General features: G+C 40.0%; 11 protein-coding genes across 29 annotated transcripts; 6 read left to right on the plus strand and 5 right to left on the minus strand.

Annotated features, from left to right (window-relative positions):
* The first annotated feature begins 7,350 nt into the window (after positions 1-7,350).
* ece1 (endothelin converting enzyme 1) lies at positions 7,351-43,319 on the plus strand. The gene is made up of 18 exons (XM_074678630.1): positions 7,351-8,011; positions 12,452-12,590; positions 17,590-17,802; positions 20,246-20,370; positions 20,483-20,629; positions 22,458-22,523; positions 22,714-22,902; positions 25,544-25,686; positions 25,887-26,001; positions 33,164-33,274; positions 33,360-33,458; positions 33,588-33,665; positions 33,755-33,858; positions 36,370-36,480; positions 36,794-36,861; positions 38,751-38,941; positions 39,468-39,563; positions 42,411-43,319. Exons 1-18 carry the CDS (start codon positions 7,883-7,885, stop codon positions 42,585-42,587), a joined length of 2,301 nt encoding a protein of 766 aa, XP_074534731.1. The 5' UTR covers positions 7,351-7,882; the 3' UTR covers positions 42,588-43,319.
* A 646-nt stretch (positions 43,320-43,965) lies between these two features.
* eif4g3a (eukaryotic translation initiation factor 4 gamma, 3a) lies at positions 43,966-139,045 on the plus strand. 15 transcript variants are annotated; one of them, XM_074665516.1, is made up of 35 exons: positions 43,966-44,546; positions 65,207-65,279; positions 73,709-73,876; positions 78,051-78,143; positions 81,287-81,319; positions 87,647-87,667; positions 91,117-91,296; positions 93,448-93,559; positions 93,683-93,843; positions 95,922-96,056; positions 98,686-98,992; positions 99,648-100,427; positions 102,619-102,707; positions 106,384-106,675; positions 106,844-106,968; positions 110,549-110,668; positions 111,036-111,191; positions 114,083-114,280; positions 115,210-115,356; positions 115,510-115,746; positions 121,362-121,466; positions 124,801-124,939; positions 125,246-125,367; positions 127,848-127,938; positions 128,977-129,115; positions 129,209-129,435; positions 129,601-129,713; positions 129,813-129,985; positions 131,225-131,350; positions 131,527-131,608; positions 133,139-133,237; positions 133,341-133,487; positions 134,834-134,915; positions 135,046-135,192; positions 138,007-139,045. In XM_074665516.1, exons 1-35 carry the CDS (start codon positions 44,383-44,385, stop codon positions 138,186-138,188), a joined length of 5,565 nt encoding a protein of 1,854 aa, XP_074521617.1. In that variant the 5' UTR covers positions 43,966-44,382; the 3' UTR covers positions 138,189-139,045. The 15 variants fall into 15 exon arrangements, with proteins under 15 accessions (XP_074521617.1, XP_074521635.1, XP_074521652.1 ...); XM_074665534.1 differs by having other exon boundaries at positions 128,977-129,094; XM_074665551.1 differs by having other exon boundaries at positions 128,977-129,094; positions 129,212-129,435.
* A 1,211-nt stretch (positions 139,046-140,256) lies between these two features.
* hp1bp3 (heterochromatin protein 1, binding protein 3) lies at positions 140,257-149,917 on the plus strand. Of its 2 annotated transcripts, XM_074678691.1 has the most exons (13): positions 140,257-140,388; positions 140,852-140,932; positions 141,839-142,025; positions 142,566-142,628; positions 142,734-142,890; positions 142,985-143,128; positions 145,394-145,453; positions 145,610-145,752; positions 145,907-145,997; positions 146,419-146,578; positions 147,853-147,964; positions 148,076-148,231; positions 148,515-149,917. In XM_074678691.1, exons 2-13 carry the CDS (start codon positions 140,866-140,868, stop codon positions 149,020-149,022), a joined length of 1,848 nt encoding a protein of 615 aa, XP_074534792.1. In that variant the 5' UTR covers positions 140,257-140,388; positions 140,852-140,865; the 3' UTR covers positions 149,023-149,917. The 2 variants fall into 2 exon arrangements, with proteins under 2 accessions (XP_074534792.1, XP_074534800.1); XM_074678699.1 differs by lacking the exon at positions 142,566-142,628.
* A 1,695-nt stretch (positions 149,918-151,612) lies between these two features.
* Positions 151,613-157,162, plus strand: sh2d5 (SH2 domain containing 5). 2 transcript variants are annotated; one of them, XM_074673986.1, is made up of 10 exons: positions 151,613-151,934; positions 152,290-152,358; positions 152,436-152,516; positions 152,596-152,670; positions 152,753-152,899; positions 155,164-155,364; positions 155,447-155,630; positions 155,898-156,003; positions 156,090-156,249; positions 156,350-157,162. In XM_074673986.1, the coding sequence occupies exons 2-10, from the start codon at positions 152,305-152,307 to the stop codon at positions 156,554-156,556; spliced, it is 1,215 nt and encodes a 404-aa protein (XP_074530087.1). In that variant the 5' UTR covers positions 151,613-151,934; positions 152,290-152,304; the 3' UTR covers positions 156,557-157,162. The 2 variants fall into 2 exon arrangements, with proteins under 2 accessions (XP_074530087.1, XP_074530096.1); XM_074673995.1 differs by lacking the exon at positions 156,350-157,162 and having other exon boundaries at positions 155,447-155,679; positions 156,090-156,223.
* A 1,609-nt stretch (positions 157,163-158,771) lies between these two features.
* Positions 158,772-168,726, plus strand: kif17 (kinesin family member 17). Its single transcript, XM_074671441.1, has 15 exons — positions 158,772-158,951; positions 159,037-159,307; positions 159,517-159,663; positions 159,873-159,974; positions 161,502-161,691; positions 163,127-163,579; positions 163,677-163,771; positions 163,872-164,067; positions 164,212-164,267; positions 164,371-164,486; positions 165,946-166,174; positions 166,257-166,515; positions 166,592-166,653; positions 166,737-166,857; positions 168,208-168,726. The coding sequence occupies exons 2-15, from the start codon at positions 159,077-159,079 to the stop codon at positions 168,387-168,389; spliced, it is 2,439 nt and encodes an 812-aa protein (XP_074527542.1). The 5' UTR covers positions 158,772-158,951; positions 159,037-159,076; the 3' UTR covers positions 168,390-168,726.
* Positions 168,727-171,924: 3,198 nt separating this feature from the next.
* LOC141795927 (specifically androgen-regulated gene protein) lies at positions 171,925-177,712 on the minus strand. The gene is made up of 4 exons (XM_074676709.1): positions 177,662-177,712; positions 173,829-173,984; positions 173,547-173,742; positions 171,925-173,465 (listed from the first exon to the last, which is right to left on the minus strand). The coding sequence occupies exons 2-4, from the start codon at positions 173,931-173,933 to the stop codon at positions 172,333-172,335; spliced, it is 1,434 nt and encodes a 477-aa protein (XP_074532810.1). The 5' UTR covers positions 173,934-173,984; positions 177,662-177,712; the 3' UTR covers positions 171,925-172,332.
* A 1,909-nt stretch (positions 177,713-179,621) lies between these two features.
* Positions 179,622-186,941, minus strand: yod1 (YOD1 deubiquitinase). Its single transcript, XM_074679472.1, has 3 exons — positions 186,853-186,941; positions 183,040-183,252; positions 179,622-182,903 (listed from the first exon to the last, which is right to left on the minus strand). Exons 2-3 carry the CDS (start codon positions 183,245-183,247, stop codon positions 182,206-182,208), a joined length of 906 nt encoding a protein of 301 aa, XP_074535573.1. The 5' UTR covers positions 183,248-183,252; positions 186,853-186,941; the 3' UTR covers positions 179,622-182,205.
* Positions 186,942-187,944: 1,003 nt separating this feature from the next.
* Positions 187,945-208,781, minus strand: pfkfb2b (6-phosphofructo-2-kinase/fructose-2,6-biphosphatase 2b). 3 transcript variants are annotated; one of them, XM_074670562.1, is made up of 17 exons: positions 208,648-208,781; positions 208,197-208,290; positions 207,459-207,584; positions 205,176-205,272; positions 202,053-202,119; positions 201,791-201,865; positions 201,624-201,680; positions 201,362-201,486; positions 198,405-198,612; positions 198,086-198,232; positions 196,149-196,253; positions 195,892-196,021; positions 195,732-195,794; positions 195,589-195,653; positions 192,975-193,142; positions 192,288-192,310; positions 187,945-189,116 (listed from the first exon to the last, which is right to left on the minus strand). In XM_074670562.1, exons 2-17 carry the CDS (start codon positions 208,279-208,281, stop codon positions 189,047-189,049), a joined length of 1,611 nt encoding a protein of 536 aa, XP_074526663.1. In that variant the 5' UTR covers positions 208,282-208,290; positions 208,648-208,781; the 3' UTR covers positions 187,945-189,046. The 3 variants fall into 3 exon arrangements, with proteins under 3 accessions (XP_074526663.1, XP_074526681.1, XP_074526672.1); XM_074670580.1 differs by lacking the exon at positions 192,975-193,142; XM_074670571.1 differs by lacking the exon at positions 192,288-192,310.
* Positions 208,782-210,018: 1,237 nt separating this feature from the next.
* phtf1 (putative homeodomain transcription factor 1) lies at positions 210,019-225,213 on the minus strand. Its single transcript, XM_074680490.1, has 17 exons — positions 224,868-225,213; positions 224,549-224,642; positions 223,902-223,958; positions 223,731-223,800; positions 223,407-223,565; positions 220,868-221,048; positions 220,582-220,702; positions 220,259-220,450; positions 219,922-220,164; positions 216,351-216,479; positions 215,965-216,234; positions 215,747-215,878; positions 215,571-215,657; positions 213,611-213,766; positions 213,367-213,462; positions 213,133-213,258; positions 210,019-210,748 (listed from the first exon to the last, which is right to left on the minus strand). Exons 2-17 carry the CDS (start codon positions 224,576-224,578, stop codon positions 210,728-210,730), a joined length of 2,070 nt encoding a protein of 689 aa, XP_074536591.1. The 5' UTR covers positions 224,579-224,642; positions 224,868-225,213; the 3' UTR covers positions 210,019-210,727.
* An 898-nt stretch (positions 225,214-226,111) lies between these two features.
* Positions 226,112-227,310, minus strand: ora1 (olfactory receptor class A related 1). The gene has a single exon (XM_074677549.1). It carries the CDS (start codon positions 227,287-227,289, stop codon positions 226,348-226,350), a length of 942 nt encoding a protein of 313 aa, XP_074533650.1. The 5' UTR covers positions 227,290-227,310; the 3' UTR covers positions 226,112-226,347.
* Positions 227,311-237,497: 10,187 nt separating this feature from the next.
* On the plus strand, positions 237,498-240,520 carry ora2 (olfactory receptor class A related 2). The gene is made up of 2 exons (XM_074668967.1): positions 237,498-237,532; positions 239,544-240,520. Exon 2 carries the CDS (start codon positions 239,546-239,548, stop codon positions 240,518-240,520), a length of 975 nt encoding a protein of 324 aa, XP_074525068.1. The 5' UTR covers positions 237,498-237,532; positions 239,544-239,545.
* The last annotated feature ends 47,838 nt before the right edge of the window (positions 240,521-288,358 follow it).

Raw genomic sequence — 288,358 nt, forward strand, 5'->3', positions numbered from 1 at the left:
TTAGCTATATGTTCTTACAGTTTCATGTTCCCACAGCTTTATGCTCCCATAGCTCTATGATCCCTCAGCCCTATGGTCTAACTATGGTGTAACAGCTCTATGTTCCCACAGCTCTATGTTCCCGCAGCTCCATGATCCAATTGCTCTATGTTCCCACATCTCCATGGTCTAACAGCTCTATATTCTCACAGCTCTATGTTCCCTTAAATGTATTTTCCCACAGCTCTATGTTCCCACAACTTTATGTTCCAACAGCTACATGTTCCCACAGCTCTATGGTTCCACAGTTTTATGTTACCACAGCTCCATAATCTTATAGCTCTATGTTCCCACAGCTCTATGTTCCCAGAGCCCCATGTTCCCACAGCTCCATGTTCCCACAGTATATGTTCCCACAGCTCTATGGTCCCACAGTTTTATGTTCCCACAGCTCTGTTTCCAAAGTTGTTTCTCAGTTTTTTAGACTATAAACTTTTTTGTTTTGCTGTTGTGACTAAATTTATTTTCAGAGTTCAATAAAGTACTTTTTTTCTATCCTCACACATTTTTTTTTTAGATTTTTCTTTTCTAAAATCTAGTGTTGTTGGTCTGACTCTGACTCTTAAATCTGAAAACTCTGCTTCAGCTGAAACCCTTTTTAATCAGCCAGTTTTATTTTTTTCTTGTAAGGATTGTGATGGTGAAGATTTCTGCTGCTGATGATAATAAGATCAAAATTAGTGATTCATTCATTTACTATACAGTGCTTCTAAAAAGTTGTGGGATAATTTGGGATTAAATTGACGGGAAATGTAGGAACACAAGACCTGATTTTGAAAAAGTCCTTGAAATGTGGGAACATAAGGCTGACTCCTCATATACAGCACACCCTGCTTGATTTTATTATGGCTAAGAGTTATTTAAACATCTGCATGATAAGCGTCACAGAGGTCTGTTTGTATTTCAGAAATATTTGCTGCCTTAGTCTCTTTAAAGTTAAATCATCCAGACAAGAGATAGTGACTCACAGAAATCTGTTGACTGTAAATCTTTCAGATCATGAGTTAGAGTCTTAACAGGTAGAGATGATCATGAGTAACAGTACACAGCTGCTTGTGTCACTGCAGTTTAAAAACAAACTCAGCATTCATGTGTGAAATCTTCAGGTGAGGTAATGATCGCTCAGGAGAAACAGTTTGTACCCGTTTAATCTTGTTGTGAGTATAAGCATGGCCATGTTTGATTTTGTCCCTTTGGCATTTCAGGAATGTTTTCCCAGCCTCAGCTTTCCCGATTGTGATTCACAAGAATGAATCGCTGGAAAGAGGAAGTTGTGTTTTATTGCGGTAACTGTTTGTGGGTTATCTGGATGTGACAGAAAAGTTAAGAGCCCGCTGACGGTGGAAAAGGAGAAGTAGAAGTGAGAATTCAACAGGAACATGATGAGGATGTTGAGCAGTTGTTTCTCTTCACACAGGAATTGAGGCTTTGATTGTCACTTGGATTGCTTTTGCAGTGTAGTCTTTAATTAGTGTCCCTTCTGTGGTCTGAAACCACATCAAGACATTGGAGCTCACTGGCTTCACATGGCGGTTTACAGAGCCGCCTTCCCTCAAATGCAAAATGTGTTTACTGCCAGCCAACGTCAAACAGGCCTGTAAATCACCTGCAACCTCCTTCCTTCCATTCAGGCCCGTCAGCTTCACTCTGTAACACAATTCCTCTTCTGTTACCCACTCCGTTCTCATTATCTCCTCCGAAATAAACTGTCAGACACCGCTCGACGTAGAACCAACGCAGCACCCAATCCCAAACACAAACACGCTCCGGTTATTCTTGGAGGAATGCCCCCCGCGCTACAAATAATCGTCTGGTTTGCAGGATCAGTGACGAATTACTGACGCATGTTTGTGGTTTTACAGCCTCACTCAAGGGCCGTGGCCTGGCGTCGGTTTCCAGGAACCGTGAGATTCTGACCCCTCACGCTGTCAGCTCTGCATTGGAAAGACATCTTCATACGCTCGGGGACACAATGGGAAATTTGCTGCAAAGTGTCCAGAGCTGACCTTGACCACAGACTATTATTATGCATCACTTTGTGTTTTTAAATGGCTCCCAATGGCCACGTATAGCGTGACTCTTTGAGCTTTGGCGCATCAACAGGAACTCCTCTGTAGGTTACACGTTTTACAGATGTTATCCAACAGATTTAAATCTGCACAATACTAGCGTGCTAGTGTTTACATGTGCTTTTTGTCGTGTGGAAAAGGAAACAGAACGGATGATGTTAGTCACCAAATATCAGTAACAGGAACAGGAAAGCAGGGCTGTGTCACCGAGCATAGATGAGGATTGGTTGAATCTGTGCGGCATTAAACGCTCGAGTACATCTGGAGACACCTCGGTGCCAGGAAAATGTTCGAGAACAGTGAATCTGTGCTGAGGAATTTCTGTGTGTGACAACAGCACAGCATGTGGCAGTGAAAACACAATCTGTTGCACCATACTTGGATCCAAAATAGACCACACGCCTCAATCAGAAAGGTTTTTGGTTGATTTATGGTCATTTTGTGTAAATAACTCCAGGTTTGGAAAAAGTTTGGGAGTTTGTGGTTGTTATTTTGTCACAAGTAGAATTAAATTTCCCCACTTGGTTTGACGCTTTATGGTTAAATCTCTTAATCATGTGTCCAACAGTTCAGAGTGTTTATTGGTCATTAATTGGGTAAATTAAATTCCCAAGTGCTATGTCTCTGTATCCACTACAGGGTCAGTTTTTCCCAAGAGAATGCAAATCCACTTAAGCCCTACTTCCTCCAAGCGGTTCAGTTTGGTTCGTCTTAGCAGAGCATGCATTTCGCAGCGTTTCCACTGACTAATCCCCAAATAACAGAGACAAGCCATCCCACTTTTTGGGACCCTGCCAGACTAAACTGATCCGATCCCTTATCACAAAGAAGACAACTTGCTGGATGTCTTCCATTGTTGCTCTTTGTTTACTTTGTCACGTTTTTCTTCTTCGCTGGATTTATTAGCAGGGTACACTTTGTCCTGCTGGCATCACGCTATTTTTTAACTGATGCAGCTATCAGCATCCAGCTTACCTTCTGTTGCTGGGTTAGCATGTCTAGCTCGTCCATCTTATTGGAGATAGATCTTACGTTCCCAATAATGATGGATGGAAGGACAGGTCCATGTCACCATTTCTTAGCTCACACCTGGAACCAGCACATCGTCCACACCTCCTTCTCCTCACCTTGTTAGGAAACATCAGGCCTTGCACCAGTTAGCATTGACATGCTAAAGGCATATGTAGGATCTCCAGACAAACACAGGAGCAAGAGTAGTAAAAATAGCACTAAAGACACAAAAAGTTTGGTGTCCATGGCCAACATTTGAGCCATACAAAGAAATTACCCACTCCAAATACAAAAATGAAGAAAAAGAGACAAAAAAATAAGAAACAGACAAAGAAGTCAGAGCTGCTGCAACAGGCAGCCATAACCAACAGGGTGACTCCACCAGTCAGAAATGCTAAAATTAACTGAATTTAACAGGAGCTTAAGTACTGTTTACACCTGGGGCAGCCATCTTTGATTGTAAACTTGGGGTGGCGTGAATCCCCCGACTTCCCAGTAGGAAGTTCCGACTTTAGGGGGTGTTTCGGTTAAAAGTTCCCCCTCAGAACTTCAAAATTTGGACTTCTGAGTACAAATGGAATGCTCTAAGAGTCACATCCTCATGACAGTGGGTGACGGTGCTCATGGGAGATGGAGTCTTTCTCCCAGAAAAACACCACAGATTCCCATGGTGTCATATCCAGATGTTTTTCGCTTTGAAAACTCTTTTTGGTCAGATTTATTTCATGAAATAGAAAAATACATTTAGTTATGCTTTTTAACAACATTTCAAAATGAAGTTGATCAGCTGAAATACCAGCCCAAAAGTTCAGTGGGTCTTTCCCTGGTTTCTTCCATTTTGTCTGTGCTCAGATAAACATTATACAAGGCCTCTGTGAGTCAAACTCAGCCAGACTAAAACATAAAGTTTCATTGTTTGGTTAAATGGAGCAGCTGTAGTCTATCGACTGAGCACAGCGTGTGGAGTAGAAAGTCACTCATCAATATCCCTGCTGGGCCATTTTGCCTTGAGCCATGGGTCAACCAGAGCCATTTGTGTAATTGAAAGTGCCCTAAAAACAATTTGTGTCCTCTTACTCACCCCCCTTCCTCCCCGCCTGTGCATCTATCTTAATCTCCTCTCACTTTTGCCCTCAGCCGTTGGTCCAAACAGCACTTTTATAAGCCATAATAGTTGTCCTCTGTCCCTGGATGCTGAGCTGAACAGAGCTTAAATCACAGCAGAACAGAAAGGTCACCGGTCGGGTCTCATTTGTTGTTTTTGCAGCAGGTTCCCTCTGCTTCTGGTGTCGCTGGCGCTGATTCACGGCATCTTGCCTCACAGAAAACAAGATTTAACAGGAATCTGTGCTCTTGGTTTGTTTGGAATCCCCTGGAATGCTCGCGGTGGGAATATGTTTTTGCTCCTCAGTGGCATGTTTATGCGAAACAAGTGGAAATTAAAATAAAACAAGGATCTGCGACTGGACTGCTTCCCGGTTAGGTTTATAATAAAACCTAATCTGTCTTTGTCAGGTAAACATTTATGTTCAGTCTCGGGTTTGTCTTGTGCGCAGTGGATGTTTACATGAAGAGATGCAAGCCAGAGCATGAAGAGGAGGGACTGAAAGCGGTCTGACACAACAACAGAGGCATTATTTGGCTGCTTGGACTGATATTTCTGCTGGCAGAAACACTGTGAGGATTCTTTCTTTTCACAGATACACTCACAGTGAGATGTGTTGAGAAACAAGTCTGGATTAGCTGCTTCTAATCAGCGTGACACACGGCTGAGTTATTCATTGTTTTAAATCATCGCTGCTGGAGTGTTAAAAATTACTCGTTTGGATGCCTCTGGAGTGCCTCCTGTCGCAGCTTCAAAACATTTTTTAAAATGGTTTTTTAACTAACTTTCATTTGTTTTAACCAAATTCACAAGTTCACCGTCTGACTTTGGTTTAACTCTAAATCTAAGTCCAGTCCTGGCCCATTACCTGCACCAGAAAACACTGACGAATAAATTCAGTTGCTGTCTAACAGTGGCTGTAGTGAAATATCTTTCAAGTATTTTGCGTGATAACTTCAAAACTTAGTAAATATCTGCTTTAGTTCCACGTCAGCAACTACCTCCTTGAGTCCTGTAGTTTCTTTTCGAAGTCTCTCAAAACTTTGGGTAATATTTGTTCAGCGCAACTAGGACAGAATAGGAACTTTTTTTGTCGCTTTATTGCATTTCATTAGTTTTTCTTGAAAACCAAAGGTTGGTGCGCGCTAGTTCGTAGCCATACAGCAAACCAATTTAGCTGTGTTAAATTAAGTTGTCATGATTGATTGATTACTGTTAGGGATGAGTACCAAACTAGGTACTTTTGTAGGTACTAACCAAAGTTTGTCAGAGGTACCGAGACCGATTTAAGTGAAATCCTTGTGAGGGAATGGGATGTAAACGCAGCATTGCAAGTTTATTTATTGAGAAATAAATATGTTAAATTTAAAAACTTTGGCAATTTATTATCAAAAAAGTTGATATTTATTACCACATAAACACAAAAGTACTGAAAACTGGTACCGCTGGGTATCAGTACCTTAGCGCTTCAAATGTGAAAAGCACCAATCCCTATCTAATGTATGAGTTTACATTTTAGCTTTTTAGACTGGCCTGCTTGTCAAAGTATATATTTCTGTTTAAACAAATTATGTTTATTATAACCTGATGGATTATACAAATCAGACGAAAAGAGAAAAAATAAAAGTAATTGCATTTTGCCACCAGACTGGTAGAGGGCAGTAAGTCAAAGACGACGGTCATTCAGCAAAAGTGAAACTGTAGTAGGAGACAGTTGAGGCTGCATCTTTATGTGTAGCACATAGACTGTATATAGAGTGGACAGCGTGGCTCCGTCATTTACCATTGTACAGTTTTGAAGCCAGAATTTGCTGTCACAGGAAGCAGTTGTCCAGCCAGAGTCTGTGCAGTAGAGACTGTGAGGGATTCTGGGAAAATCTGAGTGTCTTATTACTTCTTGGCTCTACCTCCCGACATATTTTACAGTCCCTGAAAAAAAATATACGAGAACAGCAGCTGTCAATCATCGTTAAACGTAAGGTAAAACCTCTAATAACTAATGAAAATGAAATTTAAAGGTGACGAGAGCTGGCGGCAAAGCTGTCGCCGGTCAAAGCTATTTCAAAAAGTCCTGTTGATGACTGTTCAAAGCTATTTAAGTTATTAGTAACAGTTATCAGCCCTGGTAATTTTCAGCCAGATCATTCAGCTCAGACATTTTGAAGCTTGTGATAAACAGACTGAAGAAAAACAAGAAGCTATAAAGTCAACAGAGCTTAAAATGATCACTGAGCAGCCAGTTCTTAACAGGAAGTAGCAAAACAACCAAATTCAAATATTTAGTGATTTATCTCATTTTGTATCAGCTCACTGCCTTGAAAATTCCCAGACCTACAACCTGTTGTTGTATGCCTGTGCATATGTTGTAAACACAGAGAAACAAAGAGCTGAGATGAATAGATCTGCACCATGCATCTGCCTTTTTCCAGTATTGGATGTAGCTTTTTGGGATCAGAATGTAACATTTACTCCAGAATAATGGTTTTATCTAAGCTTATTATAAGAAAATGGCTCAAAGTCAAGGTGTAAAGCATGTGGCTGTAACTCAAAGAACAAAAAGATGACAATCTATGGAGATACAGGAGGTTAACCTGAATTTTCTGCGTTAAATTAAATATTTTAATTATTAACACAAGTTCAGATTGGACTGTAACTCTTGTTGGGATTCATATTATTGGTTATTTGAGATATTCATGTGCAGGCTTTATGGACTGTTGAACAAAAAAATAAATGTGTGCGCGGTCATCCTTACATAACTTTTGGAATTGTCCTTTAACTCTTTTACTGCACGTTATTTTCGTAGAGTGCTGAAGACACACGTGTGTTTACTTTCTTTCTCTTTGTTTACATTTTTAATGTTTGCTCCACTCGTACAGCGTTTAAATGCAGCGTGTTTCTGTCTGTGTCCGTGCTCCTGTGGGTGAGGGGTTAAAGGGAGACACTTTGACTATCATGTAACGGTTTCCCAGGGCAGCAACTACAAACATTCAGTGAGAAGAGGAGGAGGAAGAGGAGGAGGAGGGTACGCTGTCCAGGCCCCTCCCCCGTTTAGCTCATGTCCTATTAGAAAAGACACTGGGTGTGAACTACAACTGTGAGGTTCCCACCCTGAGTCTAAGTGAAACCACATTGGTGAATGCCCTCACACACACACACACAAGCACTTCCACACACCCAACTATAGTCAAATCAGTTCTTCTTCCTGTTTTTCACTAGTTCCGTCGTCTTCTCTCGTGCCGTGTTTGGATAGCCGGGCTGAGGAGGAAGTCCTGGAAAAAGTTTGCCCAGGAAGAGCCACAAAAACTGTAGGAGAGGAGGAACCACAGGGAGATCTTACAGAGACTTTACGGGACAAGGGTTTTTCTGGTGTTGAGGCATTTGCCCTGTGGGTTATCAGGCAGACACCATGGGGGCTGTGAGTGGTGTCGTTTGGGTTGAGAGGAGCAGAAAGGTGACTCAGAAAGAGGAGGACTGACTGACACACTTTCTGAGTGTCAGCTCGGTACACTGAACCAGACAAACCAGATCCCTGCTGATGGATTTAAGAGGGAAACCCTACCCTGAAGCTGCTCAGACTGCTGACGAATAGACGTCACACACACTCACAGACAAACACCTCTCGCACACATGAGCTGGAGCTGGAGAGGAGCAGGGGAACATGGAAGCACTGAGAGAGTCTTTTCTGCATTTAACTTTTCAGATGTCAACGTATAAGAGAGCCACGCTGGACGAGGAAGACCTGGTGGACTCCGCCGGGGATGACATCTACCCATCTTCACCTATGCAGGTAAACATGCTGAGCTTTAACCTTTCAGTCTGCTTCTGATTTAAAGATCTCTCAGGGTTTCACGCCTCATAGAAATCAGAAGTTGTGTAACGTCAAAAAGCAGAATTAGGATTCAGCAGCAGCAGTTTAAATGAGTGTTATTAGCAGTGTTAGCTAATGCTAAATATGATCTGTTGTGAAACTTTTGTTTGTCAGCCTCAGTCTGAGGTGTGTGTTTGGTTTATGCAAAGGAGAATGTGTTCTGTTGACGAATGTTTTTGATATAATGTCAAGTCCTGTTCTTGTTAAAACACAGACCCATTAATTTAAGACAGAGCAGCCTGCTGAGCAGATGCTCCACTTCTGCAAGACTTCATTTAATTTACTAACAACAAAGTTTGTACACAGATTAGAGGAGGCTAAAAAGAAAAAGTCCCATCCAGAGACATTTCTTCTCCAGTCTGGTGATAAAAACTTGGATTTTTTGAGTTAAAAATGAGAAAAAATACCCAATAAATAGTTCTTATATTGCTTTCTGTGTCATCACACGGCAAAAATGAAATCTTATCAAGTGTTTTTGTCTTGTTTTAAGTCAAAATTGTCTCATTATACTCAATATAAGCCACATTTACCTCATCAGTCCAGAAAAAAATGTCCTTTTTCATGGTATTTCAAAACAAAAAGGAGGTCTGAATTGCTTGTAACAAGTAAATAAAATCTGCCAATGAAACAAGAAAAAATTGCTAGAAAATTTTCTTGACACTAGAATAATGTCTTAATCTTTTTTCTTGGCTTGTATTAAGTCTAAAAAGACATTTTCTACTGAAAATAAGACAAAAACACTTGATAAGATTTATTTTTTGGGGCTGACAGTGCCCACAACCTCAATTTCAAAGCACACTTGTACCAAAATAGTATTTTGAACGAAGAAAGGTTGTTTTAGACTCAAATTTGTTGAGATTGAGATTGTTGAGAGAATGTGTTGGAAAATAGTTGTTTATGAAAAAAGCTCCATCAAGCAAACAGCCATGTTTTAGTCTTTTCGATGAAGTTGTGTGTGACACGTAAAATACAAAGGCAGTGAGTCTCGAGATGCAACAATTTCTAATCTCCTGTATGAACTCAAAATTCTTCCATAAACTTCAGGATATGACCAAAAAACTGAAATCTTCTCAAGTGTTTTTGCCTTATTTTACGTAAAAATTGTCAAATCATACTCAATATGAGCAACACTGAACTTATCAGTCCAGAAAAATGTCTTATTTCAAGTTATTTAAAAACAAAAATTAGGTCTGAATTGCTTGTAACAAGTAAAAAAATCTGCCAATGGGGCAAGTAAAATTTGCAAGAAGATTTGCTTAAAACAAGAATAACCTCTTAATACAAGAAACTTTTCTCATGCTCTATTGGCAGATTTATTTTACGTGTTCCAAGCAATTCAGACCTCATTTTTGTCTTTAAATAACCTAAATAACAGAAAAACAGACAAAATCACTAGATTAAATTTCATTTTTTTGTAGTGCAGAAAGTAAGGACCTGTGTTTTTTGACATTGTTTTTGTAAAGACAAAATTTCAGAGCACACTTGTTATAAAATTATATTTGAAGACAGAAATGTTAGCTGGACTCAAGTGAACAAAGATTGTCTGGAGAATGAGTTGAAAAATTACCGTTTATGAAGAAGCTTTATCAAACGAACAGCCATTTTTTAGTCTTTTCGATGAAGTTATGTGTGATACATCAAAACACAAAGGCAGTGAGCCCAAACGTCTAATTAATCTCTAATCTCTTATATCTACAAAAAATTCTTCCATAAATTTTATGATCCAGCAAAAAAACTTAAATCATATCAAGTGTTTTTGTGTAATGTTAGGTAAAAATTAGTCTTATTAGACTCATCATGAGCCACATTCACCTGACCAGTCCAGAAAAATGTCTTGTTTCAAGTTATTTAAAGACAAAAATGAGATTTGAATTGCTTGTAACGATAAAAAAAAAAATGAAGAAATTTTTCTTAAAACTAGAATAATGTCTTGATACAAGTTACTTTTCTCTTGTTCCATTGGCAGATTTTTTAAACTTGTTACAAGTAATTCAGACCTTATTTTGTCTTTAAATAACTTGAAATAAGACATTTTTCTGGACAGTTCAGGCTAATGTGGCTCATATAAAGACAATAAAGTCATTTTCTACTGAATATAAGACTAAATCACTTGATAAGATTTCAGTTCTTTTGCAGTGTGTTACCAAGTTTTATAACAGTTTGACTATCAATGCAGTCAGAGTACAGAGTTGTTGTTACTGACATCATGTTAAAGGGTTTTTGGGGCCTCTCTGAGGTGGGACTGCTCTTGTGATGCCCCAGGGTAACGACAGACATAAAACAATAGTAAACAAACAAAAAAGAATTCCTGGCTCCCGGGCTAACAGTTGTCTCATGACAATTCAGCTTCCTTTAGATGAGACTGTTCTGAATCTCGCCGTATGCTTTGAGGACAGTAGAAAGAAAGTTTAACAGTTTTTAGCAGCAGCTCCAGACTTAGAGGAGAAAAGTCTCAGAAAAACAAGTCAAGTTACTTTTTCCTTTGCCATTGTTGTTGAGAAAGTTGATACCCCAAACCCCGCCTCCTCTTGATTTCAGTTAGTCTGTTGTGGAGATTTAACATTAAGGCCTCAGGTGGTTTTGAAGTTCTGAAAAGTAGAAATGTTGAACACAGAAACAGCTGAGGTGGTTTTGAATGCTGAAGAGGCTGAGAAATGATGAACAAGATAGATTTTGTGCATAAAAAAAGGCACAAGCAGCTCGTATAAAACTCTAACGACATGGACTTTTATCTCTCAAGAAAATAAAAGCTTTAGAATTTTAGGATGACAAGAAAAACAAGTTGAAGTGTCAAGAAAAGAACTGAGGAAACTGATGGCATCAATGCACATCTGCTCAAGACTTTTGAATATCATCAAACCACACTGAGCCATGCTACTTTATACTTTAGTGTGTACAACTCACATGGATTATGCTTTTTATATCCATCCAATAAACCATTTTATTGATCAATAACATTACAGAATAGTTACATAACAGCCAAATAAAAACAAACCCTACCTGTGCAGTGATCCAGGTGACAGATCACAAACATTAAGAGCTGCAGTATGATCCAGATTAGCCAGGAAGCAGAAATAACTTCAGGGAGAAAGTCTCTCAGCGCAGAGTGGTTGTTGTAAAGTTAATGTGCCCTGAAATTACCCTTTGGCAGAACCAGAGCAACTCTTACTTCAGCTAATCTCTGTGTTGTTTGGTTTTCAGTGATGCACAATTCCCTATTTAAACACCTCAAACAAAACAAAAGCTGGGTCCGACTTGTGTTTCTGTTGAGTCAAGTTTTTTCCCTGTGAGACCCTAAAAATCAGAGATGATTGACCTTCATTGATGATAAAATCACACTCAGGTCAAGATAGAAAATGGGACCTGAGTTGGTGCATGTTTGCATCACAAATTTTCGCTCAGTATTTGATTTGTAATTATACATAATGAAGATGCTTTAACCTCATCCTGCATTTATTGTTTCATTTAATGGTTTTTAGAGTATTTAAAGAGATTTTACCAGAGTAGCTTTATAAAAAACGATGGAAAGTGGATTTTAACTACTCAGGTCTGGCCTCAGAAAAACAGAGTCCAGGTCCAAACCACCCCGCACGCCTGATCTCCTGGGATTACGCAGCCACTGTGGCTTTGGCATTAGATTTGATCACATTAACTCTGACTGTTAAACTCTCGTTGGAGCTAATGGCTGTTAATCTGATCTTTATTCATACACTTCAGAGGTAATTGACTCCCACAGGATGTGAAGAGGTCTAAAGAGCCGGCATTCATCCACAGCGGGGCGTTTCTTAGGAGACTGACCAGAGTGTTAAATGTGGCCCCTGAGGGATTTGTGAGTGGCCTTTTGGACTCAGTCCTGGAGGAAATAAACTCCCCTGGCCGCCTTAAGAAACACTGTAATAATAATTTATTTTAGGAAACGTTTCATCACTGATGATGAAGTCAGGGCTGTTTCTAGCTCCTAAACCAGTTTTACAGCGTTTAAGGAGCTCTCTGTGTTTATTTCTGGACCTCCTGTTCCTCGTCATGTTCAGAAATGGTTCAACAGGATTTTTTTTTATCTTTCTTCCATCTCTGAGCCAAAAAGAAAAGTCCTTTATGAGAGCATGTTGAACGAGAAGCGAGGGAACAATGGAAGAATGCGTAACCTTTTCAGCCTGAGAGGTTTGAAGGCGCCGTCAACGAGAGGCCATTGTGCTTTGAAACTGAACCTGTCATCAAATATCTGAGGGGCTGTTCGACAACACACGACATTTTCCATGCTGTAATACTTCAGTTAGGTCACATTATGAAGACCTGACTGTTGAAATCACAACAAACTTTCTCCAGATGCTAAATGAATCTGTTATCCTGTGTTTTCAGGTGACGCTTCTGCAGAGCCGCGGCGCCACATGTTGGCCCGATCAGACGCAGAGAGAACGAAAGCTGCTGTTTCTGCTGTGTGTGGTGTCCGCCGGCTTGTTTGTGTCGCTCATCACAACCGGGATCTTCTACCAGCAGAGTGAGTCCTGTTTAAAGTTGTTTTTAAACTTGATGCTTTGTTGAGTCGCTGACAAGAAACACCTGCAAACACCCATGCAAAAATCAGCACAAACCCCCAACCAGACAAACCAGATAACCTGAAAAGCTCAGTAAAATCAAAACAAAGCAGCCTTTTCAATAAGAATAATTGTAAACAAAACAAAAGAAGAGAAGCTTGACGGATAGTTAGAAAAAAGTCTGGTATCACTCCTGTGTTTGTACAGTAAATATCAACGCCTGTTTGGATAGTTTCAGGATGGGAAGGAAACAAAATGGAGGTAACAGAATCCTCCTATCAGCTCCTCAGAGGCGCACAGATTAGACCGAAATGTCATGTGTTAAAAAAAACAACAGAAGGGAACTTTTCTTGTCCAAACAATGGTCTGAGGAGGTGTTTTTCTTTCCTTTGGACACAACCAGGCCACTCTTTTCCCTCTGTGTTCAGCCTCAGTGATGAGCCAAGCTAGGCTTGTTTTTTTGTTTTTTGTATCTATTTATGGTAAGTGGACTATGCGAGCAGTGGCATATGAGTTAGCTATCTTATCTTATCCAGTGCAGCCTCAGATCTTCAACTTTTCAACTTTTCTGACTTGCGGCGTCTCGCTATGTCTCTGTCATCTCACATCTTCTCCTCATATCTATGCTGATTCCATCCAAAGAGCACACCGCTCTCACCCACAGCAGTTTACGAGCATGATTTTAGCTGCGTTTCCACCAAGCAGTTCGGGTCGGTTCAGTACGGTTTGGGACGGTTTGGTACAGTTGAGCCTGATCCCGTTTGCGTTTCCACAGCAAACTGTGCCCTCTCATGGTAGGCGGCGTGTAAGCCGGATGCCGGAAGCCGCAGCTGTTAAACAATAGCGCGGTGCCGTAGCAGCTTGCTAAAACCCTACTAATAAATCCACTAAAGAAGAAAAACGTGACACAGTAAACAAAGAGCATAGATGGAAGACATGCAGCATTTCATCCTCTCTGTGATTGTCATGTAGCTCTTTGATACAAAGAACAATCAAGCTTTGTTTCAGAGAAGTCTGTGTGTCGTCTGGAGAAATACAGCCGCTGTCGGGGTAACTGACGATTCGTCCGAAGAATCAACGGTCTGCAGTGTTGTAACTCCACCTTCTGAGAGCGGATCGGTTCAGTTTAGCACCCATATGGAAGGGTCCCAAAAAAGTGGGACGGCTCGTCTCAGTTTTTAGGGATCCGTCCTGGGATGAGTCAGTGGAAACGCCGCAAAAAGTGCGCCGTACCAAGATGAAATGAATCGGTCTGCTTGGTGAAAACGCGGCTTTTGATTGGCAAGCTGTTTAAATGACAACAGTTTTTAGGGTGAAATACAAAAGTTTTGTTGCCTTTTAGGCTAGCGTTTACACAGAAATGGCATTTTAGCCAACCTAAAACGCAAACGTTTTCAGTGGAAACGACGTCACGCTCCACTCCGTGCGAGCACATACAACAGCACAACAGTACCATTGTTACGATCGTCGCAGACTACCATGTTGTGTTTGTGCTGCTCAATCTGCTGAATCTGGTGACTGTCTTTCAACAAAATGTGCATCTGTTGCTCCACTTCTGCTCTTAGCATTCACCAATACACCAGATGACCAGCTCAACTCTACTTTGGTGGAGATCGTCCAAAAGCTGCTTCTTGACAAGACAGTTACAGCACCACCCACAGGCCTGGCATGCTTACTACAGCGTTTTCAGTCCCTTACTGTTTCCGTATAAACTGCGTTTTAGCGTTTTTAGATGAAATGTTGTCATGTAAACAGGGCCTTTAGCCTCTTTGCTAACAGCTACTGGATTCCCGCCTGTCAGTTCAGTCAGTCATGCCCTCATATGGAAAAAACGTGTAAGTTAAATAACTATGAAAACAACAAGAAACAAAAAAAATATACCCACTGGAGTCAAGCTAATTTCCAGTGCTTCTGCATCCCGTCTCAATGGACTGCACTTTCTCACACTTCCACATTGGCTCCATACTAAAGACCGGAGGTTGGCAGTTGATTCGGAGGCACAAAGTTGAACACACAGCGGGAGCTCATCACACACACTTGGACATGCACGTACGCACAGCCTGCCTGCTTCACACAACGCGTACAGTGATACCATCTCACCTCTGTAACGTATCTGTTATCTGACTCTGGGACAACCTTACAAAGAGATAAATATAAAACTTTTGACTGACAGTATGAAGAGGGCTCAGTAACCCGTGTACAGAGAAGAAATGAAGTGTCCAGATGACAAAAAGACCCATGCACACCCACCGGCTGTTACCTCTGAATAAGCACGTATGTCTTAATTTATCATTCTAAAAAAAAACTGCAGGGCTGTGCTGTTTAATTCAGCGCATGTGGTTTATTTTCTTTTCAAACAAAAGCCCCACCTTCAGCCAAGCCGCCTAAAAACAACTTTCAATCTCTCCCCTGAGCTTCTTCATTATGGAAAGAGGCTTTATGGAATTAGCATCACATCCAGGCGGTGTCTCCTCCGTGCCGGCTTCCTCAAATCTACCCTGGGAAACTTAATGCCACTTCCTGCCATTCAGAGCCGCATGTCAGATCACACTTTGAAATAATAAAAGGAACAAGGATGAATTCTCAGAGGGCTACTAACCGCATCGCTGTTTGTGACTTCTGCTCTGTGTGTGTGTGTGTGTGTTCCTCCTAAGGGCGGATGGAGAAAGTCTTTACAGTAAGTCCAGGTTTAGAGGTGAGCCATCCCTGGAACTTTCCTCTGTTTCCTTACAGTAACTTCCACTTAAACACTTTCTTTGCTTTTCAGCAGCGCTTCCTGTTTTACAGCTTTTGTGTCTGGACTTTGTGAAGCAGCAGCCAACTTCTCCTAGCTGCCCGTCTGACAGCTTCCACTTACAGTGGGAAAAATAAGTCTTGAACACGTCAACTTTTTTCTCATCACATTTATTTACAAAGATGCAATTCAAACTAAATTTCTACCAAACATTAGTATTAACTCAAACAATCCACACCTGAAAAGAAATCACAACGTTCAGGTCCATAGATAATGATTATGTGGAATTAAGAGCGATAGCACAGGAAAAAAGTATTGAACACGCTAACTGAGACTCATCTAATACTTAGTGGAGAAGCCTTTGTTTGCAATGACAGCTTCCAGACGCTTTTTGTATGTTTGAACTAATGGCCCACACTGCTCAGGTGTGATTTTGGCCCATTCCTCTGCACAGATTGTCTTTAAATCTGGAATATTCTTTGGTGCCCTCTGGTGAACCCTTTTCTTTAGTTCTTTCCACAAATGTTCAGTTGGATTTAAGTCAGGTGATTGACTAGGCCATTCTAACAGATTGATTTTCTGTTTTTGAAACCATTTGAGAGTCAACTTTACCGTGTGCTTTGGATGGTTGTCCTGCTGGAAGGTCCAGCCACGTCTCATCTTCATCATCCTGGTGGATGGCAGCAGATTCATATCAAGGATTTCCCCATACATGGCTCCATTCATTACTCCGTCAATTATATGAAGTTTGCCAACACCATGAGATGAGAAACAACCCCATGCCATGATGCTTCCACCTCCAAACTTCACTGTTGGTGTAGTGTTTTTTGGGTGATGTGCAGAGCCATTTCTCCTCCAAACATGGTGTGTAGTATGACAGCCCAAAAGTTCAGTTTTGGTCTCATCTGACCAGACAACATTCTCCCAGTATTCTACAGGCTTGCCAAGATGCTATTCAGCAAACTTTAAACCAGCTTCAACATGCCTTTTCTTGAGGAATGGAGTCTTGTGGGCTGAGCATCCATAGAGGCCATGGCGGTGGAGTGCATTGCCTGTTGTTTTCTCTGTAACAATTGTACCTGCTGCCTCCAAGTCTCTCTGGAGCACTTTCAGGGTGGTCCTTGGCTCGTTGAGTACTCTTCTGACTATCTTTCTGACTCCCTGGTCAGACATCTTCAAGGAGCTTCTGTGCGTGGCCTGTTGATGGTAAGGTGGTGCTTCTTCCACTTGTGAATAATGGCTCCAACGGTGCTGACTGGAATATTCAGGTGCTTTGATATAAGTCTGTAACCAGTTCCATTCTGATGCTGAGCAACAATCAGGTTGTGAATGTCTTCAGAGAGCTCTTTGCCTTTACCCATCATGAGGTGTGTCGTATTTAACTGCTTGGTGAAAAAACGACCTCTTTTATAGGACCATCAATTTGCTCTAGCTCAGCTGATGTTGGTTTGCACTAATTGGAAGTTCAAATTATAATTACTGAGAGATTTCAGGTGGTATGGTGCATTTCCTTGCCAAAGTATACAGCCTTTCCATGGTGTGTTCAATACTTTTTTCTTGTGTTTTCGTATTTAATTCCACATAATCATTATTTATGGACCTGAACGTTGTGATTTCTTTTCATGTGCGGATTATTTGAGTTAATACCAATGTCTGGTAGAAATTTAGTTTGATTTGCAGCTTTGGAAATAAATGTAATGAGAAAAAGTTGACGCATTCAATACTTATTTCTCCACCGTGTACAGAAAATACTCCTCAGGCAGAAAGAGTCACATTTAGGTTGAGAAGTTATGCTGTTTTTCTGCCTGCTGGTCGGCTCTTCAAAACAGAACACAATGTCCAAATGAAACTAATGAATTCCTCCTGGTTACGCAGTCCTCATGTGTCTTTTTTCTACAATTAATCATCAAGTTATACAAGCAGACTTCCAAAGTTAAAGCCTCCAAAAAACATTTTCGACCTTCAATCTTCAGGTAATTATTTAAAAAGGATTTTTAAGAGGAGAAATATGCCCCTCAGCTTGTATATCTTGGCGGTCGCCCCATGTGAAATAACATTTTCCAGATGCTCTGAAGACTCATATGCACAGTTTGATGCCATGAAATAGTTTCAGATTATCCTCAGAAATCTTTTGTAGCAAGAGGTTCCCACATCAGAAACTTTTCAGAGCTGAGGGGTAAGAGTGAACTATCTGTGACTCTTTAAACCTCTGCTTCTCTCCTTCACAGCTCACCCCGGCCTGTGCCTCACCGAGCCGTGCATCACTGTGGCCAGCGTGGTGATGGGAGCTCTGGACCGCTCCGTGGACCCCTGCCATGACTTCTACAACTTTGCTTGCGGAGGCTGGATAAAGAAGAACCCCCTCCCTGAGGGCAAGTCTCGCTGGGGACCTTTCGGGGACCTCTGGGAGCACAACATGCAAGTGATGAAGCATTTACTAGGTGAGGGGCTAGATCCAGGGAAGCTGAGTGTTTTCAGCTTCTCTACTCGGTTAATCCACTATTATCCCAATTCCAACTCCGTTCATGCTGCAAATTTTTGTCTTATTTTTAAACAAGGAACTGAATTGAAAATGCACAGATAACAGATGAATAATTAAGGGTTATTGTTTTTAAAACAGTGGAATTCAAAACACACATCAGCTAGAATGGGAAACGTTTGGTGGAAAAAAAAATCACATTTTCTTAAAAAAGGAGAGAATAAAAAGCTTGAATTTCTTGCCAGCAAAATAAATCATTTTAATACTGGGATGTTAAAGAGACTGTGAGGACTTTCTATGCCTGATTGTAATCCACACTTTGAATGAGATTATTAGCGCTGATATAGGTTATTTCGAAATGCTTTCTCATCAGGTCAAGCAGGACCAGATTGATGTCAAAGTCTCTGACAACACCTGACCGGCTGACAAAGTTTAGTACTGCGGAAAGAGATCTGTTTTTTTCTCTGCTGAAAACGATTTCTGTGATTAATTTTGTACTGATGGTGGACACTGGAGCCTAACTGTCAGACAGAAAAAGGACAGAAGAGCAGAAAAAAGCTAAACAGGAGAGTGATAGAGCACAAGCTAAAGGCTAAAACACAAGCTAAAGGCTTAGCTGTTTATGCTAATGTTCATTCCAGCCAACATATCAAGTGTTTTTGTCTTATTTTCTGTAGAAAATGTCTGTTTAGACTTAATATGAGCTAAATTCACCTGACAAGTCCAGAAAAATGTCTTATTTGAATTATTATTATTTCTAGACAAAAATGAGGCTTGAATTGCTTGTAAAAAAAATCTACCAATCAAACAAGAAAAAAGTTACTTGTATCAAGACATTTTTCTAGTTTCAAGCAAATTTTCTAGCTAATTTCTTTTTGGTTCCATTGGTAGTTTTTATGTCACTTGTTACTCGCAATTCAGACCCTCATTTTTGTCTTAAATAACTCAAAACAAGACATATTTCTGGACTGACCAGGTGAATTTGGCTCGTATCAATTCTAAAAAGGCAATTTTTACTGAAAATAAGACAAAAGCACTTGATAAAATTCCAGTTTTTTGCAGTGTGCAGCAGTTATTCTGCAGTGGTCTGTTCAAACTTGAGAGTCTATCAATAAAATGAAGAATGAGGTTACATCAGCTCTGCTCGGTAGATGACTGGCAGGACATAACCAGGATTCACTGATGTAACACATTACAGACGTGTTTTAGAGCACAGGGCTGCCAGTCGCGCTAGCTGGCTACCGAGCTACCATATAAACTAGTTTTCCATTTTCAAACACCAGTGCTACTGTAACTGTTGATAAATACCTCATTTTACCCCATACCTTACAACTTTCGTGTTGTATCTGGTAAAAAGTTGTCTTGATCAAAGAAAAGTAAAGTTGGAGCCAAGTAGAAACCTCGGGTCTAAAATATGAGACAATGCTGAAGTGCTAAATTCTGCTCACTTGAGTGTCTGCTTAAGGGTGGCTCCAGAAGTACTGGAAGTCACAATCACATCAAGCTAAAAAAAAGATATTTTCACAGCAGAAATTAACGTATTTACAGCTTGGTTCAAAAAAACGTCTCGTCTGAATTGCTAATGGCACAATCAGCACCCTCCGCACGGCGGTTGAATTTTTTCTAACTTGGCAGTTTATAGCTGTACTCGAAGCCTCTGTAACTTCCAGTATGGCTGCGATAGCCAATCTGCTTCAAAAAACGGACGGGTGACGTCAGGGATACTACGTCCATTAATTATACTGTCTGAGGTAAGAGCATTGATAGCCTGGATGTTTAATGAGGTTAAACAATCCCCCAAAAACAACTTATTAAAAAAACAAAAGAAAGAAAAGTAGAATTTAAAAGATCCCCATTCATTTCCAAAAGAAACACGACTCTTGTTAAGAGTGACATCTTCACGACAGTATGCATGCAACTTCAGGCCAAAAGGTGATGCTGCTGTCCCATTAAAATGAAACCTCCTCACAGCCTGATGAGTCTTGTGTATTAGTCGTTTATGATTATTTCTCAGTTAATCGCCCAGCTCTAAAATCCATTTATCATTAAACAATTAAACATCAAGCTCCAACATTCTGACCCCAGTTTAAATCTGGTAAAAGTCTGACCTTATGTCTAACCTTACATGCATGTTTCTGTTTTCACCCGCCCTGCTGATTGTCTCATTGTTAAGATGACCCCGACTGTCCTTAGTGTCTGTGGAGCTCATTATGTTCACAGTGTGCTGTCTGGGTCACAGGCCATGCTGTCAAATCCTCGGGAATTTCAATCTGCAAGAAGTGTTTCATGGTCTGTTCTGTCTCAAAGTGAGACACATGCTCTGAAAGTTTTATGGATGATTTTATTGTTGACAGTTTCCCTCACACTAAAAGTCGTAACCTTTTATTGTTTTCTTCATTGGGCAGAAAACACAACGATGAAAGGTCTGAGTCAGGCCGAGGAAAAGGCCCAGCGATATTATCAGGCCTGCATGAATGAAGCCAAGATCGAGGAATTAGGAGCAAAGCCACTACAGGAGCTAATCAGCCAGGTATTTCCTAAAGCCATCAGACATCAAACACATCCATCACTCCAAGCCTGTTTGATTCCCATCCAAAGAAATGAAAACGATTTTATCAGAAAGTGTTTTTGTTGACCTTTAGTTAGGAGGCTGGGCTCTAACCGGCGCCTGGGACAAGGATAACTTCCAGGATGTGCTGCGTGCAGTATCGGCCAACTTTCGCACATCGCCTTTCTTCACCGTGTTCGTCAGCACTGATAGCAAAAACTCAAGCAGTAACATCATCCAGGTGAGAAGACTGCTGTTTGAGATGATTCACGTCTCATCCTTCCTGATAAAAACAACTGGATCTTTATTTTTCAAAAGGTGCTGTTTGCTTTTCAGTGGAAGTTCCCATAAGAACCATATACAACACATGAAATCCACATAAAAACACAATTTAATACTTGTAGTGAAGAACATAAGAGTGTGAACACACAGACAGTCTTACTGACTGAACTTTTGCCAAGCTTTATTTGTAGATCTCAGTCTACCTGGCTGTGATTGCAGAGTGGTGTGGATTTTGTAAAAGCAATGTTCCACTGATGACTTATTGATTGATTAGGAAAAGCCAAACCTATAAATATCTTTCTAAGTCTTCCAAATTTCTTGAAAAACTAATACTTGAGTATAGCCTCACAAGATGCTTCACAGTCATCATAATTGTACAGGCAGCTGCTGCTCTCCTGAAAGTCTAGCTAAAGGCTGAAAGAATGACTTATTGTTTTTCTCTCAAACTTATGACTTTGTTCTTGTAAATGTGTGCTTTTTATTCTCTGAAAGTTATGACTTTATTCTCATACATTTATGTTTTTTTTTTCTCTAAAATTTACAGTTTTATTCTCATTGATTTATGTTTTTTTTTCTGAAATTTATGACTATATTCTTAGAAATTTATTTGTTTTTCTCTAAAATGTATGGCTTTATTCTCATAAATTTATGTTTTTTTTCTGTGAAATTTATTAATTTCTTCTCATTAATTTATGTTTTTTTTTCTCTGAAATTTATAACTTTATGCTCATAATTTTTTGATTTTTGTTTCTCTGAAATTTAGGGCTTATTTTAAAATTTAAGTTTAATTTTCTGTGAAATTGATGACTTTATTGTCATAAATTTATGTTTTTTTTCTCTGAAATTATTGACTTTATTCTTCTAAATTCCTTTTTTTGTTTTCATAAATTTAAAACGTTTTTCTCTAATATATGTTTTTTTTCTTTTAAATTAATGATTTAATTCTCACAGATTTGCATATAAAATATGACTTTTTTCTTTTAAATTTAATACTTTATTTTCAAAAGTAAATTACTTTTACTCTCTTAAATTAATGACTGAATTCTTATAGATTTTTTTTACTTTATTCTTGAATTTATGACTATTCTCATACATTTATGATTTTTTCTCTTAAATTCATGACTTTTTCGTAAATTTTTACGTTTTTTTTTGTTTTAAATTTATGACTATCCTTATAGATTTTATCATCTTAAATGTATGCTTTCTTTCTTAAGTTTATGATTTTATTCTCTTAAATTTATGATTATCTTTGTCTTAGATTTATGACTTTGTTCTTGTAGATTAAGGCTTTTTTTAATACTCTTTTTTTTCGCTTGACGTTATGTTTTCTGTCACTTCATGTGCATTTTATAAGTTGAATGACTCATAGAGTCGACATGAAGGCACATACTGTTATCATAGTGTCTTAATGACTTTGTGACCTATCCTGGAGAATCTCCCTCTGTGAGGACTGAGTTTGAACAGCCGACTCTGGAAAACAGGACAGAGACAGGCTCTTCTGTTTTTTTCTTTGATTTATTTCCTGACATCTCATCCTTTCAACACAAGCAGCGCTCCCAGACTCACCCAGGGACTCAGATTTGTATCTCTTGGATAAAAAAGCTCCTCTTGTTTCACACTCATGCTTCAGCAGCTCCTTTTTCATACCGTCATGGGACTAACAAATCACACAGATAAGATCTTCAGCTATGACTTCAGCTCTTTGCCTGCGCGCTGTGGACACAGGACTGAAAACAGAAGCTTGTTTGAGCGTGGAAGTCATGGGATATGTCTTCTCTTAACTTTAGGTGGATCAGTGCAGTTTGGGACTTCCTTCACGGGATTACTACCTCAACAAAACAGCCAATGAAAAGGTAATATATGACATTGAACTGGTCTGAACATGAGTGGAAAGGGTCTGGAAATTATTTATTTGATTAAAAATGAAAAAACATTATTAATTATTTATGTTGAAGAGAAATATTTCAGCTCCTGGGCTAAAGCTCTGTATTCATCATCTTGGATGACTCCTCACACACACATCTCACCCCCTCCTCTCTGCAGTATCTGACGGCATACCTCGACTTCCTGACGGAGTTAGGGGTCCTTCTGGGGGGCTCCAAGGAGACATCTCGGAAGCTGATGGAGGAGATCCTGGACTTTGAGACCGTCCTTGCCAACATCACTGTCCCCCTGGAGGAGAGGAGAGACGAGGAGCTCATCTACAACAAGATGGAGGCCAAAGATCTGAAAGTAGGAGTCGAAGAACGGTTTCTTTTACCATGATTCACTTCTGTACACAGTCAGTGTTTGTAGACAGAATCAGTCAGCAGATACGATCAGGAGTTTGTTGTCAGGTTGAGAACACTCAGCTGTGTCTTAGCCAGTAATTACAGTATGCTTGGAAACCGTCTGTGTAGAGAGCAAGGGGCAGGTTGCATAATGTAGTCCTGTAACCCATCTGCAGGTCATATGACGACATACTGTAAACTATGACAACACACCTAAGAGTAAGGCTTAACTTGATGTCCTCGTTTGCCAACAGCTGAAAGTGGGTCAACTCTCCCAGAAGCTATTTCCCCTTCACATGATAACTGATGAAGTAACCTTACAGTCTTGAAAAAGTCTCACTTTAGATGTGGAAAATCTCAACCAGTTTGGGTGTTGGTTAGAGCTGATTTTGGAAAATAATGTGACTGCAATTTTTTGGGACCAGTTATTACGATTAAGCTTGAGATTTTTGGGGGGACATTTCTCTTCTGCATTTTTCGCTAAACAGAAGCACCAAGTCATCCATAGTTTGACCAACACGACAAAGGATACTGTCAACCTATGAAAATTTTTTCCTGCACTTTTTAATTGAAGAGAAAAAGGAACATTCCAAAATTTTACTGACCTTTAGCTGTCAGTTAAAGTCTTGGCACACCGAGTCTGTTTTTATTGGATGTGTTAGTCTTCATTCATCATCTAAACCTGGCCCAGAATATGTGGAGAAAATATGTCAGAAAATATGAGAATGTTATTTTGCAAGTAGCCTTCAGCGTCTCTAAATAGTCGAACTACCCAGGAAACAAACTGGATGGATGTGAATAAACGCAAAAAATTTAACCGGAAAAAAAAAATGACTAAGCGTGCAAAGACCTTAAAAGTAACAAACCATAGAGAATAAAGTGAACAAGGGGTATGGCTCTGCATCGACTTTTGCTAGTTTTGAGGAAGAACAAGTTTAAGTTACCATATGCCCCCCGTTTACTTGCAGCTTAAAATATTCTGCTCCTTTTCTGCAGTTTAATATGGATCATTGATGTCTTCATGAAATGGTAGTAACATGTTTTGGTCCAAAAAGCCAATAAATCAAGCACAGCAGCATTGCCTCCAGGCTCTCATAGCCCCTCTGTTCAGAACGCTCTGATTTAGTGGGCGTGGCCTTCATATGTAAATGAGCCACCGCTGATACTGCCCCACTCTTCCACGTCACTGAGAGCGGCTCCACGAGCTCCGAGTGCACAATGTTTAGAAAACAGCGAAGCTTGTTTACCGTAACACTACAGGCTAAAACAACAGGCTAACCGCAGCTAAAGTTAGCATCCTGAAGCTAACACAGAGACTGGGGGGACACTGAGGAAAAGCTCTTACATCTGCTCCACAGCACACAGCATTTAAAGTACTCACATTTCCAGGGTCTGGATTCAGGACCAGTCTATTCGCTAGCCCTCTGTTGGACTGTCCAAAGTTGGAAAAGCAGTCGGCCTTGAAGTGACTAGCACATACATGCACAGTTTTACTGAGTGTAGCTGGCACATTTCCTTGATAAACGAACTCTAGCCACTTTATCTTGTCTTCTTCCAAGATGGGAAGCTTTGCATGGAACCATGTGGCTGTTTACAGCCAAAAACAGAGCAGTGATGGCTCTTCAACTTTGGCATTCTCCTCCCCGCTGCTGGAGATATTTCTCTCTGGCAGCGGGGAGGAGGTTTGGAGATATCTGCTCTGGTGGACCAATCAGGTCAGACTTGCTCCTGATTGGTCAAAAAAAGGCAAATCCCCAAAATCCAAACAGTTCGTTTTAGATCAGGGTTTAAATTTACAAGCACTACTAAGTACAGGTTTTGTCTTTAAATATCACATTTTGTGAGCTGGGAGGAAAGCCAAAGACCCACAAATTTCACTAAAAGACTTAAAGTGATTTTTGTATAATATGGGACCTTTAAGAAATCGGACTATGCCTTCAGTCAGCACAAGATCCGGCTATTAAAATGCATGTAAACAGCTTAGTCAGACCTAGAATGGACTGATTGTAGCTCGATTGACACACCTAGGTCGTGCGACTGCTATCACACTTGGTAGGTCTCTGTACACCTGGGCATTCAGCCAGAAGAGTAAGTAAATTACCATGATAAATAAGGTTGTGCTCATAAAGTCTGTGGCTCCAACACAACAAACACCATGGCACATCCATCTCAGCCATAGTCGTTAAAATGTTGCTTCTTCTTTTAGTGAATTGACACTAGATTGATTCGCTTACAGCTACACTTATCTAACAAGACACAGCACTTCCTACTGAAGAGAAGTGTCCGCTTGTTTACGCAGACAAGACTAGACCCCCCTTCATGATTTATGGCTTTTTAATTGAGCTATGACTTTAGTTAGACTGTTTTGTGCAGTAAATATACTGACTAATTTGACCCCTGGCCCCCCTTTGCTGCACGTCTTCACCACTCTCTACTCCCACACATTTCCTGTCTCTCTTCAGCGTCCTGTCAATGAAGACAAAATGCCAAAAAACACAACGTTGACACGACAAATGTCAAAAAGCACAGTTCTGAAGGCACTTTGAATGAATTTATAGATGTTTTTATTTTGTACCATGAGTGTTGTCTCTGTGTGTTTGCAGACTCTGGTTCCTGCAGTGGACTGGATGCCGTACCTCACAGAAGTGTTTGCGCCTGTGCAACTCAACGAGTCAGAGCCTGTGGTTGTTTACGCCAAAGAATACCTCCAGAAAGTTTCAGACCTCATAAACAAAACCAATAAAAGGTCAGACACTCATCGTCAGATACAAGTTGTTTGATGCTGTCTTTATAAACCATGATTTATACACTGGAGTGAAGTAAAAGTACTTAGGATGAGGAAGGAAGCTATTAAGTGCTTAGACTGTTTAGATTATTTATACATCCATGAATCCTCCGGCTGTTTAAAAGGGAAACAAAACAATGAATGTAATATTTCCTTTGCAGCCTCCTCAACAACTACATGATAATGAAGGTGGTGAGAAAGATGGCTTCCATTTTGGACCAAAGGTTCCAGGATGTTGAGCAGCGCTTCCTGGAGGTCATGTCAGGAACAAAGAAGGTGAGGGATGGAGTTCAGATCTGTTACTCCCACTGTAGCGTGACTCCGATTGATTTAAGCACAGCTGGCAGCAGGATTAAACAGATAAAAATAAAACAAAACCGCATCGTGTAATTCCTACCTGTGGGCAGATTTCCAGTCAGATAATGTTTTCTGCATGTTTGACATGTGATTACAGTATTCAGAGTTCATGAGGCACAGAGGAACTTGTGTAATCTGGCAGATTACCACTTTTAGTGCCGGTAAATTTTAGTTACCCAGGAGGCTGTACTTCCCGGAAAAGAAAATGTCACAAATCCAAACAGCAGGGTTTGCAGAGCTTATCAGAAGACCTCGTGTTGGTCTGGGACAGTAAACAGAGGATTGCTTTTTCAAGAGATATAAAAAAATATAAACTGGGACCATGAGATGATCAGAAACTTTCTCTTAATTCAAAAAAGAGTGGAAGACAACTTTGTCTCTCAAGAAATAAAAGCTGTTTTGTTTTAGCCAACTACAGATGTAATACTAAACCTCCTGACTTTTTTTCATGGTAACAGGTTTTTTGTCCCCCAATCCTATTTTTTCAAATTATGTTTTGCCGATAACAATCTAATACCGATACCTTTCTTTGATAAGTCCCGTACTCTGTTGGGTGATTCTGTTGTAAATGATGAATCATATTTGTTGTATTAAAGTGAGCCCTGGTGGTACCTCTTTGAGGACCACTCACTCTACAAATGTTGCAACACACTGTTTTACAATCATTGCTTTCCAAAGAGAAGTAGTCCCATATAACGGACATGTTTGCAATGGAGTTAAATTTACAGCAGCTGTAAATCGTGACGATGCTGAAAACATGTGAAATCTGGATTGGTCCCTTTCACATAACGAAATCCGATACTACCCAATCCTCCAAAAATAGTCATATGGGGTGCTGATGCTAATCAGTGTATTGGCTCGGGATGTCCCAAATGGTAACTATGGTAACCACTTTACGCATGGGGTGTATGCCCAGCCATGCTCATGTTGGAAGAATATAGTTTCCTTCAAAAGAAAGCATTCATTGTGTGTTTAAACAGGACATTGCAACCCAATATGAAGAAAAGTTATCAACATAAACAACTAATCAGGTCTGATGCTGTGTATAATACAGTAAATTAGGGGTGTACCGATCACAATTTTCTTGCCAATCACCAATCATCAACCTTAAAAAAGCCTGACCTGCCGATACTGATTTTTATTTTTCATAACTGACAGCACATACCTTCAATGTTCCAATCTTATTTTATTGAAAATCTTTGAACAATACCTGTGAAAGAATAAAATCTTTATGTTTTAACTTCAACAACCAATAAAGTGTCCTGAGTTTTAGGTCTCAATAGGTCTCAGACTTTCCTGGAGATATATAAGATCAGTTTCATATGTAAGGATGGGCCGATCACTGATTCCCTAAAATGAAGGAAATCGGCACCGATCGATCAGTCCATGTCTACAGTAAATGCTTTGAATGCTTTACATAGATACAGCTGTGCAGTATTCTTAGTAGACCGTAAAGCAGCAGATGACAAAAGCTCATAACACTTATATTTTAGTGACTCGAGACTTGACTTAGACTCGTGACCTAAGACTTGCGACTTGAATTAAGCCCTGTTTTGGTACCCTTCTGTAGGGTACTAAACCGATCCGACCCTAGAAGGTGGAGCTACAACACTGCAGTCTGTTGATTGGCTGAAAGAATCGTCACTTATTGTGTGACAGCAGCTGTATTTCTCCTGGTGGCACACAACTTTCTCTGAAAGAAAGCTTGGTTGCACTTTGTATCAAAGAGCTACATGGAAATCACAAGAAAACAAATTGCTGGATGTCTCCCATCAGTGCTCTTTGTTTATTATGTCGCCTTTTTCTTCTTCATTGGATTTATTACTGGGGCACACAGTGTTGCACTGCTGTGGCGTCACGCTATTATGTAACGATGCGGCTATCTGCGTCCAGCTTATTTGCCGCCTACCACAAGGGGGCATAGTTGGCTGTGGAAATGCAAACAGGACCAAATTAAGCGTAGCGTTAGTTCAGGCAGGTCACGACGTCAAGCTCTAACAACATAGCTGTCATCATCGGTGCAGATCAGCTGATGGCTCAGCTGACTCCCGTGTCCACCTCCTATTGGAAAACCGCTGTTAGAGTGGGCTTTTTAAGCTGCTCCTGTCAAACCTACTTCCTGCTTCCTCTGCTGGCACTTCACAACCCACCTCCACCCCAGCTCCTCCTGTTATTTTATTCATGTTTTGCTCTGCTCTGTCTGGGTTATTATTCTGCTGCTGCGCCCCCTGTTTATGCCGTTCATGATGGCTCATGATGGGCAGGAAGGCGTGCTCTTCCTGCCTCAGGCTTTCCATGCAAGCGCGTGGAAGAGCAGGGAGTCCCAGAACAGAACCATACTGCCAAATGAAAATTGTGCAAGTTAATAAAGTTTATTTTTGACAAAGTGGTCCTGACTGAAACAGTACAGATCTAAACCAGACTGCTTAGTGGAAGCGGGGCTTTAGACTCGTGACCTAAAACTCAAGACTTGACCAAGTCTTCCCCCATCAAGACTTGAGACTTAACCACGACTTGCAAAAAAAGACTTGTAAACATCTCATCTAAGTAGGTCGCAGAAATTGTAAAGGAAAAAAATCCTGTGCTCTGATTTTGAAGGAGACTTCTTATGCAGCAGTGTGCTGTTTGTTCACACTCAATAGTGTTTTGTGCAGAGAAGTGTTTGCACATGATACCATGAAGCTGTTAAACTGGTTTACTGTGATATTGTGTGACCATCTCAGATTTCCATGAAACAAATTTGAGAAGTTCCTGAAGACAAACCAGTTGAGAACAACCTGTTTTAAATAACGAGGGCAGAAGATTTATTTCCAGCCAAGTAACCAGATCGGCCAAGAGTCATCCCATGAGGACTTTTCACTTTGCGCAGCTCTGCTTGACAGCCTGTCCTAAGTGATGCAACAAAAGCCGAGTGATTTAATGTTTCCTTTCCTTCAGGGGGTCGACTGTGCAAACAAACGACAGGATGAGAAGCAGCAGAACACGACTTGACCCCTATTTCTTTTCTCAGTCCTGTCTCTTTCATAGACATTAACAAGGATGTGGTTGATTAATGAAGATCACATGACTGATAGTTGTACGAAACTGCCTCGTTTTGCTACAGAAAGCCAAATAAAGCTGGCTGGAGTGAGATCACATTCATAATTGAAGGATTGTGACAAGGAGGGGCTGTCCGGTTTTTCTGTTAAAACTGCAAATGTAGGAAGTTATCAAGAGAAATACTCACCTTTCCCAGATGCTACAGTCATACTGTGAAATGGTTAAAGACACTAAACCTGATACGTATCCTCTGAAAGTGTCCAGACTGCACTTTACACTTCCTCCTCAGTGAGTGTGTGTGTGACTGTGGAGGCTCCGTGTCATCAGCTCTTATCTGACAGAGATCCTGTTCCCTCAGCCCCGTTTCCAGCCGAGGTCAAGCTGCAATAACAAACCCCAAACTTTCTGCGTGTTCCTCTTTCTGCATCTGTTTAAATTAAGGGTGCAGCTGTGCCTCTTTTTCCATCTGTAACTGTGTGTGAAGGGTTTTACAGCTTGACTGACAACGCTCCTCATTTCCTCACACGGACCTTGTTTCCTCTTTATCTCTGCAGACACGGTGCTCTGTTTGGCCTTGTCCTTTCCCTCACCTAACAGTAAATTTGCCACTCAAGGACTGTTTGTGTTCACCCAGTGTATCAGACTGTTCATAGGATGTTAATGACTAATATTGTGGTCATAAATGTAAGAATTGTATGACACAAACTCATTTTTAATCGCAAGAAACCCATGATGCGTTCAAAACCTTTTGTCTGTGTAAGATACTTTTTTGGAGACTGAGAAAAACGTAAAATACAAAACCACAAGTAACAAACAAAAAACATTTCAGTGATAATGTCAAAGAATTAAGAATTGCTCAGTAGGTAATGACTCTGTTTTGTTAACACAGTAAAAATTAACAACTCATATCCCCTCTGGATGCAAACCTCTTATAATCACCTTTTGATTTTTTTTTTGATCGTCACTGTTCTGCTGAATGTGGCCGTAAAAAGGCAGCAAATTCTGACATGTGGTTTAAAAAACCCTGTCCTTAAGGAAGAACACTGTGTCTCACAGCCTGCAGAGATATAACCGCTCAAATTTCCTTTAAAAACACTGAACTCAGAGGTCGCAACAAGATCAGCCAATTTCTCTTATTTTCTCTTGAAGCAGGCTTTTTTCTCGACTCACTGGAAGCTTGTTTTCACTGCTTTTAATCTCTAGCTTCCTATAGAGTTCAAGTACATGTTTAAGATTCTTAACTTGTATTTTGATTGTTCAGTCTATGTTTTCTGCATTATAAGATTTGTCCCTCCTTCTTTTATTTTTCTGTTATTTAACTTTTATTTTACCAGGTTGGCCCCATTGAGATTAAATTTATTTTCATAGGAGACCAGGCCAAGACAGGCAGCAGCAAAAACACAAAGTTACAGACAGGAAGCTCAAAAAGAGACAAAGCACAGTCAATAAAACACAAGATAACGGATTAAAATCACGTTCTAGGAAACAACTGTTTAAACAGCTGAGCTAAAACACTGACATCTTTTAAAACCTGCCTCCATGTCTTTCATTTTAGATTTAAAAACAGTGATGACACCAGCTCCCTGAGCCTTAAGTCATTCTGCAGTTGGTTCCTTTTACCAATTTTTGTCGTAGCGTTTGGAACAGAGAGCGTAATGAGGTCCTGAGAACGCAGGGAGTACTGCCCGGTACTTTTCTGCATGATAAAAACATGCAGGGGGCTGTTTACACGATAGCGGTTTTAGGGGGAAACGCAAAAGTTTTGTTGCATTTCAGTCTCGCATTTACACAGAAACGGCGTTTCAGCCGTCCTAAAACGCAAACTTTTGTAAACGGCCTCCAGAGTGGGATTTTTCTGAAACGTTCCCGACACTGTTGCCGTGCAAACTGTAAGCTGGCGTTTTCAGTGGAAACACTGACGTCACACTCCGCCTCGCGCGGGCACATATAAAAGGACAACAGTACCGTTGTTACAATCTTCCCAAACTACCGTGTTGTGCTTGTGCTGCTCAATCTGCTGTATCTGCTGACTGTCTTTCAACAAAATGTGCATCTGTTGCTCCACTTTTTAACTTGGTATTCCCCAATACACTAGATGACACCAGATTCAACTCTGCTTTGGTGGAGATCTCCCTAAAGCTGCTTCTGGACAAGACCGTTATAGCACCACCTACAGGCCTGGCATGCTTACAACAGCGTTTTCAGTCCATCAATGTTTCTGTGCGTTTTAGCATTTTCAGATGAAACGTTGTGTAAACGGGGCCTTAAATAGTGGGGAAGCATGCCAAGAATTGCCTTATAAATTAAAGTGCGAGCTTCTTCTAAAGCACGCTATCCGACCCCAACTGACAATGGTGGGTCAGAGGTTTACAGTTCGTTGTCTTGAATCACAAAGTCTACGAGCTAACTTGCAGTTAGTTGTCTTCCCTGTGTAGTTTGTGAATGTCTTGGAAGTCAGCCCAGTTTACTGTTGCGCAGCTGCACACCACCAGCCAAGGCTTCAGCCCTGTTTTAAGACTACTATCATACTGCCATAAAGCTCTACTACCTGTATGTAAACCAGCACAGATGTCAGATTGCATCTTGAAGTTTGTCAGTGTTTTGATCTGGAAGCAGAGATAAAGTTGTAAGTAAGTTGTGTTTTGTCAAACTGGTTCAAAATCACTCAACCAAAGCAGGATGTAATTAGTGAAAGCATGTGGATGTTAACCTGCAAGGAGAGGCAAAGGCTGGTGGTGCTAGCTCTGCTAATGTTAGCCATACACAAACCAATTTGGCATTGTGTACAATCAGACTTCTTGTTTAGCTATGTTAAATAGGTAGCGCTCATTTGTACTGTTTTTTTTTTTATTTTACGTTTTTTATGCTTTAATTGGATTGAAGTAGGGGGCGACATGTGGAACACAGACCACAGGATGCACCTGAAACCTGGGTGCACCAGGGTGAACGTCATGGAGCGCCACCTAAACCGCTAGTCTATCTGTGCTCTATTTCGACTGTTTTTACGAGTGTTTTTCTTACGTTTCTCAGGATTTAAATTTCAGTTTAGACAAACAGGAAATTAGTTTCTTCAGAAGGTGCCTGTTTTTCCGGTAACTACATATCCCCCTGGCACCTTATTTTAAAAAAAGAAATATAAATTTTAGGGGTTGGAGAAAAAATTGGTTCACATAAGTATCCAGATTTTTTTTTAAACTATATAAAAATCTGAATTCGTTTTAAATTCTTAATTTCAGTCTTTGTTTATAAGCTGGACTGGAAAAAAGTTACCACTTTTCTCCAGCAGAGGGCGAAAGGTTTCACCTTGACTCAGGTGATGTGCATTTTTGGGGGAAAATATGGCTCTTGATGTAGTCTGTAGATGTTATCATCATAATTCAACTTTTTCACATGGTTAGGTTTTTTAAAAAAGCAAACTTAAAATCACAAGAATCGGAAGTGTCAAGTAATCAAATCGCCATTTGTTACTGTTGCTACAAGCAGCTTTTAGGGAGTTTTAGTTAAAGTTTTACTATCCATGGACTCTGCTTTCTTCTAAATGTCCACCTTATTACTCACTGTGTGACTTAAACAGGAGGAAATGTAAACAGAAACTTCCTGAATGTGCTGTGTGCAATGCTTTATGGGAAGCTAACCCGACCTCTGAGGTGACTGCCGTTTACAAAAACCATAACAAAGATGACAATCTGTTTAACTTTGTCACAAAGAGGCATCATAAATAACGTCAGTCTGTTTCATAACCAAACAACTCTACTCGTGGGATTTTTCATTTCTTCATGTCCCTGTTTTCACCTTCACTACACTTATCCACCTGCACGTGTAGCTGTGTGGTACATGTTCACCCACGTCCTGTTGTTAGAGTCATGTTCATTCTAGGAAGTGAAGTGACTAATGGAGGCAGAAACAAAGCGGGAAAAACTCCACAATTTCCACACAGGCATTTTTCCTTTACTGTAACGCACACCCTGTGTCCATTGCATTATGTCAAATAGGAAGCATTTTCTGTGTGTTTTTATTTATATTTTCATATTTGTTCTTGCAGAGCTGCACTCCACGCTGGAAGGTGTGCGTCAGCGACACCGACAGCGCGCTGGGCTTCTCTCTTGGAGCCATGTTTGTCAAAGACACCTTTGCAGAGGACAGCAAATCCATTGTGAGTTATTTTTCCATAATGACAGCTCTTCCTGCTGTGTGTTATGATGGAGTTAAGTCTGAATTTACTCTGTGTCTTGACTCAGGCTGAAGACATGGTTGGAGACATCAAACGAGCCTTTGAGGACGGCATACAGTACGTGTCCTGGATGGACGCTGAGACGAAGAAGGCAGCCAAAGAAAAGGTAGAGAAGGATGTGTTTCTCTTAGATTAATATCTGACAGGTTTTGTTTTGAGTGCTGAAGAAATGCAGCGCTGCCACCTGGTGAGAAAAGGTGTCTTTCACAGTTTCTGTTTCATCTCTTGGTTACAGGCAGATGCTCTGTACAACATGGTGGGGTACCCAGAGTTCATCATGAACGCAACAAAGCTGGACAAAGTGTACAATGATGTAGGTAAATGTGGAGCTGTGTTATGACTGTTTATTTTTCCTGAGCACATTTTCTTTGATATAACACTCTTTCGTCTCCTTTTTTTCAGTTTGAAGTGGTGTCAGAACATTACTTTCAAAATGTCATGCAGTACTACAACTTCTCAGGCAGAGTGACCGCGGATCAGCTGAGGAAAGTTCCCAACAGAAACCAGTAAGTTTTTCTCCCTCTCCTACTCCTCTCAGCCTGCTCCGGCAGAGAGGAGGTCAAACACTGTGACACCGACACATTTCCCACTTGCTGACTTAGCAGAATCCTGCTCCAGCTCCTGGTCTCTCATTATTTAACAAGACAAAAAGGGGGAAAGTGAGAGTTCCCATCACCTTTTGTATATCCCAGTGGCAGAGAAGGTAAAAATACCCAGATTCCTTACTTGAATAGAAGTAAAATGTTTGTCTATCTATCTATCTATCTATCTATCTATCTATCTATCTATCTATCTATCTATCTATCTATCTATCTATCTATCTATCTATCCATCTATCCATCTATCCATCTATCCATCCATCCATCCATCCATCCATCCATCCATCCATCCATCCATCCATCCATCTATCCATCCATCCATCCATCCATCCATCCATCCATCCATCCATCCATCCATCCATCCATCCATCCATCCATCTATCTATACTCAAAAGTACTTTTAAAAGTAAAAAGTATTTCTAATGCACAATTCACTAATTTATATGGAATATACTGCATCAATGTTATTGTTTGAACAAACACTATTTACCTAGTATCCTAATGTGCATCCGTATATAGTTCTTTAGGAAGAATTAGTTCTTTAAATCGTTCAGATTAGAATATAAAAGTCAGTTTTTATTGCTGTTACTAAATTATCCTTACAAATTTTCACATGCTTTTTACAAAAATGTGATTTGCACAATAACTGTAGCTGTCAGATAAATAAGGTAGGTAAAAAAGCTGAATCTATCCTCCTTGAACGTCGTATTTAGCTAAAGCCTCTTAGAAAATAAGAAGGTATTGAACATGAAATGTGATAGCTTCAGTCTGGACTTTAAATAATTAGTTATACTTGAGTAATCAATGTGGAACTGTTTTGGGGCTCTTGCTAAAAGCTTGAAATATAGTTAGCCTGTATAGCTCTTTTCATTCAAGGCTTTTTCCTGTTCTTTCAATTTTCAGACTACTTTTTTGTCAAATTACGGTATTTAGCAAACATTTTTTAAACTTTTATTCTCTTTTTACTGAGAGAAACTTAATATTCTTTCTTCACCCTGGGCTAGTAATGCTAATCAAATCAGTGTATTAGCATTAATTGGAAGTTCTCATAAAGTGTGTTTAGCTTTATTTGGCTTAATTGTCCACTTAGTGCTGCTGCTTGAACGTTAGTGGTGTAACAGGTGTGCGTGGAGTGGCAGACCTGCTGTAACACACACACCACACTCGCCAGTACGCATGCAAACACACAGACAGCCATGTCTTCTCCTGCATCTTTCAAAGCCAAGTTGGCGCACAATGGTACCAAAAAATAAAAAAATAAATAGGCTTAGTCTTCATGTATAAAGTAACAAGCCATTTTGGGAAATGTAAAACAGTGCAAGGGGGAACATCCAGTTAAGACAAATGGACCTAGTGTGGAAGTGCTAAAAGTTGGTGTTCATCCAGAATCTGCTTGAGACTGGCCTCAGAAAGACCTTAATTCAAAAAAAAAAAAAAAAAAAATTTACAGCATTAAAAAGTATATTTACAGCCTGGTTAAAAAATCAGCTTGAGTCTGAAACCCTTATTTCACTATCGGCACACACTGTACGGGGAGTGAGTTTTTTCTAACTCAGTAGTTAGAAGATAATAAGATCACAAGTTCATCCAATCAGAGGCACAGCTCAGGTCACCAGACTGACGGGCGTCCAAAAAGCTGTTAGTTAGGAAGCTCAAAGTCTGTGTCATATCCAACATGGCCCCCGCCAGTAATCAGTTTCATTACCGTGCATAAGGAACAGACAGGTGACAAAGCGGAGACTAAGTCCACATTTCATACAGTCTATGAATGGTTGGTCCAGGTTCAAATCCAGCCTATGACCTGTTTCCCCCATATCTCATCTCTTTTCTTATCTTCCTGTCTTATATCCACTGTCCTCCTTTATGTCATCAAAGGCATACAAAGCCCAAAATAAGTCCAAAAAAAAGAAATACACAAAAAGAAAAAAAGGGAAAAACGTTCAATACAAAATTTAATGAAATGGACATAGCCTCAGATATTTCAGCCATCTCCTAAAATAAGCAAGATTAAATTCCAGTTGCTTTCTGTCATTTGTTTCCAAGTCTTTATAAACCTTAAAGCTGGAGGCAGCCCATTTTTTAAGATTTGGAGTTCACGCTTGGTGCATGAGTTAGATCATTTCAAACACTGAACACATTGTGTCATTATCACACCCATTTACTGGCACCACCATTTATATATGTAGCTATTGCTGCCATAAAGAAATGGAGGCACATAAAGAGTCTCCTTTAACTTGCAAACAACACACCTCATGGTAAAAATGTATTCAGACAATATGTAAAAACCCTGGTCAAACTTTTGAAACCAAGCGGTAAAAAGAGCTTGAAGGTGAGATTTAATGGATAGTTAGCTAGCGTACACTGCCCTGACCTTGAAGTCAGTCTGAAGACCCTCTATGTTTCTTATGTTTTCTGCAGGTGGAGCATGACCCCTCCAACCGTGAACGCATATTACAACCCGACCAAGAACGAGATGGTTCTGCCAGCAGGGATCCTTCAGGCTCCATTTTACAGCCGCTCCTGGCCAAAGTAGGTTTCCTCTGGTGCTCTAAAACCATGTCACGCAGAACAGTTGAATATTGCTTTTGGAGAATGTTTAAAGGAGCACAGAATAAACTCAATACCAAAATCTGATCTATTCTTCTTAATCAGCTTTAATCAGCTAGTTTTTTTTCCCAGAAAGGTTTAAAATGTGAATAAGCTGCCTGGAAGTCTCTTTGGAGCTGTGTCTCTGATTACTTAGGAAGAGTGCTGTTGAGTGTAGAGTGCTGGAAGCTGAGGAAATGTTGCTTTCCTGGCAGACATGTGCTGCATTAATACTTTTCTTATTTTCATTTCCCAGAGCTCTAAACTTCGGGGGCATTGGCGTCGTCATGGGACATGAACTGACTCATGCTTTTGATGATCAAGGTTAGTTATAAAGCAGACATTGCACAGAGGGTTAAGGAGGTTTGGGAGAATTATCAGTAACTACTGATGATGAGATGTGGGAAAGTATTTGGAAATATGCTGAAAAAGATTTCAATACGCTCACAGACAAAATCAACCCGATTCAGATTTATACATTTAACTCATAAATCTCTGTTGCAGGAATTTCTTTAATCCGTCACGTTCTCCTCTGTGTATTGTATGTAAAACAGAAACTGGCACCCAAACCCACTGTTTATGTTCATGTTGCATTGTTCAGAAGTATTGATCAGAAATTCTTTTTGCACTGGAAAAAAATGAAATCTTATCAAGTGTTTTTGTCTTGTTTTAAGTAGAAAATGTCTTACTAGACTTAATATGAGCCACATTCACCTGACCAGTCCAGAAAAATGTAATTCAAGTTATTTAAAGCAAATATGAGGTCTGTATTGCATTATATAGCATTTGTATAGCATTTTTTTCTTTTTTGCTTGTTACAAGCAATTCAGACTTTTTTTTAGTCTTTAAATAACTTGAAACGAGACATTTTTCTGGACTGACCAGTTGTATGTGGCTCATATCAAGCATAACAAGACATATTTTACTTAAAAGAAGATAAAAAACATTTGATAAGATTTCAGTAAAGTATTTCATTAACATTTTGAGTTGGATGCCATGTCTCTGATATTGGGCCTCCCAAGTCAGATGTTAGTGACTGAAGCGAATGATAGATCATACAGCATTCTTACTTCTGCTGCAAGGAGAAATAAATTGTTACAATGGATTACAGATAAGAGCCCTTCTATTAAAGGATGAAGTAGACTCGTGTTTGAACTTTCTCCCCTGGAATATCTTACAATCGTATAACATGCAAAGAATATCAGGTTTACAAAGTTTGGCAGCATAATTTGGACTATATTAGACCTGATCTCTCTGCTATTGTTGTAAAAGGATTTTTTTGAGTCTGGATTGTGACCTGCTGTCCCATATCTTGTCTTAAGACATAAGTAGTGTCTTCAAATTTTAGTCTTAGGATGTCTTGATGTACAAAATTGCCTCGAGACGTCTTAATTTTGGTTACTAAGGCGTCTTAAGAAGTCTTGAGACACTTTGATGGCTGGGTATGTAGCCTGTTTCTTTGTGTATAACCAGACCCATCTGAGCTGTTTACTCGCACTGGAAAAAAAAACCCTGAAATCTCATCAAGTGTTATTGTCTTGTTTTCAGTACAAAATGTCTTTTCAGACTTAATATGAGACATTTTGACCTGAGCAGTCCAGAAAAGTGTCTTGTTTCATGTTACTTGAAGACAGTAAATGAGGTCTGAATTGCTTGTAACAAGTAAAAAAAATCTGCCAATGGAAATAGAGAAAAGTTACTTGTATGAAGCAAATGAGCAAATTTCTCTTGTTCCGTTTGCAGATTTTTTTTTGATGTGTTACAAGCAATTCAGACCTCATTTTTGTCTTTAAATAACTAGAAAAAAAGAAATTCTTCTGGACTGCTCAGGTGAATGTGGCTCATATTAAGCCTAAAAATACATTTTATACTGAAAAAAAGACAACACATAACACAACAGTACAACAACAACACAACAATTACACTTGATAAGATTTAAGTGTTTTTGCAGTGCGGTTTTGTTCAGTTTTGTTTTGAATTGTTGGTTATGTGCATACGTATTGGCTATTAGGTTATTTCTGATGTATGCTAAATTATATTTACTGTGTAAATTATGAAAATCAGTGAACATAATGGAAAAAAACAGACATTGCTACAGCAGGCAGTAGTTATTTGTTATCGTCTTTATAAGCTTTGATAGGTATTGTACATTTATAGACACTTTTCTGTAGATGTCTGTTTTAAAAGTTTGAATGTGTCTTTGCCGATTAAAGGAAGAGAATATGACAAAGACGGAAACCTGCGTCCATGGTGGAAGAACTCTTCTGTGGAGGCATTCAAGAAGCAGACACAGTGCATGGTGGAGCAGTACGGAAACTACAGCATCAACCAGGAGCCTCTGAACGGACGCCAAACCCTGGGTGAAAACATCGCTGACAACGGAGGACTCAAGGCCGCCTACAAGGTCTGAAGCCTGAGTACTATTCAGCGCTTTCTTTACGTGAAGGAAACTGGCTTTCCGCTGATGTAGACCATCAAATGTGTTTGGATGATCATGGAAAGTTCACACCACACTGCTATGTTTCCTACGAGGATATTATCAGATTAAATGTTTACAAGGTCAGAAAACTATCGCACAGATCTCACATTAATCCCTGCATTAGTTTATTTGTTGAGACCCTGCTGCGGGTCACATCCATTAATCTGTATTGGAAAAAGCAGAGTTGTTTGGTTTACAGTGAAGCCTGGAAATGCAACAGGTGGCTACGAGCGGCCTTGTCAGCCTCTGGTTACTTCTTCACACACACACATTCTTTCCATGTAATGAAAGGTCAGGAGCTGAGAGGCAGATGAGCAAATCATGTGGAAGTAAAGCAGCGTGCTTCACCTTTTACTACGTCCACCTTCTTCTGTTTACCTCAGCTTTCACAGTAGGTTTCAACCTAAGTGTAAAATGCATGCATGTAACGTGATCGTTTGTTGCTTTATAGGCTTATGTGGACTGGATCAAAAGGAACGGAGAAGAGGCCACACTGCCTGCGCTGGGAATGACAAACCATCAGCTGTTTTTTGTGGGATTTGCACAGGTTTGTGTTAAGTTTTCCGTACTTTTCATGCTTTTTTACAAGATGATACTATCACTAGCCCAGAAATCCCTCTGTAGTTTTTTTAAGACATCCACCTTCTAATTAATATCATCTTGAAAACAATCACCAAAACTTCTGATGGGAGATACAGCGGTCAACTTTTTGGGCCTGCTGGAGTAGCAAGTAGTTAGCAGCAAAGGACTTTTTGGCTACAAAAACCGCCTTTCCACCAAGCAGACCAGTTCAGTTTGTCACGGTACAGCGCGCATTCTGTGGCGTTTCCACTGACTTATCCTGGGACAGATCCCCAAATAACCGAGACGAGCCGTCCCAGCTACAACACTGCAGACCGTTGATTGGTCAAAAGAATCGTCACTTACCCCGGCTTACACGCCGCCTACCATGAGAGGGCACAGTTTTGCTGTGGAAACACAAACGAGATCAGGCTTAACTGTACCAAACCGTGCCAAACTGTACTGAACTGAACTGGAATGCTTGGTGGAAACATGGCAATACTCACCCAAAGGTTGACATTATTTTCATTCAGATTTGCTACATGTGATAGAAAAATGATGTTGGTGCCAGAACGTGACATCTTAAAGTGCTTACTAAGCTGTGCTTTACTTCATATATCTCTTTCAAGACATAAACTAAAGCTTAATGAGCATCACATGAACACAGGAGGCTCTTAGGATCGCATTCCCTCACTTAGCACAATCTCTACAACTCTTGGCTCTGCAAAGCTAAAACTAAAAACTATCTAAACAAAAGTTGATTAGTACAGACATGGGATGAAAAATCCTATCAGGTTGAGATTTTGAATAGACAAAGGGTCTATGTATGATTAATGAGAATTAAGTTATGTTTATCTTATTGTTCTATTTAAAAAAGTATAGATGAAGCTGAGAAAAATATGAGTTTGAAACAGGGTAGGTGAAATAAGCAAAGGCTTCAGTCTGCACCTTTTTGGCCCTCTTATACATTTTGTTTTGTTGATTTCCTTTTTTTGTAGCAGACTGTTTGGTGTAAATGCAGAAATAGCATTGGCTCAACATTTGTTCATTTTCACTTTATTGTGAAAATGGGTTTTAATGTTAAAGTGACAAAAATAAACTTAACTAAACAATGAAATTCCTCTGAAACATGATTGAATGATGGTACACAAACCAAAAACTTAAACCAGAGCACTTTCAAACCAAAGGTGCCTACACCAGATTCCTAATTTTTTCATTTATTTTTTATGCTTTTATAGATTTTAATCGGAGAAGATAGGACAGCAAATAGAGAAGAAAAACAGGGTGACAGTGGGGAGTGACATGTAGGACAGGTGCCACAGGCCAGGCCGTCCACTCGAGGGCTTTCCTCAGCCTAGACCATGAGGCTCTGCCTGTGTCCTCTGGTTTGTAAACAGAGATTAATCAGACTCTGATTTGCCTGAAACTAGTTGTATTTGTGATGCAAATCTCAAGTTCAAGACAAACACTGTAAAAGTGAACCACTTTCAAAGAGAAGGCTTTAAAAAAACATGCCTTCATTGTCTTACTTTCAGTAGAAAATGTCTTTATGGACTTAATATGAGCCACGTTCACCTGACCAGTCCTGGAAAATGTCTTGTTTTAAGTTATTTAAAGACAAAAATGAGGTCTGAATTGTTGTAACTAGTTAAAAAAATCTGCCAATAAAACAAGAAAAAGGGCACTTGCAGTAAGACATTATTCTAGTTTGAAGCAAACTTTCGATCAAATTTTTTTAAGTCCATCGACAGATTTTTTTTTCACTTGTTACAAGCAATTCATACCTCATTTTTGTCTTTAAATAACTTGAAACAAGACATTTTCCTGAACTGTTAAGGTGAATGTGGCTCATGTCGAGTATAATAAGATATTTTTACTTAGAATAAGACAAAAACACTTGATAAGATTTCAGATTTTTGCAGTGTTTTTAGTCAACAGCTAGCCAGTTTTGGACGCCATTTCAAGTTATCTGATTTGATCTGTACTGATAAAATATTTCATGACTCAGAGCTAGTGGCACAAGACAATTAACTACAGAATTGTGCTATGTGATATGAAACAATTGAACTAATTGTTATATACATTATTATTTGACATGGTGTATTATGACCAGATATAGTAGGATATGATACAATAAAACACTATGTGATGCAAAATAATAGGATACAATAGGGTGCAATGTAATCCAGTGTGATAGGAATAGATACTTTATACAGTAATTTGAAATGGTACAATATACACAATATGATTTGTATGGATACAAAATTTATGATGCAGTCTCATTCATTATCTTCACATTAACAAATTAGTGTTTATTGGTTGCCTTATTATTAGATTTTGAAATGTTTGAAATCAAAAACAAATGAAAACAAACAGAACTCATAAATCCAAACATAAAAAAGCACAAACCAGTGACACCCACAGATACCATGTATTGCACAAACACTCTCATATCAGCTTGAATTTTCAAAAGTCCAGCTGCAAACCACACAATCGTTCAGCGTGGTGCTTTATTCCAGACAGGGTCAACTGCCAGTTTGGTTAACAGCTACTTGCGAAGGCCAGCTGCAAAATTCACTGTTTTTAGAGAAGTTTATTTTCTGAGTTTATCCCCAATAAAACAAAATCCTCAACAGGGATTGTTAAAATAATTACCACAAAAACAGCGGAAAAGAGCTGTTATGGCCTCCTAGTGGGGGTTGACTTTTACATCATCCTGCCATTTCTTTCATTTTTAACTTTCCTCCCATTCATTCACCTCAGGGATTTTAAAATTCCCTGCAGAGAAATTCACCCTCATTTTGTGTCTCTTTGTCCTTCGTTGTCCCTGCAGGTTTGGTGTTCTGTCAGGACACCAGAAAGCTCACACGAAGGCGTAATGACAGATCCTCACAGTCCATCAAGATTCAGAGTCATCGGCACGATTTCCAACTCACGTGAATTCTCAAAGCACTTTGGCTGCAGCGCAGATGCTCTAATGAACCCCAAACATAAGTGTGATCTTTGGTGAGGTCTCATGTCTCAGTGATGTTCCTCGGCGAGCAGTGAGACGGACTTTTGAGGACAACAGCCTGGAGATGCTGGCACGGTCTCTACAAATGAGGAACACAAGAACCACTGAATCTCCTGCTGCTTTGCCACTTTAAGCTTAACAAGCTCCTCTCTACCAGGATGAAACGATCCTGTTCTGTGCAGAGGATCGCAATCTTCAGGGCTTTTCTACACAGACTGTTGGTTCTGCTGCTTTCACCAAATTCTGAACTATATTGTAGATACACTGAACACTGGAAACCCAACAAATCACAAAAATGTGGACAATTCTTTTAGTGTGTACCACCTATTTATCACATAAAATGGTGAAAAGGAAAAGTTGTTTAAACCCTTACCCTGTCTTTCGTATGCCCCCATTTCACTTCAATTGTATTTTTATTTATGGTTACATTTTTTAATAACAGCATAATGGGGGCCTAAAAGACTTTTTAACCTGAAAGAAGATTGCAAATCTGATTTATTATGACCATTTTTAAAGCATTAAATACTCCACTGGTATGAACATTTGTTTATAAAAACTTTTGTTTATATTTTAAAACCGTTTTCTGTACAATCAAATCAGATTGATAATGACAGATGTTGATTTAGATTTGTGTAAATTTTCCACCTTCGCTTTCATTCAGAACTCAGTCTTAGAGGCAAAGCTATGTTGTGCCATACTTGTTTTTATGATTAAGAGTTTGTCACAAATTATTTTGTATAGTAAAACCAATCTTAAAAATGTTTGTGTGCTGTCCAAAATGTTTTTCTCACACACATCCTTGTTGCTGAAGTAACCTTACAAAACCAGCGGAGTGCCAAGTCTCATGGCAAATCGTCTGGCTCACTTGTAGGTGTGTAACAACCAAATGCACGGTAGGTGGCGCTGGTACCTCAAAAGAAAAACATGCTGTGGTCTGTGCTGGTGCAGAGGCCAGGCGATGAACTTTGTGTAATATCTTGGTATAGATGTAAAGGAGGGTTTAAGCCAGTTATACATACCAATCGCTGAAAGCAGTGTAACTTGATTAACTCAAAAACATTGATTGAAATGATCCACCCGTTTTGATAAATCCATACCTTTTATTGTTGTTTTGAAACAAACTCATTTGGTTCAAACTGAAGCTACAGAAAAAAAATAAAATAAATAAATTTTTAAAAAAAATAATATATATATATATATATATATATATATATATATATATATATATATATATATATATATATATATATATATATATATATATATATAGACCTAAAATAAAGGAAACTAGTTTGCTGCTTTGTACATGTGTCTGTGATAATAGGTTAGTATATTAGCCGAGCGTTTCCGTAACTGCGCGAGAATTGCCGAATCATCTGTCCTGCCCGGACTGCTGGAAGCGGCCGCAACGCCATGTTGGCGAAGTCTCTCATCTCTGTGAGAAAAAAATGATAGAAAACACACTTGTCGACGAGAAAAGGTAGATCGCCGAGGGAGGTTGAAGATCTTGGCGATTATTTATTTTGAAAGAAACGAACCGAGCCGGATCCGCGGAGGTTCCGGACGGGCGAGGGAGGCTAAACCTCCCACCGTCCCCATGAATAGCACCGCTGATCCGAACAGCGACTTTCCATGAAAAAAAGACGTTTGTGTTTCTATTCGAGCTTCAGTTCGTTAAAGGGATTTGGGGCCTGCTTCAAGAATCTGCTAGGCTTGCTCCATGTATGCAAGCTAGGCGCTGTTTGTATCAGTATTTATAGAGGTATTGTTTTTATTTGTTGATTTTTTTGCGATGAGTTTGCCACCGAAAGTGGTTCCCAAACCCGCCGCTGTCGCAGTTAGCGGACCTGGAAGTGGCCCCTCTCCGTCGAGCCAACTGCGGGCTACCCTGACCTCCGTGTCTCTGCCGCCGGGAGCCCCAACAGCTCCTCAGCCCGGCGCTGTACCGCCACCTCAGTATCCTTTGACTTGGGTAACATAGACATGGCATGTGATATTGTGAATTTCATCCTCACTCCTGACACTAACACTCAACTCTTGTTTAATTAGTGATAATGTTGGTTGGATGCGGGGATGATGGTTTCGTTTGGAGGGAGCTGGGAGGGGAGGGGACAATTAGCTAGCTAAGTATGCTAACATTAGCGTATCAAGCCGGTGTTCTGCCAAGTTGTGCTGCTATGTCAAGCAATGCTACCGTAGCGCGAATCGATAGCAGGGGCTATCAATTCACCCCATATTTCGACGTTGATTACAGACAGGGGTAAGTAGTCTGTGCGAATAAGGTGAGCTTTGTTTTTGTTTCTGTATAACACAGCTTTGATTTAAGATCATAGTAAAAGCGTACCTCAGTATTAATATCCCCGTCACAAAATTCTCGGTTGTAAGAGTCGCAAATTAATTGAACGATTTGCATTGTCAGATTATCAGGAGTATGTTATGGTGATGTATTTAACCATCTCTACGATCAGGGCGATGTGTTTTTCTATTTTGAATATCGTCTATCCAAAAAAATGCTCCCAGTGGTGCCAAGAGCAAGGGATTGCTCAACGCATGCGCATATTTGTGAAGTAGCACATCTTGATAGGAAGCACCATTTTATGGAACACCGGTTGTCAAAGCTAACGGAAATGTCAGTTGGTTTTCCAAACGTTCGCGCTTTACCACTCATTTCAGCCATAGTTCCGGTGAAACAAAGCTGACATTTGAATATATTTGCGTTTTATGCTTATGACAAAAGAGGTGATATGCAGTTGTGAGGGGAAAATAATCACCGGGCTTCCCATACCGGTTACCGGCTTTGTTCAGTCACCGTGTTAGCTAGCCAGGTGCATTAGCCTGGTTAGTGTGCCAGCCGGCTAAAGCACAGATAGCATCGGTGGCTAACAAGTCAGTGAATGCTGCGTCGCAGGGCAGTAAAGCTTCATCCGTGACTTGTGACTTTTTCTGCATTCATGAAGTGCTAAAATAAGAGGAGGAATATTAGTTATTGACTGGAAAAGTTAACTTAAAGGCTCCCTTTAATGAAGTGTAAAAATTTGAATTAAATGACATTAAAATTATGCAGAAACATGACAGACTGCACTTCTGCCAGCTGCATGGTTACAAAGTTTTAAATTGATTGTGCACTGCATATTAACGTTTTGTAAAGCTTATATTGCGGGTTGCTCTCCACAAACGCTTAATATTTACACCTAAATAATGGGTGTAAAGTTTGTGGCATACAACATCTGGGATATTTAAGATAGCTGGAGTCAGGATACTAACAGTGTTATGTTTGGTTGTTTGTCTTGCAGAACAGAAAGAGAGGTTTGCTAGGTTTTTTTTTTCCACACACGTTTGTGCAAAAAGGGAACATGTTCTTTATGTCAATCATTTTTTGTTTTTGTGACAAGAAGTATGTAAAGAGGCATGTGCAAAGGATATTTGCATGCAGTCAGTTTGACCTAGTGTTTTGCTTGCCAAGCAATTGCTACTGTACAAATTTGGTGTGTACTTATTTGTGGTAACAGGGTAGGGCAAATCTTTCAAAAACAATTAGTTAATTGGTGATCATCATACACATGTAATTCTTGTGTAAAAACTGGTACTCTCAGCAGGAAACTGTTTTTATTGAGGTCCCTGTTGCATGATTTGAAGGAAGTCAGATCACAATGAAAACATTATTGTTGCTTGATTAAGAACCATTACAGTTGTTACTGTATTTTATATTGCTTTGTGTCAATCACTGTTAATGAATACAAGCTCTTGAAAAGACACTGTAGTCAAATGATCAACTGTCAAGCTTTTGGTTTCCCATTATCTAGACAAGACATGATTGCAGCATTATAAAGAGGCAGCTGTTAGCCTGCTACAAGGCCTGGTTGGTGGGAAACCACCTCCTGACCTACTTCACATGACGTGTGCTAGATTTTGAAGTGTGCTAGTGTAACTGTGCACCTTTACATGTCTGTCGATACCTGTGTTGGCAAGCTATCAAGAGACCATCATGCAGAAATCTGTATCAAGAAACCACAGTGCTACTTCATAACAGGTTATCAGCTAATAAAGATGTTGATAGTACTACTGGTTTTACTTTACATTGCCGTGCATAATACCAGCACAATTGTCTTGTTTTTGCACTGTCATTACCCTGGAGACACACATACCTTTGAGTTTGCAGAAAGATAGACCTGCATTCCTCTACCCTACTTTTCAGGGGTGAAGTCACTGTGGTTATGTCACCTCCTGTTTTATTTACAGCATGGTGGCAGTAGTGTGTGTGTGTGTATGTGTGTGTATGGGGTGATTAGTCTGACTTCTCCTGGCTGCCACTGGCACAGAGAGACTTGTGTTTTCTGATCTGACAGCTTCTCTCGTGGCTTAGCTTTAAGGTGTGATGTCTCAACCTGATTTCCTGCCACCCACGGCCTTGGCTGCCCTGTGACTCTGACATCTGTAAGGGGTAGTAACCAGCTTTGGATGGCGGCTGGTTGGCAGCATGTGTTGTAATGTTTTGAGTCGCCTGTGATAAGATGAGTAAAACGAACACACTACAGATGATAATGGGCTCTTTATCTCTTGTACCATGTCCTCTGTTGACTCCCAAGGCCTTTGAAATGAGTGGTGAATTTACTTAACCTACTTTCAGCTGTGAGATCTTATGTGCCCGCTAACTGAGTGCAGAACTGCACCCTCTCCTTTCACTCAATGGGTTTGCATATGGGACCTTTTGATAATAATACATATATGTCGTCTTTAGAGAGACTCTGCACTTTTTTTGTCTTGAATGCTTGAGGTTTGGTCTTGGTTTATTGATCTCCTGATGTTGGCGTACCGATATCCTTTCGAAATGTTTTGCCACCAATCTGTGGCAGACAGACATTTAGTGCTGTTGCTGGCAATCAATTTGTCTACATTCTCTGTTCTTGAAGGTTTTGATTATAAGGGATGCACAGTATTGGATTATTTTCATTTAGACTCCTGATACCAATATTTTGTCTGCGCACATAATTGCAGAGATCATCAACTCTCTTCTGTATTGGAAGTTGCATATTGTATTATGGCGCATACTCTTATCCCATTTGTTAAGTAATATTCATTTCTTGTGCAAAATCAGAAAACTATATACTTGAAACTGTATATTTATGTATGGCGATTGCTTGCAACAACAAAAAAATCCAAAAGAGAAATCCTACTTGAAAGCTGGATGGTGCTCTTCCTGAGAAAATCATGACATTACCCACAACCTAGGAAAATTTCAGGAAACGTAACCTCTGTTTACAGGGAACATATGAGAAGTGCAACTGTACAGCAAATAAACCCAAATTGAATGTAATGGTTTACTTTGATAAATGAGCCTAAATGAGTCAGCTTCACGTACCTTACAGACTGCTGCTTAAATTCAAGTTTAACTTAAAACAGTTGCGAAATGTGGGACTGCTCTTATTTGAACTGTGTAAAAAACAATCACAGAAAGTGCAAAAAAACATCTGCAGCTTCAGCTCATTATTTTATCAGTTCATTATAACCTGGGAATTTAGTGTGTTGGTTGATATCTGATATTTTGTTTCTAAGCCAATTTCAGCTGATTCTAATAATGTGCTGATAATATCATGCGTCCCTATTGACACAGCCATGACTATGGCTGAAAAGTGTACTGTGTCACCAGATCTTGATACACACCTCAAAATTGCAGTCACATGAGGGTTTTAAAGTGATACTCCAGGATGGAACAAGTTGGGTCCTATCACAAGGTTTAGGGCAGAAATTTCCCCTACAGCAGTGTTTTTGTGCAGCAGAAGCCCAGGGCGCACGCACCAAACACCCCCTCCCTGCTCGTCTGCCGGTTTCCTCTGCACTCAGACGGGGCCATTTTTTACTTGACCAAAAACACAAATAATGTCTCTTCGTCCTGGCAGACTACCTGCGTTTGTTTATATCTGGCACGCCGCGCGCGGACTGATACACTAAGCGGCGAGCGCCTCGTAGCCAGCTGTGGCTAGCTAGGTAGCGCCGTTTTACGCCAAGATGAGAACTAGAGCCTTATTTAGCTGTGTTTTTGTGTGAAAGTAACGCGCTTAAAATTCTCTAAATAAAGCGTGAATGCAGACAGATATCAGATTTTTTCGGTGGGAGTCCGTTTATTTGTGTTTTTGGTCAATTAAAATATGGCCCCGTCTGAGTGCAGAGGAAACCGGCAGAGGAGCAGGGAGGGGGTGTTTGGTGCGAGCGCTCTGGGCTTCTGCTGCACAAAATCACTGCTGTAGGGGTAATTTCTGCCCTAAACCTTGTGATAGGACCCAACTTGTTCCATCCCAGAGTATCACTTTAAATCCTGCTTTATAAAGTTTATCATATCACCATATTGACCCTAATACAAGACAGAGTTTCTATTTCCCAGAAATATAACTGTAAAAAATGGTATCATTGTCTTATATTCAGGTTCTTGTAATGAAATGTCAATACTCATTACAACAGTCCACTTAGCCGTTAACTAAGCTAGGCTACACTCATGACTGAGTCACTCACCCCTCTGGTGCCAGGGGGATGGAAGATATAGACATAGCTAACAAGGTTATATAAAAGTAGGACAAGTTAAACAACAACTGAGCAGAGCTCTGAGTCTTATAAGATAACGTTTATCAGTGCAGAAAAGAAATTAAATGACTGTCAAACAGCAAATGTAAATGGTGTCAGATCAAAGTTATGGCTGTTAATAGAGCTGTCATCCATCCAGCAGACCGCAGGTTATCTTGATTTATATTAGAATGAATATTCTAATGAATATTTTTAAAATTTCTCCATTGGAAATAAATGCTATCACTTTCATGATTTTGTTTCAATAAAAAAAAGATTTGGTCTGTTTACAAGAATTAATCGTGACGAAGAGAAAGGGGGATGTCGTATAGTCACGGTTGTCTCATATCTCATATTCGTGACAGTACGGTAGTTTTGTTGCAAAGTTAAGAATTGAATTTCCCTTCCAAAAATCAAAAACGTTAAGTGTTTTTGTTCCTGCATTGCATAACCATCTGTGCAGTAGGTGGGAGTTAACACAGAGGATAAAAATGTTCTGACAAAGAGTGAGTGAATTTGCCGGAAAGCGACACTAGTCTGATTTGTCCTGGGACCTGGAGTATAATTTCCAGCGTCTCTCTTGTTGACTGGACTCTTGTTTTAGACAGCGCTGCACTAGACTGCACTGCATCTGATCTTCATGTCTATATGAAACGGACCCTCTTGAGTGTCGCCTCCTGTCTGACCTCTTGCTCCCTGTGGACCTCGGAGGTCAGGAGTGTGGGAGCGTGTTACGCTCTGTCTGGCCTGTGCTTCAGCTGCATGGGAATTCTCGCATGGAGGATGTTGGTGTGTGTTTTGTGCGGTCTTTAGATGTACAGGCGCGCTTAGAAGCAGGGTGATGGGGTGCGTGTGTGCAAGCCTGGGAGGAAGATGATGAAAGAAGGAGGGGGGGTAGTTTGTTTCTGTTCCTGGTTGCCAGAGAAACACCCAGCGCATGCGTCTGCTGCTGCTGCACTTGCCAGACAATGGCAGCGCTGCTTAGCATTCAGAGCGAGAGGCCAAGGTGGTGCTTCCCACCATCTGCCAACAAAGGCCCAGGTCACCCAGCCTGCCTTAGCCCTCCCTCATTTCCTTCCATCCCCCCACAGCCTCACCTCACCCCTCTGCTGCTGGCCCAGCTGAGAAAACTGAGGGCTTCTCCCCCATTCTCGCCTCCCTCAGCGTCCCCCTCCTGGACCCTCAGCTTTCATGCTGCACTACTCTCTCTTTGAAGAACCTCACCTCTTTTTTTCTCTGGCTCACAACAACTTTGCAAGCTTTTTCCACACTTTTTTGTCCTCTTGTTTGTGTTTGAACAAAAGGATAACACCATTTCAGCATAAAAGCAGGGAAACCTCGCCATAACCTGCGAGCCAGACGAGCCGCCACCTCCAGTTTGATTCATGACAGGCAGAACTGGGTAATGCAAACATGCTTCCAGCTGGTCGATTAAACTCTGCACAGCAGTCCTGTGTTTCAGGACAGGTGTGTGAAGCCTGCATGAGAAGATATTCTCCTGAGCATACTCAGTGTGGGATGTTATAAATAAACTGCTGAGTTGTTATGAGCCAGCATGCAGGACTGTTCTTTCCAGGGAGGGAGTGGTCTGTTGAAGAAGACATTTCTGCACCCTGTCAGCGCAGACTGACGCGCACTTGGGATGCTTTCTTTTCTTAGTCTTGAATGAATCCAGATACAGTACATTCTCCCTCCAGATACACCCAGATTTTTTTTAGAGGAAAGCATTTTGTGATTTTTTTTTTTGCCTTAGCTATTCTCCCTCATACAGTGAACTCTGGATTGAGATGTATCCCACCCACACAGGATCCTATGAGGTTGAGAATATTCATCTTATGCACAAGTACTGTTCAACTTTTGCTGTTGGAATGTAAATGTTGGTGTCAAACGGCAATGTTGCACGTAGTATCGAGGGATCATCAGTCTACGTCAGCATAAAGATGCGCACACATCTCGACTGCAGAAACCGCGTTTAGCTCCATTCATTCAGACGAATTAGCGTTTTTTAAACACTAAAATCAACCTGTTATCAGCAGAAAAACATACGTTTTTTCTGTGGTTCGTTTTAAGAAACGATACTATACAACAGAGGCAACGTCTATCAAGTTTTTACCATCACAGAGCAACCAGTGTTTTGGAGTAAATAGCGACCATGCTAACTGGTGACTCTCAACCAACAGTATAAGTGATTAACACCTGAGAGTCACCAGTTAACAGGGTCACACTTTACACTAGAACACCAGCAACATCTGTGGGTAAATTATTAACTCTGGACGTAGTTTTCTGTTTTTTTCATTATGAACCGCGTCTCAGACTCAGCAGTCTGTGTACTCTTTTTGATTTGGGAGGGTTTCTGATTTATTGACACATGTTTACGTCCTGGTCTGTCACAGTCTGGTAACAGGGTTCCCACAGATCCTTGAAAAGTCTTAAAAGGCATTGAATTCATAATTCTAAAAATAAGGCCTCAATTGGCATTTAAAAGTCTTAAATCCAAATTTCAAAAGTCTTAAAAATTTGAACACAGTGGTAAGATTTATGTTAGTTTGAAGTAAAAAAAAAAATTAAGTAACATTTATCTATTTTTCTAAATAATTTCCTGATTTTCTCTCGTGGCAACATCGCATAATCACAATAGCGGAACTAACAAAATGGTGATGTGGTTGCACCAGGAACTTTTAAAGCAGACGCATGTCTTGGTTCTACCTAGGGTGCCTGGAGAGAGAAAAAAATGAGGAAAAATTGGCAAACAAAAAAATCCAAAAGTGGCTTAGGAAAATTGACTATGGTAGCAAAATTGAGAATTAAATTTGAGATTAAATTTCAAAAACCATGTAAATATTCCAAAAATGGTTTTGACAGTGGCCCAAAAAGATGAATGGGGGCAAAATAGGCATAAAGTTGTAACAATGGGGTTAAAAAAAGGCAAAAAGTGATGTTTTATGTAAAATAAACATTGGGTTAAAATTGCCTCTAACCCAGGTAGTTCATGTGGTGTTTTTGTTTGTTGGTTTTGTTTGTGTCAATTGTGGTTTGTTGTCGACTTGTTTTTAAATTTGATTTCCAACGTCATTAAAAAAAAATCTTAAAAAGTCTTAAATTTAACTTGCCTTGAGCTGTAGGAACCCTGTGGTAAGTGTCCACGGATAATGCAGTCATGAGCATTGAGTGACAGTTGTGTGTTTAAATTGCTCTCTGGGTACATGCTGGATTTCTCCACCTGATATCTGTCCACTTGCTGATCTCTTCTGTCCACTTACTGCTATTTCACAAACGTGGGAGCCTTTTGCCATCCGTCAAAGTGATGTTATTTAGTTTAAAATGTGTTTTTTTGGTGGTTAACTCTTCCACTTCAGTTGACAAACCATTATACTCCGCAGTGCTCACGCACATCCGGCGTTGTTGATAAACAAATAATCCCTCTATTGGCAAGCAGCAAAGCAGCTCTAGTCAAGTTGAGCAATACTTCTTCATTTTGGTCATTTATTTCAGTCCTTGCTTTGTGCTAAACAGGATCCGTCAAATAAACATTTCATACTGATGATTTTTTTGGTTGAAGCACTTTTGAATATTCTGGACCTGGGTTCATTGTCCAGGCTTGTGGCACTGCTGCTGGCTAGTCTCAGTACTGCTCCTGTGTTCAGCATGAACCACTAACCTGGTGGTGATGTGTTCCTGGCAGCTGTTCCTGACTGCTGGCCCAAGCTCCCACTCCCTCTGTAAGGTCCCACGGGCAAATTCTTCAATTCTTGGTCGGCGTAATTTGGCTCATGTAATTTATCATCTGCGTCTGACTCACACAGTTCAACCGCACAAGTCATCATGCATTTCAGTCAAACTAATGAATATTTTCTCTGGTAGGTGTTGCTTAAGTTTAAAGGAGAAAGCTGCTGATGCAGAAATAGGAGGCAAGCTTCTTCCAATGTGGTTTGTGACTCAATAACAGGAAGTGTTTTCTCATAATTTAACACAGCTTGGAAGCGTTTAAGGGATACACAACAGCACACACAGTGCAGGGCTAGAGCTGCTCATTTGCCCTCTAACAAGAGCACATGTAGAAATTCTGCTGAAATGTATCGTGAAGTAGGCCAAAGATGAATCTTTGGATCATTAGTGTGAGGAGTGACAACAGTAAACTCAGCCTGAGCAGCTTTTTAACAAACATGAGCGCTTACTGGAAAGGCCGTGCGTAGTTTTATCGTGTTTCTAAGTATTTGCTTTCTCTGTCCAAACCAAAAAAACAAGCATGTTGCAATTGTTTTGGCAGTCGTGGAATGATTTGGATCAGAGCTTATGCTCATTTCTGGGTCACGATTTAAAGGTGCAGTATGATTAGCAGCATTTAGCAGAACAGGCTTGGTAGAAATTGAATCAGTGTGTTTGAGTGAGTGTTTTATCACCTGATTGTAAAAACTTATGTTGTGTTTGTGAACTTTGAATGTGCCTTTTTTTTGTCTAAATGATGAGCAGTTCCCCCTCCACAGAAAGAAAACTGTAAATGATAAAAATGAGGAGAGCATCAGACAGTTTGTGATTGTTGTCTTTTTTGATGGTGAAAACTTGAAAAACAGAGGATGGTACTTGTCCTGCAGTGTAGGAGCTTCTTGTCCTTGAAGGCTTCCGTCAGCTTCCTGATGGAAGGTGTGAATTAGAGTGAAACGGTGGTGGATTTTCACTCCTGTCCCATCCCACACCCACTCCCATTTTTTCACCCCTTCTTTTAATTTTTGGGCAAAACATTGAATCTGATTTGATTTTCTCCCCATTCTTTCTAAATTTACCGTTGGCTTCTAGGAAGTTTAGTTCTTTTTACTTGCGTTAGAGTGTAGGCTTATTGAAAATAAACTACAAAATGTCGGCGCATGTCACATATTATATTTTATTCCCCTGATTGGGTGGCTCCTTCTCGTTTCATTTAAGACCCATTAATAACCCAACACTGTATCTGCTTTTTTATGAAATGAAAGAATCGGGTGAATCCAAGCAGCAACCTCTGGTTTAAGAATATGAGACAATGCTGAAGTGCTAAAATCTGCTCTTTCTCGAGTGTTCGCTTGAGGCTGGCTCCGGAAGTACCAGAAGTCACATACACACCAAGCCAAAAAAAGCTGTTTTCAAAGCAGAAATTAACCTATTTACAGCCTGGTTCAAAAAAACATCTCCTATCTGAGTCGCTAATTTTACTACCGGCTCCCACTGTAAAGGAGATGATTTTTTGATTTTTTTTTTCAAACTCGGATGTTAAGAGGACATTAAGATCGTGAGCTCCCCCAATAAGAGGCACAGCTGAGGGTCATGTGACCGACAGGCGCCCAATAGCTGTAGGAGAAGCCCTTGCCACTACCAATATGGCCGCTATAGCCGATGTGCTTCATTTTCCGTTTCAGAAACAGACGGGTGAAGTCGGCGAGACTACATCCATGTTTTATACAGTCTATGGAAGAATCTTTTTTTTTTCCTCTGCAGTACTCCAGTACTTTATTAAAACATGTTTTTTAAAGACTTTTTAGTTGCACAGCTTTTAAAACCTCTGATGCCTCAAGGGTCGATTCCTGATGATTGACTACTTAAAAAATCTTTTGATAATGAAAAAATTGAACCATTGTGACCATTAATTCATTGAAAAAAAATATATAAATAAAGTGTTTTACCAGCCCCTGGTTGTAATTTGATATAGCTGCCGATGGTGGTTGTAGGGGCATCTGAAAGCTGCTTCCTTTTTGTTGTTAGTTAAAAAAAACTTCCAAATTGACATTAAAACATTCAAGTAACATGAGAAAGTGTGACTGGAGAAAAACACAGAGACTTCTGTGAAAAACTTTTACATAAATGTGAATAAAAAATGAGGTTAACTTTGCTTTGGAAAACTAGAATGCATATAGGTCATATCCACAACTAACTAGTCTACAACAACTGTGTGAATAGTTAGCGATGACCATCAAATAACATTTTTGCTTGAAATGCTGTCCCTAGTTCTCAAGCCCTTACCGTCTCTTCTATCTAAATCATAATCACAGAGATTTTTGTATTTTGGATCTGAAATCATCTTCATTTCTGAATGTGAAGTGAAAAAAACATGAAAAGGATCCATATTTTAAAATCTACACGGTGTGCTGTAGAAATGAAGGAATGAAAATCTGCCAGGTTTGTCTTGTTAGAGTGGAACGTGCCACCAATCGTTCATACTGTTGTGAAAAAGCAGTCTCAGCAGCAGGCAGTGAGAGCTTTGTGCTCTGCTCCTATCCAACAGCGCAAGTGTGTGTGTGTGTGTGTATACGTGCGTTTGTGTGTGTAAGAGTGGCCAGTGGGCCAGCAGGAGAAGGAGGGTTTGTGTCTGCACCATCTGGGCTATGTCTCCACTCACTTCCTGCGCCTCCACTCCGAACACTCTGCACTGAGATTTCCAGGTAGCCTGTGGTGTCATTCAAGGAGACATGGCATTTCAGATGTGTTCAGCGTTTGTGTGTCACAGGAGTTTGGGGTGTGGTCATTAGTGACTTTATTGCAGTGCAGACATACAAATGAGGTGTCATTAGTCTGCAGAGAAACTCAGTCAGCTAAAAAAAGCCTCTCTGACCCTTCCTGCCTCTTTTTCTTGGATATTTCTCATGATTCATCCAGGGGTGAGGCCAACCACGCAGCTGTGATTCATTTATTTAATCAGTAATAGAACAGATAACAGTTTATTGAGCTGCTTTGTCCCAGTGATCACAGCCCCGCTATCACTAAGTCTGCGTTTCCTGCTGCCTTTCTCTCCCTCTCACCCACTCAGCACATTAGTGGCTTTACTGTAAGCTAATGATGAAGCAGGAGCCGCAGCAGCTTTTCCCTCCTAATTAAGGCTTACAGGTCGCTACAGGGTCAAGGGTCAAGGAGGAGTGTTTGAAGCTACTTTATGATCTCCTCAGAGGATAACAGTTAACATGGAGTGTTTTCAGCCCGTGGCAGCACATTGATTTAGAACTTGATTTCAGATGGTCAGTAATAAACTCTGTGGCCTTGTTTCAGGAGAATGACCCTGTGTGAAATGCGAGTGGTTCTTTTTTTATGTGCTCAGTGTCATAAGAGAACTATAGCTTCTGTTATCAAATGTCTGCTGAGGTTGAGTAACTGACATCCTTGAGGTGTAGTCCTTTCAGGATCACGTAGCCTCAGTCCTCCATCGTCTGGGCTGATAAGTGAACAGCGTCTCAGTTTCAGGAGTGAAACTAATACCGGGCATTTCTGCTCACAGCCAGCAGGTTGGTGATTTTATCAGAGGGTTGCATAAAAAAGTGCTTTTGTATGGAAAGTGATCTCTATCAATAGATTCTGTTAATGATTGTAGAGTCTCTGTTGGAAAAGGGTTTGTTGTGTCTGGTTTTTGAGCCACAAGAATTTTCAATTATAAAAGGGTAAATAAAAATGTATACAATGGGCTTTAGCACTATCAAAAATCTTCTCCCAAAGGTTTTCTCTTTTTGTTAGCTAATTGTTTTTAGAATAACTGCTGTGAAACAACCAGAAAATAACTTTTTATTTGTCTATTTTTGCTGGAGCGACAGAGAGGGGGCAGAGGTGGTCTCCGTCTCTTTTGGTTACCCCTCCCTTTCCTGCAACAGCTGCAGCTCGAGGTTGGAAATCCCATGGTGGATTTGTTTTTGCTTGCAAGCTTTGGTGCTTTCAAAACTATCAAATATACAAATAATGGAGAGTTTATCATCTGATATTGATAGGTACCAAAGAATCTGAAGGTTTCACAACCAAGAAAGCATTTTTAAAATTCACTGTTAACATATGTCTTCATTTATTTTAGACACCCATGTTTGAGTAAGTGTAGCTTATAATAATTTCTGCTTCCAGATGCTGTGTCAGACAACTTGTCAAGCAGAAAGCTTACCTAGGGTTCCTCATCCAGGTCTACACTCCTTCTCGCCCACTACGCTCTGCTTGTGAAAGACGCCTGGTGCTCCCAGTCCAGCGTGGCTCCAAATCACTAGCCAGACTCTCCTCCTCTGTTTTGTCCAAATGATGGAATGAATTACCTAACTCTATACAATCCACAGAGTCCCTTTCTACTTTAAGAGATGTCTGAAGACTCATCTGTTCAGGGAACACTTGAGCACTTAAATCTGACCCTTCCTCTCTTTGTCCTCAGGGGTAGAATGAGTCAGAAGGTCTCAGACTCAGCTCTTAGAGTATTTTCAGCCCTAATTACCGAATGTTGTTGAAAGTTGAAATATATTGTTGCAGCAATTGTGGTTAGTTGGCTAGATTATTATACACTATTTAAAAAAAATCTTGCACTTAATGGCAGCACCTGCAGCCAAATAACTTGTAGCACTTTGTCCCCCTAACTAGGTTTTTCTTTCTGTCTAAATTCTTGCTTGGGTTGTACATTGCTTTGGACAAAAGCATCTGCTAAATAAAACTGTAGTGCAGTTTATAGTGCACTATACAGTGAATATGCCATTCTGTAGTAGTACTGTTGTTGGTTTTAACAGAAGAAATAGCTGATAACATGATTACAGGTCACTAATAACATAAATCAACATCACATACTGTCAAAGAATAACACTTAGCTCTCTGTTAAACTTTTGGACAACCAAAGAAGCACACAACACAGACGTTAGCCGCTGAACCATCAACGCAAGTGATGCAGTCACTGGACCTTGTACTTCTCAAACACAGCATAAATTGTGGCACGAATACACAGGACTTTTTAATTTATTTACCAAAAAACATGAACGGAATGAATGTGGTTACTATATTTGGCGGTTAATGTGGTAAAATGTGCTAGGTATTATGTGAGTTATCTCTGAAATCCATGCTGTTTTGCAGTGTTTGTGAAAAACTAACTGTAAAGCTGTCAGTGAGCAATGCCAGAGTTATCACGCTGCTGTCAGCAGATGGCGAGTGAGTAAGTAGTGTTCGAAATGTTGTTTTAATTTTGCTGATATAGTGGGCTGTATAGTCCACTACATCTAATTCACAACATATAGTAAGTAGGGAGGAGGGAATAAGTAAATTATTTCGGACACAACCTTTGTCACCCATCACCACAATGTTATTCATACTTGGCCCCAAAAATCCAGTCACTTAACCAATGCGAACATATTTCACCTACAGTATGTTGTCAGGTTAGAGCAGGACAAAGTTGTTTACAGCTTGGGAGACTCAAGGAAAATGACTTCATTTGTTCCCAGCAAAGTTCATTGGAAAGTAGGAAGTTTACCTCAAATTTGGAGCAACATCAGGTTTTTTTCTTTCCAGGCCCTGTGTGTATGTACAGAACAGGATCAGAAGGCCAACATGCCGCCTTGCGCTTGGATTGAGCTGCTTGAATTATTGGCAACCTTAAGTTGTTTGGCCTATTTTGAAGTTAATTCATGGTCATTTTCCTATCCAGCCACCTGAGAAAAGACTAAAAATCTGGGAAGTAGAGAAGTAGAAAGTGAGGGATGATGTGCATGAAATGGTCATGACTGAAAGTCAACTAGTCTCAGTTACAACTTGGACTATAACCTCAGTGCATAAGGATACTCACTGAAACTACAAGTCAAACTTGTGCGCCAAGTTGTCCAGTCTTAAAACCGAGAAACAGTTTAGCTGTAATCTCCAAAGCCATGGGAAACATCCTCACACTGCAAAAAAATGAGATCTTATTAAGTGTTTTTGTGGTATTTTAAGTAAAAATTGTCTTGTTAGACTTGAACAGGTCAGTCCAAGTTATTTAAAGGCAAAAATGAGGTCTGAATTGCTTGTAATCGAACAAAAAAAAAATTGCCTCAAACTAGAATAATGTCTTAATATAAGTAACTTTTCTCTTCTTTCATTGGCAGATTTTTTTAACTTGTTACAAGCAATTCAGACCTCATTTTTGTCTTTAACCTATATGAAATAAGACATTTTTTTCCGAACTGCTCAGCTCAATGTGGCTCATTAAGTCTTAAAAGGCATTTTCTACTGAAAATAAGACAAAAAAAAGTTGTTAAGATTTCAGTTTTTTGCAGTGCAGATATTTTGTTCTGACTGAAAACAACAATATTTTCTCAGTGTCATATGTCAGTAAATAAGTACAATATCTTATCAATGGATTTTGACCCTCCAATGGTTTACTTTATGTTTTATGACTGGCAGTTTATTAAAAAAGCTAATAACAAGAAACTGATAACCTGTGTCTCAAATCTCTATAGAGTCACATGAGAAGCTCTTCCTCTGTGTAATGTCGTGCAGGTGGATGTTACAGCAGGTAATTCTTCAGCCACACACTGACTCTGTTATTCCCCGGAGTTATATCCCCCCCTGTAAGTCTTTAAGTTGACATTGTGCTCGGCCTCTCTGCTCAAGCAGAAAATTAATAGAACTCTAATGAATAATGTCTAATTAGTGCAGGCAGCCACTTTCATGCTGCAGCCCTGATACTCGCAGTCGAGCTGAGCTGAGAGGTGACTGCTCCCAGATGGTAACCTGGCTAACCTCATGGAGAGGTTTGACATCAGTGTCTGTAACCTCGAGAGGAAGTTTATCCTCTGAGTGTTTTCACCTGGACATGAGTGTGTGTGAGTGTTCGAGCTTGTATCAGAGTTTTGGAGCATTTTTAAAACCTTCCGGTGACCTTGAGGTGGAAAATAGAAAAGAAAGTCGACCAAATCTCTCAAGTATTTCAACCAGACAGAGGAAATAGCTGAAAAAAATGTCAGTGAATTTCTACTGCACTTTGCTAGAAACAAAATCTTTTTTTATGAACTTTAAAGGATGTAACAATACCCTTAAGTCTTATGATAACCTCTTTTTTCCTGTTTCCTTGTGTTAATAATCCAGTTTGTGGTCAAGCTTTAGAGAAGAGCCCTCCTTTACCGCTTCATGCTCTTGCTACTTTATTTTGTTTGACAGCAAGAGTGCTTTGGCTTTAAAAGGATGCAAAAGGCATTTTTATTAGATCATAAAAGTTACAGGTATGAATGAAACATTGGAAAAGCAATCACAGGAAAAATGTTGGACATATTCATCGCAGCATGGTATCGGTTATATCTCCTCTCACCCTGTTACCTGCAGAGCTGGTGTGAAGATACAACCAGGGAAACGTGCTCAAAGAGTAGAAAGCAAGAGAAGTCTTCTGCATAATTGGTACCAGATGGCGATTTCATATGAAGGAAAATGAAATGGTTAACAACAACATTTTGGTGTGGGAAAAACAGGTGGTGGATCCTCGGCTGCAAAATCTTCACCTGCTGCCACCGTGCCTCGATCGAGCTGCAGACATAAGGGGCGTAAAAGCTTCAAGCAAGAGCAGTCGATGCCCGACGTGGCCTTTTTTAAAAAAAGAGGATCATTTCTCGTGTGGATCGATTTTTCAGCTGTCTCGGATGTTTTAGTGTAGTGTTTCCTTTTCTTCAGTTTCCCTAAATAGCGTGAAGCAAAAAGCTCTCTTTTGATGTGGCACGAGTGTTGAAACCACATCTTTGCTAAATTGTGTCACCTCAAAAATCTGTGTTGACAACAGGTGCTTGAGCATCTGCACGCTGGAGGCTGAGTTTGAATCTTGCCTCTGATTGTAGGAAAGAGGAAGAGGGATGATGAAAGAAGATGATCAGGTGTTTGGGTCGGTGCCGATGTCTGCCAGCATCATCGGTTCCAGCAACAGTAAATATATCCCAGCCCCTAAGGCTGACTGATGATTGATATTACAGCTGATGGTTAAAGTCTCACCTCGAGTTCACGCTGAAAAAAGTGTCTGAAGACTTTCACATCCAGGCTTATTAACCTGCTTTTCCCCTGATGTTTGGTTGTGCATTGAAGGTTCCTGGTTGAAATCCCTGGTCAAGGACAGTAACCTTTTCTGTGTAGAATATGTACGCTCTCCTCCATCATTTGTAGGATCCTCGTGGTCACTGGTTTCCTCTCCTCAAAAGAAATGCTCAGTAGTGTAAACTTATGACTCCAGATTGCATCTATGTGTGACTGCGGGTGTGTGTGGTTATTCTTTGTTTGTGTCAGCCTTGTGGTTGACTGACAGTCTGTCCATCATGTCCCCCACATCCAGCCCACTGACAGCTGTGATTGGCGCCTGAAAAGGCTGCTCAGATAATAAGTGAACGGGTGGATGGACCTGAACTTTGTCTTAGGGCTGCAACGACAAATCCATAAAATCGATAAAAATCGATTAGTACAAGCTTTGATGATGTTTTCCCACAATCCATGCACTGTGCTGCCCTATTACTGTTTTAGTTTCTCTTCAGTTTATTTGTCTTCTTCCTTTTGTCGGATTATTTAGTGGTTGGTAACTAGCTGAAGATGCATTACCGCCACCTACTTGACTGGAGTGTAGATTACCTGGGCTGCGGGGCTGTATGTGTCACATGTAAACAGATCAGTCTGGTGGAGGAGAAGCCGTTCTTCCTCCAAATCCAGGAGTTTGGGAGTATTTCATGCTAAGTAGAAGCACACAGCGCGGTAATTGCAACGTTTGCAAAAATGACCATGGCACGGCAGTAGGACTGCAATGATCCAGCACTTAAAGGGGACATATCATGCTGATCCCTGATTTAATACTTACATATAAAATAATAAATTTGAAAAACAAGACCTTTCACCCCCTGAATTTTCAAAAAATGAGATATTGTATTTTTTCTGATATCCTAGAACGAGATTTGATGCCTCTGAAAATAGGTCATTGCCATTTGGCCACGAGATTTCGACCTTAGTGACGACACGAGGATCCTCTCTTTTTATTGGAGTAATCTGATAAAGCAGCTCCTCCTCTGTGATGTCAGTTAGTCACACAACCGCCACCGAGGGATACACCCACCAAAACTGAGTATAAACATATAAACTATACGTGTTACAGTACCTTTTTGACTCACCACACTGAAGCGTCCTGAGATGATCTATGTCCAGGTGGATTTTCTTCCTCCTGAGCTGCAGAACTGTCTGGGTCTGACTCGGGGTCCAATACAAAAGAACGTATCCTACACTCTGCCATTTTATTACTGCTATCAATGCCTTACGCTGAAGTTTTGGCAAACAGCAAACTCGCTCAGTCTGCTCCATCCAATATGGCGATTTTTTAAATACTGCCATGCTGCAAAAAACGCCCCCTGGCTCTACCCCAATCAGAGCACAAAAGGCTGTGACGTTGCGAGGTTACTGGAGGTCATTCTGCAAACGGAGCGTTTCAACGAGATCTTCAGAATGGCCTAAAATGAGGATATTGAGAACGCTATTGTGGGGCAATGAAGGAACTAAATGATTTGTACTGAGGGCAGAAATGCTTTACAGGCATCCTAGTCTGGCATAGTGAAAAGGAGAAACAAGCGTGATATGTCCCCTTTAAGACACAAACATGTTGGGCTCATCGATAACGAGCCAGGAGCTCAACAGTGAGGTGAAGAGCAACAAAATCCCAAATACACTGCTTTTATATGTTGTGGAATTCATGGTTTGTCTTTTAGGACTCGTTTTGCCTTTTTATTAAATCGCCACCCGTTTGAAAACCACGAGGAGTTCATTAAACTAACGTTAGCATTAGCGTTAGCAGCTACAGATAATGGTAGGGCAGAAGGGATGTGCTGTTTCACCTGCAGGTGAAAAGATTAGGGACACATTTGTATTTATTTGCCTTTTTGGCCCACTAAGTTCTTAATCTGATGACATAACAATATATTTTCTATTATTTTGCCCAAATTGTTGATGCTTTAAATGACAACACATTCATATCACTTTTCATACTTTATAAATGTAGCATCTAGTCAGCTTAACTATGTTCATGTATGTTGATTCATCGATTTATCATAAGTAGGGATGCACGACATTATCGGCACAATATCGGTATCGGCTGATAAAAGCTTAGCTACAATAAGAGTAACATATAAATGCCAGTACAGGATAGACTTAGCTGTCTTTACAGTGAAAAAAACAAACAAACTTGTGATTATTGGTATTGGTATCAGTCTCGACCAAAAGGGGTTTCAATATATCGGCATATCGGATGTCGGCAAAAATGCAATATTGTGCATCCCTAATCATAAATGTAATAGTCGGAGTAACAGATTACCAAAATAATCGTTAGTTGCAGCCCTACTTTTTTTTTCCTTTCTCTCTTCTCTTGGTTCTGTTGACCTTTCACTCCAGAGCGAGTACACACCCGTTCCTCCCTCGTGTTGGACCCTTGTTTCACACGTGTGTGTGAGTGTGTATCACAGCCTTGCCTTCTGTTTACAGTCCTGACATCGTTTCCCTCTTGTCAGCCTGTGGTGATGTAGAGTAGACAGATCAGGTTGCCTCACTGTTGTCGCCCCTCCTTTCTCTTTACCCACCAAAACTGGGTCAAGAAATATTTGCAGCTGATTATACCAATGATTTTCTCACCAGCTTCTGGCAGCAGAGAGGAGATCCTGAAAGGCAGTCTGTACACGCTCCTGAACCTTGTTTTGAGACCTTTCTTTCAACCGCACAGTTTGCTTAAATGTCTCTGGTTGCATCATAACAAAATCTAAAAACTGATGATTCTCTAACGTTCCTGGCACATTTAAATCCTTCTTCTCCTCACCTACACTGAAGTGTCAGTGTGAACAGGCTTTGCCTCTAATTACTCCTAATTTCTGTGTGCGCTCATACCGTGGGAGGGTGGGCGTGTTGTTTTTCTAAATTCTCCAACAATGAAACAGATAATGCATCCTGCTGTGTTCTCTCTTTTGAATCCCAGCTCCCTTTTTTCGGCTTTAAATGAATCTTTTCTTATCTCCCTCCCTCTCCCTTGTTTTGTCAAGTAGCAGAGCTGGCGGGAGGCCAGGAGAGATGATGGCCCTGCAGGCAAAAGCAGAGCAAAGAAAAGAGGGCTTTGGGGGTCACTTTCCTCTGCTGGAAGAAGGGATGAAGGACGAATGAACAGTTTTGAGAAAAGAAAAATTATCACAAGCTGCCTTAACATGTTGACCGTTATTATAACCACCAATCTGTTATTCGAAACCGCTTCTCTCTTTGTTTTTTATTTGTTACTCAACTCTTTGTTTCTGGCATTTGAACAGCAGAGTTTTCATTGAGCTCTCTCCAGGATTAAAGTCTGAAAATGTGCAACAGCATCCCTTTTTTTTAAAAAAAGAGCACACACCCTCCTCTCTGTGGCATTCATCCCGCTTTTCACTTTCACCGGAACTTTGAACACTTCTGATTCCCGTCGTGGTTGGACTACACGTTGTACAGAACGCTTCTTTTCTTGTACATCCTGGCCCTCAGGGGAAAAAGAGGCGTGATTTGGTTGAGAGGAAGAGAGACAGACGCTGGGTTTCCCAGAAACCATGTGACCGTCAGTCAGCGTGTTAGCCTTCATGTCACAGACAACTGCCTGAGCAGGTTGCTAACCACAGGGCTCCCCTCTCTTTCATGTGGCTATCACACATTCCCTCCTTTGTGTCTCCTTATATGTCGTCTCCAGAGAGTCTGATTATTATATGTTTCATAAGCCACACAGAAAGTGAGGATTTCTGTGCCAAAGCTTTGATAATAGCCTGGAGTGTTTGAGCTTTCTACAAGTGTTGTGAGAAGAGGGTTTTCTTTTCACCTCTTGCAAGCAGAGAAATATGAAGTTTGTATCTGTTTTATTCTTAATCAGAGTTGTATAATCCTCTGCTCGGCTGGTGCCCTTGCCTAAAGTGGCCCAGAAATCCATTTCAGATTTTCCCTTTAACACTTGCACAAAGCCGAAGGTACATAGTGTACTTTTAGAGTTGGGGCATTTCGAGCAGGGTGGGGTGGCTGGGGGATCCTTGAAATCAAACTGTGTAGGCTTTTGGGGTTGGAGGAAAACCCTTTGGATGTGCGGCAGCTGAATGAGCTGCATAAACTCAAAGAAGGAAGTCATTTCAGCACAGTGAAGTCAGAGTTTAAGGACGAGGAGGAAACTATAAATCAAGTCTGATCATGCGGTTTAATCAGCAGCACTTAGACTCTGCAACGTCTCCAACACAAACACAGAAATATGAAAAGAAGCTCACCTGTTGAGCTACCTTTCCCTTTCTCCCATGAAGATGTTTATTTGCTCTGCGTATGTGTTCAGTTTACCTTAATTCACTTCTCTCCAGAATCCCACGGGTTCAGCCATCACTGGACGAGAGGATCTTCCCCACACAGCCTGGAGTTACTGCAGTCTACAGCGTGAGTCACACACATCTCCACCTGTTTGCTGCAGTGCATGTATAGAAATGCACTACAGATACACACACACACACACACACAAACACAGGCACAGTCTGCATGTGGCTGCATTATGACTTGACCACAACTAGGCCAGAAACGTGCTCAGGTTGCTGCATTATCAGGTACAAGTGGTTAAAAATGATGTGGCCTTTTTGCATTCATTTTTCATATTATGTAACTGTTTCAGAGAGAGTTTTATTTTCCTTTTATTCATTTGGCTGTTGCTAAATTGCACTGAATATTATAGTGGGCAAAACACTGTTTTCACATCACTGCAAGTGTTTTCTAAAATATTTCAAAAGCAATTCTGTGTAAGGTTTGGAGCAGAGAAACCACAGTCTACAGTGAAGTTTATCATGCATTCATTAACAGTTTTACACAATAAGAGTAACAGTAGTTGCACGAACATGTAAAACAGAAATACAGAGAGAGGTCCCCATGAATCATTTTCCGAGAGGTAAGCTTGTGCGGATCATCTTAAGCTTCTAGCAAACAAAGAAAAGTTAAGCTGTTATTCTTGTACATGCAGCAAAGGTCAGCTGATAAGTCATAAGATCAAACATGTAATTTAACCGTTTGCTGCATCAGAATTCATTCAGCTCAGCTGTTCCAACATCAAACTGAGCATGTCGTCTTTTGAAAACCAGATTTTCACCTCAAAGTTTCTGTGACCCAATAATTCACAGCTATAACATCTCAATATAACTATATTGATCTGAATATGAGGCCACCCTGGATATAAGATGAGCTCTGAGTGCACAATGTTTAGAAAACAGCGAAGCTCATTTACCGTAACATTACAGGCTAAAACAACAGGCTAACCACAGCTAAAGTTAGCAACCTGAAGCTAACACAAAGACAGAGAGGACACTGAGGAAAAGCTCTTACATCTGCTCCACAGCACACAGCATTTAAAATACTCACATTTCCAGGGTCCCAGGTTTGTTTGCAAATGGTTGGTAATGCGCCTGGATTCAGGACCAGCCTACTCGCTAGCCCTCTGTTGTACTGTTCAAAGTTGGAAAAGCAGTCGGCCGTGAAGTGACTAGCACACACATGCACAATTTTACTGAGTGTAGCTAGCACATTTCCCTCATAAATGAATTCCAGACACTCAGTCTTGACTTTTTCCGAGATGGGAAGCTTGTGCATGGAACTATGTGGCTGTTTACAGCCAAAAACAGAGCAGTGATGGCTCTTCAACTTCGGCATTCTCCTACCTGCTGCTGGAGAGATTTCTCTCCAGCAGCTGGAGAGATTTCTCTCCAGCAGCATGGAGAAGAGTGGGTGGGGGGTGTGTTTGGGGGTAGCTGCTCCGGTGGACCAATCAGGTCAGACTTGCCCCTGATTGGTCAAAAAAGGGAATCGCTGACGTCCGCAAACCCCAAACAGCTCGTTTTAGGTCAGGATTTTATATTTACAAGCCCTACTAAATACAGGTTTTGTCATTAAATGTCACATTTTGTGGGCACGATATATCGGTATCAATATCGTTATCGGCTGATATGTGAAAGTGGGCCAAGATTTACTCATTTGCTGCCGGCCATTTTCAGAGCATCTTGAATGATCTTTCAAGACCCAAATAATCTTGTTTTCTCTGACTATGTAAGCACCAAAACTACCTAAGAAGAGCAGACTCTCTTCTTTTATGTCTCTCATCCTGTTTTTGTTCCTAAAACTAGACAAAACATACCTTTTTGATCACGTTCATCTTAGGTGCTCCATCCTTTGATCCTATCCATGGTCGTCTTTTCTCACCACTTTTTCTCTCTGAGCTATCTCGACACATCATCTTAGATAGTTTTTTCGTGTGTTTTTTTTTTTTTTTTTTGGTACCAATATTGATATCGGTTAATATCAGTTATCGGCCATTACAATAATAATAATATTGGTATCGGCCAAAATTTTCATATCAGTGCATCACTAGTAATCTCTCATATAGACCAGGTCTTTACCTTAGTCTTTTTTATAACATAAAAAGTTATTTATCTTATTTATATGACATGATGCCATTTCTGTCTCTGATGAGTGCACAGACACAGAGACAAGCGCACTTCGTATAGAGAATAGAGAGTCAGGAAAAATAATGTCACAACCACCACAAGATATGTAGAAAACAAGCTGCTATTCAAAGCCTAGGCCCCAAAATAAAATGACTGCACTTTTTCAAAGGGGATTTCTTGGGGAAAAACATTGTCTTATATTCAGAACAATACACTATGGCTTGAGATATGTGCCACTAGAAACTGAATTTGAATAACTTTACTGAGTTTGAAAAATTGCATTATAAGACTGGATTGGAATCATCCCAGATCACTCGTCCTCGGGGACATAAGTGTTTTAGGCTGAACTGAAATGAATTAAAAACCTAAATCTGTACTGTATGAACTGAATTTTAGGAATATACACTTGAATGTTTGAGTCGATTAAAGATACAGTTTTAAAACAAATAAATTCACTTTTAAAATATGCAATTCAATTTGTAATCATGTTATTCATACTCAGTTTTTTAACGCATCAGTCAAACTAGGTATTTCAAATTCATCATAACCACTGAATTTCTGGTGGCACATACCTTAGCCCACATCTAAACAGCCTCTGTAGACAAAGAAACGCTTTACTGCGTGTCAAAAAAAGTTTTATTGAATTAGCAGTTCCTTACAGCTCGTATTTCCAACACAAGTTCTGTGATTGGGATGATGGGCTTCATGCTAAAGTGCTTTAGCAGATTTTTTGTTTGATTTATTTTGAAGAAAATTAGACTCATGCTTCTCCCTCTTGATCATTTTTAAGGAAGCCCAAAAAACAAAACCTTAAAGGTGTGATTTATTGCTTTTGTTAAAGGTGTAAACACCATTAACTTTTCCTAGAAAACTCTGGCAGATGAGTGAAAGTGGAAAGCTCTAATGAGTCGTAAAGGTTTGTAGAGCTATGAATCCGCCCACCCCTCTTTAAATTCTGTACATTGTAACAGTATATCACTGTGTTCCTAATTAGCTTTATTGGCTCTGAAAAATGCTGTATTCTGAGAGAGTGAACAGTCTTTATGGGCACGGTTAACATGCATTTGAGGGTTTTTGACTGTGAGGAGAAGAAAGCATGCTTGTTATGACATACCGCAGTAATCTGACCACAGGAGGTCTGCTGGAGAATCGCATCACCTCAGGCGACCTCTGCCGTTCACTCTCTCCTTCAGGAGTTAATTAACATTTCCTGTGCCAGATCCATCATCACATCGCTCACATGATTGCTGCTGTTTTATGTCAACCTGCGGGGGGGCACATCACCGTCATGTGAGTTAGGGTGCTTCAGGTAGACATAATGCATGTGCCGTCCTTGGATGAACTCAATTTCATTTATAATGGTCTTGTTCTCGGTGACCTGCCACACCTTCTGCTTTTCCCCCCGAGACGAAAACCAACTAGACATGTCACCCTCCTCTCCTCCGAGGATACCGGCCTGACATGACCAGCACCCGTTGCAAGTGGGCGTCAGGCTGAGCAGCGATACATGTTGAGCACTGTGTCTGCTGAGCTGCACTGATCTACTCTGATTAGCAGGATGTGCAGTAACCTGGAGGGCAGGGGTCTGTTAAAGGCCTTTGAAGACTCCCAATTAGCGACAATCCTCCCATTAAAGACAAGGATATCTTTATTTGTTGTTCCACATCTTGTAAAAACTGTTTCTTGCAGAAATCCGATTTAAAGTATATATTGATTTTCTTATTCACTGTACATCGTATTGATTTGCTAAGACAAAATGAACTGAGCTGACAGATAAACACAATTTAGGCTCCTTCTGAGGTATTTCCTGTACTTTAAAGTGCACATTAGAGGGGTTATTTGTAGGGCTTTTATTTTTAAAGTCTGCTGCTTTTACAAGCATAGCAGTACACAAAATCATTGCTTTGTTTATGTGACAGCACAAATATGCTCCCAGTGATAATAAAATCCCTGAAAAGTGGAGGTGCACTCAGTATCTACACATTGTACAAGACGAGTCTTTGTATAATTGGAGACAAAGATGCTCAGCTGTGAGATTGTACATCCCCAGAAAAACAACAGCACAGGGATCATCTCTGAGATTCCCCTGCTCCGAGACGTCTTCTAAAGCAACGATGATGACACCGTTGGAAACCGTGTAGACAGCGTGAAACACTGGTTCAGCAGAGTGAATGCGAGGGTCTTTACAATCCTCTCCCCCCTCCTCTCGCCTCACGTACAGCTCCTATACTGCCACCGCTCTCCTCCCCTCCCCCACCCCATCACTCTGTATGTCCTCAGAATCAGTCACTCGCCTGAAGCAGCGCAGGCTCCTCCCCTGGCAACAGCAGCTAGATTAGTTGCTTTATCCCAGGTCATCTGAGGGAAGTGGGCCACACAGAGGAGATGGAGAGAAGCAGTACTATAGAGGCTGTATGAAGTGCTGCTAGGTTAATAAGGAATATCATTTGGATATGCTAGCTAATGCTAAAGCTTTATCAACCAGGAGGTGTAGGAAGGAAAAAAGGCTTTGTTTTGCTTCTCAGTAGAGACACACACCATTATCCCTTTCTATCACCCAGACATATGTTTGGATTTTACATCGTGTGTTTTGATTTTTCTGCGCTTAAAACTGAAAGACCTAATACATAATTTAAATTCTATCATTGTACGGCTTGGCTTAGTACAGTTAAGGAATTCAAACTAAGACCCAAGCTTGGCTACAATCAGCAGCAGCTCAACTACAACTTATTTCATTCGTAATAAAATGAAAGCTTCACATGCATGACTGTAAAATATTAGGAGTGACTTGTGTTAGCTTTGGCTAATGCTTAACATCATGCGAGTCTGTTGTTACATCTGTTTTTCATCACACATGATGATTTACCCAAAGTTAGTATTTTTTGGTTGCTGCTGTCTGTCATGAACACCAATCAATCATTTTTTATTTATACAAATAAATTCATTCGTACACATTGAATGCCGATCAAAGTGCTGTACAATGATTGATAATAAATCCCGAGAGTCTCACTTTTGTATATTTGTTTGTTCATAATCCATGATTTGAAAACTCATATCAAAATCTGATATTTCTGAATGCGATTTCTCAGTTTTTATTGAACACAAATTCTTACAGCACATAAACCTGAAGTTTTTTTGATGGTCTTATACAGGCTGGCAAAGTTTAGCAGGGAGAAGCATAGAGATGGGTACCAAGTTAGGTACTTTTGTAGGTACTAACCAAATTCTGTCTTAAGTATCGGGTACCAATTCACATAAAATCAAAAGGTACCATGTTTAGGTACCTTAATACATTCTTGTGACTCAGAGAGAGTAAAAGAGTAGGCAATTTGCCATGCTGGACATAAACACAACATTGCAAGATTACATATTCACAAATGAATATGTTAAGTTGAAAAAAAAAAAAAAATTATTATCAAACAAACAGATATTTTTTTACCTCATTAACACAAAAAGTACCGAAACTTGGTACTGTTGATTACCGGTACTGATTGCCAGGTACCGGGCATTGGTACCGTATCATTTCAAATGGGAAAGGTACCCATCCCCAGAGAAGCAAGATCTGTCCTTGTTCTTGAAGAAAACATTTCATAGATTTAATTTTAAGTAAAGGCAGAAGAGCAGAAGAAAGCTAAACAGTAGAGTGATACAGCCTGAGCTAAAGGTTTAAACACGGGTTAAACTGTAATAATGTCCATTCCAATCCACAGTCAGCAGTTATTCTACAGTGGTCTGTTCAAACTTGAGAGTCTATCAATAAAATGAGTGAAGTTACATTAGCTCTGATTGGTGAGGTTGGAGTTGGTAGATATCACAAACAGGTAGGGATGGGTACCTTTCACATTTGAAATGATACGGTACCTATACCCAGTACCGGTACTCAACGGTACCAATTTTCGGTACTTTCTGTGTTATAGTGGTAAAAAAATATCAATTTATTGAAGAATAAAATACATATTTTTTTCAGTTAAACATATTCATTCTTCAATATATAACCTTGCAATGCTGCTTATGTCCAGCATGGAAAATCTCCCAGTCCCTCACAGTCACAAGGATGCATTTAGGTACCTTAATATGGTACCTTTTGATTTTATGTGAATCGGTACCCGGTACTTTTGACAGAATTTGGTTGGTACCTATAAAAGTACCTAACTCGGTACCCATCCCTACAAACAGGCATGGCCCAACTACATCATGGTGCAGCGTCTTTTTACAAGAAGTATGATCTCATCAAAGTTAGCACAATGAGATACAGAGAATGCTGCTACACCTCCAGAGACTTTTTGCTTCATTTTAAGTTGTTTTGGTGCGACACAGCCCTTTTAACACCCCACTATTGTTTAAAGTGATTGACAAGAGCAGTGGTCGCAGTGATCATTGGTCATGGATCATACTTCATGTCTGTTTGTGCTCATTGTGCTGTGCTAAAGCCCAAAGCAGTGAATTGTGCTCAAGCACGGCATACTTTCAGTCACACTGGCCAAACGAACTGGTCTTTAAGGTTGAAGCATGCTTAAAGTGATACTCTGGGATGGAACAAGTTGGGTCCTATCACAAGGTTTAGGGCAGAAATTACCCCTACAGCAGTGTTTTTGTGCAGCAGAAGCCCAGAGCGCTCACACCAAAGATCCCCTCCCTGCTCTTCAGCCGGTTTCCTCTGCACTCAGACGGGGACATATTTTACTTGACCAAAAACACAAATAAACGGACTCCCACCGAAAAAGTCTGATATCAGTCTGAATTCACACTTTATTTAGAGAATTTTCAGCCGTTACTTTCACACAAAAACACAGCTAAATAAGGCTTGAGTTCTCATCGTGTCGTAAAACGGCGCTACCTCCGCTGCAGAGCCACAGCTGGCTACGAGGTGCTCGCCGCTAAGTGTATCAGTCCGCGCGCGGTGTGCCAGATATAAACAAATGCAGGTAGTTTGCCAGGACTTGAGCCTTATTTAGCGGTGTTTTGTGTGAAAATAACGCACTAAAAATTCTCTTAATAAAGCGTGAATGCAGACCCATATCAGAGTTTTTTGGTAGGAGTCCGTTTATTTGTGTTTTTGGTCAAGTAAAAAATGGTCCCGTCTGAGTGCAGAGGAAACCGGCAGAGGAGCAGGGAGGGGGTGTTTGGGGTGGTGCGAGTGCTCTGGGCTTCTGCTGCACAAAAATACTGCTGTAGGGGTAATTTCTGCCCTAAACCTTATGACAGAACCCAACTTGTTCCATCCCGGAGTATCACTTTAAGCATGGTACGGTTTGCCAGTGTGACCGTGTCCTTTGAGCATCAGACTCTGAGGAACACTGAAGAGTCACTCACCTTCTTTGCACTAAACTACAAACTGAGTTAACAAAGTTTGATTGTTGTCGTGTTTCAAATCGTAGCTCCATAGCAAACTGCATTCAAGGCTAAATCAGAGGCATTCAGATTTATGCCGTACAATAAAAGAGCTCCACTCTCCAGGCTGTTTTTGTAATCTGTTTTTACATCATAAGTCTGCAACAGTCTCATATTTAAGCTCCAGTGTTATTGCCTCTTTGTGCTCAGAATCTGCAGTGGCTTTATGTTGGCGCCCCGTCGTGCCTTTTTACACCAAGTTATTGCAGAAGTACACATGCACACACGAACCTGCCAGCTCGACTGTTTTACACTAATGCTGTCATGCCCCTACTACGTCTCTAACTATCTCTGGTACTGGCCCAGTTGTGGGCCTACTTGGCCCCACTCTTACGCTTCAGTGACACTGAAGCTGAGACGTTGCAGGGGTGTAAAAGTCCCGCCTCAAACTGGCATAGAAAGAGCTTGTGTCTGCCTCCTGCAGTATCTGTCTGCCTGCTCCCTGCTGTGTCAGGCCTTCTGCAGCAGCAAGCAGCACTCGTATTGGTGCCAGCTCTACAGCTGCTGCAGCCAAGGCCCATCCAAATCACATCCCTACGCTGGCTACTCCCTCAGCTGCTGCATAACCCAAATGCCACCCCAGCCATTATTTACTCCTGTTTAGCATGACTCAGTTGTCTATTGTACCAGGTGTGCTGTATCTGTCACAGAGCAGGATTGTAATTTGATTACTTGACCCAGTTTTGCCATATGAGACCCAGACATCCTTGCACAGCAGACTGCAGAAGAGGCCAGAGTCAGTCTCAGCCAACCCCAGCAGGCTTCGACACCCATGCACAGGCCAGGTCTTCACCTCTAGACACATTCAGGGGCTAATCCGACCGCTTGAGCGCTTAATTTACATTTCCCAGCAGGAGGGAGGACTAATGACCTGTGGAATCCTGCCACCACTGTGTCCTACACCAGTGTGTGACTGTGTGTCAGTGTGCAGCAGTCTGACAGAAGACACTGTGTTTGTGTGTCCGTCTAACCTCTGTGTTTCATGTCATACAGGTACCCAGGCATGCTGGCCCTCCTTACACTGCTCACGACATCACAAAGGGACACCCTAGCTTGGCGGGCACACCGCCCGGTCATGCCCACTCCCCGGCGCTCTCTCAGGTATCAGTACCCACAGCTTCCCCATATCGCTACCCTAAGGGCTGGGAGGCAGGCGGAGGGGTGAGTTTGTCACAGTGTCCGCCGTCAACCTATCTGCGTGTGTGACCTGTCCATCTGTCTGCTTGCTTTTTGTCTCTTTTGTTATGGGCAACATTCAGAAATAAGCATGAGCATTTCAGTCAGTAAAGACAAAACACACATGGCTAATGTCTTTAGCTGGTTTAAACTTAGCTTTCTTTCAAGTTATTGTTAGTTTTGCAAATTCCAAATCTTTATTTTTCCAAAAAAAAGACAAAAACCAAGTTGATTAAGCATAATTCTCTTCTTGGCTTTTATGAAAACCCACATTAAAGCAAAATGTTGAAATCATTCACTCAGGGGTCTCTTCCTAACACTCTGACATCAGTTTTTACATCTTTTAAATCTTTGTTTGTCCCCGTTTTGGTTTCTTCCTTCTACATGTTTGCATGACGTCATTGTTCCAGTGAAACTACTGTGATGATTCATGTTTGATTTGAACAGTTATTGTTGTTTGCTGTGTGCCGTTGCCTGAGGACAAACCAGTTACCCTAACCCACTCGACCCTGCTGTACATTGTATCGTGTTTGGTTAATCCTAATGCGGGTCAAGAGGGGGTATTTCCCAGCATGCATCTGGCAAAATGGAGCTTAACGGTATATCCCAGCAAGGTTATAGATCCGTCTAAGGACGTACACTAATATGTATGTGACTGTGGCATTAAGAGAAGTGAATGAATGTAGAGCACCCGAAAGAATACAAACTGTAAAAGGAGATGAGTTTGACCGAATATTAAATTCAAAGTTCTTAAGTGATCTTGAAATAGTCTCACTTGTGCAGATTTGCCTCTTGTAATAATAATAATAGTTCTCTGTATTCGAGTGATTCTATAATTAGGGGTACATTTCATGTCCATGGGATATGCTTATCAATTTTACTAAGTATCAATTTCAAGCAATGACCAACTTTACAGTGGGTCATTTGAGTGATATTTCACTTTTATTAACACAGAAAGTGAACAGATTCCATTATTTATTTAGCTGAAAATGCAAATCATGTGTTGGAATTTGCAGTTTCTGTGCTGTCCGATGTCTCAAATGTCAAGTTTGCTCTTCAAAACCAACACTAGAATACATGTTGGTGAGCATTATTCGTTTGAAATAATCGTTAAAATATGACAAAGGTGTTTTAAAAACTATTTAATAATTTATATGGATAAAATAATTCATTTTAAGTGTGTCTAAGAAATCAGCATCAACTGTGTCACCCATTGAAAAAGGGCCAATAAATCAGCAATGGTTTACTCCAAAGTCACATGACTTAAATCAATTAAAGTCACATCCTTTTTGGTGGGAACCATGAAGAAAGTGTGGCATTTTTCAGCTCCTCCTCATCAATATTTAATCAGAATGATTGTCAGTACATGGCCACTTTAATTGTATGTCAACTGTGTTACCAACATTTTCACTATAAATGTTAAGAAAAAACAAACTGTAAAGAAAATGCACAGAAATATAAGGTGATGGAGATCAGGTGGTGCCATGTTCAAGGTCTGCAGTTAGCACAAGAGCCAAAAAATTGAGAAAATGTCAACCATGTTACCCATCACAAAATTTAACGTTGTAGAGACAGGTTTGTCCTGATGTTACTTAAATAATTAAAAATTCATTAGCACTTAAACTCTTCAACTACTGAATTAAGTGCACTACAGGTGTATCATTTGTAATCAAATAGAACATGAAACAAAAAAGAACTTTTTAAAAAGATTTGTATACCTGAAATGTTCCCCTAATTATAGAATCACTAGCCACGTTTACATGAGGAGTTTTCCGTCTTTCCGAATGGAATCTTTCCGAATGACTTTTCCGAAAACAATAGTATACATGGAAATCAATCTCTGGTCTACATGCGCCGCTGTAATCAAACAGAATAGTCAATGGGGCATGCGCAGAAAAGCGTAAACATCACGCGATCTATCAAAGCTGGAGGACGACAGTTTGTTTATCACGGTGTTTCAATACTTTGTATTGCGAGTTTGTCGTCCGTCCAGTCTTGATATTATGTCCATTTCTTTCAAAGTTTGGATCAAAAACAAACTTTCCGCAGCAGTCCAGTGCTGACGGCTCGCCGCCATTTTTAAAGTTGAGGGACGTCTCTAGTTGCACCTTACGTCATATCTGAGCATGTGTGAAAGAACGTACCCTGACAACTTTCCGTTTGAGTGGATACATGATACCTCAATCGGTTTGGGGAAAGGAATATTCCACCTTTGTGAAACCGATTAAATTTCCATTTGGATTGACACTTTTCTTTTGGAATGAGGTATAAACAAAGGTTAAATTCTTTCCGTTTGAGCAAACAAACCGAATGCAAGCGGAATATTTGGGTCCATGTATACGTGGCTACTCATTCATGGTTTGGTCAGACTTTTATGGGAGAAGATAAACCCATTTAAAGCACGTAGAGTGAAAGTTCCTAAGACCACAAGACACCAGCAAAGCTTTGTAGTGGGAAGCAAGATCTGTCCTTTTCTTGGATTAATTTTGTGTTAATGGTAGACAATGGAGCTGGACTGCCTATAAGAAAAAGGACTTGTGAAACTGTTTGTGCTAATGTTCATTCCAACCCACAGTCAGCAGTTATTCTGCAGTGGTCTGTTCAAACTCGAGAGTCTATCAATAAAATGAAGAGTGAGGTTACGTTAGCTCTGATTGGTGAGGTTGAAAAGTAGAAAAGTAAAGTTTAAAGAAGGTCTGTTTTCATTCATTTACTTCTAAAACAAATGCAAGACTTGGTAAGAGTCATGCCCTTAAGATAATTGCGCCATCTACTTCACTATTTAACATTTTCAAGCTTTTCTTCAGCCACGGTGAGGCTGGAGTGCACAGGAAGAGCTCTGTTTAAACCGTTTAAGTGGGGAATAATTACATTAAAAGAGGATGCGGGCGTAAAACCCAGTACACTAAGAGAAGCTTGGTGATCACACTCAGGATTTGGATAGTATTTGATTAATTACTCCGTACAACAGTTGGGGTTTGGGAAGGGTTAAAGTACTTGGTAGGAATCAATCACAGGCGCTTATTTCTCTGTCAGTTAAGGCTGTGAGATCTGTGCATGTGATGGAAGGATATGGCAAAGAGAAGAAGGGAAACTAAGAACAGAGAGATCTGCATTTGTCTTTAATCATAGTCCTTCTTTAATCAGACAGAGCTCTGCTTTGATCATATCAGAAAAAAGGAAGCTAGAGTTGTCTTTCAGCAAAGTCATTTTTGAGGATTTCTTGCGTCTTTATCATCAAACATTCATGAAAAACTTTAAGCTCATGTTAAAATGTACAAATACTGTAGCCTTAGCTTGAATGAATGTTGTAGCTTGTTATAAAAAGCAGTTTTCAGCTACAGGAGTGACATTTTTTAACTGGGTCATGAATATAGTGCGATAGCGGTGCTTGTTTTGGAGTCGAGCCCAGATCTGGTCAAAAAGAACATGTTACTGCTCGACCTATGTTTCACCCTCGCAGGAAGTTTCATGAAAATCAGGCCAGTACTTTTTATGTAATCCCGCTGACAAACAGAGAGCAGAGCATGATGTAAATAAACATTCACTCATGTGTTATCTCCCTTTGACTGAAGCTGCTTGTACACATTTATTAGAATAAAAGCTAAATAAATGCATCCCAGGATCTGAATCTTGAAAATCTCTCAATCGTGAAGACGACTTCTCTGTCAGACAGACTCTTCTGTTGTGATGCTGTCATCCGGGCTCGCCTCGCCGCTCTCCGTCAGAATCATGTTTCCAAGTGACTCAGCCTCTCTGAAAGTATGTGACTCTGCTCACGAGGAATCTGGTTCTTCCTCCTCACCGTTACAGCCCGCTGGCCCGCTGCCTTACCCTGAAGCAGCTCTCGTCTCTCACAAGCCTTCTATAGATAGCTCCGTCAGCCAGCTCCAACTTAAATTATCACAACCCAACCAGCAGCAGCTGGAAGCAGAGTAAGCAGATCTGCTTAAACCCACCTCTGTGAAGCTCCACTGCTCAGGAGATGAAGAATAAAGACGTACAGGATTTCATGTCCTTGAGGGCACCAATTATCTTTGCACAGAGCAAAATATTTCCCCTAGCAACATCCAGAGGAAGATATCTGCTGAGTTAATGTTATGTTTTAAAGTAATTAATGACTGATGTCTCTCCCCTTTTTCTCTTTCTTCTTCTTCAGTCTCCATACAACCCTGGACAAAATGCTGGCTCCGCCCCTTTAGTGTATTCTCCACAGACACAGCCAATGAATGCACAGCCACAAAGTCGCCCGGTGAGTTTTTCTTTGCTTTTTTCCTCACAGCGTGTATTCCTTCACACACATTCACTTGATCAGTTTTTGTTTCCCTGTAAGTGTTGTTGAAAACATGAATTCCTCTGCGAGATGAAGCATTTTGGAGTTTAGAAGCCACACAGAGCTCCAGACACATTAACTTAATGAGGGACGTTATTACTTAAAGATTGTTGGAAAGTGCAGTGAAGGTAAAGCTGTTTTCTTTTACACTATCCGTCGACTGTAGCTAGACTGGACTTCCTATTGGTTTTAAAACATAACACATGTCACAGCTCATAAAAAGTCAACAGGTGAGTTCAGTTACAAACGATTTGTCCTCTAAAGTAATGAGCTACATAGCGTACAGGGTAGTGTTACAGTAATGTCCACTTTAAGGAACAATTTCTGGAGTGACATTTCTCAGCTTTACAATTTTCAACAACTTTAAAAGTAGGGATGTCCCGATATTACATTTTTACTTCCGATACGATACCGATACTGCAGCATTAAGTATTGGCCGATATCGATATTAATCCGATACGATATCAGCATTAAACATGCATACTTTTATTACTTATTTTGTAGTATGTCTGTCATGTTAGAAAAGGCTTGATAAAGTGATATTATTCAAACAAAGAACAGTAGTCAGCAACAGTAAGTATGAGGAAAAACTGACCCATTTATTATTAACCAATGGGTAACAGAAACAGCTTATATGGGAGTGCTTATATCGGAGAGTTTAGATGCATTCCGATACGATACCGATATATGTTTTTTTGCTGATATCGGACCGATATCCGATATCAATATCGGACTGGGACACCTTTATTTAAAAGACCTAATTGATAAAGACTTTAGCCCTTTGTACACCAACAACACAAAATTGCAAAAATTTTGAGGTGTCATTTTCAATCTCCGCAGCTATTCGCCTCTAAGCCATGTCTTTGTAGTTTTTATGTCTTTCGTCATAAGGAACCAGGTGCTGGGACACAAACACAATCAATATTGAATGTTTTGGTATGTGGCTTGTTAACAACAAGCGTTTTTTTTTGTGATGTGTTCTCGTCACAAGCGGAACTTTGGAAAAATCAACCTCGGTCCAAAAAAAATAAAAGCCCCAATTTAGCTCAGTGAAAGAACGCTGCTGGTGTGAAAGCCTGCATTAAAAAAACTGAAGGTGTGAAAAAATAAGTAATGTGCAAAATACTTGCGTGAAAAATACGTATCTGGTGTGCAAAGGGCTTTTGATTGATGAAAAATAGGAAAGATCCCCCTTCTCAAGTTCAAGCCTTAAAGTGATACTGGGATGGAGCAAATTGGGTCCTATCACAAGGTTTAGGGCAGAAATTACCCCTACAGCAGTGATTTTGTGCAGCAGAAGCCCAGAGCGCTCGCACCAAACACCCCCTCCCTGCTCCTATGCAGGTTTCCTCTGCACTCAGACGGGGCCATATTTTACTTGACCAAAAACACAAATAAACGGACTCCCACAGAAAAAATCTGATATCGGTCTGCATTCATGCTTTACTTAGAGAATTTTCAGCGCATTACTTTCACACAAAAACACCACTAAATAAGGCTAAGAGATATTATTCAAACAAAGAACAGTAGTCAGCAACAGTAGACCCATTTATTATCAACCAATGGGTAAGAGAAATTTTAACATTAAACATAAGAATATACTAGTAATTGAATAAAATAAAGAATAAATTAGAAGAGCCATAAAATAACCTAAATAAATCAAATAAAAACAGCAGGAGTGGAGTCTGGAATTGACTGCTTATATCGGAGATTTTAGATGCATTCCGATATAATCCGATGCTTGTTTGTTTTTCTGATATCGGATATCGTTCCCACACTTCCCAATCCATTATTGAATGACTCCTTGTTCTTGTTTTGGCTGTAAATCCTGCAACCTGTCCATTTTTTTTCAAGTTAAATACTATCTGGTTTGGACACAGATTGTTTTAATTTGAAAGTCACTGGGCATTTAAGATGGTTTCCATACACAACTTCCTGTCCTGCTCCACCTGTTTTTTTGTGAAATTGACGCAAAACAGCTCTGGCATCCTGCATAAAACAGCGATCTGCCACAAACAGGACAAAGCAATTCTCACATAAACTATTCGATTTTTAATGTCAATAACTGTTCGATTATATTCAAAAATGATTGCCCATCCCTAAACAATACTAGAAAGAGCTACACATCTGCACGGCGTGAGAGTCAGAAAAAGCTGGAGCAGCAGACTGTGGTTTATTTACTAATGTTACTTTAGATCTGTTTTATAGGGCATTTGTAGATTACTGCAACCAAATAGCCTCTAAAAAGTCTGGAGTTTAATTTTAAAAAGTAAGCAGCAACAACTGGAAAATCTGCAACTCTTCCTTTAATTTGATAAATTTAATAAAACACTTTCTATAATGAGGTTGGTAACAAAGGCGCCAAATTAAATTTCCAGTAACACACATCTTAGTAATTCCATTAATAAACTCCTGATCCATTTGACCGGCCTCCTCAAAAAGCCACAGAGAGGCTCCTTTCACTGTGACAAGTCTTTCAAAAATCTCCCGTTCTGATGTTTACTTAAGCAGCCGTCTCTCCACACACTCAGCTCGTGAGCATTACTTATTAATCTGGCCTGGCTTCTGCCCAGCCCCCCTTTGTAGAGACGCCCTCTCCAGACCTAGGTCAATGAACAAACACACACACATATACACACATACACACACTCTCACACTCTGCAGTCATGTTTTACACTGTGTGGCTGCAGTGGCAGGGTTTGCCACTCGAGATGCTTCGAATGGTTTTTAATTGCAGCTCTGAATGCTTCTCTTCATATATGTTTTCATGTCCTGGATTTCACCGTAGAGCGCTGTAATGTCTCTTTATATATACCTCAGTCTGTCCATCATACTGTTTGTATCTAGATCTTAGTAAACACATCTTATAGTCAAGTATCTGCATCGTGTGCCGTGTGTCTTTGAAAGCTTTGTTGCTCTGTGGTTTTGTTCAGTGATTTTTCAAGCACCTGCCTTCATCGCTCATCGTATCTCTGTGTTTCTCTTCTGCTCTTTCTTCTCCCCTGCTTTGCCATCACTGCTTCAAATCTCCTTGCTGGACCTCTTCCTCCCTCCCCCACCAGTTTGCTACGGGCCCTCGACCAACCCACCATCAGGTAATTTACCCCCGCTGAACGTCCCTCCTGCTCCCTTTCTCTCTCGCGTCATCATCATCAAAGCAGTGTGTTGGTACCTGCTGACAGATGAGCTGTTAGCGGGGCGTCTGCTGCCCCTTAGAAAAGTCTCGGGTTTGAAAGCCTTCTTGTTCCTCCGAAACAGTTAAAGAGTTTTTAATTATCCAGAGAGTTTTCTGTGCGTGCTGTTTTTTATTTGAGATACCCAGCTGAGTGCACAGAGCTGTTTCTGATGAGTGTGTTCTTGTTCTTTTCTGTGGTGAGCTTGATCTTAGTTATTTTTAAGAATTTAATTGGTATTTAACCGTCTTTATTAGAGTGAGATAAAATGAGGTTTGTGGGTGTTCTGGGTTTGAGCTCTGAGAAGAACAAGGAGCCATCTTTTTGTTCAGGATGTCCTCATGGCTTTAATTAAGTTAGATATTTATGGTTAGATTTAATACGCTATTTGATGAGAAAACCTTGAACTTCATTACATTTAACCTAAGAAAATGCAGCCTGTCGGTTTTTGTTTACGAAAATAGACATTACAAATATAAGTTGATCTTAAGATATCCATAATGACATTTTGAAAACGTATCTACCCTAAGATTTGGTGTGTGCTTTCTTAAAAAAGTGGGTTTTTACCTTTTTTTTACCTTTGTCGGAAGAGATGAGAATACAAAACAACACAATAGAAAAGAATAGAATGACTTTATTGATCCCAAACTGGGAAATTATTGGATTGCGGCAGCAATTGTCAGAGCCAGTAGAAAATTAAAATATATAAATAAGCACCACAAATAAGTAGGATTCTAAGAGACATATACACCAAGGTTTGAATTAAAATCCCTACTGGTTGTGAAATGAGAAACGAAATACAACATTAACTTAACTTATTTCAGCTAAAATGTAAGAAATGTGCAAGCTTAGGTTAAAAGGTGATGTTTGTAAAATAAAACAGCGGTGACTTAGGGAAAGATATAACAATAGTAGAGCGGTGGGGCAGTCTGTCAGCGTTTTAAACTTACAAATAATGAGATTCAGTTCGTACAGTGACGTAAGCAGAGCCGATTATAAATAAAGAGGTTTATGGATGTCAAAGAAGTATCACTTAAGTAGAGATGGGTACTGAATTAGAAACTTTTATAGGTACCGACCAAATTCTGTCAAAAGTATTGGGTACCGATTAGGGCCGAACAATGAATCGATTTCAAACCGACATCGCAATAGAACGCAATTTTCAAATTGCAAAGGCTGGAATTAGAAAAAAAAAAAAAAAAAAGTTTTGTGTACACGGACCTGGAGGGAGTATAGTAACTTGTACTTATTCAAAATGCTGGGTTTTTTTGGCACAAAAAAACCCTGTGGGCTACAAAAGATCCATCCAGTAGATCGTAGAGCCGTACCCCTTGGTCACTTTTTTCTATATGGTTTGTTACTCTTACTGACATCTGAAAGTCAGTAAAATTTCACAGTGTCCCTATTTCTTTTTCAATTAAGAAATGCAAAAAAAACTTGTTTAAATGCTAACAGTATCTTTTGTTGGTTAGTCATACTATAAAATGACTTAAAACTTGTGTTAAATGAACAGTGCAGAAGATAAACGTCCCCCCCAAAAAAATCTTATGCTAAATCGCAATCCCAATATTGGTCTAAAAAAATCGCAATTAGATTATTTTCCAAAATCGTTCAGCCTTAGTACAGATTCACGAAAAATCAAAAGGTACCATGTTCAGGTACCTAATTGCAGCCTTGTGACTGTGAAGGAGTGGGAGAGTTGGCAATTTGCCATGCTGGACATGAACACAGCATTATAAGGTTATATATTGAAGAATAAATATGTTACATTGAAAAAAATACTCTTTATTATTTGAAAAAATGATATTTTTTACCACATTAACACAAGAAAAAAAAAATTGTTACCTTTGAGTACCAATACCGACTGCCAGGTATCAGGCATCGGTTACGCATTGTTTCAAATGTGAAAGGTACCCATCCCTACACTTAAGGCCACTGGTTTAAATCAAACTTGGGCAACTCACTATCCAGGACGACAGCTTCACATCAAGCGTCGCCATACTAAACTTCCTTTTTAAAAGTTAGCTTTTTCCTGTATGTGATGGTAAAAAACAGATGGTAGTTAAAGCTGCACAGCTGCACTGCACCAACATGTTGTCAGCTTTCCTGAATGAAAGTGAAACTGTCTGACAGGAGGACAGTTTAAACTTTTCCTCACTTTTACGTCTCCCAAAACAGATTGCATCGTCTAAACTGGTGTGCTTATATTCCAGGTAGTTGAGAAGTACTCGTAGATTTTTAGTAATAAATGACTCAGACACAGTGATGGGGGAAAGTGGTCACACACAGAAGCTTGGGAATGAGTGTGTCACTGGCTTCAGTGTGTGTAAAGATCACTCCCCTCACTTGTCTTAATTACAGTCTGGTTCCTGTAGAGCAGTTGACACCAGACTATGAAGGGCATCTTAATGTCTTCATGTCTGGCAGCGCTGGATTTATGATGCTGTTTGTGTATTACCTCGTGGACACTGCAGTCTGGAAATTCAGCCAATCACGTGACTTCCTGTGAGTCCTCTGTTACCCAATTGACGCTGTGATGACTCGTGGAGGTGTCCTCTTTCAAAACCCGAAAATGTTCTCCAAGATTCACCTCGTGTGACTTGTTGTCGAACATCCTCACCTTCTAGAGACTTCTGTGTCAACAAATTTTTAATAAGCTATTAATAGCACTGTGTGAAAGTGTGGTTGCAGACATTAGTGTGTGCACAAACACACACACACACACAAGTGCCTGATCTGGCTGTCACAACTGGCGCTGGGATCTCTTGTGCCACCACGGAAGTGGAGTTGGGAAGCAGATGAAGCAGAACAGAGGCCTTTTATGCAGATAAAGAAAACAGCCATTGTCCTCCTGAAACACACTTGATGCACAGCAAAGGCTGCGAAGAGATAGAACATTAATTCATTTGGTTAAAACATAAGTCTGTCTAAAACAAGGATCAGCTTTATTTTGTTGTTTTCCGCTCTCGATCGGTGTAACAGGCTGTTTTGTGTGTTTTTGATCCTGAAGGTTAAAACATGTGGAAATCAGAGTTACTGTTCAACAAATAACAGTTGTTCCATTCTTCAGAGTGATGTTCATCGAGTAAATAGCTCGATTAATCCGAGTCTCACACTGGTTTTGCCATGAGTAGTGTCACATAAGGATAAAGTTGAGTCATACGCGAACAGGCAGAGTTAGTTTGCTTCAGATTTTCAACTATTTAACAGAATTGGAAAAGTATATCAAAGATAGGATGAATTAAATAAACGTTCTTCATCATTGTTGCCCATCATTAAGTTGTATTTTCTTTGCATCTCCTAAAAAGAGAAGCCCACCTCCACAGAGTTTTCGTCTTATCATCCCATTAGCGAAGCAGGAGGTTTTTCAAGTTTTGGTAGAATTGATTTTCTCTGGTGTTCAAATCTGAGCAAAACACTTCAGTAACATGTAAGGGAAAAGTAAAATTCAGAAAATATGTGGTGTTTCATGTCAGGAACAACATCCAGTACGCCCCCATCAGCCAGAGTTCCCCGTGTGTCACTACCTCACTTCTTCACCGTACACTAAAAGCAAAACCAGCAGCACACATCGGCTCAGTGAGCACACAGTGTCTCTAATAAAAGCTGTGTGTCTCAGGACCACCACTCTGCCAGAACAGTGAAGTGACACCTCTCAGCCCCGGCAGATAAAAGGGTCTCTGTGACCCTCAACATCGTGTCTGTTGCTAAGTCATTGTCGAATTGACAGCCAAGTCCCGCTGGGGCTGGAAAATGCCAACCTGGCAAAGCAAGAGGAAGCCTGGCACACAGGCTGTTGCATAATTTGAGAAAGTAAATACCTCTGGAAGTACAGTGTGTGTTTGTACAAGAGACTTATGTGCTCATGGGTATCTTTGGTACTTGTGCAAGTAGTACCAGTCAGTCGAGTGCTGATGTAACTGTGTGATAAGAAGTGTCCTGATATTACTTACTCCGTACATACTGTCTGAAGCAGCTGGTACCACTGAAAGAAACGGCTTTGTACGACCAAATCCTTTCAGGGCGTGGTGTGTGGTGTCATAGATACCTGACGTGGTTAAGAGTAAACCCCTCTTGACTTTGTGCACATCTCTTCCTTTGTCTGCTGAAGAAGTTTGGTGAATGATTGGATTTGAACCAGGCAGACTCTTATGTTGAAAAGTTATGCAAATGTACGACTTGAAGCCGGCTTTGATGCTCAAGATCTCCCATTCAGTCAGCACAACAACTAAAACAACTAAATGTTCTCTCCCTGAAAGACAAATGTTGATAACTTTATCATTGTATGCCCCAACTTTTCTGAATCCAATACCGATACCTGGGCTTTGGGTATCGACCCATACCGATCCAATACCAGTGTTGTTTAATAACCTGCATGCTCTACTGTGGGATAAGACTGGTAATGTTTGGGGTATAAGGCAAAAAAACTAGTATATGGAATTACTGAAGTTAATATTTATTTAAACTGTAAAATATTTACATATTAACCAGCAAAACAAAGCTTCAGAATGTACAGAAATTACTATTCAACTGTAAACTTTTATACCCTGTAGACTGGTAATGCAGCAAAAAACAAAGAAATGCGAGGGAGCATTTCAAGTATGCAAGAGCCAAGGATGCCAGAAAAAAAAGGCATAGACCTGGTTGCCTGGATTGGCACCATGGATCAGCCCCTTTCCCACCGATACCGATCCAGTGCAGCTGCCCTTTAATGTTGCTATAATACTCTACTACCCTGGTGTAAACAAGCACAGATGACAGGTGACCTCCGAGATTTGTCTTTTTTTTACGAATCTAGAAATGAAGATAAAGTTGTTATCAGATTGTGTGTGTTCAAAGTAGCGTATAATCACTTGTCTTAAAGGTCCCATATTCTGCTCCTTTTCTGCAGTTTAATATGGATCATTGATGTCTTCATGAAATGTTAGTAACATGTTTTGGTCCAAAAAGCCAATAAATCAAGCACAGCAGCATTGTTTCCAGGCTCTCATAGTCCCTCTGTACAGAACGGTCTGATTTAGTGGGCGTGACCTTCATATGTAAATGAGCCACCGCTGATACTGCCCCGCTCTTCCATGTCACTGAGAGTGGCGCCACGAGCTCAGAGTCCACAATGTTTAGAAAACAGCGAAGCTTGTTTACCGTAACATTACAGGCTAAAACAACAGGCTAACTGCAGCTAAAGTTAGCATCCTGAAGCTAACACAGAGACAGGGGGACACTGAGGAAAAGCTCTTACATCTGCTCCACAGCACACAGCATTTAAAATACTCACATTTCCAGGGTCCCAGGTTTGTTGGTGGATGGTTGGTAATGCGCCTGGATTCAGGACCAGTCTATTGGCTAGCCCTCTGTTGTACTGTCCAAAGTTGGAAAAGCAGTCGGCCGTGAAGTGACTAGCACACACATGCACAGTTTTACTGAGTGTAGCTGGCACATTTCCTTGATAAATGAGCTCTAGCCACTTGGTCTTGTCTTCTTCCGAGATGGGAAGCTTGTGCATGGAACTATGTGGCTGTTTACAGCCAAAAACAGCCACACTCCTCTCTCCTGCAGCGGGGAGAGAAGTGGGCGGGGATGAGGTTTGGGGGTATCTGCTCCGGTGGACCAATCAGGTCAGCCTTGCTCCTGATTGGTCAAAAAAGGGAATCATTGACGTCGGCAAATCCCCAAAATCCAAACACCTTGTTTTAGGTCAGGATTTTACATTCACAAGCACTACTAAGTACAGGTGTTATCATTAAATATCACATTTTGTAGGCTGGGAGGTAAGCCAAAGACCCACAAATTTCACTAAAAGACTTAATAGAGTGAATTTTGCATAATATGGGACCTTTAACCATCACAGGAGTGTGGTAGCTCAGCTAAGGTTAGCCTTGTGGTCTTTGCACTAGTTTCAATCAAATATAGATACTGCATGGAGGTCTTGTCTTACACTAAATGAGCTTCATACTTTTAAGGAACTTGGTATTGTGATATCCTTGATATCGTTATGGACCATAATTAGCTCAAATTTTGACTACTGTTTTTAAGCTACACTGCTGCAAACTCCCCAAATGATCTATGCCTTTTCATTGTATGAGTAATTTTGACCAATCAGAGCCCATGAAACCATTTAGATGTGATATCTGGTCATTTCCTTACCTCGATGTGTCTCGCTGAATGTTTTCCTGTGATTGTACTGAAGCTTCAGTATCACCACTACAGTCTCCCATCAGCTTTTCTCTCTTTCCTGCTTTCAAACTCAAGGGAGGATTCAGGCCCATCCAGGTAACATTAACCTTTCTGCAGACCTGCATGGCATGATGGGGGTCGTCCTTAAATGATCCCGTCCCTCCTGAAATGTATCATCCTGCACTTTTCCTCTCACATCTTCATTTTGCTCTGCGTAGAGCTCGCTTATCATCATTTTATCCCTTAGTTTTGGATCATTACTGGACTTTTTAGTTCTTAATCTCATAGTTTTTCATTCATTCATCATCTTTCACCAAGCCTGCATGATGTAATGATTAGCTGCATGTGGAATAAAAGAGACAGTATTTCTCTCCTCAGATAAATGTTTTTATTTCCTCTTTCAGTGATGTGATAGGAAATTTTCTGTTACTACTAGAATTGTGTAATGTCTCTTTAAGATTTCAGATGGATGTAAGTGGGGTTTCAGAACTCGCTATCTGTTTTGTTTCGATGTCTAAGCACTCTTAAGTAGACGTGTTTTGTCTGTCGGCTCGTGTTTCTTGCTTTGCCGGCATTTTTACGGGGACTTTAGCTGGTAATGAAACAGTTTCCTGGTTGTTTCCCAGATTTCCACACGGCTGTTTACAATAAAGCCATTGAACCAGATTTATTATGTTAAAGGTGATTTCCCCTCTGGGTATTTTTAGACACTTTTACAGCATTGTTTATCCTGCTCTCCTTCACCGGAGCACGCTGAGGCTGTGGTGGGGTATTCCCAGCGTGAGTCCTCCAGGTTGTTCGAAAGTCGGTCACAGCTGTTGGTAGTGGTCTTTCTGCAGGCCTCTGTCTAATACAAAACCTAACCCCCGGTGACATATGCTGTGCAGAAATCCCTGCAGCCACCAGGAGGATATTTTAAGTTTCTTTTCTGATGCTTGAGGAAAAAGTCTATGCTCATACTCGACACGACCTTAAGGTTCGTCTCACAGCTCAGGCACATAAAAAAATGTATTGAAGACATTTCGCTGTCCCAGGAGTTTATATTTTTACAGCTGTGGAGTCTGGAGGCAGACTGGCCAAAATAATGCAGATAAAGAGCTTTAAGATAGGAAATTAGAAAAAAAAAAAAAAACAGACATTTTCACTCTGACTGTTCCTCTTTGAGGTTACAGGTTTGAAAGTCTGCAGTCAGTTGAGACTGTGTGCTCATAACAGAGGCTCCTATTTCTTTTGTAGCTTTTCCAACTATAGTAAAAATGATGTAACCATTCATGTAGAAATGAATGACAATGAAAAGTTATCTTACATAGAACAGATATAAAAAGATAGGAAGAGAAAACACCAGACCAAACACTTTTCTTTATGTTTTCTTTACACAATAAGGACCCGAAAACTGAGAGAAATCAGGCTTTTGAGCCTCATTTTATAAGAAATGGTTAAAAAAATGTTGCTCTGACATTTAGTTTACATGCTGCAGTATGGATTGACATATTTTAGGATGGAATATGAGTAAAATCATCACAATTCTGCAGTTTTGCCCCTTTTATTAAAAAAACAGAACATTGAAGAGGGCTATAGTGTATAATTCCAGAAACTAGTTGTGCTAATTCACACAAACTTTGAACAAAACAGTGAAAACAAACACACATTAGCTCAGAGCTATTCAAAATCAGTTAAAACAAAACTTTAAGTAGCTAAAATTAAACCCTAAAAATTACTTTTTTTGTCATTTTTGTTGAGGTACTGATGTCGAAAGGACTGCTTTTGCAAATTAAACTTGTTTTGAGGAGATAACAAAAATCTGGGTCATTTTTACTGCAAAAAAAATGAAATCTCATCAAGTGTTTTTGTCTTATTTGAAGTAAAAGTTGTCTTACTACACTTGATATGAGCCACATTTAACAAGTAACTGATACAAGTAACTTTTCTCTTGTTTCATTGGTAGATTTTTTAACTTCTAACAACCATTTCAGACTAGGGCTGCAGCTATCGAATATTTTAGTATTTGAGTATTCTACTGAAAATCCCATTGATCAACCAAGTAATCGGATAAAATACATTTTTGTTTAGTTAAAGAGCAGTTTTTTTTCAATTGAAAATTTTTCTCTTTAAGAAATAGAATTTTCTGATACAGCATGTCAATAAGAGCACTTGCTTTGGTAGCTCCAAAACTTGTAAACACACTTTGACACATTTTTTGTGCCTTGTACATCTCATCAAATGTTGCGGACCCAAATGGCACTGTTTCCTAGAATGACCCATTAGTCTCCAAACTCCAGAAAAGAAGCTAGATTTGTTGCTAGTTGCTATTTTGTATAAGAGGTAGCTTGAGGGGTCTGAAAACTCTCTTAATATGGCCTCAGCTCTATTTGAAATACCACTCTTTGATCTTTTTAAACATTAAACGATTCCTCGAGGCGGAGAAAATTACTCAAGTATTTTTTGTAATCGAGTACCTCGAATCATTCGAGGAATCGTTACAGCTCTATTTCAGACCTCATTTTTGTCTTTAAATAACTTGAAATAATACTTTTTTTCTGGACCGGTCAGGTGAATGTGGCTCATATTAATTATAAAAAGGCATTTACTACTGAAAATAAAACAAAAACACTTGATAAGATTTCAGTTTTTTGCAGGGTAGCATTAACATTAGCCTTTGTAGTGTTAGCTCTGAGAGTTAAAATAAAGCATAATCAGAGGGTTAAAACCACAATATGAAAAAAAACAGGTTAAACAGATTTTCCTGGAACCTCATTAAAAAAAAAAAAAAAAAGGATTCACTTGTGTAAAAGTTTTGTGACGGTAACCTGATCGTTAGCGTGATGTTTCCTTCTATTCATGTCAAGACAGCACAAAGAGCTCTGGACTAGAAGTTGTCAGGCCTTCAGGTACTGAGCCTTTCGAACCTAATTTAAAATGATTACATCCCTCCAGCTGTTTGTTTTCATGTCTTCCTGAAGCCTTCATAATGGGAACCTTGTGAAGGTGTTAATGACGAACACATGCTGCATTGTGAATGTGAGGAAGAGTGGAGACAGATGTCACTCAGTAATGCACCGATCACTGCTGTGCGCTCTGCTTTTCTTTCATCTCCGTGTGAAATTCTTAATCCTGCTTTTAGCGTCAGGTAGGTTGATTAGATGATTGTAGGAAGAAATGTGTCCAAAGTGAGAGTGGTGCCCTCTGTTTTTGTTCATGTCATCCATCTGGTTTTTGTTGTTGTTTGCCAATTATAACATAAAACTTTACAGGCGTTTATTAAATGGAGGGGATTATGTGTTGATTATAGAGGCGTTTGACAGAAATATAAGAGTGTGTATGTCAGCCTGTAAAATCATTCTGCCTTTCATCCCTCCAAGTCACTTTAATGCAACGGCCTTCAACAGTGATGGCAGATTTCTTCCCAACCAGGCCTGTCTCTCTGACTGAAACGTGTAGGCCAAACGGTGAAGACGTCTGAGAAGCTGCCCTTGTTTGTGTTTTTGGTAACACGTTGCATCATGCTGAAATGAGACGCTCTGTTTTTTCTCATTTGTTGCCTCCAGTTTTTCCAGAGGACTCAGATGCAGACCGCGAGGCCCAACATCCCCACCAACACGCCCTCCATACGACCCGGCTCTCAGACCCCCACAGCGGCCGTGTACCCCACTAACCAACCAATCATGATGACCATGGCGCCCATGCCTTTCCCCTCCCCACAGGCTGCACCGTACTACATCCCACAGGTGACACCGAAACACTGAACTGAGTTGTTGTTCAAGTTATGTCCACACATTGATTAAATGTATGTCACTATCAACACATATACCAAACCATTTTCACACCATTTTGTTAAAAAAAAGTGAACCAAATTCAAATTGATATAAAATAAGTCTTCAAATAAACATTTCAGCTTAAGTGGCAAATATGCTAAAGCTTTTTTTATGAAAACTGGTAAGACATTAGGGGTTTCCAACTTCCTGTAACACATCAGAAATTATTGATCAGATCCCCCATGAGATTTTTAGAGTTGTTATTGCAATTCCATTGCAGCTAAACTCATTAAAAAATAAAAAATGTTAAATTTTTTGTCATTTGAAGCATGTGCAAAAAGACTTTATGCCTGTTTCTTCGTTCAGGATTAATTTGCTCTGTTTTATATGGTGGCCGGTGGATCTCAGGGGATTTGCAAAAGCTACAACATGAATGCAAAAGTAAAACACAAATGCAAGAGCTACGATACAAATGCAAGAACAAAAACATAAAAGCAAAAACACAAATGCAAAAGCTACAACATAACTGCAAAAGCTACAATACAAATGCAAAACTACATCATTAATGCAAAAGCTACAATACAAATGCAAAAGCTACAACACAAATGCAAAAGCTACAACACCAGTGCAAAAGCTACAACATGAATGCAGAGCTACGATACAAATGCAAGAACAAAAACATAAATGCAAAAAGCGACAAAACAAATGCAAAAGCTACAATATGAATGCAAAAACTTAAAATATGAATGTATAAGCTACAACAATTGCAAAAGCTACAACACAAATGCAAGAGCAAAAACTGAAATTTAACTTCACAAATATGAATGCAAAAGCTACAACATTAATGCAAGAGCAAAAACACAAATATGAATGCAAAAGCTACAACATTAATGCAAGAGCAAAAACACAAATATGAATGCAAAAGCTACAACATGAATACAAGAGCTACAACATGAATGCAAAAGCTACAACACAAATGCTAGAGCAATGACATAAATGCAAAAGGTGACATTACAATTGCAAAAGCTACAACACAAGCACAGTCACAGTACAGTGGAAGTAAAAAAGGTTAGTTATCCCACTGGACAAAGAAAAGTTGCAAAAGTAAGTAAATGATCATCTTTTTAATCTACCTGCAATAATAAAGCTTTGTAGGGGTCTTACCTTGTAATATTTTTTATGGTACTTTTTTATCATTTTTGACTGAAAAATCTACCATCTTATATGTAGCTTAATGAATCAATAATGTTAGCATTAAAGCTATATTTATCATGGCTGAAGGCAAAAAAGGAAACAGTCATTAACTTACTTTTGTGTTGGTTAGGATAATTCTCCTCTTAACTTCCGTCGTGTTTTAGCTTATGCATTCATGATTTTGTTTGCACCCATGTTGTTGCTTTTGCAAATCAGCTGACACCTACCAGCCTCTGTAGTTTTTTTTTGTAGTATTTTCAAGATCCAAGATGTTGATTGTCATACACACAGAAAAAACACACACCAAAGCTTTCGCTATAGACACACAAAACAAATATGAATAAAAGTATAAAAACAAAAGATGAAACCTGAGTTAGGTCAAGTGCTGAAATTTACTCTCAGAAAAAAAAGCATGTCAGATTTTTAAACCTTTTCATTTGTGAGTCATTTTCTGTGCTCAGTCCAATAATTACGGTTAATGACTGAATAAACCTTTCAGCTCTCACAGATTTAAATGAAACAGGAAAACCTTTCTGCTACCGCTTCTCATAAATAGCATCATAAAATGGTAATAAAAAGGCAACTGCAAACTGTTTCTCTTGCAGGTTTTAGTCATTAGCCTTTTTGCTTGTTTGAATTGAAGCACAAAAAAAAGAATTTCCAATTTGTTTCTCTAAATTGTAATTATGCTGGTTTTTGTGCTCCTCTCTGGATACAGCTGGTGCTGGTCAGATTTTTCTGATTCCTTGAACTGATTTAATCTTTGGTCTAGACAGAGTTGGATAACATCTTATCGAGGATGATTTAAATTCTTTTAAAATAAAAGATGGGACTTTCAAAAACACATTATACAGTGTTTATACCCTATCTGTTGTTGCATTGTTGATAAAACCGTGTTAATCTCTCCGTCTTTGCCCTCTTTCCTCACAGTATCGACACAGCACGCCCTACGTGGGACCTCCTCAGCAGTATTCAGTACAGCCTCCAGGGTCTGGCACCTTCTATCCTGGTCCTGGGCCAGGGGAGTACCCTGCCCCATATCGTGAGTCATTAATCCAAAATATAACAAGAACTGTTCCCATCACTTGCTTCGTTTTCATGTAGCAGCTTTGTTTGACCGTTTTTCACTTAGCTCTGTTTTCTTTCTGTCTGGTATCTCACACAGATCCCCTCAGGTACCACCCACCTGTCTCACCCTCAGTCCCTGCACCCGTTCCCACAGCTGGCCCCACCTACTACCCAGGACAGACTGTGTACCCCCCTTCACCCCCCATCATAGTGCCTACACCACAGCAACCTCCACCAACCAAGCGGGAGAAGAAAACAGTGAGTATCTTAGGAGTTTCTCCTTTTCTTTCTTCTCTGTGTGTGTGACACAAAATGCTCCAACATCGAGCATTTTTGCTTTTTCCTCAAACTATGAAACCTTCACTTTCATCATCAAATAATGACATCATGAAATACTAGCTTAGACTTTTTATCTTCTCTGAAATAAACAAGTTTTCATGGTTTCTAGGACTCTGGAAAAGTGTCTTGAAAGCTGATCTTTGCAGAGTTCGGTGTTGACCTTTGGAACAGCAGCTGTCCAAACACTCCCTCCTCAAAGTTCATTAAGTAGCCGCGCTGAAACTTTTGATGATATCAAACTGTAAAATCTTCATCAGCTGTCGGACTTTACCCTGTTTGTTTTTGCAGTTGCTGGCTTCAGTAATATAAACAGAGAATATTTGACCTTTTATTAATGCGTTTAAGGGTTTTCGGATGGGAATTTGAGACTTTTATTCGGCGTACACATGAAATGAGAAGTTGCTTGAGCAAAATTCTGTCCATAAGCTTTTTTCTGTTCTGGAAATGTGAAAATATTCAGATTTTAAATTGAAAGTAAAAAATTAATCATTCATTCCCTCAGGTTTTTGTTGATTCTGCTGTTTTATTTTATCTGCTTCAAAGACCAGCTCATTGATTAGGAAAAACAAAACAAAACAGAGGATTGTTTATGAAAATATGACCTTAATCTGCATTCTGATCCTGAAGTTTTAAGTTTTTGTTTTTTTTTATCAAAGCTGATTTGGAACAAATTTTAAGCTATCGACACGTCTGGGTCGAAACATTTTTAGTCTTAAAAATTGTCCTTAATTCTTCTGTTAAGACTTTTTGCAGAAATCCTTGAAGGTGTAGACCAGGGGTCTTCAACCTTTCCTTTCAAAAGAGCCATTTTTCCTTAGCTCGCCTGAATGAATGTCATTCAGGAGCCACAAAATCTACTTTATCTGCACATTAAGACAAAATGTGTATAATCTGGTGCATAATTATCTAAACGAGAGGCTTTTGTGTTTATAAAATTGTCCATGTGAATTCTTAGTTTTGTCTTTTTTAAAAATTTGCGACTTTAGGGAAAAAAAATAGCAAAATGAAAAAAAATAAAACTAAAATATGCGCAAAAATTTATATCTTAAAAAATGCTAAATGTGCTATAAATTTGCAAACAAACCTTAACAATGCAATTTCAAAGTTTTGCTTAATTTCCCCCCCCCAAAAAAGTAAAACTTTTTAAAAATTGCAAAAAAAGGGTGATTTAGATGGAAAAAAAAAATGCTAGATAAAAAAAAAAATAGAATTCTTTTTCTTAATTTGCAAAGTTGTCAAAAATAAAATGTAAAAAATGTCCAAAATTTTTGATATTTCAAAAAATGCGCTGAAATGTCATAAAACCTTGATAATGCAATTTCTTAATTTGGTTTAATTTTCAAAAAAATGTAACATTAAAACTGCAAAAAATGAGGGATTTATATAAAAAGAATTCAAACATTTGCTTAAATTTAAAAATAAAGGAATTTTTTTTCTTTTTGCAAAAATGTCAAAAAAATGAAATAAAAGAAATTACAAAAATCTCAAGTAATAGCAAAAAAATCACAAAATAATTAAAAGCTCAATCTCAAGAGGTTAAGATTTTTTTAGTTCAAAAAGTTATATTATGATTTTACTTAGTGTCTTTGTTGTTACCTCACACATTAAAAGCATTTCCCTCTTTCCTCTCTGTGGTTATCTTAAAATGTGCAACTTCTTACCTCCTATGCATTTAGTCAACAAAACAAAAATAACTCATGCATCCGTGGAACTTTCTAGACATTTTCTGGCGCTCTTCCCGGAAGTTTTCCGGAGATGCTTGTTCACACACGTCCCTCTGAGTGTGAACTCTTCCCTGTTAGACGAAGAGGGCGGTGGGAAAAGTGGTTTGATATGACATCAGGTGCAATGTTTACTACACAGTGTTGCCAATAGCAACAGAGGCCTACAGTTCTCCATGATGGTGGTTTTTACATTGCTGTTAAATCTGTATCTACCGTATCATTGCTGCTCTGAGACACGGCCGCTTTAGTGAGGTCTGTTTTTTTGTGCCATTGTCCGCCCAGATCCGTATCCGTGACCCCAATCAGGGTGGCCGGGACATCACAGAGGAGATCATGGCGGGAGGTACAGGGAGCCGGAATTCAACGCCTCCTGTTGCTCACCCTTCCTCTACCCCTACACCTCCACAGGTACGTCTCTCCTCCTCTCCCTGACACACTCACCTGCAGTAGTTACAGATGAGCCGCTGTAGCGTTAAGAGCAGCCTGAAGAGAGGAGCGGCGGCTCATGTTGCTCAGGAACGCTGTGAGCTGTAATCCTCACTTCAGGGTGCAGCCTGTCTGTGTGTCTGTCTTTGGTAACTTATTCAGCCAGCTCGCCGTTTATAAGAAATTCATGATAGCTTTCAACCTGGAACATGCCCGAGGTTTATCACTCGGGACTAAAACAAACATTCAACCTCAGAAATCACTCTCAGTAGTCATTACAAAGTATTAGCAGTTGAAAATTTCATAATGTGTCACTTTTAATCTTATTAACAGCTTCTGTTTTTGTTACACATGCTTCCTTCCTGTCACTGTTTCTATCCACCCTCCCTCTTTAACAGTAAACCACAGTGTTTGCTCTCTCTGTATCACCTGATCCTTCTACAGAATCTGAAAAAAAAAATCTCATTGAAGCAACTCTTTGTGTGAGTGCATTGTCTAGATGTAAACAAGATGAGGTTGTGACCCCATGTCTACACCACAGGTTTCTTAGATGTTGTTTATAACTCTTGGAGCTCTCACAGTAATCCATGCAGCTGCTGTGATCACCAACAGTCATATGACCTGCACAGAGAAACTCACACTTTTATGTCATTTCAAGTTTTTTTCAGCCTTTTTTTTCAAGAATAAGAATTCAAACAGTTTAAAGGGGCTTTGAGGAGTATGAAAGTAATCTTGGAAAAAGTCTCCCTTCTATATATGCCTGATCGTTATCCACACTTTAGAAATGAGATTATCAGCGCCAATACTGCTGGTTACAGGTTATTTTAAATTTCTACTTCTTAGCTTCCAGTTTGGGTCAACCAGCACCGGATTGAGGTCTCTATGACAACACCACGCTGGCTAAAGAGATCTGTGTTTTTCTCTGCTGAAAATGATTTTTGTGATTAATTTTGTAGCGATGGTGGACACTGGGGCCTAACTGTCAGAAAAAAAAGAACAGAAGAGCAGAAGAAAGATAAACAGGAGAGTGATAGAGTCCGAGCTAATGGGTAATTAGCCTTTAGCTTGGGCTGTATCACTCTATTACAAAAGGGCTAAACTGTTTGTGCTAATGTTGATTCCAACCCACAGTCAGCAGTTATTCTGCAGTGGTCTGTTCAAACTTGAGAGTCCATCAATAAAATCAAGAGTGAGGTTACGTTAGCTCTGCTTGGTAGATCCTGGCAGGACATAGCTAACCAGGATTTACTGATGTTATATGTTACGGACATGTCTTAGAGCACCTGGCTGCCGGCCACACTAAATAAAGATGGCACCGGGCCGACGATAGCACTACATTTAGCTGTCTGCTACCTTTGCTTAATGTCACATTTGCGCTACGTCACTGTACTGATAAACACCTTACCTCAGCGAATTGTATGTATTTGTTTTGATCCAATCTCCCTCTAATTAAAAAAAAAAACACAAAAAAGTAATTTACGACAGTGTGCGGAGACTCCAGGCCACAAGGTGGCGAGGGAATGCAATTAAAACAGATCCTCCTCACAGCATCTTTAATTGCACATTTTAAGCACATTTTTTTATTTTTTTAAATCATAAATTTTAGTCCAAAGTTCATAGATTGGCTAAAAGTAGGGGTGTAACTGTACACAAAAATCACGGTTCGGTACGTACCTTGGTTTTAGGGTCACAGTTCAACCTCCTGTGGCTACGGAAGCTCTTTGTTATTCATGTTCTGATTGGCTCACCGTGAGACGTCACGTCCACATGATATGCACATGATCGCAAAGCATGAATCACAGGCCACTTTCCTCATGAATATTAAAACGCCTTCCCTGCTCGAAAACAGCACTATACCGAACCAAACGGCCTGATGGAGCGGTTCGGCACAGATACATGCACCGGTACACCCCTAGCTAAAAGTTTCTAAAATTCCAAGTTTTGCTCTTTTTTTTCTTACTTCTTATTTTTTGTTTTTCTTCTTATTCCCGATCCGTTTTGGTTTGAATATTTATGTTTAAAACCAGCCTTTCTTCAGGTGCACTGTTCATCCTGTAGGGAAACACTGAAACAGAAAATTTGGCTCCTCCTTTCTGACTCAAGACAGAACTTTCTTTAAACACTGTATTTAAATCATCTTAAAGTTTCTGAAATGACCAGACACACACACGTTTAGCTGTGTGAATCCTGTCCACTCCTATTGGACCACTTGATTTTATGGCCAAAAATAAGCCCCTCCCCTCTCTAAAAAAATGTTAAAAAATGCTCTTCCTGGATTCTGAAGAAGGACAGTGTGCCGTCTTCCTCCCTTAACACGTCTGTGGATGTTAACAGTGTCTTTCCTCTTTTCTTCTGTGTTTTTATTCCCTCTTCGATTTGATTTCTGTCTGTTTCTCGCTCTGAGTCCTTCCCCTCTTCCTGCCATCCCTCCCTCAATTTATCTTCATCCTCTGTCCCGTCCACATTGCTGATTCCTCTAAATCTAAACCCACCTCATGGACTCCTCCCTTTCTGCTTACTGCTGCACTTGGGCTTGTTTATTTGTTTATTTGTTTGTGTGCGTGCTTGCCTACATTTCTGTGCCCGTCTCTCTGGTTTTCTGTGTTGCTAGTTTTTATGGCCGCACCCTCATTATCCTCACATTTTCTACCTCAAATCGCAGCAGCTGAGCAGCAGCCAGACTCCAGAGCAGCAGCAGCAGCAGCCGCCGCAGCAGCAGCAGCAGACGCAGCCCTCTCAGTCCTCTCAGCCCTCTCAGCCCTCTCAGCCACAGCAGGCCCACTCTGGGGGCTACACGCTGGAGCCCCCCCAGCTACCGCAGCCACCCCAACCCCAGCCCCAGCCGCCCCAACAGCCACAGCCGCCGCCGCAGCAGCAGCCACTGACAACTGGAGCCTCAGACACCAAACCAGGGCCAGGTCTGCACCTGCATCCACAACTCCATCATTTTAGAAAATAGCTTCCTCAAAACCTCGAAAACTAAATACTGGTTTGCATCACCGCCCCTCTCATTTTGGAGAAGTAACCACTCAGAAATTTGTTGCTCAATCATTTCCCAGCAACTCATCTCATGTTTGGTTTTCTTTCCACTGAAACAAGCTGCTCATGTGAGCACTTTCACTTTCATTTCCCTCTCAAATCACAGAGAGTGAGGTCAGCAGGGCTCTGTGCTTTTCCACTGAGGAGCTGCAGCGTTTCACCATTACTAAGCAAAAGTTTGGGAACAGTTTAAAACTTTTGAGAGGACATTTTTTGACTTTGAATCTAAAAATAAGATCCATAGAAAACAGAGCAGTCAGAAAAGTCAATTCAGAAAAGTATGAGGAAGAATATTTAATGGTTCCTTTCCTGTAAATGTAAATAAACACATTCCAACTTACGCAGCAGCCTAGATTTATAAGAATTGAGGTGTCACAGTCACAAACCTGTTTTTGATTCACGTATCAGTGTTTTTTCTCATGATCAGCTGCTAGTAACTGTTTCTTTTTGAGTATTTTTGCGTGTGTGAATGATTTATTTCAACAAACATGTTCTTTTTAGGAATTAACTCGTTTTTTTTCTGAACTCTTCTAGATGAAACGCCAAAATTGGAGCCAGCGGTCCCGAAGTCTTCCTCTCCTGTACTCGCGCAGCCTGAAGCTCCCGTGGAGAGACTTGAGACCAGCGCTCCTGTACCTGAGCCCGCATCAAGTGTCGAACCCGAGCTTCCCTTCCCCGCCACAATGACCGCCCCCGCCACCCTCCCTCTGTCAGTGGCCAATAAAAGTGAACGCGCCTCAGTCAGGGAGTCCACTTCTTCAGCCTCCTCTCCCTCCCCCTCGCTCGGGGAGCTCAAACCCTCCCTGGCGTCACCTCAGACTCCCAACACAGACAAGCCTCTCTCAGACGCCCCAAGGACTCTGGCTGCCTCGCCTGCTCCGGCTCCTAAGGCTCTGAATGGCCTTGTGGACTCTGGGATCGAGCTGGACGCTCCAGTTCACGAGCCTTCTCTCCTGTCTTCAGGTTCACTCCAAGCTACATCCTCTGCTCCGTCGTACAGAGAGGCGTCCTCCTCTGAAACGCTGCCCTCTAACGTGAGGCCAGAGGTGCAGATCGCTGCTGGGCTTGCCCCAATGGCACCTGTGGCTGTGGTGCCAGTCACCCTGACCTCCAGCCCCGCCCCTGCTCTGCCTGTCATGCTCCCCCCCGGCCTTCCGCCTCTAGTGCAGGCCACGACAGAGGCCGACGAGCCGAGTAAGCCCTTAGACGCTAAAGACCTCGTCCCCAGAGTGGGAATGGAGGCACAGGGAGGCATTACTGACAGTAAAACAGAGCCCCAACAACAAGCACTCACCAGGAGGAGTCCTACGACAGGTACTGTGTCTATAAAGACTTCAACAGCTGTGAAATCAACATTTATAGAAGCCCTGATCATTCGTTCCCCTTTACAAAGTGTTTTAACCTGCAACAAAGGAGCAATAAGTCTTCAGACGGAGCTGTTTTTGTTGGAAGTCCGGCCTGAATGAGAGGCTGTTTTATGAATTTCAGTTAGCAAAGTGTCATTCATAAATCATCTCTCATAAAGTTAACAGCTGATTCCCTAAAATGCATCCACGCATGAGGAACTTTCTTTAACACTTTCATTATCTTGAAGTCAATTTTTCATTTGCTAAAAGAGAGAAAATCCAAATGATGAGTCCAGTGTAAGAATAATCTGATGGTCATTTATATTGTGAAAAGTTTGCACTGTTGTGACTGGCTGAATCCACCTGACCTGAAATTAGCAGCAGCATCCAAACAGAGCAAGTTTAACATGCTGTCAATTAGGGATGGAACGGTTTATGAAAAAATCCTAATCTGTCCGGTTCGTGTTTTTATTTTTTCTTCGTTTTACAGCTCAGTTTGAAGCGAGTATGTAGCTCCAATCATACCCATACGCAATGCAAGGCGAAGGATACAGCGGAACAGTTGTGAGAAAGCGTGTGTGTTGGTTAGCACTTTAGATTCAGTGTGAGCTCTGATGACGGTGGTAAGAAAGTGGAGGATAAAACCGGGACTGTTGCCAACTTAAAACTTTGTCGCTGCAATTAATGACTTTTCAGACCCCTCTGGTTTAGTTTTTTTAAAGAGGACAATTCTTGCAACTTTTGTGGAGTTTGGAGAATCTGACGTTAAAGCGTGTTTTGATCTCCTGAACAGCCAGCGTGTGCCATCGTCCCTCCCCTATCCAAAACACAGAGACAGTCCTCACTAGCAGCAGATGAAATCACACATTATGGTCTCATTATGGTCACTTCTGCCAGTCCCCAGCCCAGATAAAGGAGGAGGGTTGATATTTAGACATAAAAAACAAGAATGGACAGAAGAAAGTTAATTTTTAGTTCTAAACATATTTATGATGTTGTGTTTTACCTGCTTTCTGTCTCTCCCACGTAATTCCTCTCTCTTACAGAGTCCATGACAATTACATGCAAATGGATTATTATGCAGATTAGACAGCAGCGTCATTTAGTGGCTTTAAGTGACTTCTGGGACAGCCAATAGTGACTTTCCTTACTGAGGAGTTGACATGTTAAAACTAGCAATGTTTCACTCAGCTTTAATGATGTTTGAAATGGGAAACAGCCTCATTCTTTCAGGTTTGTCATGACTATACGTGAGATAACTGATTAAAAATAATCTGTTAATAGTGGATTATTAGGGTATATGGTAAAAATAAAGGTGTTTAAAACAACAACAATGTACGCAGAACCGAAAACCGTGACCACAAACCGGTGACAAGAACCGAATTGTGGATTTTGTGAACCGTTCCATACCTGCTGTGAGTGTTATAAAGAGACACAGTCAGTGCCATCACTTCTTACAGTACTTTTTTTTGTGCACCTTAAGACGTCAAAATCAAGAAACAAATTTAAGCATCACACTTTGTGAATATTGTAAAGATGTGTTGTTAATTCCCTGAAACAGTACGACTCATCACAGGGCGTAACTTCTTTCCTAACGTCTGTCTCCTTCTGCCGTCAAAAAGTATTTGTAACTAACGCTCAAGGATTAATTTAAGTCTTTGAAAATTGGAAAAATCTTTATCTAAATCTCAGTTTTGCATTTCTAATTCACTCCACTTTCATCCTTTTTCTTTGGTGTCAGCTGCCGTCACCGCCAGACAAAGAAACTTTTAAACAGGATGGTTAAAGCTTTAAGAGCTGATCGTTTTTGGTTCTTGTGCTTTAAAAATAATTAGAAATCATTTTATTTTCACCTTTTTTAGATGTTAAAACATTAAATGTTAGGTTTTTTTGCCAGAAAGTAATGAGAAAAGTTTAACACACAATCACCGTGTCAACATCCCAGTGGAGTCGAGTGAAGCGACTTCAAAGCATCTTTCATAATTTTCTTGTTACCGCACAAAGCTTTCAAAACAATACTTATTTGCCTGTAGACTATTAATGTTGTCTTACTGGAACAAAAGAGTTCAAACAGTTTTTTTTTTCTCTTAGATTAGCTTGTTGTTGTTTTGTCTGCTAACCGACTGTGACGGGCTTTCTGTCCCTGCGTTTCTCTGCAGTTAATCAGACTGCTTCTGCTATACCAAAGACCTGGAGGAAACCAAATGAAGGGATCTCTGCTGGAGACGCATCCCAGAAGGAGGATGAGGTAAGAGGAGTCAGAACTTTCTCTAAACAGTCTAAAAGTTTGATTTTATTAGCTTTTATTTTAAGATTTTCAGAGATCTTTGTGAGAATGTGTCACCTCATACCTGCAAAGCTTGGTGTATACATTTGGAGTAAGACTTTAAAGTGCAGAGAAAGGACGAAAGTAAGCAGAGCAGAGACAGACACAGAGAGGAGGGGGGAGAGGAGCGATGTGGGCAATAGTTCAACTGGAAAATGTTTCCACATGTGCGGTTGGGGGAAGCGGACATAAATGACTTTGGGGTGTTGTTATCGTCCGAGCACCACGGCCGAGCATCATTTATCATCCTCATTGCTCACCCAGCCCAGTGTATGTAAAACTAGCTCTCATTTCCTCCGCTTTACTTTCTCTGTCTGTTGCTGAGGAGTTGTCACACCACTGATCGGAAAAGGTACGGCCTTTTAACGGCGTCATTCAGGATGCAATGACTGAGGGAACTGAGAGGGATAAACACACGTATTAAATTAAGGAGCTATTTCTATCAAATGTTCCAATATAACTTTAAATGAGCAATATAAAATGTATATTTCATCATTTTCTGTTACTTAAGTTTTGAAAAAGTAAATCTCCATTTCGCTTCTGAAAGTCTCAACCTTTTTATGACTGAAGAAAACACCAATCTCTATATCTACTAACAGTTGTTCCCTCCAGAGTCAAACTCCAATACTCTTATAATTCTTTTAACGCCTGCCTGATCTACCAAAGAACACTTTAATTTGACATCCTAAAGTACGATCTTATTTCCCAAATGTAAACTTATGCAAAAACTATAAAATGGCAATGTAATCTAAGTTAACGCAGCCTTTATGAACTGTGACTCCAATAAGCTTCAATTCAGCTCTCCACCTGGAAACTCCTGTGCGAAGTTTTAGATGGTTATAAAAACAGTGAAACTGATACTGATGCAAGTATGGGATCAAAGTAAGTGAATAAGACTCATCAAGATAATCAATACTTAACCTCGGTTTTTGACGTCTTTGACCACAGGATGACTCACAGTGAGCAGCCTTTGTTTACATTTTTCACAACAGTTAACATGGAATGATGCAGTTAACTTCAGAAGTGAACAGGTTTTCTAGAAATAACTACATATGAAAAGTCATTAAAGAGAAAAAGGACAGCTCTCTACATATGGGTCACCAAAGTTCATCACTGGAGCCTAAAGCTCTAAAGACTGCCACACTGTACTGATGATGGTTTGCAGTACAAATGTGTGCATTCAGTCCACTTCCCAGTTAAAAGTCATCACCATCATCATGAGTTAGCATGGGAAAAAAAAAAAATATTCAGATTTAGAGTGGGTAAAAATATTTATTAATCGATGCATCTCAACATTTCCTAACCCATTTCAATATCGATTCAGCAAATCCTCTGAATCGATTCACCTCCTGGTAAGCAGGGGCCACTGTGCGTGCTATTAGCGTTCTGTATGGACAAGGGCCGCACGACCAAACAACAACAAAATGGCAGCCAAAGCAGCAGCAGTGTAAAGCCAGCTTAAATGCTTTGAAGTCAGACGTTTGGGTCGTTTTATTGCTCCAAAACTGATGCACCAATCTGATTCTGGTATCGGGTACCAGTCCAAACATGACAGTCAAGCTAAACTATGATTTAGTCTACAACAGGGATCTCAAACTCGTGCCATGGAGGGCCAAGAGGCTGCAGGTTCTCTTTCCAACCAAAAACTCCACCAGTTGACTTCACTGATTAGCTCACCTTCAAGCAGAGTGAAGTTTTTGGTTAGAAAGAAAACCTGCAGCCTCTTGGCCCTCAATGGCACGAGTTTGAGATCCCTGGTCTACAAGGTATAAATTTTACAATCAACTAGCCATAACTGTAAATTCTGGAGCATTTTTTAACTAAGCTGTTGTTAAACGTTTTAATGCTTATAGTTTAAATGATTATTGACTTAAGTAATTCCATATGTACTCATTTTCGTCTTTCACTCAAAACACTAACAGTCTTATCCCACAGTAGAACATGCAGGTCATCTTTAACCCTGGTATCAGATCATGATTGGTATTGGTCAAAACCCAAAGCCCAGGTATCTGTAGGGATGGGTACTGAATTAGGCACTTTTATAGGTACCGACCAAATTCATTCAAAAGTACCAGGTACCTTTTGATGTAAAATTAAAAGGTACCATGTTTAGGTACCTAAATGCATCCTTGTGACTGTGAGAAAGTGGAAGAGTAGCTGGTTTTCCATGCTGGACATGAACACAACATTACAAGGTTGTAAGAATAAATATGTTAAATTGAAAAAAAAGAGATTTTATTATTAAAAAATAAACCTCAAAAAGTTCCAAAAATTGGTACTGTTGAGTACCAAAACTGATTGCCAGTTACTGGGCATCGGTACCTTATAGTTTCAAAAGTGAAAGGTACCCATCCCTTGGTATCGGTATCAGTATCAGGACCAGAAATGTTGGATAGATGCATCCCCATCCAAGACCTGATGTGACATACCACATATGTTCACATGGGGCATAAAACATTGAAAAATCAAAGCATTTAAATTGATATCAAATCGATATCAAATCAAATTGGTATTGAATCGAGTCTCGAAATTGAATCAAACCGAATGGTGAGGTTCTTGGCAATACCCAGCCGTAATTGGGAAAAAAACACCCAGGAATTGATATTTTTGTGTCCGATCTGTAGCGCAGCAACCTGCCACTGACTGAGGACGTAGCACAGATGATCTGAGGCGTTCAGTAGAGTCAGGGGGTTCGACATATTTTGATTCAGAAAATGGAGATGAATTGAAAGAATGCAGTGTGAATGGTTAACGCAACAGGAGCAACGCTTAACAAACACAAACCTGTGGATGTTGATGTCGAAAGAGAGCTGATGCTGCTGGCTCTGCTAACTTTGCCAGGCTCTGTGAACCTGTTGATATTGTTTATCTGCAGATGCTGTGATCCCATGTGCTCAATTCCTACTTTATTTTTGACTTGTAGGAATTCTAGTATCTGTTTAAACTTATTTATCAAACTTAGTGATTAAGACTGTTGTCATAAAATCCCAGTAATGTTAGACAACAAAGATGTAGATGCTGTTATTTGTTTTGATCAAAGGAAGTAGGCATGCTTCTTTCTGAATGGTTTGTTTTCATATTAACGACAGAAAAACATCAGGGAAGCACAGGCTTTCCACTTTGTGCCGCTAACCACACCGCCCGCTCTATCAAACCTGTTGAACTGTTATTTTACTTTTCCCTTTTACTCTCTTGTTCGTACCTGACCCGTTCTGCCCTCCTGTCATTTAATCTCCGCTAATCCACAGCGAGAGCCATTTTCATCACTCTGTCTTTATTCATTCGTCGCTCATTTATCACTCCGGCATTTGTATCTTTTCTTTGTGTCTAATTCATTTCACCTTGTCTGCCAATTACCTCCTCACAGCTCTGTGACTGATCATTGTGGACGTGTTATTAGGTGAACTGACGTTGATGAATCTGGTTTTTAAATGTGACACGCTGCAATAGTATTTTTAACAACACAACAGCAGCTGCCGAGCTGTAATTATCTGGCTTACTGATAATTTAACAGCACATTGAAATATCAAAAATACAACTGCTACAAATACTTCTGCGGTTAAAAAACACCTGGTGACTAAATCTGATCCCCACACAGGAGGAGCCCAGGCCAGTAGACCAACCTGCAGGAGATCAGAGCCTGCAGCCAGCCCCTCTGAGCAGCAGCCCGGTGCCTCTGCCGCCATCGGTCTTCGCACCCAGCCCAGTCCCAGCTCCCGCCTGCAGTCCCGAGGCCGATGGAAAACCTGCAGCGCCCGAGGAGAACGGCGAGGCCGAGATCGAGCCCATGAGGAACGGAGCGGGCCACACTTCAGAGACGGAGAGCAGCGACAGCGGGGCCACACCTGGAGACAAGGAGAACTCCACAGGGGCCCCACAGGACATAGAAGGTGAGATCAACAGATGTTAAAAGCCACCAAAGGCCAATTATTATGTTAAAATATGATCATAGTTTAATCTTTAAGCTGACATTCAATTATTTCTTCTCTAAGTTTGTGAATTTGGTCTTTTTCTTCTACCTCTTGTCTGACCCTCTTTATCGCTGCTCTGTTTTCCAGACCTGACCGACCCTGGAGGAAAGCGGCAATATAACAGGGACTTCCTGTTGGGCTTTCAGTTCATGCCTGCCTGCATACAGAAGCCTGAGGGACTCCCACCTATCAGTGACGTGGTGCTGGACAAGGTGAGGAGAACGGTATCATGGGGTGACTGTTGCTCAGTGGTTGAGCAGCTTGTGTTTCATTCAGAAAGTTTGATCCCAGGTCCCACTGTCCACTGAGCACTAAGTGTCTTTGCTTCTGGAAATAAACCTAAGTTTTAGTGTCCGTCCATATAAAGCCTGGCTCACACTGCAGGATTTTAAAGATATTAAAAGATTCTGAAATCAGGTTTTTATCACACACATAAGGAGAATCTTCTCAGATCATCTTCTCTTAAATCTTAAGCGCGCACTTACTACAGGATTTGAAAATACTGACCAGCACACACTACAGGATTTCACCAACATTACCTGACCAGAGACGAAGGAAGCAAAAAGCACAAAAAATGGAGACTCTAGCGATGCAATGGCTGTAGTCATAATTTGCAAGTGAGAAAAGTAAAAAGAGACAAAACACATCTGGATGAAGGTGTGGTTAGCAGCCTACATGAGCTGTTTGTGTTGTTGTCTGTGGTCCAGTCTCTTGTGGACTCTCTCTGATTGGCTGTTGTCCTCCTCAGTGAGGATGAATGGCATAATCATCCTGATCAATATCAAACATGTTTGAAAAAGATCAACGTGGTTCCGACAAGTCTGTGGGATGATGATGGGGCTCTAGATGGATCCATCACCTGCCCTTACTAGAAGATAATCTGGACTGAACATTGGGCCTGACTTTGGTCCTGGATCAGATTTCTCAAGCGATTGTTGGGAGGGCTGAATCGGGGTTAAATTGACCCAAGAACCCTGTAGTGTGAGCCAGGCTTAAGATGTTAAAGAAGTTATTCACGTGTGAGTTTAATAAGGGTGGGTAAAAATATAGATGAATTGATGCATCGAAATATTGCCTCGCTCAGTTCAATATCGATTCAGCAAATGCTCTGAATCGATTAATCTCCTGGCAAATGGGGAGAGTGTGCATGTTATTCGCGTTGTGTGGACGAGGGCCACGAGAGACTAAACAACAACAAAAATGGCAGCCAAAGCAGAAGCTTAAAGCTAGATCCTTCAGCTTGAAAGTCTGACGTTTGGGTTGTTTTATTGCTCCAAAAGGTGATGGGACATGCCACATATGTTCACATGGGGCATGGAAATCGATAATCGAAGCATTTAAATCAATATTGAATTGAATCGCAACCCAAAGAATCAAAATCGGATCGAATCATGAGGTTCTTAGCAATACCCAGCCCTAGAGTTTAAGCTCAGGCATCACTCAGTTAGACTTCACTTGTAAAGCACTTTCCATGCCACAAAATGTGACACAAAGTTTTTGTTGTTATCATTTTGTTTGACACAGAAATTGTTTTTTTAAAAAAGCCATTAACCAGTGTTTCTGCACATCCTTGAAAAACCTTACAAAGTCTTAAATTCACTTATTTAAAATTAAGGCCTTAAAAATGTCTTAAAGTCATTAAAAATTTCAAATGCTTGTCTTAAATCCACACTCAGGGACCTTAAATTTTTTTGGGCAGGACTAGTTAATGTTTTAAATTTTTTCTACGTAGCCTGCATTTGCAATTTTTTTCTGCTGTGTGAAGGCTGCATGTCTGTCATTTCCAGACTTAAACTTTGGGCTCTGGTGTGGAATTCATTTTCATTTTCATTTTAATGTTAAAATAGTTAGATTTTTCCTTTGGGGACATTCCCACAGGCCCCCTGACTTTATTGACCATTTTTTATACTTTAACCTATTTGGAGTTTTAGGTCAAATTTGTTAAAAACAAAAAGAGGCAAGCTCATATCTGTCAGCCCAGATCTTAAGCTTCAAAAAAGAAAAAAATAGAAAACACATCTGTTTTCTACTTCCTTTAGGATTACATTTTCAGTCTTTTTTTTTTACTTAAATTCCTGTGATATAAATTATGTGCATGCTAGCTAGCCAGTTTGGGACTATGTGCAAGTGCACATTTATTAAGAGTTGGCTGGATGATGTCTGTTTGGATTGCACTACAACAGGGTCCCCCAACAATTGCATATATTTATAGAATTTTCGTCCTTGAATTTCCTTAAAGTTGGCATTAAAAAGTCTAAGGATATTTTAAATTTGACTTGCTGAAACCTGCAGATATCCTGCTAACGATAAATATTAGTTTCTAAGTATAAAAAAAAAACAAAAAAGTCAAATATCCTGTGTCTGAAGGTTTTAAAAGTGCAGTTAGCAGTAACTTAAATTTATATCCTTGTTAATTAATCAGCGTGTTTTGGTCCAGTGGTTTTTCCAGGATTCAGGACTCCCTGGAGGGTCATTAGACAATGAAAAGGGGTCACAAAATGCCAAAACTGTTACAAATACATTAATCATCCAGTATTGTACAAAAATAGCTGTTAAAGTTTATAAAACCATGCAAACAGAAAGTGTTTGAGCTGTTTTCCACTTTTTTTAGCTGTTGAATAACTAAACCAGGATAGCAGAGGTATTAGTCGCAACCAGTTAATGTAGAAAATTTAGGAAGTATAGAAAAATATAAACACAGCTTTGAAAGGAGTGAAAAAGCTTGAATACAAATCAGCAGCAAACACTTTTTACCATGCATTAAGTTAATAAAAACATATGTTTAGTTCCCGCCTATTGAGAAACATTTGGCTTTTTAACACAGCTGCTCTCTCCCAGCCACCACTGAGGAGGTCGACCTGCAGTGGAAAAGCGAGTAGATAAAGTACCAGTTCCCAAAGAGAGGAGGGTCAAGCAGAGTCAGAGCCAGAATGTAGAAAAGCAGCATTAGTTAGACAAAACGAGCAGCGTGAAATCCCCCCTCAGGCTCACAGAGCCGTGATGGGAATTATTCATAACTTCTCGAGTTCAAAGATCAAAGTTTACGAGATAGTAAATGATGGATTGTGTGAATCAATAATGAAAACAGTCGTTAGTTAAAGGCACAGGTTTCATGAAACAGGGTTTTAAATCAAAGCAACAGGCCGAGTTTCACCATCGCTGTGTTCTGTTCCCGTTTGCTTCACTCCTCTGATCCACACATACGTCCGGGTGGAGCATATGGCCCGCCGAAATGCTGTTTTGATTAAAATCACATTGCTATTATGTCACACTTGGCTGTGTTAAGAGTACATGCCCCTCCCCCCACCTCTCCAAAAAAGAACAAGCAGACCGGCGAGCAGTGGATGTGCAATCCCGTCCTCTGGTTTTCTCTGAGGGGGAAAGTGAAATCTCTCCGGGAGAGAGTGGAGAGGAAGTCAAGGACAGCTGAAAGACAAAGAGCTGGATTTGTTCTCCTCTCCTCCCCCACAACTATCCTGCGTTCCTCTCACTCTTCCTCCTTTCTTTTCCACATCTGGATCTGACTTCTCTCTACTGAACTCACCAACGTCACTCACAGACAGAGCAGCAGAGATGCTTAAAGCTAGAGCTGGTGCTGTGGCACGACGCTGGTTAACACCAGGTCACCTTTAAGGGACCACTGGGTTCGAAACAAACACACTGACACACACTCTCCTTTTACCCTACTGGCACTATTGTTAAGGGGATCACTGCTCCCCCTGCTGTTCAGATCCATCGTCTGTGTGTGTATGCGTGTGTGATGATGTATTGTGTGTGCCGTGTGTTTCGCAGATGAACCAAAACAAGCTGCCGTCTCGAGTGGTGGATTCCAGAGCGATTTCCAGAGGACCAGACTTCACACCTGCCTTTGCTGATTTTGGCCGGCAGATGACCGGAGGTCGAGGAGCTGCAGTGAGTCGCACATTTACACACGCACACACACAGTCTGTGTTAACATCCAAGGTAGTAAACACTGACAACAGCCTGAAGAGCTGGATACAGACGCACAAGGTGTTCCTGTCGGCATCTACATGGCGCTCTTTAGGGTCTCCACTCCTTCACATTAAGATATGAAAAGTAATAAACAAACTTTGAATGATGCAAAGACACCACAAACTGATACACCTCTTGTTATACAAAACTTGTAACAACCTGAAATCCTGTACACCCCCTCGTGCAGCATGTGCAGCGAGAAAAGAGCACTGCATCGCTGTAAAATTAAAAGCTGTATCACTGACATCTTGTTGTTTACTCTTGCTCCGTCTCTGTCTCTCCTCAGCTTATGAACATCGGAGCTCGGCGGCCTCTGCCCAGGAAGATCATCATGAACGTGTCGGTGAACGACGACGTTCAGCTGAAGAAGTCAGAGAACGCCTGGAAACCAGGAATGAAGAGGGAGGGTCCATCAGAGGATCCGGAGATTCAGAAAACACAGGTAGGGACAAAAATATACTCAACATTAACGCACAAATTAAACAGAAATGATTCAAACAGAAGAGCTGAGCTCTAAGAGGTATGAGGATATCGTTTGGTGGCTTAATTATTGATGAATCGTGAAATCTGTAGGGTTAAAGTGTTAAATTATTTAAAATGGGAGTCAATAATTATTCTGTTGCAAACCAAGAAGAGTTTACTCAATCCACTCTATAAATACAAATAACCTATCACAAACAAAAACACACAATCAACCTTAAATGGAAATGGATTTTTCTCATTGAATATTCTTACTTTCATCTGCACTGAAACTACTTTATATACTGCATTTACCTGAATATAAGACAAGGTTTTGTTTTTTGTTGTTGAAAATAACGTGAAAAGTCATCTTACAATCAGGGTCTAACCATTGACACATGCTTATAATTGTCTAGGGTCGCTAAACGACCACAACAGCAGACACCGCCAGCTTTTTGTGAAGCTAGAGGCTTCATGGTGGCTGCAGTGATCTGTCAACCACAGCAGAGACGCAGTGACAGGAGATGAGACATACACTGCAAAAAACTGAAATCTTATCAAGTGTTTTTGTCTTTTTTTAAGTAAAAATTGTCTTTTTATACTCGATATGAGCCACTTTCAACTTATCGATCCAGAAAAATGTCTTGTTTCAAGTTATCAAAGTACAAAAATGAGGTTTAAATCGCTTGTAACCAGTAAAAAATTCTGCCAATGGAACAAGAAAAAATTGCTTGAAAATTTCCTTGAGACTAGAACAATGTCTTAATACAAGTAACTTTTCACCTGTTCCATTGGCAGATTTTTTTTACTGGTTACAAGCAATTCAGACCTCATTTCTGTCCTTAAATAACTTTAAACAAGACATTTTTCTGGATTGGTCATGTGAATTTGGCTCATATTGAGTCTAAAAAGGAATTTCCTACTGAAAATAAGACAAAAACACTTGATAAGATTTCAGTTTTTGCAGTGTAGAAAAGCGCGATGACTGTTCAGAGCAAATTGGACCTAAAGTTTGGCAAGGTAACAAACTACTGAGGAGGAGTTGTGATGCTAATGTTAAGATAATGATGGTCAGTGCAGCAGAGATGTTAAAAAACTGTCAGGTAGACAAAAATGATGGAGTTAAAGAGTGTAATGTCAAAAGATTGCGCGTCCAAAAAGAAAGTTTATCCTGGTTTTTAAAGCAGCCGTTACCAAGAGGGTGTCATCAGAATAACATTTGAAAGACAGATATCAATGATTGGACTTGGGGCCAAAAATGAAAGCAGTCTCTATTATCTTAATGATTGTTTCAGAATTTCAATAAAATAGCTACAAAGTAAATTTTGGTCACAATTCTTTTTCTGAAGATTAGTCTTAAAAAGAGGGGTCGTCTTATAATCGAGGTCGTCCTTTATTCAGGTCAGGCTGTTTTTTCCCGATCTCCCCCTTTGATCAAAGCCAGCCAAGGCCTGATTGTCTGCACTGCAAAAACTGATATATTATCAAGTGCTTTTGTCTTATTTTCAGTAGAAAATTCCTTTTTAGACTCAATATGAGCCAAATTCACATGACCAATCCAGAAAAATGTCTTGTTTAAAGTTATTTAAGGACAAAAATGAGGTCTGAATTGCTCGTAACCAGTAAAAAAATCTGCCAATGGAACAAGAGAAAAGTAACTTGTATTAAGACATTGTTCTAGTTTCAAGGAATTTTTCAAGCAATTTTTTCTTGTTCCATTGGCAGATTTTTTTACTGGTTACAAGCTATTCAAACCTCATTTTTGTACTCTGATAACTTGAACTAAGACATTTTTCTGGATTGATAAGTTGAAAGTGGTTCATATTGAGTATAATAAGACCATTTTTACTTAAAAAAAGACAAAAATACTTGATAAGATTTCAGTTTTTTGCAGTGTGATGACATCGAGTGTGATTTTCCTGTGGTGTGGGGCACGTTACGAGTGATTTCTTCTGGTCGGAGCCGCTCAGGAGGCCTCTGATTCAGAGATCGTAGATAATGAACATGTTTAAAACTCCTGTAGTGTGTGGGGCTCTCCGAGAGGAGCCGAGCAGGTACAGCGTGTAATGTCAACAACCTTTTCCATAATCCCTTTTAATTTTTTATTCACATAATTTTGGCAAGTAGATTGTGCATTTTTAACTTTTTCAATTCAAAAGAATAAACATTGTTTGCCTTAACGTTTAAAGCACTTCCAAAAACAACTTACAGAGTGCTTCACAAAGACAACAGAAAACAAACAGATGGATCAGATGGTGGTCAGTACAGTACCTTTTATGGATGTTGACCTCAAACTAAGAGCTTAGAAACAAACCAAATGTAGAGATTCAGATGAACGTCCCAGAAGCTTCAACAGGATGTAAGCGAGCCATGGGTGTGTCGCTGCACGGGGAGGGGAATCCTGCTTCAGTGGCACAGTTTAGGTTGTGTGTGACCCCACCCGTTGTGCGGAGTATTTCGTTTCATTTTTTAGTTCTTCTTTTTGTCCTGATGTCGTAATTTTTTATTTACATAAATTTGGCAAGTAGTTTATGCATTTTTAACTTTTCACATCAAAAGAATAAACAATGTTGGCCTTACAGAGGGCTTCACAAAGACAACAGGCTTCAATAAGTAAGATCAAAAGGTTTTAAAGCTGAATCTTTTTTTTTAAGAATACAACGTTAAAGTTGGAATAAACTGCTCTTGAATTGTTCTACTCTATATGATGGATGTGGGATTTTATGTCAAACTCGTGCTTTCAATTTCTCTTTAAAAAAAAAAAACATTAAAAGAATGATTGGCCTCTGCTTTACCAATAAAGGAATGCATTGAAATATGTTATTTGACAGTGATCTCAGAGATTAAGTGCATTTTTCGTCTGCGTCCCTTCAGGAGCTCTTCAGGAAGGTCCGCAGCATCCTGAACAAGCTGACGCCTCAAAAGTTCAACCAGCTGATGAAACAGGTGACAGATCTGACCATCGACACGGAGGAGAGGCTGAAAGGTGTCATCGACCTCGTCTTCGAGAAGGCCATCGATGAGCCCAGCTTCTCCGTGGCCTACGGAAACATGTGCCGCTGCCTCGCCACGGTAAGATCTGAATTTGTTAAAAATCCTTCTTTGTGCCTTACTATATGTTAAAACCACGCATACATAAAGTGGTTTAGACACATCTACCTCGCTGCTTGTGATGCGGTGCAGTTCCACAGAAGTTAATACATATTTATGATTTACTGATTCCTTCTTTCAACACAAGAAGGAATCACAAGAAATGCACGCCCACTAACTTCAGGCGGAGGTAGAGAAAGCTGCTGTTACACTTGATTACAATAAACCTGTCAGCATTCAGCGCTTCATCCCTTCAGTGTTTTTCCCAACAGGTTTCTCTCTGTTACAAATGAGTATCTGCAGCGCTAAAGTCCAACTGGAAACTCTGGAGAATCACTTTTTATTTCATGAAGAAACACCTGCTCTGGGTTATTAATTTTAAGCATCTGCTCAGCGTGCAGTCGAGGACGACAGGGTCTAAGCGTAGAAAGACTCAGACTCAGGACAGATTGATGAAGGCTGATTTGAAAATCTTGTGCTCGCATGTTTTGCATAAACAATAATGTTTCTGATGTCTGTCCATGAGTTTTATCATTTTAATTTAGTGTATTGCCAATCTGTGATTCCATTTCTGCTTTTTTGTCTTCATGCAAACATGTCCGACCAGACCTTTTCAAATTTGTTTTTTATTAGCTTCTTTTTCACCTTGTAAATGCAGTACCCATAATCCTCTGCTGTGCAGCCTCCCACTCTCTGGCTCTGCTGCTTAACAATGTTTTTACCTTGATTTTGTTCTGGATATCTGATTTTTCTCCCATCTAATCAACAAACTAACCACACACAGTGCTTATGGCTGATCATGCTGAGCTAATAAAACAAATTTCAGGTGTCGATGCTCAACTTTGAAGTCTTTAAAGGACTATTTCATCTCTTAACTCTTTGTTTCTGCATTGTCTGTTGTTGATCTCCAGCTCAAAGTGCCCATGACAGACAAGCCCAACACCACCGTGAACTTTCGCAAGCTGCTGCTAAACCGCTGCCAGAAGGAGTTTGAGAAAGACAAGGTGGACGACGTGGTGTTCGAGAGGAAGCAGAAAGAGCTGGACTCTGCTGCATCGGTACGAGATCCAAGAATTACTTGAGCGTGACACGAGATTTCATGCTCTATCAAAGCTTTTTTAGCACAGAGCAAATAATAAAAACCAAAGAATGATTTCTTGGATAACTTTTCAGGGAAATTATTCGATAATGTCTCCTTTATTCCCCCTCAGGCGACGGAGCGTGACCGGCTTCAAGAAGAGCTGGAAGACGCCAAAGACAAGGCCCGACGGAGATCCATCGGCAACATCAAGTTCATCGGAGAGCTCTTCAAGCTGAAGATGTTGACGGAGGCCATCATGCACGACTGTGTTGTGAAGCTGCTGAAAAACCACGATGAAGAGTCGTTGGAGTGTTTGTGCAGGCTGCTCACCACCATCGGCAAAGACCTGGACTTTGAGAAGGCCAAGGTGAGGAGAGATGGTTTTACAGAGGCGGTTTAGAGCTGTGGATCAGAGAATACTTGGAAGACCAGCAGAGACTTCTGGGTGTCCTTTTTGATTCATTCTTTAGTTTATCTCTGAGGACTCATTGAATTCCCTTTTTAAGGGTCCTCCTGCAGCAAAACTGGTCAGAAAAGTTGTAGTTTCTTTCCTCGAGTAGTTCAGACACAGTTTCCTAAAAATAAAAATTCTCTGTGCGTTTCCCTTCATTCAGTCCTTGAGTTTGGCATTTCAAGGTGATCCAGTTCAGGGATCTGGCGGTTTGTTTTTAAGTGTTTACAGAGGGAGTTTACCTGTGAGTGCCAGATGAACTAAATACTGTGCAAGAGAGATAAATACCTGAACATGGTTGATCTGAGGCTTTCTAGATGGTAGCAGCTGGTTTGATTTTCACTCCTGTTCTATCCCACTCCCACAAAAAAAAAAGTCCTGTCCCGTCCCACTCCTGGTAAAATGACTCCCACTCCTCATTCTGGTCCAATGTTTCCCCTTCTTTTAGGGCGTATTCAGACCTGGGCTGTTTGGTCCACTTTAAACGGACCAGGGTTAGTTTCCCACACTGGTGCGGACTTTTCATGCAGGTGTGAATAGACACAAACGAACCCTGGCTCGGACCAAACAACCGGACCAAGACCCACTTTTTGAGGTGGTCTCTGTCCGCTTCCAAACGAACTCTGGTGCGGTTCGTGGTTCTCTGGTGCAGGTCTGAATACAAACCAAGGTCCATCCGAACTAACTACAGGATACATGCACCTTTTGGGCCTGTAAAGCCACCGTAACCTAACCATCTTTGGTTCATACCTGATCCTCTGTCTTCTGTTTAGCCACGCTGTTGCTGGCATGTTGTGGGTCAGGACACGCAGAGCATAGCGTCTCCTTGCTGCCCGCATTCGTCTTCGCTGTTCCAAAATTTGAAACAGTGTTGTTAAGCTGCCTTGAAGGAGCTGCTCTTGAAACTGAAAATGATTTTGCAGCTCTAATAAGAGCACAAACACATGTTTACCTCCATTTCTGGGTCTATACTCTGTGAGCTGCCCTTTGTCAGTGCTGTCCAATGAGAGCACTGATCGTCACACACGTGGATGTGTTTACAGAATATAGTCCACTTGCAAAAAGTACAATCTGAATACGAACCGCACCAAAGGAAAAAAATAAAGTCCGCTTTTGGTCCGGACCAAACAAGTGGACCAAAGGACTTTTCTGGTCTGAATACAGCCTTAGTTTTTAGGCAATTCATTGAATCTTATTTGATTTCCTCCCCATCCTTTTTTAGATTACTGTTGGCTTCTGGGAAGTGTAGTTCTTTTCACATGTGTTAAAGTGCAGCCGTTTTGGAAATAATATACAAATTGGCAGCACATGTCACATTTTATATTTTATCTTTCTGATTGGTTCCCACACTGCCTGCTCCCGTTAACTTTTTATCCTGTACCGTTCCAATCACGTCATTAATAGTTAAGTTGACTCCCATCCTGCGGGAATCCCACGTTCCCCAAAAAGTGTCAGCCTCTACTGTGGAGGCTGTTGGCGCCCAGTGAATTCATTGGCTACATTGTCATGCAGTCAGTAACCCTTTCATTTTCAGAATATTAGCAATGACTGGTTTGCGCATGTACATGTTAACACCAATTACCCTTTTTTTAAACAGGTTATGCCTATATTCAGATTTTTAAAAACCTGAAAACCCCTCCTGGGTTCTTCCTTTTCTCACCCGAATATTTGATCATGTGTATGTCTAACGGGATATCACCATACAAAGGAAAATTCATTTGTGATCTGTGCATGTTCTGTTAGCAAGGAATCTTGGTCTTTTGAGTACGGGAAGTTTACCGTGCTACTGCTGCTGCTGCTGTTTTTTCTGTTTCTATGAATATTCTGAGTGTTTCATGACATGACACATTATCCTGCTGGAAGTAGCCATCAGAAAATGGGTACACTGTGCTCATAAAGGAAATATCCCCCATACCAGCAGCAGCAGGCTGCAGGATGGATCCATGTTTTCATGTTGTGTACACAAGATCCTGGCCCCACCATCTGAATGTTGAGCAGAAATCCAGACTCATCAGACCAGGCAACGTTTTTCCAATCTTCTATTGTCCAGTTTTGGTGTTGCTGTGTGAATTGTAGCCTCAGTTTCCTGTTCTTAGCTGACAGGAGGGTCACCCGGTGTGGTCTTCTGCTGCTGTAGCCCATCTGCCTCAAGGTTGGACGTGTTGTGTGTTCAGAGATTAGGGCTGCACGATTATCGCAATCGCAATCGCAATCGCAATGTCAGCACACGCAATTACGTAATCGCAAAAGAGGATATCGCAATTGCAATCTCAATTTCAGCACATGCAATTCAGTTTTTTCTCCATGATAACCAAGCAAGCCTGTAGACTCATCATGACACAACTTTTTTTATTAAATCGCAAGCACAATCGCAATCGCAATATTGTCCACCTAATCGCAAATCGCACCTTTTCCCCAAATCGTGCAGCTCTATCAGAGATGCTCTTTTCCTGTAGACCTTGGTTAAAACCAGTGGTTATTTGGGTCTATCTTCTCCAACCAGTCTGCCCATTCTCCTCTGCCCTCTGGCATCAACAAGGCATTTTGGCTCAGAGAACTGCTGCACACGGGATATTTGCAGTTTGGGACCATTCCCTGTGAACCCTAGAGATGGTTGTGTGTGAAAATCCCAGTAGATCAGCAGTTTGTCTCATCCGGCCAACAACAACAATCACGCCATGTTCAAAGTCCCTTAAGGCCGTGTCCACTTGAGGCCAGGTATTTGGGAAACCGCATATATTTGTATATGTTAAGGCCTGTTAACCACAGGAAACCGCAGAAAACTCTGGTCAAAATGAATGGTTTGGAAAACTCTGTTTTTTTATGTAGACACCAGGAAACAGTTTTTGATTCTCAAACGTCACAGCTGAAGCACAAGGGTTCTTTCTGATTGGCTCGCACAGGTTTCATTCAGAAAAACACTGCCAAATATGGGTTTGACATGCTTTGAGCCGCACTTGTCAGTAAGGATGTCCTTATACAGATTTTTTTGACTTCCCATGCAATTTTTTCATTATATAATTTGTCAATTCCAAGCCGTTACAAATACCTTTCTCTGATAAATCCCGTACTTCGTTGGGTGATTTTGTTGTATTAAAATGAGCCCTGTTGGTACCTCCTCGAGGAACTTTCACTTTACTAATGTTGCAAGACGCTGTTTTACTGTCATTGCTTTCCAAAGAAAAGTAGTCCCACACAGCTGACATGTTTGCAATAGGGGTGTAAATCACCAGTTTCATGACGATACGATATCGATTCTTTGGACAACGATATGATATTTGCCGATATCACAAAGTCTGTCACGATACGATACGATTCAGGGGCCTTCGATCGATTAAAGACAATATAATGTCCTCACTGAACACAATCAGCAACATTTCACCTGAGGCAAGAAAGAAATACAAAACAATTCTGATAGTTTTATTACTGAAATGTGGAACGATCTGCTGATCTTTGGGTATGATGCTTTGTGGAGGATTATAGCCATCTGTATGATCTAATTATGTTTTAAAATTAAAACTGGTTAAATTCAGGTAAGGTGCTTTTTTGCCCCCACAATTACCTTATGGGTCTTACTGTTATACTGTAATGTTTGTTTATTATATCAAGTAATGATGCAACACTATAGTTAAAAATTACTGATTTACATAAACTTTATCATTGACCTCCAACATTTGACCATTTTCTATCAAATCAAAAATGTGAAGCTTTGATTTTAATTAAACCCAAACATTTCTATTGTTCAAAATTAGAACTATCAACTAAACTAACTTAACATTGATAGTTTTTTTTACTGTGATGCCTGATAACCACAGTTTGTATGTCAGTGTGATCAGTGTGTGCAGCATGCATCCTCTGCAGTCAGGTCGATCGTATCTTACCCGGATACAGGAGAGCTATTTTATGATTGGCCGATATGTCTGGCTCTCTTTTAGCTCTGTGATGCTAACAGCGTCTTGCTACACGTTCGCCTACAGCGGTGTGATTCAGTGGGCGCTAAACAGTACATTTTACAGCAGGAGAAATATCAGGCGTGGCGTGTCAGAGAGTGAAAAGGTTCAAATGTGTGTCTCATACGCGAAGTGTGTGAGGCTTGAGAGGAAACTTCAGAACAACTCGCGGTTGGCCGGATATGGACATGAGTGTCCGGTCAGGATTTCAAAATAAAGGCGTACATTAAAGATCACGATGTTGATCGATGTTTTGACTTTCCATCGATGTGACTGGATCATTGCTTTACCAATCGATGTATCAATCCATATCGATGGATCATTACACCCCTAGTTTGCAACAGGGCTTAATTTACAGCAACTGTAAAGCGTGACCGTGCAGGATCGGTCCCGATCACGTAGTGAAATTTGATACTAACTGATCCTCGAAAAATAGCCACATTGGGCACCGATAACGATCAGTGTATCGGGTTGGGACATCACAACTTGTCAGTGGATTTGCCCAGTGCGTGTGGAAAAAACTATCTTTAAAAACAAATTAACAAGGGATGTTTGTTTCTGAAAAGACCCGGCTACGTGTGTACAAGGCCTAAATTTCCTTTCCTGTCCATTCTGACACTCAGTTTGAACTCCAGAAACTTGTCCACTTGCCTTGGTGCAGTGAGTAGCTGTCATGTGATTGGCTGAGCAGATATTTGTGTTGCACAGGTGTACCTAACAGAGTAACCTGTGAGTGTAGATCTTCAAAGCAAATCAAGAGGCTCACCAGCCTCTAAAGCGATTATGGTTTGTCACACTTGGCTGTGATAAAAACTTGTTCAACTCGCTGGCTCAGGAATGAAAGTGAAGTCATTCTGTGTTTATGGATGTTGTTCTGAGACTAAGCACAGTTTAAAGAAACATAAAGAGAATATTCTGGTAAAATAACCCCCAACACTCGCCTTGCTGAGTTCAGGAAGTGTTTATCAGATTTGGGGGAGAACAGGAGTCTTTCTCCCGTTGTGATCTGTCTGACCAGCTCTCCTGTAGACATCACTGACTCCCAGCAGGACACAGCCAGAGCCTCCTACACTCGTGGAGAGACAGGACTGACCCTCAGGCCTCTGTGATGTGTAGTTTGATCCTCGCCATCCACTGGTCGCCCTCTGACCAGCAGGAGCGCCGCTGTGAACTCAGCACAACAGCCTCACTGCCTGTGTTTTTCATTTCTTGTTTACGCTGCGCAGACATGAAGATGCACTTTAGCTTTATTGAATCCTGTAGAACAAGGCCGTAAATCATGCTTCTTCTTCTTTAGCCCGACCTGTTAAATGTGGTGATATCAGCTCTAATGTTGGGTCATTACTGTGGATTGGTTCTGCTCTTATTTGGCTGTCTCGATTGTTCTCCCACCGTCTCCTTAAATGTTTCAATTTAATCCTGGAAACAGCTCCGGCTCCGTGTAATAGACTGAGCAGTCGGTCAGTTCACTGAAACCCTCTGAATCCTGAAGGCCCGTCGATTAACGAGCAGAGAAATGAAGAACGTAACCTTCCTGTCTCACATTAACCTTCCCTCCCTGTCTCTCCTCTCCTCCCTCAGCCTCGGATGGATCAGTATTTCAATCAGATGGAGAAAATCGTCAAAGAGAGGAAGACGTCTTCTCGGATACGGTTCATGCTGCAGGACGTTATAGACCTGAGATTGGTGAGTGTGTGTGTGCTTCTTCAGTTTGTTTATTTCTGCATAGTCGGAGAGAGTTCAAAGTCTGGCTCTCCTATGCGTTCGAGTCGTTCTGGCTCGGTGAATTTTCCCACAGAGGTTTATTTAATTGACTTATGACCCTTTGGGAAATGATATTGAATATCCTGCGCGGTGAAGCTGCCACAGCTCTTGTTATTGAGCTGGAACACCTTTTAAGAAAGAAACTGATGTGGACTTGGAACAGTAAATGTGTGTGAGGTGTTTCTTTAAGCAATCAGGATGTCTGATAGCTCTGAATGTACAGACTCTTCTGCCCACTGATTACTTCCACTCATTGCATTTTCTTTGGCTAGCAGTTACACAAACATTGACTCAGCATATTCGTTTTGTTCACTGAGTTTTTAATGCAGAAAGAGAAGAGAAAGACTTGGTTGATCAATAAGTTTCTGTCTCATGTGGAAATAAATCAGTGTGTTTGTAATCTTTCATCTGTCTGTGAGACACTGTCTGCCATCGATCAGTTACTCACCTGTTCATTCTGCTGTTCAGCTCAAATCTTAATGACTGCATTTGTCTCATTTTTAGTCAAATGTTGTTTTGCTCATTATGAGACAAAGTGAGTTGATTAATCCAGAGATGGATCTTATTTTAAAGGTATTGTGTGTAGAAATCTTTTGAGGATTGTACATTCTGTTTCTCTACCCTCTTGTTGGTGAAACAAGGTAAGATAAGTCTGATCCCCCAGTGGAGATGCTTTAAAAAACTTTTATTTGAAATTATTTCACATGTAAAAAGAAGCTACTTTCATTTTCTTCATCCTCTAGTTGATGCATTTCGCAAAGCATCTCATTTAATTTATTCTATTTATTAATCTAATTATTTTTTGTGCCCTTTAATTGTGTTTTAATTATGTTTTATGTGTTTAAATTGTTTTTGTATTTTACACAAAGTGTTTCTTTTGTCCCATGTTAGCCACATATTTTATTTTATTTTATTTTATTTAAATGAATTAATTTCTTTGTACAGCAATTTGGTCAGCAGCATCTGTTTTTACAGTGCTAAATGAGTAAACTTTGATTTAGATTTATTATATCCAGGTGATGTAAACCTACTTATAGAATAGAATAGATCTTTATTTTATGTTTTAAAAAAATTGCAAATATAGATATATTTACTTATAATTATTAATATAATTATAAATTAATGGTTATAATAATATGAGACACTGTACCTTTAAGATATTATTAGCTACAAAAAATGAGTTGACTGTAGTGAAAAAAAATGCTTTCCAAGAATAAATTCCATTAATTAGCTTATTTAATAGACTTATTTCAAGATATTTTATAGAAAAGGATTTTTTTTTATTTAAAGGGACTGCAAATGCCAGAATTTGCAATGAGCCTGTTTAACAGTATGGTATTCCTTTTTGTGCCTATTTTTACTCAACACAATAAAAACAATCCTTTTTTTATATTATGTCTTATTATTAAAATCAGAGATTTATAACCAGGCTCATGGGCATAGTTGGCTCACAATAAGTATTACAAGTAATTCAATCAAAATGATGTGCTCAATATGATGAATTAACCAATTTTATTTATTTATTTTATTTATTAGATTTTTTTTTTTTTGCCAGATAAAAACAAAAAAAACAGATACATTTTTATAAACCTCAAACAAAAATAGAAAACTGAATGAAAATGAATAAAATAAAAAGAAAAGAAAACTCAGATATGGACATGAATAGTGAAATAAAATTGAGATTAAAATAATTATGATTATAATGCTCTGTAATTTACTTAATTATCCATCATTATTATGGGATTGTTCTTGTCTATGAATTCCAGTCATCTGAAGTAAAATCTGTTTACCTTTTACTACATGGTGAATTCAATGTTTCCAACTGCAGATGCTTCTTTTGACCAATCATTAAAAAAAATGAAAAAATAACACATTTTAAAAACATCAAGATAGATTAGCTGCACTCTGATGTCAGGAGTCAGTGATTACATCCAACAGTCCACAGCAGCTGTGTGAAGATGATCAAAGGAGCCCGCTTCAGATTTAATTAGCCTTTAATTGATATCTGTTTATCCATCTGAGGGAACGTCATCTGTGATCTGTCAGAAAGTTTGCTCTCACTCCCTGTCCTGTCTGCAAACATAAACAGATAGATAGATAGATAGATAGATAGATAGATAGATAGATAGATAGATAGATAGATAGATAGATAGATAGATAGATAGAAAAACGTTGTTTGGTGAAAATCTATAAACAGGATTATGCAGCAACATGTTGTCTATCTCATGGTATCAATGTATATAAGTAATTGCTGTTAATTAATCCCAAAGCTGATAATTGATTTGATTATTTTAACCCTGTTCACAGCTTTAGGAGCAAATGTTTAAACCAGAAATAAGAGAGAAACCAGCGTTAAGTTTTCAGTTCTCTGCAGTGAGAGTCTCCTGATAATGACTTCCTCTCTGCAGAAACAGAAACTGAGAATCAGAGATTCTTTTGTATTTTCTTTCTCCTAAAAAAGACTGAAGTGCAGCCTCCTCTCTTTGATGTAGGCCTACTTATGCTGTTGTTTTTTAGACTGATGTACTTTTTCAAATATTTCCGATACTCAACAGCAGTCTGCTTTTTACAGAGTTTCAGTCTATGAGAAACTAGATTAAAGAGTGGCACTAATCAGATCTGCAGAGAAGGAACTCTAGTTTACTTACTTTTAAATTAATATTTAAAGGCAAGGTATGTTTTCCTAACAGCATGAAAAGTTATGACATTGAATAAATCAAAAGACCTTTAACATCCTGAGTCTGCAACAAGCTTTGTTGTCATAGATCCTTTGTGTGTTTTTTTTTATCGAACGTACAAAGGCCTGTTATTGTGATGATTTTATTCAGGTAAACTGTCAGTGTAAGCATCACAAACACACCCAACCAGACATCCATGTGCACACACACACACACACACACACACACACACACAAAAACAAAAGAGGTGAGATGAGATCAGTGTGAAATGTTGGAGCCCTGTTACTACCTCTGGTGTTGGTACAGTGACGATGCAGACACAGAAAACCGCCTTCAGTTTGTGTCTCTGAGCTCAAAGTGGAAACAGAGTGGAGCTCTGCTGTCAAATCTGAAATTCAAAAGAGGAAGGATCCTCTCTTTTTCAATCAGATTCTCCACTAACAGCCCTGGGAGCTGCACAAATATATGAAATGAATAATGTATCATGACAGGAGTGATTTCAGTTTGCTTTAAAACGTCAGATAATCGAATCGATGAAGTTCTGCCGTGTCAAATCCTCAATTTCGCTTCTCTTTCAGCACAACTGGGTGTCAAGGAGAGCCGACCAGGGCCCCAAAACCATCGAGCAGATCCACAAGGACGCGAAGATCGAGGAGCAGGAGGAGCAGAGAAAAGTGCACCAGCAGCTCCTCTCCAAGGACAGCAAGAGACGGCCAGGTCAGGCCCACAGTCCAAATCCTCTTTAAGGCTTAGAGTCACATCGGCGCAGCTACTGTGACTCAGGAAGCCTGCGAGCGCACAGGCAGACTTCCTGTCAGTGCAGCCCGCAGAGACGCTATTGTGGCTAACAGCAGACGGGAAACCCCCGACTCTGTCCCGTCTGTTTGCTGACCTGTAATGTTTCATATGTTGCTGAAGGAAACAGTCAAACTCTGACACTCTTCTCACAGCCGTTTGACATGAGAGAATAAAAACAGGCCCACATTTCTGTTCAATTAACATTTAACTTGTTATTCTCCCTAGACCCCAGAGAACAGAGGGAGCAGAGAGATCAGCGAGCGCAGAGAGAAGAGACCTGGAACACTGTGCCCATGACCAAGAACAGCAGGACCATCGACCCCACCAAGATCCCAAAGATCTCCAAGGTTAGACACAACTCTCTCATACACATCACATATTAAAGACAGGGAATAAAGTTCTCCACCCCTAGACAGATTTCTGTCAGTTGGAAAATGAGGAAGGGAAAACAAAGTTGCACGTGCATTTGTTGTGATTCAGTTTTGACGATCCAATAAAACCATGACGCTGTTGCAAACCGATAAAGCCAGCCAGAGCCTTGCTTTAGCTTCAACATTAGCATCAGCAGTCGCTGGAGGTTCTCTCAGCCGATCCACTCCAGTGTTTCAAAAGAAAAAAAATATGAACGAGTTGACTGGTATGAGGGGGCAATGTAACCGGAAAATAAATGAATTAGATAAAATAGGGATGCCCAACATATCGGTATCAATATTGGTATGAGCCAATGTTGGTCTTTTTTTTAACATATCAGTATCGGCCGATGTGTAAAGTGGGCCGGTATTTACTCATTAGCTGCCAACCGTTTTCAGAGCATCTTGAACAATCTTTCAAGACCCAAGTAATATTGTTTTCTATGACTATAGACTATAACCACCAAGCAGTCCGGTTCGGTTCATCCCGGTACAGGTAGCATTTTGTGGCATTTCCACTGCCATATCTTGGGACAGATCCCCAGATAACCGAGACGAGCCGTCCCACTTTTTGGGACCTTTTCGTATGGGTGCCAGACTGAACAGATCTGCTCTCTGAAGGTGGAGCAACAACATTTCAGGCCGCTGATTGGTCAAAAGAATCATCACTTGCCTCAAAAGCTTGATTGTTCTTTGTATCAAAGAGCTACATGCCAATCACAGAGAGGACGAAATGCTGCATGTCTTCCATCTATGCTCTTTGTTTACTGTGTTGCATTTTTCTTCTTTGTTGGATTTATTAGCGGGGTAAACTGTGTCGCGCTGCTACGGCGTCACGCTATTGTTTAACAGCTGCGACTTTCGGCATCCGGCTTACGAAAGGGCACAGTTTGCTGTGGAAACGCAAACGGGATCAGTCTTAACTGTACCAAACGGTACTGGGACTGCTTGGTGGAAATGCAGCTTATGTAAACACCAAAACCACCTGATCCAAAAAACAGACAAAACATACTTTTTTGATCGTGTTCATCTCAAGCACTCCATCCTTTGATCCTCTCCATTGTCGTCTTTTTTCATGATTGTCCCGCTCTTTCTCTCTGAACTACCTGGACACATCATCTCAGATTGTTTTTGTTTTTTTTTATATTGATATCACTAAATATTGTTTATCAGCAATAACAGCAATAATAGTATCAGATATTGGTATCAGCCAAAATTTTCATACCGGTGCATCCCTAAAAAAAAAAGGAAAGCACCCCCTCCTTCGCTGGCTTGAGGGGAAATGGGGTCTTGGTGCCTCTCACTGCGATAATTGAGATGAGTGAAGCTAGTAGGCACACCTGGCTCTGGGCTACTGGCTGGCCCGTGTCGGTGCTGGCGTCCACCACCACTCTCTGCCTGCTGTCAGTCCCACGTTGCAGCTCGAGTCCAAGACATGGCGGCTGCTTCACTCCAACAGTAGCGAGAAACTCATTCAACTTGCTGCCCGCTTTCCCACACTGCAGTTGCCATAGCAACAGCGGCTCCTGACGTGCGCGCTGACCTCTGTCTCTTGCTCCTCAGGCTTGTGTTTTCACTGTATTTTCTATGCGCCAACATGGACCTTCTGGTATTATAAGAAGGCTAATTATTTGTTTTATTTCATTTGAAACTGAGTCAAGCCCTGCAAAAAGTTTCAGTTTTATTGAATAGATCAAAACATTTAAATTAAAAGTAAACATCAATAAATAAACCGCCTTGATCCTATACAATGCTATTGGTCTTGAACATTTAAACAGTGTAGGTTTAAGTTTTCTTACAACTTAAATGCTGTATCAGAGAAACTAAAGGGCTAATGCAGTATGTAATTTTTTACTTGTAAGCGTATGGAAACTGACACTGACACCTGATGATGAGTCAGGCGAAGCAGCAACAAATATGATCCAATCAGGAAGCGAGCAAAGGCCGTGTGTCATGTGTTGTTTCAGCTCTGTAATCACAGGTAACAGGCTGTCGGTCATCTTGAAGTCTTGACTTGTGGAAATTTGTCTTTGTCACTTTTGTTCTCCGTCATTCTGTGGTTGTTTGAGTTTCCTCGTGCAGCAGATACATGTTTACACAGGAATCCTGCAGCTCTTTATGTACACACACACATATTGCCCCATCTCTGCTACACTAGGCCCTCTGCTGGCCACATGTGGTACTGTCTCCAAAACAAAAAATGTAGATGCTCTAGAGCTCCCTCTGCTGGAGGAATTCTGCCATGCGTGATAGTTTGAAAAGGAGATTACTCATTTTACTTTTTCTATACTTCTGTGATTAAGCCGATGCCACACTCTATATTTTGTTTACTGCATGACCTCGACTTAATGAGTCACAAACAAGGATGATGCAACATATTTTCTAACTTCTTTTTGTAATTGTTCCCCTCTATCCAGCCTCAAATGGATGAGAAGATCCAGCTGGGCCCTCGGGCTCAGGTCACATGGGTGAAGGGCAGCAGCGGAGGAGCCAAAGCCAGTGACTCTGGTAAGCAAATATGGGCTGCACTGAGAAAACAGACGAGAGAAAAGCTGCCTACTCAGGGGGTGTGAATTATTTCACTGACCTCCACAAAATTCTTAAAAACTCCCCCATATATATATTCATGCACAGCCAAATAATTCATCCAGACTCTCTCCTGCCAGCCTCTGTATGAGAGTGAGGCAAGGCAATGTGGAAACGCAGCAGGAGATCTTTTTAAAAACCTGGAAGTGACATGGGGGGTCGATATTTGTACTCTGCAAGAGCGACATGTAACAGGAGGAATACAAACACCCAGAGTTGTTGAAGGATAACTAATGATCGCACATGAACAGCAAAGGTCTTGCTCTTCTGTCTGTTTGCATGTAGCTTTGATAAAAAACACAAACCTCCTATCAAGGTTTTAGTCTCATGTTATAAACATCTCACTCCAGCTTTGCAGCATGCTTTTGGTTTCACGTGCCGCCTCCTGACTTCCTTTCAGGGATGCGTCTGTGAGACAGGCTCATCAGAAACTCTCCACTCAGAGTGCAAACATCTCATATGTGGAGGCTCATTCAAAGCGGCGTAAACACAACATGGAAAGTGACTCAGAGTGAAAGCACTTTCCTTCAGCTCTTTGATTTAAATCACATCGTAATTTCAACTGGCTGCAGGAGGAAACCTCTCGAGTTCAAAGTAAATTTGATCCAAATTGGTTAAATTACCCAGACTTGAAATACCGATGTGGTGGTCTGATTGTAACTGTAACTAGCCCTCATGTCAGACTCTTCTGGTTCTTGTTATTCGAGAAAAGAAGGAAGAAACATCCTCCACAACTCCTGAAGTATTCAAGACTTTCCCTATCAGACTACTTTTAACATTTTGTAAGATTAGTTTCCTGAAATGATCAAGAAAATGTCCCACATTTGTCCTCATCTGAACCCATAACACTTTGTTGTCGTCTGCTTTGATTGGGAGATCATTAGCAGTGAAAACAAGCCAATCAAAGAGCATCCTCTTTCTTTTCTGGTCATTTTATTCATCTTATTTATTTTTCTCCAGAACTATCACGGACAGCCGGCATCAATCGTTACTCTGCGCTGCAATCGACGCCTTCACCTCAACCCTCCACCACTCCCCCACAGAACCAGGACTTTGACTCCAGGAGAACTCTGGGGAGGTACGGGACAACACCAGAAATGTATTTAAAGCTCTGGTTAAATCAATCATTCGGCTCTTTTTTTGTCTTTTGAAAATAAGTTAGAGCATTCCTCATTGTTTGTTTTTCCGTCAGCAGTCGTGGCAGCACGGGCAGGGAACGCAACGAGAAGCCATTGATCTCTGTCCCTCCATCTTCGCGGCCCGGACCCTTCGTCAGAGGAGGGAGCGCAAAGGAGCTGCTGGAGAGTCAAACCCCCGAGGAGCCACGGAGAGACCGGGGACGAGAGGGCGCCGAGCCCCGGAGACCCAGTGTCACAGAGGACAAGACCGAGCCGGAGCGCAGCAGAGTCAGGGAGCCTGGTGAGTCATGCAGCGCTGCGTTTGACCCCACATGAATAACACCACGTTTCAAGACAGACCGTCTGTTAGGGGGCACGCATATTTAATCTTTATGAATCTTCATTTTACAACAATTTATGTGTCTCCAAACATTTCTGATGCTGTTGGTTTTTTTGGTGTCAACAGTGAAACCTGAGCCAGTGGTGCAGACCCCAGACAGACCGGCTCTGTCTGACGAGGAGGTGGAGAGGAAGTCCAAGGCCATCATCGATGAGTTCCTGCACATAAACGATTACAAGGTATGAGGACACACAACAAATGTTCAGATCTCTGCTCAAGTGTTTGTCAGTAAGAGAGGACTACGTCAGCCCTGACCCCCGTCTCTTTGTGTCCCGCAGGAAGCCGTTCAGTGTGTGGACGAGCTTCAGCTGGGCTCTCAGCTGCACATTTTCGTGCACGTCGGGGTGGAGTCGACTCTGGAGCGCAGTCAGATTACACGGGACCACATGGGCCAGCTGCTCTTCCAGCTGCTGCAGCAGGGACTCCTGCCCAAACCCCAGTTCTGCAAAGGGTGAGCTCACCTGCTTTACCTGTTAAACCAGGGGTCTGCAACCTTTACTTTCAAAAGAGCCATTTTTCCTCAGCTTACCTGGATGAAAGTCATTCAAGTTTTTGTGTTTATAAAATTGTCCATGTGAATTCTTAGTGTTTTATTTTTTTAAAAAATTGCAAATTTGGCGAAAAAATTTGCAGGATGAAAAAAATTAAGCTAAAATATGCACAAAAATTTATACCTTAAAAAAATGCTGAAGTGCCATAAATTTGCATATAGAATTCTTTTTCTTAATTTGCAAAATTGTCAAAAGTTTTGCTTAATTTCCCCCCAAAAAATGTAAAACTTTTTTAAAATTGCAAAAAGGGGGATTTGGTTGAAAAAAATAAAAATTTGATAAATTTAAAAGAAAAATAGCATTTTTTTCTTAATTTGTGAAATTGTCAAAAGTTTTGCTTAATTTCCAAAAAAAAAGTAAAACTTTTTAAAAATTGAAAAAAGGGGGGGATTTCGATAAAAAAATCTAAATAAAATTTTTTTCTTAATTTGCAAAATTGTCAAAATAAATAAAATGTAAAAAATGTCCAAAATGTTTGATATTTCAAAAAAATTGCTGAAATGTCATAAAACCTTAAAAATACAATTTCTAAATTTTGTTGTATAAAAAAGTATTTTTTTTTTAAATTATAAAAGAGGGTTATAAAAAGAATTCAACCATTTGCTTGTATTAAAAAAAATTGAAACATTTTTTTTGATTTGCAAAAATGTCAAAAAAATGAAATAAAAGAAATTCCAAAAATCTCAAGTAATAGGAAAAAATCACAAAAATTAAAAGCTTTATCTCAAGAGGTGAAGCAATTATAGTACAAAATGTTATATTATGATTTTACTTAGTGTGATTGTTGATTGTTGTTATCATTAATACCCTTTGTAAGAAAAATTTTTAAAAAATCTTTATTTCAATAAAATATTTTAAAGCTACAAGGAGCCACTGCAAAGGAGTCAAAGAGCCACGAGGCTCCAGAGCCGCAGGTTGAAGACCCCTGGGTTAAACTAATGTCAGTGTTAACGTTTGTGCCAGCAAAACGTCAGTGATCAGTGGATTTATCAGGAAGAGACATGCTCATACATCTCTGTATTTGTTTCCGTCTTAAAGTTTTTTAGGAGTTTTTGAGGCATTGATGTTTTGGCTCAGTAAGTTAATTAAATGAACTACTCATACATCAAACTAAAAGCCTTTTGTCTTTGTTTCTTCAGGTTTGCAGAGACACTGGAGCAGGCGGACGACATGGCCATCGACATTCCCCACATCTGGCTGTACCTGGCCGAGCTGCTCAGCCCCGTGCTGAGGGAAGGGGGCTTCTCTATGAGAGAGCTCTTTAGGTACCGAGTCACACACCTAGCATTAATCAAAGTAATAAAACAAAGTCCCAATTGTGAGAGATGGAGCTGATTTTTATTACCTCAGGCTCACAGTTTCTGTTTCTTTTTCTTATTCCAGGATGAGTTTCTGTTTCATAGATCTGTGTTTTGATGTCTGTCGTCTCTGTTTCTCACAGTGAACTAAGCAAACCTTTGCTTCCTGTGGGAAGAGCCGGGATCTTAATTTCTGAAATACTGCACATACTATGCAAACAAATGGTAAGAACGACTTGAGTCTTTCAGGTTCCTTTTTGTGCTCTCTACTACTGTACTGTCCCGAATATAAGACAAGTTTTTTTCATTTAAAATAACATGAAAAGTTGTGGGGGGTCGTCTTAGAGGTGGGGGATATATCGAATATACTCGATATATTGCAAGTTGTTGCACGTGAGATAAATGAAATTACTATATCCCAACCAAAACTTTTCTGTGCATGCCTGTTTTTGAATTAGGAGGGGATGTAAAAAAGTTACTTGCATATCTGGTCAGTCGCAGGTTTGGGGTTTGCAAATGCAAATTTTTAAAAGTCCAACTGAAGGATCTGCTTGAATCTTTAAACTGGTGTCATTTTATGCACCAAAGGGTTAAATTCAATATTTACAAAGTGATTTAAAAGAGAAATCAGAATATCATGTATCACAATATAGCTCAAAAATATCGAGATATTGGTTTTAGGCTGTCTTATTAGGGCTTATAGTGGTCCAGGGTCACTACAGCGATTTGTAAAGCCACGGACCTCACAGTGGCTACGGTGTCAATCACAGCAGAGTCACAGTGACAGGAGTTATGGACAGGAGATGAGAAATAGAAAGGCACGGTGATTCTCCAGAGCAAAGAGGGCCAAAAGTTGGGTGAATTATCAGAAAACTGAGGAAAAGTTATGATGCTACTGCTAAGAAAATGATGGTCAATGAAGCAAAGATGTAAAACAACTGTCAGTGCCGACACAAATATGGAGTATCAGAGTGTAATGTCAAAAGATAGCACGTCCATAAAGAGGGTCTGAAATCACGATTCTTCAATATTTACAATTTTGGGGATTTTTGAGTTTGCTTTTTTAACACCAGACCATGTGAAAAAAGTTGTGTGGTGGTAATGTCTACATACTATATCAGGAGCCATATTTTCTCTAGGGGTGCACCTATCAAAATTTTCTGGCCGACCTGCCGATACCAATTTTTACTTTTTGTTTTTTATAACTTGCAGCATATACCTTCAATGTTCCAATGTTATTTTACTGAAAATCATAGAACAATACCTGTGAAACAATAAAATCTTTACGTTTTATTATTGAGGAAATCGGCATGTCTTAATTTCTCATAAAATGCACATCACGTGAGTCAGAGAGAAACATTTCACCCTCTGCTAGAGAAAAGTGGTAACTTTTTTCTAATCCAGTTTATAAACAAATTGAAATGAAGAATTTAAATTAAAAAAAAAAAAAAAGTTTTTTTGACAAAGAATCCTGATTTTAATATTGCCCAAAAAAATCCCCATATAAAGTAAAACAGTTTTTTTCCTCCCACCACTATTTTCTTATAATTGGGGTCCTATATTTGGGTCAATACGGTATAATGTAAGTTTTAATGTTATTATAATGAAAATAAACTTTATAATGTAAGTATCTTAGTAGAAATTAAACCTTTAAGTTGTTTTTTACTCTTTTGGTCTGTACCTCCTTTGTTTGACAGCAGGAGTGAGATATTTCTGAGATTAAATGAGCCACTTTTCCTCCTCTTGTCCCCTCAGAGCCATAGGACTGTTGGGTCTTTGTGGAGGGAATCTGGCCTCGACTGGAGCGACTTACTGCCAGAGGGAGAGGACGTCCAGGCTTTCATCTCACAACAGGTTCACAAAAAAGCCTCAAATTATGAAGAATCAGTGCAGCCTTCACTCTTCCCTTTTCTGTGTTATCTCTTTCTTATTTTACTCCTGTTTACGTTACAAACAGAAACTCCAGTTCGTTCTGTCGGATGACTCCAGCTCCGAGGCGTCTCTGTGTAAAAGGACTTTCTCTCCAGAGGAGCTGAGTCAGCAGCTGGAGAGACTCCTCCTGGAGGACATGGCCAGTGACGAGCAGATCTTTGACTGGGTGGAGGTGAGGAGTGACTCATGCATACATGTTAAAAAAAAACAACAGCACCCATACTCTAGAGGGCGCAAAAGGAAGGAGGTGCTCTATGTTATTTAAAGTAGGAAGAAATATAGATATAAGAATTAGGGGTGTAATGATCCATCGATATAGATCGATACATCGATTGGTTAAGCAATGATCCAATCACATCGATGAAAAGTTGAAACATCGCATGTCCGTTTCCGTCCAACCTCGAGTTCTTCTGAAGTTTCCTCTCAAGCCTCACACACTAAGCGTATGAGACACACATTTGGACCTTTTCACTCTCTGACACGCCACGCCTGATATTTCTCCTGCTGTAAGATGTACTGTTTAGCGCCCACCAAGTCACACCGCTGTGTGGCAAACGCGTAGCAAGATGCTGTTAGCATCACAGAGCTAAACGGGAGCCCGACATATCGGCCAATCATAAAATAGCTCTCCTGTATCCGGGTAAGATACGGCCGACCTGACTGCAGAGGATGCATGCTGCACACACGACACGCATGCATCATCACACGGCTGCAGTGAGTTATCTCATAATTTGATTTTGTAGCCACTGATTCATGAAATTTCATAAAGTTAAAAAGTAAAACGGCGAGAGCTTAGTGTCATTCCTCCTCCACATCGACTATTACACAGTGTAACAAAGTCTGATCACACTGACATACAAACTGTTTAATTAAAATCAAAGCTTCACATTTTTGATTTGATAGAAAATGGTCAAATTTTGGAGGTCAATAATAAAGTTTGTGTAATCAGTAATTTTTAGTTATAGTGTTGCATCATTACTTGATATAATAATCAAACATTACAGTATAACAGTGAGACCTATAAGGTAATTGTGGGGGCAAAAAAGGACATCGTCTTAAATCGATCAAAGGACCCTGAATCGTATCGTGACAGACTTTGTGATATCGGCAAATATCATATCGTTGTCCAAAGAATCGATACCGTATCGTCATGAAACTGGTGATTTACACCCCTAATAAGAATGCTGCTGCTGCTGCTGATTGAATTGTTGTTTCTGATGAGATTTGTGTTTGAACACAGGGCCAGGATCTACACAGTCAGCCACTCGACTAATTCAGCTGCCGTTTGGGAAGATTAGAGCCTCTAGATCAGACATAATGCTGCAGGAACAGAGGTCTAACAAGGCACTGATAGGGCATCTTTCTTTGCTGCTCTGTGAGGCAGACAGATCTCACAGTTACTCTCTCACACACTGCTGCTGTAATACTGATCTGCTCCATTAAACATGTAATATAGCCGCTTTCATAATTCATCTCTTAAGGACTATTTGAAATGCTAAAATGCGTTTTATTTCCAAGGCAAACCTGGATGAATCTCAGATGAGCTCGTCTCCCTTCCTGAGGGCTTTGATGACAGCTGTGTGTAAGGCAGCAGTGAAAGGTAAGCACTCCACCACCTGGAGCAGCCGTTCCTCCGCTCTGCTGCTGAAAACACGCCACTGACTGCGATGTTTACTCTGTGCCAAACCGAGCAGAGCGTCTTACGCTGCCTCCTGCTTTTCTCCAAACAGATGACAACACCAACTGTCGAGTGGACACGGCCATCATCCAGAGGAGATTGCCAGTTTTACTCAAGTACCTTAACTCAGACACTGAGCGACAGCTGCAAGCACTTTATGCACTTCAGGCACTGATCGTTGCCCTTGATCAGCCTCCAAGTAAGAGCTGCATCCATGAGATTTGTTTCATTTTAGGTCGTCATTCCTCTTTCATATCAGAGAAACTGAACTTGTAGGTCAGAATAATCTGCAGGATGTGTTTGTAACAGGGATGGACAGTTCATGATAAAAATCTGAATCCAGTTTCATTTTACTCAGTTTGGAGTGAGTATGTAGCTCTGACCATACACATGCGCAACTCAAGGCGAAGGGGGAAGCATGTATGTTGTAGGGCTGCAACTAAAGATTATTTTAGTAATCGATTACTCTGGCGATTATTTTTACAATTAATCGATGAATCGGGGGGTGGCAATGCATAAAAGTAAAATTCACAAAAATGTGTTCGCCATTAGTCGTGTGTTTACTTGTTTTCCTCAACTGCCGGCTCAGCTTCTCCTCAGTCACGCTAATGTTTTTACATGTGACGCATACAGCCCCACAGCCCAAGTAATCTACACTCCAGTCCAGTAGATGGCAGTAATGCACCTTCAGCTAGTTGCTAACCGCTGAATAATCCAACAAAAAGGAAGAAGACACATAAACTGAAGACAAACTAATACAGTAATGGCACAGCACAGTGCTTTGATTATGGGAGCTCTTTAGATTCACTGTGAGCTCTGATGACGGCGGTAAGAAAGTGGAGGATAAAACCACGACTGAGTGATTCCAACTCAGAGACTTTGTCGCCACATTTACATTTCTTGAGATTTCTAAAGACGACAATTCTTGTGACTTTTCTGGAGTTTGTAGAATCTGTTGAAGAGTGTTTTGATCTCCTCAATGATCAGCGTGTTTGAGTCCCTCCTCTATCCAAAACACAGACAGACAGACAGTAGCTGGGTTTCCATTAGACCTAGAATCGCGCAAAACCTTAACAGGGTGTCTTAAAAAGTATTAAAAGTTGATAAATCAATTTTTGGAAAATTAAGTGCCTTAAAAAGTATCAAAAAGTCTTAATTGTGGTTTTATGAGGTATTAAGTTTCATAGGTATTCAAGCTTTGACCCAAAAAATATCCATGAATATTTATTTTCCTCCTTGCAACTGTTCCCTGATTGGGACGTTTAACATTCAGCCGATAAAGTTCTAAAATAGAATAGAATAGAAAAGAATAGAGTTACTTTATTGATCCCAAACTGGAAAAATGTTGTGTTAACAGCAGAAATCGATGGAGTCGGTTGAAAAATACAAAGACTAAAAAAAATTTAAAAAATACAAAAAGACTGTAGTTACAATAAGATACAACAATAAGGATTGTGAGCGGTATAAACACCAGCTATAAATAATGTCATTTCTAGTTTCATAAAGAGAAATTAAATACAACATTAAAGCAAATCACACAATCTCCGGCACATGTCCTAAATTTTAAAAATGATTAAATAATTTCTCATTTTCTTCAGCAAGTTGGCCTTGAATAACTCCTGTTTCTTGTTGTGGAAGTGTCGATAAACCTGCCTTTAGTTTCATTTGTTCTTTCGAGCTTTATTCCTCCTTAGCTTACATCATTTCTGTAAAAATGTAAACTACAACTGTTAAAAAGTGGATGCCACCAACAACTGAAAGTTGCGATAAAAATCTTCAAACTTTTTGAAAGGTTTTCGAAAAAGTCTTAAAAAGGTATTGAAATCAACCTCAGGATTTTAGCGTATACCCTGCTTAATATTGTAATAAAGGAATGGTAATGGAAACACCAAATTTTTTAAAAACCTCTCAAATTTCGATAAAGTTTTTACGCTCTCGTGAGGTGGTTTTTCAGACATTTCGATACTGAACTTTGTCGAAAAAGTGCAATGGAAACACCTTTTCTGCACGTTGTCATAACAACGCTCCTCCCTCACCTCCCCATACATGTCCACTGCCAAACAATTGGACAGTTTGAGCAGTGAATAAAAACACTAATGTTCAAGAATCTGCATCATCATGAGTGCAGCGTCTGGACGGACATTATGTTTTACTTTACTCAAGCTTTGTGCGATTCTGGTCGTAATGGAAACACCAGCAAGGCAAAATTGTTCTTTATCGAAACTTCAGAAATATCGCTAATATAACCCAGCTACTCCTCCTCACTCACAGCCGTCTCCTCCTGCTGCTCCAGAGCAGACAACTGCATTCGCATAAATCACACACGTGTGTCTCATTAAAGTCACTTCTGCAGGTCCCCAGCCCAGATAAAGGAGGAGGGTTGATATTTAGACATAAAAAAAACAAGAATGGACAGAAGAAAGTTAATTTGTAGTTGTAAACATATTTATGATGTTGTGTTTCACCTGTTTTCTGTCTGTGCCACATTATTTCTCTCTCCTACAGAGTCCACAATTAAATGCTAATGGATTATTATACAAGTTAGACAGCAGCGTCATTTAGTGGCTTTTAGTGACTTCTGGGACAGACGATAGTGACTTTCCTTACTGAGGAGTTAAAACTAGCAATGGTTCACTCAGCTTTAATGATGTTTGAAATGAGAAACTGCCTCATTCTTTCAGGTTTTTCATGACTATACATGAGATAACTGATTAAAAATAATCTGTAAATAGTGGATTATTAGGGTATATGGTAATCTGGGGTGTTTGAAACAACAGTGTACACTGAACTGAACCGAAAACCGTGACCACAAAACTGTGTAAGGTTTTTGTGAACCGTTCCATCCCTAGTTTGCACAGGAGGCAAATTTTACCGTATTCCTAAATCTTACTCAGCTGATTCTGAAAAACATCTCAGTTGTGACTTATTAGAAAGAGCTGACTCATATTTTACTTTAACAGTTTTCACGTTTTTCACAAGTTTTAACACCATTGCCTCTGTCTCTCTGTCGCAGACCTTCTCCGGATGTTCTTTGACTGTCTGTATGACGAGGACGTCATCTCGGAGGACGCTTTCTACAAATGGGAGTCCAGCAAAGACCCCGCCGAGCAGCACGGCAAGGGTGTGGCCCTCAAGTCTGTCACGGCCTTCTTCACCTGGCTGCGGGAGGCGGAGGAGGAGTCGGAGGACAATTGACAAGAGGGGGACACCCGCAGGACTCGACATAGTAGAACTGCATCCTCACGGCAGAACAAACAAACAAACGTTCAAAATGGGTGTATGAGCAGGACGACATGTTTACGGCTGGAATTTTTTTCTGCGGTACGGTTCTGAAACATGCCGCCATTTTGAGTTTGGATTCCAACGGCGGAAGCACTAAATACCTGTATTATACATAGAAAATATTTTTGTTTTAAATTTTAACTTACTTTTCTTTTGTTACTTTTTAAGAAGAGACTTAAAAGATACATAGGTTCTGGACTCGTTAATTTATTATTTTTTTAAGGACCGCAAATATGAAAGTTATTTAACATTTGCAGAGGCTCACAAATGAGAACAAGACAACAGAAATAACAATATAATTAATTATAATAACAAAATAATAATTTTGAAATAAATAGCCTCCCTGGATTCCACACTGTTTGGTTTAAAACAGGGTAAAACAAAGTTATTTTGGGATGAAGGGGAAGCTGAGATAAAAAGGAGCTGATGCAAAGAAAATATTAACGTTGTCCGCTGTATGACGTTTGAGGTCAAAGGTTATGTCCTGATAACCACGAGGTGTTACCCCTCAGCCTTGGCTTGCTCTGCGTTGTTAATGTACATACGCCTCCTGAGAGGTTAGAGGTATGCATTCAAGAAGCGATGTAAGTCAGCGCACAGAACTGTTCAAAACAAACGCAGACGAACAAAGCGGATAAACGAGCAAAAATGCAACTTCAAAAAGCAAATGGCTGGGGTCGCTGAACATGAACATGCTTGTAATACTTCAGACCTACAGAGCAGATTAAAGCTTGTAAATACATTAAAGACAAAAAAGGTATTTAAAAATGCTCATTCTCATCATTTCATCTTTGGAATTATGGTATTTGGAAATACTTCAGCATGGTTTTTGTTTGATTTTACCAAATGTGTACTTATGTTTGACAGTTTAAAGTCTAGGTTTCGCAAGACAAACGACACCTCGTCTCCAAGAAGAAGAGCTGGAGTCACCGGGAGATGCTGGAGCAAAATGTATACTGAAGCCCAGATATCTTAGCTTTGAATATGTTAAATATCTTACTTTGAGAGTCTTCACATATGCATTTGAAGGGTGCCTTCGTGTTTTCACATGCTTTTCACGTCACTGAATGTTGCTCTAAGCTGTCATCATGGTACACTCACTTCTTTTACATCTGAAGTCCCTAATTATGAACACTGGAAAGAGTTTCAAAAACAAGTTTCCCATTCCGGAGGGTTTGGGAAACTAGTTTTGGGTTTTTTTTGTCGCGTTTAGGACAGTACGGGACAAAATAAGAAAAAGAGTCACATTGGAACTTGGAGGGGGACATGTTTGTTTCTATAATTTGAAAAGCCAAACAGTTCAACCACTTTAGATTTAAAACAAAATGTCGAATCCCTAATGGTGCTGTTGTTAAGAAGAGGCTTCAACGACAAGCTTTTATTGACTAAGGGATGTGATTAAGCATGGTATTTAACAATGAATTTAAACACCCATCTGTGTGGTAATGAATTGAAAGAGTGCCCACTCTCTGATGGCTTATTTCTTCAAACTTCCAGCAAGATAAGAAATGCATTTTATATTTCCTAGGTTTAATTTACTCTCAACCTTTGTTGACTCTTAAAAAGCCTTCAACTCTTGTCTTTTTAAGCAGAATGTTGAAAACTACGACCCCCATGATGCTTTGCACAAGACATATCTTCATAATTCCTCAAGAGTTTGGGGTTTAAGTTTTACCGTATTTAATGTATTAATTGAGTTATATTAGTTAAAATAATGACCTTATCATTCTGTATTTTTATCTACGCCAGAAAACGTCGGTTTAACAAAAATACGACGCAAAATCTGTCATGTTTGAGATATGAAAGAAAACGAGTATCGATTGAAAAAATGTTCACAGTGTAATTGACTCGATAGTATTTGTAAAAAAAAAAATCTCCTAAAGTCCAGGAAGAAGGTGTTTTTTGAGGAAGAAAGTGAAACATCTTCGTCAAATTCAAAGGTTTCGATGTTTGGTGACGGCGGCCATGATGGTGGGAATCCTTCGACGTCCCCGTGACGCTGCGACGTGACCAACGGTCCTAATGGGGCGGGGCTCATAAACAGAGAAATCTAAATAAAGGATCGTGCAGAAATTTACTTCTAAGTATTATACTTTTTCTCCATAAGTACAAGGTAAGTTTGATTCATATTATGCCACATTAGGAGAGGAACATGTAGTTGCACGGTTGAGCAGCTTGAAAGACGAAAGCTGGTGGTTTTTCATCCATGCAACTGAAATGAATTTTATCTGCCTTGTGCGACGCCATCACTGTGTGTAAACCAACTGACAAAATGGCGAAATTGCTGAAAATTTCAAGCAACTCATCTTCTGCTCCGTGTGTGAATAGTCGAAATGTATCAACAAAGAATGGCGGATAAGTCAGAGATTAGTTCGCCGTCTGTACGGTGGCGTATATTCAGTCAAATCCGACGCACCTTTTCTTCTGTTTTGAGATAATGGGCCCCAATGAATGAAGTGGGTTTGGCTGGCTCACCATTTTTTGACCACGCACGTAGCACAGAAAAAAGTCCCAGACCCAGCGGCTTGTTTGCATTTTTACCCTGTGTACACTTAATGTGACTTTTCTCCATGCAGGCAAATCTCGTGTGATGCCGATTCGCCGAGCTCCAGCGACTCCGACCGGGGAGAAGGTTCCCTCTGCTGCTGCAGAGAAAGGTTAGGCCGGGGTTGTCCATTACCTTCACTGAAGTACCTTGAACGCACCATTATGACTAAAACTGATTGCTCTGTGGGTATCTGTGTCCATTACAGGCCATGAAATTACATTACATGGAGTCTGTGCAAGTTCTTGTTTATGACATACCATCACAGTTGATACTTGTTTATAGATGATATGATACTGAATAGTTTGCACCACTTTAATTGAGCAATAAAATGTCTCCTAGAGGTGGAAAACAGCATGTAGCTAATGGGCAAGCATCCAGGTTAGCTAGCTTAACTTTTTTTTATAATCAAAACATTGATTGTTTTTTTCCTAAAGAAACTATTCAACCTTCTGTTTTCCATAAAGTTAGTTGAAATTCTGCTTTAAAGTGTCTGAGGTTGACAAAAAGTGTAGTAAAAGACTATAATACAGTAAGACAGAGTATGTCCGAACATCTTCTGCAAGATTTCTCTGGAAATTAAACTAGTTTTCAAGCTTTGAGGTCAATTTATGAAACTATTTTAAGTCTGTATGTAGGGATAGGTACCGAATTAGGTACTTTTATAGGTATCGACCGAATTCTGTCAAAAGTACCAGGTACCGGTTCATGTAAAATCAAAAGGTACCATGTTTAGGTACCTAATTGCATACTTGTGGCTGTGAGGGAGTGGAAGGGTGGCCAGTTTTCCATGCTGGACATAAACACAGCATTGCAAGGTTATTTAATGAAGAATAAACATGAGTAGTCAAAAAAAAATGTATTTATATCCCTATCCGTATGAGACCTCATAGAGGAAGGACATCCTGAGAATAAATCGCGCCCCTCAAAAAAATTATTTCTTGTATTTAACCCAGTGGCTCAGATATAAACAACAATGGTGTTTCCATTTTAATCAATACCATTTCCCCTCCCTCAGACCCTGAAGCCTCCTCCGAGGAGTCGCCCTCTGCAGACGAGGAGCCGGCTGCGTCTTCAGCTGCGACAGAAGACGTCGAGGAAGCAAACAATGCCGCGGACACCGAGCCCGCCGAGAACGGAGAGAAGACAGAGGAAGCCGAAACAGCAGCAGAGAAGAAGGATGGAGAAGCGGGCGAAAAGAAAGAGTGAGTTTCACCAGAGAGCTAAAGTGCCCCTCTGACCCCTGCGATATTTCACTCTGATAGCACTTTTATCTGTTTATATTATCCTTGCCTTCCGCTGGATAACGGCAGACTGCTCCCTTCGTGGTTGCGGTGTTGCATTTCCAAAAGATGTGATCTGTCTGAGCCACGTTCATGAGACAGATTTTAGTCGGATGTTGCTTTGTCCACAGTCTTGGAGGAGTTAAGGAGGAGAGGGTTGTTGTGTCACTAAAGTTTGACCTTTCGTCATCTTCTTAGTCGATTAAAAACCTCCTACAAGCTTCACACAATTAGAACACATCTAAAAACTTCCCTCATTTATTCTCCTTTCACAAGATAGAAACTCGTAGATTTTCCTCCCTTCCTTCTCCCAGACTTTGACAAAACCAAACTCTTAACCTTTCTGCACTCACTAGACTAGACTAGCTTTTAATTTAGGACTCAAATTCCTCTGGTGATCATTCAGGCAGATGTTCTCAAACTTCATTTTGTCTTTCCCATCGGTGACAATCGGACACAAAGTGACAAATGCAAGGACTGCGCGGCTGGACAGTGTGCAACACACTGCTATGTTCTCCTACTAAGGTGAGGATGTGATAGAGATAAGGGTGGTACCAATCACAGTGAAATATCGCCTCAAACGCAGCGACGCTCTTCACTGAACTTGTGTCTCGCTCCCTTTGGTGACAGGCTGAAGGATGGCTACAAGTACAAGAAATCCAAATCCAAGAAGGTGAAAAGGACGATTCCTGCGTGGGCTAGCGTCACCGCCAGCAAAAAGGTTCCCGTTACAAACTTCGCCGGGAATCAGAACAAAGTGGATAATATTCTCATTGAAGCTATTTCGGTGTGTACAAACGCGGAGCATCAGTTTCTCAACAAGGTCGTCAATGAAAGATTGTTCTGACTGTTTTCTGTGTCTGCTCTTTTTGTTGTTGCAGTCCTGTAACGACAGGTCTGGGGTTTCGTTCCAGTCGGTCATGAAATATATGCTAAAAAAATACCCAGGGATGGAGCTGGACCGGAAGAAGTTTCTCATCAAGAAGGCGATGAAGAAGCTCGTGGAGAAGGGAACCATCAAACAGGTGAAGAATGATCTTTAACTTTAACTTTTACTAATGTCTCACTGAGGTAAAACCTGGTTATTTCCATTAATGATACAACTTTTGAATCTCTTTTAGCTTCACTGATTAGTTTTACCGACATGAATATGTTAAGAAATTGCATCAGACAGCACAAAAAAGTGTTGGGTGTCCCAGGTTATTAACACTTAGTACTTAAAAGTTGCTTATCTACCAGATCAAAACTGGTAAAACAGCCTTAATTTCAAAACAACTTTGAGATTAGACCCTAAATCCAGTAAAGTGAATGATTAGGCTGCTTAAACTCTAAATGCATCCCTCCAGCTTCCCCTCTCATGACAATACAACACCTGGGATGCACTAGTTTGGAAAAAAACACATTTGGAAAGTTACCTGATTTTGAGATTAGCTGCAGTAGCAAAACGTTATCAAGTGTTTTTGTCTTGTTTGCACCAGAAAATGTGTTTTTAGACTCAATATGAGCCACATTCTCCTGACCAGTTCAGAAAAATGTCTTAATTCAAGTTATTTAAAGACAAAAATGAGGTTTGAATTGCTGTAACAAGTACAAAAATATCTGCCAATGGAACAAGAGAAAGGTTACTTGTATTAAGACATTAATGTAGTTTTAAGCAAATTTCAAGCATTTTTTTCTTGTTACACTGGCAGATTTTCAACTTGATAAAAGCAATTCAGACATCATTATTGTCTCTAATAACGACATTTTTCTGGACTGATAAGTTGAATGTGGCTCATGTCAAGTTGTTATTTGGTCCATATAATTTTAGATTTTAAAGTCAAAGTCAAAGTCTTATCTAATGAGAAGAATTCCTAATACGGACAGACAGATTATCTGCTGGGCCAATTATCAGGCCGATATTTGGCAGTTTGAGGCATATCAGCCGCACCGCTGTCTGCAGTCACTTCCCAGTCCCCAGCACTGTCCCACCCTCTTAACAATACCCACAGGAATATGTTTTTCTGCCTCTTAAAAAATGATAAGAAATGTTTTCAACTGCAGACATTTAAACTTGTTGATATTTCTGTGCGCAAAGTTTCTCCGTCTATGCTGTGGAAGCCCTAGATGGTCAAAACATTTAAAATCAGTCATGTAAAACCAAACAGGAAATGAATTCAACAGCATTACATGGCTGTAAAAAGTAGCACAAACGCAATTCTGTCCAGTTTTTAAGTTTTCATTTAACTTTATAAAGCATGCTGCTGAGCCTGGGAGCATTTTAACGAACATATGCTTGAAGGCAATGAAGTTTAGTTTTGGAGTTTGTATCGTTTAAAATTTTGACACCAATATTTTCACTTTGACTGCAAATTAATATCAGCTTCAAATATCAGTTATCAGCCTCCTTGACTACAAATAATCTGTATCTTTATCGGCCCGGAAAATTCCATATTGGTCTATCTCTAATTCCTAACAGCCTGATTCAATCTGCTTCGACCCCATCTAAAGCTCAACAGATCTGATGAACTTTGTGAAACTAAGATGTACAGTTAAGGGAGGGATTTTGAAACAGTTTGCATTACTTATTTTCAGGGATTTTTGCTTGAAAATACAATGCCAGATATGGACCAACACACCAAAATCCACCAATACAATAAAAAGATAAAATAATGGGCTGAAGCTGCAGATATTTATTAAAGTTTTTGTGGTTTTGTTTGCACAGTTCAGATTAAGAAGTTCCATATTTGGCTCCTGTTTTGAGTTCAACTTGAATTGATTCAGCAGTCTGTAAGTTACATGTAGCTGACTGCTTTAGCTACATTTATCAAAGCAAGCCATTTTATCAATTTGGTTTAATTGCTGTACAGTACTTCTCGCGTGTTCCCTGTGAACAAAGGTTATGTTTACTGACTGTCAGTTGTGAAATTGGCCAAATTTTCCCAAGTTTTGGGTAATGTTATGATTTTTTCGGGAAGAGGATCGATTAGCTCTCAAGAAGAATTTCTCTTATGGATTTTTTTTTTGTTTGAAAGCAATTGTCATAAAGAAATACACAGTTTCAAGTATATATTTTTCTGATTTTGCACAAGAAATGAATATTCCATAACAAATGTGATAAGAGTATGCACCATAATACAATATGCTACTTCCAATACAGAAGAGAGTTGATCTCTGCAATTATGTGCACAGAAAAAATACCGGTATCAGCTAAATGAGTTGTTAAATATTTGATATCTGCAAAAAAAATCTAATATCATGCCTCCCCACTTATTTTTCCATATGTAATGACTCATATTTGTCTCTCACAGCTGAAGGGTAAAGGTCTTTCAGGAACCTTCGCCATCGGAAAGAAAGTCCCTGAAACGAAGGTAAGCTACTTGTGGACTACTGGTTAATGATCACATGACAGGAAGTTACAAACCAAGTGTTTCATAGAGTCAACAGTCTCCCTGTCCCGTTTCTCTCTATGAGACTGAAAGTGTTTGGTTGTAATCGTCATGTCTGTAAAACGGGTGGTGTTTTAGAAAACAGCTCAGAAGTTGGGGGAGTCTCTGGGAGACGCTCTTCCTCTCATCATCACTCGGCTCTGTGAGCCCAAAGAGGCCTCGTACAACCTGATCAAGAAATACCTGGAGCAGCACTTCCCCAGCCTCAACATCGAGAACAGGTACGGCTCCTCGCTTGTTGGAGGTTGAAGACATGCACGTTACAAAGAGTACATCTGAAGTTACTCTTTGTGATTTTTGTTATCTGGGAAAAAACATGTGAGTTATTGTTTGATTTGACAGAATAAAGTTTTGATTTACTGACTCGTTCCTCAGGCCAGACGTCTTGAAAGCAGCTCTGGTGAGGGCAGTGGAGAAAGGGCAGCTGGAGCAAATCACTGGCAAAGGAGCCAGAGGGACTTTTCAGGTGAGTTCTTTAAAACTGAAACAAAACACTGAACGCTTTTATGCTGTAAAGTTTGCCTGTCACATTTTGCTGCTAATAAACAAAGATGGTGTTCTGCTGGTTTGTGTTACTTGTGCTCTGACTGATCCTTACATCATTGAGTTTAAAAAACAAAAAATGTTCATGATTCAGGCTTTGTTTTATTCTTACAGTGAAAAACAAATTATTTTAACTATAAAAGCCTTTTCCAAAAATCTAACTTTTTCCTCTATGTCTCTAAAAGTTCTGTTATCTTTCTGGAAAGTAAATAAAGACATCAAAGATGTTTTCATATTATTATCCTAAGATGAGTGGTAGATAGAGGTATCCTCTGTACTTGAAGCATGAAGTTGCATTTAAGAGTGTCAAAAAGCTAACTTCCTGAAAATGTTGCCTCTCACAGCTCAAACGAACTGGAAACCAGGTCCTGCTGAAGGGCGGCGCCGTGGAGGACGCCATCACCGCTGCCATCACAGCTATGAATGAACCTAAAACCTGCAGCACCACGACCCTTAAGAAATATCTAGTAGATTCCAACAAGGACAGAAAGGAGTATCAGCTAGGTAACACCACAACTTATTCTCCTTCTTCTCAGCTGAAAACATATAAGACGACTAAATCTGTGATGTTACAAAACAAGACAAACTTTTACTGGAAGTTGCTCATGGAGCTCTCTGCAGCTAATGGCTTTCAGACAGGTGTAGAAATAGTTTTTAAAGTCTTTATATGTGATCACAGAATCAGTCGGTTGATCAGGATGAAATGTAGACCACGCTGAGTGGTGAAAGGACCAGGAGACTGTGCTACTTGTGCTGTTTTTTTCTTTTACAGAAACAAACATTGAAAACAAACACTTTTTATCTGTCAAAAACAGGATGTTCTTGATCAGGGGTCTGAAACCTTTACTTTCATAGGAGCCATTTTGCCACAGCTTACCTGGATTACAGTCACTCTGGAGCCACGAAATCTACTTTATCTTCACAATAAAGACAAAAAAAAAGTATAAAGTTCCAAACCTAGAAAAATCTAGTGAATAATTATCTATACAGGAAGTTTTTGTGTTTATGAGTTGTGCATGCGATCTTAGTTTTTTATGTTGAATACATTTTCAAACATTACCAAAAAAATTTGATAAATTTAAATGTCATAAATTTAATAGATTTGAAAGATTTATGGAATTCCAGTGAGTTGCAAAATTAAAAAACAAATTAAAATAAAAAAATAATAAAAAATTAATAAAATGGGCGAAAATTAAAAAGAATATGAAATTGTAAAAAAATTGCCCAAATTTCATTAATTTTAGATTTTTGTTATAAAAGTTTGCAAATATAAAAAAATGGAATTTAAATAATTTGAAAAAATGTGCAAAACTTCAGAAAGTTTTGAAATTTGCAATTTTTTTTTTATTTTTTTCTAGATTTGAAAAAAAAATGTCTAAAAATAAAAAAAAATAAAAATCTGAAAAAATGAAACTTTTATTGCAAGATGTGATCTACTTGGTAAAAATAAATAAAGAAAAAATCTTTATTTCAATAAAAAAAAATGTGAAGCTACAAGGAGCCACTGCAAAGGAGTCAAGGAGCCACATGGGGCTCCAGAGCCACAGGTTGAAGACCCTTGATCCACAGTAACAGTGTTTATAACCACAAAGAAAACCTGCAGAATGTTTAACAGGTGAAGGTTGATATTTTTGGTTAATTCCTGATAAAATGAGAAATTGGATTTTTGTACAAGTCTGAATCAACTGATCACAGTTTTTCCTCTTTTGGGAAATTATCCAAGAGTTGGTGACATGATTTGCGCATCAAAAACTAACGGAAGTGTATTTTTTCCTTAGTGGCCAGTTTGAGGAGGACTTTGTCAAAGTGTAAAGTACTGGGTTGGATGGAGCAGATCACCGGTCACGGCTTCACAGGAACCTATCAGCTCTCGTTCCCGTACTACCCGAGGTACGACACCAAAGTCTGACTCATCTGTATGAAGATATATCCAAGGACTGCGTATCTGATAAACTTCTCTTTTTTCTTCCCTCTTTTATTAAAACAATATTCAATCTTCAGTCCCACCATCCTCTACCCTGAAAAGTTCAAAGAACAGCCGAAGAAAAACTCTCAGCCTGCAGCCAAGCGGAGGAGGACGGCTGATTCTTCTGACGAGGAGGAGGAGGAAGAAGAAGAAGAGGAAGAGTCTGAGGATGAAGCTCCTGCTCCTAAGAGGTGGGTTTAGAAATACTTCACATATAGATATATGTTCCTAATTTTCAAAGTCTGCAGAGACGTTAAAATCCCAGTCGTGTTTTCTATCTGTGATAATTATACACATCCATTGAGAGTGGGAGCTGACTCCAGTGAAGGAGTAAATGTTGTCAGTCTAAACTGAGTGTGCTGAGCTTCCTCTTTCCATTGATGCAGTTTTCAAATAGCCCTTCACCTACAAGTGCTGTATGTACATTATGTGCCTCACACTTGAGTAAAAGTTTCCTGCTCACATTATTTTTAGGAAAGCTCAGAAGAGGCCTCCGCCCAAAGCTCGCCGTCCTCCACCGGCCAAGAAATCTCGGAGCGCTAGTCCGTCTAAAGCAAAGAGCAGGGGACGACCCCTCGCGAAGAAGTCTCCGGCAAAGAAGGCCGTGTCCTCAGGCAAAAAGAAGGGGAGGAAACCTCCACCAGCCAAGAAAGAATCCACAACAGCACCTAAAGCTACGCCCGTTAAGAGAGGCGCTCCTGCTAAAAAGCCCAAAACGCCTGCTGTGAAGAAGCTGGCCAAACGCGGGTCAAAGAGGCCTTCATACAGAGAATCATCCCCTGATGAGGAGGAGGAGGAGGTCCCAAAGGAGACGACGAAGTCCAAGCGATCTAAGCCTGAGGAGAACGAGGAGCCTGCAGCTAAGAAGCCAGCGACCAAAGGAGGGAGGAGGTCTGCGCCTGAAGAGCCCGCCTCCAAGTCTCCCGCTAAGAAAGGCGCCAAGAGCAAGCAGTCTGGTCGCAAGTCGAAGAGAGGGAAATAATGAGCCCAGGAAGACCTTCCACGAACTGGGCCGCTTTGTTTCCGTGCTCTCACTCTTTTTATCATTTTCTCCCTTTTTAACGGGGCAGTAGTTTTTTTATTTCTATTGTAGAATAAGAACGTTATCCTACCAGTTCAGTTTACTGTACATTGAGAGGTTCTGCATTTCCTTTTTATCCACCGTGTGTAGAAAAGCTCAGTTAGTGTTGCCGTTAAAACAGCTGCCAGGTAAGGGAAGCATAGCGAAATCTGACATACTGTAACTAGAGCCATGCAGTTACTTCTGTTTTTATATACGTGTTCCTCATTCGCTCTATAGGTGCTGGAAGCACACAATCCTAATACCAAACAATGTGAAACGTCAGTATTTTGGAAGGATGAAAATGAGTGTTTTAGGTTATAAATTAAAAAGTTTACTCTGTAAACTGATACACTAAGATTTTATGAAACACAGTCTTCTCTCCTGGGTTCTGGAATGATAATATAATATAATATAATATTTTGGCCTTTTTACTGTGACAGAGTCAGGATTTTTATGCATATCCATTCACTTGTGATCATAGCTCAAACAATGATAGATATGTTTATATATAATTACAGAAACTCCCCCTAAAAAAGACTGCAGGTAACGAAAAGTTGACCCTCTGTAACTCCTCAGCCTGACAGTATTCATTTAAAAATGAATCACGTTTGGGAAAGTGTCATTTTTTTAATGTGTGTTTCAACAGGCAAAATTGATTTTCATGCTTCACAGCTGTAACTCAGTACCAAATTGTAAGAAATGTGTGTTGTGAAAAAGAAAAAGGAGGATAATAGCTCATACATACCTGCATGCATGTATCCCTTGTGTTGTTAAGCTTTTTTTCCAAGTCATTAATAAAATGGCTATATTTGTATTCTATTTGTATTAATTGCATTTGGTGCACGTAAATATATACTGTATTTAAAAAACAGCTTATTTGGTCATGGTAGAAAACAAGTCGACATGTAAGTCTTCCTTTGTTTGACAACCTGTCAGTTTAACTCAGACTGAGGTTTCAAATAAACAGATTAAAGGAAAATCTTTCAACATATGACAAAAACAGTGTCTGGTAGACACCAAATGTGTCTCATCATGTCACCAAGTAGTGGACTAACCCCAGCTGATGTAAATGCACAAGTATGGAGGCCCCGAGTGTCCAATTCTCTATTCTGTTTTCCCATGTTGAGCTAATATCAGTCATTATTGTGACATATTGTATCCACACCATGCGATCATAACCTGTAGGGTGGATACTAGCAGCTCTCTCATTCTGTTTAGAAAGAGCATTGGTATTTACATAAATTAAACATTTGCTATGTGAAAAGCAGCTTTGACGTACCAAGATTGTAAACATCTGAAAAAACGTCCCGTAAATAATCAAAAATTTACTTATCACAGGAAAATATATAAGTTGACATGTTCAGGGCTTCAGTGTTACAGCAGGCAATGCAATTTTATCTTTACCACATCGTATACTCAAGTTAACTCTGTCTACTTCATAAAGAAATCACACTAGCTGATTAAACATTGAAAATAGAGTTGCTAAGGAGTGGAAAGTTCCTTCAAATTTTCCATGAGAATTTTAGCTCAAGAATAGTGTAATTTTTCGGGGTTTTCTGTCATCAACTTTGACGATTTTTACTACAAATTCTTGGGATATTTGGCGTTTTTCGTTTCTTTTCTTTTCTTTTCTTTTTTTTTTTTTTTTTTTTTTGCTTATCAACTGATCTTGGTTTGAACCATGATTGCACATTCACCTGTATAACATGAATCACATGTGCAAACAATTCCAAGCACATTTGATCGTCACCAGTCACTCAAGGTAAGATTTGATGATATTACTTGGGTGAATATATATTTAATGGTATGGTTAAATTTTAAGTAATGGACACATTTAAGTTAATGTAACAAATGCTTATCAGAATGTGTTTAATTTTCACAGGTAAGTAAATATTCATGCTTATGTTCATGGCAGTAAGCTCAAAAAAAAAATCAAAAAAATAATTTATGTCATTTAGAAATGTTGCACCAGACCAGATAAATGCAGTTGATATAAACACCATAAATTCACATTAATCCCTGTTGATTTAAATTGAAAGCACTGAAACACTCAGTCAAAAAACATTTTTTTAAGAAAAGGAAAAATAAAATGTAAAATGGAAGATATGAAAAAAAAAAAAAAAAAAAGGTAGAAAAAAAATTATTTGAACAAAGCAAAAAAAAAAAATCGAGTGCTGCATGGAGTAATGATTAGCTTTACTAATTAGCAAAATACAGGATTGTGCTGAAAAATAAAAAAATAAATCAATTTATTCCCTTAATTAGATAAATTTTAAAAAGTCCAATTTTTGCCACAGAGAAAAATTTTCAGAGAAAAAAGTCAGAATTCTGAATTCGAAGTCTGAATTTTGACTTTTTTCTAAAAAAAAAAATTTTTAAATTTAAAAATTAAAAAAGCACGTTTTTTTTCAGTGGCCCTAATCCTCTTCCGTAGAGTTTTTCCTTTTCTTTTTTTTGTCACGTTCGCTTCATCTTGTTACCAACTTTACACACGTTGTGACGTCACCAGGTCGAATTGCGCAATGACCAGGAATGTCTGGGAAAAAAATGAGTGGATCGAGAGGAGCAGACGGAGGGAGGAGTGATTCAACGCTTTATCTTCCGCTCGGTGTCGTATCCCAACAGGAGAAGTGTTTCTGAACTCCTTCCCCTCCTTCTTCTCGTCCTTCTTCTCCTCCTGCTGCTGTTTCTCACCGTCACCACCACCTCGGACCCGAAGCAGCAGCAGAAGCAGCTCACCTGGACCACGAAGCGGCGTGAGGTGAATGCAGGTAAAGGTGAGGAGGACATCGGCGTGTGGAGAAAGACTGGGCGGAGGTGAACTCTGAAAAGTGAGTGAACGTGATTTACACAACCTCGTTTCCGACCTTTGAACTGAGCCTAAAGTTTCACTAACCTAAATTTGACAGTGCTGCCTTCACTTACTCTGCTTAAATGTCGGTTATTTGTCAGTAAACGCTCGTAAAGTTAGCTAACTTTAACGTAAATCACCAGTGACGTTGACGCACGTGAGACAGAACGTAAACGTGTCAACGCTGCACCAGAACGTAAACAGCAAAAATACTACAAACGCTTCAAAACAGACGTTTAATCTTCCCACCAAGCTGCAACTGTCTCCTTTTGATCATGTTTTGACAAGTTAATGATGATTTTGTAGAGTTATATTATCCTGTGTGTCTTTCATAGACAGAAACAAGCAGCATGGGTGAAGCACCAGTCAGAGAGGATGGTACAGTCATCACACGATCAGCTGAGGTAACCATCAAATTACATATTTGCTTCAGTTTACACGCCTACGTTTGTTTGTCTAAACCCCTGTCTTTGCTGTGAAGTACGTGGGCTCATTTCCTGTGGACGACCGCTGTTTGGATGACCAGATCGAGCAGCTGCACACTCAGCTGAAGGCCCTCAGAGTAAGTACTGAGCCTTTTGAGCTTCCTTAAACTCTCTTCAGTCTAATCTAAATATACCTCACACTGTTTCTTTAATTAGACCTGCAAAAGAAGGAGGCCTGTGTCCATAAAATTCTCCATCAAAGGTGTGAAAATGTACGATGAGGATGAAACAGTGAGTATAGTGATTGATTTCTATCAAAAAGAAATTTTCACACCTGTAGATGAAGAAGGTTTAACATCTGTGTTGTTTGCAGACGCTCCTGATGGCTCACGCTCTACGCAGGGTCTCTCTGTCCACCGCCAGACCCTCCGATGCCCAGTTCGCCTTCGTATCCCACAACCCAGGAAGCCTTGACGCCCAGCTGTACTGCCACGTCTTTAAAGCAAGGCATGCCAGAGCGGTAAGAGACAGATTTACTGATTCCTCTATTACCAACTAAGACAGCTTGATCTGTGAATGAGTGTGTTTTTTTCATATGGACCAATTCAGGGATGACATCATCTAAAGTGTGCACACACAACAGAAGTGGCTTTTAGTTTCATTCATTTGGACAAGTTATCACTCTTTGAACACTAAATGTAAGCTGTAAGCAGCATAAAATGTCTGGTTTTTCTGTGGTCAGTTGTCAGAAATAATACTGTGCCATAGAGTAGGCCTTGGTGATAGAAATAGAAATATGAGACATGGTTGATAGAATTTCAATAGAATTCATTCGTTCATGTTTTGATAGACGTTTGATTAGCAAATCAAATCTGGGGTGAGGAGATGCAAATATGATCATTTAGCGCTTGCAGAGTGATTTATCAAACCTGAAACTGTTGGCAGTCACTGTTTTTGCACTTATATTAGCACGTTTGAAAGGCAGACGCAAACTGGCACAGCACACAAGCACACAAATGGCTGTACCAGAGAAAGTCTTCTGTGCGTATCAAAACAGTTAGAGTGTCATGAATAAAATATTGGAGACATATTGTCTAACTGGGGCTTTGTGTTTTCACCGGCTGTGCTGGTCTCTCTGCTGGTGCGTAATGAACGTTTATCTCCTGTGTTCTCCGGAGAGCCTGAGTGTCACGGCAGAGGGCGCCCACCACGTTGGAAACAGTCTGTGACAGATTCGTCTGATTTCTCCAACTCCATGGCTTCAAACTTTATTTTTCCTTTACGACCACTCTGCTCTCCCAAACTCTCCATCGTGACAGAATGAAGCATGTGCTACATCTTCATTTAAAAAGGGCGGTTTGCTCGCTGTCTTAGTAGATCACCTGCAACATGCCCACTAATAACAAAGTAAAGTAGATGTACCTGTTTTATTTATCTAAAGTAGTTGTATAGTGTTCTTCAGTACATCTGTCTTGTTCAACCTCTGACAGAAAATAAATCAAGTAAAAAATAAACTTGTGATGTCTCCACAATTCACTTTTGAGTAACAAAGCATTTAAGTTTGATGAAATAGTTATTTGATTTATATTGTGATAAATATAGGTATGGACTGATACGAGACTATTAAAAAAATATTGTGACACAGTTTTTTTTCTCGGACTGTGGTGTCAACTTCTGTCAAGTTTGGACCTTTACAGAGCTAACGGTGTTTTGAGGTTAAGAGTGACCGTGCTAACTGGTGACTCTTTTCTGGCTCCTTTATTATGACCCAGGTCTTAGCTGTCTGTATGCCTGTCGGTTAGGGAGGGTTTCTGGTCTATTGACCCACGCTGATGATGGTATATCCCAGTCTGGCTAGTGTCAACAGATAATGCAATCACAAGCATCGAGTCACTTGTGTGTTTAAATTCCTCTCTGGGGGGCATGCTGGATTTTTACACAAACAAAATGTCTTTCCACTTGTTGGCATTTTCCATCCACTCACTGGTTCCTCACAAACCTGTGAGTTGTTTACCATCCATTAAATTGGTGTTATGTAGTTTAAAAAAGAAGAGTTTTTTGGAGGTTAACATCCTCACATCACTTGGCCAACCATTGTACCCCACAGCTAGAAAATACAACTGGTGTGAGCTCTGTTAGCCATGTCTTCAAATGGCACGATGCTACTGGTATTCCCTCTGTTGCTGGGTTAGCATGGCTAGCTCGTCCATCTTATTGGAGATAGATTTTACGTTCTTAATAACGATGGATGGAAGGACAGGTCCATGTCGTCACTTCTTAGCTCACACCTGAGAACCAGCACGTCATCCTCACCTCTTTCTCGTCATCTTGTGGAAAACATCAGGCCTTGCACCAGTTAGCATTGACATGCTACAGGCTGCTTTTTATCTGAAGACACAAAAAGTTTGGTGTCCATGACCAACAAATGAGCCATACAAAGTAATGACCCATTCCAAATACATAGTTGACGAAAAAGAGAAGACAGAGCTGCTGCAAAAGGCAGCCATAACCAACAGGGCGGCGCCTAGCATGTTTTTCATGTGTACCATGAAAAGCAGTCAGTTAAAATAATGAACTCTCAACTATGCCACTTTAGTTATAATCTAAATTGTTGCTTAAAATGTGGTGACTAAGTCCATGAAAGCTTCCTTGGTAAGGTTTTGTGCCACTTATTTGAAGCAAATGAAAACTGTAATGAGTTTCTTTTCTGAATTTTTTTTTAACCAATTTGAGCACTTTAAGTAGAGTACAACTTCACTTTTTTGTCAACCCTCTCTGTTGCAGGCTCAGTTCCTGAACCTGCTGCTCTGCCGCTGTTTCCAATTGTCTTACTTGGAAAAGCACCCAGAGGAGGCCCAAGAGGACTCTGTTGGTTCTCTTCCTCGTCGAAACCCATCCCTGCTCAACCACGGCTTCCCTCTCAGCGTCAGCGCCTTGGTGTCTTTTAGAAGAGCTCCTTTCAGGGGGTTGTTGCCTGGGACTAAGGTGCAGTGTTTACAAAACTCCACAGAATTTTCTTTTGGTTTGCAGCTCCTGCTAAAGCAGTGTCTTTTTCTCTGATTGACAGAAGAGTCAGAAGTCTTCTGATGATCCACCCAGCAGCCAAGATGAAGTCTTCCCCACCTCCTCTCCCTCTTTGACGCGCAAGAAAGCCATCCGCACCAAAGTGCTGCGCTCTGGAGCTTACCGCTCCTTCACTTTCACGCCGCTCAAACAGCGGGTCGTTCAGGAGCGACTGAGTGTGTCACAAGGTGGGCCGAGAGTTCACAGAGCGCTTTCAAAGGTCAAAGAGTTGATTAGGTAAAGCAAAACCCTCAGTGTCAGGTGATGGGCAGTCACTCACCGTCTGTTGTGGTGTCAGAGGGTAGGTTTTTAAATAATACACAACCTGACACGGTGATTAAGATAAAGCTTTGGGATCAGTGTTGTTCACCCAAGCACAGCTAATTAAATGTCAGCACTTTTAGATGTTCGGTTACCCTATCTCTTTATTTACTGTGATCTCTTTTTGTGTAAAGGAAAGGATCAAGACACAAAGCCAAAAAAGAGATCCCGAGCTCCCAGCTTGGCCGAAACAGAAGAAGCGCTGGCTCAGGCGGTGTGGTGCTGGGCTGGTATTGCGGTGTATGTGTCACTCCTGTGTTTACCACATCTCATTTATTGTTAAGCCTTTTTTAACCTAACTTTTTGTTTTTTAAACTCTACTTCAGTGACAGCAGCTATTCCCTGCTCGCAGACGATGTTCTGGGCTCCTACCTTCTTTGCCCTCATCCCAAGAAACCCAAATGTGGCTCTCTGATTATCCGATTCCCTTCAGGCCTCATCACCCACCTTATTGAACACACCCGCAAAGGGAAATTCCTGTTGGAGGTAATTGTGTAGTCAGAGGGTTGTTTTTGCCAAGCATCAGGTTAATATTTACCAAACTGACTTGCTTTGCTGACTTGATTTTTATCATGTTTCTTCACAGAAATGTAAGACTGAGTTCAGCTCGATAGCAGAGTTGATAGAGCACTACACAGAGAATAAGGGTGAGCTGCCGTGTCCACTGAGCTGTGCCCGGGTTAACCACCTCTACGAGTGGGAGGAAAATACCAGCAGACAGCAGGCTGTGAAGCCATACAAGAGCTCGCACAAAGCCAGAGCCAAAAGCAGCCAGAGGAGGGACTGGTTTTAACCCGGGGCATTGAAACTAATGAGCTGACAACATCAGAGAATCCAAACTAGGAGGCACTTTTCTCCTCTAGCACATAATATTCCCTATGTTTGTGGTCACATGTGGTGTTTTGGGCTTTCTGAACTATAACTCAATGTAAATACTAAAAGTTTGGCACTGGATGTAAATAGTTTCCAGAGATGACTTATTTTTCTGATATTTTAAAAGTATATTTTTAATACATAAATCATGCCTTTGAGGCATAAGAGTTTATTCCTGTTTTTAGAGGTACAAGAAGCTCACTCTTCTTTTATTCTTGTATTGTAAACATTGTGCACTTGTATGTTTTCTCCAGATTTTATGATTTGTTTGTTTGTATTCGTACTTACAAGCAAATCTTTGTATGATAGACATTAATGGGTTAAACCAAAAGAAATGTAGGCTGTATTACAGTGTTTTCCTTAATATGTATTATCTTACCCTCTTACCCTGGTGTACCAAATACGACCCTCATCGTTAACTGAGAATGTTTTTTTACCTGAATTATTTTAAATCAGGTCTGCCCAGTTATTTGTCTTATAACTTTGTCTTTGAGATATATATTTTTAACAGCCCATTCGGGCTGCTGTATTTTTTTTATTATATGAGCACTATTCTTTAACATATAGACCAACTAACTGTGTTCAGTATTGCTCATTCCTGTTGTGATTAAACGTCAGGTTTGTTCTTATTAGAACCTGAAACACGTTGAAGTAGTTTTTTATGACTGAAACAGCTTTGGTAAGTTACCATTTAGGTACACCAAGCTATGGGTTAATGTTGGGTTTATTGAACAGAATCAAACCTATCTTCCCCATGCTGTGAATGTTCCCATGAGTTATTTTGTTTATGTAGGGAGAGTAGTTTGAGCATAAAATTGATATCAGTGATATCAACCACAGTACAGCTCTACTAGCACACAGTTTTAGAGTACATGTACTCAATTTTGGTTTACTAGTGCACTAGGAGACTTTTTTTCAGAAAATTGAAGTACTGTTTGTGGTAAAACTCGAAGCTGTTCTAGTACTACTGGTAAGACAAAATGGTTTGTTAGAAGACGACTTTGCTTTACCAGTAAGGTCTACTTGCACACTAGCGCGCCTAAAACCTTTACTAGTGAAACAAAATTTTGGTTTACTAGTACAACTAGTAAACTCAAAATATCTCAGTACTAGTGTCATAGTACTATTAGAATGTTTGTAGTCTACTAGTAGTACTAGTAAAGCCAAAAGAGCCACTAGTAGTACTAGTAGACCTAATGCAAATGAAGTAGGAGGGATTATAAACAAACCATCTAGTTCTAGTAGACTTAAAACAATCTTTAAGTACTACTAGTGAACATTTTTCAGTCGACTAGTAGTGCTATCGACGCGTCTTGCTTTACTAGTAAAGAATACACAAGTACAAGTAAACCAAAATTAAACCAAAACTATGGTTGATATTACTGATATTAATTTTGTGCTCTAACATCTTTCCATATTTACAGACCCAAAGTAAAAACTTTATATTTTTGGAGGCCCTTTTTTCCCCGCTTTCCTTTTCTTTCTTCTCTTTCTTTATTTTTTTGTGAATGTTTTTACTATAGGCCTACTTATCCATGGTTCCTACAATGGATTAGTTGCAGAATCGTTTTGCTGCTCCAAACTTGTAACACAGAATTATTTTTCATATTTACACATTTAAAAAACTTTATGACCTTTTATTATTCGTTCAATCATTTTGCAGTCAATTTGCTGCTGTAGTCAAATGCTACTCAACATTTAGCTAGCACCTTAGCTGTAATTTTGACAAAAGGAAAAATATTTTTGAGGCATAATATACCAATGTGCACTGACAGAGACACCAGCCTTATTTAAAAGCAGTAGGAAAGGTGTAACCTGAGGTATAATTTAAGAGTTAGAGAAACTACTTAATCTATAGGCTGTGACACATTCTATGCTAATGGAGCATTAGCTTGGCAAAAAGACAATAATGTGACATTTTGAGAATAAAAGAAGAGGGTTTTTATCTGGCAGCAAGAAATTTGTGCCAAATATTTTTCAATATTTACACATAAGTGATTATATAGCTCTAAGTTTCCGTGAACTTTGATACTCACTCCTTATCAAAATGGCCGCTGGAGAGTGGCCGTTCGTGGTCCTGGTCCCTCGACAGTTGTATACAGTTGCCAGGCAACTTGGAAACGCCGTGGGAAGGAGAGCAGACTGCAGAGGACTCGTAGCAATACCTGACAAGGAGAAGAAGGACTGTGTGGGGAAATATCTTTGCCTCCAAAGAAATAAAACTTATTTCAGCTTTCTTGAATCTTGAGCTGACTCTTTTCACCGTGGAGTTTAAACCTGGATGTGAAGAGTTAGCCGCTGGTCGGAGTATGAAGGTAAGCAAATGAAGATGCTTTTCTCAAACTGCTCAGTAGACGCGCATTTATAAAGCAAAATATGGTGTTTTCTTGTCATTTTCAGTGTTTTCTAACGCACAAACTGTAGCAGAGAGTGTTGAGCCATGGGGTCGGAGTCAGTGAAGGTGGTGGTCAGGTGTAGGCCCCTGAATGACAGGGAGAAGGATCTCTGCTCTAAGATGGTGCTAACCATGGACCTGCACCGGTGTCAGTGCTTCATAGAGAAACCAGGATCTGTGGATGAGCCTGCCAAACAGTTCACATTTGATGGGACCTACTTCATTGATCAAACCACTGAGCAGATGTACAATGAGATTGCCTATCCTTTGGTTGAGGTAAGCTCCTGGGACAATCTTCCCTACAGTGCCTCTATGCATTAAATGTATGGGGATGAAGGTATTACATAAGCAGGTCACTGGACACCAGGCCAACAACACATATCTTATTGCTAAAGGCTGCAGACCTCATTACTAACTCATCAGTCTGCTGTCAGTCACTCTTAAAGGTCAGCTGCAGCTTTGAGTTGTATTTTTGTTTTTTACAGGGTGTCACTGAGGGATACAATGGCACAATTTTTGCCTATGGACAAACAGGAAGTGGGAAGTCTTTCACCATGCAGGGTGTACCAGAGCCTCCAGCACAGAGGGGGGTTATCCCACGAGCATTTGAGCACATATTTGAGAGCATCCAGGTAGGTCTGAATCCTGTTGTTTATTGGATCCACCTGTTGAAGATATACAAGCTCACTTGATTTCCCTTTTTAAGCATTAGGCACACCTGATTTCCTCATCCTTGTTTCTTTTATCATAGTGTATGATCTGCATCATCTCCCTAGAGTTTTCTTTTTTTTCAACACTGAAAGTTATTCATGTGATCTTTGTGTTTTTGTGGGCAAGCTAGTGTGCAGAAAATACAAAATTCCTGGTGAGGGCCTCCTACCTGGAGATATACAACGAAGAAGTCCGAGACCTTTTAGGGAGTGACACCAAACAGAGACTGGAGGTATGTTTGGTTTTGTTATGATCAGTGCTCACAAAAAATCATGATTGACATGTGTTTTTCAGAGCTGATATTTCCTTATGGTGGGCACTTAAGGGCCGGCACATTGTTTGACTTGCCAAGAGCTGTGCACTGCAATTAAAAAGATGGCAAAAATATGAAATATTTTGGTGAGAAATAAAAAAATCAAAAACAATTTTAATGCATATATTCACAAATGTAGTATTAAATCCATGTATATATGGTGTATTTTTGTTCAAGTAAAAACACAACGTTATTTAGGATTATTATTATTATTAATATTTACTTCAGTATATGCACTTTTTGTCTGTTGAACAGAAGTCTGTTCTTTTAATCCGTGTTTTACATATTTGTCTGTCAGTTGAAGCTTGAGCTTGAAATTAGTTACCCTCACAAATTTGTGCCGAATTAAAACGAGGAACAGGTTTGTGGGATTTTATCTGATATGATCTTATCAAGTGCTTTTGTCTTATTTTAAGTAGAAAATGTCTTTTTAGACTTAATATGAGCCACATTCACCTGACCAGTTCAGAAAAATGTGTTGTCTCAAGTTATTTAAAGACAAAATTGAGGTCTGAGTTGCTTGTAACAAGTTAAAAAAAATATCTGCCAATATAACAAGAGAAAAGTTACTTGTATTAAGACATTATTCTAGTTTAAAGCAAATTTTAGAGCAAATTATTCTTGTTCCATTGGCAGATTTATACTTGTTAGAAGCAATTTAGACCTCATTTTTGTCTTTAAATAATTAACAAGACATTTTTTCTGGACTGATACTTTGAATGTGTGTCATCCTGGATGAGTACAGAATTAGGCACTTTTTTAGGTACTGGATGAATTCCGTCAAAAGTACTGTGTACCAGTTCACTGCAAGGTAATTTATTGTAGAATAAATGTGTTAAATTAAAGAAATTTGAGATTTTATTATCATTATTACATTTATTGAATTGATATTTTTTACCACATGAACACAAAAAGTGCCAGAAATTGGTACCATTGAGTACTGGTACCCATTACCAGGTACCGAGCATCGGTACTATATTGTTTCAAATGTGAAAGGTACCCATCCCTACTCATATATAGTATAACAAGAAAATTTTTACTTAAAATAAGTTGTAAACACTTGATAAGATTTCATTTTTTTTTGCAGTGTAAACACAGGTATTCTGTGTACAGTTAAAATCAGCAGATGGAAGAGATACCATGAATCTATGTGTTTTCTACACACCTCATGTCATCATTGAAATACTGAAGGATATGCTCTCACATCTCCTGTTTTTCTTGTATTGTGGTTCCTATTGTTACTTGTTTTGGTAATCAGTAAAGTTTTCTAAGCTGAGTCATGATAAAACCTGTTCCTCAGACTACTCCTCCACAGTGAAAACACTGCAAAAGTTTCCATGGTGACTTAAGAGCACACTGGTGTGTGTGATTCCCTGAAGGTCAAAGTGTTTTAACAAGGTGACAGACTTGGATTGTGTGTTTGTGTGTGTTTAATGAATGCTTTAGCTGAAAGAACATCCAGAGCGTGGGGTGTATGTTCGAGACCTCTCCATGCACACCGTGCACAGCGTGGGCGAGTGTGAGAGGATCATCGAGCAGGGCTGGAGGAATCGGGCAGTGGGCTACACGCTGATGAACAAAGACTCCTCGCGCTCACACTCCATCTTCACCATCCACCTGGAGATCTGCAGCACAGGTAAACACACGCATACACACCAACCACACACACTTCCTTGATAAAATACCTGAAACAAGCTGAAACACATATTCAGTATGTGAAGTAAATGGTTTGCATAAGCCTGTGCATGTAGGAACATGTAAAGAGTTTTAACAGTGTTTTGATTGTAATATTTTGAGTGTGTGTGCTCCATCCATCCTCTTCTCCATGGTGAATTTGATATACACTCACCAGCCACTTAAGTAGGTAGACCGTGCTAGTACCGGGTTGGACCCCCTTTTGCCTTCAGAACTGCCTTAATCCTTGGTGGCATAGATTCAACAAGATCCTGGAAACATTCCTCAGAGAGTTTGGTCCATATTGACATGATAGCATCACACAGTTGCTGCAGATTTGTCGTCTGAACATCCATGATGAGAATCTCCCGTTCCACCACATCCCAAAGGTGCTCTATTGGATTGAGATCTGGGGACTGTGGAGGACATTTGAGTACAGGGAACTCATTGTCATGTTGAAGAAAGCAGTCTGAGATGATTCCAGCTTTATGACATGGAGCGTTATCCTGCTGGAAGTAGCCATCAGAAGATGGGTACACTGTGCTCATAAAGGGATGGACATGGTCAGCAACAATACTCAGGTAGGCTGTGGACTTTAAACCATGCTCAGTTGGTACTAAGGGGCCCAAAGTGTGCCAAGAAAATATCCCCCACACCATTACACCAGCAGCAGCAGCCTGAACCGTTGATACAAGGCAGGATGGATCCATGCTTTCATGTTGTTGAGGCCAAATTCTGACCCTACCATCTGAATGTGGAGCAGAAATCCAGACTCATCAGACCAGGCAACGTTTTTCCAATCTTCTATTGTCCAGTTTTGGTGTTGCTGTGTGAATTGTAGCCTCAGTTTCCTGTTCTTAGCTGACAGGAGGGTCACCCGGTGTGGTCTTCTGCTGCTGTAGCCCATCTGCCTCAAGGTTGGACGTGTTGTGTGTTCAGAGATGCTCTTCTGCAGACCTCGGTTGTAACCAGTGGTTATTTGAGTTACTGTTGCCTTTCTATCAGCTCCAACCAGTCTGTCCAGTCTCCTCTGACCTCTGGCATCAACAAGGCATTTTGTCCCACAGAACTGCTGCTCACTGGATATTTTCTCTTTTTGGGACCATTCTCTGTAAACCCTAGAGATGGTTGTGGGTTAAAATCCCAGTAGATCAGCAGTTTCTGAAATACTCAGACCAACAACCATGCCACGTTCAAAGTCCCTTAAATCACCTTTCTTCCCCATTCTGATGCTCGCTTTGAACTGCAGCAGATCGACTTCACCATGTCTACATGCCTAAATGAGTTGCTGCCATGTGATTGGCTGATTAGAAATTTGTGTTAACGAGCAGTTGGACAGGTGTGCCTAATCAAGTGGGCAGTGAGTGAATTGTAATTATGATGCTCTACATTCTCAGATTCGGTCGGCCAGGACCACATACGAGCTGGAAAGCTCAACCTCGTTGACCTGGCAGGAAGTGAGCGCCAGTCTAAAACTGGTGCCACAGGTGAGCGACTCCGCGAAGCCACCAAGATCAACCTCTCCCTCTCCGCCCTGGGGAACGTCATCTCTGCACTTGTGGACGGACGCTCCAAATACATCCCCTACCGGGATTCAAAGCTGACCCGGCTCCTGCAGGACTCTCTGGGAGGGAACACTCGCACGCTGATGATCGCCTGTCTGTCACCTGCTGACAACAACTACGAAGAGAGTCTGAGCACACTGCGCTATGCGAACCGAGCCAAGAGCATCCAGAACAGACCTCGCATCAATGAGGACCCCAAGGACGCTCTGCTCAGAGAATATCAGGAGGAGATTAAAAAGCTGCGAGCCCTCGTCTCAGGACAGCTGGGCACTGCTGGTCTCGAATGCAAGTTGAAATTCTTATCTTCAACTTCCTTTTTATCTGGATTCTCTAGCATTAAACAGCTCCATCTTTATTCTGTTTTCATTTTATCATCATGCAGCTCTTCTGGCCGGTCAGTCTTGTGAGAAATCCTCCACAGCTCCTTCGAGACCACAGTCCAGCACATCAGAAACAGAAAAGGAGAAGATTAAAGAGGCAACTAAAGGCTTTTCCCACACCCGTATATCACTCCACATCTCCACACAGTGTACAGGAAGTAGCTGATTTACACCTCTGTGTTCTGCTCCCTCCGCAGGAGTACGAGGAGAGGCTGGCCAAGCTGCAGGCTGAGTACAATGCAGAGCAGGAATCCAAGGCCAAGCTGCAGGAGGACATTGCTGCCCTGCGCTCCTCCTATGAGTCCAAGCTGAGCAGCCTGGAGAGGATCAAGGCCAGCAGGGGGAGCTCTGTGCTAAAGAATGGAAAACCAGCAGCACCAAGAAAAGAACAATGTAAAGACTTCAGCCTGTTGGAAAGCATGATCAAAACAACTCTTCCTCCAAAAAATGAACACCTGGAAGGTTGTTCTGTGAAGGCAGTTTGGTTATTTCTATTTCCTATGTACTAACTCTCTTCCTGATTGACTTGTTTCCCAGCATCTGTGACACAAGAGGCTGAGAGAAGCGCTGCTGTAGAGGCCGTCCTCGCTGAGGTAGTTTGTACAATCAGCTCATATTTCAAAACATGCCTTGAATCAAAATACATAATTTAACACAACTATAACATTTTTTTCTTTCTTCATGTTGGTAAACCAGCAGGTTGTACCTTCAGCAGCAGTCAGCATCCAGAAGCATCCAGACACAAACAGACCCAGTGACTCAACTGAAGTCCCTTCGACAGAATCTCTGGACCAGAAACACGTCCTGGAAAGGTTTGTGAGAACACATTTCCATAGTTTCTGAAAAGTGATTAAATTTGTGATGGGCAGATTATTTTTTTGTTGAAACAATGCTTCTTGGTGATAAATCTTCTACTGTTAAAAAACCTGTTTAAATGGAGCCACGTTTGTGAGGAACATGCACTCATAGGATGAGAAGCAGAGCTGAAGATGTGGGTTGTCCCCATGAAAAATTTGCCAAATCTTCTCTGCCAATGCCAAACAGCTCATTCTGCTCTTGTTATTGGCTTTCAAGGTTTTTTTTAAATGTCATGCTCACTTTAAGATTATTTTAGCTTACTACAGAAACTTTAACCAGATCTAAAAACAGGTCTCTTAATGTTCCTGTGCTGTGTGCTGTTGATGGAAAGCAGATTGAGGTTGTACACCTTTACAAATACCTTGGTATATTGATTGATGATTTGTAGAATGTTAAATCACATGTGGTGTGTCTTGTGAAATAGCTGAGGCTAAAACTGGGTTTTCACTTCAGACACAAGTTGTGTTTTTCTTTTAATGTAAAAAAAAACAGTTTATTGCTGCAAACTTTTTACCTGTTTTAGATTATGGAGATCTGTTCTACGTGTTGTCCTCTGCACAGTGTCTCCATATGGCTGATACAGCCTACAAGGGGTGGGAGGAAAAATCAAAAATCGATATATAGGGACTTTTTGTTTGCCAATATCAAAATTGAATTTTTTTGGTTTAAAAAAAAAAGAAAAAAAAAGGTTTTTGTGGTTTTTGTTTTTTCAAATTCTTCATTTCAGTCTGTTTTTAAACTGGATTGGGAAAAGTTACCACTTTTTCTCCAGCAGAGGGCGAAATGTTTCTCTCTGACTCATGTGATGTGCGTTTTATGGGAAAATATCATTGTGAGTTGTACCTTCGGGTCGGATGGCCTGCTTTGGCGATCCTGAAGCTCACACATTGGTACACAGAAAGTGGGAAAAGGAACCAGCTGCAGAACGACTTAAAGCTCAAGGAGCTGGTGTCTTTAATGTTTTTAAACCCAAAATGAAAGACATGGAGGCTGGTTCTATAAGATATTGGTGTTTTAGCTTGATTGTTTGAACAGTTGTTTCCTGGAACGTGATTTTAATCTGTTGTCTTGTGTTTTATTTACTGTGCTTTGTCTCTTTTGTGCTTCCTGTCTGTAACTTTGTGTTTTTGCTGCTGCTTCCTTGAAAAGGAGGTTTTTAGTCTAAGTGGGATCAACCTGGTTAAACAAAGGTCAATTAAAAGAAAAAGAAATGAAAGAGACTTACATCAGTAGAAGGGAAAAAACTGTTTGTATAGCACAATAATGATCATTATCTACCAAAATTTGTTACTTAGCAAAAATAAAATGTCACGTTTTAAAAATGTTGCGAAAAGTTATCCGCTTGTACATGGTTAATTCTTCATAGTTTTGAATTGCAAGGTGTCCCCTATCACCCATCATTCATCTCTGCAGGCTGCAGCAGCTGGAGCAGGAGGTGGTGGGAGGCGAGCAGGTCAGGAACAAGGAGCTCCAGCAGAGACACCGGCAGAGGAAGAAACTTGCCGACCAGAGGAAAGTTAATCTTATTCAAGCTCTGTCGGAGAACAGCGAGGAAAGTGAAAACGTCCTGCTCAACGTCTACAACTCCATCCAGGAGGAGGTCCACGCCAAAAGCCAGATGCTGATCAAAGTGCAGGGAAAGGTGAGTGACAGCAGGTACAGAGATTGTGGAGAGAAATTTATCATCCAGTTTTCCAAATATTACCGTCCACCTGTCATAACAGCTGAAAGCAGCCAAACTGGAGATCCGTGACCTGCAGGCAGAGTTCGAGGTGGAGAGAAACGACTACCTAGCAACCATCCGGCGTCTGGAGAGGGAGGGTCAGTTACTGCAGAGCCTGCTGGAGCGAATGGTGCCGCTGGTGCGTCGAGACTGCAACTATAGCAACCTGGACCGCCTGAAGAAGGAGGCTGTGTGGGATGAGGAAAGCGCCACCTGGAGGCTACCTGATGTGACGGTGCAGAAAACTGTGCTGCCCTCAGGTGAGAGGGCTACATTTATGGATGGAGACCACATGTGTTTGCAGAGTCTTTAAATATGATCTTTATCTTTTTCCAGCCGTGGCACCAAAACCTGCTGCTCGCAGAGGTTCAGCTGCTGAGACTGCAGAGCCAGTTGTGGTTTGTTTAAGTTAAATACATATTTACTCACACACAGAAACACTGGCACTGCTCCTTAACACTCTCTGTATTTTTTTATCCAGGTGGAGGAGGACAGGTATAAGGAGATGCTGAGCCGTAGTGACAGTGAAAACATCGCCAGCAGTTACTTCAAGTCTAAGAGAGCCAGTCAGCTGCTGGGAGCTGAAACTGCAAAGGTTCATGGTAAGACCTGCTGACTGGACCATGATCCACTGGGTTATATCACATGTTGTTTTTAGTTGGTCAAGTAAAAAAAAAAATGTTATTTAGGATTATGAATAGCATATTGTTATTGTCACCACTTTAGTCCTACTTTAATTTTATATTCATTTCAGCAGACTGTCTGCTACAATTTGGCGTTAGTTGCAGGTTTGTACGATAAATTGTTTCCTGACAGTGTTGAAAATGATGATGACCCAGTACATATTTCATATTCCAGATCTTAGTATCCAGAATTTTGCCAGAATCTGGATCATACTTTTACATCTGTCAGAAATTATGGTGACCTTGTCTTGTATTGTTTTGCAAAGCAATCCAACCATTTATTATGGAGTTATATACACATATGGTGAAAACGGCCCTATCTCACAATGATAAAAAATCCTTTGAAGAAGACCTGGGTCCAGACGGTGATCTGGATCACCTCCAAAATTTAATCAATTCTTCCTTACCCCATTTTCCATACGTCCTTAAAATTTCATCAAGATCCATGGGATAGTTTTTTGTGTTGTGCTCTTCACAAACAAACAGATAAACTCTCACAGAAACATAACCTTGTTGGTGAAGGTAATAAACAACAAAAAGCAAAAACAACAACATTAAAATAGAGGGAAAATGGAAAACTATATCCTGCATCCATATATGCTCCCCTGTGTCTTTTTTCCTCTCCTCCTGTCTTGGATGTATAACTCAATAGCATAAACTGATATCAAATACCCCATATATAAATGTACAGACACACATGGACACACATCAATACACACAGTCATATATTTTAAAACACATGCAATCACACAAAAACACTGCCCTTCAACACCCTCAAATTTAAAACATCAAAATATTTTAAGTTCCTGCTTGCAGTTTGTTTTGTTTGTTTTGCAAATGTTTTGTGTTTCTATTTAAAAGAGAAATGTACAGATTTTAAACTGCAAAAAAACTGAAGTCTTATCAATTAATTTTTATTTTTTTAAAGGCAAAAATGAGGTCCAGATTGCTTATTACAAGTAAAAAAAATCTGCCAATGGAACAAGAAATGCGAAAATTTGTTTAAAATTAGAATAATGTCTTATTACCAGTAACTTTCCTTTTGTTCCATTGGCAGTTTTTTTTGCTGTTGCAAGCAATTCAGACCTCATTTTTTCTTAAATAACTTGAAATAAGACATTTTTCTGGACTGGTCAGGTGAATGTGGTTCATATTAAGTCTAAAAAGGCATTTTCCACTGAAAATAAGACAAAACACTAAGTGAAATGTCTGTTTTTTGCAGTGTAAAATGGGTTTAGACATGACGTCCTGTCTCCTCTCCTCCTGCAGCCATCCGCTCCCCTCCCCTGGTTAACGGAGCAGCCCACCTCACTGTGAGTGGCTCCACTATGAGCTCACCTGTCAGCTCTGACTCCGTCCTACCGCGGCCTTTCCGTCTCGAATCGTTGGGCATCAGCGGTAAGGTGAAGCGTAAGAAACACAAAACTCACATGAACAGTGAAGGAAACTGAAACTTCAGTATGTACTCCAACAAATCTGACTGTAAGCGTCGACTTGAAGGATTTTATAAACCCTTGTTGATCACATAGGGCTCAGCTGGACATGTTTTTTATTGCATTGCTTTTATTACTACCTGTTTAAACACTGCACCTTCTATGAGTCCTGCTGTGTTTCTGAACAATCAAACATGCTACCTACAGTATGAAGCTACCTAAAACACTGTTAAAATGTGTGATTCCTGCACCGTCTGGCTACGTCAATATTCAACTCTCAACATGTTCAGCTTTGAGCTGCTGATTGTGTAGCATTTAAAAAAATCTACCTGCTGCTAAATAAAAAAGATCACATTTTTCATCCACTTCTTTTCTTACTTTTACCCCACAGTCGAGAATTAAAATCTGTCTCGTTGGAAGTGAAATATGATCTCATGGCGGAGCAATTTGTTGCTCCGAAACACAACAAACTGTGCAAACTAATCATGCACAAAGAGGTCAGGGGAGCCGTTGTCTAGGCAGCAGTGTTGACAGGTATTCAGCAGTTATCTCGTGTTACTCGTGACCTCTGGGGTCATCACTGTGGGTTTTACTGCGTTTACTTTGAGCCACGACTGTTTAATAGAGCTATGAACAAATCTTTAGGACATGAGACTGATCTTTTGTTAATTTCAATAGGTTTCATTTTTCAGTCACTGCTGTTTTGATAAACTCAATCCTTTCCATCTGAGTATCATATTTCCAAACTTGGCTATGGCCTGATTTCTTCATCCATTCTTCATCATTACTCGACCAGCAGAGAGCCGTGTCAGTTTCAAACACGACACCCTTCATTCGCCCGTCCACAGACACCGGCCCATTACCCAGGCTCTTTGCTTCATCAGGAGACAACAAACACTACGTTGGGCAACTGTAATCCTCTCTTACAGTAATCAGCAACGCACTAATTTGGTTACCCCAACATGCACACGTTGCATAATGACGCCCGGTGGTTCGGATGAGGCACTGAGAGGAATTAGAAGTCTTGCATGTAAAGGGGTTGTGGAGGAAACAGAAAGGAAAGCATAGCTCAGCGGAGTTCACACGGAGGCTGGCCTCAAGATAATCTGATAATGGAAGAAGTGCTGAGCAGGTTTTCTCATCGCTGGAGTGGTTTGTAAGATGAGCGACTCAGGAGTCTTTCTGCAGGCGGAGTGTTGGATTAAGCAGACATGTAACAGGCAGTTACTTCTCTATCCACTGTCTTCTCTACTATCCAATTAAATGAATAAAAAGGCCAAAAAAAGATCTTAAAAAAAGAAATAAATCAGACAGTTCATACAAAGTTTTAAGAAACATAGCAAAGAAATATTTACAGTGTAGTCAGAACAATATGCTACACATACGACACCCAGCTTTGTTTATTTCTTGTTTGTTTCAGTAAATCATACATCAGTAAAAATTAGTTGCTTAATTCTGTAAGATCATCACAAGCTTTAGACACTGACGGCATTTTTCACACATTTTCAAACGACCCCAACCATTTTTACCTCTTAAAGAATAACAGAAACTCAATCAGACAGATCTCAACAAGTGACTGCTCTGACTACGCCAGATTAGAAAACAGCAAAATCATGTAAAACCTCTAAAAGTACAAGAATTACACTCTGTGTTTACTTTTCTTCATTTTTAAGGATTGATTACAAGATATTTACTCAACGTTTCAACCATAGGCACATTTGTGAATCATGACAATCAAACAATTAAAAATAGTTGAGCCCTTTTTTGCTTTGGAAATGTCTGAATTATCAAATATCTACACTGTCCCCTTAGTACAAAGTGTGCTGGTTAGCAGGTAAGTGTCCCGAGCTTCCCCTGCGAGATTAAATCTCCTCCTACTTTCCCTCCATGACACCACCTTGCACCCAAACCAAACCGGAGATTAAATCACGTAGTACACAGATAATCCCTGCTGTGAGTTTCATGTGTGAAAGTGCTTGTCCGGACATTACCTGGGACCAGAGTTCATGTTTGAGAACAGTCTAAACATATGAAGCTGATTGACATCTTTAAGCAGAAGTGCTGTGGAGCAGATTGTTATTTACAGTGCAGATAAAGTATATTTTTGTGGTGTCTACTTGTCCAGTTATTAACAACAGAAAGTGTTTAGGCAAGCTTTGGCTGTGTGCTAGTAAAACATCCAAGTGGAGAGCAAAAGAAGTGAAACACGTTAGCTGCAATCTACCAGTTATCATAAGATAGCATTTCAAGATTTTGTTAATCAATATAAGCATTTTGCTTTACACATGCAGCTGCCAACCTAGTGCTAGATGCCACCTTGCTACTCTTACTCCCAGGGTCTAATGGCCTTTGTACATTGAGTCTGTTTTTTTTTTTCATCTGAAATCAATGCACGTTAAAAAGAAACTCAATCTTATGTTATGTCAATCATGTTTGCAAGCCCATGCCAAGACTTTAGTCCACCATAATTGTTTTCAAAACAGGTTCGATTTTTTTTCCACATTTTGTGGCATTTCCATTGACTAATCATGGGACACATTCCCAAATACCCGAGATGAACTATCCCACTAGTTAACCGTGTTCCCACCAAGCAGACCAGTTCGTCTAGGTACAGGTTGCACTTTTAGGTGTTTCCACGGACTTATCCAGGGACAGATTCCCAAATAACCGAGACGAGCCGTCCCACTTTTTTGGGACCTTTCTGTATGGGTGCCAGACTGAACCGATCTGCGCTCGGAAGGTGGAGCTACAACACTGCAGACCGTTGATTGGTCAAAAGAATCGTCACCTAACCCGACAGTGGCTACATTTCTCCTGCTAGCACACAGTCTTCTCTGAAAAAAGCTTGATTGCACTTTGTATCAAAGAGCTTCATGCCAATCACAGAGAGGACGAATTGCTGGATGTCTTCCATCCTTGCTCTTTGGATACTGTGTCGTGTTTTTCTTCATTGTTGGATTTATTAGCGGAGTACTCTATGTTATGCTGTTAGGGAGTTACGCTTTGCATAATTGATGTGGCTACAGGCATTCGGCTTACCAGCACGCCGCCTACCAAGAAGAGCACGGTTGGCTATGGAAACACCAACAGGATCAGGCTTTACCGATTCAACCTGTAAACTGTACTGGTCCATACTTGGTGGAAACCCCTTTAACCCCCTTTACCAGCAGTTATAAGCCCTGTGTTTTCTTTTTCTTTTCTCAAGCAGTGAAAGAACCACACAAACAATGTCACACAATGTCAAACAATTCCATTTTTTTCTTGTACTGCAAATTTTTGACATTAAAGAAAATGAACGCATCAGATTTAGCATGCAAGGTGTCTTTGCCTTACTTCTTTTTTTTTTATTACAGATACAACAATGCATCTGTCAATAATGGACTCAGTGTGCAAAGGCCTTGAGTCTCAGGGTAACTCTAGCTTCGCTTAGAGTTCTGAAAACTTTGTATTGTTCCCAGACACTAAATTATATGATTACAATACCTTTTCCTTATCCTGCATTGACAGTTGTATAATATGAGTGTTCAAAATTGAAACCAAAACACTTGTAGCTCCCTCTGTTGACTGCATGAAAAATCCACCGTTTTTACTCAGAGCAAAGTTTTAAAAATCAAAACCATTTTCTTGCAACAGGAAGGTCATGTCCAGCTTAGTCGGTCGTAAAACTTTGTTGTGAGAACGTTAGATTCTGACTAGATGCCTTTTTGTTGTATGATCAGGGGTTTCAAACATGCAAAGTTCCTTTTCAGATACTTCAGAACAACAAAGTCGGCGGTGGTTGGGAAACTTGCCCTCATGTGATCACAGCCTACATTACAAGTACTGTTCAGTCCGTCATCATTGACTTCTATTTCAGTTGACCAAAGTGCAGAGTGCCAAGATCCCCCTTAATACCTTGACTCTTAATCTGATGGTTCTCTTAAGCTCCTCCTGAGCAGGCAGACCTCTGCTGTTTGTCTGTTTACACTTTGAGCAGTCCCAGCTTTCTGAGGGCTTCCCTCCGATCAGCGCCCATCCCAGGCACCACCATCACCGTGTACGGGACTGTGTTTGGGGCTTTGTGGGGCACTGGTTGAGCTGCAGGGGTGCTCACAGGCTTTTTAGCCACGTTGTGTTGCAGTTCAGGACAGTTCCCCACATTCCTGTGGTTGCCCAGCGTATTAGAGCGCACCAGGCCAGCTGTCCCTACTCCATTGGATTGAGTTGGATTTGGGACAAACACAGGCTGTTGGTCACTTCTGGAGTAGTGATGGAAGCTGGCACTGCTCTGGAGAGGCTTGGTCTTGGGCTCTACATGCATCTGAGAATGAGTAAATGATGGGCTCCTTGATGGGGATGGACCTCTTGTAAATCCATTAGATGTGTGGTCTAGAGAAGAAAACGCTTTAGGGGGAGCTAGAGATGCTACTCTGGTATGTTCTGGCTCTTGGTCCTGTAGTAGGCCCAGTTTCTGCAAAGCCTCCATTCTCACCACCTTGGGATCTGTTGCATGCTTGATGTTGTACGACAAGTCTTTTATGGGCTCATGTTTTTGTTTTGTAATGTTGACTGGAATCCTTTTGGGTTTGGGGGCCACTTCTGGAGGGCTTGCCTTAGAGATGGAAACCTCTGGGTGAAATCTGACGGACTTTGGAGGATTTGCAAGATTTTGGTCTTCTGCTTTGACTGGGCATTGCTTGTCTGATTCAATTGTATGATCGATTGTGGGACATAAAGGTGTCTTCTTTGTTGAGGCGCTCCTTCGAAGGTAGAAAAGTGCCTCGTAGGACAAAGGCCCCCGAGGTAAAGGAGCTTCTGGTGTCTTAACTGGGAAGTCCTTGGACTTGTTGGGAGGAGAAATCACGACATTCACTTCCAAAGGTACATGTGGCGCAACAGGCTTCTGGATGACTTTGTGACCAAGTTCTTTTCCGGAAGGTGTGACCTGAGATTTAGAGGTGAGGTTTTTGTCGGTGGGGACATCTGGATTAACCCTGCGCTCAGTACACGGAGAGCTGCTTGCCATTACAAGAGGTGTGGGGACAAGGTAGCTTTGCTTCATCTTGACGTCACAGTTTCCCTTTTTGCTGTCTGTAGAGGTGAGCGTAGGTGAATCTGAAAGACAAAGAAGCAAACATTCTTGTATCTCCCTGCAAAGTATTCAGTTGACTATATTATTGAGCTTATTCCACTCACTGGTGAGCTTGCTTTTGCTCATGGAGGCTGAAAGGTCGGCCAATTTGGTAGCAAGGTTACCAGGACTGGGCAATTGGTCCGGTTCATCGTTGGACAGTCCGCTGTCCTCCTCCGTGTCTAAAGACTCAATAGTCTCCTCCAAAAACATGAGACAGGCTTTCTCTTCGGCAGACAGGTGCTCCATACTGTCGTCACTCTGGAAAAGAGAAAGGAAGCTTTCTTTTAAAAGAAGAGGCTGAAATGAGATGTCACAAAGGAGACAATGAGGGGACAGATACTTACGTAGCCAGAGTTGGCGCTGACGACGCTGTCACAGCTTCCGGCACTGTCCATGCCAGTCATTTTCTCTAATCCAACGCCACCTGGCCAGGTGTCACTTTTAGGCATCTTTGGGTGCTACTTGTCCAAAGTTAAGGGCACAAACTGCTTCAATCCACTCTGTGAAACAAAAATACAAACAGAGTTAAGATTCAGATCATAACTCTAAAACTTCTCAAGAGAAACTAGCGACAAGATCACATAGTAACTGCTTTGTTTTTGGATCTGGATTTTAGATGGTCAACTTTCCAGACATTCACTGATTGTAGTCCTGTCAGTGCGTGGAAACATGCAACATGTGCATTGCTAATTGTTACTCAGCTATTGTTGCCCTGAGTCTCACCTGTTCTGAATTAGTGCTATGCAAATAAAAAACTTGGTGACTGGTTGATTGTTTTGTAACAAGCTGGAACATTTCCACATTATAAAAAAAGAACAAGTCCATGCAAGAGCCATCAAAAGATGCACACATGACCTCCTTGACCACATGTACACATGACCTAGTTTCTTTGGAAACTGGATACTCTTTGTCTCCCATTGGAAGCTCCTGCATACGTTAAGAAGACGGTAACACAAGGCGGTGGTAAGGGATGTGCAAAAACCCAACAAACTACATTGTAGTAATAAACTAGAAAACAATAACAGTCATTGCCTAACACATGGCTTGAAGTCAAGTCAGCTTGGTTACCGATGAGTTGTTTTTGAACGGCACCCCACTGGGGGGACTGGGCAGATCCAGATCAGGCTCATCTGTGTTTACTATTAGCTCAGGATTACAAACCAACTCTTTCCAACACACAAAGATAACCCAGTTATGTCAACCAAGGATTAAAATGGAGCTTTGGCCACTGTAACATTATTAGACATGACTTAACACTGTGGTTTGGCAGTGTAGAGTGGGAGAAGTAAAAACCTACCTTTAGACAGCATGACTAGGGATGGGTACTGAATTAGGTACTTTTATAGGTGCCGACCAAATTCTGTCAAAAGTACCAGGTACCGATTCACATGGAATCAAAAGGAACCATGTTTAGGTACCTGAATGCATCCTTGTGACTGTGAGGAAGTGGAAGAGTAGGCGATTTTCCAAGATTGACATGAACACAGCATTGCAAGATTACATATTGAAGAATAAAAATGTTGAGTTGAAAAAATATACATTTTATTATTAAACAAATCAATATTTTTTGCCACATAAACAAAAAAAAAGTACCGAAAATTGGTACCATTAAGTACCGGTACCGATTGCCAAGTACCGGGTATCGGTACCGTATCGTTTCAAATGTGAAAGGTACCCATCCCTAAGCATGACATGCTTTTATTTTTATGTCAATGCATTTTAAGGCCTTTTTAACCTCTATTAACAGCCTTTCTATATTATGGTACAGAAAGTACCTGGAAGAAAACTCTTTCTATTGACTTTCCTGAAGTGATTAAGAGAAAATAATACAGAGAAACCCCTTGTAAAATTTTAAATGAAGACCTTAACTTTTAATAATCGAAACCTTATTCTCTTATTACTTGTTGTTATCTGGTGCATATATTGATTTATTTATTTTTTGGCGATTGTACAGTTCAGAAACACTTGAAAGGAAAGGTTTTTAATTGAGTGTCCTCTTCATGCTGGTCTAATTCTCTGAAGCCGGCTTGTTTACAACAGCTGACCTTTTCAGCTTTAATCTTTCAGTGTGTTAAAACGAACGAATGAATGAGAATGAGCTGAGGGAAATGTATATTCATCACTTTTCACTCATTTTATTGCTCCCATTAGTGTCCAATTAAGTTAAACCTTAAATTTTTTGCAGTAGTCACATAGTTTTTGGTGCATTAGAAGGCAAAAATTAGGTTTAAAAAATGAAACTGGGGTTACTACTTTGGTAGCAGAGCTAATTTTCTGTTTTTGTAATGAATCCATCAGAAAGATTCATGTATGATCTTTAAATAGTCCACAGTATGTATTTAGTGCCACTTTAAACAGACAATGTATGACTTCTCAGGCTAGTTTCTCACGTGTAGCATCCTATGAACCTGTGGTGTGTTTTACATGCCAACCAGCTTCTCACTCTTGGAAAATGACAATCTGTCATAGCTTAGCTTTTTACTAACAGATATCTACCTTGTCTCTTCACTACATGTGACTCAGATTACAGCACACATAGCACTCCTAATCTTCTCAACCGGATCAGTTTCAGAGGGAGTGGAGGGCAGCAGGAATGATCTCCTGAAAGCTATGTGATATCCAGTTTAACCACGTTGTCCTACAGTAGCAGTGTAATTTAAGGACGATGCAAATGAGTGTATGTTCTTTTACTGAAATTAACTTTAGGAGGATATTTTGATAGCAAAAAAAGTTGGATAAAAATCACCTCGTGGTGTTACGTTGTTTAAAAGCTAGCCAGGCATGAGACATCTACCAGAACAAACACATTTTAGAGCGTGAAACCTCCATACTTTTCCACTGTAATTGTAGAAACACAGCATGAGTTTCAGCATAAAGAAACGTCTGTCTTGCTAAACTGAAAAGAAAGTCCCTTTTAGAGGAGTCTCAACACCTGAGAGGTGAGGGCAGAGAAAAAGAGCCAGAGAGGCACAAAAGCACTCCTGTTCACTGTTCATACTCCATCCCTGTCAAATCTTAGAGCCCGTATCACCTGACCAACATGGAAACGTCTCCAGCTGTAAAAAACCACATGAAGGTCAGCATGTTAGTCCGAAGAAAGGAATCTCAGAGATAACTTTTATTGTGTTTTTATGTGACACAATCTGGGTTGGTTGCATGCAAATAGAAAACAGGTGCAGTGAAAACTTAGAGAGTTTAGTATTTCAAATTTTAAATATACTTTTTTTTGTCATGAAACATCTTTCTGAAGCATTATCTATCCTATGCATTGTAACGTGTATGGACAGACTTTCATTTTCACCCTGTATCCTTAGAAAACCCTCAGACTTTTGGCACAGCAGTTACTCATTAAGCCTATAGACGGTTTGAAGTGAAAGGACATCTCAACCGTCACTGAAAACACATTACAATGTTATCTTTACATAGATACACCTATCTACACAGGAGCAAACCAGCCAGTGAAACTGTCTGATTCAGAGGTGAAAGCAATAAATGTGACTGCTATGTCTAACTGTAATCTGTGATCCAATGACTCGGTGGCTTTTTTGTTTTGATTGTGGTTATAAAAGAAAAACTGGACAAAGTTTTATTGTCTTTAGTGGAGACTTGGATTGGGATTATGCAATTTTGGATAACACCTTTTTTTTTTTTATCCCTGAACCCATGGTCATTAACCTTTTGCATTAAAATTCCTCCTAGTTAAAATATGTGGAGCGCTATGTCCAATAAAAGTGAGAGCGTCTGCCCTAAATACAGTCTCTTTAAAGAAATAAAAAACATATTCATCATCAGTTGTTGTGTAAAACATAAAAAAAGAAAGCTTGGACTAGTTTGTGACAAATAAAAAATCTCACTAAATAATGCCAAAATTATATTTAAAAGTTATTAAGTTGGTTAGAAAATGCAGGACTACATTTATAAATTTATTTTTTGCAATTTTGAACATATAATTTAATAAATTATCATAATCAACAGCAAATACATTAAACAATCCATATTTCATCGAAAGTTTATGCTAATATTTACTACGTTTTAGCATTCATATTAGCTATTTTGCAAACACAAGACGAAATCGTTTTCAAAACTAATAAAAAACGGATAAATAACTTTTTATATTTTAAATACGCTCAGAAACTCCATATAGTTCTGACCTAACGTCTTTTTTTCGTCCACTTACCTTTGTAACGTCCGTGTTGTGGTCACTTATCCATCCTCTGCCTCGTGTGTGACTGCAGACAGTAGTGAGTGAGCAGCTCTCAGATACCTGCACGAGGGACTTTGTGCTCTAAGCTTTCAGCCAATCAGGTTGCAGCATTTTCCTTAAGACGATCGTCGCCACGGTAACCCCAACGGCTGTAATCTGCTAGTCAGTGAGCGTCTGCGGAAAGAGAAACCTCCGCACTCCAGTAGAAAATATGAACGGATTACTGCGAAAGTCGCTTTTATGTTAACACATTTTAACACACTCATCTAAATATGCGAAAAACCACCGAGTTAGACAGTTATTATTCAGTCACTGTTGCTTTTAAATATCGTCAGGAAAGTTATACTCTCATCCACAAATCGTTCAAACGCGAGTATAAAAGTCAGGTTTATTGCTTACACGAAATTATCATTTCAAATTTTCACATACTCTATATTAAGTCATGATTTACACAATAGGTGTGGCTGTCAGATATTTATCTGTAAGGTGCAGTAAAAAAAAGTCAAATATGTCCTCCTTGAAAGTCGTCATTAGGCAAATTATTTTAGAAAATAAAGTAATGGGGATGAAATGTGCTTGCTTTAATCTGGACTTCAAAAAGAAGAATTAGTTATACTTATGTAATTAATGTGGAACTGTTTTAGAGCTTTTTAATCATAGCTAGTCCTTGATAGCCCTTTTTATGTGAGGCTTCTTTCTGTTCATTCCTCAACTTTCAGACTACTTTTTTTTGGTAAAATTAAGAGCTGTAACAAACATTTTTATACTTTCTATTATCTTTTTCACACAGAAATGTAATATTCTTTCCTCATCCTGGGCTAAAAATGCTAATCTGAGACCCATGTATCAAATCAGTGTACTAGCATTAATTGGAAGTTCTTGCAAATTGCGTTTAGCTCCATTTGGCTCCATTATCTATTTTTTTTCATTTGTATTATAATTGGTCTCTATCCATCTATTTCTCTCCAACCCTCAGTGGATGTCTGTCTGACCTGAGTCTGGTTCTGCTCGAGGTTTCTGCCTGTTAAAGGAAGTTTTTTTCTTGCCATTGAGACTTGTTAAAATGCTGCATGCTAGTTATGGTGTGTTAAGATGGAATAAGATTCCTTGTTTTGTCTTGATGTAGGGTCTTTGTCAATAATTATAATAATGAGAATAAGAAGAAGAATTTCAAAGTGCTACAGAGCAACAAATCATACAATAAAATTTGAGATTTAATTGTGCTAATGTTTTTGTAAAGCATCCCGAGATAACATCTGTTATGATTGGGTGTTTTATATTAACAATGTATTTACTTTCAGGTAATGATTTAGTTTAGTGGTAGAATCTACTCATATTATTTTATAACATGATAAAACAAGTTCATAAAAAGAGCTTTATTGGCATCTCTACACTAAACGTTGATTATATAAATAATCATTATACTATGAGAACAAATATCAGTATTGGAAGTGAAAGACAAGCTTTAGGAAACAACAGATGTAGTTGCTGGTCTCAGTAAAAAGGAGCTCATGTCACATTACCATGTTTAGTGTAGACTAATGGATCTATCTATTGAATATCAGAGCTCTACACCTTTAATTACTCTAAAGAAAAACTAGTTTAATTAAAGTGTGAGCCTGAAGTGGAACTGGCTTTCTTCCTCTGGCAGCGCTTGTTTCTACAGTTGGTCAAACAGCCAGTAAACAAATCTGAGATCCAATTAAGAGGGGCAGACGATCCTAAAATAACACATAGGAAGTGTAATCCTGCTGCGATGGCACAGATCTAGTGTTGTTTAAAGCGAAGAGGGTGTGTTTCCACTGGCCTCCATTCGTCAGTAGTGAGTAAAAATAGACAGTTAACTGGGGCTCAACAAATAAAAAAACAACAACAAACTGTGAGCAAATGTTTTCTGATGAAACAGAAGACAGAACATCTCAGAATACCTTTGTCGATAACTTTTATTTGTGACACAACACTGAAAAAAATCAAGTAAATCCAGTTATTCTGTAGTGCTTTGTGTGCAACATTCATCAGTTATTGTCCTTGAAGAGCCATGAGAACTTAGTTCATACAAAATACAACAAAGCTGTTTCATAGTTTCACTTTTATGCAAGCTGTTAATCCATAACCACTGTTTTAAAAAACTAGCTTAGTAACAGATGAAGAGAACATTAAAGTAATTCACATTAAAACAAAGAAATCTCAGAGTCTGAATCAAGATCATAAAACTGTAAGAAAACTTTCTATTCTCACTTTATTTTGGCAAAACTCAGTACCAGTATGGCCCACACAGATATGTGAAAAATAACTAGTTGTTCACAACATGAGGCCACAATAAAGTGGGCTTCAAAGTCAGAGAAAATTATTTGTAACCTGTTGTTTAACATAAGTGCATGCTTCACCCTCATAAGTCTCTCAAAGAAATTTCAAAAGAAGCCTGAAATAGTGAGAACATGCTCCGATTTGTGCGACACATCGTGTAAAAAAGGCATTTCTGGACCACATGCACAGAACTGAAAGATAATTCACCGTCTGCCTCAACACTGATCAAACACCCTGACTTTCTTTGTGCTGTGAAAAATTAGAGGGTAAAGGGTTAATACTGATTCCAAACCTGGAAAGTAAAAACATGATCTCAGCAGAATTGATCTCATACAGGATTCTTCAGTCCACAATGCTTTACTGTGATTTGGATTCATGCTTCAGTGATTATTAAAAATCCATCAGAAACAAGAAAACTGATAAAAGACGTTCGAACAGCATGATGCAGATTAAAAACACTCCAGAATCAAAAAATTACACACCTGAACACTTTTCTTTTTTTCAATGAAGACCAAAACAAGCTACGGATTCAGTAAAATGTTATCAGCACCATTACGTTTGGAATATTTTTCATTTTATTTATAGTAAGCCCACTATTAAAACATGAAGCAACACCCAAAAGAAGCCAAATAAGGAAAAATTAAGTCATAAAGAAAAGGTTTAAATCACTATTAGTAACATAATATTTATAAAGCATAACCTTAAAGTTAAATCTCAATCTCAGCCTCTCCTCTGTGAATTCAGATGTCACAAAGACACAATAAGAATAATCCAGCTTGGACGTACAAACAGCCCGCGTGTGCAGATCATTTCAGACATCTAACGTCAGACAAACTGAGGTGTTGGAAGAGTTTCTGTCGAATAACGGAAATGATGATGAAAAAAAAACATGCTACATAACCAACATCATGAATAACAGTCAAACTCTGTGTGCTGCTTTTAAGACAACAGTGAATAGGATCTTTTCAGAGAGCAAATAACTCTTAGTGGTTGTTTTAAGACAGAAATTATTATTTTGATTCTTGATTTACTCACATTATTTTCAGGACTTGGAGTGAAAAATCTGAAATGTGAATCAAAACTGCTGGAGAAACACTGAGACAGCATTTGAACTTTGAGTCTAAAATGACCCAACTGTTTTTTTTTTTTTACGTTTTAAGTAACTAACAGAAGTTTTAAATCTATCACTATTTCTAAAATGTAAACAACGCCTGAAAAAAAAACAGTAAAACATCAAATAAAGCAGCTTGATGTTGAAATCAGTGTTTCTCCAGCTGAATACATCAAGGTTAAAGGAGAAGTGGTTATGTTTTTTAAGTTTTGATAGAAAAGTGTTGAAGTTAAGCTAATAGTTTAAGCTAATAGTTTAAGTTACAGTTTGTTCAGAAACTTGCTGAAGGAATCAAACAGATGCTCTGCCATGAAATCTATCTAACTTTGGATCTCTCTGCTCTTCAAATTGCACAGTTTCTCCTCTTTCTCCTGTCACTGTTGCTGCCAGACTTGTTCAGATCTTAGTTTGGTTGTAGTTCAGTCTCTTTTTGAAGCATGTACGCTTTGAACAGCACGCTACAGGTGGAAAACATGAATATGCAGTGTCTAAGATTAAGACTAAGTGTCTGAAGACACAGTAAACGAATGATAAATGTTTAGTTTGAGCATAAAACGAACATTGGAGTGTGGATCAGAGTTTCTTAAAGTGAGCTAATTCACGTGGCAGGGTTGACCCCATTTGCTCCCATGAGGCTAATGCTATTTCTATAGAGCAGTGCCTTGAATAACCCCAGCTCTGAAAACAGACCATCCCCTTCAAGGAATATTTTTAGGAACTAATAAGATGAGATGTGAAACACTAAAAAAAAAGTGGTCAAGAGCACGATTTTTATCTTTGATTAAAACAAGCCCCAAGAATTATTTGCCCTTTTGACTCAACCCTGTCGAACACGATTCAAACCATCCCTGACAGACTGAAACGATGGTTCAATGACATCTGAGCTCTGCAGAAGTGTTTCTGACTCTGAGAACAAACAGCAGTTTGAGAAGTAATACTGAACCGGCTAGTGTCTGCAGATTCTCCGTAGATGTCGCTGGACAATGTGAGGTAGAGGATCACACAAGCAGATTGACAGAAAGACCAACAGAGTAGCCACATGTGGGGCACGGGGTTAGTGGTGGTTGTAGTCGTGAGAGGGGAAAAGACAAAGTAATGCTCACACTTCGCCAAAGTTGGTGTGACCTGTCTCCTTGGCGTGTTCACGGGCTTCCTTCTGTCCCACAAGGCCCGTCTGGCACACCATGCAGCGCAGCGCAAAGCGGTTAACGTCTGTGAACTGGCGCTTCCGGCGAGCCTCGTCTGCCAGCTCCAGTGCCTGCGCCAGGATTACGTCGTCCGTGGTGGAGAAGATAGTCTGGGGCGGGACGTCTGAGCCTGGAGTTTCCTTCTGAAGAGGGTCGTAGTGGATGCCGTCGTAGATTAGAAGCACGCGTTTGTGGTAACCGGCGTCCTCCCCAAAGCGGTCCACTCGCACCGTCTGAGTGTCCACCACGCAGATCTCACACTGGTAAAACTTGGAGAGGATGGACACCTCGATGGCTCCTCCCCAGGTGTCGTCACGTCGTATCCACGAACAATACTCCTCATTGGTCTTTCCCAGCACTGCCTCAGAGTACGCCGTGGGGTCGCTCGACACGATCTGAGCGATGAGGCCTCGCATCTCAGGGGCACAAGTGGGTTCATAGACCCCACCTTCCACCACATAATACACACTGGTGAAGAGGCAGGAGTTGTCAGCGGGGACGACTCGACGTGCCAGCACAGGTGAGGCTTCGAGGCGCGGTACTTTAGTCACAGTGGGTCGATCCTGAGGCTTTGGCTTGTTCTTTTCTTCTTCCACGATGAGAGTATCTCCTGGAGAAGAGGACACATCAGTCACAGCACAGTTCAGCCTTGGGCATATAAACAACTTATTTATTTATTGTCAAATATCAGTTTGAATTTAAGCTTTCGTTTACAGCCTCAACACTCTGAATATTCAAAAACTAACCTGATTTGATGGGGTAGTCTTTAAGGTGAGCGTCTCCGTTTCGAAGATCAAGGCTTGATGGTGGATAACCGACCATGATTTTCTGCACATCACATGGGATCCCCGTCAGTTCCTCCACCTTGGTCTTCAGCTCCTGCACACAGGACTGATGAGTCAGACCCTGCATGATGTGGCTCCCATTTTTGGTCTTACAGCGAAGCCGCAGCATCCTGCCTGCAAAAACGAGACAATGAATCAACAAATTGAGATTTTCTGATGATTTTGATCATTTTAAATGTTTTTCTTTTTAAATAATGCCTTTTTGGTTTTCTTTTAAAGTTCATTTTTGGGCCTTTTATGCCTTTACTTGGATAGAAGAGAGGAAAGTGGACAGAGCATGAAATGGAGCGAAAGTAGGGAGTGACATGCAGCAGAGTCTACTGCCTGGTCCACCCGCGTGAGGGCAAACATCATGAAGCACAACCTTTACCGCTAGGCTGTCTGCGCTCCTTAGATACAGCCTTAAATCAATTTGCTCCAATAAAATTCAATTTGTTCTTCTGGAAATCAATCTGGACTGCTTCCCAGCAACTGAACACACAAAGTTTCGTGTGTGCTGCCATCAGAACTGTAGGTTAGTCTAACCTGTGTTTAGGAGCTAAGCTTGGTTTAAGTTTGTGATTCTCTCCACGGTCAAAATTCAAAGTTTTCTTTTACAGTGTGACAAAATGCTGGAACAAAGATGTAAACTTCCAGAAAAGTTGATCCATCTATGTGGTAAATATATCAATTTGTTTAATAATGTTTATTTTTTTTCAATTTAACATATTTATTCCTCAATATATACCCTTGAAATGCTTTGCTCGTGCCCAGCATGGAAAATCACCTACTCTTCCACTCCCTAACAGTCACGGTACCACGGTACCTTTCGACAGAATTTGGTCGGTACCTATCCCTACCCATCACAGATTTTCACTGCCACAGTTATTATATCCTTTGCCAAGTCTTTAAACGCAAAAACGACCAAGTCTAAAGGAAAACTGAATTTAACTAAGATTAAGAAGACGGATTATGACTTGTTATTTAATTTCTCGTTTCCAATTAAAAAATCAGAAAATAAATAACGGCCTATTTTTCACTGTTTTGATTTTTTTATGTTATTTTTCGGGGGTTTTTTTAAGTTAAAAATAGAGTATGAGAGAATGGAATTATCATGGGATTTTTGTTCTGTTCGTATTTGGTTTGAATCATTTTCACTGAGTTGTGACCTGGGAGTTGTTGACTTTTTCTTTCTCAGGAAGGTCAGTCAGTCTCTACCGGGTGATTCTACTGATGGGTGAATCGAGCAGCACGATAGCTAACGATTTTCAGTTATCATTAGTTAACGTTTTTTGTCAAGGATGGCAGACGTGTATATGCTTTTTAAAGGGGACATATCATGCTTGTTTCTCCTTTTCACTATGCCAGACTAGGATGCCTGTAAAGCATTTCTGCCCTCAGTACAAGTCATTTAGTTCCTTCATTGCCCCACAATAGCGTTCTCAATATCCTCAGTTTAGGCCATTCTGAAGTTCTCGTTGATCTCCGTTTCTGAGAATGACCTCCAGTAACCTCACAACGTCACAGCCCTTTGTGCTCTGATTGGTCAGTTCTATCAGAGGGGCGGAGGGGGTAGAGCCAGGGGGCGGTTTTTGCAGCATGGCAGTATTTACAAAATCGCCACATTGAATGGAGCAGACCGAGCGAGTTTGCTGTTTGTCAAAACTTCACCGTAAGGCATTGATAGCACTAATAAAATGGCAGAGTGTAGGATACATCCTTTTGTATTGGACCCTGAGTCAGACCCGGACGGTTCTGCAGCTCATGAGGAAGAAAATCCACCTGGACACAGATCATCTCAGGACGCTTCAGTGTGGTGAGTCAAACCGGTACTGTAACATGTATAGTTTATATGTTTATACTCGGCTCTTGGTGGGTGTATCCCTCGGTGGCGGTTGTGTGACTAACTGACTTCACAGAGGAGGAGCTGCTTTATCAGATTACTCCAATAAAAAGAAAGGATCCTCGTGTTGTCATGAAGGTCGAAATCTTGAAGCCAAATGTCAATGACCTATTTTCAGAGGCATCAAATCTCATTCTAGGATATCAGAAAAAATACAATATCTCATTTTTAAAAAATTCAGGGGGTGAAAGGTCTTGTTTTCAAATTTATTATATTATATGTAAGTATTAAATCAGGAATCAGCATGATATGTCCCCTTTAAAGAGGGGAAGCGTGTCACACCTAGGAGGCATCAGTAACATGACGTTTCCGCCTGAGCTTGTGTTGGATGCAGAAACGTCTAACACTCATTGCAGAGCATCTCCGGACACCCACGTACTGCAACATCTCTGAAATGTCTGTGTGGATCTTACCAGCTTCAACAACTGCTTAATAACATCAGCGTATTGTTCTAGTGCGGCCATAGTGGTCTATTTATATGTCACTCACTGTATATTGCCTTCTCTTTCTCTGTGAACAGGTTTCAAGATCTGTGCGGTTAAAGACTGACCTCCCTGATAAAAAAGTCAACAACTCCCAGGTCACAACACATCGATTCTGAACTGAAACTGAATTGTAAAACTGAATCTAAGTTTTGCAAACTGAAATTGAATCGTAGTTTTGAATATAAGGAATAAGGAGAATTGACTTCTCAAGTAGGTTAAAAACAAATTTTAATTTTATTTCAAACAGTTTCAAATCATGCTTTTCAAATTCAACCTAATAATTCAAATTCAGTTTTTATTGGCACAAATCTCAGCCCATAAACCTTGTCCACCTCCTCTAAGAGCCTACTGAAGATGTGAGCATCAGAATTGGATTGTGGAGTGCTGATTTGATGAGTTCAGGGTGTTGACTTGATATCCAAACTCCCCAGATCCCTGTGCAATCAAGCATCCGTGGGATGTGCTGGAAAACCAAGGATGCTCCACCTCACAGCTATGGCTTCAGAGATGAGCCTCTAACATTGCTGTGCCAGATAACAGCACTCTCTCAGAAGTCTAGAGGAGTCCACGTCTCGTTAGGTCTGGGCTGTTTTTGTCCTGGGCTGAGGTGATGGGCAACAACACAATATAAGGTGGTCATAATGTTATGGTTGATGATTAATGTCATCAGGTTAAACTATGGGAACGTATTCATTTATAATCTGACTTCGTAGTCTCTTAAACTGTGTCATCAAAGCATCCTGTCTATCTGGAATACAGCACCCTGTTTCTAATGAATCCTTAGCTTGGCCCGGTTTAACTCCATCTCTTCGCCACGGTGTCACATATTCCACATTTACTGATCGCTATGACACACAGAGCTGGTTTTATCCAAGTCACCATCCTGACAATTGAAGTGCTGATGATCAGCAGCAGCAGAGTCAAACACATGTCAGCAGCATCGCTTTGTTTTATGCTCTTTGTTCTGTCAGTCACCGTACACTTTACTCAACACAGAATGCAGATAAGGGACGGAGCTAGTAACTCCACGCTAAGCTATACAAAGTCAGAATCATGAGTAGTCACTTATCATGTGCAGCTTTAACTATGAAAAGCTCTGCTAAAAGTTGCTCGAAGAGTGTAAACCAACACGTTCACGTTGAACTCGAACACAAACGTAAATGGTTGATTATCTTGTCTCATCTGCTAACGTTAGCATGCTAACCCGACTTAGCGTTAACTGAACACTCACTGAAAATGTTTCCAATCCAAACTTAACTTTTGTCAATCATGTAAACTGTTAATTTTGACATTTAGATGAAATAAATTGTTCGTTTGGAGCCATGACAACTTAATTCGCTTTCTTACCTGCTGTTGACTGCAGCCCCGTCTCAAACAATAAACAACCACTGAGTGACTGATGCGCCGAGCGTCAGGCTACGTCTTTATGACGCCATGACGCTGTGCCAGCGTAAACACAGCGCCGTAGAATCGTAGAATAGACAATAGATAGTCATAGGGCTCTGCGCGCACCGTAAATGACCTAATAGCTGGATTTAGATCTTGGCAACATTGTTAAAAGAGAAAAACTTTTTTTTCCTGTTTTTGATGTGACCGGTTCTCATTTTAGTATACAATATGAAATGACTCTAAAAGAAAGAGACGGTCCTCATAGATAAAAACAACATTTATATGAAAATAGTTTGTCAAGAGATTTCTAGTTTTCGTGCTCAGGCTGAATTCTCTTGGCAATGAATTTTGTTCCTGAAAAGATTATGTTGCTCTTATTCATTCGTGATTTGATTTTTTTCTGCAACAACCTAGTGTTCATGAACAAATTATAATTTCTTTTCAATGAAAAGAATGAAATTTGCAGATTTTTTTTTAACCAGCTCTCTAAAAGCTGATTTGCATTGATTTAATATTTTCACAGTTATTTGAATTGCCTACTTGTCTGACCTTGGCTAAGGTCTTGTTCCCCTCAAAGAAACAATAAAAGTAACCAAAGTAATTTGTCATCTTTAATGCTTCCAGCAATCAAACTATACAGTCAGTTGCACGTCTTGTTTTTATTCCGTGTTGTACTTTTTTTTAAATTTTTTATTTTTCTTTACTTAATCTATTCCTGAATTGAAAATAGTGTAAATTTATTCATTTATTTATTTATTTAGCTGTTTTTACTATTTTCTAATTTTATTGGTTCATTTTGAACTTTGTTTTTATTGCTGTTGTAACAAAACAAAACAAAACAAAACAAGAAAAAAAACAAGGGGGATCTAATAATAATAATAATAATAATAATAATAATAATAATAATAATAATAATAATAGTTGTGAAAGGTAGAGCCATCACATCCTTCTAAATACCAATCTGCCTCCTTAGTCTGTTTTACTCTTTCCTCAGACCTTGTTCTAAAAACTAACCCCAAAAATACACTTTGCAAAGCAAACTTTGATCTTTATGCATTTTTGATACTTTTATTTGTGTATTTAACAAGGAACAGACATATGATGGTCACAACTTGAAAACACAAAACTTTCAAATTGATTTCTTCATTCCACGTGTGATAGATTCAAGTGTCTCCTACATTTGTAGAAAAAAAAATCATGTCACTTCAAAAGTCTCTTTCACTGTCTGCTGAAAAGGCACAGGTCGGCTGCTTTGAGCAGGGCAATAACTTATCAACAGTCAAACTCTACAGGTAGCCATGAAATGTAACTCGTACCACAGTCGGTTGAAAGGAAATACATACATGTTGTTCTTAGGAAACACTGATGTGGGGACAATGAAAGGAGTAAAGACATTTCATGAAGTATTTTTAACAACTGTTGACTTACAAGACTTATAATGATTTACATTTCATGTTTTGTTACACAAGAAGGATTTCATGTTATCAAGGGAAAAAAAAGATTTGTGATACTGCAGAAAAGGAAGCAATATTTTCTATTAACAGTATGTCAACTTTTTTATAACATAAAAGACATAAACTGCATCCAAAACTGGAAAGACATGACACGCTGTGAGTATAATCTCTTGGCTCCAAACCAAATCAGATTAAATAAAAAGTGATAGCTTATAGACAAGAATTACAAACACACAGATTATTGACAATAGGTTATAAAAGTAATTTTACAGCATCTACTTTATACTAAGTTGTGTTTGCATTAGCTCTGCTTGGTTTTTATTAAAGTGATGCATAACTTCTTACATTCAGAGGCAGAGACAGACGAGCGAGATCTTTAAATTCTGTAAGGCATTTGTACTACAGAAGATTAGGATTAGTTGCCAGTTTTGAAGCACAGTATAATGTCTGGATTGACTGATCTATTCTGGTGCACATGCAGAAGACTTCATGATAGTATTGGTAAAGTTCCAGTTCAAAGCCTGAGCATGCAGAGTACAGTTAGACACAGAGGTTATGATAGATATGACCGGTAAATGACCTCGCTTTCTGAAAGATACTCTTCTTTGATTTCATCTGGATCGCCTCTTGAAGAATTTCCATCTTTTGATTCAAGCCTGAATATATTTTGTGCCTTGACGATGGGAGTCTTCCCATCTTCACTCAGAAGCGGACACAGCCACTAGTTTCTTCGGGGCTGTCAAAGTCGATTCCTTCGCACAGGGACTCCTTTGAGAAAATGTCAGAGATTCACAAATTAATCTCCCAAAGCAGTAAATCCTTGTAAAGACAATAATAGTCTCCCAGTGGACCCTGGAGTTTTGGGTTTTTGAAGCAGAGTGTGAGAAAACACCTGAGTCTTCTGTTTCAGAATATTTTTAACATATTTCAACAAATGCATGACTTCTACTCTTTTATCAAAGTCATATAAAATATAGGGGAGACAGGGTATGGTTGTAACACTTTTTGCTGCAGAACCTTCAACTCAAACTTTAATGCAAAGTTCCCACATGTGTTTACTACAAATGGCACCAACTCACACCTCTGCATCACAGACCTCACCAGGTGATATCAAATACACGGTGGTCCTTTGTTACAGCCATCCCCAGGGTAGGACTTTCTTTGTTGAAATTGGTTACTGTGTCCCAGACCAAATGGCCCTGACCTGTGGGGTTCCACAGGGTTCAATCCTTGGACCCCTGTTGTTCAACTTGTACATGCTTCCATGAAGTCAGCGAATCCGCAGCTAAAATGTGTCCTACCACAGCTATGCTGATGACACTCAGATCTACGTGTCAATGATTGCATACAAACATGGGCCTGTAGATTCACTCTGTCGCTGCGTCGAACAGATCAGTATGTGGATGCAGAACAATTTCCCTCAGCTGAACTCAGATAAAACTGAAACCGTTGCCTGTGGCTCACAGAAACAAAGGGAAAGGGTTATCAGTCATCTTCAGACTCTCTCTCTCTCTAAATGTGAGTAACCAGGTTAGAAATGTAGGGGTGATATTGGACTCAGACCTGAACTTTAACAGTAACATCAAATCAATAACATCACAGCTTTTTTCCAAACCATAAAACATTGCCAGGATTAAAGGAATAGTGCAGGAGTGGCCAACCAGTCACAGACCAAGAGCCACAAAAATTACCGTGGTACTACCAAGAGCCACAAAAAACACACTTCCTCTCGCACATAAACAAAAGGAGGTAAGATGAAAATCAATACACCTCCAAATTTTGAAGTGTGTTTGTAAGTGTGCTTCAATTTGTACTTGGAGACGTGTCTAAGACAAGTTTCTGTTTTTATGGCAGAAGAGACAAAGTTTCATCCATCTATCTATCTAGATAGCTAAGAGCACTTGTGCAAGTGGAGAAAAGAAACTGAAACTTAAGTACCAATGTCATCACCCAAGTATTGATCAATACTGATCACAACATCAATATATCAATAATTTAGATTGATTGGCACACCACTACTCATAACAATAAGGAATGGATCAAAGAGCCGCACACCGAAAGGTAAAGAGCCGCATGTAGCTCGCAAGCCACAGGTTGGCCACCCCTGGAATAGTGTCTAAACCTGGCTTACAGAGACTGATCCATGTGTTTGTCTCTAGCAGGTTAGATTAATGTAACGGCCTGCTCACTGGACTCTCAAAACAAGCTGTAAGACCAGAGTCAGTACATCCAGAACGCTGCTGCTCTAATGGAACCAACTCGGTCTCTGAGAACCTCAGGGAGGGGTCTCCTGCTGGTGCCCAGAGTCAGGACTAAACACGGTGAGGCTGCATTCCAGTTTTATGCCCTCAAAATCTGGAACAGTCTTCCAGAAGATGTGAGGCAGGCCTCAACTCTGACTATGTTCAAATCCCGGCTGAAAACAGTTCTGTTTAGCTTATCATACAACAACTGAAAGTATTTTATCTGCACTTTCCTCTTTTAGTTTAATTAATCATTTTTAATGTTTTATGATGTGATTTTATGCAATGATTTTATTTTGCCTAGAGTGATTTTATTTCATTTGAGCTTTAAAGCACTTTAAAGGTCCCATATTATGCAAAAATCACTTTATTAAGTCTTTCCGTAAAATTTGTGGGTCTTTGTCTTTCCTCCCAGCCCACAAAATGTGATATTTAATGATAAAACCTGTACTTAGTAGTGCTTGTGAATGTAAAATCCTGACCTAAAACGAGCTGTTTGGATTTTGGGGATTTGCCGACATCAGCGATTCCCTTTTTGACCAATCAGAAGCAAGTCTGACCTGATTGGTCCACTGGAGCAGATCCCCCTGAACCCCCTCCCCGCCCACTCTGCTTTGTTTTTGGCTGTAAACAGCCACATAGTTCCATGCACAAACTTCCCATCTCGGAAGGATACAATACCAAGTGGCTAAAGTTGACTGCTTTTCCAACTTTGGACAGTCCAACAGAGGGCTAGCGAATAGACTGGTCCTGAATCCAGGCGCATTACCAACCATCCGCCAACCAACCTGGGACCCTGGAAATGTGAGTATTTTAAATGCTGTGTGCTGTGGAGCAGATGTAAGAGCTTTTCCTCAGTGTCCCCCTGTCCCTGTGTTAGCGTCAGGATGCTAACTTTAGCTGCAGTTAGCCTGTTGATCTAGCCTGTAATGTTACGGTAAATGAGCTTCGTTGTTTTCTAAACACTGTGCACTCAGAGCTCGTGGCGCCGCTCTCAGTGACGCAGGAGAGCGGGGCGGTATCAGCGGTGGCTCATTTACATATGAAGGTCACGCCCACTAAATCAGAGCGTTCTGAACAGAGGGGCTATGAGAGCCTGGAAACAATGCTGCTGTGCTTGATTTATTGGCTTTTTGGACCAAAACATGTTACTACCATTTCATGAAGACATCAATGATCCATATTAAACTCCACTGCCTAATCTGTAACATTATTAAAATCAATGCCAGCATGTGTTTAGCTAGCTGTATTAGCATAGTGGATTGAAATTAGCATGGAAAAATGCATCACATTTTGCATCATCTTATCAACATCTTATCCCTGGAATTGGCGGTGTTACAACTCTCCCAATGTTACAACCATACCTGGTCTCCCCTACACTAACATTTAACTCACATTTTTTAAAATCAAAACTATATAGGGACCTTATAGATGCAGTTATAAAAGTGTCAGTTGCTGCAGCCGTTTATCTAACAACCCAACAGTATGTGATAACGTGTTCCCGATAAGGCCGCAGACATGAAACAGAAACCTTCGTCAGCTTTCACTTCAATAAAAGTGTACAAGTGATGAAAGATTAGAGAAACTGAAAGAGTAAAATACCTTATGGACACGGGGTTACAGTGACATGAGGTGAAGTAAATAGGAGAGAAAATGATGGGCTGACTACATGAGCATGTGACTCCAAAATACTCACAGACAACTGCTTCCTATCCGAGGCTGTAAGACGGGTTGGAGAAAGTGGGGAGAGAAGGAGAAAGAGATAGAAATGTGGAGAAGGGCTGAAGCAACATACCCTTTAAGGCAAGGCCAACAAATACCAACAACATGTACAAATATGAATATGCATTTATACTTTCTTGTTTCGTTTAAAGTTAAAATTTTGTTGAGTAAATTTTGTCCGATTGCTACGTCTCCTTAAAAATGGAACCAGCTCTGTCGTCATGAAGGTTATAAATGCCAATTCTTTGCACAACATGTCTTGAATGTTTGTGTGTCTTTTGTTTTCCTCAAAGGTGAACTCATGAAGAGTTTCCTCTGTAAAAATCAGGCATGCTGCTCTGCATATTCAAGCCGGAGACAGCCCAGAGATGGAGCAGAAGTCGTGCAGACAAATATTTGGTGACAGGTTTAAGGCAAACGTTAACAGAAGACAAGAACCCATTCAGGATCAAACATGCCCTACGAGAGGAAGGAGGAGAGATTAAACAGGTAGACAGGCAGGGATGGAGTCTAAGTGTGTGATTTCTTCAACACAAACACTAAATCATCAAAAAGGATCCACACTGATGCCACACAGAGGGTAACAACTATGGAGGGAGGTGATTGATTTAGACCCGACAGTGACTGATTCAGAAGGGGAGCCTGGAACTCTGACACTAACTTGGCTTTGCCGTTCCTCTGGCATCAGAGCCGACGGGGTGGGCGCGAGCGGGAGCCAGGGTTGGTTGCCTGCGCTGTAGAGTCTGGGACGCTTGACCTGGTCGTGACTGGACAAGGGGGTGTAACTATTCCGCCGGTGAATGAGAGCAGATTCCTTCGGGATTTTACCCTGGTAGAAGATGAAATACCGCAAATGTTATGGGAGATGTGTTAAAGGGGGTATTCAACACCCAGGGAGGGACACCTGACCAGACACAGACAAGCAAACTGGCTGTCAGCTCTAAAGGGATCCACAGAGTCAGGGGAGAACCACATCGTTGAGCATAACACACACAAAGCTAGTCATCAAAATGTAATAAAACACTGCAAGGCTAACACAAACAGCAGAAGCCGGAGGTCTAACAAACTGGCACATGTCTAAAGCGCAACATGGTAATCAATGATGACTGTCATTTTTGGGGGCAAGACACCTTTGTGTCTTCAAGGGGCTGTGAGGAGTTTCTGAGTGATCTCAAAAAAGTTTCACTTCTAGATATATGCCTGATTGCAATCTACACTGAAAAAAAAGATTATCTGCGCCAATATTAGAAGTTACAAGTTACTTCAAAATGCTTGGACTGGAATGATTTAATTTAATGTCTCTGCCACAACACCACACCAGCTGACCAAATTTTGTAGAGAAGAGAAATCTGTGTTTTTCTCTTCTGACAACAATTTCTGTGATTAATTTTGTAATGATGGTGGACACTGAAGCCTAACTGTCAGAAAAAGGACAGAAGAGCAGAAGAAAGATGAACAGGAGAGAGATAGAGCACGAGAAAAGGGCTTAGCCTATGTTTTAGCCCTTGGCTAAAACATAGGCTAAAGACTAAAACATGAGCTAAAAGCTAAAACATGAGCTAAAAGCTAAAACAGGAGCTAAAGGCTAACACATAAGCTAAGGGCTAACACACAGAAGGTCAAAAAAATGAGCCAAAGGCTAAAAGATTGGCTAGGGGCTAACACAAAAGCTAAGGGCTAAAACATTGGCTAAGGGCTAAAACATGGGCAAAAGACCAGCACATGAGCCAAAAGCTAAAACACAAGCCAGAGACTTAAACATGGGCTAGGGGCTAATACAGGAGCTTAAGGCAAAACTACAAGCTAAAGGCTAAAACCTATGATAAAGGCTAAAACACAAGTTTAAGGCTAAAACATGGGCTAAAGACTGAAACACAAGCTAAAGGCTTAAACAAGAGCCAAATGCTAAAACATGGGCCAAGGGCTAAAACACAACTTAAAGTATCAGACAAAAGCCAAAGGCTAAAACACAGGCTAAAGGCTAAAACACAGGCTAAACCATGGCCTAGGGGCTAAAATACAAGCTAATGGCTAAAACATGAGCCAAATGCTAAAACATTGGCTAAGAGCTTAAACAAAATCTAAAGGCTGAGACACAAGCAAAGGCTAAAACACGAGCTTAAGTCTTAGACACAAGCATAAGGCTGAAACACAGGCTAAAGGCTAAAATAAGGGGCTAAAGACCAAAACACTGACAAAGGCTAAAACAAGCGTTTAAAGCTAAAGTACGGTACAAACTGTCAAAGTTTGCTTGTTGTCACGTTTTAAACAGCAGCACTACATAGCCGTTGACAAAAACCTGCCTCGTTGCAATGTATCTAATAAAAAGTTGTCCTCACAGCAGTGTGTGTGAGACTCTGGGCTAAAAGATGTTACTGCATTCTAATTCACACAGATCCTCCTCACAGTCCCTTTAACTTTCCTGTCCTTGGAGCAGCAGGCTGTAAGCTTAGCAAAACGAGACAACAACACAAAAATCCTGCTGCGCAGAAAGAATCAAAGAGCTAGAAGCACAGAAGCATAGCTACAGTCTGCTGGGTGAGCTATCAGCTAAATGGAGCCCTCCTGGACCTGTTGGTGGTAGAGTTGTTTAGAGCACTGTCTGCTGCTGTCCGAGTGGTAATTTTTGGATTTTATGACAAATAATGAGCGGGCAGCATGATCCAGACTGACACGTCTGAGGTGGATGCTGTGTCACTTTCCCACAGCTCAGCCTTTTCAATTATATGCTGTATACCTCCTGGGTTTCTGTTGTCAAAATGGTGATTTGAAAAGTTTACATCTTAACACAAGCAGGGCAGGCAGAGTGATGCAGGACGGTCTGATTTAACAGTCCATAATTATCCATCAAAGTGTTTGCTTTATGTTCAGGGATGCATCCAGAGAGACAGTGATTATTAGCTTAGCCAAGCAAGGTAGCATTATCAGCCATGACCTCCATTTATGAACATTATTACATTAACAACTGAGTCATCATTCATCATCACACAGCCAAAGCCAGACTGGATAATACAGTTAACAGACAAGAGGTACGGAAACAGAAAGGGGACATAAGGAGGAAAGCAAGGCCTCTCATACAGGGGGATGAAGTCTGATTACAACGAGCAGACACAACAAACAAGACAAAGACTCTCTTAGACTTCAGACCAGATGTCTGATCTTCACTTTCAATCATTAAAATAATTTAACACAATAATTTGCACAAAGGAACCTGCTCAGGTTTAATTAAAAAATGCTCAAACTGAGGCTCCTGAGCTGGATTCAGAGCAACTTACAAAAGGCCGGTCTCGATGTGTGTTCACTGCCTCCACATTCAGATAAAACATCTCCACTTTACAGCCTGAAAGAAAACAAAACACAGTCTAATTAAATTTATACTTTGAGAAAATGACAGTATCACAGTGAACACAACACATACCGTATGCTACAGGAGTCAGCTTCAGGACTGTGTGGAGCGGGCATTTCATGTACGGTAGATCCTCTGTGGGAGGAAGGAGAGACAGAATTCTTATTTCCTGTTATTAACCAGTAAGTATTAATGTTTTGTAAACGTTGATGTGCATCTGTGTTAACCAGACCAGCACTCTTGTCCAGGAAGTACGCCAGCAGACAGCGCATCACAGCTTGGTGACAGATGACCAGCACGTTCCCCTGCCTCTCTAACTCCATGATAACCGGCTCCAGACGCTGAACAAGGTCCTGGTACGACTGAGAACAAGAAGGAGAGACGTTTCAAAGTTGATGCTCTAACTGCGTACTGGCGTCTGTGGTTAAGGCGCAGTAATCTGAGCTGAGTTATCAAAATCAGAAGAGACAGAGGGACGTGTCAGCTCACCTCTCCTCCAGGGTAGCGATAGTGGTATTTGTCCTGGTCCCTCAAAGCAAACTCCTCTGGAAATGTATTTTGGATCATCTCATAGGTCATCTCCTCACACACACCCTGGACAAAAAAAATGAAGGATTTATATACCACTCATCTTTAACTGTGCATAATAAACTTTTAGGCGTTATTATAGATCACAAACTGCTGGAAATCTCATGTAAATTGCATTTAAACCAAAATATCAGTGTCAATTGCTGTACTACACTGCAAAACTGAAATCTTATCAAGTGTTTTTGTCTTATTTTAAGTAAAAATGGTCTTGTTTTACTTTGTATAAACCACATTCACCTGGTCAGTCCAGGAAAAAAGCCAATGGAAAAAGAAAAATTTGCTTGAAAATTTGCTTGAAATTAGAATAATGTCTTAATACCAGTAATTTTTCTCCTATTCCACTGGTAGATTTTGTTTAACTTATTACAAACAAACCAGACCTCATTTTTATCTTTAAATAACTTCAAACCAGACATTTTTCTGGACTGATCAGGTGAATGTGGCTCATATTAAGTCTAAAAAGACATTTCCTACTGAAAATAAGACAAAAACACTTGATAAGATTTCAGTTTTTTGCAGTGTACATTTCTTCTGCACTGCAAAAAAACAGAAATCTTATCAAGTGTTTTCGTCTTTTTCGAAGCAAAAATTGTCTTTTTATTCTCAATATAAGCCACATCTAACTTATCAGTCCAGAAAAATGTATTATTTCAAGTTATTAAAGACTAAAATGAGGTCTGAATTGCTTGTAACAAGTAAAGAAAAATTCTGCCATTGGAACTAGAAATATTTGCTTGGAACTAAAATAATGTTTTAATACAAGTCACTTTTCTCTTGTTTCATTGGCAGATTTGTTTTAACTTGTTACAAACAATTCATACCTAATGTTTATTTTTAAATAACTTGAAATAAGACATTTTTCGAGACTGGTCAGGTGAATGTAGCTCATATGAAGTCTAAAAAGACACTTTCTAGTGAAAATAAGACACAATCACTTGATAAAAATACAGTTTTTTTGCAGTGTGTGCAGAAGTTTTGGAAATAACTTACAAAACAATCACAAATTTAGCTTCAAAAGAAAGCAATCAAGCTTATAAACTGAGCTGATTATCAAGAACAAAAACACAATTTATTTATAAATTTAGAGCAGGGATCTCCAATTCCTACCCTGGAGGGCCAAGAGGCTGCACGTTTTCTTTCCAACCAAAAATTCCACCAGCTGATTTCATTGATTACCTCACCTTCAAGCAGAGAGAAGGGACTAATCAGTGAAATCAGCTGGTGGAGCTTTTGGTTGGAAAGAAAACCTGAGTTGAAGTTCTCTGATCTACAGATCCAAAATTTGGTGAGCTTGTGGATTTAAGACTAGCTTCACTGACGTCAAAGTAGACCAGATTGTGTCCACGGTTATTTCAAGATGAGAAAGTGTGAGTATGAACTGAGAGGAAGTTGTATGTTTGCAAAAACAAAGAGCAGAACAAATGTTAAAGATGTGTTTCAGAGTATGGAGTTAGTCTGTGGAATAGATTAGACACAGAAATGAAAGAATGTCAAACATATGGTAGGTTTAAGAAATGATTCAAACAAAAGATGACTGCAAAGTTCAGAAATGGGTGTGAAATCATATCATGTCTGAGATTTTGGATTGACAAAGAGTCTATGTATGACTAATGAGTATTTAGTTATGTTTATCTTATTCTATATAAATGTTTTGTTTTTGTTTTGTTGTTGTTGACTGTTTGGTGTTAATGCATGAACAGCATTAACTCAACATTTGTTCATATTCATTTCATTGTGCATATGAGTTTTTATGTTTAAAGTGACCCAAATAAACTTAACTAAACACAAAATCTGAATAAACTGTAGGCTGCACAACATTCAACAAAAAGAGTACTGACAGCGTCTATCTCGTTGAGTATCTTCCACTGTTCATAAGGAACGCCGAGCTCCTCCGCGGTCTGGATGGTTCGCCTCAGCTGACTCGTCCAAACCTTCAGGTCTGACAGTTTGTGCTGCTCGATGAAATCTCTCAGGGCGTGAGAAAACTGGAATGAGTAAGAGACAGAAATTACTCCCTCTCTTCATACTCTACCAATCTAAAATGGGACAAAGAGTCAGTTAATGAGATAAAGGTCATGACTCATCCCTGTGAGAGCTGTAAACCAGGTTTCCAGAATACTTTACAGTTCATAGAGGGACAGAAATGAAACACCGTACTTGCTTCCCTCGAGGAGACAGCTCAGAGTCTCCTCCGATGCGGCCCTCCACGTTGTGGTTGCTCTCCCCGTGCCGACACAGGTAGATGGAGTGGGAGTGGACGTGGATGTTCATGAGGTAGTAGACGATCTTACTCTGGATGTAGTCCTGGACGCGGTTCACCAGGAAACGCCGGCCCACGTTCATCACTTTGATGAAGGAAAGATCCCTGTGGGAGATGTTTGGAGTGATCAAACTGTTGTTTACTGCTGCCATCTAGTGTTTGATTCTAGGAACTGCAACTAAATTTCAACAAATTGTCACCCTATTAAAACAATAGTCCAAGGCATTTTTCAAGTTTATGGGAAAACACAAAAAACTTTACCAAATACAGAGCATATGATTTCTATTAATCATTCAATTTAAAGATGCCTTCACAGTGGATGACTGTTGATATGCAGAGAACATTCCAGTCTGACTTAGGCAACTTTAAACCCGGCTTAAACTGCCCTTTCACCCCACAGTGCAAACTCAAAACTAAAATTACCCTGAGTTTAATCCAACAAATGTCAGGTAAATCAAACCTGTCCTTCTCCTCACTTCTCCAGGTCTTTTTTGCTGGGCTTTTTTATTCAACCTGACCCATTTCCAACATCCAGTTTTGACACATTTTTGAAACCTGACCAATAAATGTCCTTTAATTCCACAAAGCTAACTCAAAATGTGAATAACAACCTAAACTGAACAAATGTCAGACCAACTATACGCTGAGTTGGCAAAGTCATACATTTCCTACCAAAAAGCAAAAACATTTCTTTAATTTTAAAACTTTGAGGGGTGTTACTGCCTTGTGCTCATTTATGTTTGATTAGAGAAAAAAGTAGGCTAGCCACGAACAGGTAGCTAGCTAGAAGTAGCTAAGTTTGTAGTGAAACTATAAATTGAGAAATTTAAACTAAATTACTACACAATATCATACCCTACACTGCAAAAAACTGAAATCTTATCAAGTGTTTTTGTCTTTTTTTAAGTAAAAATTGTCTTTTTATACTCGATATGAGCCACTTTCAACTTATCAATCCAGAAAAATGTCTTGTTTCAAGTTATCAGAGTACAAAAATGAGGTCTGAATCGCTTGTAACCAGAAAAAAAAATCTGCCAATGGAACAAGAAAAAATTGCTTGAAAATTTCCTTGAGATTAGAACAATGTCTTAATACAAATAACTTTTATCTTGTTCCACTGGCAGATTTTTTTACTGGTTACGAGCAATCCAGACCTCATTTTTGTCCTTACATAACTTTCAACAAGACATTTTTCTGGATTGGTCATGTGAATTTGGCTCATATTGAGTCTAAAAAGTAATTTTCTACTGAAAATAAGACAAAAACACTTGATAAGATTTCAGTTTTTGCAGTGTAGCCTTTATGAAAGTGAACCTAATCACTCACCAGTTGAAACTGATTCAAGAATCATGTTTTCAGCTTCTTCCGCACTTAAGTTTCAGTTTCTTTTTGATGCAGCAGGTAAATTGGTAAATTGCCCAAGTCACACATCTTATCCTAAACAATCCAAAATTTTGACTTAGGCTAGAAATAAAATTGTCCTATAAGGCATAAAGAGCGTGATCCTTTTAGCTAAAGCTTTAAGAGATTTTACCAGAGATGACGAGCATTAATAAGAGAAGCCAAAATCTAATTTTTGTCAAAAATGACTCAGGCTGTTATTTCAATGGGGGGACAAAATGGTACACGGAAGGTCAAAAACATTGTTTTTAGCTAAATCTGTCCAAAACTGAGCTCATTGTCTTTTCTGCTTGTTCCTCATTTCAATCACAGATCAATGTCCTGCTTGATTCCAATCAACTTGTGCCACAAACTCTGCCAGAAATCTGAGTGTCATGATCAATGACCAGCTGACCTTTAAGGCTCACGTAGCCTCGATTGCTGGATCTCTTTGGTACGCCCTCATCAGAAGGATCAGATCCTACCTGACACAATGAGCCACGCAGCTTCTGGTTCAGGCCCTTGTGATATTAAGCATCGACGACTGCAACTCCCTCCTAGCAGGCCTCTGCAGATTACCCAGAATGCAGCAGCTCATCTGGTCTTTAACCAGCCCAAAACTGCACGTCACCGCGCAGTTAATCTCTCCTCACTGGCTTCCAGTAGCAGCTCCAATCAACTGGAGGGTCCCTCATCCAGGTCTACACTCTCTCTCACCCACTACGCTCTGCTTGTGAAAGACGCCTGGTGCTCCCAGCCCAGCGTGGCTCCAAATCACTAGCCAGACTCTTCTCTACTATTGTTCCCAAATGGTGGAATGAATTACCTAACACTATACGATCTGCAGATTCACTTTCTACTTTAAGAGATGTCTGAAGACTCATCTGTTCAGGGAAGATTTAAGCACTTAATCTGACCCTTCTCCTCTTTGTCCTCAGGGTAGAATGAGTCAGAAGGTCTAAGACTCAGCTCTTGTTGACTTTCCTTCAGTCTAAATTCTTGCTTGTGTTTTAAATCGCTTTGTTGTGACATTTATCTTCAAGACAGAATGTCCTTTTTTTAAAATCCTATTTCAGTTTTGTTCCAACACGTAACCTGATGGAGACACAAGGTGAAGAAAGACCAACTGAATAACTTTTCTGATATCATAGTTTTCTCAGAGTTTGTGAAATTTTTCTGACAGACTTCAGTTTTGTCTCTGGTCACACGCCACCAACACTCTCCCCTCCAAAAGACCGTGCTAGAAAGTTTGGGCTGAGTTATCAGCTTGATAAGCAGCTTTGTGTGACCATTTTGCACAATCTCCTTTGTCAGGATTAGTGGCGCTTGATAACCAAAAGGTAGCACGGGTGTGTTTAACTTGCTTCATAGAATTGGCCTCAAGTCAACAGCTGCGAAACACGACAGAGAAAGTCTGATTGTAAAATCTTAGAAAGTGGAATAAATCACATCAGCAGAGTTTCTCAGTCCTTACTTGTCGTAATCGTCAGGATCCAGCGGTTGATATGTCACCTTGTAGCATTCGATTCGTTTCAGGAAGTCGTCCATCACCCTCTCTCTGTGGCTCTCGGGATAATCAGGACTGGACACTTTCACCTCCTGTCACAGGTAATCAGTCATCCAGACGGTGTGAGCGAGAGGAAAAGTTCTTACACAACACGGTAGATGCTGTGAATATTAATAGATGCCAGGTCTGACCCCCACAAGAAGTCACAGGCGGTGACATAAGTTCATACCAGAATATTAGCAGCAATGACCTCTGGGTCGTCACACACCGACTCCACAAAGAACACCTGTCGGAAAGAGGGCAGAGGGTCAGAGTTTAAGAAAGGCTGTCCTCAAAGCTAAAGTCACATCTCTTCATCAACCAGTTTCCACATCAGAGTCTCTGTATCAAAAGTACCTTGAATGCATTTTCCTTCACAAACCCTAAAATAAGGTCTCGCCGTTCCCTCGTTGTATTTGTCGCATCGAAAACCTAAAACAGGAGCAGACAAAGACGAATATCTGTCATGTTCGTGTGGGTGAATGATAATAAAACGTTTGTAGGACAGTCCAGGATTAAGTTGTCCCTGTGCCAGATGTGTTCCCGTTCTGGATGTTTTAAATCTTTTGGATATTAGCCAACGCCAAGACACGGAGGACGAAGTGACAGATGGACTCACCGCGATCTGACCTCCCTCGTTTGTTAGGTATGCCTTCACATCCTGCAGAGCTACAAGAGCGCAGCGCCTGAAGACGAGAGACGAGAGAAGACACTGAGTGAAGAAAAAAAAAGTTTTGATTGGAGGTATCTCAAACATCTTGGGTTGTTGAATGTGTGTAAAACTCATTTAATCCTTTTCCTGCTCTCTTGAGCTGTCTAAAAAAGTTCCTGTTATACTTTTGGCTTTTTATTTTCACAAGTTATATTTACAAGTGTGTGATATTATAAAAAAAAAATCTATCTCTTCTTTAAGTCTGAGCTCAAATACTTAGCAAAACTTAAACAACATACCACAGCCAGACAGTACAAGGTCGCATCTTAAAATACTGAATTAAGTGCATTTATTGAAGTTAAGAAGCTAGCTGTGGCTGAATGCTTGTCTAAAGAAGTCCAGTTGTATTTTTTGTCAAAAAGTGTTGATACATTCACTAAACAAAAAGGAATAAGAGGTGATAAAACCGACCCTTTTTTTCATAAAATGACTGTTTCTTCATTCCCAGCTATTCCCAGAACTCAACCCCAGGGCTTTTCTGAAACATTCATCTTCGTCTGTTAATGCTAAGCCCTCCCATTTTAGTGTTGTAAAACCTGATTATTTCCCTTTAAACTGAGCCACATTTGTAAGAAGCATGCATTCGTGTGATGAAAAATTTGCCAAATCTTCTCTGTCAATGCCAAACACCTCATTCTGCCATGGCTTCTCATGAACCCTTCCTGTTAGGCTGCACCTGTGAGCATGAGCTCTGCTGCAGTGGTCAGTAAAGCCCGAGCAGCAGTTTCCAGTCTCAGAATATGAGACAATGCAGAAGTGCTAAAATCTGCTGTTTCGAGAGTCCACTTGAGGCTGGCTCCAGAAGTACCGGGAGTCACAAACACACCAATTCAAAAAAAGCTGTTTTTCACTTCAGAAATTAACCTATTTACAGCCTGGTTCAAATAATGTCCCGTGTCTGAGTCGCTAATTCCACTGTTGGCACACACTGTACAGGGGGTGTATTTTCTTCAAACTGTTCAGTTTAGCTATAGAAGCCCCTGTCGCTTTCAATATGGCCACAATAGCTGATATGCTTCAAAAGTCAGTTTCAGAAACACACTGCTGACGACGGGGAGACTACTTCCATTAATTAATTACAGTCTATGGTAAAGCCCCGTTTCCACCAAGCAGTCCAGTTTAGATCAATACAGTTTGGTACAGATTGGATAGGCTGGCTAGCTACCTAGCTCGCTAGCTAGATTGGTAGAAAGTGTGCTTCACTGGTGTGCACAGACATTTTGGAGGGCAGGGGCAATAAAAAAGGCACATAGGCCGCATTATCACCACTGAAAAGGGGACTAAATTCTGTGTTTTCGAGGGCAGTTAAGCACACCTATTGGCCCCCAAAGAAGGCATTCTAGTAGGCATTTTGGCTCCAAAGAGGGGGCGGTGTTTGGACTCAAGCGGGCACTTGATGCACATTGTGGCTCCAAAGAGTGCACTTCAGCACATGTTTTAGTGCCCAAAAGGTCACTGGTGTGTGTATTTCAACTATTGGGCCATGCCAAGGGACTGCGGATGAAAATTAGCTGTAAGCTAACCATGCTACAAAGCATCAAATGGTGACATTTATGTTAAATATTATACATGGTTTCTTTATATATCAAATTAAATTGAATTGGATTGGATTAAATTAAATTAAATTAAATTAAATTAAATTAAATTAAATTAAATTAAATTGAATTGAATTAAATTGGTTTAGATTGAATTGAATTGAATTGAATTGAATCAAAATAAATAAATTAACCTAATTAAATTAAATCAAAATAAAACAAAAAATAAATCAAATAAAATTGAATTAAATTTGAATTGAATTAAAATAATAATAAAATAAAATAAAATTAATTAAGATTAAAATTAAATTAAATTAAATTAAATTAAATTAAATTCAATACAATTCAATACAATTCAATAAATTAAATTAAATGAAATTGAATTAAATTGAATTAAATTATTAAATGAAATGAAATGAAATTGAATTATAAAATTAAGGGGGGGTTGATTGCCCCCTCTGCCCCCCCTTCTGTCACACCACTGGTGTGCTCCAAGAGTTAGCATGCCACCATCTACAAATGCAGCCTCTTACACCTCAAACTGCAATGTACTGTACATTTTTACAGAATGTGTCCATAAACACTAGCATTAGCTTTTTCAGCAGTTTGAGCTCTAGTAGCTATGGAGACAATAAGGAGAGAAATGCTCTGACTTGATTGTCTTTGTTCTTAAATTTAGTAATTTTCCCTTCTTTAAACACATCAGCTTCAAGGACTAAATGTTTGTTTGCAGTCATAAAGAGATAATCAGTGTTATTTACTTCAGCTCTCAGTGGGCATGATGGTAAGGCTGGGGGGAGTTGGTGGTGGAGGGAAGTACAAAGGTGATGAACTTTAAAATTCTTCTCTGAAATCTACCACTCATCCAAAAATGTGATTACACAAAATCTCAAATTACTTCCTCCCTTCTGACTTTGTATGCTCAGATTTTCTTACAGCTGCAACTTGACCCATGTTAGAAACAAATGCACCATGGAGTCAGGCTGCAGAGTGACAGCAGCAGCTTGTTTAATATCTGGGTCACATTTCAGCATGGGGATGCTGTCAGGAGCTTGTCACACTTTCATGACAGCAAAGGAGCCCATGAAATCCTGTTTGAACGACTCTGACTGAGATAAGACCACGAGGAGAGAGACGGTCCTATTCTTCATCAGCATTTTTCCTGATAATTAACAGTGACTGACAGATAATCTGGATATTAACGAGTTGCTGTCTGAGCTGGGAGGTGATTTCATTACAACGTGTGTCTGTGTGCAAATCAAACACAGATTAGAGCCAGTTTAAGGTGGTATGAGCAGTTTGCTGAGCACCCCTGAGTATCGACTGTTGGCTCAGAAACAGCTTAGTCACCGATGCAGCAGCGCAGACTGCAGAATATCAAACAGCCTGATGTCGACTCAGGGAAATGTTAGACTCAGACAGCAGAGATACTTCAGCCTCCTTTAATGTGGTTAAAGAAGGATAATATACGCATCTGTGTGTGTGTGGGACTTACTTCCTTATTTTCATGGCCTCCTCGTTGTCATGACGGAAGAAATCGTAGGATTTATAGGCTCTGACGGCCTCTCTGCGGTACACGCCCAAGTTAAACACTGCAACAGGAACAAATCAGGTTAACAATGTGCTCTAACTGGAAGAGCACTGTCAATATAACATATCAAACATACCAAAACAACTCAACTTAATCTAAATTTAGTCTCTTATGCTGAGATACTCTGACCTGCGGCACCCTCTGCACCGTCATGTGAGGCTGAAGCTGCAGCACATGTCAATAAAAAGAGCATTTAAATCATCAAAGGAAAGTATTTTAAGTATTTAAAAGGTCTGCAAGGCTCTCATCGTGGTTTTAGTGGTCTGCTTTAACTTCAGTGAGATAAAATTAAAATCAAAACATTTATCTAACACTGTGTAAAAGCACTGTGAGGAGTTTTAACTGGTTTTGAAACAGTCTCAGTCTTATCCTCATGCTTCCTCATGGCCCAAAAAGAAAAATGAGATTGTCTTGAATAAAAAGAAGTTAAAGATTTGTGTTTATGAATTTGCTTCTATAAATAAGAACAAACACTTCAGTAGGAGCCACTTCTTTCCCACAGTGGATGATGGTGCTCATGGGAAATGTCATCCTCTTCCTCACAGGGAAGTTTGGCAGACAGACCAAGCACTTAACTTATGGATAAAAAGCACCAACATTAATCTAAATGTTTTAAAACTCTTTTTTAAGACTTGTTAATTTACTGTCTGGAACTTTTTTGACTGATTGCTTGGTTGTATTTTTTCACTTATTAATATTTTTTGTTTACATTGATTTCTAAAAATGGATGACATCTTATTTTGTTGTTTTACTTCTGCTACTCTTCTTTGTTTTGATGGAAACACTTCACACTTTGAAACATGTTTTTGAAAGTTTCAAATTAAAGTTTTTTTTTTTTTTTTTTGACGCTTATTATTACAAAGGAGACTTGAAGACAAGATGTACGGTAGCCTTGAAGTGCAAACATGACCAAAAACAAAAAGTCATAAGCAAAAAGGACAAAGTGAGAATTCAATAATAGATAATCCAATAACAAAAAAGAAAACACAAAAAAGAAAACACAAAAAAGAAAACTGACGAACAAAAGGATACACACAATTAAAAGAAAACAGAAAAGGTAGGTACCTGTAGGTGACTAGTAAGCATTATCTGTTTTTATGACCGAAAGGAGGAGCTTTATTCCTTCCTGTCTATTTTTTTCCTTTTTCCTTTTACATTTTTTTTTTTTTGCATTGTATGGCCACCATAAAGCTCGTCACAACTATGATTTGAAGTTTGTGCTTTGGATTTTTCTCTACTTTAACTGTCATGATTTCTGTATTTATAGATACTGTGAACCAGGGGTGGTGTCATGGGTGGCATCAACGGTCCCACGCCCACCCACTTCCTGGCAGGTCCACCTCAAACTTTTCTTTAAAAAAAACTTTTTTTTTTTTTTTTCCTTTTTCAAAAATTGGTTTTTAAAGATGAATATTATAAAATTTTGTCACTTTATGCTTGGTTTGTTACTGTTAGATGCCCTGTCTTTATAAAATGAGCCAAGTTTTACAATTTTTAGCTTTTTAAAAAGTTATGAATCATTCAGCCTCATATTAAACCGGTAGGACTAGAGAATGATGTTGGGAAAGACAGTATGTTTATGACTTTTATTTAACTGTGGTTAATGTTAATATTGCATTGTGAACTATAGCCATCTGATACACTAAAATTTTATCAAAATATGAAAGGATCAAAAAGCAAAAAAACCTGCTTTAAAACACACACATAGTAAAAGTAAAAAATCCAGAGAATAAATAGAGAATAAATCAGAAGAAGATTAAACTTTATTTAGAGATCAAAACAGGATTACATCATCAAAAGTTTTCAATAAAGATTTTAGGAACTACAATGATGCACACTTGTTATGTAAATAGTCATATTTTTTCTACTTTTGTAATTTCTTTTAAAATTTCTAATTTTGTATCTTCTTAGAATCATTTATTATATTTATTTATTAAGAAAATTTCCCCGGTGGGGGATCAACAAAGAATATTCTATTCTATTCTGTTCTGTTCTATCATATTCTAATAAATCTATATCCATACAGTAATAGTTTTGTAATTTAAGGCCCACCCAAAATTGAAATCCTAGCTCCGTCCCTGCTCTGAACTGATTAATTTCAATCTTAATTTGTTTAACATGCATAAAAAGTTTCTGTGCACCAGTTGATTATTAGGTGAGATTAAATTACTCTTGCTTGTCTCGTACCTTTAGTTGGGACTCCGATCCAGTTGAGGTATCTTGTGAGTTTCTTTGACATGTAGGTCTTCCCTCTTGCGGGCAGACCGATCATCACGATCACTGTTGGAGAGTTGGTCATGTAGGAGGCCCAGGCTACACAGGACACAGACGTAAACATCACATACAAAGAATGAACCTACAGCTCTATGTTGATTTTCTCAGACAAGCACAAAAAAATATTTTTCTATGTTTTGATTGATAAAATGCTTGGTATATGTTTTTGCATGTTGCTGTTTGACCTTTACAGGCCACCATATCACCAGCATGCTTTAAGAAAATTAAAGCACCACTTAACGGTTATATAAAAGTAAAACACAAATCATAAATCTACTGAAAATATGTGACAATTTTTTTTTTCAATAGCAGTGGAGATGCTGCCTTTTGCTGCTGTCTTTGCAGGATTAAGACAATCTACAAAGTAGGCCTTGTGTGCTGCCGCTGGACAAAAATAAGTGTCTCTTCAGACACAAATATCCCTGGGAACTAAAAGCAATCTTCTTAAGACGTGTGAGACTCAGAAGGTGTCACACCCACCTTCACTTTCTAACGTCTGACTTTTCAGGTTGTGCATTAATGAAATGAGCTGCAAAGTCCCAGAGAGAAGGACAATTCAGCGTGACCAATACACGGTGTCATGTTACAACCAGAGCACCTGGAGGCTATTAAAGCAGTGAAGCATGAGACAAAGTCCAGATCTTTACTTACAGCATTTCTTCTCATTCATTCTCATGTCTGATTTCTTGGCTTCTCCTGAGTTTGTAGAGCCGTTGTCCATCGTTGGGCTTGACATGTTGGAGCTCTGAAAAAAACAGGAACATGCATAGTGTCATCTCCAAACAGGCTTTTTCTACAATCACGCTTAATATGGCTTCATGTTCCCTTGGTAACATAGAGAAGGATGCAAGCAAGGGAGCAAAGGATGAAGAGAAAGCAGCTGCCACATCATCTGTTATGGTGAAAAAAAATCCACTTGGATAAGGACTCTATATTTTTAAACCGCATCTCAACGAGGGGAACGATGCATGCCTCAGTGCGGGTTGAATGAGTTCATGCGACACTGAAAATTTAAACATAATCCGCTTCTTTCAAGACGCGTCCCTCACAGAAAAACGTTTGAGTCATTTTCTAAAATAATAAAGAAAATTAAGAGTCCTACCAATGAGAATGACCCCTGCAGACACCGTAGCACAACGGGGGTTAACGATTCGCCGGACCGAGAGTCTGCGTCCGCCGCTGCGGCTGGAGGAGCCAGTCTGGTCGGCCCGTCCTTGGTGCTCGTGCCTCCTCGGCCGGCTGGTGTCCTTCCAAGCTGGAGGTGTGCTGCTACGTCATCACTTTACTTCTTTACCGTAATGTTTGTAATAGACAGAAAAGCTCAACTTCGAGGACATATACAATAAAATACAGATAAATAACGGGAAAAAAAGTATAAATAATATTAAAAGTGATAATAATAAACATGTAAGTAAAAATAAATATTAAGTAATATAAATAAACTCAAAATAATAAATTTAGACTAAAATAGAGGATTATACGGAAGAGTATTGCATTCACTCGAAGAAAAAAAAACAACTCAGGTTTTTCAGAGTAATTTATTCTCCGGTTTGTTTTTTGTGGTAATTAATTTTGTTTTTTCTGATTAATATTTTTCTATTGGTTTGCTTTTTGTTATAATTATTTCTATTTTTATGAGTATTTATTTTTCTATTTTCAGATTACTTTTTTCCTGTTTTTCGGACTAATTTTTTCCTGAAGTATCGAGATACTTAGAAATCCTGTGAGAGCCTCAACCTGCTGTTCTTTCGTGGTAGAACCAACAGGAGGTTCTCATGGGATTTTGAAGTAACTTGATACTTAAGGGAAAAAAATACTCAGAAAAACAGGAAAAAAGTAATCTGAAAACAGAAAAAAAACACATAAAAACAGAAATAATTACCACAAAAACTAAAAAACCAATAAAATAATATTAATCAGGAAAACAAAATTAATTACCACAAAAAATACTCATAAAAACAGAAATAATCATAACAAAAAACAGACCAATAATGAAAATATCAATCATAAAAAAAATTACAACAAAAAAACAAACCAAAGAATAAATTACTCTGAAAAACCTGAGTTGTTTTTTTTTTCAAGTGAATGCATTACGCTTCCGTAGGATTAGAGACCACTAAAAAATAATATAAAAAAACAAAGACAAAAGTTCAAATTTTTTGTTTCAATTTTTCCTGAGAAATAAGTCAAAATTCTAAAATTAAAATCAGAATTCTGACTTTAATCGTAGAATTCTGAGGAAAAAAAAAGACAGAATCCTGCCTATTTTTCTTTAAAATTGGAATGAAGAAAAAGAAACCACACCCTTTTTTTTCTCAGAAAAATAGTTATTAGAAAAAAAATAGACATATTTTTGTATTTTCAGTGGCCCTTATCATTTTCATATCAAACATTAAAATCCCAGAATAGAAACCCTTAAGAGGATAGGGAACAAGCTAGCATATTATAAAGCATATAAAAAAATATGCCAACATTTAGGGATGAAAAACTGTTTTATTCACCTCTATCAAACATTTCACTTGATCACACCCACTTTGCATAGTCATTTTATTCAACAATACTCCTAAATACAAAAGGCATATAGTGGTCAAAAAGACTTACAGGTACCTTTGCAAGCGCTAAAAAAACAAGACCCCAAAATAAATAAAGCCCACTTACAGTCACAATATTTCCTCTGTAAATAGTACAAAAGGTTGACACCAAAGAAAATTTAATACAGCTGGTTGCCCCTTTTTGATTTTATACCCGCTTCAGTCAGCAGATGTTTTTGCTTGTTTTACAGTTAATGTACTAAAACACTGATGAGAAACATCAGGGAACAAGACTAAAAACTAACTATCATCTGCATTTATATCATTTATACATTTGTACAAAGCACATCTGGGTTTATGTAGCAGCCTGAAATGATCTCAGACCTCCACTCACTGCTATATTTCACAACATACTGAGGAACATTCAAGGGTCAAAGGTCAGGCACTGAGCCAGCCAGTAACTTTGTTGGAGCGATTGTCAGAGCATTTCAGGCTTTTGGATGTTCGACATAAGTTTCAGCTGGAAGGCACAGACAACGATCACACCGTCAGTAGGTTTGCACTTATATTCACAGATGACAGGGCTGTCTGTGTTGGACGAGCGGCTCCGGGTCTCCAGTGTCAGACCGGTAGTGGTTTGTTGTTTTCGTGTTAAGACTTGATTTTCCACAGCTGGAAAGAAAACAGAAGAGATCAACCTTGCTATATTTCTCAAGTTTTATTATTTATTTTGTAATAATAATAATAATAATAATAATAATAATAATAATAATAATAATAATAATTATTATTATTATTATTATTATTATTGTTAACAGTTTGACTTGAATTTGTATGTAACACATCTAAGTGGTAATCAGTAAGTGGGGCCGGAGTTGTAAAGCCAACTTTGCTCCCTATATCTATGCTAAGCTAGGCTAACTGTCTAAAGAAGAAGCTTTTTTCTCCAAATATCCAGCTTTTTGTGTAAATATCATAATGTTTGTAAGTAAACAGGATGGAGCTGACCACTTGGGAGGAAAAGTTACAGGAAGAAAGTCTGAATCATACTAACCCCACACGCTTTTCCTCTGATATCACGCTCTTGTGCTCCTGTTTACAAAATCTGAAACTGTAATACATGCTGGACTCTGACAAACTGCTGCTATATCACTGCTTCCTGACTGATTTGTAACTGTGTTAATAAAGGGTACTAAAATAGTCTGCAGGGACAGCAGGCTCAGAAAGTGACCTCATATTCACAGTTCATTGTGACACTGTCTGCTGCACACAGCTTTGAAGCTTCCGACTCTGAGTTTGATGTTACGAGAAATGACAACGTGTAAACAAAGTGAACTGAAGCAAAGAGATCTTTAAAAAAAGAAAAGAGTCTCAAATGAAGAGGCCATCAACAGGCCCCTCTACGCAGCCAACTGCATCATACAACTCGAAAAAAAAAACATTCTGTTGAGTTAGATTTTAATGCTGATTCAGAAGTTGCAGTCATTTTTTTTTCCAGCACATCAAGTTTTACCCTCCAGAAAAGCAAAATTCCACTGATCATCTGTAGTTTGACTTGCCAGCTGATCTACAGCTACATGGAAACTTGTTTGTGCAGCCACAGTTGAGACAGTGCAATGAGATGTGTGTGCAGCTCCCAATATCTCAATATCTGCTAACAGAAAGCTAGCACAGTAGGAATTAAGAGGATTGATGCTGGCTTTTCTCTTAACCTTGTAACCATGGGCATAAGGTTTTAAGTTCCATTTTGTTTTATGCTGTTTTTGAGTTTTCAAAGCTTGTAACTATTCCATCTTGGTGTATTATTTTAAACTGCTAGGCACCGCCCTGTTGGCTATGGCTGCCTTTTGCAGCAGCTCTCTCTTCTTTGTCCGTTTCTTGTCATTTTTTTGTTTCTTTTTCGAAATCTTTGTATTTGGGGTGGATCATTACTTTGTATGGCTCATTGTTGGTCATGGACACCAAACTTTTTGTGTCTTCAGTGATATTTTTACTATTTTTGCTCCTGTTTTTGTGTGAAATCAGCTGTTAGCAGCCTGTAGCATGTCAATGCTAGCTGGTGCAAGGCCTGATGTTTCCCACATGGTGAGGAGAAGGAGGTGAGGACGACGTGCTGGTTCTCAGGTGTGAGCTAAGAAGTGACGACATGGACCTGTCCTTCCATCCATCGTTATTGGGAACGTGGGATCTGTCTCCAATAAGATGGACGAGCTAGCTGTGCTAACCCAGCAACAGAGGGAATACCAGAGGGCAGAGTAGCATCATGCTATTCACAGACATGGCTAACAGAGCTAACACCAGACACCAACGCCACATTGGAGGAGCTTCACCTGCTGTGAGCAGACAGGATCCAGGAGACAGAGACTGAACAGACTGCTGAAGAAGCTCAGTCCTGGACCCTGTGGAGGTGGAGACTGGCTGACTGGACAATGATGGACAAGCTGTCAGCATCTATTTTCTTATTGAGCTTTTTGCACTTTCTATACACTTTCTTACTTTTGTTTTTTTGGTTGCTGCTGTGACTTCAATTTCGTTGTACTTGTTACAATGACAATAAAGTTTTATTCTATTCTATTCTATTCTATTCTATATAGGTCTATATTTCCTTTGTTCCAGATCATATCTGCTCCTGTAGCTCCTCCTGTAGCTGTATCTTTTGTAAAAACATGATAGTGTTATATAACCATTGCAGTCATGCCTGTTTCTTTCAACCCTTGTATGTCAGTGTTTGAAGATGTTTATAAAACAAGCTCTTACCTATTAAGTATTTCTCATATTTTTAAGAAAACAGGGATCCTTAAGTTCAAAAACTTGATGTGATAGAGAAAAACTGAGATCAGTTTTGGATTCCACACCGAAAAATTAGTCAAAAACAGCTGTCAGACCTAACTCAACAAAAGTTGTGTTCCCCAGTGTAATATACTTCTTAGGACCAGAGTCGCAGAGGAAGCTGAACAGCTGATTTCTCAAGCTCAAAAGTGGACGACTAATCATCTTACTCACTCTGAAACCAAGAAGCTTTTATATTTATGTCTATGTTTATCAAAAAGACTCACTCTGATGTTGAAGCCAAACAGGTCACTGACCACAGCGGACACAGCGGACAGGATGACCACTCTGGTGATGTTGTAGATCAGAGGGTTCACGGTCAGGCCGAGCAGTCTGAATGGAGTATCCAACTCCTGAAGAGGGGGAAAAAAGAGTATGACGTTATTAAAAACTGGCAAACATGGAGAAATAAGTCAAACAAACCCGATTTTAACTGTTATAAATGACGTCTAATTCCTTACCTTCATCAGTTTTGTAGCAAGTTTCAGAACGTTGTTCACGATGTTGAGTTCTTCTTTCTTATTGGGTTTTTTCTCCATCTTAAGATACAGATTAATCTGCAAACAAGAACATGTTTATCTTAAAACAACAACAGCTGTCAAAGAAAGCATGAAATGACACCAACAATGAGTGATGTTGAGTCTGTCAGCTGTTTTAAGAAAGGACCTGCAGCTCTTTGGGTGTTTTGCAGGTGTGGTTTCTCACCTGTTCTGTGAGCAGCACTGAGTTGTTGCTGTATTTGCAGTTGGTCTCGGAGCCCAGCGTGGCGAGCCGCAGCAGAAACAGGATAAGGGAGGAGGCCCACACCACCATCTCCCAGTTTGTCAGGGAATCGAGGAATGTCTTATGGCTGTGCAGGAGCTGAGAAGGCACAAAACATCATCAAAAACAACTTACACACCATTTGTTGTTGTTGACTTTAACACATATGGCTAAATCTTTGTCTAAAAATTGCTAGCTAAGAGGTTTCAGCTGGTTATGAACACAGATTTCTCTGCATGACCTACATCAATAAACAAAACCTTCAGGAATAGGGTAGGTTATTTCGCAAGGCAGTTTTTAATAGTTGGAGCACCTGCTGCAGCAGGGGTCAGACAACACAGCTGAAACAGCCTAATATGTAACAATGACTCAAAATGTCATTTAAAAAAAGGGAAATAAAACCTGAAATGTAACAACTACCCCAAAATGTAATGATAATAAGCCCAAATGTAATAAGATTTTGCCCAAAATGTAGAAACTAGTAACATTTATTACATTTTTAATTAAATTTTGAGTCATCACAGTTCAGGCTCTAACAAGCCTCATAACAAATATCATTTCAATTTTTTTAGAAAAATAAAAAAACATTTTTGTTTGTTAATATTATAGATTTTTTTTTTCTCATGATGTAATTTTTTTATTTCATTTACACTTTACTGACCTAAATGATTTTTTTTTTTTTAAATCAGGAAAGACATGCTATGAGGAGAATCTGTTTCAATTGGACTGCCTCGCCACCTTGTGGCCTGGAGTCTCCACACACTGTTGTAAATTACTTTTAGCAAGGTGTGTGTTTGTTTTGTAATTAAATGGAGATGTGATCAAAACAAATTTTGTTTGTTCAAGACAACTTTTTACTGGATACAACGCGCTGAGGTAAGGTATTAAAAGGTGGCATCAAGCAGACGTTGTAGTAGCCGGCTCTATGTAGTGCTATCGGCAGCTCGGTGCTCTGATGTATCTGTAGGCTAACATGACAACAAGTTAACACTGTAGTGTGTACCGCAGTTTAGTAGCTGTTTGTAAAGTATCCGTAACATTAGTGAATCTTGGTTATGTCCTGCCAGTCATCTACCAATCAGAGCTAACGTAACCTCTCTCTTCATTTTATTGATAGACTCTCAAGTTTGAACAGACCACTGCAGAATAACTGCTGACTGTGGGTTGGAATCAACATTAGCACAAGCAGTTTAGCCCCTGTGTAATAGAGTGATACATGTCTGTAAAAAGGCTAATTAGCCTTTAGCTTGGGTTGTATCACTCTCCTGTTTAGTTTTCTTCTGCTCTTCTGTCCTTTTTCTGTCTGACAGTTAGGCTCCAGTGTCCACCATCACGACAAAATTAATCACAGAAATCATTTTCAGCAGAGAAGGGTTAGCTAGCGTGGTGTTGTCATAGAGACTTGGACATGCCGTAAATCAATCCAGTCCTGGTCGACCCGATAGAGAAGCTAAGAAGTAGCATTTCAAAATAACCTGTAACCAGCAATATTGCCGATGATAATCTCATTTTAAAGTGTGGACTACTATCAGGCATATATCTAGAAGAGAGACTTTTCAGGATCTCTTTTAAACTCCTCACGGCCCCTTTAAAGACAGGATCAAGTTGTAACTTTGGTCAGCCATCTAAATTCGAAACAATGATTGGTTATTGGCCTTTTAAGAGGGTAAAAATAAACTTTTTGGGCTGTTACAGCAGGGCGCCTGTAGCTTTCTTAACAGTTTAGTTTTTTACATTTTCTTTCTTTTTACTGGATTTTTTTTAAACTAATAATATTAAAATACTTCTACACAGGTTTTAAGATAAAACAATAACACATCTTGGAGCTTTCATACAGTTATTGCACCTCTTTGTAATATCTGAACAGTAATATTCTGTTTTTGTATGACCAGGTTTGACTGACCTGAGCACAGATGATGACTGAAAGAGACAGAGCGAGGAGGAAGATAGTGGAGACGATGACATCGACTGAGCGCTGTGGGCCTCGTCTCTGCAGTGAAAAAGCAGATTGATGATTCACCATAAGACCAACACCACCCTCTAGTGGTGAGATGATGTGAAGTGTTAAAGAATACAAACCCTGAGAAATGAGCGCAGAGACAACCACATCTTTATGTTCTGGACTTTCTTCAGTCGGAAATGAGGGATCTCTGATTTCTTGGCCTTGCGAGCTGAGGTGAGGTGGCTGAAGTATTTGGCAAATAAGAGCCTCTGTTTGAGAAACAAAGTCAGACAATGTTTGAGTTTAAGTGACGATGAAAGTCAGACATTTCTTCTGAGAGCCTTCCATTACTCACCTGTTTGTACGTCCTCTCAGCCACACACATCATGAAGAAGAACAGCCCCGTGAGGCAGACCTTCTGCACCGTGGTGATGAAGAAGAAGACGTAGACCCGCGTGTCGGGCTGCCCCACTGCCATCTCCACCAGCTCCATGGGGCACAGAGACCCGAGACTGGACAAATCCAGACGCTGAGACAGGCGGAAGGCGAAGGGAAGCAGCGCAAGGGTGGCGGTCATCAGGCCCCCGAACATGAGGTAACCCACGCCCTGCTCCACTAACTTCACCTGGACACGAGAAACAATAAGGAGGGAGACACACGAGATGTCAGTGCAACTTTTTAGAGCTGAAAAAGAGAAAGAAGCCACAAAACTAACACAAAAACATAATGAGGCCGACTTACCCTCGTTAGAATGATCCCACTGATCTCCAGCACAGACATCTCTGCCTTCTTACACTCGCCCTGCTCCCATATTATGGCACTGACGCGGTCCTTGGATGGGTGGCATGCCTGCAGCCACGACAGCTGGCTCTGAAATGAAACACAATAAATAACGCTTAATTTACCGCAGGCCTTCAGAGGGTGTTACAGGGTGATGTGGAGTCCTGTAATGAATGTATCATCGTCTATATTAAGTACACATCAAATTCAGTCTAGATACGGCTCACACATGAATCACACAGAGGGAAATCGCTCCCAAAACAATACGTTAATTGTTAAAATTCCTACACTGCATGTGTCCTCTCAGAGCAAAACTTTTGGATGCTGCTCTGGATTATTCCCAAAATTAACTTAATTTAAAGTAAGTTGATACAACTAAAGAGAAAAACTTTAAAGATTTTTTTTTTTTTTTCAGCACGGTTGATGTTTTCTTGGGTTGTTGCTGTGGTCTGGACCTTGGGTCATCTACAAGGCTCTCCCTACCCCTTTTGAATTCAGCTGCCCACTTTTTTACAGTTGATAAAGCTGGAGAATTACCCTCTAACTAGCAACCATGCAAGGTTATAATAGTTAACTACAACAAAACTAAAAAGGAAAACTAAAATTTAAAATACATTGCAGTTAACTCTAACTAATAAAAACTAGAAAAGAAAACAAAAACGATAAGTAAACTAAAATTGTATCTTGTGTTCACAAAACTAACTGAAACTAACTAAAATTATGTAGAAAATGCCCTTAGTTTTAGTTTCTGACAATATTTAAAGCCTTTAGGATTTAAATTAATCTGACACATTTTCCCAACCAATTTTATGACAGTTTTCAGCAGTTATCAGCGCCATACAGCACCATCATAGCAACATACTGGGACGTGCTTGTTTACTGCACTGACTGGCTGTGCACTGTGCTGCAACAAAACGTAGAGGAGCAATAAATCAGAGCATCTGTAATAGTTTGATTGCATGTGAGTCTGACTTTAATTGTTTTTAAGTCTGTTTTTCTTGTTAGAGTCCAAGTTTCTAAATATTTAAGCTCATATTATATTGTTTTATATAGTTTTTGTTTATATTATTTTTATGTAATTTAGGTCACCATTATTTTTATATAATTTATTTTTATATTTTTTATATTAAATTTATATATATTTTTTTGTTTTAAAGGCAGCTGCAGCCAGGTCAGAATCAGCATTGACTGAGCAGTGAGCACTATGTTGGACTGGAAAATAAACAGTATGACAAAATATTTACTCAAATATTTACTTTCACTTTTGAATCCTGCGTCTGGCAAATTAAGTATGAAAAAACTTAAACTCAACTAAAACTAAACTAAAACTAAGCCTTGTTGCAAAAATAAAAACTAAATAAAAACTAGAATGCCTGCTCTAAAACAAATTAAAACTAAACTGTAATGGAAAATAAAATGTCCAAAATGTCAAAACTAACTAAAACTAAACTATAATGACAAATCCAAAACTATTATAACCTTGCAACCATGTGAATGTCCTTGGGGGTAAACCCCTTTTTCTGCAGATATTTGATACCACCACGGTGCCAAATTTGATCCAATAAACCATAAACTATATTATAAGTGTCAGATAAGTTTCATCACTATCAGACTTTGAACTTTTCAGCCCTCCCTTATTCATCAGAAGCTCAACTGTGTTATTACTGACTGATTACAGTGACTGGGTTGCAGAGCCCTGAATGTGCTTTACTGATGCTCATGGGCTCCTCAAAATGTGATGGTTGCCAGTGACTCACCAGCTGGATTTGACAACTTAAAAGTTGTTGCTGTAGCAAAAACATGTCACTTTCTTTCATTCTTGGTGACCCTGGTTGTACCCAAGGGGCGACATCCGGTTAGTAAAATTGAAGCCTATGCAGAAGTGCCAAAAGTCGCTGTTGGTTGAGGATCTGCTTGAGGCTGTCTGCAGAAAGACCGGAAGTCACGTACACACCCTGATATTCCAATCAGAGGCACAGCTCAGGTCACCGGGCGAGGAAAACACTCACAGCCGGTGTCATAGCAAATGTGGCTGCGTCTGTGGATTGGCTTCATTTCACGGTTTCAGGAACAGACTGGTGACGTCCCAGATGCTTTGTCCATGTTTTATACAGTCTATGGTTGTACCTTACGTTTCTAGCCTCTTCAACATTCGCGATCTATGAATCATCCCGTCGTCTGTCATACAAATCACTCACTGCCTACCTTTTTGTTCCTCAGGGAACTTCAGGTTTGCAGGGATGACTTGCTCTGTTTGACATGGACCTTGTGCCTGAGGTTACTGACGCTCAAAATCATTGTACAAAAATAATAATCACTCTTCTGGGGATCTTGTTTCCCTTTTTTGGCTCATAAAGAGAAATCAAAAGTAAATTTGTGATATCACCTGTTAGTTGGATGGGTACTGAATGAATGAATACTTTTACAGGTACCAACTGAATCAAATTAAAAGTACCGGGTATTTACGTAAAATTGAAAGGTACCATGTTTAGGTACCTAAACGCATCCTTGTGACTGTGAGGGAGATTTCTGTTTTTATGAGTAATTTTTTTTGTGGTAATTAATTTTGTTTTTCTGATGAATATTTTTTTATTGGTTTGTTTTTTGTAATAATTTCTTCTGTTTTTCGTGGTAATTTTTTCCTCCTGTTTTTAGGAGAATTTTTTTTTTCCTGAAGTATCGAGCTACTTCGAAATCCCGTGAGAACCTTCAACCTGCAGACACTCCCGTGGATGTGTGGTGGCTCCTGTGTCCCACAGGCTATAGGCCTATGCCTTATCCTTAATTTTCTACCGGTCTGTACCGGGTCAATAAAAGTAGGGCATTAGCCACACTCAGGGTATGATACCCTTGTTACGTTTTCGACTTTATCCTTATATTTTATATGAGCCTATTGTTCAATGTAATACTTAAGGCATAGACGAAGATGTGGCATTAAAAATGCATTGATTCAACACTGGAAAGCTGGTAGAAAGTTAAGGATGAGGCATATATGTGCCGAACAGGATTTCTGATCCGTGCGGGACACAGGAGCCACTACACATCCACGGGAGTCGTCTGCAGGTTGAGGTTCTCACGGGATTTCGAAGAAGCTCGATACTTCAGGAAAAAAAAATTACTCCTAAAAACAGGACGAAAACAATTACTTATAAAAACAGAAAAAATTATAACAAAAACAAACCAATAAAAAAATATTAATCAGAAAACAAAATTAATTACCACAAAAAACAAACCAAAGAATAAATTACTCTGATAAACCTGAGTTGTTTTTGTTGACTTCAAGTGAATGCTTCCGTAATATATTGAGGAATGGTGTATAAAATATTTTTTTACCACATAAACACAAAAAAGTACTGAAAATTGGTACCATTGAGTACCGATACCAATTGCCAGGTACCAAGCATTGGTACTGTATCAATTCAAATGTGAAAGGCACCCATCCCTACCTGTTAGAAACTCCAAATCTGAGCTTTATTCGTCCCAAAACTCTAATTTTAACAAATAAGTGTTTAGGACACTTTGGTGATCTTACTCCGTTGAATCCTTGCTGCAGACTCTCATCATCACTGCTCATCGTGTTGCTCTGTGGCAGCGTCATGCCAGCGTTGTACCTCCCGTTCCCTTCACTGTCACTGCTTCCCGTGGAGGCAGAGTCCGGATCTTGAAGAAGCTCCTCCCACATGGTGTCATCTGTATCCGAGGCTTGTCGAGAGCCGACGCTCGGCCTGAGGCGGTCCACCTCTCGAGGCTTCACCTTGATAAAAGCACTTCCCTCCTGTGTCCAGAGTAAAAACAGTTGTCTTCAGTTGTTGCACTTTTCACATTTGCATCTGAGCTTTATGAGAACAAAGCGTAACAGCGAGGCTTACCTGAGGTCTTAGTGTAGATTTAAGGTTAAACTTTTTGGGGTTTTTCTTCCAAACAGGAGGAAGTTGTGCAGACGTGGCCTGACGTCTCTCTGGAAGAGGCTCTGAAGACCTGCTGCCCACTGACTGAATCTCCTCCTCCTCATCTTCACTGGAGAACTCGTCAGATGCCCCAAACCCCGACTTTCTTTTGCTCTGTAAACATTTTTATCACAGATTACTTAGTGATTGACATAGATCAGGGGTTAGCTGTGTTAAATCCCTACGTTTTCATTCTTTTATTTGACTGTACAGTTAAAGTTTGACTGCTCAGGTGAGTAACGTACCTTCCTGTCTTCATCGCTGTAGGATCGCTGGTTCTTTTCAAACTGCCAGGCCTCCTGCTGCTCCGTGTCCTCGCTGTCGTTCTTCTCCTCAGTTTTTTTTAGCCCTCTGCCCTTCCTCGGCCTGAGGCAGACACACCAAACAAAACTTACAGGGAATTCAAACTACAATACTGGGACCACTTAGTCTATTTGTGTGTGTAATGTGGGAGTTAATCTTTGTACTTAGAGGGCAGGGTGTGTTAGCAAAGACAAATGAGTGTGCAGTGCCTAACAATGAGAAAACCACCTGCGTCTGCGTGCTGGGCTGGTGGTGCAGCTGGCAGCTGGACTGCCCGAGGGCCACCGGCTGGACTCAGTGGACACAATCTGGCAGTGCACCGTGCCCAGCAGAAGCATCAGACACATGGGTCCAAACACCTCATTGGCACTCGCCCCAGGGATCTCAAGGTAGAGCAGCACCGCCGCCACTGAGGGGAGACAAACATTTGGCATCAGCGAAAGAAACAGATTCTTCTGGGAGCCATTAAAGCAGAATTCATTTGAACTAATGAGGTCTTTTCAGGGTTTGCAGGTGAGATGGGTAACAATCTGTTGTTGCTTGTCACTGAAAGTATACTGCAAAGAAAAACAACAAAAAACAAGAGTCGCAAAAGTCTGCAAAGCCAAACAAAAATTCATGAAAACCTCTGTTTAAAGAAACAACACACTCTCACATGTCACTGCTGTAATAGAAATCTGTTTAACAGGAGCCACACAAGTCTCTGCTTAAAGTATGGTTTCACTCGTTCTGACAGTGATGACAGATTTCTGTAAATGTAAATATCACTCTTTGAAATAAATTGTTTATTACCCAACATATTCTTAAATTCTACATCCAGCAAATAGAAAAATGGGCACAACTTAATCACTTATTCTATATAAAAACTGTCTTGATGACCCATTATATTCAGGTTACAACATGCACAATGTTTATTGAAAGTTTTTTTTTCTATTTAATTTCAATTTATTTATGATAGCCCCTTGAGATGTAGCATCTTGTTTTCAAGGGGGTCCCAACACAAAACATAAATTAAAAAACAACAACAGCACATCTAGAAATAAACCCCTACGCACCCCCATTCCAACACAAGCACTCAAGCACAATCATAATTACAGATAGACAGATGTGGACTTTTTAGGGCCGATACTGATACTGATTATTTGTCATCAAGAAGGCTGATAACCGATATTTATAGCCGATATTAATTTGCAGTCAAAGTGAGAATATTGGCGTAAAATTTTGAACGATACAAACTCCAACACTTAACTTCATTCAAATTCCTTCTAGCATATGTTTATAAAACAGCTCCCAGGCTTAGCAGCATGTTTTATAAAGTTAAATGAAAACTTTAAAAAAATAATAGCTAAAGTTTTCTACAGTAAATAAAGTTTTCAAAATTTTGATGTAACTGCAACAAAACTGGACAGAATTGAGTTTTTTCTGCTTTTTAAAGGCATGTAATGCAGTTGAATTAATTTTCTGTTAAGTTTTACATGACTGATTTTGAATGTTTTGACCATCTAGGGCTTCCATAGGGTAGACAGAAAAACTGCGCAGAGAAGCATCGACAAGCAGCTCCTGAATGTTTGCAGCTTAGAACATTTCTCATCATTTTTTAAGAGGCAGAAAAATGTATTGTGTATGAGAGAGACAAAGCGCTGCATGCGCACAACTTTCACTGCTGATTGGCTGTTGAGCCATGGCTGGTACTGTGGGTGGGACAGTGCTGGGGACTGAGAAGTGACTGCAAACAGTGGTGCAGCTGCATCAGAGCCAAAAAAACACAGTTTGGAATGGGTTTCACTTCGGCTGTCGGATTTGAAAAAAAACCTGATGCTGATATGCCCCAAAATGCCAAATATCGGCCTAGATAATCAGACTATTCCTTATCATACTGAAGAAATAAGTAAGAACATAAATAAAAAAATATTTAAGTTATAGAAGCATTACAAAAATGAAATTACTATCATAGTAATAACAGTACGATCAGAAAGCACTTTCAAATTAAACATGATTTCCTGTTTAATTCCAGATTGGTGCACAAAATGTAAACGAAAGAAAGGGGGACATTTTTTCATTGCATGTGGCGATGTGGTAAACTTCAAGTGTTTTGGGAGGAAGTTAGAAAAGCAATCGAAAAAATTATCTCAAAAGATTTTTTTAATGAACCCTCTTCTTTTATTTTAGGATCCTATCCCACAAGCCATAAATACACCCCCAGCAAAAGAATACTGATAGATTTGTGCCTTTTGCATGCAAAAAAAATGATCTCATTATTTGAGACGAAGACATGTATACCAAACATTAATTTTTGGGTTAGACAGATTATAATAACTTTACCTTTGGAAAAGTAACATACATGCAGAGAGGGAGACAAGACTTGTTTGAGGAGGTTCAGGGAACATTGACTTTATTTGTGAAAGACCTAGAGTTAATAGATGAAGGGGACTGAGATACTAATCCATGTTAACCTCATGAAGTTGCTAACATGACTGTAGAATTTAGAACAATGAAGGACCTTGAATAGCAAAGATTTAGAAGATGAAAGTTTGTTTTATCTGAGACCCCTTTGTCTGCTCATTCAGTCACTTTTTAAATATTTTTTTTACTTTGTGTTTGTTTATTTGGTATAGAATTGGATTGCTGTAAAGATTTTATATATTTTATACTGATGGAACTGCACTGGATGGTACAGACGGTTTATCTATGTAAAAAATGTCATTAAATCAGTGTTAAAAAAAAGAATCAGGGTGAACAGAAGTGAGATTGGAAACAGTGAACTGACCCTGCATGAAATACAGCACGAGGATACATGAGGAGATGGACCTGGAGGTCACCTGGATCCACCACTGGAAGAAAAATGGGAACAGCAGCACCCTCACCAGACCTTTCCGAGTCAGAGCTGTCCATGGACTATCTGGCTTGGCTTTGCTGAATGTTGATCCTGAGGAGGAGATTTTATTTACACACGATTATCATTTTGTACTAACAACAGAGTCAAGGCAGGCATTATGAGACATAGATATAGATCTGTAAATGCGTAATTTGAAGGTGTTTTAAATGTGTCTGTAATAAACAAATGAACATACATAGATACATTAACACCCACCTCGTACTAAATCAACATCAATGAGGTCTGGTTTGATGTGCCCAGTCTTTTTAGGCTTGCTGTCCAAACCCTTGATGAAAACAAAATGGCATTTTTAGATAGTGCAAAACAAAAACACACATTTACTATTTATTTTTCCTTTCTATACTTCTTTTTTTGTGGGTATCTTACATTTAGATCGGCCTGCTCCAGAGATTTCTCCCAGACTTGTTGATCATAGGCTCCAATCTGTCCAGACAACATAACTTTTTGAAGTCTTGTTTTAATCAAATAACTTTATCTATAAAGCACCTAGTACAATCACAGTTGTAAACAAAGTGCTGTGCAAGTAGGTTAGAAAAAAAAAATTAAAAATTAAAAATGATGCGTCATCATAGGGATGAATTTACTAATGATTTAGAAAAGATTTTTTTGTCAGTCACGTTCATTTCACCCTCTGAGGAACATTTACAGCATTGTTTGGGCTTGAAACAAATCATTATCTCTTGTCTCAAGAGGGACTTGGAAAACAGAGAAGCTGTCAAAAATGCTAAGAATGTTTTGGAAAAGATCAACTGAGCTTTTCTAGCTCTGAAATCTACATCAAAGACAAACTAACTATTAAAACAAGAATATTTCCAAAAAGGAATTTGAGTAGCTTGCCTTTTACAATGATTTTTCATGACTTATCATTCAGAAGCTCTACAGCCATTTCTAAAAAAATATCTAATGATATATTGGGGAAAGTAAAATGTTAAGGACTACATGGGCTGTTAAGATTGTACACTGACCATCAGGATAAAACTAGTAATTAAATTTTGGTCATAGTTATGTCTTACCTTCTCTTGATACCAGGCTATTCTGGCCATTGTCCTCAGGAGTTCAGTCAGGTCATTTCACAAAGAGCACTGGGCACAAATCCAGATCTGTTCACTAAACAAAACAAAAAAGCAATGATACAATAAGGCTGATACAAAGGCAACACAATAAAGCTGAATTATAACCAGAAAATAACCCAATATAAAGCTTACTCTAGCTCTGTGGGGGATGTTACTGTTTGTTACCTTTGGAGCAAGTTTCACATGAACGTACATCTTTTATAACACCTTACGTTAAGCGTTAGCTATCAAAAGTTATCAAAAAAATATCGTAACTCACCTAAAATGAACCCATAAAGTTTGTGTACGCAGGTATTGGAGTACACCTTCAGCAATCATCACAAACTGGTTTTTAAAGACTTTGTCATCAGAGTCAGGGGCGTTGCAGCGTCTTGTTGTTAGGTTGAGCTAACGGTTAGCTTTTCACTTTAAGTCAACTGCCACCTCCATACACCGAAAATGACTCGTAAATGAGCCATTTATTATTTTTCCCTCTACTAACTAATGTCAAATTAGAAATAACTTGACTCTAGCTTTTCTTAACTTGGCTAACTTCACTGTAGTTCAACATTTGGATCAGTCTTCCGCTTCCCTTTTCCGGGGTTTGTTGTGCTTCTTTGAGAGATTTTTATCACCAGAGTTTTGTCTGTCAGGCGAGGGTTGCGATTTGTGGACCGTATCAGAAAACTGTTCTGGATTGGCAATTTGACGGAAAATGTCACAATTAATATTTTTATGGGATTTAGAAAATAATTTTAAGATATTTTTTTATTTTAAGTGTTATTCAAGCTGTTTACAACGTTAGCAAAGGAGTTGGGCCGCCTGCTGCTCTTATCTCAGGGAATAGTTGCACGAGACATTTTCCTCGCGTTATCCCACACGTTTCAACCAATCAGAGCGCAGCAGAAATATAACACCAGAGGTAAAGCAGGGGTGATTATAAAATCATAAAATTATTATTATTTTTTTTAGATACTGGAAAATTATTTTACTGAGCCACTTTTGTCTTTTTGAATTATCTACTCTCATTTTCCTGTGTCTTATCGTTGTTTTGTATTTTTTGTATTGAAATTATAAGGGGAAATATAATTGATCAATTTTCTGTACTACTTTGTTTTATAATATGATAACAATCAAAATATTTTGATACCGATTAAAAAAGATGTGTCTGCAATTCGTCACAATTGATTAACTACCTTAAATTATACACATTATTCTTATCTCTCAAAGTTGAAGGTAATATCTACAAATTCAGAATCACAAAGATTTACAAAATATGCAACCAGTCCTTGTATTTCAGGATTTATTTGAACTTAACTGTGAAAGTGTTGGGATGACACACAACTGCACTGTAAATAGACTCTGGATCAACATATTAAAACATATATTTTAACACTTTGAGTGCATAAGTTTGGAGTTCTCTATTGTGCCCACTCCAACCCAGTTTGCTTTTGCGACACCAAAATTACAAAGCATAAAGAAAAGCAGCAAATCAACTCAGTTAACAAGCTTGAAAAGGGGGTGTTGATATATTTTGTCATCCAAGGAAAATATAAACTGTTGAAAGTGGTGCATTGATTCTGTCAATTTAATTCAATAGATGATTTAGGGCATAGAAGAATGCTATTACTACATTACCTAGCACCCACTTTTAAGCTAAATAACAGTTGTCTCTAAAGTTGCTTCCATTATGAAACTGTCTGACAGCAGCAGTTGTTGTCTTGCAGGTCAGTTGACAGCTTGTCAGGTTGGAGACGGAGTCATTTGTCACTCGACTCCTGAGTGTCTGCTGACACTTGTTCTTGCTCCACCGCACACACGATCTTGGCCTTGACCTTCTTGTTGGAGGAGATGATGAAGTACGGGCTGAGAGAGGCGTAGCAGGAGGAGAAGAACACCCTCATATCAGCCACCACTGGTGACACCTTCGCCACCGTCAGCATGTAGATCCAGATCACATTATCAATCCCGAAGAAGACCACGTACAGGACCACCAATGTGACAACAGTTTTTGCTGCTCTTGTCTCTGCACCACCGCCCTGAGAGCGACGGATCCCTCTCACCTGGTGGCCGTGGCGGTGGAGAAGCAGCAGGATGTAGCCGCTTGAGCCCACCATTAGTGCCACAAAGGCAAAATCCCTCCCAGAGACGGCCACCCCGTTTATCACATAGGACAGGTTGTCTCTGAAGTCCACATGGCAGAATCCGAGGTTGAGGGTAAAAGCTGGGACGGTGCCGTTTCGTGGCGCCATGGAGAAGAAGGGAGCTGCTATGCATATGGCCATGTTGAGGAGCCACAGTCCTGCAAAGGTTGGAAGCACCAGGGAGGGAAGAGCCGGCTTCAAGCGGGACAAATGTGGCCCAGCAGGGGCGATGGTCACCGCCTGGAACACGCTGAGCATGCATGTGATGCAGACTGACAAGGCCCGGCCGATGCGGTAGGCGTAGATAACCACTTTACAGCCGGGGTCGTTGAGCAGGTCTCGAAGCCCAAACACAGTCATGGTCTGGGGAACGCAGCGGGTCAGGAGAAGCATCAGGTTGGCGAAGGCGAGGTGGCAGAGGATCATGTCTACAGGAAGGAGCTTTGGCTCAGTGAAAATGATGTGGGCATACGCCAAGAGCACCACGGTGTTCCCTAAGATGCCCATCCCTGTCTGTAGGAGGAAGGAGACCCCTTTGATGGTCACACACAGATCCATGACAGAGACGCCTGCACCGCTCAGAAGTGACAAACACAGAAAATCTATAAGAATCAGCAGCTTTGAATAAAACTCAGAGTGATGCTCACCTTCCTGCAGATAAAAAGTGAGGCATGTAATGCATTTCCTGTTTAATAGACTGTGTAATTGCAATTTATAGGCGCAGGAGCCCCTTGAGATTTTTGGCCAACGCTGCAGCCCACAGTTTTGCAAATTAAAGCAACAAACTAAATCTGACTCAGAGGGTCTCAGAGGGCAAGCACACAAATGGGAATAAAGTACCACTGAAGGATACACACTGTTTTTAAGTCTCCTTCAAATCCACTCTCACACTCTCAGTGAAGAAGTTAAACACTTGGTGTAATTCAGACTTTTATGAGCGCTCTTATATCATTTCTATCATCTAGTGAGTAGTGAACAACATTTCATTAAAGACAATCTGAATAAAAGTGGTGTTGTTTACATACTCAAGGAGTTTGAAGAGTTGTTTTTTGTAACACAAGGGTTTGTTGTGCAGCTTTTTGATCACTAAAGAGAAACAGCAGGAGGGACACAGACAACCTTCTCAGCCACACTTGATTTTACAGTTCTCCAATTTCTTTAAGCAGACACTTTTGTTCAAAGTGACATTCAACACAAACAAGCAAGCAACACAACAACACTGCTGTGATACTCAATCCCTCATCAGTGAACTAACCAATCAGAGACTGATATCTCTAAACTTCTCAACTCTTACGGAAGCCCCAGACCCCTTAGACAATGAGTGGCCAACCAGTCAGAGACAAAGAGCCACAAAAATTAAAAGGGTACTACATAGAGCCACATGGTCCATGTGGTCTTACAAATGCACTTCCTCTTTCACATAAACAAAATGCAAAAATGTAAAGCGAGATTTATTGTGTTTGTGTAGTTGGAGCCACGTCAAAGACAAATTTCAGTTTTTACTGCAGAAGAGACAAAGTTCTATCAATCGATAGATAGATAGATAGATAGCTAGATAGATAGATAGATAGATAGATAGATAGATAGATAGATAGATAGATAGATAGATAGATAGATAGATAGATAGATAGATAGATAGATAGATAGACAGTTCTAGATGGCTCCCCCTGGTGACTGGCTGCAGTACAGGTAAAAAAAAAAAAATCCATCTCCCCAGTCATTCCAGATGAGCTGTGGTCGAACCTTAACAAATCAATACACCTTGTAGAAATGTTTCTCACATCCAGTTGTTGTGGTGATTTGAAGATATTATTTGGTTGGCTTGTATTCAAGTCTTCTTTTATTTGAAAAGTTTCTTTTTCAGTAGTTCTAATGAACTCATAATTGAGAGAAGGGCATTTAGATAAGAGAAGAGAAACTGAAACTTAAGTATGACTCTCATCACCCAAGTGTTGATCAATACTGATTCCAACACTGGCATCATTATATCAATAAATTAGATTGATCTGCACACCACTGCTCATAACAATGATATCTTTTTTTCTTTTTTCTTTTTATGAGAATGGATTGAAAAGCCTCACACTGAAAGACAAAGTGCCACATGCAGCTCATGGGCAGTCGATTTATTGTGATAAAAACTAGTCAGGAATTCTAAAATAAACTAAATACAACAGGAATTTCATTGCTGTTCACCCCTGAAGTAGGGATTTCCTACCGGGAACTCAGGAGTAGTGTGGGTGCTCTGACTTCCCAGTCAGAAATTCTATGTTGTGTGAACACAAAGTAATTGTGTTACAATTACCTATCTGCATTTTTCAGGTCCAGCTTAATTTGTTATGGTTGTTTTAACATATTTACTTGGGTAAGACATTTGAACCGTGAGTCAGGAGACCCTGCTGTGCATTGAGTTGTGTTGTATGTCACTTAAGACAAAAACATCTGCTAAATCAAATTGTAGAATTGTAAAACTGTGTTCAGTTCACTAGTAAGACCATCCCTAGCTGACGTTTTTGCATGAAATGGTTTGCTTGTAGACTCTTTGTGCCGTTTTCTAAGGGTTTATGGCATGTTTTATCATAGTTTCTACCTAATAGCAACTTCTCAAACTAGATTCGTCTGTAGTTTGACTTTGCTGTTGTCAAAATAGTTTCCAACAATCTTCCTGGAGAGGATGAAGAGATTTGATTCCTCAGCACTCTGATTTGACAAACTGAGTTAGTAAGCTGTAAAACTCAGTCTTCTCCTGCGAGATCCTCTCTTCATGTTTCTTTGCTGTGCTGCAGCAGAGGCAGAGCGATTTAAAAAAAGATAATTACATGAAGGAGAATGATGTTTTATTGAAGATCCACATTTGATTTGTCTGACTCAGAGTGCTGAGGCATCACAGCTGGATAACATTTGCAGTGTGGAGAAAAGTCATTTTGTCTTTTCAGTCAATAGCAGAGATTATGTCATGTTTAAGCTATTCTCTGATTTTTTTCTTTTTTGGAAGAAAGATTTAAAAAAGTTAGTCAGCTTTGTTTTTAAGTCAATTCTCCCGATCCTTTTAGTGATATTTCTTTTTCTTGTGTCCCTGAAATATTTTAGCTTCTTGCTGTTTCTGGTGTGGGGCAAATGTAAATGCAGACCAATATCAATTTGGACAACTACTTGTCTGGAGTTGGACTGATTTGCTGTTGGAAAAAGGAGAAATTCTCACAGTTTTTGTGTGACCTTCTGATCATTATGATCACTTTTAATCTCGAAGAAAATGGGGAAATCTTAATATCAGAGTAAATACAGTGGGCAAAATAAGTATTGAACTCGCCAACTTTTTTCTCATCACATTTATTTCCAAAGATGCATTTCAAACAAAATTTCTACCAGACATTGGTATTAACTCAAATAATCCACACATGAAAAGAAATCACAACGTTCTGGTCCATAAATAATGATTAAGTGGAATTAAGTACGATAACACAGGAAAAAAGTATTGAACACACCATGGAAAGGCAACCTGATTGTTGCTCAGCATCAGAATGGAACTGGTTACAGACTTATATCAAAGCACATGAATATTCCAGTCAGCACCGTTGGGGCCATTATTCACAAGTGGAAGAAGCACCACCTTACCATCAACAGGCCACGCACAGGAGCTCCTTGAAGATTTCTGACCAGGGAGTCAGAAAGATAGTCAGAAGAGTACTCAACGAGCCAAGGACCACCCTGAAAGTGCTCCAGAAAGACTTGGAGGCAGCAGGTACAATTGTTACAGAGAAAACAATAGGCAATGCACTCCACCGCCATGACCTCTATGGACGCTCAGCCCGCAAGACTCCATTCCTCAAGAAAAGGCATGTTGAAGCTGGTTTAAAGTTTGCTAAACAGCATCTTGACAAGCCTGTAGAATACTGGGAGAATGTTGTCTGGTCAGATGAGACCAAAACTGAACTTTTGGGCTGTCATACTACAGACCATGTTTGGAGGAGAAATGGCACTGCACATCAGCCAAAAAACACTACACCAACAGTGAAGTTTGGAGGTGGAAGCATCATGGCATGGGGTTGTTTCTCATCTCATGGTATTGGCAAACTTCATATAATTGGTGGAGCAATGAATGGAGCCATGTATGGGGAAATTCTTGATCTGAATCTGCTGCCATCCACCAGGATGATGAAGATTAGACGTGGCTGGACCTTCCAGCAGGACAACCATCCAAAGCACACGGCAGAGTTGACTCTCAGATGGTTTCAGAAAAAGAAAATCAATCTGTTAGAACGGCCTAGTCAATCACCTGACTTAAATCCAATTGAACATTTTTGGAAAGAAGTAAAGAAAAGGGTTCACCAGAGGGCACCAAAGAATATTCCAGATTTAAAGACAAACAACAAAGGCTTCTCCACCAAGTATTACATGAGTCTCAGTTAGTGTTTTCAGAACTTTTTTCCTGTGTTATCGTACTTAATTCCACATAATCATTATCTATGGACCTGAATGCTGTGATTTCTTTTCATGTGTGGATTATTTGAGTTAATACCAATGCCTGGTAGAAATTTTGTTTGAATTGCGTCTTTGGAAATAAACGTAATTAGAAAAATGTTGACGTGTTCAATACTTATTTTACCCACTGTATTGGTGGAAAAGCAAATATAGCAGATGACTTTAGCATGTGAAGCGCAAGGGACTAAAAATAAACTATTTTTTTTGGCATCAATGAAGTTTCCCAACCTTGTATGTCAACACATCAGTCCAGATTAGTTTGGGGCCTTAATATCAAAGAGCTTTATGTATCAGCATAAATAATAACTGAGCTTTTTAGGTTTTATTACACACGTTTGGATTCTGAACTTGTATTTTTTCAACCCAATCTGTCAGTTTCCAGCTTTCAAACCCAGCCAGACTCCACATCGATCTGCTGGAGAATAATAAATCTTTCCCTGTGGAGTTAAAAATAGAGTTAAACGACCCCCAGGAGAGACAGCGGTGTGCACTCGTTGTGGATGCTGAAGCAGCCTGATGATGCCTTGAATGAGCCATCAAGAGGCTTTTACATTCACAGCTGGTGCTTTAACCCGCGCCCGCTCCCTGCTACATGTCCTGGGAGCCGCTTAAAGACACAGAGGAGCCAGACAATTAGCCCCATCACAATACATGTTTGTACTAATTGGGGGCATTGGGACGAGCAGCTATTATTAATTTATGTTCTCACCACTCGCTCTGACACATGCAACAACACGCTGGAGTTTGGCGGCATCGCTCACACACGCTGTAAAAATCAAACGTGTCTAACATGAAAGGTTTTTAACCTTTGGTTCACACAGTTTTAGATCCTCAGCTGTGACACTGTGAGCTGTTTGAAAAGCATGTTTCCTCCTGGGGCTGTTCTTTGGAATAAAGCATCTTAAGAAGTGTTATTTCCCTGTGTGTGTCTGTGTTTCTTTTTACATGTTTACATGTTCAGAGAGCTCATTAAAACGGCAAGTTAAAGCATGTCCCTCTCAGGAGACGCCATGGTGTACACTATGTTTATAAATCTGTGCTTTTTAGCCTGACAGGAGATTTGATTTGTTTTTGTGTACAGATGATGAAAAACGTTTTGTCCCCATCGCACCCATCCAATTAAAACTATGATAAAAACATTTTATGTTATTTCCCATGTTTAAACACAGGATGTTTGAGCTCAGTCAACTTCACAGTTTTTACAATTCTTCCTTCCAGGTCTATGTCGGTGAAACAAATTATCAGTATTTTTATTTTCAAAGGCCTGAAATGATGGTCACATGTGGCTATTAGCCTGCAAGAAGGATGGAGGGCTTGTGGTGCTAGCTCTGCTAATGTTAGCCACAGCAGCTCAAACTGTGCTTGGCTTTGATGCTTCACAACATTCTGAGCTTGATTGTAGCGCTGCTATAACGTCAAGCTAGTAGATAGATAGATAGATAGATAGATAGATAGATAGATAGATAGATAGATAGATAGATAGATAGATAGATAGATAGATAGATAGATAGATAGATACTTTACTTATCCCTGAGAGGATATTCAGGAGTCACAGCAGCATTTAAGAAAACAAAAGTAAGAAAGTGTATAGAAAGTGCAAAAAGGTCCACAAGAAAATAGATGATGACAGCCCGTCCACCACTCTCCAGCCCAGCCAGTCTCCACCTCCACAGGGTCCAGGACTGAGCTTCTTCAGTAGTCTGTTCAGTCTCTGTCTCCTGGATCCTGTCTGCCCACAGCAGGTGAAGCTCTTCCAATGTGGCGCCGGCGTCCGATGTCAGCTCGGTCAGCTACGTCTGTGAACAGCACGATGCCACTCTGCCCTCCGGCAGCCCCTCTGCCGCTGGGCTGGCACGGCTAGCTCGTCCATCCCACCGGAGACAGATACCATGTTCCCAGCAACGATGGATGGAAGGACAGGTCCATGTCGTCACCTCCCAGCTTACACCCGAGAACCAGCTTATCGTCCTCACCTCCTTCTCCTCCCCTTGAGGGAAATCATCAAGCCTTACACAAGTTAGCATTGACATGCTACAGGCTGCTAACAGCTAATTTCACAGGTAAACAATACAGCTATGGTTACATGTAGGATCTCCAGACAAACACAGGAGAAAAGTAGTAAAAATATCACTGAAGCCACAAAAAGTTTGACCAGGACCAACAATGAACCATACAAAGTAATGATCCACTCCAAATACAAAGATGATGAAAAAAAGAAGAAAAAAATTACAAGAAACGGACTAAAACAACAACAACAACAACAACAACAACAACAACAACAACAACAACAAAATAATAATAATAAGTAAAATAATGAAAGTAAAATAATAAGTAACAGATGCGGCTATCAGCATCCTGCTTACACGCCACCCATCACTGGGGGGGAACGGTTGACTGTGGAAACGCAAACAGGATCAGGCTTTACCAATTCAATCTATAACTGAACTGCTTAGTGGAAACATGGCTATAGTTTGAAACTTAACTTTATAAAAAAAAACAAAAACAAACAACAACCATGTGTGTTAAAACCAAGCAGAAGAGAATAAGAACCATTCGACATTCAAAACATCAGCAAATCAAATCTCCTGTTATTTTCAAACTGATAAACTTTATGACTTATCAAACTCTAAAATTACAGAAATGATTCCTTCAGATTGTAAAGTTTGCCACTTTTGAACCTTGTGTACTCCCGAGCATCACGGTGAGGCTGCAGCTTTGGCTGCTGCGGAGGGAACATTCAGCGCACCCCTCACTGGGCCGTTAATCTGTCCCACAGCCAGACTGTGCTCTAAGAGGCTTTTAGCTTAGCAGTCTCCTGCTTGATATTGACAGGCTTCCGACTCTTTATTTGCATTTAAGTGGAACGGAGCAACATTGACCTCCCATGACTTTATTTGACTCTGTGGGCACCAATCTGCCGTGCAATACTTCTGCAAATGTGAATTCTGTATCGTATCCTTCAAACTTTACAGCACAACTGACTCTATTAACCTGTTCTATCAGCTGTTACGACCTTCCCCTGTGAAAATGAATATATACTGAACTCTGAGTAGACTATTTACCTGAGTGCTCAGCTCTTTCAAGGCCCAAACCCTTGATGAAGTATTTAAACACTGGCTTCAAACAGCTATTAATTAAACTTCCATTTAATTAAGTTTCAAATTATGAGGTGAATGTCTGGGACTTCAGACAGCTTGTTCCAAAAGCTGCACAAGGATTATTACAGAGAGTGACAATATTTACTTAATTCATGAGATTGCAGGTTGGGGACTCCTTAAAAACGCAACATAAAACAAAAAACCTCTAAACAAATAAGCAAAAAAAATATTAAAAAAAATAAAAAAAAAAAAATTATTAACGACTTTATAATAAATAAAAATAAAGATAAAAAAATGGAAAGATAAATAAATAGAACCCCCCCCCAAAAATAAATAAATAAATAAATAAATAAAATAAAATAAAATTAATGAAAATAAAGTAAAACAGCAAAAAATAAAAAAGCATAACATATATATATATATATATATATATATATATATATATATATATATATATATATATATATATATATATATATATTATATATATATATATATATATATATATATATATATATATATATATATATATATATATATATATATATATATATAGCTGCAAAAAATAAAAAATATGTGCATTTCTTAGAAAAAGCAGCTGATTCAAGGCAGCAAATGTGGGAAATAGAAGAAGACCAGCAGCAAATGGCCCTGACTGGGAGGTTAGTCAGCAACCACTCCAATGAAGACTACGGCCTTAACACTAGTAAACTCATGATGATAACTTTTAGCATTGCAACAGTGGAGGAGGATACTTGAATGCTGAATCCTAGAGGCTGAATTAAGAGTTTCTTTTGGGGATTGCTGCCTTTAGGAGAAAGGGCAGCTGATAAGTGGAAGAGATAAAATGGTCAAAACTCAGAGTCAAAACCAATGAAAAGAGGAACACGATCGCTCCAACCACCTCCTTATACCTGAGTCATAGGCCAGCTGCTAATTCACATTTGTAAACGCAGAAACATTGGTAAACTCATGATGAAAACTTTGTAGCATGGCAACAGTGGAGGAGGCTACCAGAGTGCAGAGCTCTGGGATGCTGATGAGGAGTCTTAAAGAGACAGAGCCTGAATCAGGCATTCCAAAGACCCAAATCAGAGACTTAAGCCGCATTTCCACCAAACAGTCGGGTTTGGTTCAGTACGATTTGGCACATTTTGGTATTGTTAAGTCTGATCCCGTTTGCGTTTCCACAGCAAACTGTGCCCTCTTGTGGTAGGCGGCGTGTAAGCTGGATCCTAAAAGCCGCAGCTGTTAAATGATAGTGTGACGCCGTAGCAGCGCGACACAGTTTACCCCGCTAATAAATCCAATAAAGAAGAAAAATGTGACACAGTAAACAAAGAGCATAGATGGAAGACATGCAGCATTTCATCCTCTCTGTGATTGTCATGTAGCTCTTTAATACAAAGAACAATCAAGCTTTGTTTCAGAGAAGACTGTGTGCCGCCAGGAGAAATGCAGCTGCTGTTGAGGTAAGTGACGATTCTTTCGACCAATCAGCGATCTGCAGTGTTGTAGCTCCACCTTCGGTTCAGTCTGGCACCCATACAGAAGGGTGCCAAAAAGTGGGACGGCTCGTCTTGGTTATTTGGGGATCTGTCCCGGGATAAGTCAGTGGAAACGCCACAAAGTATGCGCCGTGCCAAGACGAACCGAACCGGTCTGCTTGGTGGAAACGCCACTAAAGAAACATGTAAAACCACTCCAGAGCCTTTCAGATGTATTATTATTATTATTTTGTGTTTCTATAAATACTCTTTTTTTTTTTTTCTAATTTTTTGTATATTTTGTATCTTAACTTTTTCTTTATTCTATTGTACAGAGTGTACAGCTAGTAATTTTGTATTATTTAAGTAGCTGCTCAGATGCTGTTCCCATTATTTCCTTGGTGTATTGTTGCACCAATACACCAAGTCATATTCCTACATTCCAAATGTACTTGGCAACAAAACCTGATTCTGATTATATTTCTGGTTCTGACTCTTTTGAAGCTACAGTAAAAATAGCCCATAAGATTAAGTTATTTACAAAATCTGAGTTTCAGGACAATGAGATGAATCCTGGGGCCCCTTTTCTACCCTACTGTTTCATCCCAAAACTCAAAAACGCAGAGAAAAAAATCTGTGTTTACACAAAAACGCATGCTTACTAGCGATGCTTCAGCTCTTCAGAGAGAGTTATATAGCTCCTGTAGGCAGGGACAGATAAACTGAGACACTTGTTCTGAACTCACCCCTGCTGGGTTTGGCTGTATCTAAAATCAATAAACACTAGATAAGCTCAGGTACCTCCAATTTAGGTGGTAAGTTAATGTACTGTTTGACGTATTACAAAGCCAATACCTGGAAACTTCTTACTCTGTGTTCAACAAATAACTTTTCAGTATCATTGTGATAAATGGACACATTGCTGTATTCTCTCTGTCCACTCCCTGAGGAGGTCATGTGACTTCATATGAATCAGAAACTTCTTGCTGTAGGATATGGAGTGTACTGAAGCATTGTAAAGACGTCATTTAACCCTTCGAGGATGCCATCAGTTTGAGTTTTACTCCATTTTCAGACTTTTTATTTCTCTGGAAGAGTCGCTGATCGTAAATTGGGTGCTCCGTCATGCTCTAGAAAAGATCTGTGTGTGATCTATCATGCAGACCGACTCAAACATCCTCTGGCTTTTTACATTTGTTTCATCTCTCCACTGGAGGACACTGTGGGGTTGGTATCTGACTCACACACTCACACACACATACACACACATCAAGGCCTCTTTTTAAATGTAGAGGCTTTCAGAATTGATTGTGGAAATGAAAAACAGAAAAGTCATGCACCGGCTCATCTGAGGTGATCTAAATATAGGATCAGTAATTAGAAAAAGTATTCAGTCCTGACAGTGAGAGATTGTTTTAATCTTTTCGGAGTACAAACATTAAGCTAATAGATATCATCCCGCCGTTAACACGCTTTCCTCAGTCCACTGGTTGCTCCCTGCAAATGAATCCAGATCTTTCTTCCTGTGTTATCCTGTCGCTCTGAACCCCGGCGAGGGGACAGAAGCAGTCAACTGGATTGATCTCAAGTAATTGGAGGCTGAGGGAAGAGGAGTCAATGGAGCGTGAAAAACAGATCCAGCAATCGTTACCTGTTTGCAAGTATAAGAGCACAAACAAGGCAACTGCTGGAGGAGAGACGGGGCGGGAAAGGGTCTACTTCAGACACTCTTCTCAGGTAAATGTTTGCTGCTAATGTTTGTCGTTCGACTTTAAAAGGAAAAGGAAACCCACTATAAAGCTCCTGTGGGAAGTTTTTAGCTGTTTATAAAACAGAATGAAATTAATGCTGATGTCTCTCTAAGAATTACAGAAGCAAACAGGACTATTAGTGACAGGATTGATTATTACTGTGCAGTTGTTTTAATGCCTGAAACTGCTGCTGTAGGGTCAGTAATGGATGGTTAAACAAGCAGTATGATTTTCTTTCTTAATTTCTTCCTTTTTTAAAAAATACACTACATGTACAACATAATATCTGCAAAAAACTGCCTTGTCCACAGGGGGCGCCAAAATCAAAAGATTCTTACTGGAGCTTCAAATGTTTGATCCAAATAACAGAGCAAAGCTGTGATTGTTTTGCTTATGAAAGAAAAAAAAAAATCAAATCTTTGGGCTGAAAATGTTGATACTTTATGTTTTTGTGGTTTTATTCAGATCATTTTGTTGTTAATGTTTATTTTTTCTCAGTGTGTTTTCATTCATGTAAATGTTTTCGCTCGTGTGCTGAAGCACATTAAAGATGTGAAGCACTTTATTTTATTTCATTTTGTAATTAATTTATTCAACTTACATTTTAGTCAATTTCTTTGCCTATATTTATATTTTAGCCCTTTTCTTAATTAATTCATTAATTGATTTATTTTTTATACCTATGTATTTCTATGTTTCTACTTCATACACTGAAAAAAAATATTACATTAAAATTTTTTTTTACATCGGTTGCACTTATCATAATTATGATTCTTCCTGTTTTTTTTTTTGTGGTTTTATTCAGATCATTATGTTGTTAATGTTTTTTTTCCTTTGTGTTTTCATTCTTCAGAATGTTTTCGCTCATGTGCTGAAGCACTTTAACTATGTGAAGCAATATATTTACAGGATTTATTTATTTATTTATTCATTCATTATTATCTAATTGATTGATTTATTCAATTTACAATTTCATCAATTTATTAGATTTGCTTCGCCTATATTTATATTTAAGCCCTTTTCTTAATTAATCAATTAATTAATTTTTGCCTATATAGTTTTATTTTTCTACTTTATACATTAAAAAAATATTTTTGCATTACATAAAAATATTTACATCAAATATCAAACTAATGGTTGAAAATAATTTATATGCATCCAATGTACTTAATTTATTTCCAGGTTTATTCAAAATGTTTTTTCAATGTTAGGTATAATTATTAACTATATGCTAAACCCACATAAATTTAAAGAATTTTATATGTTCATTGTATATAATTAGAATTAACTATGGCAACCTAATTTTGTTGTTTTGTTTGTATTTTACATATACTGCATTTTAGTATAAACTACCTACTCTTTTTTTTTTTTTAAATATCTTGCATTATAAATTTATAAAGCTATTGCATTTTTTTAATTCAATTTTTAGGACCAAACTACTTTTATTTGCAGACTTCAATTCAAATAAACTGTTTTGTACACCCTTCTCCTTTAGTTTTATGTTTTTATTCCATATCTCCAGTGTTTCCTCAGCAGGGGGCCCTCTGCGCTGGGCGCTGCTGTCGGCTCTGGCTGGGATGTCTCTGTCTGGCAGGTGAGGTGTCTGCGGCAGTGTTTTGCTGCTGTGGGTCCCTCGCTTGGCCTTTAGCAAGGTGGGCACCTGAGTTGAGGCGTCCTTGCCTTTGGGCTGTGAGTGACGTCCAGTGCCGATGGCCTCCTGTGAGTGTGTTTCCTCACCTGGCTCCTCTGTATTCAGCCACAAATTTTTAAACCATGTTATCTTTAAGAGCATTTGTGTATGTGCGTGTGTGGAGGTGTGGGGTTGGAATTGATGCTTTTTGTGCTATGTTTTTTCTAATGTACGTAAAGTTTGATTTGATTTGAAAACCCTTGTTTTTGAAAAGTGATCTTTGAAGTTGTCTTAATCTGTTAACATGAAGTTATAGTTTTTTTAAAAAAAGAAAGGTTTCCTCATACTCTCTTTGTCTCTTTTGCAGACATGCCCTCGGAGGAGTTCATCCGTGGGATGCTCTACATGTCTCTCACTGTTGTTGGAGTACCGGGGAACTCCGCTGTCATCCTGGCGTTCCTCCTCCTGCTCTACAAGGAGAATACCCTCCTCCCCGCTGACGTCATCGTCCTCCATCTCGCCTGCGTCAACTTCCTGGTGGTGGGCATCCGCTGCCTCCTGGAGACCATCGCCTCCTTCCACCTGGCCTCCATCTTTGGAGACTTGAGCTGCAAAGCCGTGATTTTCATCTACAGGACGTCCCGGTCCCTCTCCATCTGGCTCACCTTCGTCCTCAGTGCGTACCAGTGTCTGTGCATCGCCCCTCCTGGGTCGCGCTGGGCCTCCATCCGTGCTGTTGTATCTCACTATCTCTGCTTTGTGTTCCTCCTTCTCTGGCTGATCAACACCTGTATGACCTCTGCAGCCATACTCTTCGCCTTCGGCTCCCAGAAAAATTCCAGCCTCATAAGCCACGGCATCAACGTGCAGTTCTGCTACGTCCACTTCCCGTCAAAGCTGTCCAAACAGGCGAATGGTGCGGCTCAGGTCGGCAGAGACGTTGTCCCAATGACTTTGATGACTGTGGCGAGCGTCATCATCCTCATCTTCCTCTACAAGCACAGCAAACAGGTGAAGGGGCTCCGCAGCAGCAGCAGCAGTGAGGGAGGCGGAGGCGTTAGTGGAGGGTCAGAGCGGCGAGCTGCCAAAGCTGTAGTAGCTCTTGTGACTCTGTACGTGGTCTTGTATGGGATGGATAACGGGCTGTGGGTTTACACCCTCACTGTGAGGCAGACCATGACTACCTCTCTGATATCCGACCTGCGGATCTTCTTCGGCTCGCTGTATGCCGCGCTTAGCCCCATCGTCATCATCGCGACCAACAGGAAGGTGAACAGAGCGCTGAGGTGTGCGGTGCAGGGGAAACGTGTAAAAGCTAAAGCTTCAGGTCTTACTGCTGGGTGAGGCCTGCGGGTGGCTGGCATTGACTTTTTGAATGTCTGTTTTTAATTTATATTTATTTCTTCTGTTTTAGTTTTTTATTTGGTTGTAAAACAGGAACGGATACCTCTAGATGAACTACAAGAACAAAAGCCCCATTTCCACCAAGCAGTCCGGTATAGATCAGTACAGTTTGGTACGGGTTGGCTCAGTTAAGCCTGATCTTGTTTGAGTTTCCACAGCAAACTGTGCCCCCTTGTGGTAGGCGGCGCCACATCAGTTACATGATAGTGTGATACTATCGCAGCGCAACTGTGTTCGTTGCTAATAAATCCAATGAAGAAGAAAAACCCGACACAGTAAACAAAGAGCATAGATGGAAGACATGCAGCATTTCATCCTCTCTGTTATTGGCATGTAGCTCTTTGATACAAAGAACAATCAAGCTTTGTTTCAGAGAAGACTGTGTGACGATTCTTTAGACCAATCAACAGTCTGCAGTGTTGTAGCTCCACCTTTCCAAGAGCGGATCGATTCAGTCTGGCACCCATACGAAAGGGTCCCAAAATGTGAGACGGCTCGTCTCGGTTATCTGGGGATCTGTCCTGGAAGAAGTCAGTGGAAGTGCCTTAAAATGCGCACTGTACTGAGACGAACCGAACTGGTCTGCTTGGTGGAAACACAGCATTAGAGCAATCCTGTTATCTATATGTGTTGATTGAGCCATACTCAGTCTGTTCTCGGTCTGTCTAAGCTGTTTACATACATTTTAATAGCCAAATGAGCCAAATATTTAGCACTAATAGCTTTTTGTGCCTTCATGCTAATTGTTAATTTTCATTTGCGTTACCACCGCCAAGGAGGTAATGCTTTGTGAACAACATAACTCAAAAAGTAACAAAAAGATCTTGATGAAATTTTCAGGAAATGTTCAAAATGTGATAAGGAAAAAGTGATTCAACTTTGGAGGTTATTCGGATCACTGTCTGCTTACAGGATTTTTTTTTAAAGGATTCTTTATCATTGTGAGATTGGGCCGTTTTCACCATATGTGTATATGACTCCACAATAAATGGTTGGATTGCTTTGCAAAACAATACAAGACAAGGTCACCATAATTTCCGACAGATGTAAAAGTACGATCCAGATCCTGGCAATATTCTGGATACTAAGATCCAGAATGTGAAATATGAACTGGGTCGTCATAATTTTCAACACTGTCAGGAAACAAATTATCGTACAAACCTGCAACTAACACCAAATTGTAGCAGACAGTCTGCTGAAAGGAAGAATAACATTAAAGTTGGACTGAAGTGTTAGTGACAATCAAAATATGCTTGGTGGAGGTCTGCGCTCTCTGAGTGTTTTTCTAGTCTATATTGTATCGAAACTGGATTTTTCTTGAATGTATATAGATACCTTAAAATTTGTTAGAGGAAATCTTATCAAGTGTTTTTGTCTGATTTTCAGTAGAAAATGTCTTTTTGGACATGATATTAGCCACATTTGCCTGAGCAGTCTAGAAAAATATCTTGATTCAAGTTATTTAAAGAGAGAAATGATGTCTGAATTGCTTGTAATAAGAAAAGTTACTTGTATTAAGGCATTATTGTAGTTTCAAGCACATTTTTGAGCACATTTTTCTTGTTGCATTGGCAGATTTTTGTTTACTTGTTAACTTTAAATAACTTGAAACAAGACATTTTCCTGGACTGCTCAGGCAAACGTGGCAAATATTACGGTAAGTGTAAAGACATTTTTTACGTAGAATAAGACAAAAACACTTGATAAGATGTCAGTTTTTTGCAGTGTGGTATTTTCCTCTGCTCTCTACTCAGATTTTGGAGACAAAGTTTTGATATTTGTTAAATTTATCACAATCATAAAACTTTTGAGCTCCACTGTGAAATCACAGAGGATATTTACGAGCTGTAACTCTGGATTAGAAGGTGTAAAGTAAGCAAAGTTTGTCTATAATTCTTGAAAACACTGTGTAACTCAGTGCAGGCCTGTACGCCTCTGTGCTGATCCAGCACTTTGCTGCTTTGTTTGTTTATTCATTAAGTTCCCTCGCTTTTAATTGGGTGGAAGAATTATAGCTGGGTGACTCAGGACTCAATGTAGCTGTCGAACGACTTCCAGCTGCCCATTTAGCTATAATTAAGGCTTTGAATGGAATCAGGGAATTGCCCTCGCTAATGAGGCAGGTTAATCGTCCAACAGAGAATTGGGTTTAAAACCTGATGGGAAAACCATATTCTTTAGAGGAAAAGATGAAAAAGATGTTCATTACTCAGCGATTAATCACTCAATACGGCGCCAACAATGTGTTTCTAAGCTCTTCTGGGTGCAGTTATAAAAAGATGAGACTTTGGGTGCACAAAAGCGCCGTCTGGCACAGGCCCTGAAGAGCTCTCTTTGGATGTGGCAATGTGGGAATTTAGGAGTGATTATGTAATTGTCATGTCTTTGGGAAAGCAAGGGCAGAGAGACAGGGTGAGTACATAACAGGGTGTGTGAGTGACAGGCCAGAAGACATAAAGTGGGGCTGCCAGCACTTTGTGATCCTGCAATAACTCTAAAGAGCAATCAGTGCGGCCGGCGCTATTTTCAACTACTGTCGCAATGCAGGTGAGAAAGAGGAGAAGAAAGAGGAGGAGGAGGAGGCGTCTTTCTGTGCTTGTGCAAAACTTTCACTGTCAAAACCAGTTTAACATCAAATCTTATAAAAATTAAAATCACAAAAACACAACCTTAAACTTTATTGTAGGGGTAGCAATCATTTAAACCCTCCTTGAGGCGACTCTTTCTGCAGACGATTATTTCCATGTGTTTTACTCTTCAAACCACTGAAATCTGATTAGCACGTTACACAGACTCCGGTGGAATGAAGGATAGAAAACATGGACTGTTCCTTTAAAAAAGAGACGCTCACAGGTGCCTTTGGAGGAAGCTGACAGGGCTAATTTCTCTCGATGTTCCCGTGATGTCGTCTTTTGTTTTTCTGTCAGGAAAAGAAGCAGCAGATTAGTTAAAAGGAACTGAAAAAACTGGTTCCATTTGTGTGAGTGTGTTGTCTGTTTTTTAAGTGTGTGTGTGTGAGTGTGTGAAGGGTGTGCCAGGCCGGCCTCTCCCTGCTGCACAAGACAGGACAAGTTTTCTCTGTTTTTCATCTTTCTGGAGGCTTTTGAGCTCGATGAACGCAGCGTTATGCTGTGAAATGAAGCCCCTGGTTTTCCACTTCACTCTCAAATCACCACATGTCTGAAGATCTTTACTTAGGGTCGTCAATCTGCATCTGAAACTTCAGTTTTAGTATAAAAATAAAAATCTTTGTTATCTGTTAATCCTGTGAGTCTTTGGAGAGATAGACAAATGAAAAATGCACAAGTTAACATGATAAAATTCACACTAAAACACTGATGTTTGCGTTTTGCTGCAGGGAAAGAAGCTTCAAGATACCAACCTGTGAAAATCAGCAAAAATAAGCGCGCTGTCATCTTGTCCAGAGCAGAAATGTTGCAGTAAATCCCTCCGGTCGACCCATCCCTGCTGTTCCTGATGTCAGTCTGTTTACCTGCAGCAGGTACAGGCTTTTTTGTCCCCAATTTCCACCAATAGCAGTGCAGCAGAGGGGTTAAACCCCGCCCCCTTTCTGCTGCCTGGGAGCCAGTCCACACCCTGTAATCTACCTTTCTGAATTTTTTTTTTAACTCCAAACCGAACCCTCTTCTCAATCACACAAACATCTGAATGTGAATCAGTGTGTGCACATGACACACACACACATTTGTTCAGGCTGTACAGCACTAATGCACATTTAAATTAGCAGTAGCATGTTGATGCATGCGCAAAAGCTCATCATGCATGACTCAAATATACAAAAGTCTCGTCAAACAGTTTGTTTATGAATCGAAAGAAATTTATTTGCACGATAAACCAGCTTGCAACCCAAAAAAGTGAATAACAAATAGTCTTCTCTAGTTTTTATCCCAAAAAAAGCTTTCCTTGACTGAAGCTGCTGAAAACTTCCAGGCTTACTTCTTTATAAAAATGTATCAGTAATAAACACATCCTGCTGTGCTTTCAAACCCACATTTTATGGAAATTACCGTCATAATAAGCTCTTTTTATGTCTGCTGATACCGTCTCTGCTTTTCCCTCAAAGGGAAGCTTCTTTAAGTGTCTTGTTTGGAGGATTAATTCGTTATTTGAGTGAAGCTGCTGATGGAGGATGCAACAGGAAAAAAAAACTCACTTTAAGTCAATCAAGCCATTTTAGAACTCCAGGATTGATTGTGAGAAAAAAAAACTGGAGTTTTTTGACTCGTCTGAGCATAAAGAGAGGGAATATTTAAATTCTGGGGCCGTAGCGTGCTCCCAGCTCTGCCTCAGACTACCTGCTGGGAGGTGACACGAGTTTAACATGGTTTCTTGTTATTTTTTCGCAGTATTAAGTTACAGAGTTCCATATATTCAACCCATTTCCTTGCATCCACCCAGTTTAACTGCTTCCCTCAGACAGGGTACAAACACAGTCGTGTCTCAGCTTGCCTGGAATGCTGCGCTGCACGTCAGCAGGCTGCTCTGTGTTCAGAGAAACCTGACGGAGTTTAGGTGAAAGTTTGGCCTGCTGTGTCTCCAAACAGGAAAACACCTCCTTTTGATTTACACTGATTAAACCTTTACTGTAGAAAAGTTTGTGATGCAGGTTTAATATAAACTCGGAGCAGTACTTTACAGTGCTAACTGACTGGTTTTACAAGACAAGAAGTTTACAGACATCTGGGATTTTCATCTTATTCGTTTCTTGGAGTTAAAGATAAGAAGATCAATACTCTTCATGCAAAATGTAGTTAAAGCAAAGACGGTAAAACCACTATCTCTGCTTCCTGGAAGGTGAACAAAGTGTCTTTAGCTCAATAATTAAAGCAAAATCTTGTTTATTTGACCAGAGCTCAAGCTGGGGAGTGTAAAAACATCTCATGAAGCAGGAAGTGAGTTTTCAGAAAGGCAAGCTATCTGTTTTCCAGTCTGTATGTTAAGCTAAGCTAACGCCCTGCAGGCTCATACACTGCAAAAAAATGAAATCTTATCAAGTGTTTTGTCTTACTTTCAGTAGAAAATGCCTTTTTAGACTTAATATAGAATAGAATAAAAGGGGAAATTCAGGAGGTGTCCCAGCAGCAATCACAAAAACAAAAGTAAGAAAGTGTATAGAAAGTGCAAAAAGGTCCGTAAAAAATAGATGCTGACAGCTTGTCCATCATTGTCCAGTTCAGCCAGCCTCCACCTCCACAGGGTCCAGGACTGAGCTTCTCCAGCAGTCTGTTCAGCCTCTGTCTCCTGGATCCTGTCTGCTCACAGCAGGTGAAGCTCTTCACATGTGGCGTTGGTGTCTGGTGTTACCTCTGTTAGCCATGTCTGTGACTAGCATGATGCTACTCTGCCTTCTGGTATTCCTTCTGTTGCTGGGTTAGCACAGCTAGCTCGTCCATCATATTGGAGATAGATCTTACATTCCCAATAACGATGGATGGAAGGACAGGTCCATGTTGTCACTTCTTAGCTCACAACTCAGTACCAGCATGTCGTCAGGGGAAACATCAGGCCTTGCACCAGTTAGCATTGACATGCTATAGGCTGCTAACAGCTGATTTCACATGCAAACAATGCAGCCATGGTTACATGTAGGATCTCCAGACAAACACAGGAGCAAAAACAGTAAAAATATCACTGAAGCCACAAAAAGTTTGGTGTTTATGACCAAAAGAGGTGGAAAAATTACAGGAAACGGACAAAGACGACAGAGCTGCTGTTACAGGCAGCCACAAAGGGACGGCGTCTAGCCACATTCAACTGACCAGTCCATAAAAATGTCTTATTTAAAGTTATTTAAAGAGAAAAAAGAGGTCTGGATTGTTTGTGACAAGTTAAAAAAAACTGCCAATGGAACAAGAGAAAAGCCGCTTGTATTAAGACATTATTCCAGTTTCAAGCAAATTTCTCTTGTTACATTGGCATACCTTTTTTTTGTCTTTAAAAAACTTAAAACATGAAATTTTTTTCTGGACTGATCAGTTGCTAAGATTTCTGACCTACCTGCTTTCACCAGGATTGCATATCACTGAGAGGGATCATCTTTAAAAGGTATGTGATATATTTATGCACCAGCCTGGATTTGTAAGCATGTGTCTTGTGCTGGTATTGCACACAAAGTGCAGGATTGTCACAGCTTTGAGGTCTCTGACTCATGTTAAGTCACTCAAACTCATCACTGCTCTCTATATGTGGGCTGACTGGCTTGTGCTGTGCTTTATTTATGACTTATTCAGATTCCAGGGCAGAGAATAGACAGAAAAGCCTGAAAGTCAGATTGGGAAATGACATTAACGTAAGAGTCTCAGGTCTGATCTGAACCTGGGACACCTGCTTTGAGGTTTATACCCTGTGGATGGTCTAACCACCGAGCTAAACCGGCTCCTCTTCCTTATGCAATTTTATACTTTTGGAAAATGCTGGAAGCTGCAATCATCAGTCTGTGACCCATTTGTGCGACTTACTTTTGGTATCTGTCCCCAAAGTGAGTCTTTTAATGAGGAAAATGGGCTTTTGACAACCCTGGTAGTTTGTCGCTTTTAGAGGCTTTTAGATGGATCCGGTGATAGATGCTTGAGCGATGGCTTAGAGCTACAACATGGCGTACTGTGCTTGTATTTGTTGTGCTTTCTGATCAAACACAACAACACTAGACAGTATGGTAGATGACACTCATTCCCAGAGCACCAGGACAAGGACCACACTGACTGAAAGAGGGTGGGGGTAGCAGGGGCGGGGTTGAGTCTATGAGGCCTCGGGGCAGCAGCCTGCTGTGACTACACTCTCAGGTAAGATATGCACTGCTGTGCTGAGACTTGAAAGATATTCAGGATGCACTGCTCCCTACCTGGCAGAGTCTCACACCTTAAAGACAAGAAAACAGAGTACGAGAGGACAGGGCTGGGTCCCTGAGTTCGAGGAGGAAACTCTATAAACAGGAATGGATTTGTTGTCATGTCTGTAAAACAACTGAATATGAATAATTTGTCAGCAGGAAGATGGGAGTTGGAGCTGACTGAAACCTGCCCTGACATGAACCAAGTATCTTTAGATATTTGGCTCATAATTCATGACTCAAGGGGGAATTAGTTTCATCTCTGCTCAGGTATTCTGGCTGAGATCAGGATCTGCCTCTCTAACACAGAGATACATTTAATGAGAGATATAAGTGTATATCAGGGAGGAATGGGCTTCATTGATATGTCAGTTGGTGGAGATTTATCCTTTGATGAGACAATCCAACATCCCTCAGGGGGCGTTGATTTATGCCGAACGCTCAGTGCGAATGCAGAAACCCAGCGCCCAGATTTTAATCTCTCTAAACGATTGCAGTTTAAAGGCAGCGAACACGGCAGGGTGCAAACCAGGGCTTTGAACATCGAACTTAACTCCAGGAATAATAGAAAGGTTGCATCTGCTTCACCAAATCACTCCTTTTTTTAGATTAACACACCAGGAATCTGACAGCTCAAACTGTGGACCTTATCAAAATACCGAAACTCTGACGTTCTCCAGGTTCATATCACACAGATCAGACGTCAGGTCATGATTTTGGATAAAACAGATCAAAAACAACTCAAATACTGGGTTTTTAAAGGGGAGTAGAGGTTCAGCAGATGCCAGGAACAGAATGAAGATCTGAAACTGTAAAATTAACTCAAATAAAGTCGAAATTTAAAAGTTACTTTTAGCATAAAGCTTACATCCCTCCAACATCGCTGTTACCAAAACAAAGCAGTTTCTCTCTGTCCTGTGTAAAATACCAGAGTAATATCAGCTAATGCTAACCTTAGCTGTTATTTAGATGAAGCTATCTGATAGCATCATCTGATGTTAGCATTCATCCTTTTTCTAGCTAATTGAAATTTTGGAGCTCATCTTTTTATGTATCAAACAGAAACAAACACTAACAGATGCTAATGCTAGCAGTCTTGTCGCGATAAAGCTAGTACACCTTGACTTACCAGTGCCCCAACTAAGAAGTTTTTTGAGCTATGTCGGACAATATTTTGTTTTGAGAGCTAAAATTCGGGCTTTAGATGCCCCATCGCTAGTGCAACATCCGCACAACATCCTGTGTCTCAGTCATTCGCTGTAAGCAGTTAGCTTCAGTGTTGTGCTCACATTTGTGCTTTCAGTTATTTTACAAAACTGGGTGTGTGGTGGTGCTATTTTATGACACTTGTCTGACTCACCTTAGAAACTTTATGAAAGGGAGGATGAACCAGAGCTCCATGGACAGGTTTCTATGGGAAACACCTGTGGATGAAAGAGAGGAACGTGAATGAGATTCAGTTATTCAGTTCAGCCTTTCTTCTCCACCTTTGTCATGATCTTTAAGTCTGATCTCCAAGCTGTTTTTATACAATATTCCTTATTTATATGTACTTTTTTCTTATTTGAAAACATGTTCTAAAAATGCAATGTTTTGGGGGGTCTGGAACAGATTAATGGCATTTTAATTCACTTCAATGGCAAAAATTGACTGACTTCTGTGTAAGGATGGGTACGGAATTAGGTTCTTTTATAGGTACCAACCAGATTCTGTCAAAAGTACCAGGTACCGATTCACGAAAAATCAAAGGTACTATGTTTAGGTAACTAAGCGCATCCTTGTGATCTTGAAGTAGTGGAAGAGTAGGCGATTTTCCATGCTGAACATTATAAAGTTTTATATTGAAGAATAAATATGTTGACTTGAAAAAAAAAACATTTTATGATAAAAAAAATCATATTTTTACCACATAAACACAGAAAAGTGCCTAAAATTGGTACCATTTGCCAAGTACCGGGCACCATTGCTGTATCATTTCAAATGTGAAAGGTACCCATCCCTACTTACGTGTAATTTGAGATAAAGCTCAGTCACAGAACAAATTGAACTCATAAGTCAAGACTACACTGTAGCTTTCCTAATATGCTATCTGAGGTAAAATATCATTATTGACTTGACATCCTTTCAGATTTTTGCTTGATGGTAACTTGTGTTTTTCATGAGAATCAAATAATAAGATGCTAACTCCTTTAGAATTCTTGAACATATATGATTGGAACCATGAACATAGCATCTCAGCTTTGCTAGCCACCTTGAGGATAGAAGAAGTTGACATTTTTTGAAAACAGAATTTTAAGCATTCAAAAGGGGTACAGAACAAATAAAGCTACTTAAAAAAAAAAATCATAGCCAAAAAGTTTCAACTCATGTTCTCAGTCTTGGGTTAAGCAAACAGCTAGCTGTAACTTTATGTTACCAAACAGACATCCTACCATCTACCTCTAATGCCTCTCTTATGCACCACTGCGATTTTTTTAAAAAGAATTCTGAAGCATCTACCCAAATAATTTACAATGGTTGATTTTTTTTTTACACCATAGACTAAATCAAATGTGGACTTAGCCTCCATGGCACCACCGTTTGGTTTCTGAAAAGGAGCTTTGAGGCCTGATTACTGGACTAATTGGGCCTAACTTTGGACCCAACCGCTGATAAAGAGATGGGGGCTAAGGTGGCTGTGAGCATCCCAGCAAACATCTGCACTGGCTCCCATAATAATGCAAATCAATGCATAACTCCTGAAGCTCAAAATCACTGAAACAGAACAATTATTTAAAGATTCACTCTGACCTAGTGTGAATAAATACAGAAATAAAGTCTTCAAAACACTGTGTAGGTAGTAGTGCAGTGGTTAGCCCAGGTCCCCAGTTTGAGGCCCATTGAGACAACATTTCACCTCAAAATACCAAAAAACACAGTGGAAAAAATATCTTTTCATTTGGTTATCGGGCTAATTGGTGATTCTAAATTGTCCATAGGTGTGTGATAGGTTGTCTGTGTCTGTCACCCCTGTGATTGACTGGCCACCAATCCAGAGTGTGCCCCGCCTCTCGCTTGAAGACAGATGGGATAAGTTCTTGCCACCCAAGACCCTGACCAGGATAAGGGGGTAGAAGATACACGACCAAACCACTTTTTTTTTCCAATCCAAGAAATCAGATTAAATTTAGCATAAAAAATAGGCACGTTAATTATGATGTTTCTTGCAGACAGCCTCAAGTGGACATTTGAGGAACTGCAATTATTATCATTTTTTCACTTCTGCATTGGTGTTAAAAGTAATGCATGTGCCTTTTAGTGTGTCTTTTCCCAGTCAATGCAGGGCCTGTTTTCTCAGTGAAGGAGCTGTTTTCTCAGTGTGATGATGAACGGCTCAGTCAAGGTTAAACTGCACTAACATTTATATAAAAAGTGGTGGATGACGCTGCAGAGTTTTGCAGGTTTACAGAAACAGAAAAGACCATACTGCACATAAATTATCAGCAGAGAGACAGTATAAATGGTGTGAATTTAACAGTATTTTCCATTTTTCATCCCTTGGTGTAAAAAAAAAAGGTATGAAATCATCCAACAGTGACCTTTAATCAAAAAGTAACACAACCTTCTCCGTGTCAAATCTACACTGTAGCTCTAACTAGGTCCCTGCCCTTTATCACTCCAATCTTCACCGCTAAATGCCACAAAGGTGGAATTTTCCACGAGCCACTTCCCCTGAGTTCACTGAGGAATGCAGACAAGATGGAGCAAGCCTGGGGAGTACGGCATCTCTGCAGTAACACTATGTTAAGGTGCTTAGCTTGTGCACATCTTGTCCAGCGCCTTAATTCTCCCCTCAGGGGGTTTGTCGAGCTGTTACTTAAACTCCAGATCACTGCTGTTGTGTTGGGGTAGCTGTCACTGTTGCTGTTGATTATGTAAAGATCCTGCAGGGAGTCAGATGAAGGAGAGGAACTCAGCTGCTGCGTTTTCTGAGTCAAAGAGGATGTATGTTATGACGCAGTTCGTTTTCCTCAAGTAGTTTTAAAGTAATTTCACTCCTCTGTCCAGCTAAGGAAAGCTTAAAAAAGCCCTCAGAGCAGCAGGATGTCCCTCCACAAAACTCCAAACTCAAAGGAGTTGGAGACATTTACGAGTGCTCTATTAAACAGTCGTAGATTGCTATCTGTGCCTCAGAGCAACAGAGCTTGTAAAGTTATACAACACGGGCATGTGCTGACATAACAGCCTCACATATCTCACCTCGCCTCGACCAGCCTGCACACAGGTGAAGGAAGTGCAGAATGATGACAGGAGAAAATCTGTTGCGTGGACTCAGTTTGGGTCACTGATGGATGAAAGGTCACTTTGTTTTTTTTGCATCTTTCCTGTGTCTGTCATAAAAAGAAACAATTTCATGAGATGATGAGGTCAACCTCTTTCTAACTGAATGCAAAAAAATTAAGCAGTGGCTTCACCCGGCATAGATTGATTTGTGGGCCAATGTTTCAAGCTAGCCCTGACCAAAGATAAAACCAAAGGCACAAGCCAGCTCTAACCTCAGGCAAGAATTAAAGAGGGGATACAAATATGAGAGGGAAGTGATGGTTAAATCTCAACAAAACAGGTAATGACTGATTTCTGTAAAGCTCATGAGTGTGGGTCACCTGCTTAGTCGTGTAGCTACTACAAAGTGGCGCTTTAGCTGCAGTTAAGTCTGAAAGACAAGAGGACAAATCACCTGCTTATTTAAAAAATAAGGTATAAGAGACAATGGGACAGCCCAGTGATTCTCAAAACAGCTGGAACCATTTTTATATTTAACCCAAGAGAAACTCTGAAAAAAGAAAACGATGATATCCAAAAGAAGCCCTAAGTTTCTGCCAAGTGGTCCAGTTCAGTTTGTCTCAGTACAGCACACATTTTGTAACATTTCCTTTGACTTAAAGTGGGACAGGTCCCAGAATTACTGACCTGTACCGTCCATAGACTGTATTCACAGTGGACAGCGCGGCTCCGCCATTTACTATTGTACGGTTTTGAAGCCAAGATACATCATCACAGTAGAGCTGCACGATTTGGGGAAAAGGTGCGATTTGCGATTAGGTGGACAATATTGCGATTGCGATTGTGCTTGCGATTTAATAAAAAAAGTTGTGTCATGATGAGTCTACAGGCTTGCTTGGTTATCATGGAGAAAAATCTGAATTGCATGTGCTGACATTGCGATTGCGATTGCGATTGCGATAATCGTGCAGCCCTACATCACAGGCCCAGCATTTGGCAGCAGAGACTATAAGGGATTCTGGGAGAATCTGAGTAGAGCCAGGTGACAAAATAATATATATATTTTTTTGAGAGTCTAATCACTTCTTGACTCTACCTCCGGACATATTTTACAACCCCTGAAAAAAGTACACAAGAACAGCAGCTGTCAATCATTGTTAAACGTGACGTAAAACCTTGTTTAAAACCTCCTATAACTAAAGAAAACAAAACTTACAAGGCAACCCAATGATAACATGAAATTACCACAACAATCGGACATAAGAAACATTTTTATGAGGTGTATTAATTTTTTAAAGTTTGACTACAGCCCACATGGAGTGACTGGAGATTCAGATTTTTTGACCTATATTGCAGCCAGCCACCAGGGGGAGCAGTTTTGTGGCAACTTCACTTCATGCTGAGCAAGACGACGTCCAGTTTTTTACAGTCTATGGTACCATGCCATTTTTTGGGACCCTTCTGTTAGAGTGCCAGACTAAAGCCCCATTTCCACCAAGTGTTTCAGTTTGGTTCATCTTAGCACGGCACACATTTTGTGGCGTTTCCACTCATTAATCCTGGGACAGATCCCCAGTTAACCAAGACGAGCCATCTCACTTTTTGGGACCCTTCTGTAGGGGTGCCAGATTAAACCGACCCAATTCCAGAAGGTGGCGCTACAACACTGCAGTCCATTGATTGGTTTAAAGAATCTTTGTAACAAAGAGCTACATGCCAATCACAGAGAGGACGAATTGCTGCATGTCTTCCATCGTTGCTCTTTGTTTACTGTGTCACGTTTTTTACCTTTGTTGGATTTATTAGCGGGGTACACTGTGTGGCGCTGCTATGGCATCACGCTATTATTTAACTGATACAGCTATCAGCATCCAGCTTACACGCTGCCTACCACAAAAGGGGGCACAGTTGGCTGTGGAAACGCGAACAGGACCGGGCTTAACTGAGCCAACCCGTACCAAACTGTACTGATCTAAACTGGACTGCTTGGTGGAAATGGGGCTGTATTGATCCCACCCCATTGATTGTGTGTAAGAATTGTCACCTCCCATGCAATGGCGGTAATAAATAACAGCACATCTCCAATCTTCTCTTTGTAACAAAGAGCCACATGCTAATCACAAAGTAGACAAATTGTTGGATGTCTTCCATCGTTGCTGTTTGTTTGATGTGTCACAGTTTTTTTTCTTTGTTGGATTTATTAATGGGGTACACTGTGACATACAGCTGATGCAGCTAATGGCATCCAGCTTAAATGCAGCTCACCAAGAGTGGCATGGTTGGCTGTGGAAATGCAAACAGGACCAGGCTGTCACTTCCCGTGCAATAGTGCCTGGTACCGCTGGTACCGATCCATATCAGATGTTTTCCAAGGTTTGAGTTTCACGGTTAATTGTGTTTTAACAAGCTAAAAGGGGCAGTTTTGAGCTTTTTGCCAACCAGGACGGCACTTTGGCACATGTATTATACTTCGTATTCATGGGAAAACAGATACTGATTTCCTTTTTGTGTCCATGATGCAAAAAAGGTGAGGATAACGAGAAAATTACGGAGCACAAACACAGACAACCTACACTATGACGCAGCTCGAGACAAAGTGATAATGCTGATGACCGTGTAGCACTGGGTAGCAAATACGTGTCAAAAACTAGTATGCGTCGTAGGAGCTTACGAACAGTGACGTAGCTTCAAAACCTTCCTTATTTTCTCACAAACATATATTTATCGGTGTTGTAAGGTCCAAACATGCAGTTTGAGAACCACGTAAGTGGAGGACCTCGAGGATTTGGGTTTTGATGCCTGCACATCAATGTTTTCTCTATTCTTGGGTCAGTTGGTTTAAAATCATTTTAGGTTCAGTTTTTACAGTGTAGAAGACTGATTAAAACATGATCATAGTCATGTTTTGTGTAATACTAGATTATTTCATGAGTAACATTGGTTACACCAAGTGACGTTTATCAGTTTCACCAACTGACCACTTATTTTTACCCAATAATTTCTTTGCAACACAAGTTTAATGTCACAGTAGTTTAAGCAACAAACTTGACACACTTTATGTTTTCAAGTTAAGTGTCTGTATGAAACACTGCATCTGACTTTCTTTATTTTCACCACAAGAAAATAGAAAAGCTGTTTTCAATCAACTAGTTAACAAGTCAAAATATCGCATTATATCATTATATCGTGATATCATGATAATATCATACCATGACCCAAGTATCGTGATGTTCTTGCCAATACTCACCCCTAAGATTCACCAAGGATCAGTAAACATCAAGCCATCAAAACCAAACACTCTGAGCCTCTGGCAACTTCATTGAACAGTGAAGAGGCCAGTCACCAAAATGAGATTTTAATATAGTTTAAATTACTCCTGAAAATTACTGCACCATCGGACAGGTTTCTGTTAGTGTCGGTAATTTCAGTGTTTTTATGAAGCCACAGTCTGTAAGAGTGAGTACAGCTCCCTGTATAAATGCACACAGCACTCATGTATCACACAGTAGTAAAGTATTAATGGGATGTGAATAAGATGACAAATTGTCCAGGGACTGGAGTTGTTGGCATGTGATGATAAGGAGCATCCCTCTCACACACTCTGAGAAATGGAGTCTCCTTGTGATTTTTCAGAGTAAGTGGTGTCACTACACCCACTTAAAGCTGAATAATAGATCTGATGGATCCTCCGTGTATTGAACAGCTGCCGTCAGAGTGATTACAAAATACATGAGAGGAGCACTCACACAGACGTATCGGAGCGTATACCAGCCGAGTGAATCACAGCATCAAACAGGCCCGCAGGCTGAGAGGAGTCTGCTTTCCACGGCCCGCCGAGGTGGGCCGCCTCGCAAATTAAACGGCACACTCGCTGGTTTTTGTTGTCCTGCTGTGACTCTATATCTAAAAATATCCAGCCAGGCTCACTTCAGACTTTTCAGGTGACTTTAAGAAATGAGTTTGAGGATTTGGAGGGCACTTTGAGAGCTGGGGTGGATGGATTCGGAAATGGGGCAGGAGAGGGTGCCACCTGTTGGTTCTTTACAGAAGTACATGGGGCAACCTAAATGATGACAGTAAAACTCTGCAGTGAGATCAGTTTGCTAGAGCTGTAGGCTGATTTTGACAAAGATAATTTCGCACAGGGAAAGAAAGAGATTCCTCCTCTTCAGACAACCAAACAGTTTACCGACTCTTTATGAATACTTGATCTGTCTAAAGCAAGTGAAGATCTTACACTTGAATTGCGCTGCTAGTAAATTCATCATGACCCTGTAAAAAAACTTATTGAACTCATTTAACTTCATTTTGGATGAAGAGGGAAAAGATGCTCCAGGCACACACCGACTTTGTTCTTATCTGCGGCTTTGTTTTAAAGTATTTACAGAGGAAGCTCATTCATTAGAGTGCTGTCATGCCTCCAGGCATTTAATAGCAGAATAATCTCGGAACTCTGAGAAAATCTAAGTTATAATACCATAATTTAAAAATCTTAATGCAGCAACGTGATTAAAAATTTGACAGGAGACTTCAGGTTCTGCTGTGAAAGTTGCTGTCTGTATGAAAAATCAACAATGATAAAAATGACAGACATAATGTGAGCTTGGATCTTTGTTGCCAGGAAAAGGTGATTTTGGGGCCTTTGGCAAACAAATGACAGGCTTTTAACCCTTTATTGACAAACATATCATATTTGATTAATGAGTTTCAAGGACCTCTATCTCATCAACATTTTTATTTGCATTATTAATTTATTTATTATTAATTTATTTATTATTAATTTATGGTTTTATTTATTTATTATTAGTTAATTTATGTATTTATTTATTTATTTATAATCTATTTATTTTTTAATTTATTTTCTATTTATTCTGTACTCTTGGGAATTATCATTCCACAACAGGTAGATGAAGTTGTAATTTGATCCCTTTCGTAAATCACTCTAAAGAAATCATCCACATGCATTTTTTTCTGGAAGATTTTTGCTTATTTTTCAAGTCCCTGCGTTAAGGAAAACATCTAAACCCTTATTTTTTTGAATAAGTATTTTCTCTATTGAAAGAATGCATATTTATGACAAAAGTTTCCAAAACGACCGAAATTTTCCAATGTGATACAAAAAAAATAAATAAATAAAAAATCAAATAGTTTCTGTGGATTTTCTTAAAAGGGTTAATAAACATCTCGGCTCAAAAATATCAGGATATTTTGGGGGGCTTGAATGTTTTGATGGGTCAGACTTTACAGGATTAAATTTGTAGTTCTCAAAGGAGCTATGAGGACAATCTGAAAAAGCTGGTATCTTTCTGACATGAAGACTCCATTTCCCACGAACAATTTAACTGACTGTTGTGAGGATGTAACTATCATCAACATAGACTGTGTATAGAGTAGACGGCATGGCTCCGCCATTTATCATTGTACGGTTTTGAAGCCAAAATTCCCCCGTCACAGGCGCAGCCATTGTGCAGCCAGAATCTGCACAGTAGAGACTGTGAGGGATTCTGGGAGAATCTGAGTGGAGCCGGGTGACAAAAATAATAATATTTTTTTCTTTTGAGAGTCTAATCACTTCTTAGCTCTACCCCCTGACATATTTTACAATCCTCGAAAAAAAATACTCAAGAACGGCAGCTGTCAACCATCATTAAACGTGACATAAAACCTCATTATCCTCTTATAACTAATGGAAATAAAACTTTTAAGAAAAAAAGAGGACTTGAATACCAGGCAGCCAAATGATATCTTTGAATCACCAAACATGAGAAACATTTCTACCAGGTGTATTAGTTTTTTTTAGTTTAACAACAGCCCATCTGAAATGACTGAGGAGATGGATTTTTTTTACCTATACTGCAGCCAGCCACCAGGGGGAGCAGTTTTTGTGGCGACCTCACTTCGAGCCGAGCAAGATGACGTTGATTGTTTTTACAGTCTATGCTCACCATGTTTGTTTTGAAGCAAATAAAAGGGGAGCAGATCTTTTTAACACAACTTTTCTTCGTTCAAGAAAACTTTTTCTTTATTTCTTTTCAAAGCAACAAGGTTATTTATTTATCTATAGTTAAGTGTCACTTTTGTGACATCAAGCAAACTTGTTACACTCATTTCAGCCTTTAGCCCCAGAAGCTTACTCTCTCATTCTGCTCCCTGTTCTTTTGTTCATCGGTCCTTTTTTTTTCACAGTCCAGCTCCAGTGTCCACCATTTCTACAAAACTAATCCAAAAAATGTTTTTTCAGCAAAGAAAAACGCAGACCCCTCTTTTAAACTTAGTCGACTAGCATTGTGTTGTCATAGGGACAAATGCTGTGTTCCAGACAACTCGGAGGTCAGGACATTCTGGCTTTTTGACTTGAACTGGAACAGCCACTGAAGTCGGAGTTTGGACTCAGAAACTCTGAAATAAAAACTCTAAGAAAAAAAATCCAGTGAAAATCCATTGAATTTTAATTGATTCATGTTTTTATTCTTAAATTTGAGTGAGCCCACTGATATCAAACCATCAATCAAATAATAATAATAATAACACGCTTTCCCTTTTTTCTGCTTTCTGTAAAACAGTATATTTGATAATCCATGGACGACGACAATAATTAAATTCTAGCATTTAAGATATATTTTTGATTACAGCTTTTACATCCTGCTGGATGTAATATTACAAAAAAAAGTATTTTGGTATCTGATAAATTTATCAAGCGCTCCTTGAAAGACTTTATCACATATTTCAAGCTCTTGATTCTGATTGGTCACACGATAACCACAGCTGACAGCTTAAAGCAGCTCTATATTTGTAGGATACATGTTTCGCATTTGTGTTGATGGACTTGTCCCTTGTCATCAGAGCACTTTATACATCATGTCAACATTCACACATTGATGACAGGCTTTCATGTGAAGTGCTGCTCTTTAAGATTTAATCACAGTCACATTCACTGCCAGGAGCATGTTGAGTTGCAGACTGGAGGAGTCAGGGATCGCTACTTAACCTGCTCCTGCTGACCGAAGAAAAAAGTTTGACCTAAACTTTAACAGAGATCCAGCTCATACAGCTTTGTTGTATCTGTTAAAGTGCTGAATCGTTTTGGAAGAACTCTCACGTCTTCATTTGTTACGCTGTCAGAAAGTAACAATCCTAAGAGAGCTTCAGACTAATTCTGGTCACGACTTCACCTTCCTAATTGGTCTCTCTCAGAAAGCAGATGCTAAAATACTCCCAGTTCACATAATTTAGCCTCAACTGACACACTTTGGTCACAGTTGGGTAACATTGTTGTAAAAATGAAAAAGTAAATGTGAGAAAACTTTTATTAATAGTAGCATAGAGCTTAAAGGAGCTGTGAGGAGTTAATAACTGATCTGGAGAAAGTCTCTCTTCTAGATATAAGCCTGATCATAATCCAGCTACGCTACATATAGCTGGCTGCTAAACTACGGTTAAAAAACAGATAACATTAGCTTGTTGTCATGTTTCACGCTAAGTAACTGTTGATAACTAAAACAAACAAAACAAACACACACCTTCCTAAATGTCATTACTACAATGTGTGTAAGACTCCAAGCCAAAAGGTGGCGCTGCAGTCCACATTTAAGACCTACAGTGGTAAATGTGCAACACATTGTTTACTACTTATTCTCACACGTCAATGCTGTTATAAAGAGACACAATCCCTCCTGCAGCTGTGACATGTCTATAAATCCAAAACCAATCAAAAACTAATAAAATCATCAGAAATAAGAGGCGAGCTGAAGAGCCAATCTGTGTCTCAGATGGTGATAATAAAGATCTTTTTGTTAGGGGTCTCTGGAGGCCACTCGTCCCCTGTCGTAGGTTTTATAGAAGTCTCAACGCTCTGAATAATGTATCGACTCATTCGTCTGGATCAGCTCCACAGTGAGCCAGACGATCAATGGCACAGCGGTTGTGTCAGATCAGCCTTTATAGAACTGCCAGTGTTTCTTTTTTTCTTTTCAAACAGTACGGACCCGTCTGATGTGACATTAAAAAACTATTCACGATATAATAATAGCAGAAAACTGTGATCCTGTCACTGCAGGTTAGTGACATCTGCACTACACAGATGTTTTCTTACTCTGCATCGTTTTAGCCATCTGGGAAATTAAAAGTCGAAAAATTTTGAATCATATTATCATGAAATAAGATGATGAGAGTCAATTGAGTAGAGGGAACTCATTGTCATGTTGAAGAAAGCAGTCTGAGATGATTCCAGCTTTATGACATGGAGCGTTATCCTGCTGGAAGTAGCCATCAGAAGATGGGTACACTGTGCTCATAAAGGGATGGACATGGTCAGCAACAATACTCAGGTAGGCTGTGGACTTTAAACCATGCTCAGTTGGTACTAAGGGGCCCAAAGTGAGCCAAGAAAATATCCCCCACACCATTACACCAGGAGCAGCATCCTGAACCGTTGATACAAGGCAGGATGGATCCATGCTTTCATGTTGTTGAGGCCAAATTCTGACCCTACCATCTGAATGTGGAGCAGAAATCCAGACTCATCAGACCAGGCAACGTTTTTCCAATCTTCTATTGTCCAGTTTTGGTGTTGCTGTGTGAATTGTAGCCTCAGTTTCCTGTTCTTAGCTGACAGGAGGGTCACCCGGTGTGGTCTTCTGCTGCTGTAGCCCATCTGCCTCAAGGTTGGACGTGTTGTGTGTTCAGAGATGCTCTTCTGCAGACCTCGGTTGTAACCTGTGGTTATTTGAGTTACTGTTGCCTTTCTATCAGCTGTCCAATTACGTTAACAAGAAGTTGGACAGGTGTGCTTAATAAAGTGGCCGGTGAGTGTATACCCCTCTCTTCAGTGGCTGCAGAACTTTGCAAGACTTCTGCTTCCTTAGATATCAAAAGCAATTTAACAGGTCGTAGAGCTTTTTTAACCCGTGTTGAGGTGTGACATGTTCATGCAGGTGATGATTGTCTTAAATGAAGGCTGTCACTGAGCTGTTTCTGTCTCATTGTCCTACATGTAGTTACAGTGCTGCCGTGTCCTCCTGCTTCCTGCTGCTACCTTAATGGAAAATAACACCTTTTCACTTCAGAACGACACATTCCACTTGAAAAACTCACTGACAGCTCATTTTAAAGCTCTATAGGAAAAAGCAGCTGACTGTAGGAGTAGGTGCCTATTGTGTGTTTCACATGAGAAGCACGTAACGAGCTGTTTCCTCCCTCTGAGTTATGGTTTCAGCTGCAACTAAATTAGATTCACTTGTTCAACTGCTTGCTAATCAGCCAATCACGAGGCAGCCACTCTGCAGTATTTAGTCATGTAGACGAGCTGGAGTTCAAACTGAGCATCAGAATGGAGAAGAAAGGTGATTTAAGTTGGATGTGGCATGGTTGTTGGTGCCAGATGAGACAAAATATCCAGTGAGCAGCAGGTCAGACGAGAATGGACAGACTGGTTGGAGCTGATAGAAAGACAACAGTAACTCAAATGGTCTGCAGAAGAGCATCTCTGCACTAAAAGGCAAAAAAAAGGCCAATCTAAAAATATGTTTCAAAAGAGATGTGATTTTGCCTGAAATAAGCAAATAAAAAATCTGCCAATAGAAGAAGTGAAAACTGCCTCGATAAGATTTCTTGAAATAGGTCAAAAGATTTAGGCTTTCCGAGGTAAGACTGGTCTTGAAAATAGTTGAGAAAACTCATTCTAAGTCAATTTTTTTGTATTGTGAAGTTTTGTGTCTCAAAGAAAGCTTACAATGCTCAAAATGTGTATTTTTCTCCTCAAAAACCTATTTCTAGGTCTACAATAGTGACACTGTTATTGATTTAAGACCTCAACTGGCTTGAAATGATATCAAGGGTGGGCACTTTGAGACAAGATGTCTTGATGTGAACACACCAGGCTGGCTACAGCAGCAGAAGACCACACCGGGTGACCCTCCTGTCAGCTAAGAACAGGAAACTGAGGCTACAATTCACACAGCAACACCAAAACTGGACAATAGAAGATTGGAAAAACGTTGCCTGGTCTGATGAGTCTGGATTTCCTTGTATCAACAGTTCAGGCTGCTGCTGCTGGTGTAATGGTGTTACACCTGATGCTATCATGTCTCTGATGCTATCATGTCTCTGATGCTATCATGTCTCTGAGGAATGTTTCCAGGACCTTGTTGAATCTATGCCACCAAGGATTAAGGCAGTTCTGAAGGCAAAAGAGGGTCTAACCCAGCACTAGCAAGGCATAGCTAATAAAGTGGCCGGTGAGTGTATAAATGCATTAAAAGTGGAGTCAGTAAAGCTTGGTTTATGCTTGGCGTATTTGCAAGGTCCTTGCAGTCAGTGCAGCTTTGTATAGATGAATGAGTCATTTTAGCAGCCTTGCACCCATGCACAGTCCCTCTCAAATGGAAAATTTCCACGTCAGCACCTCAGAAAACTCCACACTTTTGTACAGAGACACATGGACGAACGGGAGCTCCTTGCTTCTGAAGAACAAAAATACTGGCGTTTATGTGAGTCATCACACAGAGTGGCGACTGTGTGATCAATAATTCCTGGCGTTAAGTTGTGAGGAGCGAAGAGAAGAGGAATTGGTGAAAAATAATTGTAAACAGTGTAAACAACTTATTTTTATCTAGTTTAGTACTGTGCCCATTGTAGCTGTTGTGCAGCCAGAGTCTGCGTAGTCGAGACTGTGAGGGATTCTGGGAAAATCTGAGTGGAGCCAGGTGACAAAAATATATATATTTTTTTCTTTCTGGATTCTAATCTTTTCCTGACTCTACCTCCTGGCATATTTTAAAATCCCTGAAAAAAATACTCAAGAAAGGCAGCTGTCAATCATTGTTAAATGAAACGTAAAACCTAGTTTTTGACCTCTTATAACTTATGAAAACGAAACTTTTCAGAAAAAAGAGGACTTGAATACAAGGCAGCCAAATGATATCTTCAAATCACTACAACAATTAGATGTGAGAAACATTTCTACGAGGTGTATTAATTTTTAAAAGTTTGACCACAGCCCATCTGGAATGACTGGGGAGATGGACTTTTTGACCTCTACTGCAGCCAGCCACCAGGGGGAGCAGTTGTTGTGGCAACCCAACTTCAAGCCAAGCAAGATGACGTCCATTTTTTTTTTTACAGTCTATGGTTCCCTCTCTCTGATTCAAGGCATCTCATAATGTAACACAAAGCATAACCCAGCCTTAAGGGTAAAATCATCGAGGTTATGTAAAGTAAACAAATGAAAGAGAATCAAAAGGTAACAAACACCGACACTGTTTCACATGTTTCTTTCACCGTCTGATAAAAGCAGTGACAGAGATAATTTAATTCTTGTCTCAATATTCTGATTTAGATGGCATCAAAAACAACAACAGCTGGAGCCAAATCACCACAGCTTGACGCATCAGGAAGAAGAAAGGGTGAAAATGTATTTATCATGGAGAAAATAATGCTCGAGTCTCAGCTTTACAATCAGTGTCCGAACTCTGGTTTCATGTGTGCAATAATTATGTGAAAAAGAGGATCTTAGCAGTTAAAAATGAAGGGTGATGAGTCATCACAGTTAAAGAAAAAAGTCTGGACACGCGGCTGAAAATGTGTTTCTACCTTGGACCTGAGGCTGGTTTTTAAAGGAGAGAAGTTAAGACCAACTGAGGACACTGCTGCTCGTTAACCCTGCTGTAAAATTGCTTCTTCTTTCTCCAGAGCATCAGTTTCAAACCCTGACCCTCACTAACATGACCCATCCTTCAACACACACAAACACACACACACACACATCTGCCACATTTAGCTGGATGTCGTGAGACCCTTTCACCTCCAGCTCGTGCCTCTGCCCCCCCACGGTCCTTCAAGATACGCTCATTAACAGCAGAGGGCATCGAACACATCACCTCATCACCTCCCCACAGGACCCAAGCCCTCCATCTGACCTTGGATAACGTCCAAACCGGCTTCACATGGAGCCTCAGGAGGGGAGAGCCGGTCAGGTTTGTGGGATGAAGGTCAGCGTACTGCATGCTGAACAGATCTGCTGCTTTTCTGACAGGTGGAGGGTTTTTCTATGTTCTGTGAGGTGATCTCTGAGGATTGAAGCTTTACAGCCTCTGACCGCTCAAACAGGCAACTGTCATGTCCTGATGTAAGAGCTGCTTTTACAATCAACATTCACACACTAAACATGATCTTCCTGGAAACACAGAGCGGGCTGAGACAGAGAAAGAAAAGCTCTTTCAGAAAGAAGATGGAGTCTAATGTAAAATCCGCCCGAGGGTCTTTCAACGATTGCTGGTTCATTGATCAAGCTCGGCAAGATTAGAATACTTTGAGGAGGATGAGTCCTTTCCTGCTGCTAAAAGCCTCTTCACAATCAAACCTCAGTGACTCACATGTCTGTTTTTGGGTTTGAAGAGAGAAGAAATGAAGGTCATATCAGTCAAGGCATTATAAATATGTAGCATGGTGTACATTGAAGATCATTACCTAGATAAGACTCACAATTAAAAGAAGTCCAGCTTTAAAACCTACGTCACAGAGAGCAATGACGCGCCATTCATTCAGCCCATTTCGTGCTCCTTCAACTCTAAATTAAGATTTAAAGCAGGATATAAATGTCCAGTTGTTCTGTGGTCAGAAACGATGACCTCTGAGGTTCATGTCGCCTTGATTGCTTGATCTTGTGGATATGTCATCTCTAACATCAGGACAATCAGACTCTACCTGACCCAACAGGCCACACTCAGGGTATATGCTGAAATCCTGAGGTTAAATTCAATACCTTATCGCGACTTTAAGCTGTTGCTAGCAACCGATCTTTGACAGTTGTAGTTTGCATTTGAACATAAATTAGGTAAACTAAGAAGGAATAAAGCTTGAAAGAATAAATTAAACTAAAGGCAGGTTAATTGACATTCCCATTCCCACAAAAAGTAACAGCAGTTATTCAAGGCCAACTTGCAGGAAAAAAACAGGAATTTTATTTCATTATTGTCAAAATTTAAGACGTGCTTAAGATTGTGTTATTTGCTTTTCATTAGCGCTACATATGGACGGCTACTACAGTACTGTACAAATTGAGTTTGTTGTCACATTAGCCTAAGGATATGTTGGGCTGCTAGCGCTACGTACAGCCCGTGCCTCACAAAATGACGTAACTGTATTGATTAATACCTTATCTCATCGTGTTGTATCCAGTAAAAAAGTGACTTGAACAAAGAAAATTTGTTCCAAAACAACTGAGATCAGGGGAAGCTTTCTCTAAATCGTAAGAATCCAAGATTTCAGGTCATCAAAAGTCCAAGAAATTTTCTCGGGAGACTTGAGTAACTCTCATGATCTAGAGAGAAATATTTTGAGATGCTAAAACTTTTTCTAGATCTTCACGCTGGTCTGTGATGAGTGTGACGAGCAGAATGATCGTCCAATCACCTGGGCCCTGTTCTACGAAGCAGGATTACTGCCTAGTGAGGTAGCTTTGAGGATAGGTTCTGGATTCCCTGTTCTACGACACGAGATCACTCCTCAGCGAGGCGAGTCTCCATGGCAACATACGCTGAACGGCTAACCTGCTCCGGGGCAGGTTAGGTTCTAGATTGAACTTGCAGACTTTAAAAACCCCGCCCACTGACCAATGAGCCCTCACGAAAAAATGGCTTGTCCGTTCTTAGAGGATCCCGAGGACTTCGGAGCCCAACCCACTCTTTATGAAAGGTACCGGTTTTCCAGGGAGGGGTTGGTAGTACATGACACTTTCTACAGGTAGTTAAAGGGAATGAAGAACTCTCATTGCCGTAATAAGATCTTCAATGCCAACACTTCTGTTCCATGACAATATTTTATTGTCCGTATTAAAATTGTGACAGGAATTCATGTAGGGCTCGTGTGGGCTACATATCACACAAAAAATGTAAACACGATAGGAATGAACAAATGAATAAATTCATGTAAGAAGTATGGTACATGTTACAGTAAAAGTGCATGGTGAACAGTGCTATTTCAGGATGATAATTTCACAAAAGATTTTTTTGCACTACACTTACGCATTTAGACTGTCAGCAATTTTCTGCCAGCACTCCTTCGGTGCTTTAGCAGCGGCGACGGTGTTGCTTTTAACGTTAATAACATGTTTCACCTCGTCATACTTCCTCATGATCACCTCCTGCTCCTCCTGTGTGAAGTATGCAGTCCCTCTCTCTCTGGCCTGCTCTGACATTTCAGACTGCTCCATGTTCGCAATTGGTCAGATGCAGCCGGCTCCGCCTTATATGCGTGCACGCGCTCATTGCCAAGCTGGATCCACTTATGAGGTTGATAACCAGCGTCATAAAACCGTGTAGCGAGACCGCCGGCTACCGCGCTCAGTTCAGCGAGGTAGCTCCAAGGCTATCTCGCTAGGCTGAACTTGCTTCATAGAACAGGGCCCAGGTGTGGTTATTTTTGAAGGTTCAGCCCCTGAAAACATTTTCCAACCAGATGGACTATTTCCGTGGCGGTTATATGGAACTGCACGTCTGGCGAGTCAGGTTAGTTTGTAACAGTTGCAAGGAGGAAAACAAATATTCATGGATACTTTTGGAATCAAAGCTTGAACACCAATAAAATTAATACCTCATAACATCACCATTAAGACTTTCTAATACTTTATAAGGGCCTTTATTTTCCAACAACTGATTTATCAACTTTTAATACTTATAAAGACCCCACGGACACCTTGCACACAGCCTCTGGTTCAGACCATTATGATTTCACCCACTGACTACTGCAACTCCCTCAGAGCAGGCCTCTATGAGTGTCCATTTAAACCTCTGCAGATTACCCAGAATGCAGCAGCACGTCTGGTCTAACCCTCTATAGTGATGCCAGTTAGATAAAAAATGTTTTGAGTGTTTTTTGTCTTTAAATAAATCAAATAAACATAATCTAAAGACATTTTCAAAAGGGCATTTTTAATAGATAATTTTTGGGTTTGTTGCCTTGAGGCAACATTGTACCATAATGGTCAGTAATGAAAAAAGAGATTTATTTATTCATATTTAAACACATTTTTTTTTTCAAAAATCCTTGGATAATACTTGATTGCTTTAACAGTTTACAATAGATGCCATAAAAAGTGCAAAAACTTAAAAAAATATATAAAACAAAACAAAACAAAAAACTTTTTTTGAGATATAAAGTCTGAACGTTGCCTGCAGGCAACAATGTACTATTGAGGAACACCCCACTGAAATGAATGGGTCCAAGAGTCTAAACACATTTTATCAAACTTTACATGAACTATTTAAAGAAAGACTTCACTTCTGTGGCTTTCAGGAGGCAGACTTTTTATTGTGGGGAAAATGTGTGGAGGATATGAGCCTGTGCTCTGTGAAGAAGGCTCACAAAGTTCACTCCAGTAGACCAGAGCCTACAGTGTAAACCTGAACTTTACTAAAAGTGACATAAATTTATGCAGGTGAAAATTGGAGAGGTCCAACAAAAGTGTAATGACCAGTTTGTTTTTGAACAGTTCCTACACCCCCAAAACAGTATCCAAAATGTTTTCTCGGTGAATCCGTAATGGTACAGTGTTGCCTCAGGGCAACATTAGCATTTTTAGATTTTTTCTTGAATTAATTAGCAAATAAAGTAAATTAAACTATTAGAGATTAAGCTTTAGTTGTCTATTAATATGAATATATTTTTTCAAGACTGAGAGAGACCTTATAAAAAAAGTTATTGGAGAGTTTTGAGGAGAGAATTGGTCGAGTTGGTCCCTGCAAAAAGGTCTGCAAAGAGGGATTGTGCACCACCTCCAGAGGGTCATGTGACAAATTCTAACACTGCTATTGGTTCATTAAGGTCTTTTATTTTTTAAAAAAGTATTTCATGACAACTGGGATGTATTGTGTAAGTCTAAAAGGCCGAAAATGGGTATGTTGCCGAGTGGAAACAAGGTATCCAAAACAGCACGTGTCACTGCGCTGTTAACCTCTCCTCACTGGATTCCAGTGGCAGCTCCAATCAAATTCAAAGCTCTTCTTCTGGCTTACAAAACAGAGACAAGAACAGCTCCTTCCAACTTTTTTTTTAGGTGTAGTTAATTGTGGCTGCACTATTTAGGTGGTGGAAAAAAACAACACACAAAACAAAAACTTCTTCTGGCACTAGATGGCAGCACTACGGTCAAACTACCTTGAAGCACTTTGTCACTAACTAAAGTTTTCCCTTCAGTCTAAATACTTTCTCGTGCTGTAAGTTGCTTTGAATAAAAACATCTGTTAAATGAAATTGTCAATTGTTGTAAAATTCTGGATCCTTTTATTTTGTGTGTTTCATAAAAAAGTTGCTTCACTTTCCCCAGAATAAACAAACTGAACAAAACTCTTTGAATGTAACCAGCAGCTGCTGTTGAGTCCTGTGATGTTGCCATGCAGAACGTTTGGAGACGTCAGCCTGTCTCTATTTTTACGCCACTTCCTCACCAAATGAGTGTGATGATTCCAGCAGCTATTTCTATCTTGGTTTATTGAGTTGTTAGAGCAAACAAAGCACTCCAAGGATGGAGTCCGCCTTTCCTCTGCAGCCTCAGCTTGCTTGTAAGTTCAGACAACCTGAGCTATCAGAATCAGAAATACTTAATTGATCCCAGAGGGGAGTTTGCTTTTTGGTGGTTTCACCGACAATCTGTTGGCAAAACTGAAAAAAATAAAAGCTTCAACGAGAGCCTCATTCACTCTTGACAGTTCCGGAAAAAAAGTTTTTTTTTTCTTTTTTAATTTTTTAAAGATATAAAATATATGGAAAATGATAAAAGCCACTGAAAAAAAAAGAAAAAAAGTCATCAATTAAAAAAAAATAAAACTATATATATATATATATATATATATATATATATATATATATATATATATATATATATATATATATATATATATATATATATATATATATATACACATATAGTCTGGCACTCATACGGAAGGGTCCTAAAAAGTGGGACGGCTCGTTCCGTTTTTTTTGGGATCTGTCCCGGGATAAGTCAGTGGAAATGCCACAAAATGCGCGCTGTACCGAGATGAACCGAACCGGTCTGCTTAGTGGAAACGGGGCTATAGCTAGTGCAACAAGTGCCTCAAGTTAGTTTGACCGTGGGTGCTGCCATCTAGTGCCAGAAGAAGTGCTGTTTTTTTCCCCTCCATCTGAAAGAGTGCAGCTACAGCTGTCTACAACTAGAAAAAAGCAACAAGAGAGAGTAGTGGGCAAGAATGAATGTAGACCTGGATGACCGACCCCAGGTAGGGTGACCAGGTGACCACGCGACCAGGCCTTTGCGCAGGATTCACAGCATTTTCCATCACTTTCCCCACAATTTTGACGATGTCCCACATTTGAAAAAAATATTTATTTCTTTTTTTTTTAACTTTTTTTATTTTCAGAAACATGTTTTTTTTTTTCAGAAAAAAAGTCAGAACTTTGAGACTAAAAAGTCAGAATTCTGACTTTTTCTAAAAACAACAGATTTTAAACTCAGATTTTTCACTTTGATCTCCAAATTCCAACTTTTTTGTCAGAAAAAAATGTGATAAAATGAAATTTTGGCTTTTGTTTGCGGCCCTAACCCTCTTTTGTAAAATTACACCTTCTACAAATAAGAATGATTTTCTCAATTTAAAACAACTAGACCTTACATTTTTCCATTTGCTGATTACTTCACCTTTTACAAACAATGCAAGTATCACTTTTGAAAGGCAAGCCTTTGTTATCACAGGACGTTTTTAAACTCAAACATCCCCTTCAGTTTAAGCTCTATCCTCCAACCAGATTGTTTTTTCCCAGTTGACAGATGTTTTTTTATTTTTAGGTTTTGTTGCCACAGTGCTTCACAGTGCTGACTGACACAGCAAATGTGAAAAGCAGTTAATGGTTTCCCAGTTCAGCCAATTAGCTGAGTCTGTTTCTGGTAGCAGGAGCCGTAGAAGCCCCAGGTGAAAGTTCATCCTGATCAGGTCAGTCTGGCTGTAGCTTCTATATCCTCCTCATTTTCTGCGGTGTTTGATGTGTGAAATATTGACTGTTCTGAGAAAGCGACTGAGTTTTTGTGAGTGTGCTTTAAGTTTTCACACCAGCTGTCTGTTTCCCTCTGTGTATCACTCAGCGTCAAGCCCGTATTTTTGTCTTTACATCTTCCAGTGAGGGAAGATGAGGATGTACTGTCCATGCCAAATTTACAATCATAGCTCTAATCGGACTGTATGTTTTAAAAAAAATCTCCTCAGGTACCTGTAGGAAAATTGCTCTTGCGTAGGAAGCAGCACAATCACGACAGCTATTACTTCAAACATACAAGTTTCCTGGATTTCCATCAAGCCATCTGCAAAAGCCTCATCCCTGTGTTCCTATCTGCCTGTTTGTCGTTATGTTTGACCTTGAACCTTTTATTTCCCTGAAATTGTGTTTTCAGAGATTGAAAAGAAATCAAGCAGCTGGGAAATAACCTGCAAAATTGTTATGATTTTCCCTCTCGGAGTTAGATGAAGGCAGCAACACAACACATTTCCACAGATGCACAAAATGATGCGTCATTGCTGATATTTGGTACAGATCCTGTGAGATTTCAGGGCTGATATCGGTATTAAAATTCTTCTTTATGATGCTGTGTGGAAGAATTTGAAAGTTTGATAGTCTTGCAAACACAAAACGCTGCCTTTTTCTGTGTCAACATTCCCCCACATTGAGCAAGAGAAAGCATAATGGATTGCAGAGCGGCGCAGAAGTGACAGCTGCCAGATTTGAATGTATATTCTCCAGTTTGTCTGCAATATGTCACATTTGCGCTACATTACATTGTTGAGCGTCAGCCCTCCCTGAGAAAAACAAGCTGTTCCTTGCTACAGTGCATTATGAAAGGTTGCAAATGGGCTAATTTGCAGCTTTGACAGCAGCAGCCTCAGCAAAGGCGGGCAGTAATAGGTTTTGAGGTGCCGCTTCAGCGACTGCTGTGATGGGAACGCCGCGGCTGAAAGTAGGCATAGGTCAGGCTTCTCTGGAAACTCTGACAAATTAAAAACAGAAAACCTTTGACATTTATCATGCTAGGAGTCTGCAAAGGTCACTGCCTGTACTTGCTGCTTTCATTTTCTCCCCGCGTCCCCTCTGGACATGTTTTGCTGTGATTGCTTGTAGCCTCCTGGAGCTGCGGCGTGGGGGAATCAGGAGCTGTGATTCCAGAGAAATACTCAACATTCCTCATATGTGCCGCAGATTTATAGACCTATAGACCAGTTGAAAAAATTGCCAGAATTTAGCTTTTGCACATTTGGATCTTAATAAGGTTTTAAGTAGAGCTACAATATGCAAAAGCTGAAATAAGCTGTTTATCAGATAATCAAAAGTTTAAGACCGTCGCTCAAAAAATGACAAAAAAACTCTCCAAACCAGAACAAAAGTTTTTCTCAGTAGGACTCAGTAATGAGTAGCTCCACGGTTCTTGTTAATCACCTCCAAAATTGGTTTGGGCCTGCTTGATGCGAGTGTTTCCAGGTAGCTTTTGGGAACATTCCTCCAAGTGGTGAAGATGGCTTCATGAAGGGCATCAACTGTCTGAACTGACGGCCATTTTTATAAACTTCCCTCGCCATCCATCCCCAAATGTTCTCTATTGGATGTGAATCAGGGGAACATGCAAGATGGTCCAAAGAGTGTTTCTCCCTGAAGAAGTCCTTCATCAAGCCAGCTTTGTGACCTGCAGCGTTGTCCTGTTGAAAAACCAGCTGTTTTTTTTTAATTTACTTTTATTTTAATTTTTTTAATTTGAATTAATTTATTTTATTTTATTTATTTCATTTTATTTTATTTATTTCATTTTATTATATTTTATTATTTTTATTTATTTTTTAATTTTATTTTTTATCTATTTAAAAAAAAGAAGAAAAGAAAGAAAAACCCAGCTGTTACTACACAGACCAGGGCTCTCAGTCATGAAGGACGCCCGCTGCAACATCTGCACGTAACCAGCCGCCGTTTGACCACCCTGCACCATCTGAAGCTCCAGTGTTCACTGAATGAGAAAGCCCCAGATCATGATGGACCCCCTCCACTGTACCGAAATCCTCCAAGTGTTTGCATGTTGTCCTCACCTCCTTCTCCATAGATCACAGGGAACATCAGGCCTAGCACTGGCTAGCCTCAACATGCTACAGGCTGCTAAAAGCTGGTCTTGTATATAAACAATGTGATCTCCTTGTCATGTCAGTAACTTAAAGCCATCTGGACCGTCAAGGTTACATTTTTTTCTCTTCAGAGAATAAAACTTTTTTCCACCTTTCAATGTCCCATGTTTGATGCTCCCTGGCAAAGTCTAAACGGGCAGTTTTGTGAGGTCTTTGAATTTGTTTTTTGTTTTTGAAACCCTTCTCCCGCACATGCTGTCTGATGGTTATTGCGCCGTAGTCTGCACCAGTAAGGGTCGAGGACCACCCTGTGTCTTGACGGACAGCCAATCGGATCCTCCGGCTCAGTGCAGGTGTAATTTTTTTGGGTCTACCACTTGACTTTTTTGTCTCTTAATGCTCAGGATCTTTCAGAAAATGTAGAATGACTGTCTGACTGCGTCCAACCTCAGCAGAAATGGCACGCTGTGAGAGGCCTTGCTTATGCAACTCGACGATCCGACCACGTTCAGGAAGAGACAGCTTCTTAGCTTTAGCCGTCAGGAGGGCATGACCGTGTGAATACCTGATGGAAAATGAAAATTTAGAGCAGATTTTGGCTTTAATAGCCCGTGGTCTTAAGCTTTTGATCAGGAGATAATCAACCTATTTCAGTTTTTGTTTTTTAATTACAAGTTCCAAATGTTTTCTGTCGCACTCCCCCTTCTTGTTTTTTCATATTGCAGCTCTACTTAAAACCTCTTTAAGGTCCAAATGTGCAAAATGCATATTCTAGCAATTTTTTAAATGGTCTTAAGATTTTGATCAGGACTGTATGTCCACAAACGCAAAGTAATGAAGCTTCCTGAAGCTTGTTAACGGGTCTATCATGATGATTAGTCATCGCATCAGCTTCATCAGGACGCCATAAACCGCTGTTTTATAAAGAACAACCAGAGGCATGTAATAACACACCAAAATTCATTTCTGATTTCCTCGCGATACATCATTCCACACCATAAACACTGAAATCTTGTACTCCCACTAGACCGTGACTGTCTCATTTAAATGTTAATATAATTCCCATCATTCATAATTTAATGCGCTCCCTGGCATTTTCCGTTCATCTCGCTAATGCTATCTTATGTGACAAGCCAATTTACTGCCGGAGTTGACCAAATTGCTTTAGCATTGTGATGCTAACACCGTCATAAATCTTTGACAGACTGTTTCCTCCTCAGGTAATAAAAGAAGAGGGGAAAAAAAATACACGCGTTCTTTGTGAAATCCATTTTCATTGATTTTCAGCGTCACATACACACACACACACGCAGTAAGAGGTTTTGCCTTTAAGTCAGAGACGATGCAGCCAGAGATACATTACGCCTGAGGACTGTGACGGAGATGGCCCTCTCTGCCCTCTCCTTGTCAGAGGTGGCATTAGCGAGGCTGAAAGCAGTGTGAGAGATGACACGAGCAGCGCAGGGAAAAGGAATCAGACAGATTATAGGTCTGCAGAGGGAGAGGAGAGGAGAGGAGAGGAGAGGAGAGGAGAGGAGAGACTGGGCCAGGCTTAATGCTGCTAGGTGTCATTTTATGTGACCTTTCAGGGAATTACCACTGTGCATGACCCACGGCTTGTCACTGAGACAGTTTGGGGCTTCGTCTGCTGCAGCCTCCTGATGCTCACATACCTTCCAATTGACCCGATTGAGCCAATAACTTTAATAATCCTTAAGTTCTCATTAGCTCCCTAAAGCAATGTCCTGAAATTTAAATTCTGTCGGCTCCCCCCGTGTGTCTGCGAGGTAGCTTAACCTTTAATAATATGTCAGCACGACTTGGCAGAGAAAACCTGGGATTAGCCGACTTGTGGAAGCTATTGTGGGAGACAAGCTGCATCAGAAGTTGATCATCGTTTAGTCGGGGAATATGAATGTGGATTCGCTTGAGATACAGGCAGTCCAAGCTTAAAATCCTGTGATTAAGACATGTAATCCTGTGTTAATCATGGAAGTGGAGCCTGTGTTTAAATAGAGATCACTCACAGTGACGTACCTGCTCTTTTAAACAAAGCATGCCAGATTTGCTTTGAAGGATGAGTTGGGTGGCAGTCTGTTTCTTTTTCAGTCATAAATTTAAAAAAAAGGCAAAACCATCAGTGTGTTGGGATGATACTAAAAACATGCTGGCGCCTCCTTCAAACAAAACAAAACAAAAAACAACTCCACTTTTTTTTTTTTTTTTTTTAAGTTTAAGATTCAATGTAACGTTATTCTGTGATAAAAGGGAACAGTTTATGTTGTAATAGCATGCATTTTATGAACTAATGAAGGGAAATTTAGTGTCACAGTAGCAATACAAGAAAGTAAGAAAGTCTAAGAATATATAGATAGAATAATATAAAAACAAAAAAGACTAAAGTCTCCATTTCCTGTTCCCTGTCTGCTCAGAGCAGGTGAAATCCTTACACTGTTAGCATGTTGTCCTCATCTCCTTCTCCTTGGCTCACAGGAAACATTGGGCCTAGCTCTAGTTAGCATCAACATGCTACAGGCTGCTAACAGCTGGTCTCGTATGTAAACAATGTGACCATGGTTGCATGTATTGAACACACAGGGTAACAAAAAGAAAAAGGTAAAAACACTGCTGCAAACCAAACCAGTTTGGGATCAATGACCAACAACTGAGGCCTAAAAAGCAATGACGGGCTACGTATTCATAGTTTCGCAAAAAAAAGGGGAAAAAAAGGAGGAAAAACAGGAGAACAGGGATAAGACAAAAGAGTCACACAAAGCAACAAGCTGCCACTGCTGGACCACATGTCATAGAATAACACACAGCGAGAAGCAGCTTGGCAATTTGTCACCCTGAAAAGATGTCAAGAGATGCAACGGTAGAAAATCCAGCCAGGCTGAAAGACTTTAAAGGAAGCGTTTACAGCCTCATTTCCTTATAACAGTGTGAAAGCTCAACAGATCACGCAGTGTATCACAGAGTATATCGATAAAAACCTATGGTTCCTTTCTGTGATATAAAACAAAGGATCCAGGAGGTTACATGAGCAAAGAGAGACAAAAGCTGAAGTAACACAGAGCCTCAGGCAAGCAGAGCAGGTGACTTCCTGAACTACAATAGAAGTGACTTTTTTCCGCTCAACATTACAGTACATACTGTTCTGTAGTCTTTCCATCTTTATTGTCTTATATTGTGAGATTGGGATTTTGTTACATCCCTCCTGAGTGGTGATAAACCAAGTCTTAAGCCCTTTACGGAGCAAAATGCAAGTGCAAGGACTAAAACAGAAAACTTTAAGTTGATCAAAGCATTTATCATTTTTCTTTCAGATAAAAAGTTTGTTCATGGGGCCTTTACATACCCCCCAAACTCACAGTGTTTCTAATACTCCTAAACTGATTCAATCTTCCTGCATTTTGGTCAACAGAATAGTTCCACCTATTGGACACAAATGGTATTTGCCTACATCTCCCTACAGCTAAAAACATACTTTAAATAACAAATGCTTGTTTTGTCAGGTAGGTATTTGTCATAGGCAATTGTCATTGCCCCACCTACTGGTTAAAAGCAGGGCTGTAATGTGTTGGATGGTTAAAATTTCCCACGTGTGCTTGCTCCAGGGGCTGAGGCAAAGCTACTCACATGGCTATTTGCAAAGGCAAGTCTGTGCCATGACATGTCCCGATAGAGGAATGTTATTGTTATTATTTATATTATTATTCCCCCAATGCTCTATCTCTCTCTTGTTTATCTTTCTTCTGCTCTCCTGTCCTTTTTCTGTCAGACAGTTAGGCTACTGTCTTCACCATCACTACAAAATGAATCACAGAAATAGGGATGGGTACCGAATTAGGTACTTTTATAGGTACCGACCGAATTCTGTCATAAGTACCGGGTATCGATTCATGTAAACCCAAAAGGTACCATGTTTAGGTACCTAAATGCATCCTTGTGACTGTGAGGGAGTGGAAGAATAGATGATTTTCCATGCTGGACATGAACACAGCATTGCAGGGTTAAATATTGAGGAATAAATTTGTTAAATTGAATTTTTTTAATATTTCATTATTAAACAAATTGATATTTTTTTACCACATATACAGAAAAAAGTACCAAAACTTGGTACCGTTGAGTACCGGTACTGATTGCAAGGTATCGGGCATCGGTACCGTATCGTTTCAAATGTGAAGAGGTACACATCCCTACACAAAAATTGTTTTCAGCAGAGAAAAACACAGATTCCTCTTCTCACCACTAAATATTGTTGACCTGTGTGGTGCTGTCACAGGAACTGGTGCTGTAAATCAATTCCTGCTCGACCTGGGGAGCTAAGAAGCAGCGTCTTGGAATAATCTATATTGGTGTTGATAATCTCATTTTAAATTGTGGGTTATGATCAGGCATTTCTCTATTGTTGAGATTCTTCAGGTCTCATCTCAGACGGAAAAATAGGAGAAGTAGGCATTTCACTTGTGTGATATTAACAGTACAGGCTTTGGGTCTTTTTCTGCTTCTAGAAAGAGGACTGAATGAAAGTTTTAAAGATGTAAGAAAGAGTTGGAATAGCATGCAGTGAGGGGCCAAAAGGCCACTATCTGAAGGAGTCAGAATAGAAAATTTATGGCAATTTATGTTTCAAATTTTCAGTTAGCAGAGAGACAGATATCCTGAAGAACGATGGTTTTGCAGCATTGGGAACTGAACTGGGTTGAAGGAGTTTTTTCTCATAAAGGGAGTCAGGACAAAACCATCCTGAGCCGTGGCCAACATATTTACCGGAGGTGGCTGTCACACTCAAATAAAACCACTCAGCTGCTCTGAATGAGGGGCAATTACTTCAAGGTCCCAATTAAAATAAATGAAGCCAGAGGTGAGACAGAGACAAAGACAGAAAGCGGTGTTACAAAGTTAAATCGTCATTTTTCTCAAATAATGCATCAGTGCCTGGAAATGACAACTTTGAAGACATCCCGAATAAAAACATTTTCCTTTCCCCTTCAACATGTCTCCCCCAGAAGAGGGTTTTGATAAATTCATGACAGCGCTGTCTCCTCCCTTCACATCCCCGTCTCTATTTGATATCCTCCACAATCCAGCCTTTTGACACAGTGTGTTTTGAGCGGGAGATGAGAGGAAATGATTCATTCATCAGACCAGACCCGAGATACAAATCCCGGCTGACCTGCTGATCAGATGGTTGATATTGCAGATCTTCCTCGGCGCTGGAGCCGAGCTCGACTTATTAAGGCTTTCAGTGGAGCATGTTGTGCGGGTCATCATCTCTCCTGCGGTGACAGCTAACACAAGCCTCAGCTCACCTCTGGAAATGTGCAGCGCCTAATTCAAATGACAAACCAGATAAGGAAGTGCAGCAGGGATGATAGTCTGATACGGACGCCGGACAGGCCTGTCAGAGCTGTAATTATTTTACTGCGAGGGGAAATGTGGATTCTGCCTCGGGTGTGTGTGTTGTCTCCAGTCCGAGAGCATTCTGTGGTTAAATCAGAAGTTTGCAGGTGCTGATATATACTCATCAAAACTTCGGTGATTGCTTTGGACGGGCAATTTCAAAACGCAGTGTGGAGGGAGATGAGTGAGTGCAGCTGTCCGTGGTGCTGAAATTGACATACAAAGACGTGCATGTGTGTGAATGTGTTTGCTTTTCCTGGCTCCAGGATTGACTCTGACAGACGTTTCATTATATTAAATAAATGATTATTTGGAGGTGATTTTGAGTAATGAAAGCCTCATTAACAGAGTGTCCATCAGCGGGATTTATTCTCTAATGCATTCAAGGTGAAGTGTCCAATACGCGACGAAAGAGCTGCCTCTTTTGATGGATGACAGAGAGATGATGGTGAAAAAAACTCCTCCAATATATTTGCCCTTTTCAGATTATTTTTGGACTTTTTTTCAGAATCAGAATGAAAATACTTTATTTATCCCTGAGGGGAAATTTCACTTCAGTTACATCTCTTTCAAGACATATAAGAAAACACAGAAATGGGATCAACCGAGGAGCTGCCAGCCACCCAGCGCCCCTTTTGCAATAGATATGAAAAAACAACATTGGGAGAAGACAGGGGAAAAAAAGGGTCAATTTCAGACTATTGCCAACAGGGGGCGTAGTTTGAGATCAAGAAAAAAAACACCTCAGCATATAAGCACATGATAAAGACAAACATAAACTCGAAGACTTGCACAAATGTCACTGCTCGGCCACTGAGGGACGCACATGCAGCCTTACTGGGGCACATGTGCATCAACCCTCTGCAGCTAAACTGTAAAAGGCTAGTTATACTTTCTCCTGGCTCGGTTCACGGGTGGCGCGTGCACCTCAATAGAGCGCAGTGGCATTTATGCTTGGTGCATTCTCCGTTGTAATATTTGCCGCAAAGACAGGGGGCGGTAGAGAAAAAAATGTTACGGAAAGCAGTAAAAGCAACCAAAAGACGAAGAAGTGAAGTCACGTGGACCATGCATAGGGACCAAAACAATGACGGCACAAAAGTTACGAATGTAGGAGGAGGAATTATTATGTTTACTGTTGTTGAGCAGACAAAAGCAGCGCCGGAGAAGAAGGTGGTCTGTCTGCCTGTTGCATGCAGCGAGGCATCTGGATGGGGAACACACCCAGCTCGTGAAACCCATGCGGGTTGTAGATGAGGAGTTCAGTACCATTTAATGGTCTTTATGACTGCTTAACGATGGATTATATAAATGTTCATATGAGTGTAGCAGCTCAGCAAGTCTACCCTATATTTCGTCCATTTTGAAAATCTAGAAGCGCCACTCGCGGCTCTTGCGACGCATTTAAAAATTTTGGAGGTGTAGGACCACGCGAAGCCGCAGCGCGCCCAACTGTCGCGAGGTGCGCGTTGACGTCATTCGTGGCGCACGAACCATGCGACCACGTGACTGCGTCAAGCATAAACTAGGCTTAACGGAGCCAAAGAAGATGTTCTCAACAGTGTTCGTACAGTCTGATGGTAACAAGGCCACAGCTATTGCCGTGGAGACGACCTCAAGAGTTCTGATCCAGAGACAAGTTCACAGGAGAAAGGTGGGGGATGGGAGGGGGTAGAGCACCTGTCTGCATTCCATCCAGGAGAGTAGAGCGCTTATCAGCCTACCAGGGCCGACACGGAGGAGCCGAAAGAGAGATAGAAATTGTTTGGGTCAGGCAGACACTGAAAATTTTTGTTTTCCATCTGCCTCAAAGTTCCTACTGGTCAATGTTGTGGCATGCCAAATCACCTAATTTGGTGGCCCATTACAGCCGAGCCGAGCTGACAACCTCTCTAAGTTGTTATCCATCCTGCGAAGATGTCCAGGAATCCCATCCTGCCTGCGATTCACTTCACATATCGCTTGAGTCTGAGTGTTGAAAGCCCTGCACAATCCCTAAGTGACGGGCAGCTTATAACCCAAAAGTGCTGCCTGCGTCTTCAGGAGTTTGCGATAAATCAGGAAACCGCCAGGTCCAAACAGCAGAAAGCCTGTTATCATAAATCCAAATATGCAGAAATCATCAACATCCTCAACGGAACAACAGGAATTGACAGGAATACGGTCCTCTAGGTATCCCAGGAGTCGATCGTATACCAGGCTGCCCAGGCGGGCCCCCCTTTGCCCAGTTTCCTCGTTGAGAAAATTTGATGAATTGCGTTGAGAGAGGGTCAAATCCATGGTTTTATGTTTTGGATAGGATACAAAGAGAGGCTCTGATAGTTCAGACAGAGACAGACCAAGAACAAGCAGGGCAGATAGGGAGGAGGGAGCTAGAAGAAAAGCGTCCGTCTTTGTTGAGAGCAGAAAAGTCATTTTGTTTTGACAGAACAGCTCAAGAAAAGTGAGGATGACTTCCTCAATCAGTGTCACAGTCTGAAGCCTCCATACATGGGGCACCTGCTCCATCAACACAGCAGCTCCATCAAATGTTGTTTATTTCCCACGGAGAATGCAGCAGTCACTCCTGATTTTCTGGACAGCTTATTTTGGTGCATCCACTCATTTCTCGTGCATTTTTTCCCGCTAATTAAAAAAAAAACATTTGTCTAACTTGACGCCTTGCTCACATCAGAGCCTTTTATTGTTATTATGATGAAGTGAGTGAGGGGATAAATTGTTCATCAGGCCTCATTTCATCACAAGATTGGGAATCAAAACTGGTTTGAAATGAAGACTGAGTGTGTGCAGCTGTTGATGTCAGAAACAACATCTCACCGTGAGAGAATGAGTTCCTCAAGTATGAAAGTTTCTGAGTTTAACAGACACAAAAGTATCTGAGGAATTTCTGAAGAACTTTTAAAACTTTAAGAGGTGGAAAATGATGAACTTCATGTCTCAAGTACTGTACTTGAATTCATTTTGAGCATCTGCACTTCAGTTGAGTATTCTTTATGATTTAGAAAAGTGTGACTCTTTAGATTCCACTTCTTATTAATGAATGTTTTTGTCACTCTATAATTTTGACTTTAAACCAGCTAATGGATTTTATTTTTTAGAATGCGATTAAAAAGAAAACGCACTTCAACCACACCTCAGGGTCCTGCTTGATTCCAATCAACTTGTACCACAAACTCTGTCAGAAATCCGGGAGTCATCATTGATACCCAGCAAACCTTTACAGTGATACACCAGGATGGAACAAGTTGGGTCCTATCACAAGGTTTAGAGCAGAAATTACCCCTACAGCAGTGATTTTGTGCATCAGAAGCCCAGAGCGCTCGCACCAAACACCCCCTCCCTGCTCCTCTGCAGGTTTCCTCTGCACTCAGACGGGGCCATACTTTACTTGACCAAAAACACAAATAAACGGACTCCCACCAAAAAATCTGATATCGGTCTGCATTCACGCTTGATTTAGAGAATTTTCAGCGCATTACTTTCACACAAAAACACCGCTAAATAAGGCTCTAGTTCTCTTCGTGTCGTAAATCGGCGCTACCTCCGCTGCAGACCCACAGCTAGCTACAAGGCGCTCGCCGCTTAGTGTATCAGTTCGCACGCGCGGCGTGCCAGATATAAACAAACCCTGGTGGTCTGCCAGGACGAATTATGCAATAACAACGTAAAGATGAGTGATTATGAGAGCAAGGACGACCTGCCGTTTGCTTTGAATAAAGCGTGAATGCAGACCGATATCAGATTTTTTCGGTAGGAGTCCGTTTATTTGTGTTTTTGGTCAAGTAAAATATGTCCCCGTCTGAGTGCGGAGGAAACCGGCAGAGGAGCAGGGAGGGGGTGTTTGGTGCGAGCGCTCTGAGCTTCTGCTGCACAAAAACACTGCTGTAGGGGTAATTTCTGCCCTAAACCTTGTGATAGGACCCAACTTGTTCCATCCTGGAGTATCACTTTAAGGTTCATGTGGCCTTGATTGCTTGGTCTTGTGGATATCCCCAATAATATCAGGAGGATCAGACCCTACCTGACACAAGAGGCCACGCAGCTTCTGGTACAGGCCCTTGTGATATCTCGCATGGACTACTGCAATTCCCCCTAGCAGGCCTCGCTGTGAGTACGTTCAATTGATAAGCAACAATTTTTCTGAGAAGCTGAATTTCCCTCTGAATCAATAGGTTCCTTTCTACAAAAATGCCATCTGTCTTATGAAAGAGAAAATGAAAATCATATTCCTTAAGAATTATTTTCCTGACAGCAGGGAACAACACATTCACAAATGGAACAATGCAATGACAAGGCTTCTTTTAGGCTACTTGAAACATGAAGATAAACAAGTGCACTGTCTGTTAGAATCAAAACAAACTTCTCAAATGGTACTTTCATGAATAGAACAAAAGTGAAGGTGACTTTAACTTGAAATAAATTAGTGCACTGTCTCTTATATAGCAGTGTAATTAAATATATAAAATAAGTTCTGGAAAGAAATTAGGGTGTCACAATTGGATGATTAGGACCATTTATAAAACAGGCTGCCGTGAACAACTAAAGACTAAATAATGGATGTGCCCATAAACAAAGCAAAAACATCCGTGCCGTGGCATTGTCCACAGCTGGGGGCAGGAGAGCGAGTGTTGCATGTATACAGAGAAGGCGCTGGCAGATGTTTCTTGTTGTGTTTTTACAATACAGAATGAGCTTGTCTGTGTGTGAAAATGTGCACACGTGTTTGTGTGTCTGTCAACGTGTTGGGACAGAACTTCACCATGCACGAAACAACGCAAGGAGAAATGTGAACGCGACGATGTACAAATGACATCACGTCATGTAAATTAGATGGATATGGCTCTTTAGTCTGTCAAATTAAAAACAAAACAAAAACAAGGTTTAGACCTGATTTATGAGAAAGGTAACACTAGCCACGTGTACATGGACCCAAATATTTTGCTTGTATTCGGTTTATTTGCTCAAATGGAAAGAATTTAACCTTTTTATACAAATCATTCCAAAAGAAAAGTGCCAATCCGAATAAACATTTAATCGGTTTCAGAGGGGTGGAATATTCCTTTCCCCAAACCGATTGAGGTATCGTGTATCCACTCAGATGGAAAGTTGTCAGGGTGCGTTCTTTCAGCGCATGCTCAGATATGACGTAAGACGCAACTAGAGACGTTCCTCAACTTTAAAAATGGCGGCGAGCCGTCAGCACTGGACTACTGCGGACAGTTTGTTTTTGATCCAAACTTTGAAAGAAATGAACATAATATCAAGACTGGACGGACGACAAACTCGCAATACGGAGTATTGCAACACCGCGATAAACAAACTGTCATCCTCTAGCTTTGATAAATCTCGTGATGTTTACGTTTTTCCGCGGATGCCCCATTTACTATTCTATTCAGCGCATGTAGACCAGAGATTGGAATATTCCTTTCCATGTTTACTTTTGTTTTCAGAAAAGTCATTAGGAAAGATTCCGTTCGTAAAGACGAAAAACTCCTCATGTAACTGTGGCTACCGAATCACTTCTGCTTTGATCTGGAGCTATATGGAAAGTAAAATTAACTCGGCTTTCATGGTCCTACACAATGGTAGGGGAAACACTGGTCAGGAGTGAGCCTTGTGTGCAGCCTGTTCACTGTTAGGCCAGCTGCTGAAAACACTTGCTCAGCAGGGACAGACGTGTCAGGAATGGCCAGGTATTTCTGTGCAAGGTTTACCACTCTTTGAAACCTGCCTCTATTTACCTTCCACCATGCTGCTGATCTGCTTTTCTTGTATTCCCGCATGTGTGTCAAGGACGTCTGGCGCAAAGTGCGCCCTGATGCAGACTGGCGGGGAATTGCAGCTTAAAATGCGATTAATTGCAATAAATTTATTTTGATCAAGTAATTTCTTTTCGACAATTAATTGATAATCGATTAACTGTTTGCATCCCTGGCTTGAATCAAATGCAAAGCTCTTCTTCTGGCTTGCAAAACATTGACAAGAACGGCTCCTTCCTACCTGGGGTCCCTCATCCAGGTCTACAATTAGCCCAGCTCGGCTCCAAATCTCTAGCCAGACTCTTCTCCTCTGTTTTTACCAAATGGTGGAATGAATTACCTAACTCTATAGCCGCGTTTCCACCAAGCAGTCTGGGCAGTTCGTCTCGGTACGGTGCGCTTTTAGCAGCGTTTCCACTGACTCATCGGATCCCAATAATCCCTAAAAACCGAGACGAGCCGTCCCACTTTTTTGGGACCCTTTCGTATGGGTGCCAGACTGAACCGACCTGCAGGAGGTGGAGCAACACACTGCAGACAGTTGATTGGTCAAAAGAATCGTCACTTACCCCGACAGCGGCTGCATTTCTCCTGGCGGCACACAGACTTCTCTGAAACGAAGCTTGATTGCACTTTGTAACAGAGAGTTACATGAAAATCACAGAGAGGACGAAATGCTGGATGTCTTCCATCTGTGCTCTTTGTATACTGTTTCCCGTTTTCTTCTTTGTTGAATTTAATAGCGGGGTAGGCTGCTACGGCGTCGCGCTATTGTTTACCAGCTGCGGCTTCCGGCATCCGGCTTACACACCACCCACCACGAGAGGGCAGTTTGCTGTGGAAACGCAAACGGGATCAGACTTAACTGTCCCAAACCGTCCCAAACCGTACTGAACCGACCCGTACTGCTTGGTGGAAACGCAGCTTATATGATCCACAGAGTCCCTTTCTACTTTAAGAGATGTCTGGAGACTCATCTGTTCAGGGAACACTGAAACACTCAATCTGACCCTTCTCCTCTTCATCCTCAGGGGTAGAATGAGTCAGAAGGTCTCAGACTCAGCTCTTAGTGAATTTTCAACACTATTACTGAATATTGTTGAAGATTGAACTATATCTTTGCAGCAATTAATTGTGGTTAGTTGGCTAAAACATATTTCACTTAATGGCAGCTCCTGCAGCCGAATAACTTGTAGCACTTTTGTCGCACTAACTAGGTTTTCCTTCTGTCTAAAATCTTGCTTGTGTTTCACAGAAATTACAGAAGTAATACTGTGGCTAATACATTTGGTAATTAATCAAAAAGCATCTATTACATGGAAGTGTAGAGAGGAGAAGTCAGATGACATGAAATGTACAGCTAATGTACAGCAATTATCCTCTTCTTTCTCTTTGTACTCCGAGTCGGCTCTGATAAATGCTGCTAAAAATCGCATACTGTGCCTTTAATGTCTTCTTTATTTCAGATCAGGGATTCCTAAAATTACACACACTCAAAGTTCACCAACATCAATTTGGGGCAGATTGATTATAACATTTTATTTTACACCCTGCTCTGAAACCTTTCCAGTAACCAGAGCTGGATACTGACGCTCCCTTTCCTCTCTTTCCTCCTTTCCTTTATTTGCTCAACCACCATGCAATGATTTCCTGCACCAAGGTGGAGGCTCCACACATTAAACTCCATTCTGAGCTCCAGCTTCATCCTCTCTGTGTATTGTGAAAGAATCCAATAATACGGCTGAAAGTGAGAGAAACCCTGCAGAGATCTAATCAGCGCTGCACAAAGTACCGAGCCAGTGTCCGACGTGTGCTGCAGCCGGGCTCATCAACAGTCATTTCCAGCAGCCAATTTAAAAATTATCATTACTCCCGACGCCTGCGGTGCATTTCTTTTTCTACGACTTAAACCAGAATCTTGTTTGAAATTTGCTGTGAGGTTCCTGTCGCGCAACCACCCTAAACATCAGCAGTGAAGACACCAAGCTGTGAGTGAAGACAGTCTCTTTAATTTTCATCATTTTTGACCACACCAACAGTCTCCATCTTACTCTGAAAAACCCATTTTTTATATCCCACCACGTTTAATTTGCAGCCCAAGGGAAGGGTTCACTCTCCTCCTGCTGAATATTTACACACGCAGTATCTTCCTTCGACAAGAAAATGCCAATTTACGTGGCAAAATTGCTTTCATCCAATAAGCCAGATGCAAATGTATTCCAGTAAAGAAGGTCAAACATATTCAAGATTTCCCGAGCCTTTTTTTCCCTCATAAAAAAGTCTGATGTTGTTGGTCTTAGTATGAAAGTGCTCTAAAAATAGAAACCCAGTGCCCTGATTGCTGGAAAGTCTCACTGTCCTACTTGGTAACAAAATCCAGGAGCTCTTAAGACCCAAAAATCTTGGTTATTCACTCCAGAACAAAAACAGACAAAAGCAGAGTTTGACATTTCCCTGAAGGACTTACACACACACACACACGACTCTAATGTGTGCAGCGGGCAGGTTACCAGAGTGATTTGGCATAAACTGTGCATCCTGCTCCACAGGGTGTGTGGAAATGCTGAGTGGGCTGATTGGGTTGTGCCCACCTGTTCGCAGAGGGAATGACCTCCAGGAACAGGTAGACGTCCCAGCAGGGTGAGTCTATGCTCAAGCCAAGCGAGCAGGTTCGGCACAGAGATGAAATGATGAAGCCAGGGACATAAAACGAGCAAAAAGAGGGAGGCAAAGTGAAAACTTCAATAGGATGCAAGGGCAACGTGTAAGAAGTGAAAGTGATGGAAATCACCCTGAAACGCCATCTGGTGTGAGGGCAGATTTGATTAAATAAAGCTGATAAAGTGTAGAGAGCATCCAAGGCCTTGTACCTTTTATAAAAATGAATGTCTGCTTTAAACTGACACAAAAAGCTGTTTACTCTGGATTAAACCAGCCTATAAGATCTTTGCTGTGTGGTTAAGGACGTATGTTTATTTACTATCACAAGCATCAGCTATCTGAAATTACACAAAAAGTGAGCTGTTTGGCATCGGCAGAGAAGATTTGGCAAGTTTTTCATGGTAGCAAACCCACATACTCAGTTCTGCTGCTTATCTCATTAACAGTAATATTTGTGCAGATAATCTCATTTTAAAAAGTGGATTACAATCAGGCATTAATCTAGAGGGGAGATTTTTGCAAGGTCACTTAGAAACTCCTCACAGCCCGTTTAACCAAACATTCGGAACCATTGTTTGAGTGACTTCAGAGGCTAATGTCGTTATTCCAGCCAATTAGTTTTATTCATAATTTTAGCCATATTTCAGCCATAGCCAACAGGTTGGCGCCTCTCTTCTTTGTCCGTTTCATGTAATTTTTTCCTCTCTTTTTTGTATCCTTTGTATTTGAAGTAGAGGTCGACCGATATGGGTTTTTTGGGGGCCGATGCCGATGCTTTCCAAATTTGGGCAGCCGATGCCGATATGCATAGTCGATTTTTCCAATGTGATATTCAGGCCGATTGTTAAATAAATGTATATTTATCACATTTTTGTGAAACGCAGCAATTTCTGAGCAACTAAAAGAAATCTATTACAACAAGTCGTGTCCAGTCCTCTGAACATGTGTTTAGCTTTCAAAACAATGAAATATTTTGTCTGAGTTAACAATGTAACAAGCAGTAGTAAACATTCACACTCTTCTTAAAATGTCAAAAAAGAAATTTAAACTTATTGATATAATTTGAACAAAAGTATGTAATGTATCCAAGTGGTTCCACAAGTTTGAGGTGCTCATCTTTTTTGTGCCTGATCAAAAATTGCGTCATTTTATACAACAGATCAAAAATCCGCCTTTAAAAGAAAATACCGCCAATGGCCGATAGAGACAAATGTCAAAATATCAGCCCGATATAATGGCCGGCCAATATATCGGTCTACCTCTGATTTGAAGTGGATTATTTCTTTGTGTGGCTCATTTGTCGGTCATGGACACCAAACTTATTGTGTCTTCAGTGATATTTTTACATTTTTTGCTCCTGTGTTTGTCTGGAGATCCAAAATGTAACCATGGCTGCATTGTTTACATGTGAAATCAGCTGTTAGCAGCCTGTAGCATGTCAATGCTAACTGGTGTAAGGCCTGATGTTTCCCCACAAGGTGAGGAGGAGGTGGTGAGGAGGACGTGCTGGTTCTCAGGTGTGAGCTAATAAGTGACGACATGGACCTGTCCTTCCATTCATTGTTATTGGGAACATAAGATCTATCTCCAATAAGATGGATGAGCCAGCCATGCTAACCCAGCAACAGAGGGAATACCAGAAGGCAGAATAGCATCATGCTATTCACAGACATGGCTAACAGAGCTAACACCAGACACCAATGCCACATTGGAAGAGCTTCACCTGCTGTGAGCAGACAGGATCCAGGAGACAGAGACTGAACAGACTGCTGAAGAAGCTCAGTCCTGGACCCTGTGGAGTTGGAGACTGGCTGAACTGGACAATGATGGACAAGCTGTCATCATCTATTTTCTTATGGACCTTTTTGCACCTTCTGTTCACTTTCTTACTTTTGTTTTCTTGATTGCTGCTGTGACTTCAATTTTGTAGTACTTGTTACTATAACAATAAAGTTCTATTCTTTTCTTTTCTATTCTATTCTGTTCTATTTAGCTGCTGGCTTATGACTAGGTTTACAACACTCAAGGTAAAGGCTGCATGAAAATCAGACACAAGAGAACTGTGTGAGAGAATGCGTGAGGCTTTTATGCTTTTTAACACCCCTAAACTGTGTCTTTTCCCAAACTGCAGGGGGCGGTGTATCACAAATATACGTTCACCAGAGTACTAAATAAGAATCAAAGAAGTTTGCCTTTTCCAGGTTCTTTTAAACCGATTCCTCTTCACTGCTACAAGTGACTGCAATGTCATGCCATGAATTATTTACCACTGAGATTATCACAGTGACCTCTGTGTGAAGAGTCACATAGATTCCCGCAACTAGGAGATCCTGTTCGTCCGCCATCTTGTCCCTGCGTCTCTGTCCAGCAGGTTAGAAATTTTCGAGTGTGCGCAGCGCTGAAATATTCTGCCTGGAAAGCACCGTGCAAGGGGGCATAGGTGCGAAAATGATGTCATTCATCCGCGCGAAGCTGCGCAGACAACGCGCGGATGCATCAAGCATAAATCAGCACTAACACTAACATCCCCATCTCCTCACTTCTCTGGGTGCATACTGGATAGGTTGCTGTTAAAGTTAGACATTTTCCCCATCTTCTCCTCAGTGTTTTTTTTTTTTTTTTTTTTTGTAGTGAACATTAGCCGTAACATCTTTAAAACCCACTTTCTAGATTGTCCCATCACCCTCTTTAAACATGAAGGAGGCCCTCT

Source organism: Halichoeres trimaculatus, unplaced genomic scaffold, assembly GCF_033239565.1.
Source record: "Halichoeres trimaculatus isolate MK-OKI-2021-1 unplaced genomic scaffold, fHalTri1.1 fHalTri1_scaffold_1, whole genome shotgun sequence".
Taxonomy (NCBI): domain Eukaryota; kingdom Metazoa; phylum Chordata; class Actinopteri; order Labriformes; family Labridae; genus Halichoeres; species Halichoeres trimaculatus.

Coding starts and splice junctions, on each gene's coding strand:
- ece1 (XM_074678630.1), top strand. CDS start 7,883: ATGGAAGCACTGAGAGAGTCTTTTCTGCATTTAACTTTTCAGATGTCA. Junction 22,524..22,713: donor ACAAAACAGCCAATGAAAAG/GTAATATATGAC, acceptor TCCTCTCTGCAG/TATCTGACGGCATACCTCGA. Junction 38,942..39,467: donor GACTCAAGGCCGCCTACAAG/GTCTGAAGCCTG, acceptor GTTGCTTTATAG/GCTTATGTGGACTGGATCAA.
- eif4g3a (XM_074665516.1), top strand. CDS start 44,383: ATGAGTTTGCCACCGAAAGTGGTTCCCAAACCCGCCGCTGTCGCAGTT. Junction 93,844..95,921: donor CCAAGCGGGAGAAGAAAACA/GTGAGTATCTTA, acceptor TTTGTGCCATTG/TCCGCCCAGATCCGTATCCG. Junction 106,969..110,548: donor GTGACGTGGTGCTGGACAAG/GTGAGGAGAACG, acceptor TGTGTTTCGCAG/ATGAACCAAAACAAGCTGCC.
- hp1bp3 (XM_074678691.1), top strand. CDS start 140,866: ATGCCGATTCGCCGAGCTCCAGCGACTCCGACCGGGGAGAAGGTTCCC. Junction 142,026..142,565: donor GAAGCGGGCGAAAAGAAAGA/GTGAGTTTCACC, acceptor TCGGACACAAAG/TGACAAATGCAAGGACTGCG. Junction 145,454..145,609: donor AGAAAGTCCCTGAAACGAAG/GTAAGCTACTTG, acceptor GTGGTGTTTTAG/AAAACAGCTCAGAAGTTGGG.
- sh2d5 (XM_074673986.1), top strand. CDS start 152,305: ATGGGTGAAGCACCAGTCAGAGAGGATGGTACAGTCATCACACGATCA. Junction 152,900..155,163: donor AAGCAAGGCATGCCAGAGCG/GTAAGAGACAGA, acceptor TCTCTGTTGCAG/GCTCAGTTCCTGAACCTGCT. Junction 156,004..156,089: donor TGCTGGGCTGGTATTGCGGT/GTATGTGTCACT, acceptor ACTCTACTTCAG/TGACAGCAGCTATTCCCTGC.
- kif17 (XM_074671441.1), top strand. CDS start 159,077: ATGGGGTCGGAGTCAGTGAAGGTGGTGGTCAGGTGTAGGCCCCTGAAT. Junction 159,975..161,501: donor ACACCAAACAGAGACTGGAG/GTATGTTTGGTT, acceptor TGAATGCTTTAG/CTGAAAGAACATCCAGAGCG. Junction 163,580..163,676: donor GGGCACTGCTGGTCTCGAAT/GCAAGTTGAAAT, acceptor ATCATCATGCAG/CTCTTCTGGCCGGTCAGTCT.
- LOC141795927 (XM_074676709.1), bottom strand. CDS start 173,933: ATGCCTAAAAGTGACACCTGGCCAGGTGGCGTTGGATTAGAGAAAATG. Junction 173,743..173,828: donor TCAGCGCCAACTCTGGCTAC/GTAAGTATCTGT, acceptor TCTCTTTTCCAG/AGTGACGACAGTATGGAGCA. Junction 173,466..173,546: donor GAGCAAAAGCAAGCTCACCA/GTGAGTGGAATA, acceptor TTTGTCTTTCAG/ATTCACCTACGCTCACCTCT.
- yod1 (XM_074679472.1), bottom strand. CDS start 183,247: ATGCTGCGGCTTCGCTGTAAGACCAAAAATGGGAGCCACATCATGCAG. Junction 182,904..183,039: donor AGACTACCCCATCAAATCAG/GTTAGTTTTTGA, acceptor CCTCTTCTCCAG/GAGATACTCTCATCGTGGAA.
- pfkfb2b (XM_074670562.1), bottom strand. CDS start 208,281: ATGTCAAGCCCAACGATGGACAACGGCTCTACAAACTCAGGAGAAGCC. Junction 196,022..196,148: donor ATCGCTACCCTGGAGGAGAG/GTGAGCTGACAC, acceptor TCTTGTTCTCAG/TCGTACCAGGACCTTGTTCA. Junction 193,143..195,588: donor CACATCGAGACCGGCCTTTT/GTAAGTTGCTCT, acceptor ATCTTCTACCAG/GGTAAAATCCCGAAGGAATC.
- phtf1 (XM_074680490.1), bottom strand. CDS start 224,578: ATGGCCAGAATAGCCTGGTATCAAGAGAAG. Junction 221,049..223,406: donor CGTGCTGTATTTCATGCAGG/GTCAGTTCACTG, acceptor GTCTCCCCTCAG/TGGCGGCGGTGCTGCTCTAC. Junction 216,480..219,921: donor TGCAGCAAGGATTCAACGGA/GTAAGATCACCA, acceptor GTTTCATTTCAG/AGCCAGCTGTCGTGGCTGCA.
- ora1 (XM_074677549.1), bottom strand. CDS start 227,289: ATGGATCTGTGTGTGACCATCAAAGGGGTCTCCTTCCTCCTACAGACA.
- ora2 (XM_074668967.1), top strand. CDS start 239,546: ATGCCCTCGGAGGAGTTCATCCGTGGGATGCTCTACATGTCTCTCACT.